The sequence below is a fragment of the Sarcophilus harrisii genome, chromosome 1 (genome assembly GCF_902635505.1).
Source record: "Sarcophilus harrisii chromosome 1, mSarHar1.11, whole genome shotgun sequence".
NCBI lineage: Eukaryota > Metazoa > Chordata > Mammalia > Dasyuromorphia > Dasyuridae > Sarcophilus > Sarcophilus harrisii.
In genome coordinates this window covers 686,091,122-686,347,949 of record NC_045426.1, presented here as the reverse complement: position 1 = coordinate 686,347,949, position 256,828 = coordinate 686,091,122, and the positions used below count along the sequence as shown (strand labels likewise).

Sequence of the window (256,828 nt, the reverse complement as noted above, 5' to 3'; positions counted from 1 at the left end):
TGATCCTGCAGGGAGGGCACCTGAAATGGCTGTGAAGGCCACCCTTGCAGACACTCCCGGAAGTTAGAGAAACTTTGCTTAGTTTCTACATTTAGAGCAGAGGTGCTGTTTTTGATCCTCTTGGTGTTGGGAGGTGCTGCCTTAATTCAGGGAGATGCAGTTCCCAGAAGTTTTGGCAACTTCGCCCCACACGAGAGGTGACCCCTGTAGCAGGAGGCCCCTTCCGGGGCCACCCCAATCCTATGATCACACAGCCTGCTCCTGTCAGATCCAAATCTGTTGACTAAGGGTACTAGAAAGAGGCCCTTGTCTTATCAAACTGACATCTCATTCAAGAGGAAAATGTATTTATCTTAAATAGAAAAAATATGAATTCATTACACAAAGTAAAAGTTTCGCTTAATGAAAGAAAGCTGATGAATCCCAGGCTCCTTTTCTGCACTTGGCTTTGTTTTGTTAATTACCAAATTTGAGGGTTCTTGGGAAGGACATTAGAGAGTCTGGAACTGTTGGGGGACAGAGAGAAACATAAAATAATGAGATCTGGGGGGTAGGAGTGTGGAGGGATGAGATGAAGTCAAGTGGTTGACCAAGAGCAGAGACTACAGAACCGAGAGACTTTGTCAATCATTTCTGAAACTAGACGGGATGCAATTATTCTGTGAGTGAAGGCCATGTCCTGTTTACCTCGATCAAGGTCTGCTCTGAGCAGGCACTCGAAACACCCAATGGGTTGTGATTCCAACCAGGAACCAAATCAAGAAACATTAAATGTGCACGATATGCCTAAAATTCAAAAAGTTCCAGTCCTCAAGGAGCTTACATTCTACTTGGCTGCTATTGTTAACAACATTTTTTTAAATAAAGCTTTTTATTTACAAAACATATGCATGGATAATTTTTCAGCATTGATAATTGCAAAACCACCTGTTCCACTTTTCCCCTCCTTCCCCCATCCTCTCCCCCAGATGGCAGGATGACCAATACATGTTAAATATGTTAAAGTATATATTAAATACAATATATGTATACATATTCATACAGTTGTCTTGCTGCACAAGAAAAATAAGGTCAAGGAAAAAAAACCTGAGAAAAAACAAAATGCAAGCAAACAACAGCAGAGAGAATGAGAATGTTATGTTGTGCTCCACACTCAGTTCCCACAACCTCTCTCTGGGTGCAGATGGCTCTCTTCATCACAAGATCATTGGAACTGGCATCAATCATCTCACTGTTGATGAGATCCACATCCATCAGAATTGATCATTATATAGTATTGTTGTTGCAGTATATAATGCTCTCCTGGTCCTGCTCATTTCACTCAGCATCAGTTCATGTCAGTCTCTCCAGGTCTCTCTGTATTCATCCTGCTGGTCGTTTCTTACAGAACAATAATATTCCATAACATTCATATACCACAATTTATTCAGCCATTCTCCAACTGGGCATCCACTCAGTCTCCAGTTTCTGGCCATTACAACAAGAGCTGCCACAAACATTTTTGCACATGTGGGTCCCTTTCCCTCCTTTATTATCTCTTTGGGGCATAAGCCCAGTAGAAACACTGCTGGGTCAAAGGATATGCACAGTTTGATAACTTTTTAGGTATAATTCCAAATTGCTCTCCAGAATGACTGGATCTGTTCACAGCTCCACCAACAATGCATTAGTGTCCCAGTTTTCCCACATCCCCTCCAACATCCGTGTTGACAACAATTCTAACATGGCAACCCATCAAAGGAAGGTGGGGAAGGAGAGGAAGGAGAGGATACCTGGAGGAGGGCATGGTGGATATTGTCTGAGTAACAGAGCCCAGGTAGGAGAGAAGGCGGGCTAACCTGAGCATCGCCTAAAATGGAGGTTGGGGAAGAACTGGCCAATCAGAAGGTGACTGCAGGGGTGGAGTGTCTCCATTGAAGACCAGTAGAATGAACTTCCAGAGCAAGGAGGCCACGGGATCAAGTAAATTCCCAGTGTTGAATGAATGCAAATGTATATAAATAGGGAATAACTAACAAAGGTGAATTAAGAGGAATCAAGAAAGACTTCCGATAGGAGGTGGAAACCAGGAAGGTCTTTAGTGGAAGAAGGATGAACAGTTGCCAGAGGTTTACCCAGTGTGGGGGAGACATTTATCTCAGTTTCTTGCGAAGTAATGAAGAGACCAAGGAAGCTCGTCCCATCATCCCTTGCCCTCCGTTTATGGCCAGCCAGCCCCCATTTTCAAATCACACATTTCCCTGTTGATACGCCTTGTCTTCTCACATTCTTTGAAATCTCTCATTTGTTGTTCGTGGCGGCCCTCTTTGTAGTGGCCAGAAACTGGAAACTGAAGGGACGCCCATCAGCATCAGCTGGGGAATGGCTGAGTAAGTTCTGGTAAATGAATGGTATGGAATGTTATTGTTCTGTAAGAAACGATCAGGAGGAGGATTTCAGAGAAGCCTGGAGAGGCTGACAGGAACTGATGCTGAGTGAGATAAGCAGGACCAGGAGATTGTGTACAGGGCAACAGAAGGATTATATGATGATCAATTCTGATGGACGTGGCTCTCTTCAACAATGGGATGATTCAGGTCAGTTCCAATTATCTTGTGATGAAGAGAGCCAGCTACACCCAGAGAGAGGACTGTGGGAACTGAGTGTGGACCACAATATTAACATTCTCCCTCTTGTTGTTTGCTTGCATTTTGTTTTCTTATTCATTTTCTTTTTTGATTTGATTTTTCTTGTGCAGCAAGAAAACTGTATAAATATGTTTACATATATTGGATTTAACAAATATTTTGCCATGTATAACATATATTGAATTACTTGCCATCTAGGGGAGGGAGTAGGGAGAAGGAGAGGAAAATTTGGAGCACAAGGATATGCAAGGATCAGTATTGAAAAATTCTAAATGCATGTTTTGAAAATAAAAAGCTTTAATAATAATAAAAAAATTAAGAAGATATCTCATTTGTATGGTAATTGCCACAATGAGAGGAGAAAGTCTGGGAGATTTCTGGCATATTGGGTAGACCCATAGCTAATTTAAGAGATCACAGGTTGGACACCTGTGGAGGGGGATGGTCTGCAGATTTAGACAGTCAGGATCCTGAAGTGACAGCACAGGGTCGTCTGGGAGCAGCCTGGTCACACCCACCACAAACCCCCTCCGTGTATGTTTTCGGTCACAGAGTCATAACTGATATTCAATGAAAGTTTGTTAAATGAATGGTTAATTCTCCCAGGTTTGAGCCTCGGCCCTCTTCTCTACATTCTAAGTAAGCTTATTAACTCCTATGGGTTTAACAGTTCTTTGTACTAATGATTCACATACACACATCTTTGTATACATACATACATATATACATAGATATAAACATAGATATCAATGAACGTTAAGTAGGAAAAGGACTTCTATTGTTCATGGTGGATTTTTAAAATGGAAGTCCTTTATAAAGTCCACATTTAGTTTTAAAATTAACTCAGATTTACATGGAGCAGGCTGTACATGTAAAAGAAATGATTTTATTTTTTACAAAGTAGCAGATATTTTAAATTATTATTCCTCCCTCCCACTTCCACAAACCAATCCTAAATCCCTGGATATAGATTATTTGGTTTCTGTTCACCTTTGGGGCAAGCTGAGTGCATCAAAAGAAAAAAAGTCTGCATTGCGAAACCATATGGGCCATTTAACGGAATTAAGCACACAAGTACTCACACTTTTGCTCCATTTCCGATCTCCTGGAAGCCTCTGTTGAGCTTCTTGTAAATGATAAAGGAAAGCAGAAGCCCCTGCCTGCCCTCTGAGAGCTTCTAAAGCAAGGGATTTCAGCTACATGGGCTTGAGTTTGTTGCTCTCTCTGAGGAAACAAATGTGATGATCTTATTTGGCAATGAATGGATGAACTCTCCTGATTTGATGGAGAGGAAGGCTGTGATAGGGGCACAGGGGACTCTGAGGGCCCCAGAGATTCCAAAGAAAGAAGAGGGCATGAGAAGAGTAGGATATAAGGAGAAAAGGGCATGAGAAGAATCATGGGAAATCAAGAAAGGCTGGGTCTTAATAAGGAAAAAGGTAGCATCTTGTGTTGTATCACATAGGGCCCCACAGAAGTGAGAGCAGCTATTTCTTGCTGTCCTGATTCCCAGCCACATTTGGCTTTTAGTCTCAATTCTAACATTAACTGGTCACAATGTGACACTGGACAGAATAATTTTGCCTTTGATCTCTCTGAATTTGTTTCCTCATTTATAAAATAGTAAACTTGAACTGGGGCATCTAGGGCATTGTCCATCCCCAAACGGATCTGTTTTTATTAGGGCTTTGAAGAAAATTTGAAAAATTTAAGGGAAAAAAATTTTCAGAAATGGAAGAATTTGGAAATTAGAAAAAAAAAAAGAATCCAAAGGGGGATGAAGTCATAACCTTATTTTAGAGAGGGAATTGGGTACAAAGTGTCTACAATCATTGGGAATAGCAGGAATAAGGCTGGCCTTTCCTTTTAGATGTTCTTTCAATCCCATCTTTTCCCATCCCTCTTCCTTTAGTCCCGGAACCAGCTAGTCAATATTTCCATCGAGTTGTAGACCTATTCCCACAATATATCCATTCAGAACAGACTGAACATGTATCAAAAGTCATAATTTATTAGATATATTCAGAGGATTCTATACAGATTTTCATCATCATCCAATAAGTAAAACATATATAAAATACATAAATAAAGTACAAGTAAAATAAATATCAATAAATTAAAAGGGATGCTCTCGGCATGTTGTGAGACATGTTGAGGACAAAACATAGGGAACTATGATTCCACTGATAAAAGGAATTCCTCACATAATAGGTACATATAGAAAAACACAAGTTGATTAATAATAATAACAACAGGTGGAATTTGTATAAGACTTTAAGGTTTACACAGAACTTTCTCTCCATTATTTTCATTTGTTCTTCTTAATACCCTGGGGAGTTAGACGTTATTATCACCCTCATTTTATAAAGGAGGAAATGGCCCAAGAAAGACAAATTAATGTATTTCAGCTCACAGTCACGTAGCTGGTAAAAATCGGAGAAGGGACTGGAATCTAGATCTTTCGGGTTCCAAGTTCAACATTGTTTCTCTGAATATAAATTCATTATCTTGGTGGCTTTATATAAATAAGGATTAATTAATAACAATATAATAAAAGCATGACATTAAAATCCCTAATCTTTAAACCTTGTTTTCTGCCCCTTTGGAGGAGACTGTGAAATAATTTATTATAACTTAGTGAGGTCACCATTAAAAAAAAATTTTAAAGCATTTTTAAAAAATGCTTTTATATTCCCAGAATGGAAAATAATTTCACTGATAGAATGCTCCCAACACCAGATCTCAGAGGGCTGCCTTGAACACTGAAAGGGTCGGGGCCAAGGGCCAGCGTGTCAAAGGCAGGATTTGAAAGCAGGTCTTCCTGGCAGCCATTACACCGTGTATGCCTTTTTAGTGTAAAAATTTTAAAGTCCTCTAGAAACGTGAATTATTTTCACCATTTTTCATGGTTTGTCTACAAATGTCGGCCATTTTTATGGCCTTGAATGGGACTGACTGGATGAAGTCTTCTCAGTTTATGAGAGGAGGCCTAAGTCACATGATCCCTGTACCCAGAGCGGGAGGATGAGGTCTTGGACCTCCGGTTTCAGGAAGTCACACGATCCCCACTCCCAGTCTTGAACCCTGGGCTGCAGGGAGTCACGTGGTCTCTGAAGTCAGGTCCATGGGAAGCAGACAATATTGGTGACCATTGGTCAAGGAGGGTTACTTCCTTTCAGTCTATCCAATGAGAGGGCTTGGGTCTTTTGTTATTTAAACCTGAGAAGAAGCTGGTCAGGTTCAGGGCAGGAGGTGGGATGGCTCCCAGGTATGTCTGAGCCTCTCCCTGCAGGGATTAAATAAATGCTTTCTCTATGTACCTGAAGAAGTCTCTGATCAGTTCATTTGAGGAACCTGTCTAACACATAGGTTCACAGTAAAATGATGGCGGTTCTCATAGAGATGTGTCACAAAATGGAAGAACTTTTTAAAGGCATTCAAAGCAAAAAGTTTCTTCTTAAACGCATCCGAAGGAGGAATATCCAAAGGAGAAGAAGTTGTGTCTGTGGCAGACAAGCTTACTTGGAGACTCTCTAGCTGAGCGATGAGATGAATTACGTCGTTTTTGATATCGCTAGAGAAGTCCATTTCTAATTCTTTTATCTGTTGCAACTTTTTCAGAAATATATTGCTGTAATTACAGATTGCTGAACGATTTAGCTCAGGTCCATAGAGTTCTAAAGATTCAGTTTCATTTTGCAAGGAATTTTCCAGATTTTTCTAGGAAGTAAGATGAAAAGGATCAAGGTCAATCAATAAGCATTTTAAAGTGCCTACTATATGCTAAGTACTGAGAATACAAGCATTTTTAAATGCCTACTATATTCTAAGTATTGAGAATACAAGCATTTTAAGTGCCTACTATGTGCTAAGTACTGAGAATACAAGCATTTTAAGTGCCTACTATATTCTAAGTACTGAGAATACAAGCATTTTAAGTGCCTACTATGTGCTAAGTACTGAGAATACAAGCATTTTTAAATGCCTACTATATGCTAAGTACTGAGAATACAAGCATTTTAAGTGCCTACTATATTCTAAGTACTGAGAATACAAGCATTTTAAGTGCCTACTATGTGCTAAGTACTGAGAAATACAAGCATTTTAAGTGCCTACTATATGCTAAGTACTGAGAATACAAAGAAAGAAAAGCTCCTGTCTTCTAGGAGCTTATAGAATAACTTCATTCTTCATCATAATCATCAGAGGTGTTTATTCAGCTCCTAGACAGTGATTCCAGGGGTCTAGAGAACTTGGATAAGGAAATTCTCTTGACCAAATGCTGAATACAAACCAGGTAATTCCCACAGCCCCTACGGTGTGCCAGGCACTCTGCTAAATTCTTTTGAAATTATCATCTCATTTGAGCCTCACAGTAACTTTGTGTGGCAGGGAAACTAAGTGGTACAGGGATGGAGCACTGGGCGTGGAAACCTGACTTCAAATCCAGTCCCAGATAGTGACCGCACGGCACTGAGCGAGTCATTTTCGCTCAGCTTCTTTGGCTGGAAAATGGGACCCTCCTGGTCGGAGTTATCATGAGGATCAAATGAGATGATATAATGTTTGTAAAAACAGCTGATCAGAGAGACTGGCACATAGTTGTGCTGTATGAATCATAAGCTGCCTCCGGTTACGGGAGTATGTTATAGTGACTATTTGGTTAAGGGAATTTTCTTTATCCAAGAGTGGTTCTCAAAGTGTGATCCAGAGAATTCTGGGAGATGCTGAAACCCTTTCAGAGGATCTACAAATTATCAATTGGGGAGCAGCTAGGTGGTGCAGTGGATAGAGCCCCAGCCCTGAAGACAGGAGGACCTGAGTTCAAATGTGACTTCAGAAACTTAACAGTTGTTTGCTGTGTGATCCCGGGCAAGTCACTTAATCTCAATTGCCTTGTTCCCACCCCTCAAATAAAAAAAAAGCTAAACCAAAATTAGTTTTAATTTCTCATATGGCAAATATCTATAAATATAACCCACATAAACAAAAACTCTTTAGGCAGATCCTCAATTATTTTTAAAGTATAAGGATACTGAGAACTGCTCTATACCAGTGAAATCACTATGTTAAATAGAAATATAGGGCAGTCCCTATCTACAAATTTTGCATTGACTTCTCTGCAGACATGTCTTCCCTGGCCCCCATGTTCCCCTCTGGCACACAGTCCCCCAGTAGAATGTAAGCTTCTTGAGGACAAGGACTAGCTTGTTTTACCTTTGTATCCTCAGCAATTAGCCCAGTTTCTGGCAAATAGACAACACTCAGGGGTGGGCAGGTGACACAATGGATAGAGAACTGGGTGTGGAGTCTAGAAAACTCATCTTATGAGTTCAAATCTAGCCTCAGATACTTCCTATCTGTGTGACTCTGGACATGTAACTTCACCTTGTGTGCCTCAGTTTCCTCATTTGTAAAATGAACTGGAAAAGGAAATGGCAAGTCACCCCAATATCTTTGCCGAGAAAACCCTAAATAGAGTAACAAAGTCACACAACATCAACAACAATAAAAATTGCTAAGTTTGAATGTTTTCAGCTCCTCAATACGGATCATAATTTAGAGCTGGATGACAATCTTAGATTATCTACTCCAGCTCCTTGATTTTAGAAAGACACAGAGAAAAGTGACTTGGCCAACAGAGGTTGGAAATTTGAACTCAGCCGCCCCCACTCCAAATCCACAGTTCTACATAACCTGAAGATTAGCCTCCTCGGATACTTGCAACAAAGTCTTAAAAAAAAAGATTCAAAAGACACTTACATAGTTTTCATAAACCCTTTTAGCAATGTTTTCTAATTCGCAAATTTTTTTCTTCAAAGATAATCTTCCAAGTACCGGGGTTTCCTGCGAAGGAGCCCACCATAACGCAAAACAAAGAATCAACAGGGGAAAAGCTCCTAAGAAAAAGAGAGAATTGACATATCCCGATCAACAAATTATTCCAGAATCTAATCTCCAGATCTCTCCCCACCCATTTCATCCTGGGTCCTTCAATTAATCTGTCAGTCAGTCAATGAGCATTAATGCTTCTATTCTGTGCAGTGAGTGTGATACAAGAAGAAAATTCATTTTTCTGTCGTGAGAGATGTCTTCCTAAACCTCAATTTCCTCATCTGTAAAGTGGAGATAATATTAGCCCCTACTTCACAGAATTGTTGCAAGCATTAAATGAGATTAATTTAGGAACAGGTACTTTGACATGCTGAATAAATGCTATCTGCTATTTGTATATACATATATATATGTAATTCTATATTATACTATTATATTATAGGTCTTTCAAGATAAAAGGTCACACAGCTGGTAAGAGGATTCAGCCTTCTGCTCTCTGATGTTAATTATCTATGTGACCTTGGGCAAATGATTTAATTTCCTCACTTGTAAAATAGGGTTGGATGAAATAGCCTCTGAAGCCCACTTCAGTTATAGATCTGTGATCTCAAATGTCCAAGCCAAAATTTGAATCCAAGTCTCATCTTTTTTTTAAATTATTTTTCTTTCTTTCTTTCTCTCTCTTTCTTTTTAAAATTAAAACCTTTTATTTTTTGAAACATATGCATGGATAATTCTTCAACATTAGCCCTTGCAAAACCCTGTGTTCCAATTTTCTCCCTTCTCCCACACCCACCCCGAGATGGCAAGTAGTCCAATATATGTTAAACATGGTAGAAATACATGTTAAATCCAATATATGTATACATATTTATATAATTATCATGCCGCACAAGAAAAAAAGAGAAGCAAAATAAAATGCAAAAGAACAACAACAGAAAGAGTGAAAATACTATGTTGTGCTCCACACTCACTTCCCACAGATCTCTCTTTGGGTGTATATGGCTCTCTTCATCACTAAATAATTGGAACTGGTTTGAATCATCTCATTGTTGAAGAGAGCCATGTCCAGGTCTCTTCTGATTCTGAGTCCTACTTTCTATTTTGTTATGCTTTTCTAAAACAAGTTCAATTATTTCTAATTCACAAATAGGGAAACTGAGGCTTGAGACTCTCTTGGAATCACATAGCTGGTAACTGTTGGAAACAGAATTATACCAAGTATCTCCTGAGTGTACAAATCAGGCCGCTGACCACAATCTCCCTCCCCCCCCCCACTTTTCTGATGGCAGTTCTACCCTTCAGGAGCTCATTAGAAAGACAAAACAAAGGGTGAGAAATCAAGAATTTTGACCCCAGAGTCAGTAAATGCTCAAAGAAGTGTAATACAATGGAAAGAGCATTGGATCTGAAAGTCAAAGGACTTGGGTTCAAATCCTGAATCCTAGCTCTGCCTTGGACAAATCATTTAAACCATTCTTCACCTTGTTTCCTCATCTGAAAAAAAAAAGAAATGAAGAGAGAGAGAAGAAAGAAAGAATTGCATTGGTTGACAGCCTCTAAATCTGTTATCTAGACCCTCGGGATCCCATTTTTGACAGTAACATTAACTAGACTACCTCTCTATGGTCTCTTCCAACTCTTTGCCATACTCTGTTTTGTGATCTGATGCTCAAGGATTCAAAACTCCTAGAATCTCATAGAAATAGATTGGTAAAATCCATACCTCGATGCCGATCCATAGTCTTGAGAATTTGTTGTGACTTCTTCAGAGTAGCTTCTTGAGACGGATGTGTTAGCCATGGTCCTGAGATGGTATATAAAGGAATCTATTGGATGCCGAGGGTGGGAAAAATGTGGGGTGGTAATCAATTAATTGCGTCATCACTAATGGCAAAGATATTGCTCAGCTTTTCTTCAGAACAGTGGTCAAAACCTCACTCTCTAGTGGCAGCAGCATCTAAACAGGAGGTGGAAAGAAATTTTGAGGTTTACCATTGAGGCTGGCAGGTGACTCAATGTGATCAAGCACTAGGTCTTCTTGGAAAAGATTTGATTAGGCAAATTTAAATAAAAAAAATCAAAACCCAGAATGGATATCTACAAATTCTGTGGAAAAGGTGACTTGTTAGAGCTAGGGAAAGCAGGGGAAGAGAAGAGGAGAAAGGGTCTGACAGGTAGGGAATTCCTTTAGGGGTAAATTGGGTAGACAAACAGTTTAAGTTTCTACTTATTCATAATTTAATCTGGGAGATGGCGGGAAGTGATCTTAGAAGTCCAATATAGTCCATGTGCTCCTGTTTAGCATGGGAAAATGTGCCAAAGATCTGCAAATATGTGCTAAAGAGAGTGTCTTCCTTCTTCTGTGAATGACTGTCCCTGACTGCCTGGACCTCTGCGATATCAGAAAGGTCACTAGGCAGAATTGCCAAAGAGTTAGGCCATTCTTGTTTCCTATTCCCAGAGGAAAAATGCAAAAACTAAAAATTTCCCTCCAACTTCCCATTACTCATTGAGGGAAATTTTATTTTAAACTTTAGGTGATAGGATTCTATGTTTAGAACTAGAAGAGACTGTACAGGCCAGATAATCCAGCCTACATTTTACAGATGAGGAAACTAAGTCACAGAGTTTTTTTTTTTTACAGTCATACAAGTATCTGCCACTAGTTTAGACTCGAGTAAATCACTTTTTCTATTTGAGCATACACTAATTTATAAAATCAGGACAGAGGAGGAGAGAAGACTGTGAACTAGATTGTATCTTCAGTGCCCTCCATATTTCAGTGCCTTGAGACAAAGCTCTATCTTAATTATGTATTTATTTCTCTTCCCCTCCCCCAATAGAATTTAGTGAGGAATAATCACAGGAACTACAGAGTAAGTGGTTTGATTTGTGACAGTCAGTTTTTAAATATTTGGCAGTTTTCTAATATAATATATACTCAAGTTAAATGAAATCTCCCCAGAAGTTATTTTTATTTTTTCCCTTTCTGTTTTCAGGAAGAAGTAAATGATAATAAGAAGCCCTAATCACAGAGTAACTTCTAAACTATGCTGAAGGGTTGATGACATCTACTCCAATCTTTTCCATCTTTTGTCTAAGTGATACAGAAAGTGTGTCTGAGACCTGGGGAGTTCCTCAGTAGTCAAAGGGAAATTAAATTCTAGTCATCAAACTAAAACTTTTGAAGATAGGAAAGTAAATTCACAGGCCTTAGAAAGATTTCCAACAAACTTTGAAACCAAAAAATTTTCTCTGGACAATTCTTACTTAACTAGAAAATTCGATAAACAAAAACCATCCTCCCCCATAGCTCTATCCTCAAAAACCCTAAGTAACGGAAGCTTTTTTTATAGAATTTATTTTAAGTTGTCATTTGCTCTCTCAGCATGGTGTAATGGAAATAACTGCACTTGGAAGTAGGTGATGAATTCAAATCCAACCTAAACAAGTCCTTTTGCCTCTGGTTTCTTCACCTGAAAAATTGAGATGATAATAATTAATAATATTATCTTACTTCACTGGTTTGTTATGATAGAAGTGCTTTCAAAACTTAAGTGCTATATAAATGCTTTTTCCTCCCTTGGGGAAGGGAATGAAAGGATGAACTTAATTTAATTTAATTGGTGCAAAAGTGTCTCAGGGAAGAAATCCCCCAATCAATGCTACTCAGTAACTACTCCAACACTGATAATCAAGAACTTCCTCCTCTCTCTTTTTCCTTATCTCATACTACTCAGATGTCTTTTTTCTATCTCTTCTGTCATTCCTGTTTCACATGAAGAGATGGCTCTTCTCCTTTGCAAGGGAGACTCCTTTACATCCATATTCCATTCTATCTTTTCCAGCACTTTGCAGCTTCTATCATCTCCACTTTTTCACCAATCTTCAATCTCTCAAATATCTCCTAGCTGCTTCTTCACTAAAATCACACTTATGTGTCTCCTTCCTGCTTAGAAAAAAAAAACTCTCATTTGATTTGAACATCTTTGTTAGTTTATTCTCCAGTGTGTGTCTCTTCCCTTTTGTGGTTCAATTTTTTGAGATGGCCATCTACATTGAGTGCCTCTACTGCCTTTCCTCTGTTGTTGCTCTTGTTGTTCAATGTTTCATGATCCATTTGGGATCATGGAAAAGATATCGGAGTGGCTTGCCATTTCCTTCTCCAGCTCATTTTACAGATGAGGAAAGTGATTAAAACAGTTAAGTGACTTACCCAAGGTCACATAGCTAGTAAGTGTCTGAGACCAGATTGAACTCTGTTCTTCCTGACTCTAGGCTGATTCTTCCACACTCTAATTGACCCTCCTTTCTTAAGTGTTCAATTCTCATCAGTCTTCCTTGTGTTCTCATCATTTAACTGAAAATGCTTTCTTCAAATTACCATTGATTTGTTAATTATCAAATGGCCTTTTCTTAATCTTTATCTTTCTTGATCTTTTTATAACTTTTGACATTGCTGACCACCCTCTTCTCCTGGACACTCTTGTGGTTTTTGTGACACTGCCTTCTCCTGGTTCTCTTCTTACCCAAACTCTCCTCCTTATCCTCTGCTGGATCTCCATTAAGGTAATACCTACTAACTGTGGATGTTTCTCAAGGTTTTATCTTGACCTTTCTTCTCTTTTCCCTCTATACTATTTCACTTGGTGATTTCATTAGCTCTCATGAATTCAATTATCAAATCTTTTCCCCCCAAATTTTAAAAACATTTTAATTTAAAGTTTTGAGTTCTAAATTCTTTCTTTCCCTCCATTCCCTCCCCCCGCTCCCTGAGAGGGTAAACAATCAGCTATAGAAATACATTTGTAATTATGTAAAACATTTCCATATTAGTTATTTTATATCAGATGACTCAAATAAAAGAAAAAAAAACAAAGAAAGGAAGTGAAAAATAACATACCTCAGTATGTATTCAATCAATAGCAGTTCTTTTTCTGGAAGTGAATAATATGCTTCATAATTAGTCCTTTAGGATTGTCTTAGACCATTGTATTGCTGAGAATAGCCAAGTAATTTCCCAGTTCTTCATCACTGTACAATATTGCTATTACTGTGTATAACATTCTCCTGCTTCTGCTTACTTCACTATGCATCTGTCTATATAAGTCTTTTCAGGTTTTCCTGAAACAATCCTGCTTGTCATTTCTTATACCAAAATAATATTTCATTAGAATTATATACCACAACTTGTTTAGCTACCCCACTGTTAATGAGCATCCCTTGGACTCTAAATTCTTCACCAGCACAAGCACTGCTATCAATATTTTTGTAAATGTAGTTCCTTTTTTGGATGTCTTTGAGATATAGACTCAACAGTGATATTCCTGGGTCAAAGAGATAGCTCTTTGGGCAAATTGCTCTTCAGAATGGTTGCATTGGTTCACAACTCTACCAACAATGCATTAGTATCCCCATTTTTTCACATACACTGACCCCCTGTGAAGTTGTACCTCACAGGTTTTTTTTTCATTTGCATTTCTCGAATCAATAGTGATTTGGAGGATTTTTTTCATATGACCATGATAGCCTTGATTTCTTTGTCTGAAAACTGCCTATTCATATCCTTTGACCATTTGTCAATTGGGAAATAATTTGCATTTTTATGAATTTGACTCAATTCTAAATGTATTTGAGAAATGAGACCTTTATCAGAGATATTTGTTGCAAAATTCCCCTCTCCAGTTTTCTGCTTTCTGTATAATTTTGGTTGTATTGGTTTTGTTTGTGCAAAAATGTTTTTATATAATCAGAATTACCTGTTTTACATTTTGTAATGCTTTCTATACTTCTTTGGTCTTAAATTCTTCTCTTATCCATAAATTTGACAGATAACCTATTTCATGCTGTCTTAATTTGCTTATAGTTATCATCCTTTATGTATAAATCATGTACCATCTTGATATTATTTTATTATATGGTTGAGATGTTTGTCAAGTTTTCCCAGCAGTTTTGGTCAAATAATGAGGTTTTGTTCCAAAAGTTTGGATCTTTGGGTTTATCATATACTAGACTATTATGATCATTTACTAAAATGTAATTTGCATCTAATCTATTCCACTGATCCACCATTATGTTTCTTAGCCAATACCGTATTGTTCTGATAATCATTGCTTTATAATACAATTTGTGATCTGAGATGGCTAGACCACCTTCTTTCACACTTTTTTCATTAATTCCCTTAATATCCTTGAAATTTTGTTCTTCCAGATGAATTTTATTGTTGATAGTTATTGATATGGTGCTGAATAAATAGATTATTTATTTAATAGATTATAAAGATAGAATTGTCATTTTTGTTATAGTGACTTGACCTACTTATGAGCAATTAATATTTTCCCAATTGTTTGACTTTTTAAATCATCTTTATGGAGATGATTCTCAGATTAATTCATCTAGCCCTAACTTTCAGAACGAAATCACCAACTACTTATTGGACTAGATGTCCCATAGATATGTCTAAAACTAAACTCAATAATCTTTCCCTCCAAATCCCTGCTCTTTCCAAACATCTGTATTATTATCAAGGGTTCTAATTTCAAATTTCTGCATTATTATAAAGGGTTTTAATCATTTTTGTTTGAAACCTTGTCATCATCCTTGACTTCCACTCCACCTACTCCACATAACCAAAATGCCAAGTCTTTTTATTATTCCCTTCACAACATCTTTTAAATATATCACTCTTTCTTTTCACTCAAATAGCAGCCACCCTGGTGAAATCCTTTCGCATATATATTATTGCAATAAGTTTCTGCTTGATCTCCCTGCCCCAAATCTTTCCCTGCTCCTATCCATCTCGATTCAGATATCAAAATTATCTTCCTGACCATGTCATTCCTTATTTTTTTATATTTTATTTTTCCAAATCCATTCAAAGATAATTTTCAACATTTACTTTTTAAAAACCTTGGCTTCCAAAATTTTTCCACTCTCTTTTACTTTCCCTCCTCCCCAAGACAGCAAGCAATTCTATATAGGTTAAACATACAATTCTTCTAAACATATTTCCATACTCATCATGCTGCACAAGAAAAATCAGATCAAAAGGGGAAAAAAACAAGCAAACAACAACAACAACAACAAAAAGGTAAAAATACTATACTTTGATCCACATTCAGTCACCATAGTTCTCTCTCTGGATTTGGATAGCTCTTTACATCACAAGTCTACTGGAATTGTCTTGGATCTCCTCATTGTTGAAAAGAGCCATGTCCATCAGAATTGATTATCACACAATGTTGCTATTACTGTATACAATGATACATTGGTTCTGCTCACTTCACTCAGCATCAGTTCATGTGTTTCTCTAGGCTTTTCTGAAATCATCCTGCTTGCTCATCATTTCTTATAGAAAAATAACATTCCATAGCATTCGTATACCATCACTTCTTCAGCCATTCTCCAATTAATGGATATCCATTCAGTTTCCAGTTTCTTGCCACTACAAGGAGGTCTGCCACAAACATTTTTGCACATATGAGTCCCTTTCCCTCCTTTAAGATCTCTTTGGGATATAAGCCCAGTAAAAACACTGCTGGATCAAAAGGTTTGATAGCCCTTTGGGCATAGTTCCAAATTGCTCTCCAGAATGATTGGCTCACTTCCCAATTCCAGCAACAATTCATTAGTGTTTCAGTTTTCCCACATCCCCTCCAACATTTGTCATCTTAGTCAATCTGAGAGGTGTAAAGTGTAATCTCAGAGTTATCTTAATTTGCATTTCTCTCATTTTTTTTCACGTGACTAGAACTGGTTTTAATTTCTTTATCTGAAAATTGTCTGTTCATATTCTTTGCATGTCATCTTTTATTCAGTAAACTTTGATGGTTCTCTACTACCTCCTCAAGAATCAAATATAGAATCTAGCTTTTAAAACCCTTTATCACTGCCCCTTTCCTGCCTTTCCCATAATCTTTTCCCTTCCATGTGTTCTAGGACAGGACTTCTTAAACTGTTTCCACTCACGACCGCTTTTCACCCAAGAAATTTTTAAATGACCCTGAACAGATAGGTATATAAAATTGGTATACAAACTAAACATTTATTGATAATAAACCACAAAGAAACTTATTTTTAAAAATTCTTTGATATTTTGCCATTTGTTAAAGATGAAGCAAATTTTCATACTGATGAGATGGATATGCTTGTTTATTTTTATGTAAAGAATTAAATCTTGTAATATTTTATATCTTTTGCTGCTGTCAAATTTTCTCTGATCCCCACATTCAGTTAAGTGACCCCATATGGAGTTAGACTTCACAGATTAAGAAGCTTTGTTCTAGGGCCTGAATGCTCCTCATAAAGGACATTCTTCTCACCACATCTAGAACATTCTCTCTCACTTTCCTCTTTCAAGATTCAGCTCAAATTCTATTTTTAAAAATTTTAATTTTAAACAACTTTAAAAAAGCAACTTAGAAAAACTTTAAAAAGTTAGATTTAAACTAAAAATAGTGCTTTACAGGATGATTTCAGAGAGTCTTGGAGAGACTTATATGAATTGATGCTAAGTGAAATGTACAGAACCAGATCAGGAGATCATTGTACACGGCAACAAGAAGATTATACGGGGACCAATTCTGATGGAATTTTCAATAATGAGATGATTCAGGCCAATTCCAATGGTCTTGTGATGAAGAGAGTCATTTGTACCCACAAAGAGGAGTGTGGGAACTGAGTGGACCACAACGTAGCATTTTCACTTCTTTTGTTGTTGTTTGTTTGCATTTTGTATTCTTTCTCTTTTTTTTCTTTTTTGAACTGATATTTCTTGTTGCAGCACGGTGCTGCAGCATCCATACAGATGAGATTCTTGACCCCATCATTGGAAGGCGGGCCATCTGGGCCAAGGCTTGCACCACACCGGGCTTTTCCTGCAGCAGAGCCTCCTCCCCAGACGTAGTTTGGGCCTGGGCCAGGACACTGCCAAAGGCAGCACAATCATCGCAATTGGAGCTGCTGGAGTGGAAATTGAGCCGGGCAGGTTTTGGCGGAGTGTGCAGAGTGGGGGAAGGGTATCCTCGTGGAAACCTGTGTCTCCTCTCAGATCATAAATGTCGCACTCCCAAGATGAAGATGGGGTAGAAGGTCCTGAGAACAAGGCTCTCGGTAGCCTGGACCTCTTCCTGGGGAGCCATTGGCAGCAAAGGCTCCCTGGCACTCAAACGAGTCGTGTGAAGGACCCGAAGGGAAAAGGATTCTTGATGTCTCGAGGTCCCAGCATGCAATGGTTGGTGTGGATCCTCCCGGGAAGAGCGGGATCCGGGAGATGCTCGTCCTCCACAGCTGCAGGAGAGTGCCCACAGCGATGGCACGCCGCATCTCCCGGGGTACTCGTGGAACGCCACCGGCCAGCTGGCAGATGGCATCCTGGCTCTCACTGCGGGTGCTGCGGCCAGGCTGAGGCCCTCTCCGGGGGGCCTCTCTTGGTTTGGGGAGCTTGGTAGGGGAAGCGCTTGCTTCACACCCTGGACCAGGCGGCAGTGCCGGTGCATGCTGGCCGAGCTTGACTGCAAGGGGTAGGGGCCCCATGCACCTGGCCAGACCGGGCTGCAGCTGCTGGAGGCCGGGGGGAGCGCAAGCCCCAATGAGAGGCACTATGCCCCCCTCCAGGACCACCCTTGCCCTCAGCCTCCCAACCCAGGGCCGCCCCGTGCAGTGGTGCCCACCGCATGGCCTCTCCAGTTCTACTTTTTCCTTCTCACTTCCCCTTTTCTCTCCACACCCCAGCTTGTGCCTTCTCTCTGAGATTACCCCCTCACTTCTGCCATATAGATCTTGCTCACAGACAAGCTGTTTTTCAGGGGGGACAGATACATTGTCTTCTCTTGCTCCTTGAAGTGGAGACCATGTTTTTGCTATCTTTGTACCCTCACGGTTTAGCGTAAAAAACAAAACAAACAAACAACAACAACAATAACAAAGCCCACTTAGCACGGTGCCTGACAATAATAGATGCTATATAAATACTTATAACCTCCCTTGCCTCATCTGTACAGTAAAGAAAATCATATAATGACTTTATTGGGATTTTTTGATGATTTAGATTACTGGTTTGAGTCTTGTATTTTGGGTGCATTAGAGGGAAAAAGAACAAGACTTAAGGATGCGATTTATTGGGGTTGGAAAAAATGGGAAATTGCACTTCCTATAGTATGTGAGTTTTCTGCTAATGAGAGGATGAAGTATTTCCTGTCTCTTTACATATTACTCCCCTCACATTCTTTTCTGTCCAGTGGCCTGGCCTACTAGTGACTTCACAAACAAGACCCTCCATTCCTCAGCTTTGGGCATTCACTCCGGCTGTCCCCCTGGCTGCCTCCTGGTTTCCTTCAAGTCCCAGTTTAAATCCCACCTATAATCACTCTTAATGTTGGTTATTTACCATTTATCCTGTATAGATCTTGTTTGTATATTTGCTTTTAGCACAACTGAGGACACAAAGAAAGGCAAAAGAAGGTTCTTGCCCTCAAAGAGTTTACCATCTAACAGAAACGGCAAGTAAACAAATCTATACAAATAAGAATAAATAGTAAATAAATGGGGCAGCTGGGTGGGGCAGTGGTTAGAGCACCAGCCCTGAAGTCAGGAGGACCCAAGTTCAAATCTGGGCTCAGACACTTATCACTTCCTGGCTGTGTGACCACTGGACCTCAATTGCTTCAGCAAAAAATAAATAAATAAATAAAGTGGTAAGTGACCAGTAATAGTTATTGACAGAGTGGCCCAGAGCAGACACTTAATCAGTGATGATTGGAGACGATGATGACATGACTGAAGCATTCCACATTTTACAGGTAAGGAAACTGAGGGTCGTGCAGGGACTGGGCCGGGCTGGCCCAGCTAACAAGTGCGTTGGGAACGGTTCTGATCCTAGACAGAACATGGGAGAGGTCCGTGCTTCCTGGTTCCACCTCGAAAGTCCAGGACCTTGGCCAGAGGATGTTGCCCAATCCTGTGGACAGCCCAAGGCGTGGTCTCCTCCAGCGCTTCTGTGCAAGCGGGCCAGAAGGGAGGTGGGGATGAGCGACGCGTTTACTGTTGCCTGGCAACGCACTCCCGCCAGTATCTCTGCCCCGTCCCTCTTAGGGCCTCGCGCCCCATCCCCGTTGGGCTTCTCGCCCCCCCCCCCCCCCGCTTCCGCACCTGGGGCTCCTACTTCCCGCTCCCTTAAGCCTCTCTCCCTTTCCCTCACGGGACCTCGTCCCCTTCCCCATTAGGACCTCGCTCTCTCTTCCCCTTTTTAAGGACTAGCGCCCTCCTTTCCCCAGGCCCCGCCCCCTCCCCGCGCGACCTTCCAGGTCCCCGTCCCCGCGGGGCCTTGTGGCCCTTGTGCCCCCTCCCCATCATGGAGACAGAGCAGGGGCCCGTGACCGTGAGCAAGACTTTCCATGAGCACCTGCGGCAGCTGGGTCTGCACGAGTTCCCGTGCGGGGTGGGCAGCTGGGTGAGCCGGGGAGAGGAGCTGGGCTTGAGCGAGGGGGACCTTGGGCCCCGCCCTGGCAGAAGTGAGATCCCCCCTGGGGGGGGGGGGCGTGCTGTGGGCCAGTGATACCCGCCCACTCCCAGCTTAGTCCCTCTCCCACATGCCCCTCGGGTCGGGCTCAGCCCCCTAGGACAGGGCTCTAGTCTCCTTGGACCAGGAGTGGCTAGAAGCTATAATCCCGATAACGGGTCTCTGAAGCTGTAAACCCCCACCCAGGGAAAGGCTGTCAGCTTCCGCCATGAACGGGCAGCCCTAAGTGGGAAAGGACCCCAAGCTCCCGACAAAGTGTGGGACCCCCCCCCCCACTGTGGGACAGCTCCCGGGGACAGGTCAAAGCTTGTAACGCGATGGGAGGACTGGCCCCGGTACAGAATTTGTGGCCAGACTAAACGACTCCCCTCCTATGACATTGGAGAGCTCCGGGGGCCAAGAAAAGGCTTCCCTCAGCGTTTGCAAGGCTCCCGCTGATTGCTCCAGGGCTTGGGAAGGAAGCCTTGGTATTGAGAGACCTTGTTACTCCTAGGGACGTCTCCCAGCTCTGCCGCAAAGGATTATGTTTATAAAAGGACTCTGTGATTTAATAGGGAGTTTGCGACTCTGGTAGAGGGGCTACTGTCCCCCACCTTCTGCAGCCTTCCTCACCCTGTACAGAGCTTGCACCCGAGAAAAGTGTAGCACTTGTAACCATGATACAGAGTAACCAGCCTTGGCAAAGAGCTGCTAGAGCCAATGAAAGGTTCTCTGCCCTGTTCAGAGCTCATAATCCCCTGAGAAGAGCTTGTAAAACAGAGTTTGTAACTCTAGGAGAGGACTCTCAGTTTCCAGTACACAGTTTGGTCTGTACTCCAAAATTGTTTTATAAAACAAAGGGGAAAAGTGGAGGGTAAGAGGCCAGGGGCCAGGATAGAGCTTCCTACCCTGGGGAAAAGGGTCTTGGGAAAGGGTTCTTAGCTCTAGTAACCTCAGTATAAAATGTGTAGATCCAAGAAGGGGGCTCCAGGTGAATCTGGATAAAGGATTAAGTTTGTAACTCCCAAGAGTGGGCTCTTAGCTTCAGTGCAAAGCTTGCTAGCTATTTATTTATCATTTATAAATATCTGTTAATTTAATCATTAATACAAGCTTTGTGCTTGGTCAAACACTGTGCTGTTTCTACTCTCAAAGTTTCTACTCTCGGGAGCTGGGGATTCTAAGAGATAGAAATTGAGGTTTTTTGTTTTATTTTTAAAAGCTATAATATTACTATAGAAATTTCTAACTCCTTTATATATCATTTCATAATCATGTCAATATTGTAGTATGTATTACATATACCAGTATGATATAATTGTAATAGTGTGTTCATAGTCATAATGATATCATTTCCTTTATAGTTGGGGGTGTACTTTGAATGGGATTGTACCATAAACTTCATAACGCACAAACTTTATAAAAACAAAATTCTAGTAAGTTAAAATGAGTAGCTGATTTGGATGTAAAAGATGATACCATAAGCAAATGAGGGGAGCATGGGATGGTCTACTTGTTAGATTTGTAGATAAGGGAAGAATTTATGATCAAACAAAAATAGAAAGTATTACAAAAGTAAAATGGATAATTTTGATTACAACAGATTTTAAAAGTTTTTGTCAATGCAGCCAAGATTAGAAGGAAAACAGGAAACTGGAGGCGGGGTGGAAATCTTATAGTAAGTTTCTCTGATAAAAATGGCCTCATTCTCAACTATACGATAATTCAAATTTATATGAGTGCAAGTAATTCCTCAATTGATAAATGATCAAAATATATGAACAGGCAGTTTTCAGATAAAGAAATTAAAGCTATCCATAATCATTGGGAAAAAAAGGTCCATTCTTCTTTTTCTTCTCCTCCTCCTCCTCCTCTTTCTCTTTCTTCTTCTTCTTCTCCTTCTCCTTCTCTTCCTCCTCCTTCTCCTTCTCCTTCTTCTTCTCCTCCTTCTCCTCCTCCTCCTCCTCCTTCTCTTCCTTCTTCTCCTCCTTCTTCCTTATTTTTTTTGGTGAGATTACTGGAGTTCAATGTCCAGGGTCACAAAGCTAGTAAGTGACAAATATCTGAGACTGAATTTGAACTCAGGTTCTTCTGACTCCAGGGCCAATGCTCTATCCACAGCGTCATCTAGCAGCCCCTGAAGTTCACTATTTGATTCAAGATCTATTTATTTTCTACTCTGTAGCATTATATTTAGTTTGCTTGATAAGTTATTCTCATTTGTAAGCCTATTTCATTTACCTTCTAGAATGTTATTCCAGATTCTCTCTTCCTTTATAATGTAGCAGCTAAATCATGTGTAATCCTAATTGTAATTTCTTTGTGCTTGAATTTTTGCTGTTTGCAGTGATTTTTCTTTGACCTGAAGCTCTGGATTTTGGTTATAGTGTTCCTGGGAGTTTGTGGTTTGTTTTAGGAAGTGATCTATGGATTGTTTCCATTTCTACTTTACCCTGTAGTTTTAAGAAATCTGTTCAGTTTTCTTTTAGGATTTCTTGAAATATGATGTCTAGGTTCTTTTTCTGATCATGGCATTTATGTAGTCTAATGATTATTACATTTTTTTTCCTCAATCTGTTTTCCAAGTCTAATAAGGATTTTTGTTTTGTTTTGTCTTGTTGATGCTATAAGATACTTTATTTCTATTAATCTTTTGATTTTGTTTTAACATTTCTTGTCTCATGGAGTCATTGGCTCCTTTTTGGCACTTTGAATTTTTCAGGGAGTTTGTTGTTTGGCCAACTTTTTTTTTTTTTTGCTTATAATGCTTTTTAAAAAATTTTACTCATATGGATTCTACTAGACTATGAGTTTTTTTGAGAGAAGGACTGCCTTTTATCATTTTATCTCTCATCACTGGCACGTAATAGGCATTTAATAAAAGTTTTTTGAATTGAATTCTCAATAGAGCAGATAATAGAAGAATAAAGGAGAAGGGGAAAGATATACAAATGTAAGAAACAAAATATCTTACCAAGAACTCCACTGACTCACTGATGAATGCAGGAAAGATTTATTTTACATTCTTGCAAGAATGGGTGTCTAGACACACTTTTGAGACTGCAAAAGCAGCATTTTATTTCCTATCTTGAAGCACAAGTCCCTCCCCTGATTCCCCATTAATTGAATGCTATAGAAGTTACATGACATGAATCTCCATTACATAGCCAGTCCCTTTGGGCAACCTTTTGATTGAGAAAAAAAAACTTTTTATTCTCTTCCCAATTCTTTCTTCCATAGCTTTTATTTCCCCCCATTTTTTCCTTCTAGCACTCTATTTTCACTTATAGAAACATTAAAATTCCATTTTTAACCTTTTGCTTCCACAATTCCAGTAATGCTACTAAAATTAGTGCCAGAGGTCTGTTTTTCTTTAAAGATTTGCTTGTAGCCATTTAGGAGTCATTCTTTTCTTCTGGATTTATGTCTTGAGCATCTCTGCCACCAGATAAGCTTTTTAAGGTGGTATTCTTTTTTGGTTTTCTCGTTCTTCTATCCTACTTCTTGACTTTGGAGTTTATGTTAGGTCCATGGCCTGTACTCCTGGAGAGGTCTGGGTTGGTTCCATTGCTGCTGTCTCAGAGTACTGAGTATTGTGGGCATCTTCAGGCAGGGGACCTGCAAATTTTCAATGCTCCCAAAGTAATTGGGTAAAGTCTGATTGCTTTTCTCCCAAGTTTCTAAGTTGAGTTTGGGTCTGAGAAACGGTGGGACCAAGTTGTAGCATCACTGGCTAACTGGGATCCTCTCCAGGTTCTCTTTGGTCAGAGATTCCCACTCTGATTATTCCTCTTCAAGCTTCAGATTAGGCTAGAAACTGGAACTGAGACAACACTGTTCCTGGGGTCTGAGCCACACTGCTGCTTTTTGTTTCCCTTAATATACTGCCTGGGGACCACTTCTGAACAGCACCCCTTGATATACAAACCCCACCTTCTTCAGCGCCCCCTGAAGGGACCCAGAACTGGGTAGTAAATGAAGTTGCCAGATGGCTTTGAGTCTCTGATGGGGGTTTAGGACCTCTTTAGTAAACAGCCTCTTGGGGGTGCCGAAATGCTCTGCATAGCTGCTTATGGCCGGACCCTGTCCTCTCTCCGTTATTATGCTGGCCTGGGTTGGAAAAATGACTTACTGTGAGTTTTTCCCTTCTGAATTTCCCCATCAGGATTCAGTCTTTCTAGATCTGTTTGAAAGGGTTTTGGGAGAGTGACATAAAAGGTACTCTACCAACTTGGCTCTATCGCAGAGAATTTCTTTGAAAGTCTGTTGAAATAATTTTGAAATGCTCCCAGTCCCAATAGGTGAGAATTGGGAGAATCCAGATACCATAGCATTGTATAGTTCTTTTACAGGCTCAGGAAAAGAGGCCCAACCTTTTCTGCATTGGTTTATTGAAATTCAAGCACCAAAGAAATTACAATTAGGATTACACATGATTTAGCTGCTACATTATAAAGGAAGAGAGAATCTGGAATAACATTCTAGAAGGTAAATGAAATAGGCTTACAAATAAGAATAACTTATCAAGCAAACTAAATATAATGCTACAGAGTAGAAAATAAATAGATCTTGAATCAAATTGTGAGTTTTATAGGACCGATGCATGCTTGGAACTGACAGTTAATTCTCTTTCCATCTATGGAATCATTTAGGGCTCATTCATATGTTCCCTAACTTCAATATGTCAAAAATCTGTGTTTTTGTTGGGGCTCTGTGTGATTTCCCAATTCAGATAGCAATCTTCTTTTTAGTGGATGGCATTTAGTAGCTGGCAAATGTGGCCTCCCCAAAAATCTGTTATCCCCCATCCATCCATCTGATGATGAACCTCTTTAGATTTAGCTAGATTGATTCTCAGTAAACACCCCCACTGGTTCTGAAAAGTCACACAGTCATAGCCAAAGCTTTTTTTCAGCTTGGTAGAATTAGGCTGTGCTTTGAGATTCTGAAATTGCGGCAATGCAGTGATGAAGCTTGCAGATAGTAATTTAACGTTGATTTTGTAGTTACTTCATGCCTGTATTTCTCCGCCAAATTGCAAAATCCTCAAAGAGAGGGAATTGTGACTTTTAATTCCCGGGCATTTTCCCAAGTAATCAACAAACTGTTTGACTCCCGTGTGGTGCTCAATCTCAACCAACTATTGATTTTCTTGCTCTCATTTTCCTTAAATCATAGTTTACTGTTTTCTTTTGGTTTTATATCAACTTCATTTTTTCATATATCCGTCCTTTCTTCTTTACTCATGAAGCTCTCTTTTGTACTGAAGAATACAAAAGGGAAAAAAAAAGATAGTTCCACAAAATCAACTACTTATAAGGCAGCTCAGGTGATGCTCCATATCTCTGCAAGGGAGGAAGTGCTTTTTCTTAACTCTTCTGCAAGACCGAGCTGAGTCATTATAATGACATATGATGTTCAGTTTTGTGCCTGTTGGTATTTTTTTCCATTTACATCAATGTGAGCATTGGTTTATTGGTTTTAATTACTTTTCTCTTTGTCATGTCATGTATGTTTCCTCATGCTTTTTTGAATTCTCCATATGTGTCATTTCTGATGGCATGATAATATTATGTTAATTATACTACAATTTATTTTGCTCTACCCCAATTGATGGGCATCTATTGGAGTTCCAATAGTTTGCTAACATAAAAGATACTGCAATGAATATTTTCTATCCTTTATTCTTTTTTTTCACCTTTTTTGTTTTATTGATACCTTTTTAATTATCAGAATTGTTTTTTGGGGGAGGCAGTCAGGATTGAGTGAGTTGGCCAGGATCACACAACTAAAGTGTAAGTTGTCAAGTGTCTGAAGTCAGATTCAGGTTTTCCTGCCCCCAGACTCACTTTTTGATAGAACCTCCCCTTAGCTCCCCTCTTGTAACAAAGAAAAACGATGAAGTGAAACTCCAGGATGAGACGACCCTCTCGACGTTCTGTGGTCTCATGGTGCAAGTAACATTCTGTATACATCTACATTAAATACGTCTTTTAATTTTCTATTTAAATTTAATGTCTTTTGCATCACCTTCTCTTCCAGGTATTATCCCTTCCCTTTCTCTTACTCAGAGAGCTATCCCTTACAGCAAAACTATTGAGCAAAACTAAGCAAAACCATGGTAAATTATGACAGTGTATACAGTGTTCCACATCCATAGCCCACCACCTCTGCTTTGAAGAAAGGGGATGCATTTTCTGATTCCTTTTTCAGGAACAAACTTGGTCATCATTAGACACCATTCAATTTCTTTTGTTGCTGCTGTTCTTTCATCTTTATGTTTTTTTCCTAGTTTGATTTCCTTCATTTAAGAAAAAATTAGTTTCTATCTTTCCATACTTTCCTGTATTCATCATACTCATTGCATTTTCTAGCTCAATGGCATGCCATTATATTCTTATATCACTTGTTTAGCCATTTCTCATGATGAGCATCTACTTGCATTTAGTTCTTTGCTGCCACAAAGTACCGTTAAAAATGCTTTTCTCATTTTTTAAAATTATCCGATCTTGTTTCATTTTGTAAACCACCTATGAAATGCGCAGATAAAAATTCTGCACTGATCATAGAAGGTCTTCCTCGCCAGATAATCTTCAGAGACAAGTACCGGGAGGCTGCTGTTGCTAACAGTTGTTTTTAAGAAGAAAACCAAATTTTGTAACTGCTATCATGTTAAAATCTACCTCATCCGTATTTCTTGGTGAAGGCGAAGAATTGTTATAACAATTGTTAAAATGTTTAGTTTGGTTTCTTAAATTCCAGTTGAGTAATATATGTATGTGTGGATATGTATTTATAATGCATAGTACTATATAGTACTATATACATAGAACTTATAGTTTTGTTCACCTGCTTCAAAGAAGGGTGTCCATATATTCAATTTTACAAACATTTATCAAGAATCTATGCTTAGGTATCAACAGAAGTAATCAACAAACATTAAACCCTGACTGTGTGTCAAGCATTGACAGAAATACAAAGATAAATGAGGATCCTAGAACTACATTTATCATTTCTAGTTGACTGTTTGAAATGATTAGCAGCTATTGCTATGGGACAGATGGTACAGTGGATAATTGCATGCAAATTTAGATCCAGCCTGAGACATTTACTAGCTGTGTGACCCTAGACAAGTCAATTAATCTTGCTTGCCTCAGTTTTCTCATCTGTAAAATGAGCTGGAGAAGGAAGTAGTTTCCCATCTTACCCAGTCCCAAAAAAACCAACAAACAAAAGCCCCCAAACAAACAAGAAGTTGTTTGGCCAGCAGTTTCCTGTTGCTTCTAGCACAGGTTTCTCAACTGGGGATTTCAAGCTCATCTCCAATTGACTCCCAAACACTTCCCAGACTTTTCCCCTTCCTCTCGCATTCATCAGGAACACTATGTACTCGCTCCTGCATCTGGGATTCCCCTCTGTCTTTTCCCCTCAGCTTCATAAAATCCCTAACTTCTTTAAAAAAAAAAAAAGCTTTATTCAGAAGTCACCTCCACTAGCAAGCCTTTCTGGGCATCCTCTCCTTTGTGCTCTCTCCTTTCTGATATTACTTGGTATTTACTTTTCTAGGCTCTATACCTAAATTGAAGTCTTCTGGTTTTTTATTTAAACTCATTAAGGAATATGACTTTCTTACTTCCTAGACTTTAGGCTCTTTGAGGGCAGGAACCATATTACTCTACCTAGCAAAAGGCCTTTCCCACATTAGACTCCCAGGAAATACTCATCGTATGAATGGATATTGTCGATTATCAGTTTAAACTTACATGAACTCTCCTTTTTCGACCACAGAACAGAACTCGTTTTTCCTCTCAAAACTTGAAATCCTGGAAAGGTTCAATTCCTAAAATGCCAGATGATGTTCCCCCTGAAGAGGAGACTGTAAGTGCCCTGTTGAGACTGGTACAAAGTAGAAAGTCCCCCTGGACTCATCCCAAGGATGCGACCATGGAAGATCAATACCTGAGAGAGCTTGCCATCCACAACCCCCTCATCATTGAAGATGACTTCTTGTTCTCCTATTTCACATCTCTCCGAGTGGTGGACAAAGGGGTAGGTTCTGGAGACAGGAGATAGAGGTTAATAGTACAAATGGGGAGTCCTCCTTCCAGAAATTAGTGGTAATTTGAAGGACAAAGAAAGGGGAAATAAAAGGGAAATCTAGGGAGCTTAGAACACCAAGTTCTATTCTGCCTTTATAGTGAACTTGGAAATTTGGATTGAGGGGAAATAATGTTGATGACAAATTGAATAAGAAGGATTTTCCTAACATAATAGGCTGGACTAGGAGTTTTGGTCACTTCTCTCCAGGCCTCAGTTCCCCCCTCTGTAAAATGATTCAGTAACCTTTGAAGTCACTTGAGGGTTGGAACATATGCTCACCTGGTCCCGCTTACCCAGAAGAATGGGCTGCTTGCTTTGTTTGGCCATCATGAGTCTGTTCCCTAGATCCTTGGAGTAAATTCAGTTGTACATCCACCCACTGGATTCCTTCCCCACTCATCCTATTAATAATCCTGGTTTATGTGGCTCAACATCGTGGGAACAGGGACATTTTTCACACTTACTAATGAAAAATCCCTTCTGGTTGTGTAGAAATAGGGTCGAGCTTGTAGATTTTAGTGGCCAAGAATTAAATTAATGGCTCATCTTTATTTTGTTTCTGAATCAAGGTGATTTTTTTTTTAAAGGCATCTAGCTAGATAGATGCTATGTTTATTTCTTTTCTCTATTTTTTTTAATCTCTCCCATGGTTTTTCCCATTTGCTCTGATTTTTCTCTCCCAACATAACAATGTGTATTAAAAATAAATAAACTTAAAAAAAATATCAAATCCAATGAGTTACAAAGCAGCCGAATGCCGAGGTAACACTGTGTGTTGTTCAGGTTCTATTTGTGTCATTTTCACCACTTTATAAGTTTTCAAAATGGTTTATTTTTTTGGTAAAATTGATGATATAATTTTTTTTAAAGGCATGTAGGAAAAACTAAACTAGGACTAGTCCTGGGGAGAAATAGCATCGCCACCACCCATCTACTCACCCAGGAGGCTCTCCTCCCTCCCCCCAATCCACCCACCCCCTGAAATTTGTTAGTTTGGGCATAAGTGTGCATATGACATATATGGGCCCTGTTAGTAAATTAGACTAAAGTCTTCACTTTACATAATTATATTTCACATAGGATTGGAGAGAGAAAAATAAGGCAAAGTGCCTGCAAGGTACTTGTCAGCCTAATGAGAGGCAATAAATCTGTAAAGATAAAAGAACATGTACAGAGAAGATGCACAAAACAGATGGCAGCTGATGGACTTGTAAGAAACTAAAGCTCTGAGGAGGTCTTGCTGGGGGAAAGTTGTAGAATTATGGAAGAGAATCCTAATAGGGCAGCTACGTGGTACAATGGATAGAGCCCTGGCCCTGAAATCAGGAGGGACCTGAGTTCAAATCTGTCTGTCTCAGACACTTAACACTTCCTGGCTGTGTGACCCTGGGCAAGTCACTTAAGCTCAGTTACCTCAGCAAAAAAAAAAAAAAAAAAAAAAAAAAGGAAGAGAATCCTGATTACTGAGTCCAGAGATTCCTAATAGATTTCAGGGGCTCTATGAACTTGGTGTATGTATATATATTTATATTTATGCACACACAGAAATATAGATGCACATATAGTTATGTCTATGTGTATACATTTTTCTATTAACTTATGAAATGTAGGATTTCCTTCAATTATTTAAAAATATGATTGTATAGGATTCATCAGGTTGCCAAAAAGGGGTCTACAACACCAAAAAAGTGAAGAACCTCTAATCTAATCAACTTTTTCCTTTTACAAATGAGGCCCAAATATATAGAATATATATTTGTATATATAGATATATCTTTAGAATATATATGTGTATATATATATATATATAAAATCTTGCCCAAGATCATACATGAGTTACTGTGCGTGTGAGTCAGGGCTTGAAGCCCATTATTTCAGAGAACCTTTCATTGTGCAATATGGTTTCTTCATGACTACATATTAGTGGACTCTTTGAGCTGGGATGCCCTCCGTTGGGATAGGTCATGATTCTTCTGTCCCTTCTTGTTCTTGTATTTGTTTTCCCATAGTTCCCAGAGCAAGACTGGAATCTATATTGTATCATGGTCTCCTACAACAGTATCTAGGGAAACCCACGGCATAGTTCTCAGAATCATGTTTTTAAATGCATATAATAAAACATATAAGATTACAAAGGAAACAAATTACATTGAAATACAGTCGTCAAAATACTGGAAAAAAAAAAAAGACATTCACAGCCCCCATGTTGGGAAACCCTGTCCAGAGGATATATTATTGTGTTGAGGGCTTCATCTGTGTTGTTTGGCATTTTGAGGGGGTTGGTATAACATTAGGGGGGAATCCCTTGCTCTCACTACAGCATCCTTCCCACCATTTTTTCAGATCATGCATTTCCTGAATTATGTCTCGTGTACCTCTTCTTAACCGTTGGTTATCCCTGCAAATACGCTACAGCCGACTTTGGCCCTCCACATGTCCCTTGTCAATCTGGCGCTACTGATTTCTTTGGAGTTTTTTGTTAGAGTTTGTGGTATTCCAAAATTCATAGTCATATACACTCAAAACTGGGAGAATATGTTTGGAAGGACAGCTTTTTTATGCCAGGAAGCAGTTTGGGATCATTCAAAGTTCAGTGAGATTTCTTAACTCCACTTAGATAAGCAAGAATGTTATTTCGCCTAAAATTAAAAAAAAAAAATGATGGCACTGACTTGTGCTTGGGGAACACAGGCTGCCCTCCCATATCTTCTAGGTCACCCTGATTGATGAGGACCTGCTGAAGTTCCTGAAGCTTGAAGAGCTGATCCTGAGTGCCAACCGAATCAAGGAGGTAGATCCCATGAATCTGCCCCCAACTCTTAAGGTAATGAGTGGCTGGGATTCCACCAGTCTTTCAGAGCTGTGGAAAGCTGAACCCCAAACATGCAGAAGAGTATGGCCAGTGCCATTGGGCTGAATGCAATGGGGCATCTCTGGGTCTTTTCAAATGTGGGTGAGCCTATAAGTGAGCTTTTAAAAAGCCATTCCCAGATTCAAGTTTGGAGGCTAAATCCTCAGAATATTTGATTTAGTGCCAAGAGGGAGTGAAGAATGCAGTTCTGCAACACGCTGGGTAAGAGCTGAGCCAGAGTCTGGTGGAGAGACTTTGAGGAAGGAAGCAGAGCTCTCTCAAACTCCTGCCACTTTGGAGATCTTTCTAAATTCCCCCCATCCCCTTACCCCTTTGATTCTACCTGAGATCAGCCTTATTGCAAATCCAAAAATATGTGTTCCTATAGCCACAGTTCTCCCCCCACCCCTCAGTTTTTTTTGTTTTTCCTTAAAAATGAAAGCAAATCTCCCAAATCTTGCTATAGGGAGCTTTTCTCCCCAAATTCCTATTGGTCTTCCCCACAATGCCCTCCTCCTCATCCAAACAATAAAATATATTACAGAGGAGTTAGGGCACTTTCATTTCTTCAATAAATATTAAGTTGATATTATTTAACTATACGAGGATCAATTCTGATAGACGTGGCTCTCTTCGACAATGAGAGGATCCAAATCAGTTCCAGTTGATCAATAACGAACAGAACCAGCTACACCCAGAGAAGGAAAACTGGAAATGAGTGTGGACCACAACATAGCATTCCCACTCTTTCTGTTGTTGTTTGTTTGCATTTTTGTTTTTCTTCCCAGTTATTTTTACCTTCTTTCTAAATCTGATTTTTCTTGTGCAGCAAGACAACTGTATAAATATGTATACATATATTGTGTTTAACATATATTTTAACATATTTAACGTGTATGGGACTATCTGTCATCTAGGGAGGGAAGGAGGGGAAGAGTTGGAACAGAAGTTTTTGCAAAGGTCAATGTTGAAAAATTACCCGTGCATATATCTTGTAAATAAAAAGCTATAATAATAAAGAAGAGTAGAGAGGCAAAAAAAAAAAAGTGGGGACAACTAGATGGTTGCAATGGATATAGCAGTGGCCCTGAAATCAGGAGGACCTGAGTTCCAATTTGACCTCAGACACTAAATGCACCCCAGCTGGGCAAGTCACTAAATCCAATTGCCTCACCAAAAAAGGAAAAGGAAAAAAAGAAATTTTAAAAAGTATACTGTAGATCACCAAGCTAAACAGAGTATATGGAAAATATTTTTGTAATAAAGCTTAAAATCTGACTCAAAGCTGAAAAAAAAAGTTGATATTATTTACAGAGAGAACTAGGCTAGGTTCTGGGGATGGGGATTGAGGGGGAGCTATAAATTCTAGATAAGACATCATTCCTTCCTTCAAGGAGACTATAATACAAAAAAAAGGAGGATTAGGCTCTGTAATTAACATACACAATATACCCCATGACCAAGGGCCCTAACAAGGAAGGGACTCTGGACTCTCACAGACTTGGATTTATCCTGGGGAGGGGCCCAGAGCTGACCTTCCAGGAAGAGGGACTCAGTTTTGCTCTTCCTCTGTCTCTGCCCTCAATTCCAGAGAGAGATCTAAAATAAAACCTCGGGATAGTACATATAGAAGGTCTCCCCAGAATGTGTACATCCAAGGTCCCTTTTAGAAAAGGGCCCTCAGGTGTTCACTTCAGCAGCACATATACTAAAATTGGAACGAAAGAGAATATTAGCATGGTCCCTGAGCAAGAATGACACTCAAATTCGTGAAATATCCATATTTTTAAGGACAAATGTTTATAAATATAAAAAAGGGTCCTCAGTATGAGCGATGTCAACTGTAAATGTCCTCCCCTACAAAAGGCTCCCAGGTATTCATGAACCCATACAGAAACCAGAACACCTCTCCATAGACACCGAGGCTCCCCTTCTCTGAGAAAGTGCTAAAGCCTCAGACCATGAGAAGGAAGGAAAGTAGTTCTGTTTGCTTTTCCCTTCTGCTCACTGCCTCTGTGTTGCTCTTCTCCTCAGGTTCTGGAGCTCTATGGAAACCAGATGACCAGTATCCAGTGTCTGTGCTCACACCCCCCTCCAGCCCTCCAGCACTTGGGCGTGGGCCACAACAATCTTCTTGGCTACCTGGAAAGCCACTATATCACAGCCACTTACTGGTAACTGAGACCTCTTGGGAGGGAGTGGGGATGGCCTGGGGTGGAAAGGGGAGAGAGTAGGAGCCAGAGCTGGATGTTTCTTTCTTGGTGGATAAAAGGATTTGATTTGGGTCTTTTTGTTACTACCACTTCTTGGCTACCAGCTTCTCATCCAATCCCCTAAATGAGGGAAATCCAGAAAGCAATTACCGATTTAACATGAATTCTTTTTTAACCAATTAATCGCATCAGGCACTTTGCTATTTTTTCCCCTGGAAAGATACTATGACATATTACACATGTTTATTTGAGATATTCCTTATTTATTGAACATGCTTGTATTATATGGGGTCAGCTCTTATTTATGATCTGTGGTGGGTCAGCCATGGAAAATCAGAAGTACCAGGGCATGGTGCCTTGCCACACGCTCTCCAAATAGTGTGATAATGACATCTCATTTTAGGTAGAATTTCCAGGGCCTAATACCATGTAGTTTTTCCTCTTTCACATTCTAAGAAATTGTGTTTCAAGATCATCTCAAAAGGTACCTGGGCAAGTTGGTTTTTGTTTGTTTTATGAGTAGGTTGACCTTGAAAGGCCAGTCTCCATATTCAATAGAGGCCTGTTCAACTGAAGTTTAGAAGAGAAGAGCTTTGATTAGTCAAAATGACAAGTGAGCCTGAATCCCAGTCTTTGACCATCACTTCTCCTCTGACCTTTTTCTGTTGACTCAGGCTCCCTTTTATATATAACCATCGGAGATTCCCCAAACCTCCTTTCTTAGTCCTGGGCAAAACTGCTAAGAAAAAAAAGCCTCTATTACGCAGTCTGATTAATAAAGAGAGTCAGCCAGATAATTCATATAAAGCTTGTTTCAAAGTTGAATAAATGGAACATATATCTAGCGTGTGGATTTGCCCTCTTTCCTGTGACCTGTGTAACTGATTGTTCCTGCCCCTCATAGACCTAGTTCTGAGAGTGTCCTATTGGAGGACGTGTAGTAAAAGGGTAGGAAAGATTAGAGTGAGGATTTTTATTCTGTGGGAAATTGTTAGTATTTCGAGTTAGTGAGAGATAAAGCACCGATAAGCTGTTCTGAGTAGAGAGTTTTTTGGGGAGGGAGGAAGGGATTTTTTTCCCCTTTGGTGTTTGGAGCTCAAATCTGTTTCATTTTTAATTTGCGTCAGGGGGAAAATCCAGCCTGTGGCCATCCTTTGCTCTCCTTGCCATGTCCCCAAGCTCAGCCCTTGAGAAACTAATACTCGGCTTTCCGATCTCACAGCATCATCTCTGGCCAGAGAGGACTTTGGCTCTTCTTAGCTTGGACAAGGTGGTTTCTGCTGCTCTTGGCAACCGGCTCACCTGCTCACTGCCCCGGGAAGTGTCCGAGGCCCGGGTCAGACCCAGGTGTGGCCGACTCCGGACCCACCTTTTGTTTTCTGGCTGGATCCTCCTCAGTCTCCACTTATCTTCTCTAATCCTCAAAGCCCCACGTGGGGTCTCTTTCGGCTCATCGAGTGAGAGCTTGCCATGTTCCAGGGCTGGAGATGGGGGGGGGGGTCCGGACATCGGCCCCTCCAGGCCAGGATCAACACCCTGCTCGGATTCCGAGGGTCTCTGTGGCCATCGGGGTCACTGCCCCCTCTGAGCACTCCTGGGGAGTGGATCACACAGATGATGGCTCTGGCTTAGAGCCTTTCTTGGGGCTTGTGCTCTGCAGGTTAGGCAGGATGTCATTTATGTCCAGCACTGGCTGCAGGGCCTGACCCACAGAAGTGCTGGATCCTCCCTTGTGTTGGGGTTAGGGGCCACGGACCCGGGACATTAGCTAGCGATGTAACGAACTAGGGATGATGGGAGCCAGGGCAGGATGAAAGGACTTGGAAATGGAAAGCGCACAAATGTAGAATCCGATCCCATGAGCCTTTATTAAGAATCTCTTGTTTGCGGCACCCGGGAGCACAGAGGCAGTGAAAGCAGGGCCGACCGCTGAGGAGTTTGTGTAAAATTAAAAATGTTTAATCATTAAATAATAAAGCAGGTGCAGCTTTCCTATTTCCCATATGTACGCATGGACACCGTGTGCACTCTTGGAACTGGTCGTTCCTGCGGGAAGGCGCTGACCAGGAGCTGAGGGATGTGGCCAGCATGCCCCGGGAGAGCTCTGGGTGCCCCCCAGGCAGCCGGTCTCAGGGACGGTCTCCCTTTCAGGCCCAACCTGGTCTCCCTGGACCTGGGCTACAATGACCTGACGGAGCTGCGCTTCATGATCGCCGGCCTGTGTACCCTGTCGCAGCTGAGACTGCTGGTGCTGCAGGGAAACCCCCTGGCCCTGGTGCCCCATTACCGGGGCTACACCGTGGACTGCCTGCCCCAGCTCAACGTGCTGGACGACATCACCGTGTCCCCTGAAGAGAGGCACCTGTTCCAGGGCCTCAGCTGCAAACTGGGTGAGGCGCTTTTCCCCTAACCCGCCCCCGTGACTTAGAGCTGAGGCAGGCGCTGGTTCCACAGCCAAGTCATGGCTGAGACCTCAGGGCAGATTCAGCTTCTGCTGTGTGACTGTAGGCAAGCCACTGAACCTGCTTGCCTCAGTTTCCCTGTCTGTAAATAAGAGGATGAGACTAGAACCTACCTTGTGGGCGCTTCTGAAGATCAAACAAATACTTGTGAACACCCGGTATTCATAAATGCTGCAAGTCCCCGACAGGAGCAGAGCCTGCTAAATTGCATCTAATGGGAGCAAGGCCTCCCGCTTCCACAGCCACAGGAGACCCACAGGGGTCTAAGCTGGGAGCTTTCGGAGCCAGCCCCAGGCTAGGGAAATGTCCCTTTCAACTAAAGCCTCCTTTAGCCCTCGGTAGGTTTGTCGTTGACTAAAGACTCCCCCCTAGCGGCCAGTGCCACAAACTACACGCGCCTCCCCAAGGCTGGGGTTCCCCGAGGGGCACCTGCCCGGCACCCCAGGACACCCCTTCCCCTGGCCTCTGTGGCCTGACAGCCTCCTTCCCGTTGCAGCGCTTGCAGAGGAGAAGGCCTACTTAACTGTGACTCTGAAGAAAGTCTCGGGGGTTTTGGACTCCTCGGTCTTGGACGAAGAACCAGAGCTCGAAGGCCCTTACATCGCTTATAGCTACTATGTGACGTATAATTTCGTGGAGGACGAAAAAGATGCTGGGAAGGAGTTTGCTAGTAATATGGATGAGGTAGGTGGCGGGGAGGGGAAGGGAGGAGGCTGACCGGGAGCAGAGCCCCCCAGTATCTGGGCCGGGAAATCCCCGTGGGCCGTGTGCTCCAGGGGGACATGAAGAATCCCACAGGACTGAGCAATAATGGCTCAGCCCCCAACCCCCAACAAATCTACCCTCCGGACGGGCAGCCTCTTCCCCGCACTGAGAGGCCGAAGCTCCGGCTTGGGATTGGGTGGTTTCCCTGATGGAAACCGGAGAAGCTTAACAGGGGTGACTGGGGGCCCTACTGACGCTCCTGTGGCAGACAGCAGGATGGGCCGTAGACCTGCTGGACCCCGATTTATCTCCTGTCTCTCCTAGGAATCAGCCCATGGCCTCTGATGACGTGGGTCCAGTTTGCAAGAGCTTTTAGAATTGATCTGGTTTTGCCTATGCTGCAATAATGAGAATTAATTGATGTAAAACCCCACTCACCTTCAGCTCTTGTTTATTGAATCCAAGATTTTTGTTATGGTGGTTCAGTGGGTTCAGTTGTGTCTCGCTCTTTGTGACCCCATTTATAGATTTTCTTGGCAGAGATACGGAGATGGTTTGCCATTTCCTTTTCCAACCCATTTTACAGATGAGGAAACTGAGGCAGACAGGTTAAATGATCTGTGTGTGAGGTCAGACTTGAATTCAGGAAGATGAGTCTTCCGGACTTTAGATCCTGGCATGGATGCCTCATCTCAGTTGCACTGGGCAAAACCTTGGTCCTATTTGTATGTCTCCCTGGCAGGTTATGAAATCCACAGAAAGTCCATTACTGTCAACTGTGCTTTCCAGTGAAGAAAATAATGAGCCTGAAGCGGATCCTCGGCTCAACCCAGCCCCAGGGTAAGAATGGAAACTACCGGGGTCACTCCTGGAGTCTGAATGAGCCCAACATGATAGAGGAAAAAAATGCTTCTTTATTTTTACTCATCTCTTACTATAATTAGCATTTTCTTCAAGTGTTTTTTTTAAAAGCATTATTCAGGGCAACTGGGTGGCTTGGTGGATAGAGCACCAGCCCTGAAGTCAGGAAGACCTGAGTTCAAATCTGGCCTCAGACACTTAACCCTTCCTGGCTGTGTGACCCTGGGCAAGTCAGTTATCTTTAATTGCCTCAGCAAACAAAAAAACAAATGAATAGATAGATTAATTAATTAATTAATAAGTAAGCATTATTCTGAGAAAGAATTTATAGGCTTTCCAAGAAAGAAAGGTTAAGAATCTCTGCCCTAGATATTGGTTTGCAAGACTGAGCTGAGCCAAGTGGCTCAATATTCTAGAGTAGGATTAAATTTCTGATTCCTTCTTACCCAAACTATTCAGCTTCCTCTTCCCATCACCCCCAAATTTCTCTTTGCCAGAATAATCAGGGAAGGAGATAAGGGTGAGTGGTTAGAGCTAAATTATGTTTGCAATTTTGCCGAGTTTTTGACCAGAAAGTCCTTTTGTTGTTGAACATTTTTATCAAGTTATATAAATCTGATTCTAGGCAGAGTAAATCCAATCTTTTATTTTTTTTAATTTTTGCTAGCTCAACAAAAAAACGTTCAAATTCATAAGCAATAATAAAGTGATTGTATGTGAACCCATAAACTATTAATTCTATTCAACTTCCTGGAGTACTGATGACCAGTGTTCTGGATGCTGTTTAGGAACAAAATTCAATTGCTGTCAACCCACCCATCATCCTTTGTGGTTATACACCCTCTACAAGACTGGCAATCACTGGGAGCAATGCTGGACTCTCTCTGGTCCTCAGAAAGCTGGCTGGCTCTATCCCCCTTCCTCTGCATTCATACTCAGTTTAAGAGTAGATTTATCCATTAGTTAGTTCTTGGAGCACATACACCACACACACATACACACATACATATATAGAGAGACAGAGACAAAGAGACAGAGAGACAAAGACAGAGACAAAGAAACAGAAACAGAGACAAAGAGAAAGACAGAGACAAAAAGAAAAAGAGAGAGATCTTTCTTCCTGAATTTCAATTGAAGTTATTCACAAAAAAAGCAATACCGTGGTCAAGTGCTGGCTTGCCCCTCGTTCCTCATCTTCAGTTGCCTTCATAGCTCCTCATCAGTTAGTGAAAAATAGGTTTTATGTGGTGCAGCTACATATACAAGTAGCTCCTAGTACAAAAGATCTCCTTATACTCTGGGGACTTCTTCCTTCTCTGGCTCATTGACTCTACCCACATGGAACCTGGGAACTTGAATACCGGCATTCTCTCCAGGGAAGCCCTTAACAATGGAAGCTCCTTTGATAAGAACCCAGGCTAACAAACCTCAGTCAAATCTTTAATTTTTTTAAAACTCAGAGAAAAAGAAGGGATTCCTCAGCATGCAGCTCCCTGCATTGAGCATTAGTTTTTTACCCAAGGGAGACTCTAACAAGGGCTGTGGAGAGTCAGGGTATGGTTTTTCCCATCAGTCCTTTTCTCTGGGGTCCCCTTTGTCTGGGCCACATGGCTTCTTGTCCAGTGGCTCTTGGCAGGTCTCCTGGGACTGGTCACTGCTCCCCGTTTTCTGCTTCTGGCAATTCAGCTCTTAGCACTGACTTTTATTCCTTTCAGTCTCACTACTTGTCACTCTCCTTTTTGATAGATTTCTGAGGCTTCAGAATCAGGGTCTTCAGTCCTATGGGAGCTTTATTTCATATGTGCAAATGCTGCCTCCCCTGCTTTTTAAGGTTGGGGTCTTTCAGGATGCTGGGAAATGTTTCCTTTTTGTCTTGTTCAAAAAAGTTGAAGTATTTTACACCGTTCAGATTGAGGTGATTCCTGTCCATCACAGTTGATCATCATATAATCTTATTTTTGCTGTGTATAATGCTCTCTTATTTCTTGTTCTTGTTCTCTTATTTCTCTAGCATCAGTTCTTGTAAGTCTCTCCAGGCCTTTCGGAAATCCTCTTGCTGGTCATTTCTTACAGAACAATAATATTCCATAACATTCATAGACCACAACTTATTCAGCCATTCTCCAACTGAAGGGCATCCACTCAGTTTCCATTTCCTTGCCAATGAGACAATTGTAAAGTGCTTTGCAAAGAACATAGGAGGTGCTTACCTGCTTGTTTCTTTTCCTCCTTCCTTCCTTTGCTCATTCCCTCCTCTCCTTCCTTTGTTCCTTCCTTCCTCTTTTTCTTGACTTGCTTCTCCCCTCTGGTACACTACAGAGAGGGTCACACCTTTGATCTCGCTATCACCCACAGATGTACGCCTTACGTGGTCCTAAACTCTGAGACTAGTTGGTCAGATCATGATCTGTTGTCATTCCACCTCTCCATCCACCTTGCAATCTGTTCTTTGGTCTCTCCAGAGCTTCCAGTGTCCTCACCTTGGCTTCCTTCCCAGCCGCAGCTGCCCTTTCCTTCCTCCATCATGCTTCTCTCCTGCAAGCCCAGGGCTGGATTTTTGTACCCTCTCATGTGTGATTTCACCAAGTGGAAGAAAAATTACAAAACTTATTGACTGGGTCCTCTACAAATGTATGTGACAGAGTTTCAACGAGGATGAATTGAACTGAATTCAACTGGGTTGAAGGCCTCCAAGCCTTCCCCCTTTGATCTTTTCCTAATTGGCTCGCCATCCACTCACTCTCACCACTTTCCAAACATCTTCATCCCCTTCTCCCCATTCTCTTAATCCTGATTTCTATTTTATACACATAAAAATAGAGACCATTAGCCAGGAAGTCACTTTTTCTCCCCCTTCCTGCATCACTCAGATGCTGCCTTCTTCTTTCTCCTCCATCACCTTGGTTCCAGGAGAAATAGCCTTCCTTCTTTTTTCCCCCCTTTTGGAGGCAGTCAGGGTTAAGTGACTTGCCCAGTGTCACACAACTAGTTAATGTTTGAAGGTGGATTTGAACTCAGGTCCTCCTGACTCCAGGTCTAGCACGGTCCCACCAGCTGCCCCAGCCCTCCCTTTTAGGGGTGCAGAGGAACTCCTCTACTTGTGCCTTGGATTCCACTCCACCTCATCTCTCCCAGCAGATCACCCCCTTTATATTATCCACACCCACTAACCTGACCACTGATGGCTTCCCTAGTGCCTCCAATACCCCAATGTCTCCCCCAACTTGATCTGACCATCCCCATCAGCCCGCTGTATTCAGGGCCTTTCCTTCCTTCCCCCTCACCCCCTTCCTAACTTTCTGCCCTTCATCATCCAGCTAAAGCTGCTCTCTCCAAAAATACCGGCCAGCACTTATCACCAAACCCAGTCATTTCTCAGAACTCATTCTTGCTCAGCTTTGCGATGGTGGACATCAGTGGTCACGCTCTCTGCCCAGATTCACTCCTGCCTGGGTTTTTGTAACAGAATCTCCCTTCTTACTTAAATGTGCCTTCAGTGAAAGTCACTTGTGGAAGCCTCGCTAGAGTTTCCTTCTTCTGCGCCCTCCACACCACTTTGTTGAATTTTAAAATGACAGATTAACAATTAAATATTAGGACTGAATTTTAGAATGGTGGCCTTTGTTCCCACCTTAATGAGAAACCTCCTTCTTTCCCTCCTCCTCCTCCTCCTTCTTCTCTTCCTTTTCCTCCTTTTCCTCTTCCTTCTCTTCCTCCTCCTCCTTCTTCTCCTCTCTCTCTCTCTCTCACTCTCTCTCTGTGTCTTTCTGTATTTCTGTCTCTTCCTTATTTTTCTTTTCTCTTTTCTATTTTTTCTTTCTTCTTCCCTTCCTATCTTCTTTCTTTCCTTCCTTCTTTCTTATTTTCTTTCTCTTTATTCTTCCCTCCCTTCCTCCCTCCCTTCCTCCTTCCTTCCTCCCTTCCTTCCTTCTTCCCTTCCTTCCTTCCTTCCTTCTTTTCTTCTTTCCTTCCTTCCTTCCTCCCTTCCTTCCTTCTTTCCTTCCTCCCTCTCTTCCTCCTTCCTCCCTTCCTTCTTCCCTTCCTTCTTTTTCTTCCTCCTTCTCTCCTCCCTCTCTGTCTCTGTCTCTTTCTTACTTTCAATTCTGAAGCAATGATCTGTCCTGAAATCCTGTTACACAACAATTTTAACAAAGATCTAAGTACTTTCTATGAGGAAACTGGGTAGAAATTTAAGAAGGAAAAACTAGAAACTTCTACAGCATAGTTTTGAATGCTAATCAGACACAGAATGGGACTATCTTAATCTAATTAAAGTTATTTCCTATCTCTACTCTTGAGTAGATTGAATTGTTTAGGGAAAAAAAATTGGTTTTTCAAGGGACTAAAGTTGGGCCAATAGTATAGTATATTGATTCATCAAACAAACAAGAATGGCCTATAACAGAGAGAGATTTTTCAAAGGCCAGACGAGTTTCTGTCCTGTTGGGTTTTCTCTCTTAGAATAAGTTAGTTAACAAGTTTGTCTCTAGCAGGTTGCATCCAATGCAAAATACAGAATTTTCCTTCCATGCTTCACATACATGTTATACATTTTACTATTCTGTCAAATGACAGTAGCCAAGCCCAATCCAGAGAGAGGAGGAAATAAATGCATCACTCACCTTCTGTACTGGAGAACTGGGTTGAGTTGGATGGGATGTGATTAAATAGATGTTCTTTCTTGCTGAACTTTTCCCCCTTCTCATTTAAATATATATATATATATATATATATATATATATATATATATATATATTTTTAATAAGGGATAGTTCTATGGAAAGGGAAAGGAAGAAAGAAATGTTTGGGGAAAAAAGGTGATGTTAACATCAAAGATGTCAATACCTTTCTTTTTTCTTTTTCTTTTTTTGAGAAAGCTTGTCATCTCCCCACCCCTTTTTCACTAATGCCTAGTTTATGGTTATTTGACAACTTCCTTTGCCCCCTCTCCTAAAGGTCAGTCCTCTTTAGCACAATTCAAAAACCTTGGAGCAATGTTATCGAATATAATTACAAGATGAAACATACTTTGAAGGACCTGATACCCCTGAAGGCCTTCCTGTTGCTGGGAACCAACATTACCATAGTGGAGGAAAAGGTAACGGTGACCTTGTAGGGAGTGAATGGTGTTAGGTGTGTGTGGGGGGAACCCAGCAGTCCCACTCCTCAATCTGAGCCACTTCTGAGCATTGCTTGATCTGGGGTGTACTTTGGAAGATACTCCCATCTTCTTAAAAAGCTGTTTTCCTTGTGATACTCCTAGAGGTTGAGGAGCCCCTTATTCACCAGGAAAGGATGCAGTTAAGGGATTCCTTCCTGCTTACTGCAACACAGTGATTTACTAAGGGGCTTTCTGAAAGTGGCTTTTGTCTTTTGAACACAGTGCCCTGGTACATAGTAGGCACTTAATAAATGATAACTGACTGGCTGATTGACTGGCTGAATCTTTGGTCTCCCCAGGGAAATCTCTGCAAGCTTATATCCATGTTCCAGACCATTCAGCCTAGTGAATGAGGGAGGAGGGGGGACAGGGAATATTTATTGGAGATATTTCTGATTTCCCTAGAAAGTTTCTTGGCAAATTCTTCCTACTCCAGTGGAAAGTCCCCCACCTAGCAAGAAAGGAAAAGGCGAGAAAGGCAAGAAGGGGAAGGGAAAAGAGAACGAGAAAGAGAAAGAGAAAGAAAAAGAAAAAGAAAAAGAGAAAGAGAAAGAGAAAGACAAGGACAAGAAAAAGGGACAAAAGGGAAACAAAGAAAAGGAAAAAGAAACAGTAAAAGAAAAAAAGGTAGGTCATGATCATGGACCATGTACTCCTAAGCTTTTGATGATGGAGTAGGATCAAGGTATGTCTATTTCTCTCTTACATATAATAAATGTTAGCTCTTTAATCTCCAGTTTTTTTTTAAATTAGCAATTCTCTTATAAGTATTTTAAACTTAAATATTTTTTATCAAAGACCTTTTAAAAATATTTTCACGTAAACCATATAATATAAAAGATTTTAATTTTATTGAAATTCTAGGGAATCTTTTCCTAATATTAGATTATCTTTGCAAGATAATGATGTGTTCTCATATAATCTTCTCCAGACTCTGTTTAGACTCTGCTCAAATCTAATTTTTCTATTCTTTCCCCATATAAGTTAAGAAAAAAGGACTCGCCTAAGGAATTTCGTCACGATCCTCCCATTCTCCGAGTCTTGGGAAGTCAACTGCTCAACCTGGAGCCCTTGCTCTCTGGGGAGACCCTGGTGACCTCTCTATGCAATTTTGGGACAGTCCGTACTGCTGAAACTGACAAGCTGACCTGGATAAAGGTATGGCTACTGACTCTGGCTCCTGTTTTCTCACCAATTCAGCTCCCTTGCTCCCACATCTTCCTTAGTTACATTCTCCCTTAAAAAGGATGGCCAAACCCAGTGAGAAATAAAAACTGGCTCTCCCCCTCACCATGAAAATATAAGGCTGTTCTTTCCTAGGCTACTCTTCCTCTGCTCTGACTTGGCTTTCATATTTTAACTTGCATAGAAGAGAGAATCTGTGAGGAGAGAACTGGATGAGAAAAGTGAATGTTCCCTCCTCCAGCTCCCACCACTCACACTAGGATCCAAAGCCCTTTATTAAACTTAGATGCTGAGTCTAAGCAAATGACTGATCCTGGAGACTCAGAGGAAGAAGAAAGATTGGTGTTGGGAACTAGGAGAAATCCAAGGCCTGGACCATTCCCAGACTTAGCAAAATGGCCCCATTCAGAGCTCCCTAGGATCAAAACCATGGAATGGCAGAGCTCGAAAGAACCTTAGAGAGTGTGAGAGATGGAACAGACCGGAGAACATGGGATGTCAGACCTTGAAAGAGCTAACCCAAGGGGCAGATAGCTGGCACAGTGGCTAGAGCACTGGAGCTAGGAGACCAGAGTTCAAAACCACCCTTACACATTCATTAGCTGTGTGACTGGGCAAGTCACTTAACCCCATTGCTTCAAAAAAAATTCTAATTCAACTCCTCATTTTGTGGAAAAGAAAATCAGCTAAGATTAAGTCATCAAATCTTTACTAAATATAAGCTGTGCTGAGGCCCAGAGAGGAAAGTGAAATGTTGAATGCTATATTATCTAGTAAATGGGAGCACTGAGACTGGACCCTAGTATCTCTGCCCTAACCATTCCAAAAAAGATTCCTTTTTGCTGTTTACACAGAGCCAAAAGACCAAGACCAAGAAGAAATCTGCAAGACGAAGGGCAAAAGAGCAAGGTAAATGGACTGGGATAAGAGTAAAGAAACAGGTATCTGTGGAGCACTTGCTGTACGCTGGGTCCTGCTGGGAAAGAAATCTCAGAAATGGCACCCACCTGCAAGAAACTTAGAGGATCGAGAGTAGCAGAGGAACCCACAGGAAACAATGGAGACTTTAAATTTACATCAAATCCTCTGTTGGAGCTGTAAAGTCATCCATGTGGATATCCCCTTTAAAAATTAAGATTGTGACCCATCCCTGCCTGCCTGATTCCCACATCATCCCCAAAGTTGGTGCCTTCTTCACTTGCTCTCCACATTAAAAGAATGCCAGGGGTCCACAGGAGTGCCTGACCAACTAAGACCACACTCTTAGCATGTGACTGACAGTCCATCTTTTTTTTTTTTTTAACATAGTTATCTCTGATGACATCTCTGCCTTGTTCCTCCTTCATAGTTCTTTGTAATCTTTTGGCTGCTAGAGCCAATTCCATTGTCCTTTGGGTGATCCTCAGTGTAAGTTCTTTGAAAATTCTAATATTTATTGCTTACACTCATACAATACCTCCAGAAAAATGTAGACATTAAAAAGATGGGCATTTGTTTCCAGGGGAAGGTTGGGTCTTTCTTGTTCTCCTCCTGCTCAATTTTGGACCTGACTCATTGTTTCTTTAGTGTTTTTTTGCAATGAGCTCTCTCCTGTGGTCAGAGGAACTATCTGGCAGTTCTTTCGACAAATTGGACTAATGAAGAAGACAATGTAAAAAATGGGTATTTTTCATCCCCTTCATTTTTATTGAGTGGATAATTAGGTCAAACACTTCAATGAACTTGTGGTTCTAATGACAAAGCTCTGTAGCATCCTGAAGCTTGACATAAGGCAGCACCATGTGATCTACAACCCAGATTCTTAAACCATGGCTTATGATTCCATCTGGGATCTTGTAACTGAATGTGGAGATTGCAAAATTATGGTTTATTATCAATAAATGTTTAATTTGTTTACTTGTTTTGTGTTCCTATATACCTGGGGTCATATAAAAATTTCTCAGATGACAAGGGGTCATGAGTAGAAAAAGTTTTAAGAAGCTCTGATCTAGAACCAAAAAACTGTCTTTGATGTAAATTCTGTTCTAGTTCTCCTCCGGTGACAATATGTTTCAGGCAAACATATGGCTTCCTATTTTATATTTCCTTTGATTGTGATAATTAGAGAGTTGCAATTACCCTGAGGTGGTAAAGGCGCAGGAGTAGTGATCATGGTCTCCGACAAAGCAAAAGCAAAAATAGACATGTCCTATATATAATTTTACTGTATGTTTTTTCCTGTTACTCATTTAACATTTCCTTTAAAGGGCAGCTAGGTGGTGTATTGGATATGTATTGGATAGAGCACCAGTCTAGAAATCAAGAGGACCTGAGTTCAAATCTAGTTTCAGACATCTAATACTTCCTAGCTAAGTCTGGGCAAGTCACTTAACCCCAATTGCCTCAGCAAAAAAAAAAAAAAAAAAAATCCTTTAAGAATTTGGATGCTATCCCATTAGGTACATATACATATAATTATTCATTGTCTATGGAAATATCATTTTCTTCCTTATTTTTTAAAATTAGTTCTATTTTTGCTTTTTCTTTGAGATTGTGATCACTATTTCTGTTTTGTTTTGTTTTGTTTTGACTTCAACTGAAGCATATTAGACTATGCTCTAACCCTTTATTTTAACTCTGTGTTTGTCTTTCTTTTTCAAGTATGTCTCTTGTCAACAATGTATTATTGGATTCTGGTTTCTCATCCATTCTGCCATCTGCTTCTCTTTTATGGGTGAACTCATTCCATTCACATTCACAGTTATGATTACTAACTATTTCCCCTCATCCTATTTTTCCCTTTTTATGCATGTGCTATTGCTGTTTTCCCTTTGAACTTCCTCCTCTAAACTCAAATTCTCCTTCTAATTCTTTACTCTAGAACTTATTTCATTTGAAATATCCTTTTAAGTCTTTTTCAAGAATTCTAGTCTTTGTAACCAAGATATACCTTTTTCTGGAGGTCTACCAGTAGTCTCTGTGGAATTACTCTTGTTTTCTGGGTTTACAAAATTTCCTTATCACCGCTATCTTCTGTTTATTTATTTCTATTTCCAACCTTGTTTTCTAAATTGAGAGTTTGTGTCAGGGCCAGGTTCCAACTGCTTCTGCCCTCTTGGATGGAACCGGTTGCCCCTTCTCCCTTTCTTTCAATCATAAGTTCAGAATTCTGCTTTGTCCCCAAACCCATTTTTGGTGTCTTCTTGAAATATTTTCTCAACAGCCTTAAAATGGTGCACTCTCCAGCACAGATCTCCTCTGTGGGTACTTGGTCTAATTTGGCTGTTCCGGCCTGGTTTTCTTTCATTTTCACTTTCTCTATAACAATATCCAGAACTGTTGTATTGGGGAAGGGAAAGGAGTAAGTATTTATGTAGCTCCAAGCACTGTGTGCTAAGCAATTTCCAAATATTTCATTTGCTCCTCACTTCAACCTCGGTAGGCAAATGCCATTTTACAAAAAAAAAAATTATATGGAGGCAATAGAGAGAAAGTGACTTGCTCAGGGTCACCTAGCAAGTCTCTCATCTGTCTGAGGCAGGATTTGAACTCAAGTTTTCTTGACTTCAGGCCTGGAGATACTTAGAAGACTTAAGCAGTAGAGGGCTGTGGTCTCCAGTATCCTTGATGAAAAGAGTTGGTTATTAAAAAACTTTGCAGAACTTTTGCTCAGACCAAACCCAGAGGATTTCTAGGCCTGTCAGGTCTTAACCCTGCATTGGGTTAGCTGTCAAAAGAACCCTTTGGGACACTGAAGCATTAGAGCAGGACCTCTGTAGATCAATTTGTGTTTGTGTTGGCAGTTTCTGAACCTGTGATGGGTTGGGAGGGAGGCTCCCCATCAGTCCCTGTCTCTGCAACATACAGTCTCAGACAGTTGTCTGGGTAGCAGCTAACATGGGTCAAGAGCTGGACCTCAAACCCAGAGCTTTCCAATTCTAAGACCAGTCCTCGATCCACTTTATAGAGGATATCTGTTCTAAATTGAGAGAAAACTAAATGGACCCCTGTTCAAATCTCATCTCTAACGCTTACTACTTTTATAACCTCGGGCAACTTGATTGATCTCCCCTGTCCTCCATTTCCTTACCTATAAAATGAGAGTATTGGACTAGAACAGAAGTGTCATACTCCTGGCCCCAAAGTCCTGAGTGCAGCCCAGAACCAGATTAAAATATTAAATTATATTAAAATATAATTGGGAAATGGCAAATAAAATAAGTGGAAAATACAATAAGACACAGATGGCGGTAATCTGTGGTTTTCTAAATTAATATGTGGCCTAAGGAAATCTGTTTCTATTTGCATTTGATTCCACTGGACTAAATTCCACTGGTTCCTTCCAGCTCTAGAACTAGCATCTTCTTTTCTTTCTTCTCCTCCACCTTAGAGTTCTGACGGTACCTGCTCCATAGATCCAACACTGAGAACCACTGGTTTGCCAAGTCTGAGTTCAGGGCACTGAAATGGAAGATGGCAATCAGTGTAGATAAACCAGAGGGTATATCAAGAGAGAGAAAATGTAAGACTGGAAAGTAGAGAGAAGCCATCTTATGAAGGGTTAAAAGGGAGGTTATAAACTAGTATGTTATGAAGATAGAAATGACAAAATTTGATAGGAAATCGGATGGGATAGGTCAGTGGAGAGTGAGGAATTGAGGATGAATTTTTATAATTGGGAAGGCAGTAGTACCCTCATTGGGAATATAAAGGTTTGCATTACATAGATTTCCCAATCCCTGTATTTTTGTCTGCCTGCATTTTGGATTTCCTTCACAGGCTAATTGTGTACTATTTCAAAGTCCGATTCTTTTTGTACAGCAAAATAACTGTTTGGACAGGTATACTTGTATTTAATTTATACTTGAACATATTTAACATGTATGGGTCAACCTGCCATCTGGGGGAGGGGATGGGGGGAAGGAGGGGAGAAATTGGAACAAAAGGTTTGGCAATTGTCAATGCTGAAAAATTACCCATGCATATAACTTGTAAATAAAAAACTATAATTAAAAATAAATTTTTTTAAAAAAGAATATAAAGGTTTGGAGGGGGGATGAATTTTGGGGGAAACATAATGAATTCTGCTTTGGAGGGGTTGAGGTTGAGATTCCAATGGAATATCTAGTTTGAAATGTGATAGAAAGTTGGTAATGCGGTATTAGAGTTCAAAAGAGAGACTAAGGCTAGATCACCTAAATAAGATGTTAATTAAGTTTTTTCCAGAGTCCAAGACATGACAAAGAACAATTAAAGATAATGGGCGTGTTCTCCTAGAGAAGAGAAGCTTTAAAGGAGATAAGATATTTGTTTCTGAGGATCTGAAGGGATGCCATATGAAGAATGATTGGACTAGTGCTTTGCCCTAGATGTAAAATTTGATACAATGCATAAAAGTTTCAGAGATAGTTTTTTAATAACTTAAAATCAGGAAAAACTTCTGAGAGTTATTCAAAGTGAAATGGCCAGCCCAGGAGTATTTCTTCTCACCGAAGGTCTCCAAGATGATCAGTTGTTGGAAACTTTATCTTTTGGATTTTAGGATATTATTCTCTCCTGGTTCTTCTCCTTCCTATACAATTCTTCCTACTCAATCTCCTGGATCTTCATCCAAGTCAAGCCTGCCCATTGGGGCTATCCCACTGGACCCCACATCCTGGGCCCTCTTCTCTTCTCCTTCTAAACTACCTTGCTTGGTGATCTCATCAACTTCTATGAATTAAACTGATTTCTCCATGCAAATGATTTACAGATGATGTATCCCCCTCCAACCTCTCTCTTGACCTCTGGTCTTGTATCTCCAACTGCCGACTGAACATCTCGAGTTGGTTATCCCATAGATGACTTAAACTCAACCTATACACAGTGGAACTCCTTCTTGTCCTCCCTAAACTCTTCTTCCCTCCTTCCTCACTTCCCTATCACTATTGGCCCTATCTTTGTCCTCCCAGTCACCTAGACTTACAGCCCCTATGTCATCCTCAGCTCCTCACTCTTTCTCACCCCCATATCCAATATGTTGCCAAGTTCCCCCAATTCCGTCTTCACAATATCCATCTTTTTTGCCCCCATAGAAGTGCTCATCACCTGTTACCAGCTTTACTGGTGTAGCCCACTGGCTGGGCTTCCCTGCCACAAATCTCTCCCTACTATGTCCATGTCCCCCATCCAAATATTAAATTAATCTTCCTAAAATACCAGTCTGATAAAGTCACCTCCTCTCCCTATCCAGAGGCCCTTCCTGCCTCTCCAGTTCTGCTCGTACCTTAGTCCCAACCATGTCCTCTGTAATCCAGGGCTGCCAGTTTCTGTTCTTCCTCCCACATGCCACACCATCTCCAAACTGAATTCCTTACCGCTGTCTGAATCCTTTTTAACCTGGTTTGTCCTCAAGCTCTACAACCCCTGCGGTTAATAGTTTTCACTCATTTATTCCCCACTGGGAAAACACCAAGATGATGACCATTTCCCTAGATACGTTTGGAGTTAGTGGGAGGGAATGACCCCCTGGCTTACAGTTAATGTACTTATCTTATGTTCTCAGAGAAAAAGAAGGAGGTGACGATATTTGAAGCACCCGATTACCAGCCAGATCCCCTGACATTGGATTTTGAGATCCAGCTGTGTCACTACAAGTCCCTAGCAGAAGCAGTGAAATCGCCCTGCCCGTGATCTTCTACCCCATACTTTATCCCTCTCGGACTTCGATGGCAAAAAAAAAAAAAAAAGGTTTGGTGATAAAGGGTAGCTTTGGTTGTAGCAACTGGTTCCAATGCATCATTTTTTTTATTGCACAATCATATACCGCAACTTGTTCAGCCGTCCCTCAGTTGAAGTATCTTCTCAATTTCCAATTCTTTGCAATCACAAAAAGAGCTGCTATAAATATTTTTAGATATAAAGGTCCTTTTCCTTTAATCTTGCTGTAACCTAGTAGTGTTATTGCTGGGTCAAAGGGTATGCACAGTTTTATAGTTCTTTGGGCAGAGTTCCAAATTGTGCAGAATGGCTGAACTAGTTCATAATTCCACTACTAGGGCATTAGGCTCCCAGTTTTTCCACATCCCTTCCAGCATTTGTCACTTTCCTTGTCTGTCATGTTAGCCAATCTGACAGGTGTGAGGTAGTATCTCAGAGTTGTTTTGATTTGCATTTCTCTAATCAGTAGTTGTTTAGAGCATTTTTTCATGTGATCATTGATAGTTTGCTTTCTTCTAAAACCTGCCTATTGATCATTTATTAATTGGGGAATGGCTCATATTTTTATAAATTTGGCTTATATTTCCCTAACATTTGAGAATTGAGGTCTTTATCCGAGGAACTTGCTTTAGAATTCCCCTCTTACTCTTTTCCTTCTAATTTTTTCCACATTAATTTGGCTTATGCAAAACCTTTTGAAAATTTCATAAACTCAGAATGATTGATTTCACTTCCTATCTCATTAGAGCATAAACTCTCTCGACTCAACATTTTTTTTTTTTTTTTGCTGAAGCAATTGGGGTTAAGTTAAGGGGTCACACAGCTAGGAAGTAGTAAGTGTCTGAGGCTAGATTTGAACTCAGGTCCTCCAGACTTCAGGGCTGGTGCTCTACCCACTGTACCACCTAACTGCCCCTTCTTCTCAACTTTCAAAATGATCTTTCTAAAGCTTAGATCTGACCATGTCACTCCCCACCCCATTCATTAAATGAATCTAATATCTTGTTGATTATACAGTCTATAAATCTCATTGATGGATTCTTTTCCCCCAGTTGCATGTGATTTTATTACTTTGGCAAATAAGTTTATACAGTCGAAGAAAAGGCTATTCATACTTCCAAGTGGGTGGGAGAATCTTTTTTGTCCTGTAACCCTAGACTAGCCCATCAATTTGGTTCTCATTGGAAATCAAACAGGATTTAGAATCCTATTATTTCTGTTGAACTGGACATGCTTTTGAGTAATGACAGTTTTCTTGATCAAATAATAAAGCTTTTCAAAATAATCAGAAGATTATGAGTGGGTAATCAGATAGTTCAGAGTTCTCAATTTCTCCTTGCCAATTATACAGTACATTCATTCTCCACCAAAAGAAGTGTCTCATAATGCTCCCCATGAGGGAGTCAGGTCCCTCGTACTCAGCCTCCAGATCTGCTTCTTCCTAAGAACTTCAGCCATGGGAGGGCGGCTGGACAGAATGGCCTGAGCATTCATGGGACCCAAGATGACAATGGTTTGTCAATAGAAGGGAGGAGTCGAAATGCCTTACTGCTGAACTTGCACACAGACCCAGTCACCAGGTTGGATGGGACAGCAGGATCCTTTGGATTCTTTGGCAAAAGAAGTTCATCTGTTTATGAAATTTGACACATTTCTGACAAAATGTTCTATCTGTGGGATGGGTGCCAGCGAGAAGTTGAGAATGAAATCAAGAGTTTCAGGCTTGGGTCACTGGAAGAATGGTACTTCCCTTGACAGTTCATTGAGAAGAAGAGAAAATTTGGGGGAAAGAGAATGAGTTTTGCTTTGGATATGCTGAGTTGAAGATGCTTACAAGACATCGAGTTCCAAATTGCAGTGGACTTGTGATGGAAAGAGCCATCTCCATCGAGAGAGAGGACTGTGGGAATTGAGTGGATCACAACACAGCATTTTCACTCTTTCTATTGTTGTTTGCTGGCATTTTGTTTTCTTTCTCATTGTTTTCCTTTTTGACCTGATTTTTCTTGTGCAGCACAATAATTGTAGAAATATGTATAGAAGAATTGCACAGATTTGACAGATATTGGATTACTTGCCATTTAGGGGAAGGGTGATGGAAAGTAGGGAAAATTTGGAACACAAGTTTTGCAAGGATTGATGTTGAAAAATTATACATGCATATATTTTGAAAATAAAAAAGATTTAATTTAAAAAAAAAGATTTCCAATGAGCATTGGTGATGCAGGCCTGGAGTTCAGAAGAGAAAATAAATCTAGAGATCTAGGAATCATCTGCATAAGCATAATTTAACCAGTGGGAACTAATAAGATCACCAGGCAATACAGTTTTGATCGTATACTGTGTCTTCCTTCCTTTTTTTATGTTTGCATTGGTAACTTCTTTCCTCCAATTCTCTCCCCTAACAAATAAAAATCCCCTCCATTTCAACAAGTCAACAATCATACAAAACAAACATGGCTCATGCCTGAAAACGTGAGTCTCACTCTATACCTCTCTAGTCCGTCACTTCCCGATCAAGGGTGGGAAGCTTCATTCTTCAAGCTCTGGATCAGTCATTGCATTGATCAGACAGAATTCTTAAGAAAAATTGCATCCATTTTCAGGCCATGTGAGCAACCGAAAAAAGACCAGATATTTTCTTCAATCTCTCAAACTCTCAGACCTCCTCAAAACAGAAATTATGGACCAAAGATAAAGCAACTTCAGCTGTTGGAACACCAAGAGTCTGAAACAAGGTAAAAAGAAAAACCAAGAACCCCCAACCCTTAAACTAACACTCATTGGCACTGAGCTCACACAGAACCCTTCCCTCAACCTCTCATTCTACGGGCAGGAAGGTCACACTAGCAGAACCAAGGACGCAACAAAAGCTTCTATGAAAACTCACCCCTACATCCCCCCATCTTTTTGGTGCCATGGAGCCCCCATGGCATGAAAGTTTTCTTGGGTTAAGTCACAACTCTTTGGTAGCAAAAGCCTGCCGGGGTTGTAACTTGGAAGCACTAATGCTGCAAAGCTCTGAAGTGCTGATAGCTCTGAACTGCCAGTTCTGAGTCAAGAAATTAAGGAACAGAAGTAAGATAAATCACCAAGAAAGGACACTATGCATGTGGGAAGCTGAAGTAGTCAGAACTGGCTACCCAAAAGTCAGCTGGGGAAAACCCTAGAAGCTGGTGAACTGTGAATTGCTTGGTGTGGGAGGAGGCCACAGAAACATTTTGAGATATAGCCCCCCAAAAAAACTACAATCAGAGGAGAGGAGGGAGTCTATAAATGAGTAAATGAAACTGGAAGTACCAAAGATTCCAAGAAGTAATCTCAAAGATTTTGAACAAGAAAAACAGCAATAATAGAAAAAATGTTCTCTAGATCTAGTAAATGTGAATAAAACTACATAATGAAAGAAAAAATCCAGCATTTGATAAGAGGACCTTATAGAAGTTGAGAGCATGTAAAAAAGGAATGAGCAAAATGGAAAAACTTGAATAGTTAATGGCAAGTCTCACCAAAGAAATGAGAGAAGACTAGATTGAATGTGCAAATACACAAAAGTAAAAGATAATCTAGAAGAGAAGCAATAAATATTTAAAATATTCATTATGTAAATAAAACATAGATCATGAAGACAGGATATCAAGACAAAAAATATGTGTTATTTTTTTGCTGAGGCAATTGGGATTTAGTGACTTGCCCAGGGTCACATAGCTAGGAAGTGTTAAGTGTCTGAGGCAAGATTTGAACTCAAGTCCTCTTGACTTCAGAGTGGTGCTCTATCCACCCTGCCACCTAGCTGCCCCCCAAAATATTTTTTACTGCAAACAACTTTTTTAAAGTATTTTTTTCAAATTATATGTAAAAACAATTTTATCATTCAGTTTTTTTTTTAAATTTGAGTTCCAAATTCCTTATTTCTTCTGTAGAGAAGCTAAACAATTTGATATAGATTATACATATGAAGTTATTCAAACATTTCTATATTAACCATGTTGCAAAAAAAGACACAAAAAAGTAAAAATTTTTTAAAAAGTATACTTTAATCTGCATTCAGACACCATCAGTTCTTTCTCTGAAGGTAGATAGCATTTTTTATTTTAAGTCCTTCAGAATTGTCTTGGATTTTTGTGTTGAGAATAGCCAAGTCATTCACAGTTGATCATCATGTGATTTAGCTAATACTGTGTCTATTCTTATGATTCTGTTCACCTCACTTTGAAGTCTCTCCAGTCTTTTCTGAAATTATTTTGCTTATCATATCTTAGAGCACAATAGTATTCCATTATAATCATATATCACAATTTGTTTTACCATCAGAAAAAAATTAACAATATAATGAAATTAAATAACAGAAGAGAATTTCTGCCTAGAACTTCTGAAGATGGGAAATAAAATTCCAATTGAAAGAATCCATAGATTGCTTTAGGAAAAAAAAAAAGTTGCATACTCCAAGATACATGTTGTTATATCAAGCAATTCAGAAATAAGTCTACCAAGTCATCAGGACAAATGCTTTCAAATACAAAGGAAAGGATATTTGAATAATGCATAAAAAAAGAGGAGAGAATGGAGACTAGGATGCAGTCCACAGTGACCTAATCTACAAATTTAACAAAAGAAAGATATTAAATAATAAAGAATTCAAAACATTTTTAGAAAGAAATCAGTAGTGAAGAGATTCTTTGCTTTTCCAACACCCCAAACAAGGAAATTCAAGAAGACTGAATAAATTCAGACAGCAACAGAATGACAACAAAGATGAGTGACTCTTTTCTAAATGTATACCTGAAGACAGGATGAAGGCAGAACTTTGGGAGAGGCTTCTATGATTAGGAACAGAATCTGGCGATACGCTGCCTACAGGTGACTGTTGCTTTTGTGGAACAACATTACTAGATGGGCAGTTACATGAAAGGGGCAAGATGGACAGATGGGGATAAAGAGAAGTGAGTGATATGTCAGGGTCAAATCAAAAACTAGCAATGAGGGGAAGGTGACCACTAAAGAACCTACAGGGGAGTGAGTGAAGAAGGAGAGGGTAGAGATTGTATTAAGAATGCAGAGAAAAAAAGAGACCGCATGATTAGAGGGACCATGAATCAGAGAATAGGGATCTAAAGCCAACAGAAAAGATGAATGATAAAAAGTGAAAAAAATCCTTTTTTGAAAGGGGTACAAAAAAAAAGAAAAAAAACCCTGGTTCCTTTCCCTCTTTTATGATTTCTTTGGGATATAAGTCCAGTAGAAATCATAAAGGAGGGAAAGGGATCCACATGTGCAAAAATGTTTGTGGCAGCCCTTTTTGTAGTGGCAAAGAAATGGGAAACTGAGTGGATGCCCATCGATTGGAGGGAGAAAGGCTGAATAAGTTATGGTATATGGATGTTATGGAATATTATTGTTCTGTAAGAAACGACCAGCAGGATGATTTCAGAGAGGCCTGGAGAGACCTACATGAACTGATGCTGAGTGAAGTGAGCAGGACGAGGAGATCATTATATACTTCAATAACAATACTATTGTATTCTGATCAATTCTGATGCATGTGGCTCTGTTCAGCAATGAGATGATTGAAGCCAGTTCCAATGATTTTGTGATGAAGAGAGCCATCTATACTCAGAGGACTGTGGGAACTGAGTGTGGCTCATGACACAGCATTTTCACTCTTTTTGTTGTTGTTTGCTTGCATTTTGTTTTCTTTCTCATTTTTTTCCCTTTTTGATCTGATTTTTCTTGTGCAGCAAGATAATTTTATAAATATATTTTTATATATTGGATTTGACATATATATTAACATATTTAACATATATCGGGTTGTCATCTGGGGAGGAGGTCAGGAGAAGAGGGAAATTTTGGAACACAAGGTTTTTCAAGGGTCAGTGTTGAAAAACTATCTATGTATATGTTTTGAAAATTAAAAAGCTTTAATAAAAAAGAAAAGAAAAAAGCACAGTCCTTGAGGAAAAAAAAAAAGGAAAAAACTGGGACAGGGCAAGCTAAAGAAGAGAGGAATTTACTAACTGGGAGTAAAAAAGAAGATAGAAATATATAGTCAGTGCAAAAAAGGGCAAAACTCTAAAGGGAAAGGGTAACAAAAAAGAAGAGGGGATCAAGTGTGAAAGGAAGTGAGTCAGTGGGGGATAGGGCCATCTTTAAAAAGATTAAATTGTAGCAATTTAAAAGATTTGAGAAACATAATTTCTGGGTAATTTTGGTTATTTTATTAATAATGCCATTATTTCTTAGACCAAAGACCATCATGGGAGCCAACTCAAGGTTTATATATTCATGTGGAAGAGGAGTATTCAGAAAGATCAATTCTGATTGATTAACAATCTCTACATCCAGATCACCCCCAGACTTGGTCAATTAAGACAAAAAGGTCCATTTCTGCACCCAAGCTTAGACTAGAGATTCCTTATAAGATTGGGTGGGGTAGGATAGAGGAGAAGTTTAGCTCAACCTTCAGAGACTAAAGTTCTAAAATGAGGATAAAGAAAAGGGAGAACCCTGAATCTCCTCAAATCGTTATTTATTAATAATCACTTCTCTCAAACTGAAGGAACATAATATTATACTTATAACAGAAGAATGGAAGGAATAACTTGGGGGGGGGAAGCAATTTTATAGCTAGATGGAAGAAAACATAAACCCATTTCATAACTTTTAAGTGTGAATGGATTAACACAACTCAATAAAATGGGGAGAAAAATCAGTTGGATTTTTTAAAAAAAACCCTATCTGCTATTGCTTATGAGAAACTCATTTTTTAAAAAATACACAAAATAAAATGGAGGGAATGGGGAAACATTTACTATATAGCAAGTGAATCCATAAAAACAAAAGTTGCCATCATTATATCAAATAAAGCAAAAACATTCAAAAAATCAAAAGGGTCAAATAAGGAATGTACAATAAAGGAGCAATATATAATGAGCCCATATTAGTAATTTATATGCTTCCAATGCCTTACTGTTAAAATTCATAAAAGAAGCATATGAGTTTTAATAAGACAAAGACAATAATACTATAATGACAGGAGATTTCAATATCTCTTTGTTTTAGATAATTAGCAGAAAGAAACAAAATTAAAAATATAGAACTGAAGAAATTTCTGGAGAAACTAGAATTAAATGATTTGTAATGTCTTTTAAATAGAAGAGCAAAAGAATATACATGTTTCTATGCACCATATTTGGAACTTTACAAAAGTTGACCATATACAAGGAGATTTTTTGCAAGGAGATATTGCAAACTAATGTTTAAAAAATAAAAGACTACATCTTTTACATACCGTGACACAGTAATAATAGAAATTCATTCAGAGACCACAAATAAAAGATATAGACCAAAATGGAGACTTCATAAAAATTTCAGCAAAGAACAAATCATAGAAACAATATGAATAAATGAAACAATATACCAAAATTTCTCAAATGTAGCTAAAGTAGTCATAAGGAGGACGATGGGAAATCACATCCTTCTAATTTTAAATTAATAAAATAGAAAAAAGCAAGATTAATAAACTGGTGCATTTTTTAAAATTAGGGAATCAACACCACCTGAAAATAAGCACAAAAGATATTAAAAGTTAGTGGGAAAATAGATAAATTAGGAACAAAAAAAAAATAAAAACAGTAAAACAAAACGCTGTTTTTGAAAGACTAATAAAACTGAAAAATCCTTAGCTAATCTGATTTCTAAAAGAGAGCAAAAAGCAAATCAAAATAATAATCAAGGTAAAACTGCAGCAAAATCAGAAGAAATAAAATGAACAATCAGAACATATTCTGCACAGTTATAGTCTAACAAAAAAATGAAAGCATAAAAGAAACAGAAAAATATAAAATTTTTAAAAATATGAAATAACCAAACTATCAGCAAACCAAAAAGAAGTCTTAAATAATCCAATATCAGAATCCAGTATCAGAAAAGGAGTACCCATACTTTACAAATTATTTTCAAAAATTAAGAACCCTGCCAGAATCCTTTTAAGGAACAAATATGGTGGTAATACCTACACTAGGGAAAGATAAAACATGTAAAGAAAGTATAAACTAATACAACTAATTCTTTATTGACTGTATGATAATTATATTTATTATGAAATAGCATAATTGAATATTGACTTAAAACATTTGAACAAACCCCATCAGATTACAGCAATTTATCCAACAAATGATTCATTGTGATCAAATTGAATTTATATGAAGGATGCAAGAATGGTTGAACATTAAGAAAACAATATAATTAATCATATTAAGACTCAAAAAATTCCAAAGCACATGACCATTTTAATAAATGCAGGAAAAGCCTTTGACAAAGTACAACTTTTTATGCTAAAAATCCTACAAAAGTAGGCACAGTGGGACCCTTTAATATTATAAAAAGCATCTAAGTAAAAACAAAAGCATTATATGTAATGGGAGTATACTAGAACCTTTTCCAATAAATATAGAAATGAAGAAAAGATACCCACTCTGCCCATTATTATTTGATATAGCACTAGAAATGTTAGCAATAGCAATAAGATAAGAAAAAGGAAAGAAATAAAGAGAAATAAGAAAGAGAAACATCCCTGTTTGTGGTTCATATGACTTATTTGGGAAAAAAAAAAAAACCTCAGAAAATCCTCAAAAATATTGAGACAATAGTTTTAAAAAGTGACTGGTTATAAAATAAATCTGCAAAAATAGCATTTCCATATAATAAACAAAGCACAAGAAGCAATAATAGAAAGGGAAATCCCATTTTGAATAATTATAAAACATACAAAATATCTGGGGATCAACCCACTAAAGCACACAAAAATTTTCATAGATTAAATTACAAAGCACTACTTAAGGAATTAAAGAGCAATCTAAATAGCTGGAGGGATATTTAGTGCATATGGCTAAGTCATGCCAATATAATAAAAATGATACTACTAAAATGAGTTTACAATTTTAATGTTATACCAATCAAGAGGATACTTTCAAATTTGATAAAATTATAACAAGATTCATTTGGAAAAACAGAAGATCTAGAATAACAAGAGAAACAATGAAAAGAAGTATGGATGATGGAAAAATAAGACTTCCAGACCTCAAATTATAAAGCAGCAATCATCAAAACCATCTAATATTAGTTAAAAAATAGATCAATGAAATAGACCAGAGGAGAGATTCAGAAACAATAGAACTACAACCCAATATTTGATAAAGTACCAAAAAAAAAAACAAGTTACCTGCGGAGAAACTCCCTATTTGATAAAAACTTCTGTGAAAGCTGGAAAGCAGTCTGGCAAAATTTAGGCTTAGATCAATACCTTATACCCCACACCACAATATATTCTAAAGGAAAATGTGACCTAAATATTAATATATTTAAAAATTAGAAGAGAAACATCATATATCCCTCATACCTATGAGGAAAATATGTATCCTTAACCAAATAAAAGATAGAAGCAATTTTTAAAAAACTAAAATTGATATCTGATTATTTGAAACTGAAATGCTTCTGCACATGTAACATTAGAAGAGAAATTTTTAAAAGTTTTTTAATCAAATTTCTCTGACAAGGGGTTAGCATCCAAGATATATGAACAACTAATATATAAAATTAAGTCATTCCCCAATAGACAAATGTTCAATGCTTATGAAATATTTTTCAAAAAAAGCCCCACAAAGTATTAACAACCACATGAAAAAATGTTCAAATCCCTACAATGAGAGATGCAAATCAAATCAACTTTGTTTTACTTCATATCCTGCAAATTGGCAAAAGTAGCAACAGTTGATGTAGATGTTTGTGAGAAGATGAACACGCTAATATATTGCTGGCAGTTGTAAAATGGCACAACCATTCTGGAAAGCAATTTGGAATTATGCTCATTAAAGTGACTAATGAGTCTATAGTCTTTGAACCAGAGACACTGTGCTGTGCTTATATCTCAGGAAAGTCCTCAATGAGAAAAAAAAAAAGTCCCCATATAGTACAAAATACTTATGCCAGCATTTTTGGTGATGTAAAAGATTGGAAACATCATGGATTGGAAACATAGGGATAAATAAATTGTGGTGCATGAATGTAATTGATTCCATGCAGAGTAAAATAGGCAGAGCCAAGAAAACTACATAGCAACTACAACAATATAATTGAACAGAACAATGCATAACCCCAAGTCAAAAGTAATTGTAACAAAATTTAAAAGATCAAGTGGAATCTAATGAAAAAAAAATATGAAAAGATATTCCCAATCTATCCTTTAGTGGAAGTGGGAGGTCCACATATTTTTGCACTTTCTCAATACATCGACCAGTTGATTTTTCTAAAAAACAAACATAAAAAAACCAAACCAGTATTTGTCCTTTGGGATGACTCCTGAAGAGGAGAAGAGGAAGATATTATGGTAATGTAAGAAACAGAAAATATCAATAATTTTTTTAAAAACTTAAAAGCAATATTATGGTCACTGTATAAAATGTGTTCCTTGTCATGTTCATTTGACTCTGCATTTTCAGATTTCTTTGAATACATCCCTTTCTTAAGGTACAATAATATTCCATTATATTTATACACTATTAACTCCTTTATTTCCCACTTGATAGTTTCTCTATAATTTCTAGTTCTCAGCTACAACAAAAAGTGCTGTTATTAATATGTTTGCACATATCCCTCTTTTATCTCTTTTGGGTCTATGCCTAATAGTGGTGACATTGAGTCAAAAGGAGCAATTTCATGATTTGGGGGGGATGCAGTTCCAAGTTACCATCTAGCATAGTGGAACGTCACATTTCTATCTGTAGTATCTGAACACAGTCCCTCCAACAATGTCTTTTTCCTATTTGTCATCTTTGCCAATCTGATGGATATAAGACAAAACCATAGAATTGTTTTCATTTGTATTTCCCTTATAATTATTTGGAGCCTTTTAAAATAGAATTATTGAATGTTTCATTTTATGGTTTGTCTATTGGGGAATGGCTCTTGTTTTTATCTATTTAGTTCATTTCCCTATATCTCTTCTATACTATCAGAACAGCCTTCAACTGGTCTTCCTGGCTCAAGTCTCTCCCCATTCCAATCCATCTTTCATATAGTAATTTTGTTAAAATGTTAAAGGAATATGTCACCTACCACTACACAATAAATTCCAGTGGCTTCCTTTTACTTTTGGAATCAAATATAAATGCCTTTAGCTTTTAAAGTTGTTCACAACCTGGTCTCATCCAATCTTTATAGTCTTCCTTCTTAAGATCCTGGAAGATCACAACACTCAGTACTTAGAGAAAGCAATAATGGGACCTCAGAAAATAAAATTCAGGGCTAAAGAAGGTCCTGATATTTCCCTCTAGAGGAGCACAGAGACTGTTCTTAATAAAAAGTTCCAATTCATAAAGTAAGGCTGGAAAAAATGAGTTAATTCTTTTTTTAAATTTCCACAACAAAAAACTGTTGTGGTACCAGGAATAAGACACAAATCAGAACAAAAGAATACCACCAAAATATCTAGTTTCAACCACAATTTCTGGAAGAAATAATGAAAGACTTAAAATGATAATACAAATTAAATGAGCATTGTGGGAAACAACTAGAAAAGAAATGAGAGCTTTGCAAGACATTCTTGAAACTGGCAACTAAGTAAAAGAAGCGTAAAACCTTACCCAATTTATAATAGACTCCTTGAAGAATGTATTAAAAAGCAGAATCTAATAATCTGTTTACAAGAAATAAAAAGCATTAAAAAGAAAAGCTAGAAGCAAAATCATTATGTTTCAACAGAAATAGATGAAAGGAAATTTAGAGAACACCTATTTTAAAGATAATGCTTAACATTTCTCTGATTTCCATTCAGACCTATACCCTTCAGGCATATGAAATAGGTTTAGAAAAAGTATGTAGGCTATAAAGTGACAGAACTGTTAATTGTTGATTTGAGTAAGGCTTTTAAGAATATAAAGAGCTGCTTTTCTGTTAACTGAGGGGATAGCCATCAACTGGGGAATGGCTGAACAAATTGTGGTGTATGATTGTAATGGAATAGTATTGTGCTGTAAGAAATGATGAGTTAAGGCATTGATCCATACTTAACGCCGTACACCAAGATAAGGTCAAAATGGGTTCATGACCTAGGCATAAAGAATGAAATTATTAATAAATTAGAGGAACATAGGATAGTTTACCTCTCAGACCTGTGGAAGGGGAAGGTTTTTATGACCAAAGCAGAACTAGAGATCATTACTGATCACAAAATAGAAAATTTCGATTATACCAAACTGAAAAGTTTTTGTACAAACAAAACTAATGCAGACAAGATTAGAAGGGAAGCAATAAACTGGGAAAATATTTTTACAGTCAAAGGTTCTGATAAAGGCCTCATTTCCAAAATATATAGAGAATTAACTCTAATTTATAAAAAATCAAGCCATTCTCCAATTGAAAAATGGTCAAAGGATATGAACAGACAATTCTCAGATGAAGAAATTGAAACTATTTCTAGTCATATGAAAAGATGCTCCAAGTCATTATTAATCAGAGAAATGCAAATTAAGACAACTCTAAGATACCACTACACACCTGTCAGATTGGTTAAGATGACAGGAAAAATAATGATGATTGTTGGAGGGATGTGGGAAAACTGGGACATTGATTCATTGTTGGTGGAGTTGTGAACGAATCCAACCATTTTGGAGAGTAGTTTGGAACTATGCTCAAAAGTTATCAAACTGTGCATACCCTTTGATCCAGCAGTGTTACTACTGGGATTATATCCCAAAGAGATTATAAAGAAGGAAAGGGACCTGTATGTGCACGAATGTTTGTGGCAGCCCTTTTGTAGTGGCTAGAAACTGGAAACTGAATGGATGTCCATCAGTTGGAGAATGGCTGAATAAATTGTGGTATATGAAAATTATGGAATATTACTGTTCTGTAAGAAATGACCAACAGGATGATTTCAGAAAGGCCTGGAGAGACTTACACGAACTGATGCTGAGTGAAATGAGCAGGACCAGGAGATCATTATATACTTCAACAACAATACTAGATGATGACCAGTCCTGATGGATCAGGCCATCCTCAGCAACGAGATCAACCAAATCATTTCTAATGGAGCAGTAATGAACTGAACTAGCTATACCCAGAAAAAGAACTCTGGGAGATGACTAAAAACCATTACATTGAATTCCCAGTCCCTATATTTATGCACACCTGCATCTTTGATTTCCTTCACAAGCTAATTGTACAATAATTCAGAGTCTGATTCTTTTTGTACAGCAAAATAATGTTGTGGTCATGTATACTTATTGTGTATCTAAGTTATATTTTAATATATTTAACATCTACTGGTCATCCTGCCATTTAGGGGAGGGGGTGGGGGGGGTAAGAGGTGAAAAATTGGAACAAGAGGTTTGGCAATTGTTAATGCTGTAAAGTTACCCATGTATATATATCCTGTAAATTAAAGGCTATTAAATAAAAAAAAAAAAAAAAAAAGAAATGATGAGTTAGATACTCTTTAAAAAATCTATAAAGACTTAACATGATCAATTGGGGAATGGCTGAATAACTTGTGGTACATGAAGGTAATGGATTATTGTCATATAAAAAAAAATGAACAAGCTGATTTTAAAGAGGCCTAGAAAGATTTACATGAACTTATGCTGAACGAAACAAACAGAACCGTGAATACATTGTACAGTAACAGCAAGATTGTTTAGTGATTCAAGGAAGTCCCAATAAACTTTAGATAGAAGTTCTGCAACCAGAAAGAACTATGGAGAATGAATGTAAATTAACATATGCTTTGTTCACTTCTTTTTTCTGTTTTTTTTTTTCCCCTTTCTCATGGTTTTCCCTTTTTGTTCTGATTTTTCTCTCCCAATATGATTCACAAAGAAAAATGTATTTTAAAAGTTAATATAACATGTGTAACCAGAAAAAATAAAGCAATAAATTAAAAAAATTTTTTTTTGCCTGAATTGATGCAAAATGAAATAAGTAAAACCAAAAGAGCACTGGACACAGTAACAGCAATAGATGAGCACCCGTGACTTTGCTATACTCAGCAATATAATTCAAGACAATGTTGAAGGACTTATGATGAAAAATGCTATCCATCTCCAGAGAAAGAGTCTGAATGCAGATCAAAGTTCACGTTTTTTACTTTATTTTTCTTGGGTTTTTATTTTGGTGTATGTTTTCTCTTGCAACATGACTAATTGGAAATAGTTTTGCATGATTATATATGTATAACCCATATGAAATCACTTGCCTTCTCAATAGAGGGGCAGGGAGAAAGGAAAGGATTTAGAATTCAACTTTAAATAGAAAATGTTAAAAATTGTTTTTACATATAATTTGGGGGGGGAGCAAAATGCTAAAAAAAAAAAAAACAGAGCTGAATGCTTTGAGAGATAGACATATGGGGAAGAGAAAAGAAAAAGATGCAAGAGGAGCTATCCTCCTACCCTTCCTGTTTAATCACATTCAGTTCATTGTGCTATCTCCCTCCCCAGATTGCTGGAAAAATCCAAAAATATAACTATTCTTTGCCCATTAAGATTTTCATCTACCAGAATCCCCTTCAGCTAAGAATGAATTCAGAGAATGAACACAAAATCTCCTTTTTGTATCCCAAAAGGAATTCTTATCCAGGGGTGCCGACTCCAATCACTAGTGGCCAGAAGAACTGGAGAGACCAAGAAAGGTCTACAGCTAGGTTGGTATAGACTTAGTACAGCATCAATAACTAAAATTTCCCTACCTTTTGACATCTGGGCTTCAAGCAACCCACAAAGTACTGTGAATGAATGAATGAATGAAGCATTTGCTAAGCACCTTGTGCAAAGCACTGGACGAAATGCTGGAGATACAGAAAGAAGACAGTCCCTTTTTCTGAACTGTCTCATTCTAATGGAGAAAACACATAGGGAAGGTTCCAGCCCCAAGCTTGATAAAAAGGAGCCATGTGCCTAGGGGGCAGCAGCAAAGCCCATGGTAGTATATCCAATGCCATTCCCACTGAAACTATTTTCTAATGCTGAAGCATCTGAGAGCCCTGAGGATTTGGGGAACCAGCGCTTTCTTTTCTCAGTTTTCAACAGCTGTGGCTTGAGGACCAGCTGCATCAGTTGCCAGGCTGCATCTCCACAGGGGCGGCTGCTTCCCAGGAGAGTGTCTGAAGGCACCGGGCTGGAAAGATTCCAATACATATTTTATTTAGTTCTATTTAATACGTAATATTTGATATATTTATATTATTTAATATTAAGAAATCTTTTAAATCTACATATTTAATGTGTTATGTGAAATATTTCCCAGTTACATGTAAAAATGGTTAACATTTTGAGTTCCAAATTCTGCCCTCCTCCTACCCCTTCCCTCATCCTTCGAGAAGGCAAGCAGTACGAGAGACCATCACACGTGGGGAATAACGCAACTCACGCTTCCCAGTTAGCCGAAGTTTGTGTGTGTGTTTGCTCGTTTTTGAGGCGACGGGAGCTCAGTGACTTAGCAAGGGTCACCCGGTTACCGAGGGCCTGAGTCAAGGATCGGTACAAGCACCGCCTCTTTTTTTCTTATATTTTTATTTTGCCCAGTTACACAGAAGCATCTATTATACGTGTACATTCATTTCTGGACATTTCCTTATGGATCATGTTGCGAGAAAGAAGAGAAACCACGAGAGGAAAGAACCGCTATTATTCTGGAGGAAGCCGCCGGTTCCTAGCGCAGAGTTAGGGTTAAGAGGCCACCGCACAAACCCTCGAGGCGAGGACAGCGCCGGCACGCGGCCGGCCGCCCCTTGAGAATGAATGCGGGCAGGGCCGGGGCGGGGACAGGTGCTCCCGGAGGAAGAGCCACCCTCCGCTTCTGCGGCTCTCGGACTACGAACCGGACGCCGGGACCGGCGGCGGCAGGACGGCCCGTGAGGTAACGGGCCGCGTTCCCCAGCCCTGACCCTTGGGATGCAAGCAGCACTCGCGATGGGCTGCGGCTCGGAGCGACGCGGCCACATCTGCGCTACCGCAGGGCCGTCGGCTCCCTCCTTACCTGGGACAGCTCCGCGCTCTGCCCCAAACGGCTCCAGAATCGCGCTGGCCGAGCCAGCTGCCCGGACTAGGCTGTAGGAGACCCCCGGGGTGGGCCTTCCGAAGAGTGGCAGGGGAGGGGGCCAATGGGAGATGAGCACCATCCGCGCCCCGCCCCCCCCATCAGTCCCGGGGCCGCTCACCTGAGCTCCGGCTCCCGACTTAGCTGCGCTTCCGAAGCTCCAGCGAGTGTCCGGCGCGGGCGTCCCGGGCCCCTGCTCAGGTGCGTGACCCTGCCGGCCTCCGCTTCGAGCACTGGCGCGGAGGGCTGGGGGCGGCTCGCTTGGAAGCCCGGGCTCGGAGGGGGGCGTAGTGCCCCGCGCGTTGCCTTGGCGACCTTGGCCCGTCTCCGAGGGAGCTCATTGGCCGCCTCGGGCGGGGCTTCTCCCCCCCCACCCCCCTCTCCCGGGCCCGGGAGTCCCGCAGGGGGCGCGCTCCCCGCCCCTCTCCTGCCTGAGGCCAGTGCGTGAGTTTCGGGCCAGGTAGGATGCGGGGCGCGGTCTGGGAGGGAGGGCCCCCTCGAGAGTGTGGGCGGCCCCCCGCGAGGGCTCCTCTGGGGAGCCGGGGGATGGGCGTGAGGGGCTTGAGTGCCCCCTGCAGCCGCGCCCGGGAAGGGAAGGCTCCGGGGCAGCATTTCAGCGGGGCTGCCCGGGCCCCACGCCGGGCCCCATCCTTTGGCGGGGGAGGAGGCCCGAGCGGGAGTTTGATCTCTGCCCGCCCGAGCTTTTGTTCTCTTTGGGCCGCCTGCTGAATGGGCAGGGGCCGGGGCCCCTTCTCTTCCGGGGGCCTTGGCTCTTGGCCAGCGGGGACTCCCGGAGCCTCAGCCCTTGGCCCCCGGAGCTCAAGAGGCAGGACGAAGGGCTTCCCACTTGCGAGCTTGGGGGCTCCCGGAGACACTTCTCGGAGCAGGTGCTTCGCGGTGAAGGGGGAGGGGGAGGGAACGTTCTAATGAGAATCTCCGGGGCCTGCCGGGCTTTCTCGTTGTGGCGCTGGGGGGGGGCGGGATGCTGGAGCCCTGTAGCGCCGGACCCCCAGCCCTGCGGCTACAGTGGGGGCTCACGCTGTCTCCCCCTCGCCGTGCGGATCAGGAACGGGACTAGGAAAGACACTCCCCATCCCAGAACTTCCCGCTGCGCGGAGAGCGCCGCATCTGGAGGCGGGCACCTTCTCTCCAAGGTGCTCCAGCTCGCCGGGTCTCTTCCCTTCTCTGTAAGACGAGAGCCTGGAAGAGATCCCTTGCCCGGGGAGAAACCTCAGAGGGTTATCCACTCCCATTTTACAGATGGGGAAAGCGAAGTCCCCAAGGTGAGATTTGCCCAGTCCCACGGTAGTAAGCGTCTCGGGCGGCCCGCGGCTCCCTGCCAGCCTTTGCTGCCGGAATCCCGCCCGACTTCGGAGTGGTCACCGGGCAGCCCGGGGCCTCAGGCCACCTGTGGTGCTCGGTAACACGCGGGCTTCCTCCCTCGGCCCCATCCCGCCTGGGCTTTAAGCAGAATTCTCGGCTTTTGCTTTGCTCTAGATCAGCTCAGCCATTAAAGCTGCAGCCCGCAGGACTCTAATTTTTCCTCTCTGAAGCCCCACGCCCGTGCGGAGAAGGTATTTGATGTTTGTTAAACTGAACTCGGGCATCCGCCTCTCCTGGCTTTTGCTATTCCCTCTACTGGGACTGCTCCCCTCTTCCCCTTTCCCTTCCCCCAGTCTCTGCCCATCAAAAAGCCCACTGTCTTTCAAGGGTCAGTAAGAAGGCGGCCTTTGTGAAGGCTTTCCCAGCCTGTGGATCTCTTTCTCCTGTTCCTCCCCCCTCCCCTCCTCTGTGACTTGTTTCTGTCACTTGGGTATGGGGGCCTGGGACCGAATTCATTTCCTTGTCTCCACTGCGCCTTGCATAGGACCCTCGTTTTCCCAGCGTTGGTGGAAGGGATTGACCTGATGGATTTTGCCTTTTCCGAATCTGATAAGTTGACTTAACCCGAAGAATCCTCAAACATTTATGAAGTAACTTATAGGCCTGGCACTGTGCTAAGGGCTGGGGATGCAAAGCAGACAAAGGACATTCCCTATTGTACAAGAGCTCATGGTCTAAATGGACAAACACACAAACCACCACATACCCACGAGATACAGGATAAAATGGAGCTACCCATTTGGCCCTACACATTAAGATGGATCAGGAAAATGTTTCTTGGGAAGGAAGTCAGAGGCCCAGATGGGAAGGGAGAGAATTCTAGGCTTGGGGGGACAGCCAGTGAAAATACTTGGAGTCAGGAGATGGAGTGCTAATGGGGAGAATTGCATTCCAATTAAAATCGGGCCCAATATAATCTTTCTTCTTGAGAAGCTCAGAGCTCTCTAGCTAGTACCCCTGGGTGCCCAGCTGTGCTAGGATTTCTTGGTCTTTCTTGTAGAACAGCTACGTGTAACAGAAGGATATTGTGATTTGGACTTGAGCCGAGCCAAAGTTAATAGAACTGGGGTGTTTTGTCTGTCCATCCATCTGCTGCCATCACCCCTCAGCTCTAACCCGGCCTGCAGCAGGGGTTAGGTCAGGAAAATGCCTTCCCTTAAATAGACAGCGGGGCTCAGTTCTGGTAAAAGCCCGAGGCTGAGAGCAGACTGTAATCCAAGTCTCCTAAACCACAAAGGGCAGGTTAAACATGAATTCATATACCAAAAGCAAGATCTCAAAGATTTCTTTTTAGGTCTAAAAAGGAACAAGTTTTAAGGTAGGAAATGAAACACTTCCTTAAAGTCTCAGTGGGGAATAAGCTTTAAAGAATTTCATTATCCATCAGAGACTGTAAGCAGATCCACAAGGGGTTATTAAAGGAAGTTGATTCAATAAACCTTTCTTGAATGCCTTCTTTTGCCAAAGAGGATCTCTTGGTTACAGTTGCAACACTCTAAAGTCTGCCCCGTAGTTTTCAGAGCTTGCAGCTCCAGGCTAGGCTGCAATGCAAAGGATAGTCTGACAAGACCCAAAAGGGAATTTCATTTTTTTTTTCCCCTGCATGTTCTTAATCTCTCATGGCACTGAGTGAGTTCTGGGGTATATAAGCCATTGAGTAGCCCAGTTGCCGCCTTTGCTCATAACACTTTTTTCTCTGCAGGGTTGAGGGCCATCAGGGCCTCGAGATGTCCCGTAGATTTGGTTGGCTTGCTCTGTACTGTCTGTCAGTGACACTCTTCACATGTCTCCTCTTTTTGAAGAAGGAGACGAAACCAGCTCTCCCTGGGGGCCCAGGGCAGGTGGAGGGCCCTGTGGCCAGGCATTCTTTCTGGGCACCCCCAGCGCCCCACCGAAGCCCGTGTCTGCCCAATTCGGTGATCAATACATCCACAGTCCTGCCTGTCCGTCACCGCCTCTTCTTGACCTATAAGCACTGCCGGAACTTCTCGATCCTACTGCAGCCCACAGGCTGCCCTACCGACACCTTCCTCCTGCTGGCAATTAAATCCTTGCCTGCTCACGTGGACCGCCGTGCAGCCATCCGCAGCACCTGGGGCCGGGTTAAGGCCCAGGGTGGGCGGCAGCAGCTCAAACTGGTCTTCCTCCTGGGAGTAGAGGGAACTTCCCCACCCCCCCAGTTGTTACTTTATGAGAGCCAGGAATTTGATGACATTTTACAGTGGAACTTTACTGAGCACTTTTTCAACTTGACTCTGAAGGAGCTTCATCTCCAAAGATGGCTGGCTACCAGTTGTCCACAGGCTCGGTTTGTCCTCAAGGGGGATGACGACGTCTTTGTCCACGTGCCCAACATCCTGGAGTTCCTGGAAGGGCAAGACCCCAACCGGGATCTCTTTGTGGGGGATGTGATCAGTGAAGCCCTGCCTAACCGAAACAATAGGGTCAAGTACTTTATCCCCACCTCCATGTACCGTGCCCGTCACTACCCACCCTACGCTGGAGGTGGGGGATACGTCATGTCCCAGGCAACAGTTCGAGGGCTGCAGGCTGTGGTAGAGGAGGTGGACTTATTTCCCATCGATGATGTTTTTGTGGGGATGTGCTTGAAGAAACTGGGAGTGAAGCCAACCCACCACGCAGGATTCAAGACCTTTGGGATTCGGCGTCCCCTGGACCCCCTGGACCCATGTCTGTACAAGGGGCTGCTGCTGGTGCACCGTCTCAGCCCCCTGGAGATGTGGACTACATGGGCTTTGGTGAAGGACGAGGGCCTGAGGTGTGCTGCCCTTCCTGCTCCGGTCCAACAGAGTGGCTAAGGGGTCTACTGGGAGGTCGACTGGTAGTTTTCAAAAGCTAGTAGAGGACTTTGCTATTGGTTACTTTCTATAAAGGCTAAAATAGTGGAGAGCTTTTAAACTAATGTAGATTGATGAGAATTTATATCCTAAGGTGTAATCCCCCAGATTCCCTTTAACTTTTAACTCTGTCTCTCTGACACAACACACACGCACACCCACCCACCCCATGTCTCTACCAAAGCAAAAGTTTTTCAAGAAACAAGTGGATTCCAAGTGATGAATGGCTATTCTACAATCCTAAAACACTTTTTTTTTTTTTTTTTTTTTTTAAAGAGAAAGGGTGTGTGTGTAAAAAAAACAAACAAACTAGTAAAAGGGAACAAAGCAACACAAGGCAAGGAGAGTTTCATTTAAGGGACTCCTGTTTCATAACAAGTACAAACACATTTCACGAACTGTGCAGCCAAGCCTTCTGGCAGAGCCAGGCCAGGCCAGGCATTTTTATCTTAGCCACATTTAGGTCAAAGAGGGCATGAACTTTTAAAAAACAAATACTATAAACACGACCACACCCTCCAAAAATTCACATCCCACAAGAGAGAACCAAAGCTTAAATAACTTACATTTGAAAATCTGACTATGGTTGAAAATGGAGGCTAACTTACTACTTACTTAAACTACTGGTAAGAGGGCTGGGTCTCCTGCTTCCAGAGGGCTGTTGAAGACCGCTTTCATGACTGAGTGGAGGTACATGGCCTTGAATACGACTCGTTTCACCCCCCAAGGAGGGGTGAGGTATATGGGATCTTTGGCTGTCACAGAACTGCCTAACTCAGGAAAGATGTTACAACTCTGAGCTAGCCCCACCCCAGCTTCCATTCCTCTCTAATTGTGTTTTCAAAGGCAATCAAGGTAACCATATTCACAGTGTTAGTGCCTCTGGGGAGAAGCCTCCTCAGTCCTCCCGCAAGTAGGCCTCCTCCTCATGGTCTGTCATCAGAGATCCCCCAGTGCTGGGGCGCTGGGGCATGGTCCCCTTTTCCAGCTCCTCGGGGCGCCGGAGGCGTAGCTCCTCAGTCTGGGCCTCGGCCAACTTGGTCTCGGCCGTCTGGGAGAGCTGACGCACTTCCTGAACTTGAGTCTTCACCAGCTGAACATGATTTCGAGCCATGATTGAGGCTTGATCAGCACCTGGAAATAGAAAGAGCAACTTAAATTAGTAGCAACAACAGCAAAGATGGAAATGCCAGGTCAGCCTAGGGGCAGGTAAGACTTCCAGCTGAAAACAGAACATCAAACCCTGGGAACTCAAACAGGGCCAAAGAGTTTTGTTTAGGAACCCGAACCACCTTCCGTGCACTCAGGTTCAGCTCCCTTCTTTGTCTACTTTCGGGCCATATCACCAGCCCTTCCCAGCCAAGTGTCTAGGGGATCCAGTGCCTCCTTAACAGGGGCTGCTTGGTTACACACATCAGCACGGTAAACTGGCCTTCTCTTTCTATAGCTATTCTCTGTTTAACAATCAGGGCATTTCCCTGTAAAAGAAAACATCAGCATCTTCCTCCAGCCCCTCTGTAAGCACAGGAGAAAACCCCTCTTCCTGAGTCACATGAACTTCTGCCACTTGTTAATAATGTTGCCTTTGGGGCTCTCTCGGACATCAGTCTGCAGACTAAGGTTCAGACTCACTTAATTCCTTGCATCCTTAAAACTGTCTTCAATCTGAACCTTGTCATTCCCACAGAAGAGTAACATAACCTAGAAAGAGCCATTACCAGATCATGTGATCCAAAACAAACCCCTTCCCTCTCTAAGCCTCCATTTCCTATTCCATAAGAGGAAAAAGGCCAGTGTTCTTGGTCATCTAAGAACCTTTCAAAGTTTAAAATGTTATGTGTGACTGCTCATGTCTGATCACCTGGGTAGCAGCCCACCTCTGACTGGAGCTCCTCCCCAACTCACCCAAAAAGAAGATTCATTAGAAATAAACTCCTAGCTCCTCCATCTCATCCTGCTCCAAAGCAGGGGTCACTTAGCATACAAAAGGCTTCAAGAAGAGCTCCAAGCATCCACTTAGGATGGCACTCAGGGCCTTGGATCCCAATTCTGCTGTTAATTTACTGTGTGACCCTCTTTCCTTTTCCTTCTTGGGGTTTCCCATGAATCTGACATTCTACAAATGGTCTCAGGCGATGCTCTCTCCCTGACAGAGTGTTGGAATGGGCCGGAGGAGAGGCAGCAGCCAGGCTTTCTGTTATACCAGCAGCTTCATGTTAAGAGGGGAGAACTCCCATACTCTAAGCTTCACCAACAACCTGCCTGTCCTTGGTTGAGGAGGGATGGGGCATTTCAGCTTATTCCCGTGAGTGAGCGGCCTTTGCCTGCCGCTGAGCATACCTGACTGGTAGGCTGCTTCTGCTGCCATCTCAGACAGACTCAAGGCAGTCATCCAAGTCGTCTCTAACTTTAAATACTCTTCTTGTTTTGAAGACATCTGTATATTAGAGAAAGCATTTTATCAGGAAGAGCAGAAAAGTCAAAGCCACTAGAAGTGACTTCCTCACAATGGCACTGTTCGTAGAAAGACAGTCATGAGGTAACTTAATTTCACAGTTTGTTTCCTGGATAAAATGGAAGTGGTAATAACTACAAATGAATTTTTGTTTTTTACCTCAACCCTGGCTCCTATGATCACCTGCCACACTGCATCTTCCTCTTGAGAATTCATTTTCCCAAGTAAACTTGAATATTTTCGGTACAGAGACACTAATGTGTAAACCGCCTGCAAGAAAGGAGATAAGCTGGTTAAAAAGGAAGGCTCTCAGCAAGATGGCCAAACCAGAACTGGGCAAATTTCTGAAGAATTCACTAAGTGCCTAATGAGGGGAAAGCTCTGCATGAGTTACCTGGGACACAAAGCCAAAAAGAAGAAGCTGCCCTTGAAGTGAGGGCCAAGTGGAAAGTTTTCTTTTAAAACAAAGAAACAAGCCACCAATGGACAGCTTTTAAATGCCACTAAATCAAGGCCTAAGGCAGCATCTATAGTTTTCCTGGGTTTAATGCTGAGCAACCAGATTCCATCTTTCTCTTATAAAATTTCATCCTCTTGGTATGTGCAAGAACTAGCTTTTGACTGATACCAGGTCTTCTGGAGTCAATTTTAGGGTTTTCCAAGAGCCAGTTAATGGCTAATCTAGGCCTTGAGCTTTTCTTCCTGGTCCTCATCCTACTTCCAAACTCTAGACTCCATCAAGATGCTGTTTCACTAAGGGAGGGAAAATGCAGAACTGTCAACATTAATCCTTGTTTGCTAGTAATTTAGGACAATAAAATCGAAACTGATGGCCAAAATAAGACAATCTTTACATTTTGCTAATCCATGCTAAATCTTTACCTTTAGATTTAGATAATTCACAGCTGGTTGTAAATAGCCCTGCTGAGAATGAACTTACCCTCGTATACTCTGTGATGGCTTCAATCAATGCATACGTGGTTTGTGAGAGGAAGGTGGAGGTGCTGTCAGTCACCATGGAAACTGCTCTTCTCATTAGTGCTTCATTACTAAGAGAGTGTGTCTCCGTCTTCTGAAAAACAAGGTGTCTGCATTTAAGGGAAAATTCATACTCAAACTCTTACTCATAAGAGAGTAAAGACAGTAGAGACCAAGTCCATTTAAAGACTGTCCCTCAAAGTTACTAGTGGCAGCCTTCCACACAAAAATACATGAGAAACAAATTTTCCTTTCCCTTCCCTTGGGGTGGATCCTGCTGAATCAGAAATATATATTTTTTTTTTTTTTTGGATAAATAAAAGGCAAATAGTTACAAATGATAATAACATTCAAAGTTTATCTGTGTGTTATGTGTATATATATATATATATATATATATATATATATACACATATACTTCATGCACAACAATACTAAGTTTTGAAGATCTCACAGAAGCTTCAAACTAAACCGTTTGAGAGGAAACATTCATTTTGACCTTGATCTACCACATTAAAAAAAAAAAAATCCTCTCTACTAGGTATCAATGGTGATTTCTTGAGGCCAAGAATTTGAGTTGAGTTTCAGTGGATTAAGCCAGCCTGGTGTTCATACTAGGTATGGAACCAATATGGTGAGTCCCTGAGATCCTGTGGGTTGGAGGGGCAAATTAGCCCAGGCTGGAAACAAGAGCCTTGCCAGCAGTTTTAGTTAACAAACAGGCAACAACTGAACCAGGACATAGCTAACTGGCTCTGCCACCTTTTAGGCTGAAGAGCTGCTGTTCTGTACCTGTTTTGTGTTTCACTTGGCTTTGCCTCATATGTTTTTCCTTTGCTATTTTTAGTGTAACTGCTTGGGCTGAGAAAAATAGCTGTAATATGTATCTTGGCCTTTTGGAGGTCAAGTCTCTTGGACAGTCCTCGATTTCTCAGTAATCTCATAAACTGAGAAATAAAAGTTCAGTAAACTATGGGACATGAGTACCATTCTATTGAGCAAGAATTGGTGGTACTTCCAACATCTGTACTTTGGGAAGGATGGATAAAAGACATCAAAATATGTTTGTTAAATTCTGATCTCATGAGATATTGAAGCCATGGGTATTGTGCCCATGTGTCTGGAGAAGAAGAGCTGTCTTTGCAATAAATTTTAACTGAAACATTTTGGGATCCCTGAACATTTTTTTTTTTTAAACACAGTAACAAGATAAATTATTCATATTTTCATCAATCTCTAATGGCTTCAACCATAATCTTTAAGCTAATTTCTGATCTTTCAGGCAGTAATCCATTATCTTATAGTTACAACAGTGTTAAGTAGTTATAAGTGGAGATATATACATATATAAATAGTTATAGAGATAAAAGGTGGGTAAAAAGGTCCTATTAACTTTCAATTTTGTTGAAGAAATGACATACATACAAAATGTTATGAACTGATAAAATATCATGCCAGTGTAAACAAAGACCCAAATGGTTAAGCAGTCAAGAAAGGTAAATCAATATTGATTATAGTTACTGGGGGAAGGTATTACAGAGGGCCTGACCACCAGCTGGGCCTGGAATGATTAGTAGAGATCTGGAGTAGACAGAAAAGAGAACCAGAATCAACTTGGTGTGTACAGGCATCAGAAGGAGACAAGCTAAGATAAAATATAGGGTTCATGTTGGAAGGTACTGATAGGTATGGAACTAGACTAAACTAGACCAAAATTCCAGTAAGAATTTGGACTGGATTATACAGGCAAGAAGGCAACACTAAGGTTCTCAAGTAGACCAACCGGTCAGTCCACAAACATTTACGAAAGGCCTATATACCAAGGATTGTGCTACTAGGAATCAAGAGCTAAAATGAAAGAATCTTTGTCTTCAGAGAGCTTACATTCTATCAGCATGATGTAAGTAGGGATAGGAGTGTAAAGAAAGAAGGGGAGTTTGGCAAGGAGACTAGTCAGGAAACTTTCTCTAGTGAGTAACAATAGCAGGACATCTGAAAGACTGGCAACTAAAGGTAACTATAAGATAATGGATTACTGCCTGAGAGATCAGAAACTAGCATAAAGATTATAGTTAAAGCTATTAGAGATTATAATAAAAATATAAATAATTTATTTTACTATTGCTATTAAAAAAAATGTTCAGGGATCCCAAAATGTTTCAGTTAAAACTTATTGCAAAGACAACCCTTCTTCTCCAGACACATGGCCACAATACCCATGGCTTCAATATCTCATGAAATCAGAAATTAAACAATTTTGAGCATCTTTGTTCAAGTATCCAAAGACAACACTAAGTATATCACTATACTTTACCTGTGCTATAGGCACTGCACACAGAGACACTCCAAAACCCACTGCCACTGTTTTGTGCCAGGGTCCTACCAAATCTGTTAAACGGCATCTTCTCAACCTCGTTACAACTGGAACACTCTGCCTGTATGAAATGTTAAACAATGAAAGAGAAGCCAAATTTGAAGAAAACTTCAAATTTTCAATCTTCAAAGGATTTCTTCTAATTTTTCTTTCTTTTTTGGGGGGGCGGGAGGGGAAGGAAATGCTAGGCATTCTTCTTTGCTACTAGGCCTAAAGAGCACTAGCCAGTCCAGTGCCTTTACAGCCAATCAAAAAAGCAGCCAAACTGACATTTTACCAAAATAGACTAACAGGTAATGTAAGCCAGCAATCCCTTGGGGGGATAATTAGCCATAAGCAGCCTCACCAAAAACAGAGGCACTCCAGGACACTTCAGGTTAGGAAAACACCAGCAAAGTGTAAAGTTTTCCTCTCTGAAAAAAAAAAGCCAGTCTACAGGGATTGAGGGCAGGTGCCAAAGAGCAATGATCTACACAGGTTTCCAAGGCTCACTTAACACCTGACAAGTCCTTTGAACCCTTTCAGTCCTCAGTCAAACTCTTGGGCCTGGACTTCAGAATGGCCTTTTGAGAACTTTGTGTTCTCACTTAACCTCTAAGCCTTAGCTTCTTCATCATGAAAAAGAACACTACAAAACTTGCACTACCAACACAAGGTTATGGGAGTGTTTTGTAAATCCCGGGGAGCTAAAGAAATTTTGAGTTATGGAAACTGTCCCGGGCCAGCAACGCTTTATTGTGGCGGGATCTCCAAGTAACTCCAGATCGGACTGAGGGTCACAAGGCTATCTCCTGGACCTACGAAAATGTGCTAAGAGGAATCAGTAAAACCCACCGTGACTCGGTAACTGTAACGGTGCCATGGAATGCTCGCCCACTGTTAGGGCACGAGGCGCTCTCCCCGCTTTTTCCCAGCAGCGGAGGAAGATGGGGGCTCTACTCTCCCTTCCATTTTACAGACCCGGGAATGGGCAGGGGCGGATGAGGATCTCGGTCTTGCTGGTTCCGCCCCCAAGGCCGTCCCCCAGACCCCGCCAGACCCCATTTCGGTAAGCAGAGCTGCCCCTAAGGGCCACGGAGCCGGGCAGTCTGAGCCCGACAGGCACCCTTCCTTCAATCAGCATTTATTAAGCTCCTGCTGGGTGGCCGGGCATTGAGCTCAGGGACCATCCCTGCTCTCGAGGAGCTTACACTCTAAGGAAGGTGAAAACAGGCCACACAGGGTCAGGAGGTTAGAGATCAAAGATCTGAGCGTACACCCTCCCAGACGCGATGGGCAGGACTGTGCGGACTGCAAGGCCCAGGGCAGAAAGGGGATGAGGAAGGAGCCGGACCTCGCTTCGTCGGGCTCAGGGGGCCGGTGACGGTTTGTCCCCGCCCTCTCGCGCTCACCGCGCGGCTTCAGTAAGTACCTGAAGAAGGAGCCGACGCTGCGGAGAACCCAGCTCCTCAGAGCCGCCATTCCACAGCGGACGCCGGGAAACGGATGCCGGAAGTGACGCGCCGCCAGGTCCCAGCACCTGATAGGACAAGATCACTCGGCTCCGCCTTTAAGGTGACGCAAAGGGGCGTGGAGCAGAGGAAGGATCCCTACGCACTGCTGCAACTGTCCCGTCCTCCCAGAAGGGGGAGGAGGAAGAGCGCGAGCGACTGTGGTTCCCTCCCTGATGGGAAGTGTGTAAGGAAGAAGCACACTTAGTTATTATGGGCCCCGATTCTAATGAAGGTGGGACGGGGAAGAGGCACCTTCTCCATTGCGAGCCCCGTCCCAAGAGACGTTCTCGCTGCCGGGGGTGCCCAATCTGCGGAGGGAAAAGCACGCGCGGCTATGGCCCCGCCCCTAGGAGCGGGGAGAAGGGGAGGAGGAGCTCTGGCGGCTTCGGGCCCGCCTCCAGTAGAGGGGGAGGAGAAGCCCTAGAGATCTAGACCCGCCTCTAGGAGCGGAGAGAGGGGGAAAAGGAGCTCTGGAGATTTCGGATCTCCAGGAGGGGGAGAGGAGACGCTCAGGAAATCTAGACCCGCCTCTAGAAGCCGCCGGGAGAGGGGAAGGAGGAACTCTGGCAGCTGAGGGCCCCGCCTCCAGGAGAGGGGAAAGGAAACGCTGGAGATCTAGGCCTGCCCAGGGGGCGTGGAAGAGGAGGAGCTATAGTGGCTGCGGCCTCCGCCCCCCGGCGCTTTGGAGCGCAGGGTCCAGGGTAGGAAAAGGAAAGGAAAGGAAAGGAGGGGAGGAGAGGAAAGGGAGAGGGAAGCAGGCGCGGGGAGAACACCCAGGAGGAGGATGACCGCTTAGAGGCTGAAGGAGGCCTGGAGCGCGGCGGGTCGAAGGTGTCTCCCTCTCACGTGGCTCTCCGCGCTCGCTGCCGCTGTGAAGTCGGAAAGTTTGGGCCGGATAGGCGCGCAGTCTTCGGGGCGGAGGGACTAGTAGGCGCGGCCCGCCGGCCTCCTTGGGGCAGCGGTCCGGCCCGGGCCATGACGCCCGGAGCTGTCACTTCAGCACCAGGAAGTAAGTGGTCCAGCCGGCCAGCAGCAGCGCCCCAATGAGCACCGTGTAACTGAGCAGCACGAAGGCGAGCAGCTCCCGCAGCGTCCGCAGCACGTGCACTGCCCACGAAGTGCGCATCGCGGCCCCACTCTGTTGGCGCCCGCCCGGCCGGACCGTCCTGCCCTGCTGGGAGGGGAGAGAAAAAGAGCCGACAGAGCTGGAGCTTCTCCGGCCGCGGGTCCCCGGGGCCCGCTGTCGGCTATTTCCAGCACCAACTCCAGGAGATTTAGCTCCTGATTCTGCATATTTAATGCGGTAATGGACGTTAATGGACTGACCCGTCAGCCCGGCCAGGAAGGGGCCCGCGGGGAAGGGGCTGCGGCTTGCTCGATTTACCCTGGACCGCCGCCCGCCGGGGAACAACGACCCCCCTGCCCAGCCCGGCCCGGCAGCTTTGGCTCGCTCGCTCAGCTGCCCGGACACTCGCCTCCCTCGCCCCCACCCACCTGCTCGTCGGAGCCCGGAGGCCGTAGCCGGCCTCTAGGGGCTGGAACTTAACTTCGCAAGACTTTTGGACTTGTCAGGCAAGAGCTTCAGCCAAGGTCTATCTCGGATGGAGAGAGGAGCACAGCCCGCGGGTGAGTGAGTGCGCACTGAGCCCCGGGAGCTCTAGGATGAGCGAGCTAGGAGGGGCCAAGGGCCGGAGGGTCCGCCCCCAATTCCTCCGCCTGCCAGTGTCCGGGCCGCTTCTGACTGCGTGGGTGAGTCCAGCGGGACGCCCCGAGGCGCGTCCCGCCCTTTCTGGCCTCGGTCTAGTCAAACTCAAACCCAAACCCAACCGGGTGTGGTCTAGGCGGCTCCTTCTATAAATAACGGGCGACCTCAGACTCGGAGCTGGGGAGGGCTCACCACCGCTGGCCAAGGTCAGATTGCACGAGGCTTCTGGGTCCCCGGACCAAGGCTGGTGGTGTCCCAGTGAAAGGGGTTTAGCTTTTGTTTGAGAAGCGGGGAGACGTGAGAGGGACACAGGAGGCTGAAAAGAGGGGCGATCCACAGTTACAGGTGGGAGGAACTAATGACTTTTGTGGGAACTGAGGCCCATAGGTCAGAGCTACTAAACGGCAGGATGTGACTCCAAATTCTGGGCTCTTTTAGAGCCGGCCTGAGTTTCCGTGATTGGGAAGAGGGAGTAAAGTAAGTGCAGCGGTCACACAAACCAGACATCTCCATTTCTATCTGCTCCATCTCCACCCCAAGCCGGGAGAGGGACAAGTGGAGGACCTAAGCCATTCCCTCAGCATGAGTAAAGCAAAGAATTCAAGAGCATGGGCACTTAGGAATGATTTTGTTTGGAAGGAGCATATTTTACAAGCGGAGAATCTTTCTTGACCTTTAAGCAAATAAGCTGGATGGAGAAGCATTGTCTATCAATCCTTTTCTCAACATCATCATCCAGGGCATAAATGGTTCCTTAATTTAATCAGGATCTCTTATTATCAAATTATTGCCTCAGCAGCAGCCAGGCCAAAAACAGGAGCAGAGCATTATCAAGCTTTTCAGGAAGCCTGTTAGCAGTAATTGCTCCTCTAGAGAGTTGGTCATCCAAAAAGGATTTCTCTGTCTGTCCTACCGAGAAAAAAAAAAAAAAAGAAGCCTGTCTAAGCTTCTAGTAAAGGCATTGACTTCTCACACAGCAAAGTTAATGCATTGAAAGGATGTTATTAAAACAGCCCTTGAATCTGACTATTTTAATGCATTTCTTGATGAATTCTTTCATCCTCTTCCAAGTTCCCTCCCAAAGTCTTCCTCTTCCTCTGTTCTGTTTCATATAAATGGAGTATCTCAAGTATAAGAACACTCAGTGACCCGAAGTTCACATGACATTGTGCTGGAAATACTTAATTCCAAATTGCCTTTTCATGCTACTAGATACTTCGGGTTTCTCTTTTTCTCTCTGAATCTGCAAGCTACTCCAGCCAATAACGTGCAAATTGGCAACTAAGTTGTCATTTATCATCTTCCAGTGGCTGGGATCACTGAATGTAGGTAGTTTACTCAGGACCAGATAGCAAGAGTGTGTCAGAAGGACTTAAACCCAACCGAATCTCCCCAAGCTGCCAGCTAAAAACACAACTGTTCTTCACTTGCACTATTTCCAGTAACCTCTCATCATGCTCAAATTACATTTATTGAGTGTAGCTGTCAGGTACTGTGTACAAGAAATATACTCTAGAGGGTAAAGGAATACAGCCAGGATAGGGGTCTGTACTGTAGACACTCTTCTACAATGACTGTTCTTGTCTGATGCTCACTGACATGATTAGAAAGATGAAAGAAAAGAAACTTGTTCCCTAGGTGCAACTGTTTGGAATATAAGAGTATATATTTTCTGCAGGTAAAAGGTTAAGCCATGATGTCCAGAGTGAGAACAACAGATGTTTTATACAAGCTTTTTCTGCTTCAATTCAAACAAGGCTGTGATGAGATCTAACTAGAAGACCTGGAGCCTCAAGTCTCTAGAGCCTTACTAGGAAGATTTTCCCAAAGGAACTAAACATGCTGCTTTTTTGGTTCCATTGTCAGTATAAAAAACAAATATTATTCTCTTGTTCCCATTAAAACTACAATTAATATTTGAATGGGATTCTCTGATTTCACCTAAAGTTGTACACAAAAATAAAACTGTGCCTATGTAGCCATCTTCTTTAAAGAACAATCAATTTAATACGCATGTCTCCCCAGCTACACAGAAGTCCAGACATGATGTAAATAATATATCCTTTCCAAGTATAAATGCACTCACTATTCACAGACCTCTTTTCAGTGAGAACACACCCTCTAGAGACAAAAGCTGCCCACGTATTGAATATACTGACATAAATGAGCTTTATATGGAATTATCAGTTGCCTTTTATTTATATACAAATGAAGTAGTTAATGTTTCTGAGTCTTTCACTGAATAACTTCTCAAAACCTGACTTTGCTTAGAGAATGGAGAAGGTGAACATTAGCACACAAAGAAAAAAGCAACTTGCCTGTAAACAGGAGAAGGCACAGTTAAGAGATAGGACTGAACTCTTAATTTGAACTCCTACATGTCAAAAATATTGGGAGAGGCCTGGGATCTTGAAATTTGGATTTTATAACATAGCTATAGCTGAGCAAATTTCCTCAGGATAATGAAGGATAAAAACTTTTTCTAAAATTTAGGATTGTTGTTTATTTCAAATCCTACAAGGATGAAGCAAGTAGACTAAATTAATTCCATTACTGTTATTTCAATCTAAATCTACAGTATTTCTCATCCTCACTATACTGAAGACTGACATTTGGTACCTAGGTATTTTGGCCTTCCAGTTTTTCCTTTCCTCATCTAATCAAGGCTTATAACACGTAAAAGTCCCACTAAAATGCGACTGATTTAGGTTCTGCTATTAACCACTCAGTAATGGAGGCAATACCAGGAGAGAGATATTAGCCTTTGCCACCAGAATCCTGAGTGAGCAGCAAGATTGGAAGACACCACCACCCTTGCTCCCTTCCCAGAAACAGCCGTCCCTCTGGTGCCCAGCTAGGAACTGAAGGGCAGCAATACCACTGTCAGCCCTTTCTTGGTGCTATTTGGGATTCAGGCTCCCAGTTCTCCCATATACTGGAAGGAAGACAGATAGGAAGCGGTTTGAAAGCATTCTGCTACCCACAAGTGCTGCTTTTGTTCCTGCTCTGTGTGACCATACTAGTCTAATTTCTGAGCTACTATGACCTAAAAGTCTTTAGCAAGAGTCACTGCAGCAACTGCAGATTCTGACACCACCCAGGAAGGCCATATCAGGAGCATCCTACAAAGTAAAGGGATGAAAGGAAAAATCCTCCTGGGTTCAGCAGCCTTTGGGCCAGCCCAGGCCTGCCCCCACTTACCCTAGCCATCCTGGGTGGATGCCCCTGGTCAGAGGTGAGAGATGGAGAGCAGCAGGGGGATGAGAGGATAGATTCTCCATTTTTATTTCATTCTCACTGGCTCAGAGCTTGATGTGCAATTCTCCTTGAACCAGCCCAATCCAAACAGCCCTGAGCCCCTGACATAATTCCTTGGGGCCTCTACTGAGGATCCCAAACTAAGACCATGGTGGTCTTTTGTTTCTTGTACAAAATGATTGTCTTTTGTTATTCTTGTGCCTTCTGAGCTAGAAAAGGAATCCAGAATCCGACAAAGAAAAGCAGAGCTCAAAGCAGACAATAACTTCACAGACGCTTCGTACTTCTGCCATTTTCTTCCACTTTCCTTTAACAGCTGTTTCCAAGAGGCAACTTCCTGAGGTCCTGCCTCTGGCCACTTGCTGCAGCTGATCGAGGATGGCTCAGTAATCCCAATTTAGAAAGGTTTCTCCATCAGGGATTCTATCCAACTGGTTCCATTCATTAGTTTAGTAGTAGCAATGACATATTCTGTACCTCCATCTTCCATCTGAGATAAAAATCTCAGGGCAGCTATTTCAGCATAGGTCACACCTCCCAGGAAAAAGACCAAAGTAACTCTGTTTTCTCCTTGTTGACCTAAAGATGGAGACATTAAAAATTATTCTCTTTATCATTAGCATTTCTTATTTCCTCACCCCCTACAATTTTACCCTTCACATAATAGCTTTGTAAACCTTAAATGTGAAAAAGTATTAATATTCCAAAAAGGCAGATACGATCTAGAACATATTTCATTTGAAACAGAAGACTTTAGATTTTATTTAATATGTTTTTTAAAATATCAAATACCAGAAATTCAGAACCTAGGAGTAGCAGATTACTTAAAACTCCTGAGGTAAAAAGAAATTAATAGCAATCAAGTACTTAAACTATGCATTAGTAGTCTGTAGAAAGGCTTTCGACACCACTTCCTAAGCCCTGAAAAGATGCATTATACAAACAACCACACATCACTCTGACATGTGTATATAAAGCAGAGAAACCTCTAACTCACGCTTCTTTTGCAACCCTGCTGGCAACTGCTGTCGTTCCTCAAAATGGGGGCCTGGAAGCATCTTCAGAACTTCCTCAATACTTCTCCATCCAGGCCGAGCAAGCAGCTGAGCTAGACGGACACTGAGAGGCGCATAGCCACTGTAGACATAGGATATGTCATTGGGATTCTGTTAAACAGTAACATAAAAGAGATACTCAGTACCTTCCCAATTCATTCCTGTTTATGAAGGATCCAAAGTACATAATCCAAAGATATTTTTGTCTTTGAAACAGCAAAATAAAAACGAGTGACTGACATGGGAAAGGAAGAGGGATCGGCAGGCAGTGAGAAAGAATAAGCTTTTATTAAGTACGCTTTGGATAGCTAAGTGCTGTGCCAGATTGAGTCAGGAAGAATCCTCTTCATGAGTTCAAATCCAGTCTCAAGACATTTATAATCTTTATAACCTTACACAAGTCACTAATCCTGTTTGCTTCAGTTTTCCTTCTCTATAAAATGGGCCAGAGAAGGACATGGCAAACCACTTCACAGCTTTGCCAGGAAAATTCCAAAGGGGTCACGAAAAGTTGGACCCAACAGAAACAAATGAACAAAGGAATACACTTTACAATTATTATCTTCTTTGATCCTCACAACAACCTTAGGAAGTAGGTTCTATGATTATCATTTTACAGATAAGGAAACTGAGGCAAATAAGTAAAGCAACTTGTCCAGGCAGGGTTACACAGCTAGGTAGTGTCCAAGGTCACTGAAACTGTGGCTACTGACAAAGCTAGGACCCCATCATCTCCTAGCTTAGCAACTCAGGGTCGACTTGGATAATAATGGGAATGAAGCCATCTCTGATGTATTCCTGGATACCTGAGAGCTGGCTTTCTAAGCCCTTTTAAAGGACCTTTAAGTACTGAAGGTGAATCTAGCTATTAAATGTGGTCCTGAGGCACAAGCCAGATACAAATAACAACATCACGATTTAGCATAGATCAATAAACCAGACAAGACCAAAGGGAAGGGGCTCATTTACCTGCTCGTTAACATCATCCATCCAGAGCCGCAAGGTTTTCCTGATCGTGGGGTAATTGTTTCTACCACCCATTTGAGGTCTGAGCAATCCGGCTTGCTCTAGATTGTTTAAGGTCAGCATGTGTTCATAGCCATATGTCTGCAACAAAAGGGTGTTTATACTGATGCCAGATGAGGAGAGAGGCTGATACCTATTTTGTCAGATGTGTCTGGAGTCCCAGGCTGAGACTAGCAACAGTTCTGTGCACCCTTACAAGACAGCTGAGCAAGACAACATTCAAAGAAAGCTCATTTGTTGTAAGGCTGGGCTCACATTATTTCTAAAAGACATCTTTAAATTTACCTTTTAAACTCTAAGGGGGTTTGAGGGTGTCTATTTAAATCAAGTAACAAATAGTGACACATCAACACAAAAAGAATACTGTTTTAAGAGGAGAAAAGCAAAGGCAAGTGAATATGTGTGTGTGCGTGTAAACACACATACACATACACAATACAAGATACAATTAAGTGGTAATCCTCTGTACCCTTTAGGTTCTCACGAAGTCTTCCTTGATGATAGTAAAACAACAAAACAGCAGCAGCCTGATAAAAATATTTGTGATGATTCTAAAATGTTTTCTCTGGGTTGGTACCAGTTTAAAAATAGACTGACCTGGAGAATTTCTCTTTTGTAATAATCTAACACTTTCTGCTTGAGCCCACTATTGCACACAGACTGAAGGCAAACCAGTCTTAGTATCTTGATCAATGGATGTTTTTGAGCAATGCAATCTTCAATATAATTGTTGACCTGGAAATATAAAGATACACGGTATTTGTTACTACTTTGGGCACAAAAAAATGTAATGCTGCTTTATTTCCTCATTATCATGTATTGCTTTAAATCCTAGATTTAATCCTGCCATATGTCCTTCAAAAAATGAGGGACAAAATTGCAATGTACTACTTCATTTATCAGTTATAACATATTTTACAAGCAATAAAAGCCTCTTGTACCTGACCAAATAGTGAATTCCATTAAAATGCTATGGGCCATTTGAAATGTCTATCAAAAAAAAAAAGATTCCCTAAAAGCTGTCCAGTGCTCAGGAGAATCTGGCTTGATTTACTTCAAGCACGGTGCAGGCTCATCTTGTTTTAAGCTTTATGGAAATGTGCTTGTAATATAGTTAAAAAAATAAAAACAAACTGCATTTTAAAAAAATCAATGAAATGTAATGCTTACAGGAATCTTATGGAATATTAACCCAATTCATCTTTCATTCTCATCAGAAAATGCTTTGAGGCTGGTTATGTAACTTTCTATCCCTCATGGTACACTACATATAGCAGGTGCTCAGTTAATAGTTGTTGATTGATAAATCTGAGTTTTCATATATTGAGATGATTTAAACATGTACAAACTTGTACAAGATAGATATATCTATTTATGGTAATGTACTGGGGTATGTCGAGACATTCGTCTCAATAAAGACCTCGAAACAGCTTATTTATGGGCCTATAAATATGTTTTTTGATGGTTAGTTGCAACTAAGAATCTCATTCCCATTCCCCACCTCCAAAGACAATTTTATAATATACATACCTTATCTGTGTCTATTCCAGACATAAATTCTTGCTCCACTGTTAACTTATCAAAGAAATCTTCAGAAGCTAAAAAAAAAAGCAATTTTATAATTTGAAATGAAAACGATATCTTTGTCTTCTGTCCATATAGGACAAAAATAAACTTTTGGTTCATGATTTTAATTAAGAAAATGACACAAAATGAGCAAAAGTTAGTCCAGTGTTATATTCAAAACAGACTTTATGATATTATTCATCTGAAAGGAAGCTTCCAAGAAAGGTGAGAAAATAATCCCAACACTTGTCAAACATATCAAAATAGAGCAGGGTACAGGGGAGGATTCAGGCAGAGAATTCTGGCCTATATTCCTAACTCACTGCATAAAGGAACTCTTTCTAGAAAACCAAAAGGAAATGGGTCACAAAAGGCAGCAGGCTCCAGAATGAAATAAATTCTCTGGCACACCCACTTTCCAATTTATGATTCACTTTGGTTTTAATGAATTCCTCCTAAACTAACATGAACACAATCAATGGGTGCAGTTTTACAATAATGTCAAATGGATAATACAGTGCAGCTGGAGGGGGATTGTCTTGAATCTTTCAAGTCTGTTTTGCATAAAAGTTGTAATTACATAATCAACAGACTGATGAGTGCAAAATGTTACACACCCAACCAAGCTTTTATTCCACTACCTTAAGAAGCTAAGAAATTTTATAGATGAATATGTGCTCCAGATTTTTTCACATTCTTTTAATAGCCAACTGATGTTTTGGACACTTCATCAGTGCAAAAGGAAAATTTCAAAATCCCCCAAATGACCAAACTCTTTGACTTGCTATAGCCCTTAAAGATAACATGAAAAGGAAAATAAGATCCAGCTACACAAAAAGCACTCAAGAGTTGCTTGATCTGTAACACCAAAACATTGGGAATAATTTGGTGTCCAGTGCCCAGAGAACAGCTTTGTCCACTATGATCTTGTAATGAATGGACTGGAGGGCAATGGTACTACAGGAAGTGACAAATGTGAAGGACATAGGAGATGAGGAACCCAAGATCCACAGACCCAGAGCCGCAAAGACATGAACAAGACGATGGTGACGTGTGAAAAAAAGACAAGGTTCAAGGGAAGGGAGCTTTCTATGTAAAGAGGGGCTCCAAAGGAAGGCCAGGGCACATGGGGGAAGGGGGGAGAGAGGCTGAATTAGTTTGATTTTAATTTGTTAAAATGTGGAGCATCACTTATTTATTTGATCAAGCTGTACAATGACTCAATCTCTGGCTGTTCTGATTGTCAGTTTGCTGGTAAGTGTTGTGCTTAGGCAGCACTTGAGAGCTGAACAAGCCAAGCTCCAAAAGGAGGCACTCCAGGGACGCACTTCTGCTTCAGACCACCCCAAATGGGGAGGCTTTCAGCACCAATTCTGTCCAAGCAAGGCAGACCCACTGGGCACGGCACTGCCCAACACAAAGCAGAGCCCATTCCAATGAAAAGGATGCCAAATACTCACTGGTAATGTCTTTGATCAACTCTGCGATGGAGGTGTGGTTTGCCAGCGACCCTCTTGCTGCTTGCATGTGAGGCAGCTGTGAAACAAACTGCTTAATCTCACCAACCGTCTTTGCATTGTGCCTTTCCTGAAAATAATCAAAAAACAAAGGGAAGGGCCGATTAAACGAGGGCAGGAGCTCACTCAGCTTTTTTCTCTCACCAGCCTTTATGTTCCATGAAATCCTCTAGGGCCTATCTCATGTAAAAATGAGAGAGGAGCCAAGTGTGCCACAGAATAACCAACCAGCCCAAGTCCATCTCAAAACTTAACAGAGAAAGTATAAAAAGCAAGCCAAGCACTCCACAGATGAGAAAAGCCTGTTTTCTTTTTTTGTCATCTTCCTTTCTATGGGAGGGAGCATGGCATGGAGGAAGAAAACACCGGGCCTGGAGTCAGGAGAGCCCTGAAACCTGGCAATACTGGGCAACGTGGCTAACCTCTCTGAGCCACAGATCCTCACCTGTCAACTACAGAAAGTGATATTGGCCCTGCCTGCCGCACAGAAATGTTTCAGGGAAAGCATTTAAATGCAAGTTCTCTTTGTGTAGTTCCTGAGTTTTAGAGCTGGAAGGAACCTTCGAAGACATTACTTCTCACTCTCTCATCGGAGTGATGCGTCCAGGGCCAATCAGCTCAAGGCCTCTGAGGCAGGGTACAAGGTCAGATCCTGATTGAGGCCCAAGCTCTCACTACACACCAGACCACTATGCAATGATGCAATCTGTATCCTTGGGGAAAAACAATAAGGCAATTAGGGGAGAAAAAAGGGAGGTCAAGACTACTGAGGAGGAACAGGGATCAAAAAGTGAGTTTCTTCTGTTTTAAAATCCACACAAGTTACTAATAGCACACTTAACTTTTTGTTAAACAAAACCTAGTTTCAATAAAATTGCATTTTAGCAGGAAGCTTAGCAATTTAAAACTCCCAAACTCTGCTGAAATGTTGTGCTTAATGTGGAAATTAATCCCCAATTCTCAAGAAACATAAAATATAAAAAACATATTCAAGAATAGACAAGGATGTCTTATTTCTAAAGTAAAATTATTCATAGCTCATCATTTTATTGAATTGCCAGATTAAAAAAAATAAATTTAACCAAGCCCAAGATAGATGAATGGGCAAGCAGAGGCAAGAAGGTGATAATGAAACACACAAATTAAAAACCCAGGGCCACCAGGGGTCTCTGTCTCATTATCACTTATCCCATCTCTTCTTCATTCTCACCCCTTTCCCTCAGGAAATTCTCTAAACTTAAGAAGAAGACCTTTTTTCTCACTAATTGGATAAATAGGATCAATAATAGAATAAGATGACCAAGTTATCTAAATCTGATCTAGGGTAAAGTTACCTCTCTCTTCAATCAGGAAGGGAAGAATGGACAGAGAGACAGAAAGAACAAAAAAATGCTACAAGTACCGTCAAAAGAGGTAAATTTAAAGTTTGGCTACCAAAAAGTTTCTCCTCCCATGAGCACTCAGAGGAACAAAGGAAGCCCCTTTAGGTTCCTGCAGGAAGTGCTTGCTCCATCCATGTCACGGGTCTCATGGGTGAGTGGACAGACACCGCAGGGACCTCACCTCAAATGCCGCCGAGATGATCTTGGCTTTCTTGCTCAGGACTGAGCCCACAGCATTGAAGTTTTTGTCCCTGATCTCAGCATAGAGCTCTTCTGCAGAATTGAGCTGAAGCTTCTTGGCTTCCGTGGGCAGGTCCTTCCCACTTTCTCCCTGTTTCTTGGGAGCAAACTTCTCTGGAGGTAGTTTCACATAACCTAGGTGGACAAGGGAAAGGTTCCTGTGCAGAGCCACTTGAAAAGTCCACATCAAACCAGCAGACACAGCAGAACTTCTCGCCCCTCCTCCCCCAAGGTCACAGGAAGTGCTTACACAGAATGTATTACCCTTCCCTAATAGGCTTGTCCTAGTAGGGCCTGGCCTTTCCTTGGGGTTTCCGCAGCCTTCTGGCCTCCCTAATGCTATGCACAGACCCAAAGGGTTCTCTGGCTCTCCCCAAGCTCTCTGGCAATGCTCTCCCAGCACCCTCCCCATGTGCTGTGGTTCTCTTGCTGGTGAACTCACCCACCTATTTCCCTGGGTTCAGTGTCACCTCCATGAAGGTAAACAGTCTCCACATCAAATCAATCCTCCTGGACTGCAGCCCCAGACTGCAGACCACCTGGTAGGCCTCCCCACTGAATGTCACCTCCAACGGGATCGTTTGAACCTCCCCCGCCCCCACGATGGCACCGAGCGCCTCCTGGTTCCTGGGCAGCTCACGGGCATCTCTGTCTCTTCACCAAGCCGACAAACAAGTTGTCAAGATCTGCTGGGAACTCCTTCTCCTCCACTGCTATGGGCCCCTGCACTCTCTGCTCTCCTCCCATCCCCTCCTCACCTGCCTCTCCTCTCCAGGGACCTTGCAAAGGCACCAAGCTCTAGGAGCAGCTGTTCAGGAAGATTTGCTCCATTTATAAGCACAAGCTGGTGCAGGGGGAGCACTGGGCCCGGAGTCAGCCTGAGATACACACTAACTGTGTGCCCCTGAACAAGACATTTCAATTGTCTGCCTCTCTTTTCTCATCTGTAAGATGGAAATCATCTCATCGCCTGCCTCCTAGGGTGGACGTGAGGACCAAATGAGAACTGTCAAGTATCGACTAAGCTCAGTGCCTGGCACATAGTAAGTGCTCTACAAATGCCAGCTTTTATCACCACCAAAAGCAGTTTTGCAATTCTGCATTCATGTTCTCTACACTCTTGTGAGACAGATCTCCTTTTAAGTGTCTGTCACACTGCCTCTCTGCTCCCAAGTGCCCAAGGCCGCAAATCAAAACAATTCTGCCCAACCTCTGGAACAGTCACTATATTATTCCCATTCAACCAATCAGATTTATTCCTCCTAAACACAGCTCTATCCCAGCTGGATGGGTCACCCACTGTGAATCCATCCCAAATTACTTAAGCAGACCTTCTTGCCCTCAGCTCAGTTCCTACCACATTACCATGCTGATGACATGTCACCAGGTATGGAGTATCTTGGACTGTTTCTTGTCTACTTCAGTCTCTCTCCTCAAAGATAATTTAGCTCCTCCTAGGTTACTACAAAGCCTCTTACATCACTTTCTCTTACATCATTCACACCCTTGCATTTCCTCAGGCACGTCCCAAGTCAAAGGTAAAGGGAGTTTTTTCAAGATGCTTCCTCATTTTAATTTTTTCCTATGGAAATGGCCCTTTTTGGAATGATTACATTTTCAAATGCCATACTTTTGAAGGTGTTGCTGAATCTGCATCTTGGGGTAGCAATTGTTTCTTAGACTTCCCGAAGAGATTTGGCTCGACTTACTATTTTGAATGCCATAAATTTCATCAATGAGTCCTTCATATGTAAGTTGAGTGGCTAGCGGGGTTAACAAGTCAACATTACGGTCAAGCAGCAAGAGAGTATCAAAAACGGGAAATATCGAATTTTGGCTTCCAGTGAACTCTCTTTTCATTCGGATCATCATATTGGCCACTTGCTGAAAAAAAAAAAATTAAATATAATGGGTCTCTGTGGGAGCTAACATTTAGATTTGGGCAACAAACTGAGACAGTGAAAAGATAAAGAGTCAGAAAATATGGAAATGGCATGACTGAGCAGAGCAGATTTTCATTATGGTATCCCCTCCCTGAAAGGAATATTACTGAATCAAAAGTGGATCTTACTAAAGAGGTTATGAGGGGTGGGAGATTGACTAGATGACCCATAAGATCTCCCTTTTAACTTGAAGAGATTGTGAGACTTTGGCCTAAACAAATTATAGAAAAGAGCTTTTTGGGGGGTGGGGAAGGGAAGGCTGGGGAAAATTACTCAAGGCACTATCAAAAGAAGAAAGAAAATTGAACAGCATTTTCTCATACGTGAAAAGCCAAAAATCTCTAATCAAATATTTATAGGGAAGTCATTAGAACTCCCAAAGAGCAGCTTAATGGACTCTGCTGCTACAGCCCCCAGTTCCACCAAACAGTCCTACTAGAAGCAAAGGAAGTATAGAATAGTCCATTACCCGAGCACATTCCCCTTTGCCAAAGATCTGGGGGATGGTTCCGTACAAGGCTTGCAGAGTCATCAGTCCTTTGGCTGCGTGGTACAGACTTGTCTGGTCATTCTCCAAATAACATTCCTAGAACAGAGGGAAAACTTGATCTTTATTACCTTCAATTTCTTAGGTGCCAGCAGATGTTCATGATTGCTCAGTAGAAGGAACACAGTTGTAGTTTCTGGGTACATTCTGCAATCACCAATGATTAAAGTTACCACTCAACACTTTAAGAAATCCTTTCTATCACAAACAGCAACCTTTTTTGTAGTGAAAACAATCAAGGTTTATTTTATGTTTTTATATGTGAATTCAAGTATCTCATTCTTTAAAGAAAGGCATTCTAGGTTCCAACTTATTAAACTATCCCATTGCAACTATCACAATCCCATACAGGGTCTTGTAACTAAATGTGGTAAAATGATGATTTATTATCAGTAAATGTTTGATTTATATACTTATTTTATAAAATTTAAGCCTGGGTTTACTTAAAAATTTCTCAGGTGAAAAGGAGTTGCAAAAGAAGCCCTGGTCTAGGTCCTGAGACAAAGCAGTAAACTCTAAGTAATCTCTCAGCTATGGAAGTGATTTTTCTAAAGATGTGGGTTATTTAGCAATAAAGTTCTCACTGATGTCTTATCTTTTTGTTGTTACCATATCAGTCTCCTGATAATAAACGAAATTGAGTACAATCTTTTTAAACAATGATTTTTTTCATTATTTCAAAGAGGACTGTCACTCTATGTACTCACTTATGTTCCTTTTCTATATTGGACAAAAAATAAAGTACTCCCCAGTCTGCTAATCAGAACTCTAACTTCTCCATGCTATTTTATCCCTTCGGTGACTGAACAGCAAAGCCTGGGCAAAATGGAATGGAAAGTGTAAGGAATCAAGGAGACAGACAATTGACAACTCTCCTCCAGGCTCCTTCCAATGACGGGAATTTGAAAGAGGAAAAAATCAAATAGACCAGCAGCTCTAGGGAGCACAGGAGATTTGTTAATTTGACCATTTTTTGAAATGTAGCAGACCAAAGTTCAGAAGCAATAAACACACAGGGCTCCAGGGAGCCACAAGGAACCAAGATGAAAATTCAAGGGAAAAAAATCTGAAAGCATTTCCCAGTATTTCAAAGTGATTATCATATCCTGTCCTATTAATCCTCTCTTTTCCAAAGATTTAAAAATCAGAAACAGATCTTTAATACTAGACTTTTTCCCCCCTTAAATATGTCAACTCCATATGCTTTACTTAGCCATCAGATTTGAAATTAAAGCTGGCCTTAAACTTTTCAATTACCACTTAATCAAAATCCATTATTTCTAAAACTCATCAAACACATAATTTACAAGTCAACCCACAAAGGGATAGGGCTTCAAATTCTAAATGGAAACAGGCGAGTTTCCCTACTATGGTCAAGTAAAAGAAAATAGCAAGGTCTCAACAAATTCTGTCATGCTATGACAAGTTGGGGTTTTTCACCCACAACTACTGAATCATCTCTAGGACGCTAAATATAAGAAATGGGGAAATAAAGGTTCACCATTATTGAATGAAATTTAGTGACACAGTTCAGAATCTAACAAAGATTTCAAGTCCTTTATCTGTTAAACATCCTCAGGTGTCTATCAGTCACACGTTCCTTGTGAGATAAATCATGATTATCGACCCATTTCAGAGATGAGCACACAGTGAAAAAGAAAAGCTGGTTTTTCTCTTGATTTGTGGATAAAAGAAGAACAGAACTCAGGACACCTTTCTAGACTACAGTTTTTGTCTTAAACCCCCAGGCCAAGATCTTGTAAGTCCCTTTAAGTGGCTAACTTTTCTTCCTGAGGATCAGTTCACATGATGTCATTATGTATTTCAGGCTCTGAAGTGCCACATCAACATAATGGCAGAATTCAAAACTGCACATCTGAAACATGTGCATGTGAAACAGTCACAAAGCAGCCTTTGTATGGGAAGGGAAAGCTCCTCATCCCCTAAAAGGAAGAATGACAAATTCTTGTTTCTGCAGGGAGAACTGCCTGTATTGCTTTTAGTCTCTCTCTCTGGTCCTATTTGATGTTCAAAATCCCAAGTGAACCATGGGCTGGAGGTCAGGGTGCAGACCTCTGGATACAAGGTGAAGTACAATCGGTGATGTTGCCTGGACCCTAAGGTGACTGAACTCGCCCAAATGCAGCCCCCAAAAGTGCCAAGGGGTTCAGGGCGCCCAAGATCCTGGGAGGAGATCTGACGCATCATCAGGGAACACTAACTTCCACTTTGGTACTATTTCAACATTCAGGCCAGTACCCTCACTTTCCTTCCCCCACTATACCAACACCACCATGGTACAAACTGGTTTGACTTTTATCTCAATTTATTGGTGGTAAAGATAAACCCACTAAAGCTTCCTTGCCATAACATAAGCAAAGCTTTCAACTCGTTACAAGTCTGAGCTGGCTGGGTTCGAATTCCAAATGCAGATATTAAATAAGCAATTCCCTGTTTGCACATTGCCACCTGATTCAGTCAGGACCGAAAGTCACATCACCAATTTCTCCAAGGTGACAACACAATTTTTTAGTAACAAAGATTTCACGGACTTTATCTGCTACGCTTCTTTAATTCCCAATGAACATCAGATCACTTTGGGGAGCAGCTGCTGGGCTTTGGGCACTATACAGACTGTAGTCTTCTCTGAGTATTCCTGAACTCTCCCTTTTCCAGCAGCTATTCCAATGAGCACAGCTATCTGAACCTTCTTTATTCTATCATAACTTCTAAATTTTTCTTAGATCCTGAGAGAAACTAATAACAAATCTTTTCAAACATGAGAAAAAATACTAAACAAAACTAATAATAACACCTGATTATCTTTCAAGACATGAGATCAAAGCTGATACATAAAGTCAGAATGTTACTTTTCCTTAATAAAGATAATAAAGACACTTACTTTAAAAGCACTCTCAGATTCCATGGATAACAAGTCGCCATCAAATGGAATGAGGTCTAGACTGTATTCTTCTCTATGAATAAAAGACCCCAGAACACCCTGATCCTTCAAACGCTGTTCACACAACAAACTCCGACGTGGGACAAACAAAATGTGGAAATCTCTTGCAGGGGAGCGTCTATCTTCACTAGAAAAAACCAAAGTGCTTGTTATATTTACATCTCGAAGACAAATGGCTAAAGGCACTGGCATTGGTTTTCCTCATAGAAAAGGAACACAGGCATATATACAAATGTAGTATTGGAAGAGGGTACAGATGAATTGCACGTCCTTTCCCCCTCCCCAGAACTTGATATAACACACAGAGCACCTGACCTGGAGTTAAGAAGACTTGAGTTCAAGTTTAGCCTCAAACAGTTTCTCAATTGTAAAAGGGGGGGGGGGGGGGGGGGGGGGGGGGGGGGGGGGGGGGGGGGTAGAAGAGAACAAAAGCCTCTACCTCTCATGGTTATGAGAATAAAATGAAATAATGTTTGTAAAGTTATTAGCATGGTGCCCAGTACACAGGAGGTGCTTAATAAATGCTTATTCCCTTCCCTTTTGGGCTTATCATCCATTTTGAAATCTTCTTTAAAATCCTTTAGGTTACATTTTGTAACAATAAAGTACTGCGTTTAACCTTGTAGGAAGTCCAGTTTAAGGAAAATAAATGATATGCAAAAGCTTACAACAACTTATTAGCAAGATAATACACTGTGACCAAGTGGGATTTATACTAGGAACGCAGGGCTACTTCAATATCAGGAAAACTACTGCTATAATCAACTATATCAATAATGAAACCAACAGAAATCATGATAATTCCAATAGATAAAGAAAAAATTTGATAAAATACAGCACCCATTCCTAATAAAATAGTAGAGAGCATAGGGATAAAGGGATTTTTCCTTAAAATAACAAGCAGCATCGATCCAAAACTTTCAGCAAGCATTATTTGTAATGGAGACTAGTTGGACACATTCCCAATAAGATCAGGCTAAAACAAGGATGCCCACGGTCACCCTTATTATTCAATGTTGTACTAAAAATGTTGGATTTAGCAATAAGAAAAAAAAATTATAGGAATTAGAATAGGCAATGAGGAGATAATATATCATTCTTTGCAAATGATATGATGATATACTTAGAATCCTAGAAAATCATCCCAAAACTTACCTGAAACAAACTTTAGCAAAGTTGCAGGATAGAAAATACATACAAATCATCAGCATTTCTACATATTATTAACAAAGCCCAGCGGCAAGAGGCAGAAAGAGAAGTTCCATTTAAAATAACTATGGAAAATAAATGATGCTCTGATTAGATCAAAACAGCAACACAGAGAGAACCTCAGATTAAAATATTCAGCAAGTTTCTGAAGGATTCTTTACTTCGCTATGCTGCTTCTCCTTTTTCTCACTAATGACTCCCAATATATGTTAGCATCTAAGAGTCTTTCAGTGCACTTCAATTCAGTTAACCAGTGCTGATCAAAAGCCTATTATGTACGTGTTCTGGTAGGCTTTGTATCGGGAACAATAGACAATAGGAAAACTAGTACCTGACCTAAACAATAAGGACATCATCTTCATCACTATAATAATAATTATTATGCCTCATGAACCCCGAGGGTTATAGGGAAGCTTGTGTAAAGGGAATGATCTAATTTTAGTTCTGGAAAAGTTTTGCTTATTTTTTCTGACATGTAAGGAGCAACTCATCTACTTTCAAGGAAAGACTGGGTCTGGGAAACAAACAGCACATCAGATCTAGGCAAGGATGTTCTTCCTCTAAAGAATCTTGAAGAAGTTTAAGCACTCTGGGCCTCAGGTCCCTTCTAACTCAGTGGCTGAGGGTGCTGGCTCACCAATGTCCCTTTCAATTCTAAATCTTGAACTCTGATTTAGTATATCCTTGGTAAAAGGCTCCTTTCAGGCACCTTAGATCCAGCTTTCTTCCTCTTTTAGCCCCTGCCCAACTCCTAGTCATTTCAGGAGAGCCAGCATCACACCTTTAAAAGGGGCCACACAGAAGGACCAATTCAGTACTTCCTACTTAATGCTTTATTGAAAAGGCAGTGTGGAACAGTGGCCCTAAAGCCTTGGTTTGGGATAAAGCAGGAGGATCTAGATATGAATCCTGCTTCTGATGTTGTAGTGTCTGAGGAGCTTGGACTGAACAATCTTCAAGGTCCTTTCCCACTGTAGCTTGTAGTATCACTTCCTTCCCCAAAGGCTTTCCTTCAAGAATCTTCTAATCAGTGCAATGATACTAGATGATCAGCTCCCCTGTTCCTCACCTCCTCTACCTATATCCTCTTTCTAGGCTTAATATTCTTGCTCTAGCTTAGCCACTCTCCTTCCCTATCCATAACAGCCATCTCACATTCTGAATGTACTCCATATACCTATGCTGTTTTTCAAAGATTTGAATGTAAGAATTATAGCCATCATTTTATTTTAAAATAAATTTAAGATTTTCCCCTTTAGATACCTGAGTACGTTTTCAGCAATTATATCCATCAATTCTAGCCTGGGTCTGACAAAAAAAATGATGTTCTTGACATCAGCTGGAGGCAGCCGACTTCCTTTAAGTGTGAACATTTTTTCCACCTCATGTTCCTAAGAAAACAACAAAAGATGTAGCTGAAAACATGGGTTTGAAATTGAATATTCGATTCAACAAACACTTAAAAGCACTTGCTTTAAATGAGTTTAGCAGCATAAAAGTGCAACTATAAAATATTGAGTAGTTAGGCAGCACAGTGAATAGAGTGCTGGACATGGAGTCAGGAAGACTCATCTTCTTGAGTTCAAGTAAGTTCTCAAGACACTAGCTATGTGACCCTTGGCAAATCACTCAACCCCATTTATCTTAGTTTTCCCATCTATAAAATCAGCTAGAGAAAGAAATAGCAAAATCATTCCAGTGTCTTTGCCAAGAGAACCGCAAATGGGGTCACAAAGACTCAGGCACGACTGCACAATAATAACAAATCACAACATAAAGGACTATGAGTATGTTACAATTTATACAGTATTGGACTGGTGGTCGCCTTGGTAGGCAGCGATATTAGCAACATTAGCTACAGCATCTCCACCAAAAGTCATGGGCATAGGTGGGTACTAGTAACAAACACATAACTTCAGAGTCTAAAAGGAATAGAAAACATGTGCTCTGTGGAAGTTTATTAGGAAATTTAAAATAAGACATTAGCCTCTCCTCCATCAAATCCTATACTTGATTTACCTTCAATAAGGAATATTGTGCAATCAGTCCAAATGGTCCTGTTAGGTATTCATCCCAAACTATTGCCTGTAAAGAGAAGGAAAACTCTATTACTACAGTTACCATCTGCAGTTTCTCTCAATTCAATTCAATTCAACAAGCATTCAGGAGGCACTTTACATGGACCAAACACACACTCAGATGCTGATGATACAAAGACAAAAACCAAAAATCTCTATCCTCAAGGAGTTTACGTTCTATTTTGTATTTTCATAACACACACAAAGAAATACAAACACCTGCTTGAAATGTCATAGATTTAACCTCTCAAGCCAAATTTCTATTGATTGCAACAGCAGAACACTCCTGTGCCTCCAAGAACAATGATCTAGCAAAGCATGTCATAGAAAAGTTGTGTATCATCACTGCTGCCCTGCCTCTGGCCCAAGTGAATTGGATTCAATATTTATTACGCACCAACACCATGCTGGAGTGTAGAAAGAGCTAGGAAGGCCTGGGTTTAAGAGCTGCCTCTGACACTCGCTGTGTGAGCCTGAAAGTTATTTCTCCACACAACTCTACTATTGTTACAAGTTGCAAAGAGGCTTGCATTAGGAGAAGGAGTTTTCTCATGGGGAGTTCCCTAGCCTGGGGCTTCTTAAACTTTTTCTACTCAGGACTTCTTTTCACCAGAGAAATTTTTATCTGACCCCATCCACTCCACAACATACAAATTATTATTATCAGTGCTTGATATGATTATCTAATAGATAATCATATAATAATAATTTTATGACTCCCATATTGTTATGAGACTCACAGTTTCAAAAGAAAGATCAGTGAAATCCAGGCCCTATCTCTATCCCTTAATCTGTGTTAGTAGACACTGCTGGATAGTAAGAATACCAAGACAGGAAAACAGTTCCTACCCTCAAGTAATTTATGGTCTAGGTATGGTAGTCAGTGCACAGATCAGTACAAAATACTCATATAATTGGGGGAGGGGCTAGAAAGAGGAGGCTGGATAACAAAGGGGAGGGACCAGGAAGAGTTTGAGTAGGAAACAGCTGAGTCTTGAGTGAATGCAAGTGTGGAGTTCAAGAGGCATCTCGAAAGAAAGAGCACAGATCCAAGTGTGTACAAGGGCAACCAATACCAACTTAAAACTCTTCCGTGACTGGACAGCAAGGCTGCTCTCTGGTTGCTTTGAAAACTGGCTTGAGCCTCTAGGGGGCTTTCTGCAAATTCAATTTAAAAACATGGTGAAGACCCAATGTGATGGGGGACACCCACCCAGGGCTCAATTAATACAAGCTCTTTGTGTTGGCAGAGTTGGCAAGTAGCACTCCATTTGCCTGCTTATCCATCCATCCATCCATTTATCCATCCACTCACCCACCTATCCATCCATCCTTCCAGTCATCCATCCATCCACTCATTCACCCATCTATCTATCTATCTTCTACCCCTCAGCGGGGCCACATGACACCAAGAAATAGGTCTCCATCTTGAGTGTTTGTGATTTGTAGAAGGAAGCAGTTTCATGATGTGGTGCATTCAGCATGTGCCCCAAAGTCCCTACAGCCCGAGTTCCCAACCAGATGTGGCCACATCCGTCCGTCCACCCATCTATCCTTCCATCCATCCATTCATGCGAGCATCCATCCACTCACCCACCCATCCATCTAGTCATCCACCCATCCAGTCACCCATCGCTCCTCCCTCCCCGCCCCCCCCCGGGCCCGGCCCCCGGGCGCTCTCCCTGAATTTACCCGCACCGCTGGCTCCCGCCAGCATCCAGCCCCGGGCACCAGCTGGCTCCGGGACCCTCCCCGGCCACCTGCTGGTGCCCCGGCACCTCGCCAGGGGTCGGGCAGAGGCCGACGGATGCAGACCGGCTTCGGGGGAAGGAAATCCCCTCCCCGGGAGATCTCCCTCCAAAGACATCACGGCCCGTGCTCGGGTCCGAGTTCGATACATTGCTACGGCTCGTGCCACGAACAGGGGGCGCTCTCGTTCCCGCTCCGTGCCTCAGTTTCCCCTCCCCGCGGGGCCGGGCCTCACCTTGCTGCCCGCGCACTTGTCCAGGAATTCGCGCAGCTCCCTCCGCACCGCCTCGCGCAACACGTTCAGGTTCACCCGCCCGTAAGAGAGGTGCGCCGCCATGTCGCAGTGGTCCCAGCCGGGGCCGGGGGGCGCCGCCGCTCCCTCCTTTTTTCTCCCTTTCCCCTCCCCGCGCCCTGGCACCCCCACTACCGGCAACCGACAGAGCAGTCAGGTGACCGCGCATCTGCCACGTGATCCATGACAGGCAGAGGAGGAAGCTGCCCGGACGCCTCTGCGCATGCGCGCCGGGAGCGCGCCGTCCGCTCCCGGCAGCACTTTCGTGGTTTGTTCCCGGCTGCCTCCCTCGTAGGGAATTCAGTGCCAGTTAGGAAGTCACGTCCCCTCCTGAGCCCTGCTTTCAGTCTGGGTTTCTTGGGGATTTGGGGGCTCCAGGGGAGCGAAGGAAGTGCGAGGGCACATTTGCTCCCGGATCCTATAATTATTACTCAATATAACCAGCCCGGGAGCTCCCGGGCCTCAGTTTCCCTCTCCAGTAACTGGAGACGATTATAGGGCCCGCCCCACAGCGATCGTCTCGGGAGCAAGACCGACAACTCGAACCTCGGCTGGCCTCGAGCCCGAGGGTCAGTGAAAGTGGCCCGGCCACGGGGGATGCAGGGGTGGAGGTGACACGTGGGGCCTTGGGGACAGAGAAGGGCGGGAGGGGCAGCCCCGGCACGGCGCCCACGAGGAGGGGCTCTGCTGCAACCCCGTGAGGCCCCGCTGTGCGCATCCCCATTTCCGGGAGGAGGACACTGGGGCAGAAGGTGACGTGCCTTGCCCAGCTTCAGCCTGACTCCAGCCACAGCCACCAGGAGGCGTGGTCAGCGTAGAAGAGGTGACAGTACTTAGAGCCATAAAGCATCCGCAGCTGGCTATCAGGAATTCCCCAAGAGAGTGGGAATGCCCTGGCCCCGCCACTGTCACCGTGGGTTTCCTGTTCTCTGTGCAGCAAGGGGCGGGGCGGGGATGGTAGAAATGTCCACATCCAACCGCCCACGAGATTAAATTTCTTTTACAAAGAGATATTGAGTCTGTCTAAAATGGGGAAGGGGGGAATTACTGACTATGGGGGGAGTAAGTTCGGAACTGAGTAGATTTAACATTAAGTTCCTGTCTGGATGGGAGGGACGTGATCGGAGGGGAGGGCCTGGAAACGAAGGAGATGCTCCTCTCGAGTTGCTCTGGTCTAGGCAGAGCCTAAGTTGGCTCTTCCCCATCTGCTTGGGAACTCCGGCTGTAGGGACTTCGGAGCACACGCTGAATGCACCGGATCATGAAACTGCTTCCTTCTTCTACAAAAAACACAAGCATCCACGGTGGAGACCTGTTTCTTGGTGTCCTGTGGCCCCACCGAGGGGCAGAAGTCCCTGAGGCTGTTACCTCTCTTTTCCTTTGCAGAATGTCTTCCTGATCTCCTTGAGGGAAGGAGTCACCAGAGAAAGAAAGCCCATGGATTTTATTTATTGAAGCTGGAGCTGTTCTGTTGTCACGATGCCCCGCTGCATTTTTCAATTTTGTGATGAGCATTTCTTTATAGAGATAAAACTCTGGAAATCAGGAGAGGAGAGTTGGAGATTGTCCAGGAGATTTGGTAGAATAGGGAAAATTACATGTGTGACTTTAGGCATGTTACTGCGATTCTCTCTGGTCCTCTGTTTTCTCACTTGTAAAATGAGTGGGATTAGATGAATTCTGAGCCCTTTAAATTACTAAATGTTAAGATTTTATCATTTTCCTTTTAAAAGAAAAACTGTACAAAATCTATTTTGAAACCTATGTGAACAAGTGTTCAATGGGTACTAGAATCCACTTACTGAAAAAGTTATTCTCTAAGATAAGGCACCATAGATTTAGAACTGAAGGGAACTAAAAACTGAGGCTTTTCCTCACATTTTACAGATAAGGAAACCGAGGATTTGAGGTTAGAGAAGTTGCCCAGATCCTCTGCCACTGGATCCAGCATTAATTAGTTCTTCTGGCCTAGGCACTAGATATAGTTATCCATATGCTGTAGATGATCTCCTGTCAAAAACTCAAATGGCAAGCTGAACCTTAAAACAAAAATAGATGACCAAAGAGTTCCTCCAAACGAAAAGGATTTCTAACCAGTATTTTTATCATTTTTTTCAAATATAGAAATATTACTATTAATTCTGTGAGAACCACTATGCTTTAGATTTAAGGAAAAAGGATCTAGAATAAAAAATTTTAATATACCCCAAAGTTAAAAAACAAACTGATTAAGTTTTCATTAAGTGGTAATACTAAATATTGGAAGGCAGGAGAAAAAAGGCTGAAAGTAGTGGTTACTTGTATAACAAGCTGCTATCCTAGCAGAGACTATTCCTGGAAATCCCAGAGAGTGAGAAGGGACTTCAGCGGTCATATCGCATTATTCTAGCACCCAAAAGTGGTTGTTCAGCCTGTGCTGAAGATTTCCAAAGGAACAGAATTTACCATCTCCTAAGGCTGCCCCATCACACTTTTATACAGTACTAATTACTAGGATTTTTTCCCCCCTAAAATCAAGCTTAAATTGACCTCTGCAACTTCCCATTGCTCCTACTTCTATTTTCTGGACTCAGTAGAAATATCTTTTACATGACAGTCTTTTAGAGACTTGATAACTCTCATGTTCCCCCTCTGTATTTCTCTAGGCTAAAGAAACCAGTTCCCCCTACCTCTCCTCATGTGACATGACACAGCCTTTCACCATTCCACTTACCCTCCTTTCAGACCCTCTGGCGTTCATCAGTGTCCTGAAGCTGTGATGTCTAGAACTACACCCGTAACTCCAAGATGAGGTCTGACAAAGGCAGAATTCAATGGCACTCTTACTTCACCAATTCCGGAAACGATGTTCTCCATACAGTCCAAGATCATAATATCTTTGGTGACCACACCACAATACTGACTTGTAGAGAGCTTGCACTCCACAAAACCTCCAAGTTGGGGGTTTTTTCCAGCATAACTGCTGTCCAGTCATGCAGCCTTCTCACCCCTTTTCCATCTTGCACCTGTGAATTTGACTTTTTGTATCCAAATTCAAGTCTTTACATTTATACCTGTTGAGTTTCATCTTATTACATCCAGCCCAATGTTCTAGCCTATCAAGATTTTTTTTTTTTTTTTTTTTGGATCTTGTTACGCACTGTTCGCTATCTTTCAGCTATCTTTCTTAGGTGTCATCTGCACATTTGGTGAATTTTGTCTTTATCTAACTCAGGGGTCCTCAAACCACGGCCCGGGCCAGATGCAGCAGCTGAGGACGTTTATCCCCCTCACCCAGGGCTATGAAGTTTCTTTATTTAAAGGCCCACAAAACAAAGTTTTTGCTTTTATTATAGTTCGGCCTCCAACAAGCTGAGGGACAGTGAACTGGCCCCCTATTGAAAAAGTTTGAGGACTCCTGATCCAAATCATTGATACATATAAATAACAGAGGAATACGCACAGATTTCTTGAGTTTTTACCATTATTTTTAAGTCTGGTCATCCAACCAGTTCCAAATTTATCTGATTATATTAGTCCCATCTCTATCTTTTGTGTCTTCTCAAGAATTAATATGAGAAAGTTTGTCAAAAGGTTTGCTAAAATCTGCATCAACTACATGACTCCCTTCAGTTTGTGGTTGTTGCTGTTTGTATTTCATTTTCAGAGAGGACCTATCCTGAGGATTATGCCTTGACTTGCTCATGAATCAGATTTAAGTAAGGTCCTCAGCCTCATTCTCCCCTCCAGTCATCAGAGTTCAATGGCAGGACAACGAGCAAAGAAAACGGTTGTTACATAGAGCCAGCATTGCCTTTCTCAAGAGCAAATCCTATCAAACTAATCTTTGGACGGGGTTTTAAAATCAGAACTGAACACAGTTTCCCTAGATTTTAGCCAAACACTTGATGAAGTATCACACACCATTCTTACTATTTGTGTGGAAAAGATGGAGAGATGTGCACTGGAAGGTAATCGGATGATTCAGCAGTGGATGAATGAGATTTCCAGAGTCGGGTTCCAGGGATCTGTCTGCTTGGTGCTGTGCTATTTTAACATTTTGATGAGTGATTTGAGTATTTGAGATAGTATGCTCATCAAACTTGCTGATGTCAAATTTGTCAGGGATAGGTGGATGAGTCAGGAGCTAAAAAGAACTTGACAGTCTAACATGCTGGATTAGATCAAAAAAGACAAAAAATTGGGAAGCATAAATAGAAAGTTTTCCCTCAGGTTCAACAAAATGAACTCACATGTGCAAAATGGAGGAAGCGTGGCTAATCGTAGATTGTAATGTGAACAGTGAGCTTGCCTAGGGGCCCCACAAAGCTATGATCCTGGGCCGCCTCGACAGGGTTCTCTTTCAGGCAGGAATAAGGAAATTGTAATTGTTTGGGGGCCTGAACCTCAAAAGGTTTTTTTGGTGGTTGGGTTTTTTTGGTCATCAGAACATGGATAAACTGGAAAGCACCCAGAGGACCACCAGCAGAAACAAGTGCCTGCTCTATGCTAGACACGGACTACAAAGAATGGAACTGTATTACTTTTAAGGGACTCATATTCTAATAGAGGATAGTCATAGATAATTATATAGATAATGGGATACAAAGTTAAAAGCAAGGTCCTTTGGGAGGGTGCTTGACCTGTTTCTTAAAGGGAGAGAAGGTTCTATGAGGAGGTGGTAAGGAGGGGGAATGCATTCCAGGTATGGAGAAAGGCCAGAGAGGTTTTCAGCTAAAAGGAATCTGCAAAAGTTCCCTCCTTGGAGGCATGATAGCTGTTTTGAAGTATTTGAAGGGTGTGTTGGATCCTATCTAATAGATGGGAGAATCAAAAATACTCAATCTACATGAATATTGACATATTCCTAGTACCCAGAGCCCTTTAGACATGTAGTATCAATCTCTAGAAAGGATCTCTGCTGCCTACCGAGTATTACCTTAGAAAAAATAATTGTTAGCTATCTTGTATTTTTATTTTTAACATTTCCTAATTACATTTTAATCTATTTGGGGCTGTACCAGAGGGTTTGCTGGTCATGAGTTGGACATCTCTGCTTTTTGCCTCAGGAGTTTAATTAAAAGTTACGAATAAAGTTTATGATTTTTGTTAAAGCTCACAAGGAAGAGTTTCATCTTAGCCTGAATTCATGTCCACATAGTTGCTCTATGCTGTATAGTTTTTTTAAAAATATTTTTTTATTTATGTTTTTAGTTTTTCACAGAATCCTTTCTCCTCTGCCTTGAGAGATTTGTCATTTATAGCATATCATATGGGGTGAGGGAGAGAAGAAACCAAGAAATCAATGCAACCTATCATTAGGGTGGTGAAAAAGTCCCAAAACATGTTAGCGTGAAACACCTGTGAACCTCTTGCCTCAAAAAACGAAAGGCCTTTTGAGTCTTGCTTGAGTTTTATAATTTTCTAACAGTTACTTGGTATTTTGCTGTGTGATGGTTCTTTCAGTTTACATTGGAATTACTGTGTTTGGTGTTTTCTTGGCTATAATGCTACATCAGTTTACATGGAATTCTCCATGCTTCTCTGTGTTCATCATACACATCAGTTCTTCCTGTACAGTGATATTCTATTATGTCCATGATCTACAGTCTGGCCACTCCCCCAAATGACCTTCAACTCACGGTTTCCAAATCTCTGTGATTATAAAACAGATGTGCTGTGATAAATATTTTGGTGTGTATGGTATCCTATGTAACTTTAACTGTTCCTCAGCTGTTTTGTTTTCACCCCAAAGTTTCATCAACTATCAATCACCTAACAAGTCCAAATAGCCCATGGGATTATAGATGAGATTTTTTTTTACATCCCTCCTTATAATACCTTACAAAGACAGAGGTTAAAGAAGAGACCAAGGCAGTGATCCTATCTCCTCCCTCAACCAGATAAGACTGTTCAAAGATCTGGAAGTGGAGGTAAGACATTGTAGAACTGCCAAAAAACAAAGGAGCACTCCTACCACATTTCAGGAAGCAGCCGGATGCCATAGGGAACCGAGTTCAATCCTGCCTCACACACGACTCTCCATGCTGCTGAGCACCTCTCAACTTCCCAAGGTGGTTTTGAGATAATATTTGTAAAGCGTTTTGCAAATCTTAAAGTGCTCTTTAAGTGTTGATGATGAGGTCAGAGATGAAATTTTTCCTGTGCATAACAGAAAATCGAGGACATAGTCTCTTGCAAGCTTCCATATCGACAACTCAATCTGGGCAGACTGAGAGGGCTGCAGCTCTCCCTATTCACCACATCTTGGGGAGTGAAGCCTCAGTCAGCTGTTACAGAGTAACCGCTCTATCCTATTTGCACGTGCAAGTTTAAAGTGAGGTTTTGCTTCTTGTCCCACCATTAGGTGGGCTACCGCTTTGTCATACGATCATTCATCTGGAGAGCCCTTTGCCACCAAATGAAGGGCATGAAATGAGCTGTGCTAGAAATGACAAAACAAAGATGTCCCCCAAGGTGACATCCAAGATGAATAAAGGGATGGTGAGCAACCGTGTCATCCCTTGCTAGAGTCAAGTTTCCTAGCCCAGATGAACTATTCACGTGGTCCTTGGTGGATGTGATTGTTGGGCCACTGGAAATGGAAGAGGCACAGGAAGGTTGAAGGTGGGCAATTAGTGTCCCAGTTTTCAAAAAGGAAAGCCAGCAAGTTAGATTGTTGGGAAGATCCTACAATAGCTCATGAGAGATAGGTTCTAGGACATCTTTATAGATGTTCACCATCCTTAAAGAATAAATCATACCAATTCCAATAAACTTGGAATGGAAAATGCCATCCACATCCAGAAAGAGAACTATAAAGACCAAGTGAATGTGGATCAAAACATAGCATATTCACTACCTTGTGGTAGTGGTGGCGTTTTTTCTCCTCCTCCTTATGGTTTTTTCCCTTTTGATCTGATTTTTCTTGTACGACATGACAAAAAATCCAAATATGTTTAAAAGAATTGCACATATTTAACCTCTATTAGAGAACTTGCTGTCTTGGGAAAGGGGGAAGTAAAGGAGAAATTATTTGGAAAGCAAATTTTTACAAAAATGAATGTTGAAAACTTTACACGTATCTGGAAAAATAAAATACTGTTGAAGCAGAAAAAAAAAGAATGTCATCAAATTCATCTTTCTTGACAGAATTACCAGTAGATGGGGAGCTCAATGCTATAGATGCCCGTGTTTATGAAAAGTGTTTGATAAAGTATCTCACTGTCTTCTGGAGAAAAGGGAGATATGAACTAGAAGGTTAATACAGAAAGCTAGATTGCCAGATTCCAAGAATAACTAGTAATTAATACTTCACTAGTAGCTTTGCAGGGGGTCTCCAATGGAGTACCCCAGGGATTTATGCTGTTTAATATTTTATCAGTGACTCAGATAAATTCATACACAGTATGTTCATCAGATTTGCAGATGAAATTAATCTAAGAGGAATAACCAACAGTGAGTAACAAGGCAGGCTAGAGCACTGGGTGGGATCTAATAAGATACAATTCAATAAACATAAATGTTAAGGATTTGAACTTGAATACAAAAAATCTAATGCACAGGCCCAAGATGGAGGAGGGGTGGGAAGGAAGCAGGTTGGACAGCAGCCTTGCTGAAAAAGACTTGGAGGATTTGTGGAATGCCAGCTCTCCACAAATCAGGAGTATGGTGTAGTCACCAAAATTGCAAGAGGCTTGATTTCAGGGGCACCCAGACCACGTCTGGAGCTGTGTGTGTGTGTGTGTGTATGTGTGTGTGCGGTGCTGGACACTACAGGTTCAGGACAATGATGAACCAGAGAGGGTCCAAAGGAAGGTAAGTGGAATGGTGAAGGGCTGTGTCTGTCATGTCACATGACGATGGCTTCAAGGAACTGGTTTCTTTAAGCTAGAGAAGATGCAGAGGGGGAATGTGATCATGATCTTCGAGTGGCTAAAAGGATGTTGTGTGAAGACAATACTAGATTTCTTTTAATGGCCCTGAGGACAGAAACAGGAGCAGTGATTCAAGTTGCAAAAAATTCAGTTTATTCTTCGTAATAAAAACTTCCAACAAACAACGAGTGCTGTCCAAAAGAGCACTGGGGCTCTACTTGTTAGGTGCTAGAGGGAGGGGTCTTTGGGGGCACAGGTTAGAGAAGAGAGATGTTGAAAGTTCCTTCCCATGCTCTGATTCTGGGATTCTCTGATGTCATGTGATGGAACGTTGTGCTTGCTTAGAGATCACAAGTCAAGGCAGGTTCTGCACAGTGGGAAGGTTTCAAGTTTGAGCTCTGTGACAGAATATAGACACACCAGGCAGCTTGGTGGTGCAATGGATAGAGCACCAGCCCTGAAGTCGGGAGGACCTCAGTTCAAATCCAGCCTCAGATGCAACACTTCCTGGCTGTGTGACTCTGGACAAGTCACTTAACCCTAATTGTCTTATCAAAAAAAAAAAAAAAAAGGTCTGGTATGACAGGAACCACAACCACTCCCAGAATAACTCAGATTGATCACCACCACCAAAAGAATAATCCTTTATTAAAGTAGATACAGAACACTTAAGTTGGCCAAAGTTTAATACTGCTTTACATGTTTAGCTTCTTAGAACAATTCCTATTATCATACACCTGTAACTCAGACTTTCAGGTGATTACAGAAGTATTTTTTTTCTTTAAAAATATATTCATGTGCCAAATATGCAGTTTATAATCTTAGGGGAAGGGAAATACATCAAAGGCATATATACAATTTGTAGAAGAAAAGGAAATTCATATTGTACACACTGAATGGAAGACACGGTATATTTACTTCTTTACATATTCTGAGACATTCAAGAGAAGATAAATAATTTGAACCGTTTGAGAAACTGTTCTCTTGGATGAGGTTTTGTATTTTATTTTTGCTACAAGAAAATCCAAAATTATTCATGTTGAATTTCCCAACTTACATTCATCTAAAAATACAGTAAACCAGAAAAAGCAGAAGGGGAAGGAGCAGGGGAAAAGACTGAAAATTGGTTAACCTAAGGGTTTTATTTCTTATTGAGATTTTGCTTCATTTAAGTAATCGGCTGCTAGGGAAAATGGAGACAGGAGAGAGAGGGAGGAGTGAATTTCTAGGGAAAAAAAAAAAAGAATCCTCCAATGTATAGGTTTTTCAAAGAGCCAAATAAAAACCTTCACAGTTGCAAAGCCATGTGGTGCTTTTTCTGGATTAGGCAGGTATGTTGTAATGAATATAAGAGATGTAAATTTTTTTTTCCTTTAATAAAGTTAAAAACCTGAAAACAAAACTTCCTGCATGTTTTTTTCCCAAAAAAATAGAGATTTTAAAAAATATATACACAATATATAGAAACTGAGATTATGCAAAAATGAAAAAAACCAAAAATCCCAGAAAGAATAGTAAATATGCAGCCTCCAGGTCCTAAGTCGTTCCCCACAGCAATTCTGAGGGGTCCTCACTTCCTTTACCTGCTTCATGATTTTATAATTACACAACATATCAAGCCTGAAATAAAGGCACTACTGACATCCAGGTAGCGCAGCACAAAGAGCTTATAAATTCTTTGATCAAGAATAAAACATTTTAAATGAGTAGATGAAAATGTAAGATGGAACACTTTTTTCAACTCATTCCAGTGTCAAAGCTATTTTTAAAAAAATCTAAATGTACAAATGCAGCCTTGAAACTTTTTAGTGCAAATATGAAAATTAACATCATAATTTTAAATTTTATTTAAATAAGATAACGTAAGGATAGTTCTCTGCTCCATGAGGTTTCCCTATGGATAAGTAACATAATGGCATCTGGTGCAAATGTCTTATTAAATATCAAATACATAAAGACAAATAAGAGGTGACAACTCACCTATTTATTATTTCAACTTTAGCTTGAAGAAAGAATAAAAAGGGTTGTTCATGGAAGATCAAAATATTTTTTTTTAAAAGATTTGTTGAAGGGGTCAAAAAATAATATGAGTCTTCCTGAAGTCTGCCCACACAAATGCTGGTGTTCCATTGTCCAAGTGTGTGCGCATCTGGAAAAGATGACGTTCCTGACGGGGCCATCAGAAGGTCTCGTCGTCGTTACAGTTGGTGGCCCAGTGCCCAAACATCTCACAGATCTCACAGTAGGGGCGCTCCTCACTCCGGCTGCCGTGGTGTGTGGAATGAGGAGGATCCTCTGACACCTGGGTCTGGGTGGGACAGTCCTCAGTGTCATGGAGGTCAAAGCAGTCACAAATGTCACAGAAAAGGCGAGGTTTCTTCTTGAACTGTTTCTCCTGGTCATCACTGCCATTCCAACAAGAATAAGAAACCCGGCTTTAGCAGTATGCATGCAAGAGGCAAACGCCTTTCCCCCTTTAAAGTACAGAATAATAGTAATAACAGCAGCCAACACATATTAGGCACGTACCGTGTGCCAGGAGCTGAGCTGAGGGCTTTGCAAAAATTACCTTATTTGACCCTTACAACCACCCTGGGAGATATGTGCTATGATTACTTTACAGATTAAGGAAACTGAGTCAGACAGCAATTGATTTGTTCAGGTCACTCAGCTAATATCTGAGATCAAATTTGAACTCAGATCTTTCTGGCTCCCAAGCCCAATGTTTCGTGTATTATGGTACCACCTAACTGTGAGAAGAACTGTTTTTTTAAAAATACACTTACAAAATCCTATCATGAGGGATCGTTCAATTATTGATATTTTAAAGTGTCTGCTACCCATAAGATTATTTTTTACCTCTAAAACTTAAAGACTTGTGATTTAACAGATTCTAGCTTTGAAAAAAAAAACAAAACTGTCCCCATGGTCATTCTGAAGAATCACTAGAACCAGTCTTTATAATAAGTCTATATTAGTATTATATACCTGTCATAGTTATTCAGATCATTCCCATTGAGAGCGGCTTCTGACATCATTTCTACCTTCATCTTTAAGTCTTGATTTTTCCTCTGAAGATCCACTATTACTGAATTCAGGAAATCAATCTGGTCCATTGGAAAACAAAAAGGAGAAAAACAGTAATATGTACAAAATAGCTGGACTTGTCAAATGCAGGAGCACCAGGGAGACATGGTGACATACTACCACAGAGCAGCTACTGTAACTGGAGGGGTCAACACTCATCTTCCCCAAACAAATGTTGTCAAATGGATTACCAGTGAATTGCCCAGCCAAGATCTTAACTTGGAATAATTTAAGGATTTTAAAATTGAGTTTAAAATTCTGCTTGATATATGTGGCACAAAGTTGCGTGAGGCTTGACCTTTTTAGAATATCTCAACATTTGTCCTCACAGATATTGGTTTCCATGACAGATCCTCTTCCCATTAGTGTTCAGTGCCCCTGTTAAGTGGCATTTTCAATTATAAAGGTATCTATGTTGCAGGCGTGATAGATTAAAGGAGTGTCAGACAAATGGTAGGACAGGTCAAACTGCAGGGAAAACCTCCCTTTGGGGTTAGAAAACTGAACACTAAGAAGAGGGAATTAAGATAAAATGCACCATAGTTGACAAGGACTATGAAACTAATGAAGGAAGAGTCTCGAAGTAAGGAAAGAACATCCACTGATTCCTTCTGAATTGAGAATTAACCAAGATAAAACAGATCACCAGCACCTTTGTCCTACTGTAGCAAATGCTTAATGTCACAAAATTCTTCCATGCCATTTGGATAATAAGCCTAGTTGCTAAAATTTAAAGAGCATGGAATACAGACCAACTGTGATTGTTTAGGAAGGAACTCATCATCCGGTCTAAAAATAAACACACTCTTATCCTCCTCGACTTTATCAGCACTTTTTTTTGGTTGACCCATTATGGAAAAAGCAATAGACCAATATATTCTATCATTGCAGAGTATTCCTCCCAAGGTGAGGAGCAAACAGGCCCCCTTAGAACAGTTTCCAAAATCCATTTTCATTTCCTAAACTAATCTCTGATATTTTTAGGTTGACATTTGGCCAAGAAGCTCATGTCAGATTTATCATAAGGGGGGAAGGAAAGTAAGTGGTGAATAAAATCATTAAATGGATTTAAGTATAAGGACAGAAACTACAAATAACCACAGAATAAAAGCTTAGGAAACAAACAAACCATTTGCTGAGTGGAAGAAAGCGTGGCCAGCAGCAGGCGAAATAGGCAGAAGCAAAGAAGGAGAAAAAGAGAAAACAATGTTACTGGGGCATTACTGCTACCAGAGGCAAGCTAAGCAAACAAAGATAGTTAAGAGGCAGAATTACTGGAGTCCTACTTAAAACATTTATTCCCCCCCTCCACTATCCCCATTCTAGTGATTAGTAAAAAATTAGTATGTTTCCTCATAGGTAATACAGATAGATATGTAGCATTTTAGTTTAAAAAGAGTTAACATACAGCATATCAGAGATAATTAGCCATAGCAGGTCCCAACTTCATTATAATACCCAAAGCTGCTAATTTTCAAATTAAAAGATATATGTTTACAGATATAAAATTATATTTTAAAATAGTTAACAGCCTGTATTAATGCTCCATTGAGTTTTTTGAAAATTAATTAAATTTTGTTAATCTTTCTTTTAAAAAAAAAAAATTAGTGGTGTTCCCTGTTCCCCTGTTTCTCTTCCCCACCCACAAAAAACCCAAACCAAACCAAACAAACAAAAAAAAATCTCATGCTCTAGTCAGGGCATTATTTTAAAGCAAAAAATTTTTACCTGGCTCTCTTGAGCTCTTTCTTCTTCTTCAGAATTACCTTAAATGAAAAAGAGAAAGAAAAAAAAATTCAAAAATAATTGCAACTTTTTGTGGTCTAAAATGTTGTATATTCAGATGACCTTTTTATAGTCAATTATGATTAAACCATGAAAATGAGCATTATTAGATATATCAAAGCTTGCTATTATATACAGCATAACATATATATGTAAATACACACACACACACACACATCCCTAATAAGGGAGAAAGAGAGGTTGCTCAGGGAAGTTCCCTGATGAATTGGATGAGGATATTTTCCTTATAGGACAGGTTATTAACCTTTCTTGTGTTGTGGCACACAATCTTAGGCAGTCTGGCAAAGCTTATTTTTAGAATAATGTTTTTAAATATATAAAACAAAGAATGTTATACAAATATAAAAATCCCAACTTTGCAGAATGCATTAAGTGCATAAAACAAAATAATGAGAATTACAAAAAGAAATCAACTAAATTGAGACAGTAATTTAAAATATTTTTGGATTTCCTGCTTAAAGAGTACTGACTCGTTAAGACTCGTTAGAGTCTTAAAAGATTCTGTGCCAGATTGCTGCCCCCTCCTTTGTCACCTTCTCTGGACCCTTCATGATTTAACCAGTTTTGATGATGTTCACTGCCCAACCTTCTTCTCTGTCTAGCCTATGATCACAGCCATCATCCATCCTAGATGGGAATCTCTATGGTCATTGCAGTGAAGAAGAGAGAGGAGAAACGGCGTGTTAAGAGGTCACAGGGCAGTTACCCGGGCTTCTCTTCTTCAGTATACAAACCTTTATCTAAGCGCAGCCACTTAGAAGAAACCTTCCTAGGCAGGGCCAGGGGATGACAGACCCATAACTGGGTCAGATCTCACAGGCCCCAGCACCTTCACTTTAGAAAGGGAGAAACTGAGGCTCAGGGAGGGAAAGGGATGAGCCAACCATCACTAAGGGCCAGAACTGAACCCAGATCCAACACTGCAGAACTTTGCCGGGCCTCCAGTCTGAGCTCAATCTGAAGCATAGCCATCTCCTCACTAAGAGAGGTTGTGAAGCCCCGGCCAGTCTGGAGGGACCTCCATAGAACCCCCACCGAATCCCTTGGCTCATCAGGCCCTGATTTGGACTTTGTATCACGCTGGTCCTCTCCCTTCTGGCCGCCCTTCTGACCCGGTGAGGGCACCTTACAAAGGGGCCTGCACATGAGGGTTCCAACCCAGTTGGGGGCCCCGCTCTGGTTTTTACCTCCGAAGCCGCTCAGCTGCCTCTGGTTTTCTTTCAGTTTCAGCTCCAGGTTCTTCACCTTCAGCTCTAGCTTCACCTTATCAGACTCTAGTGATTGGACAACTGAATGTAAAGACTTGGCAGAAGCATTTTCTCCCCGGAGCACTGTGACCTGGAATAAATGTCACTGATAAATACTTGGGCTTTGACTGGTGATAAATGAGGGGGGCATGAAGACCCATCTCTAGATTGTACTGCACCTCATTTCTGAGTTTTTCCAATTCTGCGTCCTTTTCTGTGAGCAAGGCACTAGTAATACTGATGGATTTCTGTAAGGAAGCTCTCTCTTCATCAGTGTCTGCTTTGTACACGGATTCTCTAAAAGACCAAAGAGAGTTAAAAAGTTCCAGAAATCAACCAAGAGATTTCAACATACACAGACAAGCGTGTACATATCTGTGTTAAAAATACAAATGCAAAACAAACTTTGGCAAATTTAAGTTAATTTCTAAGGCTACTGAGATAATTTGGAAGAGGAGATTTGTAAGATTATCGAAACTACCACACTGCAAAAGCAGTTGGGGATTTTACATAATGTAAAAAGAAAAAACAACAAAAAAAGTTTACCTACGCATATACATGCCAGAATCTGCATATCATCGCATCCATTTGAATTTAAGGAAAAAATGTTAATTGGTTTGGAAGATGTAGGCTCAGAAACTGTGTCAAATAAAACAATTTACCAAAATCTAATTTTGAATTGAATTTTGTTACTTCCTGGCATAATTTTCACTCAAGCAACAAAAACCACATGCAAAGCTTAATTATACAGTTGTCATGCAAAGCGCTGATTATGCTGGAAGTATCTTCTGGTCCTCACTAATTTAAGTTTGCTTATTAAGAAATTTGCACCCACATGTTTAAAAAGGTAAATTACACCAAAGTAATAATAGCACATTAGGTACAAGTGCCTATGCACCAAAAAAAATTTGGATTTTTGCTCAGGAACTGCAAAATCTCAGAGGGATAGTAAACATTTTTGTACACAAAGGCCAGAGGATGTTACAACTTGGGGAACTGATGATGGAGCAGAGACTGATGAGTCACAGAGCACTTGAACTGCAATTTTAGCTCTGTGATTTGACTCAATATCTTTGACCCTAGTAAAAGTATATTTTGGGAATTTTCTTATCCATGTGAAATATTAGAGAGAGCTATTTTGAACCCTCTAATGGCAGGAAAGCCTTCAGCTCATAGCCAAGGGAAGCAGTAAGAAAAAAAAAAAGGCAGAGCAAAGAGACAGAAAAAGACTGGGGAAATTACAAAATTGAGGGGGAAATGGAGAAAATGTGAAAGTAAAAAAAGTAAGAGGTTAGTATAAAGGGAAAAAAATGAATTGTCCATGGGAAAGAAAGGGACAAGCTGTTATTATAAAAAATAGAACCCTGGGGTAAAAGAAAGGGAAGGAAAAAAATCTACCCAGGTATTTATTATAAATTTTTTTAAACTCTCCTATAACCCGGAATCTAAATGGTTTATTTTCCATCAAAAGATGATCATTTTAAGCACTATCAGCCAAATCACATTGAGTTACATCACAAATAGCTGATGAACAGGACAGGACTCAATATTAAGATACATCCTTCTTGTGACAAACTAGAGAATGGAAAAGCTAGGAGGCCCAGGTGAAAAAAACTGTAGTCTTTATTTATGTCAATTTAGTGAGACCCATGATATCCAGCACATGAATTACAATAATATGACTAAGGGTAAATCGAAAACCCAAGCAAAGATGAAAATATAAGTGCTGTCTTTATCTCATTGTTCAGCTTACACTTATACTCCAGAATGGTAGGTAGTAAGAAAAGAATCTGGGTTTTATAAACATTTCCTGACTTGGATATACCATGATTTCTTACATCTGCATTGAAGTAGGGAAGACTACTGCATTGGAGTAGGGAAGATTGAAGTATTGTCAAATGAATAATGGAATGAGAAAATTTGGACTTATTTTCATTCTATGTAAAATGAATGATTTGAAGTAAAGGTGTTCAAACAAATGGCTATTACTCAAAAGATTCAGAAAGAAGGAAATCATACGTATCCAAATTGTTATTTTCTTACAAGTTACTTTTCTAGGAAATTCATGTAATTGCTTACAGTGTCAAAATTGCCTTGAGAAATTAATGTTTTATTTCTATCTCACCTACCTAATGAAAAATATAATTTTTAATGGTTTCTCCAAAGAGAGCATGCCCCCCCCCCCAAAAAAAATAACAACTGAATACTCCTGTAATTAAGGTTTAAAGTCAGCCAGATCTTATGAGATGTCCATCTTGGAAGTGGGGGAAAGGAGAAGGAATGAATGAATGTTGAAGAATGCTCCCCTGACAGGAGTCCCTCTCTATTTCTGTTATAAAACTCCCAGCTGGCAAGACTTACAAACTCTAGAGAAGATGCCTTTTGGATAGGCAATTTCAGAACAACACTTTGTTGTGTAGGTTATTCACAAAACAATTAATTCTGCCATTATTGCTATGTGTTTGAAAGACCAAAGCTCAGAGACCATGAAATCCAAACCTGGGCAGATTAGGTACTTATCCAGGGCAAAAAGATGGTCAAATGATACCAGCCCTGTAGTTCAAAGTCTAACAAAAACAAAAACAAAAAACAAACAAACAAACAAACAAAAAAACAAACAGAAGCCCCCTTTGCCAAAAAAAAAAAAAAAAAAAAAAGTCTCAGAATGGGCAAACTTGAAAAACCTAACTGGGTGATAGCTCACTCTTGAGCAAAACCCTACTGGTGGCTCCTCCACCAAGAAGATTGCTCTTAGGATCCTGAGGATCCTGACCCTAAGTCACCCATCCAATGGAAGAACTACTAACATTAACAGCGTAGCTAGCTAGCACTCGATTAAGTCCACAGCTATCAGTATGATAATTACTTGGATTAAAATGGCTCCCCTGTTATTTTTCAATCCAATCCAAGCTGAGCAAGGACTGAATGGATAGTGATTTATTATTTTAAAGGGGAACATATTGCCCAGATTCTTTTCTTACTACCGCAATAGAAATAAATTCCAGTAATGAAGCAAATACCTTAAAGTGTTACTGGGCAAGCTTTAAAAATGCAAGATAACAAGAACCACATGTTAGAAACATGAAGAAAAATGCAAAATACAGTAAGGAGAACTAAATTCGCACTGAAATTCTTTATCATATAAATAAAAAATATATATGTGTGTATATATATATATGTATATATATGAATATATAAATACTGCAAAGAGTATTTTACAAAACAAAAGCAAGACACTGAGGGACAAAGGCAGCCAAAAATATATACAACAATTTTTTACTAAAAAAATATAAAAATTATTTATTATAACGTGGATAGACTTTCTTTAGTCTTACCATTAAAGACACACAGATATAGCAAAGGAAGCAAGAGTAGGAAAGGGAAAAGAGAGGAGTGAAATGAGCATTGATAAGTTGCGCAAGCCCAAAGACAGTCAGACAGTTAGCAATCCACAATGAGTCTAATGAGCTGGAGAAACATATAATCCCCCTTTTTAGTTTGTAAATAATAGCATCAAATAGTTTTCCCATGGAAATATCTGCTCCCGGGAGAATCACTAGAGAGGGCAAAAGCACTTCTTTGCCAGGTTTTTGGCCTTAAAATTTCTTCCTCAGCATTATGAAGCCCAGAGAAGCTAGGGAAGTGAACTAACTCTCAAACCTCTGAGGCTCTCAGAGGTTCTTCTATGACCAAATTCCTGCTATCAAACTTGGGGAGGGGGGAGGCTGGGCTGAAACTACATTTTTGTATGGAATTTCAATTACTGTACTGGTAATGGTGAGGCTTATTGTCTGTTAATTTTTTTTTCTCATCAGATACCTTTGGAAACTGCCTGGAAAACACTTATCCTGTTTTTTTTTTTAAAAACAATTTCACCTAACAAAATGGGCAAATTTTTGATATGCTCTCATTTTACACCGATTGTTGTTCACTGTGACTGGGATTAAAAAAGATCACCAACAAAGATGATCACTCCTATTAAAGTTAACATATTTCCCAACCAGAAAGACAACTTGAAGCATTTTAAAAGGGACAATTTGATGGGCACACCTCAGCAGTTTTGTAAAATATAACTATGACTAAAATGTATGATTTCCAAATAATTTTCTTTACTTTAAAACAACTGGTTTTGATAATGAATAATGGCTTTCAAGATTTTCAAAATGTCTTTTCATATAATTTATTTGAGGTTGAAAGTAGCATTGAAATTGAATTTCAACATGATGACCATTGGTGCAAAGGATTTTTTTTCAGGTTATTCTGAATTAAAACTGTTTGCATTTTTATTCCAACCAATTTTAAAATTCAATTGTTTGTAGATGCTTTGTTTCTTGAATATTAACTAAAGAAGATGCTGAAGTCAGAGCTGAAAAAGACTTCAGACAGAGACTATATATAACTAGGGAAATTGAGACCCAGGTTAAGTAATCTTCCCCAAATCCCCCACCCATTTGGAGGTTTTGAATGTGAGTTCTCAAGAATCTTTCCACTGAAGACAAAGATATTTTCTCAAGTTATTTGCAAAAGGATGACTTAAGATCTCTCTTCAGCCTTTTTTGTTTTTTTGGTTTTTTTCAATACAAGTTTAATATCAAACTTATTTTGGAATATCTCACCAAGTGAATTCATTTAGCAGTTACATATTGCACTTACTGCAAGCTGATAGTTAGGGGCACAATTAATTAGTCAAAATAAATTTGCATTGAGACTTTCCAAAACAAAAAAATTCTAGGAAGATTAAAAAATATATAACTAACATCTGGAATTGGATTTATAGAGCATTTCCAAATTAGAAGTTGCTCATTCAGGTGGAGTAGGAGGGTAGTAGTGGTGATGTAATTTGTTATTCTATTTTCCTAAAAACACCAACAGCTCAAACTGGCAGTGTAGATGGGGGAAAGTGAGGAAAAGATAATTTCATTTTGTCAAGCAAGTAAGAACTGATAAATAATAAGACTAACTCTTAAAAGTCACATTTAAATAAGTCATTTGGAAAAAAAAAATGCTAAATCAATCTGTTTTTTAAAAAACCCAAAGACAGTTAGAAATTATGTGAGCACCTTTATAAATTCACTTGCAAAACAAGCACTATTTATCTTTTCATATACTGCTGAGAGTTTAAAAGAGCTTTTTACAGAGATAAAAGTTTGGTTCTGGTTGATTTAAATGCATGGCCTGCTATAAGACAGCTCACCTAGATAGTTGACCTACTAGTTCATTATGTCAACCTAGTTTCACACTACTTGAAGGGCCCAAGTCTCAACCTGCCTAATTTAGGACCCAAATTTCTATTTTCTGTTTACACTTCTTCCAAATGACCTAATATAATTTGCAATGCAGTTTACAGAGCTGAAACACTCCACAGCAATGCCTAGGCAGGTTGTCATGCTCACAAGTGATAGCCTTGTTAGTAGGGGGAAAAATGGTGATGTCGGTGGAAAAATAGTTTTGCTCTGGCAATAAAAGGCCAAAACTAAAAGAAAAAACACACACACATACACACAAAACCACGGAAGATTATTCCATGGTTAAGCTGTTCTCCCCCAGGGTGCATCTTTAAAAAATAGACACAAATCTAATTTTATTGGCTAGACAATAGTTTTTATTCAGCATTCTAACTGCAAATTATAGCCAAGCTTATGTTTCCCTGGGCACATGTAGAGCTCAAATTCATCTGACAAGCAATACTAAGCACAGAATTTTCTGGATGGAAACAAGCTGCCCATTCAGTAAGAGCAGATAGTGATTCCATTAGGATGCACAAACACTACAAATCTAAAAAGGTTCTATTACCGGGGGCAGAGTTCAATGCCACTCAAAATAATGACTAAAACAATCCCAGGTTGCCATTGTTAAAATCTTATTAAGAAAGCTAACAATATTAAAGCTATTTTAAAGAAAATTAATTGGAACCTTAAAAATGATTTATTTTCAGTCAATTACTATTACTATGACTGAAAATGCCCACTTTTAAAAAACTTTCAATATATCAGGTTTTGCACAAGATTTTGGTGTTTCACAGAAAATTAAATAATATTTTTAGGCATATTTAACAGCGTCTATAGGATATAGAAGAGATTTTGCAAAGTATGATTATCTTGATAAGTACAACTGAATATCTCAACATTTTAACAGTTTTCTCTCTCAAATCTGAATGCTAACCCAAGTGAAAATATTTGCAGCTAATTTTCTTTTCACTATATTAGTTTTAGGAATGCCAAACTACTATCATGCAATTGTGTTAATAAGAAATTTTGCTTTGTTGTTATTTTTAAAACTAAGTCCCAACATTTTGACAATAATGATTATACTGAAAAATCCCTTTTAAAAAATTCTTACCTCTTTTTCATCTCTAACAGCTGGTTATTGAGTACAGATCTTTCGCCTTCCTGCTAAAAAGAAAGAAAAACCACAAAAGGATTAATTTTCACGATAAGCAGTTCAAAGATCAATTAATTATCCAAAATGGTATATTCATAGATTGCACTTTTATATCTGAAAACAAAAGTCACATAATAACCAGTTTTCTCTGAGAAATTGAGGAAACTAAAATATAAATATGGTTGTTCCCTAAAATGGAATCAACTGATATTGCTTATGAAAGAAGTAGCCAGGGCCTTTATGATTCAGTCTTTATGAACCCTTCTCAAAGGGCTCATTTGGGATATGTGAGGTCCAGTTTCAGGTCTATCACTTGCTACCTGCATGACATTAGTTATTTACCTTCCTGGGCCTCAGATGCCATAACTCCCAAAATGAAGGAACTAAATAGATTATAAACTCCACAAGGAAAGGACGAAATATTACTTAACTTAGTATATATACCTGCATAAGCATCTCCAAAAACTATATATTAAATAAATTCTGTTCAGTTAAACTAAACTGATTTCCTATCTTGAAGAAAGGTTCATCTGTGGCTCTACCATCAATAATTTTACACATGCCAATCTGAACTTGCAAGCATTAAATAGGAAACAGAAGAATTTTTAAAAAGGCTTTTTAAGATGACTTCTCCTAAAGATCCAAAAATAATACAAAAACAAATAACATGAGAAACTCTGAAATTTCTCCAAATGAGTAAAAAATTTCAATATAAAGAACAAGAATTCAAATATTTTTAAATTTTTAAGCTATTCACTGCTATTAATGGGTTTAAAAAGTATTTTCTACAATGTAATTAAAATACTAAGCATAAATACTAAGCAAATTTCAGGTCCATATATACTTTATTATAACCTCACCACATTGGAGAGGCATACAGATGTGTATATATTTATCAGTATAGAGATGTTTGTGTTATAAAAGCATATAAAGCATACCTTCTGATTCTTATTTTCTGAGCTTTTTCTGGGGGCTCAACCTCACGTACTCCTCTATACTGCCAAGCCACAGCAAGATCTGTTCTCCTTCCCTCCCACTCAGTCCACCAAATGCTCTTCTTTCCCTGTCCCCTGGAACCAAATCCAAGGACTCGGCTCTCCTAGAAGTACTCCCAGCCAACAAGATCCTGCTACCACACTCAGTGTGCTCACTCCTACAGTTACAGCTTTGGGTCCATGTCTTGTTAACACAGCTGGGCCTGGAATCCTTCCTCACTCAGCTATTCCAGCCCCAAAGTGTTGGAGAAGACAGAGTTCCTATGGCCAAAGCTGTCCCCCTAATCTGATTTGCCCCAAGAATTTGTCATTGATTGAATCACTGGGGGCTACCTGGAGACATTTGTAATTCATGTAATCAGACCCTCTTCCCAGGAAGCAGGATCTTTCCTGATGTCCTTTCAAATTGTCTGAGGAAGACAACTGCATTACCCTGACTTTATTTACTTCTGTGGCTATATATAATTTGTATATAATTATATGTAATTTGGAGAGCCTGGAATTTTCTGACCTACTCCACCATCTTCCTAGAATCCTCCCCCATCTATTTTATTTTCCAATAATTTATTTAGTATTGGAATGAAATATTCTTTAAACATTTGGTATGAAGTGACTCGTAAATTCTTCTGGTTCTGGAGGATTTGTATTGGGGCTTCATTTATATATTTTTTCAATTTTTTTCCTCATTAGAGAATTATCTAAACATTCTATTAATTATTTGGTTAATCTGTGCATTTTTATTTTTGTAAATATTCATCCATTTTATTTAGATTGTCTATTTCTTTGGGATATAGTTGGGCAAAATAATTTTTCCTAATTGCTCTTATTTTCTCTTCATTGTGTTTGGATTCACCTTTTTGATTTTGATACTGATAATTCGATTTTCTTCCTTTCTTTTTCAAAAAAAAAAAAAAAAAAAACACACCAGCCAATGGCTTATCTATTTTATTTTTCAAATAGCTCTTCATTTTATCAGTTTAATTTTTTACTTTCAATCTCTTTTATTTTTCTATTTTTGTGTTAAATTGGGAATTTTAAATTAGCTGGTTTTCTATGCTTTTTAGCTACACACCCAATTTGTTGATTCTTTCTGTAACTTGTTTAACTTTTCCTTTAAGAATATAGTTGCTCGAGATCAACCAAATCATTTCCAATGGAGCAGTAATGAACTGAACCAGCTATGCCCAGAGAAAGAACTCTGGGAGATGACTAAAAACCATTACATTGAATTCCCAATCCCTATATCTATGCCCACCTGCATTTTTGATTTCCTTCACAAGCTAATTGTACAATATTTCAAAGTCTGATTCTTTTTGTACAGCAAAATAACGTTTTGGTCATGTATACTTATTGTGTATCTAATTTATATTTTAATGTATTTAACATCTACTGGTCATCCTGCCATCTGGGGGGGGGGGGGGGGGGGAAAGGGGGGGAAAATTGGAACAAGAGGTTTGGCAATAGTTAATGCTGTAAAGTTACCTATGCATATAACCTGCAAATAAAAGGCTATTTAAAAAAAAAAAAAAAAAAAAAAAAGAATATAGTTGCTTCTGGAATTACGCCCAAAAAATTATCAAACTGTGCATACCTTTTGATCCAGCAGTGCTACCACTGGGCTTATACCCCAAAGAGATACTAAAGAAGGGAAAGGGACCTATATGTGCCAAAATGTTTGTGGCAGCCCTGTTTGTAGTGGCCAGAAGCTGGAAAATGAGTGGAAGCCCATCAATTGGCGAATGGTTGGGTAAATTGTGGTATAAGAATGTTATGGAATATTATTGTTCTGTAAGAAATGACCAGCAGGATGAATACAGAGAGAATTGGCGAGACTTACATGAACTGATGCTGAGCGAAATGAGCAGAACCAGGAAATCATTATATACTTCAACAGCGATACTGTATGAGGATGTATTCTGATGGAAGTGGATTTCTTCAACAAAGACAAGATCTAACTGAGTTTCAATTGATCAAGAATGGACAGAAGCAGCTACACCCAAAGAAAGAACACTAGGAAATGAATGTAAACTGCTTGCATTTTTGTTCTTCTTCCCAGGTTATTTATACCCATCCAATTCTCCTTGAGCAACAAGAAAACTGTTCGGTTCTGCACACATATATTATATACAAGATCCACTGCAATCTATTTAACATGTATAGGACTGCTTGCCATCTTTGGGGAGAGGGCGGAGGGAGGGAGGGGAAAAATTGGAACAGAAGTGAGTGCAAGGGATAATGTTGTAAAAAACTACCCTGGCATAGGTTCTGTCAATAAAAAGTTATTAAAAAAATAAAATAAAATAAAAATACAAACTTAATGTAAAAAAAAAAAAAAAGAAAAGAAAATGTATTCTGATGGAAGTGGATTTCTTTGACAAAGAGACCTAACTCAGTTTCAATTGATCAAGGATGGACAGAAGCAGCTACACCCAAAGAAAGAACATGGGAAATGAATGTAAATTGTTTGCATTTTTGTTTTTCCTACCGGGTTATTTTTACCTTCTGAATCCAATTCTTCCTGTGTAACAAGAGAACTGTTCGGTTCTGCACACATATATTGTATCTAGGATATACTATGACATATTTCACATGTATAGGACTGCTTGCCATCTGGGGGAGGGGATAAAGAGAGGGAGGGGGGAAATCGGAACAGAAGTGAGTGCAAGGAATAATGTTGTAAAAAATTACCCTGGCATGAGTTCTGTCAATAAAAAGTTATAATTCTTTAAAAAAAAAATTTAGTTAGAATTTAGTTAGCTGGGGCAGCTAGGTGGTACAGTAGATAGAGCACCAGCCCTGAAGTCAGGAGGACCTGAGTTCAAATCTGAGCCTCAGACACTTAATACTTAACACACTAGCTGTGTGACCATAGGCAAGTCATTTAACCCTAATTGCTCAAGGGAAAAAAAAAAAGAATTTAGATGCTGTCTTTTGATCCAGCAATGTTTCTACTGGGTCTATATGCCAAAGAGATTATCAAAAAGGGAAAAGGACCCAATGTTTGTAGCCCTTTTTATAGTGGTAAGGAACTGGAAACTGCTGGGGAATGGCTGAATAAGTTAGGGTACATGAATGTTTATGGAATATTATTGTTCTGTAAGAAACGATCAGCAGGATGATTTCAGAGAAGCTTGGAGAGACTTACATGAATAAGTGAGGCAAGTAGAATCAAGAGAACATTGTACACAGCAACAATATTATACGATGATCAATTCTGATAAACATGATTCTTTTCAACAATGTGGTGATTCAGGCCAATTCCAATGGTCTTGTGATGGCAAGAGCCATCTACACCTAGAGACAGGACTGTGGGAACTGAATGTGGATCACAATACAGGATTTTCACTTTTTTGTTATTGCTGTTTCTTGCATTTTCTTTCTCATTTTTTCCCCTTTTTGATCTGCTTTTTCTTGTGCAGCATAATTGTGGAAATATGCACATGTTATGTATAACATATATTGGATTACTTGCTGTCTAAAAAAGGAGATTGGGGGAAGGGAAAAAAAATTTGAACATAAGGTTTTGCAAAGGTGCAAATGTTTTGAAAACAAAAAAGCTTTAAAAAATAATAATTAGTCCTTAAAATAACCCAACAAAGTAGTTGGTATCTGTAATGGGCTGAGGTTTGAGCTGATGCACTGAGCTTCTTGGAACAAAGGGGTATTGACCAACATAGTTAGAAGGCTATCTGCCTTTGAATTGCCATCAAATATGGGACCTGGAAGTCCACTATGAGAATGGACATGTAATATATAGATCTTACCTGGATGCTTTCTCACTTGCTCTTGAAGTTTCTTAAAGAGCTGATATATATTAGAGGCTGCAAATTTTATTTGGGCTGTGGCAATTCTTTGTACCACACCTACTGAATAGGCCGAATCAGATATTATATTTATGTCTCCTGGATAATAAGTAAGAGCTAGAATGATCGCGTACAATTCATTCTGCTGAGTGGACTGAAAAGGAGTTCTGACTACTCTCTTTATAGTTAGATCATGAGAGTACACAGCACAAATATTATGTTTGGATGCATCCGTGAAGATTGTTGGTCCTTGAAGAGGAACTTTAGAAACTTTTTTCTTCAAGAGTCCATCGCCAATTATGTAATAGTCTAGTTATCTTTAATGGAGACCCATGTAAAAAATTTGGAGCTATGGCTAATAAAATTTGCCACTCTGGGATGGTCTCACAACACACATTAATTTGTGTATTGGTATAAAAGGTGTATATCTTATCAGGTCTTGTCCCAGATAATTGTACTGCTCGCTTAGTGGCCTTTAATAAAATTCTAGCCACAAGCACTGGGTAGGGTGTAAGGCTTTGATCTGGTTGTGCTGGGAGGTTCACCCACTCTATCACACTGTGTCCTTGATGAAGGACTGCTGTGGGTGCCTCTTGTATGGCAAAACTGATATCTCAAGGGTTTTTGAGTGACTCTTTTCAACCACATTGGATAAAGCCAGTTCAACTTCTCTCAAAGCCTCTTGAGCTTCTTTTGTAAGCTGGCGTGGTGAATTTAAAGCACTGTCTCCCCTTAAAATGTCATATAACGGTTGTAACTGATAGGTAGTCAAACCTAACACTGGTCGCATCCATTGGATATCTCCTATCAATTTCTGAAAATCATTCAATGTGTTTAGCTTTTCTGTTCTTAAGGAGAGTTTTTGAACTGTAAGCACCTTAGGGTATACTTCATATCCTAAATATTGAAAAGGAGCATGTCTTTGAATTTTTTCTGGTGCTATGTATAATTTGTAATTCCTTAGTGTTTCTATGGTCTTTTGTAGACATGCTTCTAACATTTGTTCCTCAGGTGCACATCCCAAAATGTCATCCATGTAATGTAATAGCATAACTTTTGGGAATGCTTTTCTTACTGGAGCAAGAGCAGCAGCAACATACATTTGACACATAGTAGGGCTGTTTTTCATTCCCTGTGGCAAAACTGTCCATTCATATCTTTTATAAGGCTCAGCTAAGTTAACGCTGGGCACTGAAAAGGCAAATCTTTTCATATCCTCCTTATCCAGAGGGATAGAATAGAAACAATCCTTAATATCTATGACCCAAAGAGGCCATTCTCTAGGCAACTGAGTAGGAGATGGAAGTCCAGGCTGAAGAGTTCCCATAGTTTCCATCTGTTCATTCACTTTTCTTAAATCCGTTAACATCCTCCATTTTCCAGATTTCTTTTTCACAACAAACACTGGGGAATTCCAAGGACTTAGAGAAGGTTTTAAGTGTCCTTGGTCAAGCTGCTCCTGTACTATATCTAATAAGGCCTGAATTTTATCTTTACTTAAGGGCCACTGCTCTATCCACACTGGTGTATCAGTTTTCCATTGGATAGGAACAGGTGAAAGTGTTGGCAGGCCTTCAACAGCAGCCCTGCTTAAAAAACCGAAGTACTCATTTTTAACCCTAATTGCTGTAAAACGTCTCTTCCCCACAGATTGATGGGGATTTTTTCAACTATAAAAGGAGTAAAAACTCCTGTTTTGCCTTCAAAAGTCCATCTCATAGGGGCAGCACTAACTTCAGCTGCTATTGATCCTCCTACACCAGACATGTAGGTGTCTGCTTTAATCTTTGGCCAGTGACTGGGCCAGCTGGCACCTCTAATGACTGTCCGATCTGCACCAGTGTCTACCAATCCTTCCAATGGAAGGCCATTTATATAGATTGTGAGCATAGGTCGGTCAGTTGTTACAGCTGCTGTCCAGTAAATTGCTGGATTTTGTGATCTGGAATCAGAATCTGGGTGACTATCACCAGGCTGCTTATTAGGATTCTGTATGAGTAAACCTGATGCTACTATTTCTCCTGGGTGATAAGTCACACATTGTCTGCCTGTATTGGTGACTGGGATATTATCTACACATTCCCCAGTTTCCCACATCAGTATGTGGATGGACACTGTTTTGTACGTACTCTCAGGAGGTAAAATGGTCAAGCCTACTGTGCCTGGAGGCAAGGGATCCATAGGCTGGAGAGGAACAGATTAGACTTTCAGGACTTCAAAAACTCAGGGGGATCATTGGATTCCCTGACATGTGAAACAATGGACAATAGATTGGTTTTGGACTATCTCTTGGCTGCTGAAGAAGGTGTATGTGTGACTGTTGTTTACATACCCACCTTCTAGGACTTCTGGTGATCTTTTCCAACACCATGTTGATTTATATTGTTTGCTATTCTGCTACTTGTGTGTACAATTCATGTTTGTTACACCACATCGAGCCTGCACTGACTGAGGGGAGGGTCATCCCTAATAGCCTCTGCGTTATTGCTATGTGCTTGTGTAATACCTCCCATGCTGATGGGTTTGTGCATAATAAGACCCTTCAGCCCAGAAACCCGCTAGCAACCTCCATTTCCCTTTGGTGCTTTTCATCTCCCTTCCTGAGATGTCAGGGAGGGCGTGATCATCTCCTTTTTAGTGCTTTCACCGCCTTTCCTGAGAAGTCAGGGAGGCTGTGATCACCTCCTTTTCGGTGCTTTCACCTCCTTCCCTGAGAAGTTAGGGAGGCTGTGATCACCTCCCCTTGGAGGCTCTGACCTCCCTGAGGAGTCAGGGATGGCATGACCACCGGTGTTCTAAAATAAAAGAAAGCGGGAAATGTAATGGGCTGAGGTTTGAGCTGATGCACTGAGGTCCCAAGTACATGAGGCTAGATAGTAATTGGGCTATACTCTATTAATATACATGATTGGATTAAGAATGGTCCCTGCCCACTCTCCTTGCAAGTCCTGATGTGTTGTATAGGAAATGACGATTTTGGTGGGTGGAGGCAGAGAGGGAAGAAGACAAGCTGGGAGAGATTGGGCTGAGTTCGAGACTCCGAGCTGCTGGTTGTGTGGCTGCTGGTAGAGCTAGCTTCTTGACTCAGCTGCACACATTGCTATCGCCGATTCTCTTCCACCTCCGATCCTTCTTCACTGAGAATAAAGACTGACGATTTTCCCCTAACCTGAATTCCTGTCTCGTGCTGATCTTAAAATATACGATCATAACAGGTATCATTGTGATTTAAAAAAAAAAAAGAATTTAGATGCTATGTCATTTGGTGCTTATGTATTCTGTATTGCCCATTCAATGCCTATGGTATCTTAGCAAAATGTAGTTTCTATGTGGTTTTTTTTTTTTTTTGGAGAGTAGAGGGTGTCAATTTTTGCTTTTACTTTGTGTGAGATCATGATTGCTATCCTCACTTTTTAAATTTCAGCTGAAGCATGATATATTCTGTTTAAGCTCCTTAATATCTCTGTGTATCTTTCTTTTTCAAGAGCACATCTTATAAAATAATATGTTGTTGGATTCTGATTTCTGCAACTTTGCTAAAGTTGTTCATGGCTTCTAGTAATTTTTTAGTTGATTCTTTAAATATACCTTCTTATCATCTGCAAAGTGTGATAGTTTTGTATCCTCATTACCTATTTTAGTTCCTTCAATTTCTTTTTCTTTTCTTATTGCTAAAGCAAACATTTCTCATATTGAATAGTGGTGATAATGGGCAACTTTGTTTAACTCCTCGTCTTACTGGGAATGCTTCTAGCTTATATTCCCAATACACATAATGCTTGCTGATGTTTTTACTGTTTATATTAAAATATTTATCATTTTAAATAAAACTCCATTTATTCCTATATTCTCTAGTGTTTTTATTAGGAACAGGTATTGTATTTTGTCAAATGCTTTTTTTGCATCTACTAAGATAATCATATGATTTCTATTAGATTGATTATTGATATGGTGAATTACACCAACAGTTTTCCTAATATTGAACTAGCCCATCATTTCTGATATAAAACTTGGTCATAGTGTATTATCCTAATGATAAGTTGCTGTAATCTCTTTGCTAATATTTTAAGAGTTTTGCATCAATATTCATTAGGGAAATTGGTCTATAATCTTCCTTCTCCAGTTTAGCCCTTTCTGAATTCTGGTTTCTAATACATTCTGCTAATCTCTTCCATGTCATGGGCGAGTTCATTCTATTCATATTTACATTTAGGACTGTATTCTCCTCTATCCTATTTTCTTATACTTATCTTTCTCTTTTGCCTTGTCTCCCAAGTCTGTTCCCTTCTACTTTTCTGGTGGAGGAGATGATTTTTCTGTATCCAACTATGTATATATGTGTATTCTTTCCTCCTTGAATGAATTCAGACGTGAATGAGGTTCAAATGTTACCTGTTCACGTCTACTGTCCCCTTACATATAGAAACCCTTCTTTGTATATCTCATTTATATGAAATAATTTCCACCATTCTTCCTCTTATTTGCCCTTCTCCCAGCACATTTCTCTTCTCCCCCCTTCCATTCTTCTTTTCAGATTATCTAAATATAACAGAATCATACCCTAGTCATGTCTAATTAAGATTGCTTGAAAGATCCCTGGTGATGGTAAAATTCTTAGGAGTTACATATATCACTTCTCCATATAAAAATCTAAACAATTTAAGCTTCATTAAGTCATTAAGTCCCTTATGATTTCTCATTCATGTTTACTTTTTTATGTTTCTATTGAGTCCTGTGTTTGAATGCCCAATTTTACATTCCACTTTGGTCTTTTTCATGAAGAATATGTAAAAGTATTTTATTTCCTTAAAGATTCATTACTTCCTCTAAAGGCTTACATAAGTCTAAAACAAGTGAACAAGGACTTCTCTTATACATTATAAGTATATATAATGTATATTATATACAAAGTAACACCCTCTCTATGGGTGTGAATTAATAGGAAGTCAGTACTAAAGGAAGACTTAATAAAGTAGGGAATATCTATCTACCTCATTCTACATTAAAGATGGCTAAATAAACCATATTCACTCCACCTCAATCCTTGACCCAAATCCCCAATCCTGAGTCCCCAACTAAAAAAGGACAAAATACATTTTATATCATTTCAATCACATCTTTAAGCAAGTATTTTGAAGTAAAAAATAGCTGTTCCATTCTGATAGCACACAGCACATACCCTGTGTCTAAGTATTTCTAGTCTCACCTCCCACACAAAAACAGACTACATAATTTCTTTCACCCCAATCTTTAGACGGAAGAAGTAGAAGGTAAAGAGAAAAGAAGAAAGATACAGTGACTGTACTTTACAGCAAAGAACTTGCTAAAACTAAGAAAAGAATTCAGTTTAGTTACCAAAGAGTTTTACTTCATAACAGCTGAAATAAAAACTTCTTGGTTATAATGTATTATAAATAAATCACACAGCGTCTCCTTTATTTGATAGCAGTAATAGGGATGATATTACCCACAGAAGACAGCACTGTGGCTAAAAAAGCCAAATGCATGATTAAGAATTCTTTCAAAAGCTGGTACAATATAATATGCTCTAAAATTTGTGGGTAAAGATGTTGATGGAGAAAGTATTGTGGCACAGTAGAATATTCCTCATTCTCATTTCTAACAATCTACTGGAGAGTAAGGAGAAAAGAACCCCTAAATTTTATTATGATTATTAGTGTTACACATTAGAGACAATGCCCTTAGAATCAGCAGCCACTTCCATGACAGAAAACACTACTATCCAAAATAAACTTTCTTCTGATTCTCTAAAAAATTAAAGGAAATGGGTGGATTATGAAGTTTCTTTGGAGGGCTATAAATAGATATAAAAAGACCTAAAGCAGCTCAAAAACTATCCTACATCTAAATCCCAAATTTAATTTTTGAACAAGCTTGAGAAAGGTAAGAAGGGATGAAATAAAGAAGCAAACAGGTTACTAAAACATGCCACTTTCTAAGCAATTGATGCTACTACTCCACCATAATTCAGTATTTCTATGATCTGTGATTTTGCAATTACGAGCACTTCCTCAACAGACCCAGGGCGCAGCCTTCTTCTGTCTTAGCAGTCTTAAAGAATTGTTATGGCTGAAAATCTTGTCATCTAGTGGACAGCTTGATGATAAGCCTCTCTAAATTAAATAGGTTTGGTCTTCAAAAAATAGATGTATCCTGAATAATGAAATTAGTAATCGTAGTCTTTCTAGGCCAGTAGAATTTGTGAAAATTTTTACTTGGCTGACCACCTGAAAGAATCAGAGTTACCTCCATAGTAGGGCTGTAACTAAATACATGTTGGTTGATCTGATTTGATTTTTAGGGAAAATCATACCATTCCATAAGATAAAAATAAATTCTTCTCACTTCACATGCATGTCTAAGAAGGTGGCTAATTATAAACAGTATATTATTTATGGCTCCACTGAAATGACAATTCTAGATTCAAAAGGAGATGTGATTTAGACTGATGATCCCAAAAAACTGATGACCAAACATAAGCCAGGAGCTATCTAATGTATACTTCATTCTACAAACAAACTTTAGCTCATTTAATACAAATTGAAAATTAGAATGACTGCCTAAAACTAACAAGATAGTTCATATTTTGAAGCTTACAATGAGTCAGAAAAACCCCAAACTTCAAAATTCTACCAAATTGTGAATAACCCTATTAGTTAATTCACACTATGACTTTTTGTTGTAACCTTGGTAAAGACTAGGGGTGGGGAACATTTTTATGCAAGGATCAAGCAAAATTATCAACTTAAAGAACTCAAGCAGCAGAAGGTTGTTGCTGCCTGTGGTTGCCTTGGCAGAACCAGACCAAACAGTCCCTGGCCTTATACAGCCTCCCACCCCCCAATAGAGAGGATAATCTCATTGGTCTTTAGCTACACTTTAGCTGCATGGAATCCACAATAAAGTTATTTTGCTTTTCACACTCCATCCTTCTTGAAGTTGGACTGAAACTAACCTTAATTAAGGCTGTTATTTTGAAAACAAAAATGATTTCTGAGATGCCAAAATACACTATTAACAAAACCGAGATACTCTATTCTACAGCAGACACTCAGGTGCTCATATAAAATCTCACTCAGTATAACAAGTGCAACAAGCTTGGTTTTCTGACACTCCAAAAAATAGCAATGATCATGATAATGATCCTTAGAAGAATAAAAAATTATATTACGTTCAGTAAATCTCTGTAGCAGAGCAAGGAAAAACTCCTTCTAGAAAGATTTTCATCAAAATGGTTAAGTGTCCATGTCTTCAGTTACTTCAAAAAGTCACTTATAGAGAATATCTCATTCCCTTTTAAGTACCATATAAAAAGAAGTACTACTGTATTAAACATATTCTTGCATTAAGAGATATTTCTTGGTCTTAGGAAAGCAGTGATCGAGAGGAAAAAAATTCCGTTCTCACATTAAAAATGACAAATCTTATTTAAGAAAGTAGGAACAAGGAATTATTTTTTAGAATATTCCTTCAGTTGGAAGAATTCTTCTGTGGCCAAAAGAACAGGTAACAGACTTAGCCATTCTATCTTGTGCACCTTCTTTTTTATAATAATTATAAATAAATCAAATTACTCTTTCCATGACTTAATATCTTTTGTTCCTAGTTTCTCACCTTCCTTCCCAGGGAATGCTTAATGCAACCAAGAATAGGTAGAAAATTTAAGAAAAAATGTTAACTTCCATATTCTTCTCCATAGTGAAATAAGTCTCAATATTCTGCATTTCTCATTCCCTTTTGTATTATCTTTTAAAGAGGTGATATGGGGAAAGGAAATAATTTGTTCTGAAACTAAGGTCAAGAGCACAATGTAATTCCTTTATCTCAAAGGAGTTAATTATTATTTCCTTACTGCCATTGCTTAGTGGCAACTAAAACTGGAAAGTCAGATACCTGACTGGAAATTTGCTCAAATAGTAAAAAATTAAAATGCAATGTTTTACATTTATGTAGGGTCACTTAATATACGTTGAGTACCTAGCATTCCAAAGAAAAAGATACAAAATTAGAGTGGGAAACCTTGGTTGCTCCTAACAACATAAAAACATAAAGTAGAATAAAACATCAGCTTACGTAATAATTTATACAGTTTTTGTAGTGAAATTAGTTGTTGCTGTTTTTTAAATATCGGTGAATTTTATTTGCACAACAGTTCTGTAATATAGGCAAGATGGAGGAAAGTTCTCTTCATTTTACCCAGTAATCTGACCAGAGGAGTACATATATCACTAACGGGATTAGTGAAGACAAGAACAAGGCTTTTTCTGTCCTTTATCCTCACCTTTGCTGCTCGGTATCCTGGAATGAAGAGACTTAACTTTACATATTTTCTATGGTCCCCAGTGAAAATCTTTTCTCCAATTAAACACCATCTGCCTAACAAAAGTGATGTACAATACTTGGCTAGAGACAGTGACCAATATATGTCATACTGATGCAGAAGGTACTGAAAAAAAGAAAACGAGGGACCTGGATAGAAAGCAATCATATCTTAGATCTTTTTGTGCAATCAGAAGAAAGACACAAGGTTATCTTGTACTCAGTGCCTTCTAAACACTCCTCACTCAGTTTGTCTTCAGTGCTACCTTCTAAAGTACCCTTCAAGTCATTTCTTTAAATCCTTGCTAAATTGTCTAAAGCTCTCAAGCAATATGTCTGACTACTAGCATTTTACTAAATTATCTAGCAATGACAAAATTAAAACTAGAGGCCATTTACATGCTGAGATCTTATTTCTTCAAGAGTTCTGTCTTTTATGTTCTGGGAGAAAAGGTTTTTAAAGAAATGTGGATGGCTGCAAATACATTCATATTGCTTCTCTTAAAGACCTGACAGATCTGATTCTAGACTGTACTTGTAAAATGCTACCTTTGCCTTGAAAAAAAAACTGATTTGCCCCCAAAGTTTCCATTTTCCCAAGAAGATCATCAAGTACCCGAGCAATGCCAAAAGAACATAATCTAAACCCTATTCAAATTCAAACAAGCTCTGACAATATGAATGAAAGAAGAATCTTAATTTCATTCACAAGAATACTCTAGGACAGTAATGCCAATAGTTGGTGGAGTGGGGGTGAGAAAATTTATTCTAATAAGACTTGTGGGTGAAAAAAATATATCTGAGTCCTGATAGGATATGGCATAGTGCTATGAATCTAAGAAATAGGGAAAGCTGCATTAAAGTTTTTGACTTATAAAATCTAAAAAGAAACATAACAAAACCTGATTTTACACAACTAACACATAGGGTAGTGGATATCGAATGTAGTCTCCAAAATGACTAAACAAGTTGCCCAGGGCTTTTGTCACTTTAAACGATGATGCTGTAATTTCAAATTTGTACTATAAAGAAGATGAATGTAAAACATATTGGAAATAATAATGCCAATACTGATGACAACACTGTCAAATTCAATTTGAAAAATGATTCTTAAGTTATTATTATGCAGTTAAATTTGACCATTTAACATTGTGACTGAAGTATAGAATCATCTAGAATAAAGCCCAGGTAATTGCTATTTACAAATTACTATGTACAGTTGAAACATAAAAAACACTTGATAAAAAATTGTACTAATCAGTCCTATTAGCTATGTCAGAAACCTTTTGGATTAAGCCATATAGGCAAATGAGCCAGAGTTTGTTTGCCTGTAGCTCATTCCATCAATTATATATAATATCAGAACACTTACAGTATCATTTGGAAATATGGCTAATAAAAGGAATTATTTCATTAAAAATATCTATTAATCCCCAAACTACATACTATTTAGATTAATTTTTCTAATATATTTATATATAAATACAAGTTGAATCCGAAAAAACTTTTCCCCTCCAGGCTTATAAAGAAAGAGCTTCTTTCAAGAAAGTCTCATTTCCAAGTTATTTATAAGACCCCAGGGGTTTATTTACCAGACTTTAAAGAATTCTGAGCTACCCCTAATATAGAGCCCAAACAAAACTGCCTAAAAACAAGGTGAGACATTTTATAGCTAAAGTGTAACAGTGCAACCCCCCACAGCTCCAGCTGATTGAGCACCTCCTGCCCCTCAAGAAATGGTCCAGGATGCCCGAGGAACACTACCAGGCCAAGGTCTGGGCATCCCTTACCTTCTGATGACTCGTGACCTCCTCTCTGCTTCTTCCCAGCTCCTCAGCAAGTTTCAGGTTCTCCTCCTGCAACGCTGAAAGCTGTTGGGACTTCCAAGCCGCTGTCTGCTTCAAGGCTTCTCTGCAAGGACAGGGAGTGCAAGGTTACCATAGAAACAAGACAGGCAAGAAAAATGGTGGGAGAGAAGCAGCTTCCCAGCCTGAGGCAGAAAAAGATTTTTCTCTGGGTCACGTGCCTAATGGGAATTTATAACTAGAAAGCACCTATCTCCACAAGCAGACTAGACTAGACAACTTTAACCTGGCAAAGGACAGATGTCACCTTTAAGGTCATCATCCTTTAGCTGGCTGAGTGCATACCACACTCCCACACTACCCTCACTCATGAATTAGCCTCAGGGAAAAAAGGAGAATGGTCATCAGAGCTACTGTCTATAGGAATAGGTTTGTTCTTTAAATGTACAAATACATTTCATATTGATAGAGCAATTTAATATGTCATTTCCTGGGCACTAGCAAGACTGTCCAGCCTTATAACCTGTTTCTCCTAGCAAGAAGAAAAATATGATGGTCCAATTTGCGAGTATCTGATGAAGCTGAGGGATGACGTGTATCAGAATATATTTTTAGGACAACCAGAGGCAAAATGCCCTGGAGAGAGAGAGAAAGCAGTTTTCTAATTACATAAGGCCTTTCTTTTTCTCTCTCAAATGAGAATGATATCCTTTTTCAGCACTGATTTTTCATTAAAAGCAGCAAATAAAAAGGAAAATACTATGTGGAACATGTATAACCAACATCTATTACATTCAATGTAAAAACCAATTGTTTTAATTACTAGCTAAGGTATTTAGTTACAGTACATTTGTCATACAATCACTAGAATTACTTTAATACTGCAGAAGATTTTGATGTAGCTATGAGTTGGAGGTAAATATATACTTGTTAATTTCCATTTAGTAAGTTATAATACATGGATAAATTCTGAATCTTGGTGTGCTTCCATACAATGATTATCAACATGTCTAATTTTAATCTCGGTGATATACTGATTTCTCCTACTCTCTGATTTTCTCTATTTTTCATTAATTTTTATTTCACTAACCACAGGGGAAGAGAGTTTTCACCATTTACCTTTGCAAAATCTTGTGTTCCAATTTTTTTCCCTCCCTCCTTTCTACCCCCTTTTCCTACACAGCAAGCAATCCGATATAGGTTAAACATGTGTAATCCTTCTATACATATTTCCATATTTGTCATGGTGCACAAGAAAAACCAGATTAAAAGGTGAATGAAAAAAATGAGAAAAAACCAACAAACAAATAAGGTGAAAAGACTATGTTTTGATTCACATTCAGTCTCCATAGTTCTCTCGGGATGGGAATGGCTTTTTCCATCTCAGATCTATTGGCACTTTACTGAATAACTTCACCATTGAAAAGAGCCAAATCCATTACAATTGATCATTTCATAATCTTGTTGCTCTGTACAATGTTCTCTTGGTTCTGCTCGCTTCACTTAGCATCAGTTCTCTGAAATCATTCTGATGATCGTTTCTTATAGAACATTAATACTCCATTACCTTCCTATACCATAGCCATTCTCCAATTGATGGGCATCCAATCAGTTTCCAATTTCTTGCCACTACAAAATGGGCTCCACAAACAATTTTGCACATGTGGATCCTTTTACCTCCTTTATGATCTCTTGGGAATACAGATCCAGGAGACACATACTGCTGACACAAAGAGAATGCATTTTTGATAGTCCTTTAGGCACAGTTCCAAACTGCTCTACCAAAGCATTATTGTTTCAGTTTTCCCACATCCCCTCCAATATTCATCATTATCTTTTCCTCTCACCTTAGCCAATCTGAAAGGTGTGAAGTGGTATCTCAGAGTTGTCTTAATTTTCATTTCTCTGATTGATAGTGATCTATATATTAGGGCAACCTCACAAAGGTTTAAGAAAACATAATGCAGTATGGTTTAGTGAGACAAACATGAGATGTGTTGGCACTTCCTGGCCTGGGGTACAAATCCCAACTCTGTATAACAGACATCACTGCTTCTCTCTAGGAATCAATGTAGTTTTCTCACAGAGTGGAGAGGAGGCAGAGAGAGGTGGTATCCACAGCTCTGAATTAGCAACACAACAAAGAAATTGGAAGTGATGAACTATCCTGGGAGGGACGTCTTGTTAGATGAAGCTCGGCTCAGGCGGAGCTAGAACTTGAAGAAATCCAGGAAAGCATTCCAGCTATGAGGAGCAGCAAAATAACGTGCCCACTGCCGCAAGGCCGAGGATTGTGAGGAAGGAACCAAAAGGAGGCCATCGTCACTGGAAGGAAGGATGCCTGTGACAAGGGCAAGCACAGCTCAGGTATGAGGGCTCTGATCCTGAAGGCGACATGGAGCCGCTGAACCTGGCTTGGGCAGACCCCTCAGCAGCCTCTGCAACAGCTAGAGTAGGAAAGGGCACATTCAAGATGCTGCTGAGGGAGCACTGAGAGGCCTTGACAACTTTGGATACTGGGGGGCCTGGGAAAGGTGTGAATTGTTCCAGATGACTTTCAGGTTGTGATATTAAGGGATTTCAGAGGAGGTTGGCGCTCTCAATAGAGGGGTTTGGAAGGTGGGGGCCGTGTGAGGATAAAAATCATGAGGCCTGTGTTGGACATGTCGAGTCTGAGATGTGCCTGCAGATGTGGTCACAGACAGCTAGCTCACTGGCAGTTGGAGATGCAAGAGAACCAGAGGGCAGGGCTGAAGGACGGATCTGAGAACCGTCAGCAGAGGGAAGGGAATGAAATCCACGAGAGGCGATGAGATCAAGACAAACAGAACAGAGGAGGAGGAGAACAAAAGGATCGAGTTCTGGGGACCCCCATGGAGTGAGCGTGACCCAGAGGTAAAGTCTGCATAGCAAAAAAAAAGGAGCACATGGGATGAAGGGAGCACCAGTGTCAGAAGGGGTAAAGGAGTCCAGAAGGATCAGGAAGGAGAGGAAACCACAGAGAGGTCTGCAGCCCCTCTGGCACCAGGATTCTCGCTCTCTACCTCCAGACCCAAGCCAAAAGAGAAGGGCAGAGAAGGTGTCACAGGCAATGCAGGCAAACTGCTCATGAATCCACCAGTAATAAAGTGCCTAGGAATTCATTTGGTAGGAAAGCTGTTTCATCTCTGAGAGAGCTTAAGAAGCCGCCTCCTTATAGGCTAAGTTAAATCATTTTCTGAGAAACTAGGTTTATCAGAAATCCATTGAACTTTGGATTTAAAAACACTTCCAGCATCTGGTGTATGAAACTGTTCAGGATTTCAAAACAGGTCTGCCCTCATGGAGTGCACAATCTTACTGTCTTGTTGGTGGACACCAGCCCATGTGCTATCTATGCTAAATATATCACAATCATGTCAAAAGATATCCAGCTAGCATACTGCACATGCAAAAATACACTCAAATTTCACTAGGAAGGAAAACATTCTTCACTCTCAAAACAGAACGAAAAATCTTTTCTTCCTTATGTTCTGAACATGAGATTCCCCCCACCCCAAACACCAAAATCTACTTAACTATATGATTACAAACAGAAAAATAGGGAACCAAATTAGGTAATGACACCCCCCCCCAAATTTCATTTATGTGTGAATTTTGGCTATAAATATAAGGATATAACTATTAATGCAGTCAAAAAAAATATTTCCATGAACAATTTCCCACAATTTAATGTAAATATAAATTAAACCTGTTAAGTACATGTTTGTGCTGCTCCTGTACGTTTGTTATTAAAATTGAGAGAGAAATAGAGACAGAGAATGTCAAGAGTTGGCAATTAAGAGATTATTGGTAACTGTAGAAGAATATTTTCAGTTGAATAATGAAGTCAGAAGCCAAACTATCAAGTTAAGAAGAGAATGAGAGGAAAGAAAGAAGAATCTAAAAGGAAGATAGAAAGTTAGACACAAAAGATAGACAGATATGGGATAATATGAGAAGAGGAGACACATAGGCATTTGTAGACATTAGGAAAGCAGTCAATTAGATTGGGTGAGATTGAAAATAAATGAGAAGATAGAGGGAACAATCTGTTGGAGGACTCAGAATAGAATGGGATTATCAGTGCACATTACCCCCTAAAGTGCTACCAGACAATGACTTTTTCAGTTGAAACCTCAGGTAGGGAGGGATTCCAACCTGACAAAGGAGCAATGACTCCAGCATTGATGGAAGATGGTCCATTAAGAATACTATGGAAATGCTCAGCCCAACACTTTAGGATCACGTCCTTATTACTAATCATTGTTGCTCTATCAACACAGAGTAGATGGGATGCACCAGAGGTCTTTGACTCATAAATAGCCTTCAGTGCATCATAAAAGTGTTTGACTTGTTACTATCAGCTTAAAATTGAATTTCATCTTTTTACTGAGCATTCAAGAATCCTCCATCTTTCTTTTTTTTAGAGGGTAATTTTTTTTACAACATTATCCCTTGCACTCACTTCTGTTCCGACTTTTCCTCTCCCCTCCCTCCCTCCCTCCACCCCCTCTCCTAGATGCAAGCAGTCCTATACATGTTAAATATGTCGCAGTATATCCTAGACACAATATATGTGTGCAGAACTAAACAGTTCTCTTGTTGAACAGGAAGAATTGGATTCTGAAGGTAAAATTAACCCAGGAAGAAAAACAAAAAGGCAAACAGTTTACATTCATTTCCGAGTGTTTTTTCTTTAGGTGTAGCTACTTCTGTCCATCATTGATCAAATGAAACTGATTCTTTGTCAAAGAAATCCACTTGCATCAGAATACAATTCCTTCATTTTTCTAAGATTACTTTCAACAGAATTGAAAGCTGTATTCTTAGAGATGGATAAGCAAACTATCCTTCTGGTATACCCTGAGGAGTTCTCGTTTTTCATTTAGCAGCTTCTGAATTTCCCTTTCATTTTCATCAAATCAGTCTGAATGTTTGTGAATATTCTGACCAAGATGAGCAAATGCAGTGATATATACCAAATCTCTGAAAGCTGCATGTGAGGACCAAGTTACCACCCTGGATACTTTAGAATCAGCTGGAGTCAAGATCAGCAAAAGTCCTTGATCTTTATTCTCTGTGGAGGTGAAAGGAATGTCGATAAAAAGTGAGAGCAATCAAGACACGAATCTGCCAGGAGTGACTCTGGTTTTCTCATGCCACCCACCAAATTCTCCACCCAATCTCCTATACAACAGATCAAGGCTGCAGCGTAGTAGGCAGGTTTTTAGCCCATTATAGCTGCCCACTTTTTTTCTGTTCCATTGTAACCAACTGTGTGCTGATTTAATTTGCCCTCCCCCCCAAGTTAGCAACAAACTGTTCCCTTTCCTCTTGCCTGGAATGCTCTCTTTCCTCAATTCCACCTTGTAATTTCCCTGGCTTTCTTTAATACTCTCTAATCTACTGACTAATTAGAAGTGCTCTAATCTAGTGATTAATTCTTCTGGTAGTCTTTTTGCCCTGGGGCAAGTCTTCATCCAAGTCTTTACTAGTACATGACCAAGGCTGCTGCCATTTCCAATGCCATTCCTAATGCCATTCTTCCCAAGGACTCCCTGCTATGTGGTAGTCTGAGCCTACTCCAAGTCACCAAAACTACAAGTTTGTCCTCTTTTGGCACATTGATGATATGGGTCTCCAGGTCTTCATAAAATTTTAATCAACCTGGTTCATCATGGTAGGAGCATCAGCAATGAGCATGATGGGAAGATAGATAATGAGGTGAAAGAAACAGTTCTTGGCAAATGGTTTAAATTTTTCAGTAACATAGGAAAAGTTGTCAGCTGAGAATATAAAAGGAGAGGGAGCCATGGGAGGTTTGGGGAAGGATGGAAATGTTTGGAAGAGACACTCACAACTATGTTATGAATATTTTCTTCAAGAAGTAAAGCAAGCAGCTAACAACAATCACTAAAACTAACTTTAACTAACTTTATCTCGACCATAACTAAGTGATGAGTTAATTGTGAATCAGCTGTTTGCTTCAAGTCTAGTTAATGTAGAAGTCAATTGTTCTAAAACAAAATGATGAATAAGTTAATGTAAAGGTCAAAATCATACCAAAATAGAAAATAATGATGACAATTATGGTAGTTCCAAATCAGATCACTGGAATAAGGTACATGCTTTTATCCAGTTCCCATTTTCTTTCCCAAAGTCAAGGCCATAAGCTTTAATTGACATCACTTCTCAGAAAAACTAATTCTTGGACATCTTGAAATTGATTTCTTATAAATATCTGACTCAACAAGTGCAAACTGACCTCATTATCTTTCTTAGGCAGCTAAGTGATACAATAATGGGCCTCAAGTCAGGAAGACCCAAGTTCAAATCCTACCATAGTACCTCCTATTAATTCCCTCATTATATAAAAAAGCCACTTGGACTTCACACCCTGCAAGTGCTTCCTGCACTTGCAGCCCTCTGCGTACAGATGGGTCAGTGACCAAAGCCTCATTCCTCTCCCTCACACCAAGCATGTGGCTTCCTGCTCTGAGCAGGTACACTGGCCGCCTCCACCCCCACCCCTTCCACCCACCATTCTCTCCATTTTCACCTGCTACACTCCTTAGCATCCAAGTTTTAAATCAAGGCCACATTCTGTAAGAAGATCCTCCCAATCTCACTTATTGCCAGCACTTTCTCTCCGTTACCACATCTCGTTTGCCTGTTGACCCACTAGACTGGGAGCTCCTTGAAAGCAGAATCTGTCTACTGCCTTTCCTTGTATCCCCACTCAGTTCTTCAGACCGTAAATCCAATGTAATTCTGATTATACCCTCTTGCCTTTTATGGTAAGAGCAAAACTATTTAGATGACATCTACAATTCCTTCTAGCTTGTTCTGACATTTTATGATCCTTTATTCCTGGACAGAATAAGCCGAAATCTTAAAAAATCTAGGGCCAAATTCCAATAGTTTTACAATAAAGTCATCTGCACCTAGAGAAAGAACTGTAGGGACTAAGTTGGATCACAACTTAGTATTTTCACCTTTATTGTTGTTCCTTGCTTGTGTTTTTCTTTCTCATTTTTTCCTCTTTTGATCTGATTTTCCATATGCAGCATAATTGTGGAAATATGTATAGAAGATCTGCATGTGTTTAACATAAATTGGATTACTTGTCGTCTAGGGGAGGGAATAGGGTAAAGGGAGAAAAAAAATTTTGAACATAAGGTTTTTCAAGGGTGCATGTTGAAAACTATGCAGATGTTTTGAAAATTTTTTAAAATGTATTAAAAAAAAAAAAAAAAAAAAAAAAAAGGAAAAAAACCAGGGGCACAAAAAACTTCTTTTTCAAGAGATCTCCAGAAGTTTGGGTTTAAACTATGAACTTTTCACAAGTCAGATGTTACCCTGAAGTCATAAAAAGTTTAGAAAGGATTAATCATAACAAAATAATTATGTGGCATATGGTCTAATTCTTCTTTATTTGAGCTACTGTTCTTTAAAAAATGTCCAACCAGAACTAAAGCCATCCAGAAGAATCACTCTCATTAATAAAACTAAAATTGTTACAATAAAATATTTATAATCAAATTATTTTTCTTCTGGAAAGACAAAGTTATGATAGTAAACTTTTTAATTTAATAGAATCATTCAAGGCATTAAAAAAATCATTCAAGGCATTAAAAACAATCATGTCTTTCATTATCCAATAGATTTAAGAGATGTTAAAAAAAATAGCATGAGAAATCAGAAGATGCAGAGGAATGAATAAAGACTGTTAGGTTAAAAAGTTATTCCACTGAATATTCTTGATCTCCATCAACTTTTGAGTAGAAGAGTCATCAATGACTCAAAATTAGATGACATTCTCTGATTCCATTTAGTACAGAGGCAGAGATAGTTAAATGGTATGACTCAGTGGGAAGGAGACTGGGCAATTTTGTCTTACTGTTCATTTGCTTCCTTTCCAATTTCCAGAACTAACAAGTTAATTTGGCATTTCACCACCAACAAAAAAAGGTTAAAACATCCCATTTTACCGATCCAATTATTTGTGTTGCTAAAAGAATTCCTAAGTACTATTGTTTTCTGTGAAACCAATGGGACCCACACCACTATAAATACAACTGAAGTAGTACAGGATTTTCCCATATAAAAATCTAACTTTAGCAAGTAGTAGGATCACTATTTCTTGATTTTGCTGTAAATGAGTCTCAATATGACAGAAGTAACTGATAAATAAAACAGGTTTATAATTCTTCCTTTGTCTTTTGAAGACAATGTAAATTGAACAGAGGATTTCTCAAATTTGATCTGCAGATGTAAATAGTACCACTAAACTTGAGAGAGAGAGTAAACCCATACACCAAATGGCAAAAGTTAATAACTCAATTTATAGAGATTAAACTTTTAAATAGAACCCAGGTACCAAAATGATTCTAGAAAAATCACAAGAACTAACAGTAACTAAACTCATCATTCACAAGAAGGGGAGGTTTGCATTAATTTTACCCTAGTTTTGAAACAAAATCAGGTGTAAAGATTAAGACTGTTCATTTGGAAGTGCTAATTTTGTCATCTTTTGAGTGTCATCTTCCTGTTCTATTAGCTCATGCTTCAAATTCTTAGTGTCACTATTGTAAATGGAGTCTATCAAATTGAAAAGGACTCTTTTTTTCATCTCATTGCCAGCAAAATTCAAATTTCTAATCATACTATTCCCAGCATTTTGAACAATGTGAGTTAGGAGGAACCAACAGCAATGGAAATAAGAAAAACATGTCTGCTCTGAAATTTGAATAGCAGAAAACTAATTTGAAATACTTATTAGTGTGAATACCTCTCATGATCCATCCCATATACCAGCCATTCTATTAAATTCAAATCACCCAGGGCAGCTGGTAGATAGAACACCAGCCCTAAAATCAGGAGGACCTGGGTTCAAATCTGGCCTCAGACCCTTAATACTTCCTAGCTGTATGATCCTGGATAAGTCACTTAACCCCAATTGCCTCAGGGGAGGGGAATCAAATCACCATTAATATCAGCCTAATTGACAGACCAACAAGGAGGTGTTTTTTTTCCCCCCCTTCTGTTCTTGGTTTGTTTTTTAATTAACTATTTTTCCCCCAATGGGCAAAAATCCACTTCTTAGACTTCTATCTCTTCCCCATTAAAAAAGAAAACCAAAATCCCTTGTAATAAATATATAATCAAGCAAAATAAAATACCCACATTGGCCATATCCCAAAAAATATATGATTCAATTTGAACTGTCAACTCTTAAGACTCTTTAAAATGATGTAAGGAAAATTGTTCTGTATTGTGATTTAAAAAAAAAAAAAAACATCTCATGTGTGCATATTCCACTCTTAAGGATTAAAAACTGTACTTCATAATTCCAAAGTGTTTTACAATACTTAATTAGTCACATTTGTCCAACTGAAACAACTTAGTCAGTACAATTGTTCATTCTTATCTTTTTCATAAGCTGTGATGGTATTTCTTTCTAAAAATAAAAAAAATTAAGTTACCCTTGTTCTTTCTACATATAATCATAAATGTATGGGTTGAAATATAGAAATGAAATTTCTTCCCAAAACTTCCACACATATGCTGATTAAAGAATGGCTATATAGTAATTCATACCACAAATCATAAACACTTACATTTCTTTCCTGAACTCCTCCATTTTTTGGTTCTCTACTGTCAAACGTTCCTTTGATTTGTTCAATTCTTCAACATTTTTTGAGTTGTTTTCTTTAAGTGCATCCAACTTCAAGAGAAAAAAAAAAAAACATAGCTGAAGTAAAATGTTTATAGAGCCCTAGAGCTATTCATTCAAATGGATATGAGAGAGGTTTGTAAAGTTAGCTTTGTGGGAATGTATTAAAGGGCTATAGTGTCAAGACTCCTCAGTTTGGAGTCACAGAATGTGGATCTCAAACCTTGCTCCAAACATACCAGGAGACCATGAGACAGGTCCTTCCCCTCTCTAGTTCTCACTTCCCACCACTATAAAATGATGAGAATGAACTTGAAAATTATTAAAATTCATCCAAATAGAAATCTATAAAAAGCTACTATAAATACAGAATGCAAATCTCTACATTATTAAATAATATTAAAACAAAAAATAAACTTGAGATCCCCTTTAATCTTCAAGCTTTCTCTAATGTTTAAAGTTATGCATACTATTTTGTATGGAAATCTAGAGAGATAAATCCACTCAAATTATATCTAAAGTATCTGCTATGTGGTAAGGTTAATAGTTATATCAAAAAAATTAAGACAGTCCTTGTATAGAGCCAGAATGCTGGAGCAAAAGCAGCAAAGTAGCTGAACTTTCCCAACATTCCTTTTAAAATAACATGTTAGATTGAGTTCCTGAGCGGCAGAGCCAGCAAAAGGTCAGATAAGACATTTTTTTCAGCCCAAGAAAATTTAGTAGGTCAGAAGGAAAGTTCTGTAACAATGGAGTGGAGTGTGGCCAGAATACATTGGCAATAAAGGTAGGTTGTATAGACCATGGTGGTGGCAGCAACAAAGAGCTCTCAGTCTAGAGATGGCAAGAAGTTGGACAACTGAGCAGAAAGCAACGTCAGGGGAAATCGGGCTGGCAATGGGCCTGATGCACTGCCCATATGCAGTTTGGTTTGAAGTTTTAGAGGAAGGAGGAAGGAGCACTAACTAGCAACTATAGGTGTAGGAAGGCAGAGGTACTTCCCACGTACTGACTACATAGTGTAGACAGTGAATACATCTCTCCTCAAATCACACCAGTGAAAACACTGAAAACTTACTGACCCCCCCGAATAAGCCCTGAAAACAACAAAATGAAAAAGTCTGATGCTTGAGATACCTTCCTACCCACCCCAGGAACAAAGCCCGGTATTAACATAAAATTAAAAATCAAGAAATAGCTAAGGAAAATGGGCAAACCACACACACACACCACAAATCACAATCTAGCAATAAATACTATGATGAAGGGAAAGCTCAAGGAAAAAATGAAAAAAACAAAGTGAACACAAGCCCAATAAGAATTCCCGGAAGAGTTAAAGAAAGGGTATGAGTAGAAGAAAGAAGAGGAAAAAGTGGGGAAAGAAATCAGAGGGATGGAAGAAAATCATGAAAAGAGAATAAAGAGCTTAGTAAAAGGGAAAGAAAGAAAAGAAAGAAAATAATACCAGGGCAGGTAGGTGGCGTAGTGGATAGAGCACCAGTAGTGAAGTCAGGACCTGAGTTCAAATCCAGTCTCAGACACTTAAAGTTTTCTAGCTGTGTGACTCTGGGCAAGTCACTTAACCCCAACTGCCACAGCAAAAATAAATAAATAAATAACAACAATGCCTTAAAAAACAGAATTGGAGAGATGGTAAGAGACAGAAAAAATTCACTTAAGAAAATAATTCCTTAAAAAGTCTACTTGGACAAGTGAAAGCTAATTATTGCATGAATTATCAAGAAACAATAAAATAAAGTCAAAAGGATGAAAAAAATTGGGGAAAAAGTGAAATATCTCATTGGAAATAAAACTAAAAGAGAAAAATACATCAAGAAGAGATAATTTAAGTATTATCAAACTACCAGAAAGTTACAATTTAAAAAAAAAAAAGACCCAGACATTCCACTTAAGAGAGATCCACAAAACATAAATTTCCAGGATTATTATAACCACATTTCAGGTCTCCTAGGTCAAAGAGAAAATTTAAGAAACCAGATATCATTCAGATACCACAGATGCACCACAGGTGTTAAGATCACACAAAATTTAGCAGCTCTTATATTTAAAAAAAAAAAAAAAAAGAATAGGTAGCAATCATGAATTTAAAAGAGATTATCTTGAAGTAATATCATTACTACACATACATTCACCAAATGGCAGATCATTCAAATATTTAAAGAAAAAGTTAAATGAGTTACAGAAAAAAAAAAAAAACTATTAAACTATATTAGTGGTAACAGAACTAGAGACAAAGAGAACAGAAAGAAAAGTTTTGGCAAAAAACAAATGATCATTCCTTTGAAAGTACTAAAAGGCATAGGAATCAAAAGAGCTTATCTTAAAATAAGTAATATTTATTTAAAACCAAGAGCAACCAATGTCTGTAATAGAGATAAACTAGAACCCTCCCCCATAAGATAAGGGACAAAGCAAGGATGTCCATTATTACCACTATTATGCAACATATGGAAATAAGCTATGGCAACAAGAAAAAGAAATGGAAGGAATTGAAATAAAAAAAAAAGAATAAAACTATCAATCTTTATAGATGACATGATGGTTAGAGAATCCTGGAGAATAAATTAAAAAATAGTTGAAACAACTTTAGCAAAGTTAAAGAATATAAAATAAACTCACATAAATTGTAAGCATTTCTACTTATTCCCCACAAAATTCAGCAGGAAGAGAGAGAGAAATTTCATTTAAAATAATTGCAGACAATATAAAATATTTTGGATAAAATATTAGCAATTTCCTGCTAAGCAAATCCAGGAACTACACACACACACATATACACATGTACTCGATGACAAAACACACAAATAAGACATATCTAAACAACTGGACAAATATGAATTTTTCAGATATGCCGAACCAATATAAAGACAATTCCTCCTAACCTGACTCAATTACATGTTAATCAAACTACCAAAAAATTATCTTATAGATCTAGAATAGTAACCATAATTCATTTGGAACAACAAAAGATCAAGACTATCAAGGAAATCAATGAGGAGAAAAAAAAAAATAAAGGAAGGCAGTCTAGCAATACCAGATTTCTATTATTTTCTACTATTTTAAAAAGGGTAATCCCAAAATAATCTGGTAATGAATTAAGAAATGTATGATGGATAAGTGAACTAGATTAAGTACACAATTAAAAAAAAAGCAAATGATCATAGTAATATAGTATTTGATAAACTTGAAGATTCAAACTTCTGGGGTAAAAACATATTTCATAAAAATTTCTAAGAAAATTGGAAATTTTTGTAGAAACTAGGTACAGATTTATTATCTCACATCATACATCAAAAGGTAGTCAAAATGGATATATGTATCATAAAGCAAATTAGGGGAGCATAGAAAAATTTACTTTTCAGATCTATTATTAAGGAAAGAACTTATCAATAAACAAGAGAAAATGGGCAGTAAAATGGATAATTGTGATTACATTAAAAAGTTTTTACACTAAAAAAAAAAAAAAAAAAAAAAAAAAAAAAACACCAAGGCAGTCAAGATTAGAAGTGAAGTAGAAACCTGGAGGGTGAGGAAAAGGAGTAATTTACAAGTTTCTTTGATAACTCAATTTTCAAATATATAGGGAACTGAGTCAAATTTATAAAAGGGCCATTCCTCAATTGATAAATTGTCGAAAGATATAATAGACAATTTTTAGAAAAATAAATCAAAAGTATGTAAGTCATATGAAAAAAATGTTCTAAATCACTACTGATCAGAAATACAAAATAAAATTTAAATAATTCTGAGGCATTACCTCATTCCTACTATACTGGCTAACAAAAGAGAAAAGGGCAATGGCAAATGCCGGATGGAATATAGAAATTAATATATTGTTGGCCAAGTTGTAAATTGATACAACCATTCTAAAAAGCAATTCAGAAAAATATCTAAGGGCTATAAAAGTGTGCATACCCTTTTACACAGCAATACCTCTCTTACTAAGTCTTTATCCTAAAGAGATCAAATAAAATAAGACTTACATCTACAAAAACATTTACAGCAACTTTATTTTAGGATGAGGCAAAAATCTGGAAATTGACAGGATGTTTATCAATTAGGTAATAGTTGAACAAGTTATGGTACATGATTATGATGGAACATAATGTGCTATAAAAAATGATATTCAGGATGGTTTCATAAAAAAATAGACAAGACTTGTATCAACTGATTCAAAGTAAAGTGAGAAACAAGAGATCATTGTGTACAGTAATAGCAATATTGTAACAATGATGAACTGTGAAAGACTTATCAATTCTGATCAATATAATGATCTAAGAAAATTCTGAAGAACTCATGTTGAAAAATGAAATCCACCTTCAGAGAGAAGTGAACTCACAGTGCAAAGTGAAGTGTAATTTTTCACTTTTCCTTAGTTTTTTTTTTGCAATATAGCTAATACAGAAATAGGTTTTACATGATTTCATATGTATAACTAATATACTGCTTGCCTTCTCAATGGATGGGAGAGGGACAAAGGAGAGAATTCAGAACTCAAAATTTAAAACAAAAGAATGCTAAAAATAAATGAGTGAAAAAAAAGAAAAATTTCAATGAAATATTTTTAAAATACAAGACGAGAACAGAAGGAAGTTCAAAATTGGACACGGAAGAGCAGAGCTCAGTTGATATTATGTTTAATTTAATATGTACTTTAGTAAAAATTGAGGGTATCATATATAATCCTCTTTTCCTGCTCTCTGTTTATAAAAATGTTCACAGCAATTGATGTTTGTTACATTCATGATAATAAAAAAATGATATAGTTTTATTACTCAGGGATCTAATAGTTCTATAAGATATACATAAATATAAGTATAATAAAAATACAATGTGAAAGTATAATAAGAGAGGCACAAAATGATAACAAAGTTCAAAAGAATGATGATTAATCATAGGAGAGGGAGAAAAAGGAGGAAACTGGGAAAAGGTACATGGAGAATTTGAACTTGGACTAGAAACCAACAAGTCAATAAGCATTTATTAAATGCTTACTATGTTCCACGCATTATGCTAAGTTCTGAGTATACAAAGAGAGACCAAAACAGTCCCTGCCCTAAAGGAGTCTAATGGGGGAGACAATTTACAAATGACTATGTACAAACAAGATAAGTATAGGATAAATTGGAAATAATTTCAAAGGTGAGGAACTATGCATTTCTAAAATATATAGAGAATTTGTAAGAATATAAAGCATCCTCCAATTGAGAAATGGTCAAAGAATACAAGCAACTTTCAGAAAAAGAAATTAAAGCCATTTCTAGTCAGATGAAAAAAAATGCCCTAAATCATTACTGATTAGAGAAATGCAAATTACGACAATTCTGAGGTACCACTCCATACCTCTCAAATTGGCTAAGACAACAGGAAAGATAACGATAAATGTCGAAGGGAATGTAAGGGACTGGGATACTGATACATTGTTGGGAGATTTGTGAAATGATCCAACCATTCTGGAGTGAAATTTGGAACTATGCTCAAAGGGCTATCAAAATGTGTATACCCTTTGATCCAGAAGTACTGGGTCTCTATCCCAAAGAAATCATAAAGGAGGAGAAAGGACCCACATGTGCAAAAAATGATTGTGACAGCTCTTTTTGTAGTGGCTAGAAACTGGAAACTGAATGGATGCCCATCAATTGGAGGTTGGCTGAATAAGTTATGGTATATAAATGTTATGGAATATTATTTTTCTATAAAAAATGATCAGCAGGATGATTTCAGAGAGGCCTGGAGAGAATTACAGGAATTGATGTTAAATGGAATAGAACCAAGAGAACATGGTACACAGCAACAAGATATGTGATAGACATGGCTCTTTTCAATAATGAGATGATTCAGTCCAATTTCAATGGTCTTATGATGAAGAGAGCCATTTGCACCCACACAGAGGACTGGGAGAACTAAATGTGGACGACAACATAGCATTTTTGCTTTTTGTTGTTTGCTTGTTTTTTTTACTTTTTCATCTTTTTCCTTGATCTGATTTTTCTTGTGCAGCATAATTATGGAAATATATTTAGAAGAATTGCATGTTTAGTCTATATTGGGGAAGGAAGAAAAATTTGGAATACAAGGGTGAGTGTTGAAAATTATCTTTGCATGCATTTTGAAAATAAAAAAGCTATTTTCAAAGGGGGGGGGGCACCAACATCAAGGAAAATAATAGAAGGTGGGATTCTAGCTGAGACTTGAAGGAAACCTGGAATTAAGGGGTGGAGGGAGAACATTCCAGACACAGAGGTAGTGAAAATGAATTTAGTTAGAAGTACTGAATCAGCTACCAAGAATGGCTCACTCTCCATAGCATAACTCATTTATTTCCTCTCCAACCACATAGTTACTATCTCTGATCAGCTCCTCATCACCTCTCATTTCCTAACTCCACTCCTGGGTTCCAATCTCTTCTCTCTCCATTTTATAACCCACTCAGTTGGCAAATTAAAAATATAAGCTAGCTCATGGCCTGCTCTTGCTCAAGAACGATAATGATGCACATTGTCTTTAAAATAAACTTCAAATTTTTTAGTGCAGCAAATTTAGAACCCTAGACAATCTGGCTCCAGCTTACCTTTTCCTTCTCAGTGCACTTTACATTCTAGGCAAATGGGTCCATCTGCCATTTCCTTCCTACACACACTTGTACCAGCTTTTCTCCCTTCTTAGAATCTATTCCCCTCCCCCCCCTTACCTTTGTCTCTCAAATGCCTAGATTAGATCTTATGCCACTTTCCCTTTAAATCTTTGCTGTTCTCATACTGTCATGCATACACAGCTCTGTCTACATGTTCTCCTTCAGAGGAGGGCGTATATATCTGTGTGGCTAGCGTACCTAATCAGCACAGTGTCTGGCAATGACAAAGGACAACTGGAGAGTACTAGGACAGAGGCCATGAGATTGCCACTGTCTTGCCACTCGTTTCAATGATTCTGGAAGAGAGAGTGAGGGGAAGACTTGATGCAGTTCTGCAAGTCACATCATCAGCCCCGTGATATCATTGCTCCAGACTGAAAACTGAGGATCAACACCAGTTAGACAGAGAACATTATTTCAGGAAGAAACAAAGGAACAAAGCTGGACTGCACAAGGCATATTAAGGAAATACAAGAAGCCTAGGACACTTGAAAACACAGAGTGAGAAAGAAGGCTGAGAAGGAAGGTCAGAGCCAAATGGGGGGAAATGGAAAGATCAAGTCAAGGCACTGGATCTTTTTCCTATTGGCAGTAAAATATAATGGAAGCTTAAGAAATAGAAGAATGGTGTGCAACTGGGCTGGAAGAAAATACAAGATGTAGAATGTACTAGATACAAAAGACTAGGAAATGAGTTAGAAGATAATACAACAGACCAAAAGGCCTAAACTGAAATGACTGCCATGGCAATGGAGAGGAAGGGATGTATCTTGGAAAAATTGAGGTGGCAGAAGCAAAAGGCCTTGAAGAAGGGACCCTGAAACTCTAAAAATCCTCTAAGGAGACAAATCTTCAACTATGCCTCAGTGAGGGATCCAGGCCGAGGGACAAACAGTTTCATTCTTGTTATCTAGGTGGGGTCGGTTCAGTCCTAAAACTCATTGAATTCAATTCAAATTCAACTCAAGGTGAAACCCAGCTTAAAATTCCACCCTTCAACTGGTAATTAAAGCTCCTCTTATAAAAGAGCCAATCTAAAATCCTCTCTTTGCAGAGGCTCCAAACATACCATGCTATGCCAAGGAGTCTGCCCACTGGAATAATATTCTTTTCCAGTGTTATCCTCTCTTTATCCTCACCTATTTCCCTAATGAGACTTTAGGCCTCTCTGTCAGGATTTCTAACTTTACTTCCCAATCCCTATAATAAACTTCTTTTATCAATCTAGGTTTTTGGGTCTGTAAATACCTTTACAGAGAATCTCTGCGCTGCCAGAAAGGAGTTCCCCAAAACTCCCTACCCTTGCACTGAATCCCAAGGTGGTACAGGGGAGCTAAATCTCTCCATTTAGTTCCCTGAACCCTGAACCTGCCACTCGACCTTATCATTTAACTCCCTGACAATCAGAAACCCTAATCTCATTTTGGTTCCCTAAATCTAGACTATCAGTCTTAGGAGTGTATCTGAGGGGAAAGGAAAAAAAATCATAAATGATTAGGAAGAATAGGAAGGTAATGAAATGATTTTTGGAAATTTTTAGAAAATCCAGGTTAAGGCTAGAAAAGAAATAAGAAGTATCATGCTCACTTTAACATTAAAGATTTCTAAGCCTTTCTAGATTTTCAAAAAAGATGGAGATTTTTCCTTCTAGTTTTTTTTTCTTTAGATCACATCCCTCAACCTTTTTTTCCCCCAACAAGTCTTTTTAGCTCAAGAGTAACACATCATTTTCTTTTAGTGATTCTTTGTAACTTTTATAGTTCTGATATCTAAAAACTAATGTTGACTTATATTTATATTAAAATCTGTATTTTTTTTTTAAAAAAAGCTTAATTTGTCTCCTCTTGCTTACATTATTTCACAAAGCTCTTTTCTCCATTTCTAGTGTCTCAACTCTAATCTCTGTGGTTTAACAAAATTACTCCCACTAACTCAAAAATCTTAAATGGTTCCTTCTGCAATAAGATAAAAGACAGGCCCTTTGCCTAGCTTTTGGCTTCTTCCTTTTTTGCAAACTAGATTTTCCAGCCTTATTTCACATTACCACTACCCCCCTCCTACATGAGGACCATGTTCCAGTCAAACCACCTCAACGTTTTAGTACCCATTTTTGTTCACTCAGTCAAATGCTTCCTCATGTTTGAATGGATTTTTCTTTATTTCCATCTTTCAGAATGAAATGGCCAGGAGTGTGCTGGACAACAAGAAAGAAGAACCATCCAGTGGATTTCCAATACATTTAAACTTAATCTGCATTGTTGTTATTTTCTCCATCACTCTTTAAAGTCCAGGCAATCAACAAATCATAAATTAAGCCTTAATTTGGAGTATTTCCCTCCTTTCAAAACTGAAAACTTAACAACCAGATGAGAACCTCGCTTTAACAGTCCCTGTATCAAGGTTCATCTCGAGCACTACTCCTCCTACTAGAAGTGTTTCTTAGATACTCCCCAGAAAAGAGTTCCCTTGTCTTACTCTAGCTTTCCTAGACTTCATTGAAATCTGTTCTTTGCCTTAATCACCTTCTCATGTATATATTTATTATAGTTCCTTAGAAAACTTCTAAAAAGGCAGGAACTATGTCCTTTTTAGATCTTTGTGTGCCCAGCACTAGGCAAAGTAGCTCCATGTAGTGCCTTAACAAATGTTCAATGAGGAAATCACACAGGATGTTTCAAGGTCTATAGCTCCTTTCCCATACAACCTTTTTACATACTAATAGTGAAAAAATTTTCTGTGCTAGGAAAAAAATTCACTAATGCCCTAAGAAAATTACTATGTGTTTTTGGTAGAGGAGAAATAGGGTACAGTATTGTTTTGAAGAATTTTTAAAATATGCTACACAAAAAAGAAGGACTAGATAAAATAACATGAAAATCTATAATTACAATATTAAGCTAATAAAAGAACTGATACCAAACCCAGTGCTAAGAAATGAAATAACAGCAAAAAGAGCAATGAAGGAAAAAGAAAAAGGAATTTGTGCAACATAACCCCAACTCCATTACCCAATCAATGGCTCTCTTCCAACAGTTTAAAAATCATTCTTTAGAATACTACGCTTTTAGGTTTTTTCTAAACTTTTACTATGAAGTGCTGTGATTATGTATTTTTTCAGCATTTCCATGTTAACAAGACATGAAGTTGTGTATGCGAATATGGAGTCCATTTAAAAGTACATCAATGTTACAGTCAAATGTAATTCAAATGAATGACCAAATATCCAATAAAATCAGTAGCAATGTTTTTTCCAAATAAAAAGTAACTTAAAATTACTTCATTTTTCAGTTTTTCATTTGTTTGCCTGGTATCCTCCAAGGAAGCAAGAGTTTCTGTCTTCTCTTTGGTCATCTGTTCCATTAGCTGCATGGCATCTTCTGCTGTTTGAGCAACCTAAACATAAGAAAGCATGATAAATTTTAAGGTACCCTGATAGATAATGTTTTCAATTAAAGCTCTCTAACAACAATGAATAGTCTGATTTAGTCCAGGGAAATGTGTTACACTGTTCAAATAAATAATTTCTATGTAATTGAATTTTCTCACTCAAAGTAATCAGGTATGACATCTGATTCAAATGGTGATATACCTGTTATTATTAAGTCAAGGTCTTTGGGGATCAATGAGGGTTTGGAGAAAAAGCTTTAAAAAACAGTTTTATCTTTAAACAGAAATAAAAGTTAATTCTGAGGAATTTAAATGTAAATCAAGCATGTTTTATCATGTAGAATACACATATAAGTGTATTAGGCAAGCTAATAGTAGTGAATAGAGGTACGGCTATGAGCAGAAGAAAATGTGAAGGTCAATAGATTATTGCAAGACAACCCAATTGTTGCTGCAAGAACAATAAGTAATGTGGAAAAATGTAACTTTAGCTAGAGTTTAGTTTTACTGTTTCCTTTGATCTAATAACACTTAAATGAATGGTAACAGTATCATGATTTGCCCATTACAATCTGGGAAACCTCTGATGAAGTTTTCAGATTTTAAATGCATAAATGACAAATGAAATTGAAAGCCAAGCAAAAGATGCTATCAGTTTGTACCTATCTTATTGTTGGACTTAAACTGAAAAAGATAAAATATAGCAACATTTTTTCAATGCAAAAAGTAATTATTATTTTCATTCACTGTTTTGCAATTTAGCTTTTTGTGACATTCAATAAGTTACTTGCTATTGAGATTAGATATCCAGTAAAGAATCATCTTTAAAATGCTCTTAAAATGTTTTATGTTTACTCAAAAACTAGTTAAAGGTATTCAAAGACAACTAAGGAACAGTCTTGATGGGGGATAGAATTTCTGTTTTATTGTTTTATAAATAGGTCAAATGAGCTTAAGAATGCTTTAATAATTTCATACTTCAGTGAAGAAACCAACAAGGAGTAATTCTGTTCTGGGCATATGGTTACTAACAGGGCAGAACTGGTTGCTGGAGTAGAAATGATGGGAATTATTATATGAAAATTTTAGACTAACATATAATTATCCCTTCCACACTGCCAAAGTTAGAGGCATGGTGCACCAATAATGTGAAAAATCTGAATAAAAATTTTTGGCCCTCTCTTTATACCAGAGAAGTTTTAAGTTTTTTTCTTTTTCTTCTATGGGGTGTTTAAAGTACTTTATTGTAAAATTTGACTTAAGTATCTGATCACAGGCTTGTGTGTGTGGGTCTATTGTCTATGGCTTTCGTAAAATTCTCCCAAAATCCCCATTTAGTTTCTTACGCTCACATGTGATAAATCAGAACCACAATGGGGAAAGTCATGATGTGGAAGGAATAACTATATTTTAAAAGGCTCAAAACAATAGCAGGTAGAAACCAAGTACTAAAAATCCACAAGGGAAATAGTGTAGAAGAGAAATGATGTTATTAAAGTAAAAGAAATTCTGAAGACAGAAAGAAAAACAATTCCAGTGAGGAAGAAAAAAGAAAGCTATAAAGAGACCATTGTGACAATACAAGGAATTTGCTATTTGACAGAGTAAAAAAAAAATATTGGCTCCAGAGTCAGTCTGAAATCCTACCTCTAATACTAAACTGTGTGACTTTGGTCAAGTTATTCTGTTCCTAAGCCCAGAGAAAGAGGGTTGGACAAGATGGCCTGTGAAGTCCTTTCCAGCAGATCTAGGATTGTATGATAGGATGTTTAAAAAAAAACACACACAAAAATATATACAAAAGAGGCAGAGGATGGATATACCTAGTATAGGGCTGAGTCATGAGACGCATTTGGAAAAAAAAAGTACAACAAAAAACCAATGTTTTTTTAATTAAAAAAAAAAAACTATAGTTGGGAAATAGGAATATGCAACAAAAAGGTAGGACTGCTTTTTGGGATAGATGGCCAGATAAATAATAATTAACCATGCCACCCAATTCTCATTTTGCTTTTGTTTTCTATGCCAAGAAAAATTACCTCTGGATTAGGAAAGCTAGCACAAAAGATGATTAATAGGGAGGAGATTAATCAAGAAAAGCAGGGCAATTATAAGAAAGCTCTAGCTGTCTTAATGAGTTCAACCTACCTGCCCAGATAAACTACATTTTAGGTACTCAAAGAAATTGTTGCAATGATTACTGATGACAAAGAGTATTGTCAGTATCTTTGAGAGACTACTGAGAATAAGAAATGGGTAAATGCCCCAGTCTTAAAGAAAGGGAAAATAAAAGAGACTAAAAACTTAACCAGTGAATTTGACTTCAATTCCTGCTAAAATTGTTGAATATATGAAAAATAAAATTGGTAAACTTTTAAATCAAGGGGGAAAGCTGTAGAAAATATTTTCACAGTTTACCTAGATTTTAAGAAAGTATTTGATAAAATCTTTCAGATATTCTTGTAGAAAAAACAGATTTGGAATTCAATGAATGATCAAATCCCCTAATTAATAGTTTTTTTGTCAGATTTCCAGTGAAGTGCTCCAGTTTTTTTATTCATGGCTTGAATCAAATTTGTAAATAATACAAAGCTGAGGAGAGCAAATACACTGGATAATGAAGCCAGTTATCAAAAAGATCTTGATAAGAGGACAGCACTGAGATGAATTGAATTAAATAAAATCCAGTACATTTGTGTTCAAAAATTGACAAGATGACAGGTGTTTTTTTGTTTTTAAAGTCTAGGCATTTTAATGCCTATGAGCCCAAGTTACTCAAAAGAATGTTAGGATACCTAAAAAACTTAATGAGATCTTAGACTGCAGGTATAAGACATATTTTTCGTGAATGAGATTAAGAATGCTGCTGTTCACCCTGATCAGACTACATCTGGGCTATTAAGGTCAATTCTGGCTGTACCATTTTAGGAGGGACATTGATAAGACAGAGATCAAAGAAGGGCAACCAGGACTGTGAAGGGCCCTATAAGAACCAATTGAAAATAAGTGATGTTTGGCCTATGGAAAATAATTGAAAGACTTCACATGAAAGAGTAAATTACATTTGTTTTGTTTGACCCCACAAGACAGAACTAGGAGTAGAGCATGAAGAAAGAAATTCAGGGTTCATGTAAGGAAAAACTTTCTGGCCCTCAAAGCTGGAAGAAGCTCCCTGTGGAGGAGAGTCTTCTTCATAGAGGTCGCCAAGTGCAAATTGAATGACCACTTGTCAGCTATACTGCAGAGGGAATTATTTCTAGATACAAACTAGATGCCTCTGTAAGCCTCTTCCAATTCAAATGCAATGATTTTGTGAAGTGCTCAATATGGAAATAAAGTATATCCTTAAATCACTGAAGTTACCTGCTTCATATTTGACTTCATCTAATATAGATGTTAGTAATTATTAGTAATTATATAGATGGTCAATACCTCAATCTTTGGAATTACCGTGTATGACTGAAGGGTCTCTAGCTCTCTAATTCTCAGAGTAAGCTTGCTCTTGTCTTTCCGCAAGATCCGATTCTCACTCTGTGATTCTAGGAGGTTTGCTGAAATATTACTGTTGGTTTTGGCTAACTGACTAATCTCCTTCTGGAGAGTAAAGTAGTTCTCTGCCATCTTCTCCTTCTCTTTCAACTCCTTCAGAAGCTCTTCCTTCTTCAGCATGACTTCTCTATGGTCAGCAAGGAGATTGTTATTCTCTTGTATTAGTTTAGCTTTCTCGGCAGTGGTCACCTCATGGCTTAGCCGGAGATCTTCCAATATCTTGGTGAGGCAGCTGTGCAGATCTTGCAACTCTGACTTGGATTTGGTCAAAGAAGCAAAATCATTTTTCAAACTGTCTATTTTGGCAGCAAGCTGAGCAGTCTCTGCACTCAAAACTTCCTTTTCCTTAACAATTTTCACAACTTGTTGCTCTGATTTTCCTTTCTCCTGGGCCAGGATTAGATTCTCAGATTGAAGTTCTTTATTGCAAAGTGTTGATTTTTCTAATTCCTGCTGCAGGAACACAATTTGACTTTGTAGTTTATTATTTTCTGACAGAGAACTCTCCTTGTCCTGCTCTCTAGCTTCTCTTTCAAGGATCAAGGCCTGCTGCACTTCATTGACCTCTTCATTTAATTTCTGACATTCTTCTTGCAAGCTATACCCATCCTGAAGCAAGATATCCTTTTCAGAATAGCAAGTCTTAAGTTCAGCTTCCAAATTTTCTTTGATTTCCAACAGATCAGCATATTCCTTTTCTAAATTCTTTTTGGCTCCCTCAACTTCTTCTAGCATCAAAGAAAAATCATGTTTGTTGGTCAATAGTTCTTGGCTTTCTTTTTCTTTATCCTGAAGCTCCTTCTTCAGAGCCTCAATAGTACTAAGAAGTTTCATCTTCTCTTGAACAATGATTCTTCTGTTGGCAGTTTCTTGATCAAATTTCCTTTTAAGGTCACTCATGGCTTTGAGTGAAGTGTCTCTTTCTTGAAGCAAGCTTGTTTTTTGTGTTTCTAACACAGATGTTTCTTTTAGGAGACCATCCAGCTGCTTTTTAAACTTTAAGGACTTCTGACAAGCCACTTCTTTCTCTGCAGCCAGATAACCAATCTTCTCATTCAGAGCTATCTCTTTGTGAGCAGCATCTTCTGAGCATTTGACAAGTTTTTCAGAGAGCATTTTATTTTCATTTGAGAGTTCTTCATTTTCGAGCAAAAGCCTATTCTGAGATGAAGTCAAAGTTTCTTTTTCTTGTAGAAGTTGGATACATTCAGAATCTGTAATCTCCCTACTGGTTTTAATTTCTTCAAGAAATTTCATTAGACTTGCTTTTGAAGACTGAAGCTCCACAGCCACTTTCTCTGCATCTTTAAGCAACTTATTTGAGTCATCCAGCTGAGTCTGCAGCCTGTTAATTTCCATGCTAAGCGCCTGTTTGTCATGGAGAACTGCTTCCAAGCCAACATTCAGTTTTTCTTGTTTCCTGAGTAGTTCATCTTTCTCACTCTGTAGATCCTTGTTATTTTGAAGAAGATCATCCTTCTCTTTCTTTAAGGCTGCACACAGAGTGTTAAGGCCTGACTGCTTTTCCAAGTACGACTTCTTCTCATTTGTGAGCTCTTCAACTTCTTGTACCAAGTTTTTTTGATCTCTTGCCAGTTCTTCAAAGGAGTTCTGAAGCTTTAGGACAATATCATCCTTATTTTTAGCTAAGGTAATATTTTCAATAGTAAGTTTCTTCAGCTGATTCTCTAATTCAACCTTTTCCTTATGATTCTTCTTGGATTCAGTAATTAAGGAATCATTATGTCTCTGAAGGTCTTCTACAAGGGTCTGCATGCTTTTTTTGGAAGCTTGCAAGCTATCATTTTCTACATTTATCTTCAAGAATTCTTCCTGAGCAGTATTAATTTCTTCCAGTAACTTTTCTCTCTCAATATCTAAAGCTTCTTTGTTGAGATGCTCTTCCTGATACAACTTTTCTACATCATGCTTTTCTTCTAGGATTTTTTCCTTCTCCAAATTAAGAGTTTCATTTATTAACCACAGCTTCCGCTGGTCTTCCTGCAGTAAAGAAATCTTGGCCTCCACCTCAACAAGTTTTGATAAGAGTGAACCTTTGTCTAATTTTAAAGCATTCCCCTCCTCTGCAAGAAGCTGCTTCTCTGATTTCAGACCCCTCAGCTCTTCTGACATTAGTTCAATCTCTTTTTTGGTTGATGCTAACAAATAAGTTAGAGACTAAAACAAAAAGGTAGGGAAAAGGGGGAAAAAAATCAAGTCAAGCAGACAAATGCAAGCGGATTAAGGCTGAACAAAAGTTATTGTAATTCAAATTTAGTAGGCATAACTATCAATGAGTTCCTTAGCTAGGAGGATTATGGGAAGAAATGATTAAGTAGGAAGTCTAACAATATCAATTTACATTTAAGACTTGTAACTTTTCAAAGTACTTTCATAGTTATCTCACTTTATATTGTCTTACCATCTCATTTTATCTTCCTTCCACAATATCTAAATCCAATGCCTCTTCCTGGCATGGAAGTGACACTGAATTCTCAAGGATTAATGTCAGCATTGTGCAAGCTCTGGCTACCAAGCCATATTAAATTCAATTAAAGTCCCAGCAATAGATTATATCTACTGCCTAAGGACCAGCCTAAGTACAGAGAGGCTCATCCTGGTGGTTGGTCATGACAATCTATGAAATGCATACGAATATAAAATAGCCTGGAGTTCCATGCAATCCCTTTCTGATTTGATGCTGATGTGTTAGAGTAATGGAAGAGAAATCAAAAGGTGTTGAGAATTACTATACTAGCTAAAATGTTAAAAATTTGCAAGAAAGGAGAAATGGAATGGGGGAGGACCATTTAGGCAGCAACTCCCTTAAGACCAGTAGCAATAACGTTTTTATCCTCTCCCTCCTTCCCACCCTGTCCCACCAACAAAATTTTGAAATTACCTTAGAATTTCATTATTAGCATTTAGAAACATAGAGCCTAACTATTTTTACAAGCATCTTCTTTGAAGAAATTCCAATAACAAATAAGTTTTTGAAGGTGAGGTTCAACCAAAATAAATGAATATCAACATAAGATCCATCCTATCCAACCACAGAAATGTCAAACAGAAAGCAACAGGAAAAGGGAACTACGAAATTAGCTAAGGTCCCAATATACAAGTAAAATATAATCATTAGCAAAATAACAAAGGGTTTTAAATCTAAGGATATGCTACTTGACACTAATGGAGGAAATCACAGCTACTATCCCAATTGAGTTCACTATGCATTTGTTATGCAATCTCAATTAAATTTTTCTTCTCACACAGTAAACCCTTTATATTTTTCCTGACTCTCTAGCCCACTCCACACAAGATCTGTCCAAATGTCTTCTTGACTCAGCTATACCATCCTCCCTTAAGTGGAAGACTTTGCCTCTTACTTTATTGATAAAAGAGTCCATTTGTTATAAGTCTCCTTCTTTCCCCACCCCACAGTTCAATGCTTGTCAACATCATTCATTTTCCTCAGATTTGCTTTAATCTTTGGCAATGAGGTGGTGCCCCTGCATTTGTGTCCTTATTCTAGGAGCTTACCTCTTTGATAATTGACTCTCTCACTACCTACTTCACGTTCTCCATGTCTACTGGGACTTTTCAGAATACTTACAAACATGACCAGGCTCTCCTATCCTTAAAAAAAAAAAATCTTTCAATTGATCCTATCATCCCTACAAGAAAATTCCTCCAAAAAATTCAAGTACATTCACTTGTTTCTCCTCTCCCATTCACACACGAACTCCTTGCAATTTGGCTTCTGCGCTTACCACCCCACTGAAACTTCTTTCTCCTAGCTTCTGAGAACTTTTTCTCAGTCCTTCTCCTTCTTGACATCACTGCAGCATTTGACTTTGTTGAACATCACTCCTGTTTGGCCACACTTTTTCCTGGATTGCCATAGTTCTGCTCTTTCCTGGTTGTCCTTTTTATGTCTACCCATGAGCCACCTCGGTATCCTTTGCCAGACCATCATCCATCTTCAATCCACTAAGTGTCAGTATTTCCTGAGGATCTGTCCTACATCTTCTTTTCTTCTCTCACTACATTCATTGATTCCATCAGCTGCCATGAATTCAATTATTATATCTATGTAGAAGACTGTCAGAATGTAAATTTTTTAATGTAGAAAATTTTCTGATGAGAGGATAGCTTGGCAAAAATTATCCGGCTTTGGGAAGCTTTTTCAGAATTTTTTCTTTTTTATTAGCTATGCTTTTAGTTTAACCTTTCTTTTATATTTAAAAAATACTATTCATATTTTGAAATTTGGGTTTTACTCAATGGAAATTTGTAAGTACAATCTCATTAAATAAGAATTTGATACAAATGTAATGGAAACTTTTACAGGATCTAGTTTGGATCTTTTTCATATGGCACTTAAAATAACATGAAATATCAAATAGACTGTCTTATGAGGAAAAAAATTCAATTTCATAAAATTTTCTGTGACAAATTTCTGGGTATATCTAATATGGACTATAAAATTGGGCAAGTGTGTGTGTATGTGTATACAGCATTCTGGGAGTTACTTTGCCCAATTGCATGCTAATAAACCTAACCATCTAAGTCAAATGGATGAATATTTACAAAAATATAGACTGCCCAGATTAACAGAAGAGGAAATAAAATATTTAAGTAGCCCTATTAAAAAAAAATAAACTAAAGAAACCATCAATGAACTCCCTAAGAAAAACCCTCCAGGGCCAAATGGATTTGCCAGTGAATTCTATCAAGCATTTAAAGAACTACTAATTCCAGTATTATATATTTAGAGAAAATAGGAGAAGAAGAATTCCTACCAAATTTTATGACAAAGATATGGTGTTCATACCTAAATCAGAAAGAGCCAAAGCAGACAATAGAAGTATATAGTTCAGGCACCAAAAGTCCTAAAAGATAGAGGTTGTTGTTATTTCTCACTTTACAAAAAAAGGAAACAGAGGTTTAAAGAGATTTAAGTGATTTGCTAGATCTGAAGTGGAAGGTGAACCCCAAATTACAATGTCATGCTGCCCTAATATATTAATCTAGTGTTTTAATGTTTAAAAAATGTTTTACCTATTTAAGAAGAAATATAGTATGGCACAACAGAACAAGCATAAAATCAGAAGTCAGAAAAATAGTTTCTAACCAGTGGGTTGCTAATTACTCAGGACATATTCACTACAAGAAGTCTATCTCAAGAAATATCTCACTATAAGAAAGAAAGGGGCAATGTGATTTGGCAGAGGAGGGCTGAAATTGGAGTCACAACCTGGTTTTAACTTCTGACATTAGTCATGTGACTGACTATAGGCAAATCTCTTAAGCTTTGTGAGCTTCAGTTTCCACCACAGTAAAATGGGGATAAATACTATCTGGAGTGCCTACCTTACAAGGTAGTTGTGAAAATCAAATGAGATAAAATACATAAAAGTGCTTAGGAAACTTTAAATAGTTATGTCAGTGTCAGCTATAATTTTTAAATAAGTATGCCTTCTATAGATCAAATAAATGCCTATGCATGTAAATACTATTTTTGAAATTATGTACATACTATTGTGATTACAAAAATATAAAATCACTTAAAGCGCTACTGAATTCAGAGTAGCTTTTTCCTATCATGTATTTTCTCAACTAAAACTAAAAGCATAATTAACATGCTGTAGTTCACAAAATTGGGAGAGTCGCTGAATGATAAAGCAAAGATCAAAATTAACAGGATAAACTAAGATGCTGCATGCACTCAGAATAGGGACAAAAAGACTTATTTAAAACTAGATATTAACTCAATGTCAACTTCAAAAGAATACAAGGTCCATGAGGTCAAGGATTGGTGTTTTTGTCATATTGCCAGTGCCTAGCACATAATACGCACTTAAAAAACATTTACTGAATTAAAAATGAGAAATGTATAAAAGTAAAAATGTTTATCTAATTACGTAATTTTTAGAAAAGTTTTTTAAAATATAAAATAATACTCACAACAAAGATGTCAGAACAACCAAACTGCCTCAACCAGCAAATTATGAAGCTCCTTAATAAGTGCATGTCAACCAAGTGTAACACCAGTTTTAAATATAAACTCATTTGCAAAGCACTATACAAGATGACAGATATTACAAGTAAATCTCACATAACAGCAAAATGCTGACAAGGACAGGGTGAGTCTACAAAAAGCATGGAAGGAAATGGATCTAAACCTAATCATTTCAAGAATACAAGAAGGCAAATAAAATTAAAATGGAAAATATCTATCAGAATATTGACAGCAGTCTATTTTTGTCATCAGTAATTGTGGAACTACTTTTTAGATCAACACCTTAATGCCAGATATGCTATATAAAATGTAGAAATTGCTTTCAAGTAATGATTATCAAAAAAGAAGAAATCCATCCTGGAAGTAACAATTTTCAAGACACCCAGAGATAACTTTTCAAGCTTCTTTATGAGAAGAGTCTATGCATGTGTGACTGGATTCTTCAGTGAAATGGAAGAAATAAAAGGCAGATCCTTAAAAACAGTTCCCTAAGGTAGACCACATCTTCATATTCATATAAATCACTGAGAAACACAGAAAAGACTTTCCATGTTTGTTGATAACTATCTCACCCACCCAAATGTGATTTGTTAGAAATAAAACCTCCCTTCCAGAAGAGTGTCTTCCTTGTTTAGGGGCAGCACTTTATACTGAAGAGAAAAGTGGATTAGGTATCTAAAGCATCTAAGGAACTGGGCCTCAAGACAAGTCATTTCATCTCTGTAAGCCTCACTTTGTTCATCTGTAAGGAACTTTCCAACTATACATCTTACAATTATATGTTGAAATCTTACAGGACTCCTAGACAGAAACAACTTCACAAAGACAATTTTATTCCTGACCTAGGAATAAACCTGGAAGAAAAAATGTTCATTACTGCCATGAAGAGTGTCCTGGGCACAGTCCAAATAGAAGAGTCGTTCTCTATGGGTGTTGAAGGTCTCCAGATGGTCCAGTTTAAAGATGGTAATTTGCTGTCTTCATTGAAACCTAGGACACATCAGTGCCTCCTCAATGAGTTCCATGGCCACCCAAAACTGACCTAGTAATTTATGCAAGAAGAACCAAGTGAAGGAAGAGTGAGAATGTGTGTTTTTGTGGGTCTGCACATGTGGTGTCTGTATGAATATGTATGTGTGTGTGTTTATGTGTGAGAAAGTATGATAATGTGTGTCTGTATGAATAAGTATGTGCGTGAGTATGTGTGTGCATGCGCATTTATATCTTGGAAAACACCACAAATGGATGATAAAACTGACCCAAAACTGAATAGAAGAGTCTAAATCATCTTCAATAAACCATGTAGTACTTTCACCAATTGTTGGCTCCCCCAATATTCATCTTTTTATCACTAATATTCTCCCAGTGATGCTATATATATCACAGTAAATTATGTACCAATCTAATCTCTGAAGAATTAAAATTATAGGCGAACAAATGGGAAATGGAAGCTGCATGTTATAAGCAGCCTACAGCATATTTCCAGTCCTGTATTCCAAGAAGTATACTTGTTTACCCAGCTTCTAGCACAGTACAGGTACTTGATAAATTTCAGTTGATTGACGCATCATCAAGGGCATCATCCACGATATGCATGACTTGAAAAGAACGTAGACTGGACATATAGCAAGAGATAACCACAAACTTCCCAGTGTTGCACTGATATCCAGGAAATATTAGAAGAGCTAGAAAAAAATCCACCAGCATACTGACTAAATTCTCTCTGAATATTTATGGAAGAAAATGAATAAAAATCTCACAGGATGAGAAGACAAACAGCTTGCTATCTGTGTCAGTGAAGTATCTTGGCTTCATAACAACAGTATAAGAAATAACCCCTGATAGATAAAAGGAAAACAAATGGTTTTGTACCAAAAAGTAAGATAAAGTCATTTCTGACATTCTTACATACAAAAAATATCTGAAAGAATTATTTTTTAAGAGCAAAGAAAAAATTATCTTGAATGTTTACAAACAAATAGCCATTACCTTAAAAGGCAAGGGGAAGTAGGCTATTTTTTTTTCTTTCTATCTCATCTAAAATCTCACCCTCTGCAAGAAGCCTTTCCCCACCCTAAATCTTAGGGTCTTCTAAGACAATCCCCAATAACATGGTCTTGAGGGCAGAGACTATTTATGCATTTCTTTGTAATCCCTGGACTTATTACAATGACTGGCACATTATAAGCATTTAATGAATATAAGTATTCATTAAAAGCTTATTACTAACTTTCTGATCTGACTATAAGAAAGCAAATTTATTAAAAAGGTTTTCTACTGTCCAAAAGAATTACTACATCTGTGAAGAGCAATCTAGGCCTAGTGTAAACTAGACTTTTCAGATCTATGATTTCAGTAATGAGGGCACCTCTTTCACTAATGCAGATCATGGACCTTTCATGCTTTAGAAAACAATTCATGTGTTGATGGGCCATAAAATTCAATCTATGATAGCCAACCTCATGGGAATGAGCCTCTCTGAACTTAGATTGGTCCTTGGCTGACAAGTCTGGTAAGAACCATACTCAAAAGCTTTCAAGCTCAGTAAGGTCTGTCACAGTGAGCAGGCACAATCTTCAAGAAACCAGGGTCACAAACCAGGGTCACCTCTACACAGTGATAGAAAAGACCTACAAAATTGTAGAGGATTTTGGCAGAATACCCGATTGTTAAAATCAGGTTTTACTCTTAATTCTCCAGGATTAACCTTTCAATAATTAAAATGACAAGATCTTCATCTCTGATTTCACTGAATAACAAACAGTCACTCTACAGGGATTATGAACTGATGGATGCTATAAAAGTATATTTTTAAAAATTAGGAAGAAAAATATTTTAAATATTTAAATATTTTAGCTTGTCGATTTAGTCTATTCAACTGTAGTGTTATACCTTAAATTATGCAAATACATTTTAAAAACTAAAAATGAGTAAAAATTGTTGATACAAATTAGCTATCATTATACCTTGAGGACATACTGAGTAGCCTATGTTTATACAAAATAAACTGAAGTTATTCAACAGTATGCAAAAATAGTTTTGGAAAAAGGTCAAGAAATGGCGTAAGGACTAAAAAGTCCAAATTTAGGGGGGATTTTTTTAAATTAAAGTGTTAACAAGGTTATGAGCACCTGAAATGAGGTACTGTCTTCCCTTTATGCTTTTAAGAAAAAAATTCCCTGATCAAAAATTATGCTGAATTACCAAAGCTACATCTATCAGTATGTACCATGGCCACAAAAAAATGAAATTACTAGCATCTACCAAAACTGGCAAATTATTAGATGTGAAATCCAAATCAGTAACTCATTAAACAATGTTGTTGTTCTTATTCAAGTCTCTAATGGTATTTGTGACAGGAAAAATGATAAAATTGAGAGCAAGTATAGAATAATGAGCAGCTATCCAGGTTTTAGCAACAAGAACATCTGAATTCCAGCTCTACTTCTGAGAAAGACTGGATGATGGGACCCTATCCAAGCCTCTCAATATCGTAGGGCCTCTGGAAACTATGAGACTTTCAACTGCAGAAAAGATACAGAACTGAATTAGTAGATGGAACTTTTTCACCAGGAAATTCTCTTACCAAATAAAATCTAAGTCTGGACCATCCCTCCAAAGGCAATAAATATTTTTTTGTTTTGTTCCTAAAACCAAGAGTTTTTTTTTCTTAATATACATTTCTGTTAACAGAATGTAATGTACTCATTAGTACAGGAAGCTTTAGTGAAGCTATTAAGTTGGAACTCTTTAGGAGAATGAGTATCTAAAATGCTACATTTTAATCTATTCAGCTTTAGGATATTAACTAAGTCACAAATTTTAATATTGTATTAAAGGATGGGCCATTTCTATATAATGTTACATAGGATTTGCTTCAAGTTCTACATGCAATTCCCTAAAGGAAGTATCTAACATATACCAGTGTTTTGTTGGCATTGAATATATTTGTTGAATTGAATCTATCATAGTTTCCTTCCACTAAATAAGTAATTCTTTAATACCATGAAAAATAGATAGAGGCAAATAGTAATCATTCTTTAAGCAATAAAAAACTGAGACGAGGGCTAAACCCCAGTCCATAATAGTGTCAAAATACACAATAAATACCAGATAATTTCAACACACCCAATATATACATCTCTGAAAAGATGCCTATGAAGACAAATTCAACATTTGAGTAATTTGGAAAATATTTCCTAAGTTCACAACCGTCTTCCCAAAATATTTATGCTCCCTTTATGTAGACATATGAAAAGCTGGGACCAAGAAGCCGTTCTTTTCATGGCTCTATTGTACTCCTTTCTTATGAATATCTGCAGCCAATCTCATATTCCAGGTTTTGTTTCCCTTAATATATTATATTCTCTTGGCATTTGCCTTTTATTCTTCTTGGACATTAATTACCTGCCGATTAATTACTGACTCTCCTAACACTGATGCAAGTTGATAACAAAGAGCCAGTGATAGCAGGTACAAGTCTAAGGAAGGAATACTCTTCTCTACAATGAAAATTGGACTTTTTAAAAAACAAAGACACACTTAAACCAAGAAGCAAGACACAGGCAAAATCTGGATTTTTGTGTGGTAGTCTAAGAAGATAAAGGTTACAAATTACCCAAAGAAGTATAAAACTCACTACTAGATGATGCAGACCATACACTGGCTCAATTTCTACGTCAAATCACAGTAGACTGAAAATGTTATGTATCCAAATTTAACCTAACAGGTAATAAATCTACTTTTACAAATAACACAATAGCCAAATGTCATACGGTACAGCCTCTTAGAAATTTTCAAATATGCTGCCACATTAACCCTTTACTACGTACTTTGGCTTTGTCAGCTTGCTTTTTCAGTTCTTCCATCTCCTTCAATAAATCAGTGTTCTTCCTTTGGGCCTCTTTCAGGGTTCCCTCAGTATCCAACAAAGCTTTCTTCAGACTATGCAGAACTGCTTCATGTTTTGTGATTGTCTCAGAATTGGCTTTTTCATGTCTAGCTTGGAGGTCTTTGCACTGGCTATGGCTTACCTCAATTTGCTTTTCCTGCAAGAATCCAGAATGTTAGAATTCAGGCCACCCAACCATATAAGAGATGAAAGTTCTCTCTGCCCCATAACCAACGAATGCTCCTACTTGTTTTCCTCTTACCAGATCTAACACTTTCTTCTGTAATTCCTTCTTTTCTTCCTCATGCTTTGCAATTATATTCTTCTGATCTTGCTCAGCTTTCAAAGTTGCTTCCCCAATACTTTTCTGCAGAAGAGCTGCTTCATCATTTGCCTTTGAAAGCTGGAGCTGTAATTCTTCCACAAATCTAGAAGGAAAAAATTGTCAGACTTTATAAGGAAAACCATTCAAAACTTTGAAATAATAAATGTGAAAAAGCTATAATGTATAAATATTTCTCATAAAACTAAACTTATATCTGCAAATCAACATGATTTGATTAGTGAGAGTGACATTCATGTAGAAGCAGCTGCACCATGGGCCTCTTCCAGCAGATGCGGAAGTTCTCCCTTATGTTCCCTCCCCTATTCAAATGTGAGCTCCTGGAGAGCAGGGGCTATCTGATTTTTCTCTTGGAATCCTTAACACCTAATGTAGCACTTTGCATATAGCAAATATTTAACCAATGCCTTATTCATACCCATATCCATTCACAAGAAAAAAACAAAACAAAATACAGTTCCAAAAACTTCTCTGCATAAATGTCTTTTACCTTTTGTTAATAAACTCCAAAAGATTCTATATATAGCAATGCAAAGGTCTTGCTTTTCCACAAACAGTAATATCCCCATTTTACAACTTAAAAAGAAAAAAAATTTTATCTTTCAAACAGTAATATACTCATCACAGATTTAAAAAAATTTTTTTTACCTTGCCTCTAATGTAAAGACCACATTTTAAAGACAATGAAAGGTGCCCACCATTTTTGAAGATACGTGCCTACTTAACATTGTTATTTTAAGACCCAATATGAAGCAATTACAACAACACACACAAATAACATGACACTCAACATACTTATCTTTCAGCCTAAGTTCTTCATTCATTTTTGTCAACTGGGAAGAATTATCTCCAGACATCTTCATGATTTCTACAATTTCACTTTCTAGTTTTTCCTTTGTTTCCATTAACTGCTGCTCTCTTTCATCCTTCTCTTTAAATTTCTCTTCCATATCTGATTATAATATTAAATAATGACAATTATTATAACAAAAATTTCCCTACTATACAAAATGAACAACTTTCAAAATATATAGAAATTTAGCAGAAAAATCAAAATCATGTAGAATAAGAAAATGTACATTTCATTGTTGTTTTATTGTTTGCTGGTAGGGTTTTCTGAAAGATGCTCTTCACTAAGCCTATAAAGATGAGTTTATAACCATCCCTTCTGGCTTCCTTGAAGGGCTAGAGCAAATCCAACCTTCTGCAAGATGCAAAAGCCAGTTCTCACTGTGTACCCTCTATCCTGTGACTTGCCTTTGAGAATAGATCCCATTCACACTGAGCATATTTTGTGTGTAGTTCGCCTGTTTTCTTTCCTATTACAATGTGAGTTCCCTGAGGACAAGGAAGGAGTTTTTTTGTTACTTTGTATCCCCAGTGCTTAACAAAGTACTGGACACACAGTAGGAACTGCTTAATTAATGCTTGTGGATTGATTGACCTAATATTTTACAATTACAAAAACGAGTCATTTTATCCACCTATTCAACAGTCTACAAAACCAAAATATAACAGCAGAACAGTGACTTGTCCCTGGGTTGCTTCTACACGAATTCCATCAAAAACAACTAAGAAGACACTAGTTGATAACACTGATTCCATTTCTCATAGCACTCCAGTAGCGTACAAAACCTCTCACAACCACTCAGTCAGAAAGATAGATTCATAGCCCAAAGCAACCTTTGAAAACACTTAACTATAACAATAACTCTAAATAACTATTTAATAGAAGAGATGCAAATGGTAACATTGTTGCTCTTAACTCAAACTCAAATGAATAATCCTTTCCACTTTCTCATCATGACTGGTATTTGGAAAAAAGGAGGGCATGAGGAAGGCTTGGAGGCAAAGTGGGGACTGGCCCAAAGGCTAGGACTCGAACCCATGTCCTCTGACATACAAGAATCCGAGTGTGCATTTTTATTTTGAGTTGTCTTTTAGTAATGTCTAACTCCTCATGACCCCATTTGGGGTTTTCTTGACAAAGAACTACGGTGGTTTGCTACTTCCTTCTCCAATTCATTTCACAGAAGAAACGGAGGCAAATGGGGTGAAGTGACCTGCCCAGAGTCCCAGAGTGATGTCTGAAGTCAGATTGGAACTAGGAAGGCACATCCAGGGCCTGCTGCCCACCACACACAACCCCAGGGTACGCCATAGACACACATTGCCATTCTTGTGGGTTCTACGTGTGATAGTGCTGAGGTGGGAGTTCTGCAGTTCTCAGACCCCAAGCCGCAGCCAGCCACTCACACGGTTCAGCCTCTGTGCCCTACTACAAGAGAGCCATCTCTGAGGCCCAATCATGGGCCATCCCAATGATGATCCTGAGCCTTTTTACTCCCGGTCCAGGGACCTCCTGCCCTCGAGATGCCACTGCCTGGGAGCCCCTCGTGGGCTCATCCCCTCAGCAGTGCCGCCTTGCTTTCTGCATTGCTGAGGCAGATGGCACCATCAGAGGAGGCCCAAGACTCCAGCTCTCCCTCCACATCCCTTCCAGGAGGCTCCCGGGCAGGCATTAGTCTGCATTCTAATGGCAAAGCCCAAGAAGTCAGGGAGTATTTTTTGGGTCAGTGTGCTGAAACTCTTAGCCAAAAACAAGCCAAGAGGCCCAAACCTGGACCAGAACTTTATATAACTCAGACCAGGAGGGCATTTAACTGATCTTGAAAGCTTACACACCCTCAGGCAAAGGTCTGATTGCAAGACAAGGACAGGACAGAAGCTCAGGTCATGCATCCTTCCTTCCCCTCTTCCACCACAAACGTGCAGAGACCAGCTTTGACATAAAGTCCAAAGTCAAGAAATAGGCTGGAAGAATCAGCAAACCAAAAAAACTCTCAACCATGGTGATATGAAACATGGAAGAGAATGACTCGAAAACATCTACAAAGAAAATTCACAAAGAAAAATGCTACCTAGATGTAAGCCCAACAAGAATGCCTCATATTACGACAAGAATTAAAGGAAGTAAAAAATATTTTAAAAAGCAAATGAGAATTTTTCTTCTGCAACAAGAGAATCTGCACACATATATTGTGTATCTAGCATATACTTTAACATATTTAATATGTATAAAACTACCTCCATCTAGGGGAAGGGGTAAAGGAAGGGAAGGGAAAAGTTGGAACATAAGTGAATGTAAGGGACAGTGTTATAAAAATTACCCATGTATATGTTCTGTCAATAAAAAACTATAATTAAAAAAAAAAAAATGAGAGCAGTAAAGAAAAAAAATTGGGGAAAGAAGCAAGAATTAGAGAAGGTTAAAAGAGAATAGTTTGGAAAAAAATCTTAAGAAAAGCAAGGATCCCTTGATGAAGTATACCTAACCTTTAAAAGAAATTTAGCCCACCTTATTGCTTGAGGAGACATTAAAATTTGACCTGCTTTAATGGCTTTTAATGGTGTCTTAATTTCAAGTTCTGCTAGGGAACTTAGCTCTGATCTTTCCTCTTTGTTAATTGCTAAAAGCCTACATAGCAACATAATAAAACATAATAAAATCTTTGCCTCTTGATACAGTGAAGAAAAAAAAGAAACAATAAAACAATAATTATCCTTTTAGTCTTTTCCCATTAGCTTTCTTTCTATCACACTCTCTACAAATCTACTAAATTTGGCGTTTTTCATCAAACATGTTATATTATCTTCTTCCTATCCCTCACAAGAGAACTTTATACTTTACTGACAAAATAGAAGTCATTTATCATGGGCTTTTTCCTTTTTTTTTTTTTTTTTTATTTAATAGCCTTTTATTTACAGGATATATACATGGGTAACTTTACAGCATTAACAATTGCCAAACCTCTTGTTCCAATTTTTCACCTCTTACCCCCCCACCCCCCCCCTAAATGGCAGGATGACCAGTAGATGTTAAATATATTAAAATATAACTTAGATACACAATAAGTATACATGACCAAAACATTATTTTGCTGTACAAAAAGAATCAGACTCTGAATCATTGTACAATTAGCTTGTGAAGGAAATCAAAGATGCAGGTATGCATAAATATAGGGATTGGGAATTCAATGTAATGGTTTTTAGTCATCTCCCAGGGTTCTTTTTCTGGGTATAGCTAGTTCAGTTCATTACTGCTCCATTAGAAATGATTTGGTTGATCTCGTTGCTGAGGATGGCCTGATCCATCAGAACTGGTCATCATCTAGTATTGTTGTTGAAGTATATAATGATCTCCTGGTCCTGCTCATTTCACTCAGCATCAGTTCGTGTAAGTCTCTCCAGGCCTTTCTGAAATCATCCTGTTGGTCATTTCTTACAGAACAGTAATATTCCATAATTTTCATATACCACAATTTATTCAGCCATTCTCCAACTTATGGACATCATGGGCTTTTTCCTGTCCCCACCCCATGTGTACATCTTATGACCTCTAGTAGAATGTGAGCTCTTTTGAGAGTGGGAACTGTTTGACTTTTCTATTTGTATCCCCAGAAGCTATCACAATGCCTTGCACATATAATAACACGTTTATTATTAAATTCTTCATTCACTGATCCTCTTTGCCTCTTTTCCTCTCTAAAGAAATTATAACATTAGTCCCCATAGATCCAATTCCCTCCCTTTTCTTTCCATAAAAACTGGCTCCTTTCTTTCAATCATAAAAACACACTCAATCTCCCTTGAATATCATCCCCTCAAAATGTTGTTCTCTATCTTTCTTCTTTTCACAGTCAAACTCCTAGAAAGAATTATCCATATTCCTAGCCTGCCTTTTTTCACACCCTACTCACTTATCAACACCTTATAATCTGGCCTTTTACTCTACCAGTAGTCTGAAGTGCTCTTTCAAGAAATCAATTTACCTGATGGTCTTTTCCAAATATTAATTCTATTCAAGTTCTCCAAAGTGTTTGGCACTGATGACTACCAGTCAGGGATAATTTGTTGGATTCTATGATAGTGCTTATCTCAGGGTTTTCCTCCTATGTGCCTGAATATTCCTTCTGCCTCCATTACTGGGTTATCAGCCTCAGGCCAACTAAGAATATCAATCCTCTAATAGCTCTTTTCTGAGCTTTCTTATTATTATTCTTATATTTCTTTCTTATTATATTCCCTTATTATTATTATATTATATTCCTTTATTAGCTCCCAAACATTCGAATAAATCATACAACACACCAACCCTAATTCCCGTCTTGAACTTCAGTCCCACATAACCAACAGTTCAATGTATATCTCCACCTGAATGTCTGAGGGATCTCACACCAAGCATATCCAAAATGGGTTTTATGTTTCCTCACAAAGCTGGCTCTTCTCCAAATTTTCCCCTTTCTATGGAGGGTATTATCCAGGTCCATAACCTCTGCATCACCTTTGACTCTTCTAATTCCTTGCCACATCTCTTTGGCTCTATATTTTGGTCTCCTTTGCTAGATCTTGATCCAAATCACATGTATTAATCATGGGTATCCAATGGCCTCTCCTCACCTCTTCTATACTATTTCCTTTAGTGATCTCATAAGCCCCATCATTTCAATGATTCAAAGATCATCTCTATTCAGAAGATTCTCAGACCTATGTATCCATCTCTAACTTCTCTCTATCCTCCAGATTTGCATCTTCAAGGGACTATCAGAAATCTCAAACTGGATGTCCAGTAGACATATTTCACATGTGCAAAATTGAACTCATTAACTTTCCCATCTTATTAATTCACTTTGTAACTTCCCTGTTACTGTCAAGACAGTACCATTGTTCAAATTATCCAAGCTCACAACCTAGATGTCATGCTTCTTCTCTCTTCCCTCCCCACTCATTGCCAAGTCCAAACAATTTTACCTTTGCAATGTCTCTCAAAAATGCCCCTTCCCTCCCTTACATTGCCTGCTGCTCTAGTGGAGGCCCCCATCACCTCACACTTTAAGTACTCTTCACATCTTCCCAACTTCAGTTCATCTTCTACTCGGCTGTTAGGAACTTAGGTTCCTAAATTGTCCTTCAAAATCTGGCCCCTCCAATCTTATTCTTCCACACACGCTGAGATCCAGTAACAGTGGTCTCCTTCCTGTACCTCCATTTCCAGATTCCAGGCATTCCCTCATGTGACACTGTGTCCCCTACCTCAGTGCCTTTGCACTGGAACGCTTGTCTCCTGGCATCCATGGCTTCCTTCAAAGCACAACTCCAACACATCTCCCACCTAAGCCATTTGCTGAGGTCCATCCCCACTCCCTTATCCAACTGTCAGCACTCTCTCTCTTAAAATTACTTTCAATTTGTATGTCTGTGTGCATAATCTATACCAACAGAATGTAAGGTATTTAAGAATGTTTTCTATCTGACTTATAACTTGGTAGATTATTTTGAGAAACTCCAGGCAAGAATGGAACCAATGTGTTCATATTTCTCTGAACTTTGCAGGATAAGTGCTCAGATGATAATCTAGGCTATCACTAGAACATGACAAGAAATCTGACAGTGTCTGCACTCCTTTGATAGCTAATGTCAACTACATGACACAATGAGCCAAGAGACTATAAAAATATCTAACCAGAGAGAGAATTCCTCCAGATCATTAAAAAATCTCTACTTCCATGTAGCTAGGAGTTAAAAGGAAGGAAGGAAACAAGCATTTATTAAGCACTTACTGTGTGCCAGGCACTGTGCTAAGCACTTTTACAAATATCTCATTTGATCCTTCAAGAATTTGAAAAGATAAAGTCCTACTCTGATAACCATTTTAGAGTTGGAGAAACTTAGACAAACAAAGGTTACATGGCTTGCCCAGATTCAAAATTGTCCAAGACAGAATATAATTTTGGTCTTCCTAACTCAAGGCCCAGTGCTCTGTGTACTGTGGCATCATTAGCTGCCATGGGAAAGATTAAGTAGCAAGTTAAGTTTAAAATCTTCACTGCAACGAAATCCAGTGTTCAATGCTCTATTCTGTTTAGTCTAGAACAGTAAATAATGTTTTCTTACCTGACATATTATATTTCAATTTCTTCAGATCAGAAGACAGAGCACTAAACTGTTCTTCTTTTTGGTGTAGTTTATTTAGCGTTTCTATTTGGGAAAGATATTCACTTCAGATTTATGGCTCACCTGTCTTATAAATGCTTATGATCCTTAAAATGACAGGGAATCCTCAAAAAGAAACCACGCACGAACAGATGCAGAAACAGACTTAATCAGCACACCAGCTGTAAACACCACGTCAGCATCCAGCATCAAATATAAGGCGTTCTGTCTGGCCTTTACTCCCCACACTGTATACAGGCATCCAGCATCTTTGCCAACAAATTCCAAACTCCATATATTTTCACCAGCTGCCTCGAGTCAGAGGCATAAATTGGAATACTCTTCTTCCTCACTCCCAGCTCCAATCTTCCTTGGCTTCCTTCATCCCACTGCAAGAAGCCTTTCCTGGTCCTCCATAATCTTAGTACTTTACCTCTGAGATTATTCCCCTTTCCTTCTGGCGATGACTTATTTGTACATAGTTGTTTACAAGTCATCTCCCCAGTTAGACTGTAAAATTCTCGACGGCAGAACCGTTTCTTTTTTACTTTTTGTTGTAGCCCCAGTGCTTAGCATAATCTGGCACACAGCAGGTATTTAAATAAACACTAGCTGACTGATGAAATATGAAATGCAAAGCCCACTCTACCATGCTTTCCAATCCCTCCTCCCTGTCATAAGGCAAAAGTTCCTTTCTCTCTATCAAAATTTTTTTTCTTAGAAAATGACCTGGAACTTCTTTAAGCTAAAAAATCTCTGGTAATGCTTAATTAAGATCTGATTTCCCACCTCTACGTTATCTGCATTTCAATAAAAGATTATATAATATTATACTGGAAGAGATCTTAAAGATCATTTAATTAGAAACTCTAATCTTAAGGATATGGCAAATGAAGCACAAAAAGAGAAAGATCTTATTGCTAGTTAAATAATTAAATCAGAACTCTGTACTTTAAAATATGCTACCTGACAGCAAAGGAATAAATGCTTTCCATACTTCAGGAAACAGTAAAACAGAGTAGATATGTTTTTGTGGGATGGATGTTTATGATTATATATTTAGGTCTTCCCACTTCCTGGTTTCAATAAGACTTAAACATCAGTTTTAGTTTGTAATATTTATATTTACTTTGAGATTATTTTGCTCATCTACTAGGAAAACATACCTTGCATTTTTTGTTGAATAGCCACTGATTCCTCTGAAGCATCTGCAAACTTTTTTTTCTTAACAAAAAAAAGAGAAAAAGAAAAAGTTTATTTTTTAGAAAATAGAATTAATGTAAGCAAACTTGATTTGTTCCCTTCAATATAATCTAATTAAAGCTATATTTTAATTAAGAATTTTGCAATATTAATTTCCTGAAAATATGAAGACATTATTACTACCATTAAGAATGACTAGCCTTTTAAAGACTATTGGCAACACAGCACTTAGCACAGTACCTAGCACAAAGGTAGCTATTTAATGTCTGCTGAATTGGGCTTTTCTTTTCTTCTTCTTCTTCTTTTTTTTTTTGGCTGAGGCATGACTTGCCCAAGGTCACACTGCTAGGAAGTTTGAGGCCAGATTTGAACTCAGGTCCTCCTGACTTCAGGGCTGGTACCCTATCCACTGCACCACTTAGCTACCCCAGTTTTTTTTTTCCCAAATGTATGATCAGCCCACTTTTTCAGCTCATGTATAAACAAATAAAAGTAAATGTCCTAATACATATAAAAGTATTATAAAAAAGATTAACTGGGTATGATTTTTTTTTTTCTGGCTATGGTCTTATAATCCTTCTTATATAGGAGGTCTTATCAAATCAGATAAATCCTGTGGACTAAGAACCTGTGTTAAAGCTAATGCTTTGTGATTTTTAGATATGGTATTTCCTGAAGTCATGCTATCATTGGCAGCCATCATTCTAAGATAAAGATTTTTATTAGTCTTATAATTAATCTCAAGGTCTGAATGAAAGGAATGACCAACAGTCAACCCAATCTGATGTTTTACTGAAATCTGTTTGTAGATCCCATCAGTCGGGGTAATAAAAAGAAGATGATGCAAATAAAAAGTCCATTAAAGCCAATGATTTAAAGTAATGAACAGAACCAACTATACCCAGAGAAAGAACTCTGTTATTGTATGCTAGCATTTTTGTTTTTCTTCCCAGGTTATTTTTACCTTCTTTCTAAATCCTATTTTTCTTGTGTAGCAAGACAACTGTATAAATATGTATAGATATATTGTATTTAACATATACTTTAACATATTTGACATGTATGGGACTACCTGCCATCTAGGGGAGGAGGTAGAGGGAGGGAAGGAAAAGTTGGAAGTTTTTGCAAAGGTCAATGTTGAAAAATTGCCCATGCATGTTTTGTCAATAAAAAGCTAATAAAAAAACAATGAATTAATTGTTTGACCTAGTTCTAGGGATCTTTACTCAATATATAGAACAGTACATTTTATCTTCAGTACATTTATATAGGAAGTTCCAAACAGTGTATTTCAAAAATTTGTTTCTTAAGTCCATTATTCTAAACATTCCTTCAACAATGTCATAAATAATAGCTCTTAGACTAATTCTCCTCACCCCCAAATTTAACTAGACAGACCTAATGAAAGATAGAAAATAACACTATTATAATATCGATAATTAAATTTTAAAAACCAGTACAAGCACATATACATTATACTCATACATATTTAAGATATCTTTAAATTCTAAGTTGGAAGATGATAAGATGACAAAAGGATCTGTGGGGATTCTAACAGGGACCACTGGGCAATTCTCCAAAGGCTTTAGAGACTTACTATGGACAGTGGTGCTTCATTACGGCTAGCATTACTTCAAAACTTGCAGTTTTCCTCAATGCAAGTGCGTATTTTTTTTATTATCACTCTTGATCAGGATCAGTTTTTGCCTCACAAGTGGAATAGAGAAAGTAAGAAAGAGGGAAATAAATTTCCTAAGATAACTAACAAAGGAGAAAGGCAATTAAATAAGATGTGTGTATATATAAGAATAGCTGCCAAAGAGGGGAAACACTGCCCAAGTTCCCTTGGTGGTTTGGAATTTTTCTGTTTCCTGAAAAAATGTTGAGTTCAGCTCTACTGTAGAATGAGGGAATGGAAGAAATGACCAATGATTCTAAAAAGACAAGTTGGGGCCTGAGTATAAGAAGCTTTTAAAATCAAATAGAGAAATTTTTCACTTGACTTAAAGAACAATATGGAACAGATTTTAGGATAATAACACAGTTAATATTCACAGCTAAAGAAACCTCCCCCCCGCCCCCAATAACGATTTGAACAATGACTGGAGTAGGAAGATAACAGGCACAAAGAAGAAATAAAAGGTATACAACAGTTAGGAAAGATGATGAAGACTAATGTGGTAGTTACATGAACAGAGAGAAATACAAACAGCAAGATTTGGTAAACTGACTAGATAAAATAAAATAAAAATAGAAACAAGGAATCTCTGTGGGTGAGGAAAAATGATGAATCAAGGTTGCAAAACCTGGGGGAAATGATGTTGCTTCCAAATGGAATGGGAAAGTCTGGAAGAAGGATGGAGTGAGTGATGTTTTAGACACCCTGAGTTGGAAATGGTACATACAGTGTAAACAGTCCAATAGGAGATGCTGTAAAATTGGAACTTGGGAAGAGACAGGGACTTGATATGTACATCAGGGAATCACTGTAGAGAGATAATGAATTTATAAGAAGCTAATGAGCAGAACAAAGCTAATGAAAGTACAAAAGAGAAGAGAGTCTAGAACAGAGCCTTGAAGAACACCCATAATGAGGGGATCTGATGACTAAGCAAAGTAATCAGACAGACAGGAGAAACACAAAGGGTAAATAGTCTGGTGAAAAAACAAAACAGAAGAGTGTCTAGAAGAGGGCATTCAACATTGCACTAAATATAGCAGAGAATTCAATAAGATGAAGGACTGAGACAAAACCATCAGATTTGGCAATCACACAGTATTTGGCCCTTTTAACAAACTTTTAAGATACCGCATATCAAATAACATTTGGCCAGCCTTGGAGAATGAAAGATCTAAATTCAAGTCCTTCCTCTTCAACATACTACGAACATACAAGGGCAGAACTTCTGGGATGAGAGAACTCACTCTCTGGATCTTCTACGAAATGCCCCATGACCAGGAAATCTTGGCAGCTTACCAGAGCAGCCTCTTTGACCATGAGGGCAGGGGATAAGCAATGGGTCATTTACATAAAAGGGACATTCCTACATTGAGGGTTTCTAAAGGAGTGCCTTTAATGGAAACTAAATCTTTTTGTGAAATAAGAAGAAAATGATTTTTTTTTTTTAATAAAAGAAAGAAGAATAGACAAAGAAAGGCATGATACCTACCTTTTGGAGGCTGGTTTATATTTAACCTATTTCAACTAATCTTCATACACTCATCTAACATCAGGGCTTGACAGGGATAAGCAATCAAAAACAAATCATTTATAACTAATTTTGAGTAAAAGTCAACAGAGCAAGTCCTGAAAAAGACTCATCCAATAATATACTTACCAAAATCTGAAGTTCTTTTTCCAAATCATCTTTCACTTGACTCACTTCACTCAAATTTTTCTGAAGATTAATGAGCTTTAACTCTTTCCCCTGTAGTTCTTTTGTTATGTGACTAGCCTAACATGGATCGTTACATGGAATAAAAGCAAACAAACAACAAAAAAAGGAAATAAAAATGAAGGGGGGGAATTAAAAACTAAAAAAAATTATGAGAAAGTAAACATGGTAGATAGAACAAAACTGAAGAAAATAAAGGCATGTGTTAAAATACTTTTAGTGATAAGCCAATAACAAAATTGTAATTCTACACAATGGTTAAAATTTTCTAATAATTATTGCTTAATTAAGTATCATCAGATACTTAAGAGTGTTATAGTTTTTGCTTTTAACTTTTGAATGTATGCATGTCAGAGGTTATGATAATTTTGACAACAGCATTTTCTATCTTGAAGCAATATCTATTCATAGTTTTTAGTTTTCTAATGTTAAAAGGCCATTAGGCCAGAACCAGAAATTTCTATTTAAAAATCTAAACTTTGAAATGAGCCATGAATTGTATGTAATTCCCATATTTTCATTTTGTTTTGATTGAGTATCTTTGTATCATAAGAGGAGATTTAAAAAAATATTCTCACCTAACTTCTAGTTATTGTTGACTAAAGCAACCTGTGAAAAAACCTTATTAACTATCAGGCTCTTGTCCAAATTCTGCCATTTGGTATATCTATGGGATGTGGATCTATGGGATGGGATTGAAGGAAGGAAGGAAAGGAGGGAGGGAGGGAGGGAGAAAGGAAGAGAAAAGTTTTGGCAGAAATAACCCATAGTTACTGAACTCAAGCCTATTATAATCAAAAATGTAGAATTAAATGAATAATGGTAGAAAATTCACATAATTATCACTCAAAGATCAAGGTTTTTTGAGCTGAATGAGGCAACATGGCACAGTGGACTGAGTGATGAGTATGGGGTTTCTTCTGCTTGATGGTTACTAAACCATAAAACTTAGTACAGTTTATTGTGGGCTTAGACAAATCATTTAACCCATGTGTGCCTACTATAACTCCCTAGAATATATCACAAAAAATTTTCTACCTGCAAATGTATATTCCATCATATGAAATTACAGTTCCTCTGTATTTAAGCTGCATGTATTATTTATGTTTTATTATTAATTTTACAGCAAACAGAAAGGGCTCAAAAGTCAATCTCAATAGCCTTTAATTTTTCTCAGAGTGATTAAAGCACAGTAGAATGTATGGAATCAGTACTAGACTTTGAATCAGAAATTTGGCTTTACATCTCAGTTTTGACATTTTCAAAAGTTTAAAATCAAAGTCAAATCTCAATTTTTCTGAGCCTTTTCGATACATCTAAATTGAGCCTAATATTAATTGCATTCCTATTTTATAAGAAAAGGAAAGAAAAGGAAAAATGTTTTGTAAATATGAGGGTTAGAACAACTCACAATTTATGTGTACCATTTCCCAGAAGCTAAGTATAACTTAAAAATCTGGCTCTGTTTCTGATTTTAAAAAATTAAACTAAATTAAATTTTTAAAAGTCCATTCTGGACTTGCAAGAGAACCATACCTCTCGGCAATTCCAAGAGAACCATCTAATTAGCAACAATGGAAAAGCCTGACTTCTAGCAATATATTTTTATGTCAGAAAGAAAAATTATGAACCCAATGGAACACTTTTAAATAATTACTGAATTTGATCAACATTCAATCTGATTCAACATTGTTTACTTATTACATCTCAGGAAGTTTTGTTGCTTTAATAACTGATGACAGCATCATCATACAAGTTAGAAGACATAGATTAAACTGAAACAAGAGCTCAATAATTTTGTTTCAACAAGCCCTGTCAGCAAAAAGGACAGAGGACCCCAAATCACAACACCTAAAGTTAAAGATAAGCTTCCATATTCTTTAGAGAATTTTCTCAGATCTCTTCATATGAAACAAAGATATTTCATTCCAGTGGGAAAGCTTTAAGCAACAAATGAGTTACTTAGGGAATGGATATGAATGTCTTGGATTCAAAAGTAATAAACAATGCAAAATGAGAACAAACAGAAAAGAAAAATCGGAAGGATGTTGATACAAACCTTGCCACTTGTGGCAATTTTTTCCATCTCTAAATTTTTAATTTGTTTCTCAGCTGCCTCAAGCTTCTGGCTAAGTTTTTGTACTTCCAATTTACCTTCGGAATTGGCTTTCCAAAGTGCATCAAGGTCCAAGAGTTTTTCTTCGGTGGCCTTGAGCTGTGATGTAATATTATCAATAACATCGGTTTGCTCATTGTATTTGGCTTGCAGTACCTTTAGCTCTTTTACCTTTATCTCCGCTTCCTGCAATTTGTTTAAGGCGTCTTCCATCTCTACGAGATGTTGGTCTTCCGCTTTTTCCATTTGGAGTTTGAGGCCTTCTAAACCTTGCTCCTTTTCTTTAATGATTTTCATCAGTTTGTTCTTTAGGATTTCCATTTCTTTAGCATGAGCAGACCGTTCAGAATCTTGTTTGCATTTCAAATTCTCTATTTCATCCTGATAGTCTAGTTTCAATTTTTCAATCTGTGTCTTTAGTTCAGCAAATTCTGCTGTCTCAGTCCCAACACTCTTGCTAAATGAAACTTTGAGCTCTTCCATTGCCTGTTGATGGGAAGCAATGGCAGATTCCAGTTTTGACTTCCATAGAGCTATCACTTCAGAATTCTCCTTGTTAGCATGATCAAGCTTGCTTTTCAAAGACTCATTCTCCTTTGAGAGTTTTTCAGATGCTGCATGAAGTGCCTTTACCTCCTTTTGATGACACTCTTCTGTTGCTCCAAAATGTTCCTTTAGAGAAATTATTTCATGCTGGTGATCAATATGCATGGCTTCTAATTTTTCCTGCAAAGTGCTAATCTCTTGCAAAAGGGAGAGTGAAGTATCCACATCACCAGCTGGTTTATTGGACTCCAAACTTCTTCGAAGCTCAGCTACTTCCTGTATTCGTAATGTTAAGTCTCTTTCTAGTTCCATAATACGAGACTTTTCTGAAACTGTAGCCACCTATTAATAACAGTAGTTCAAAGAAAAACACATTATTTAAATAATAAAAAACAAGGGTTTTGTTTAATCCTGAAGTTATATAAAAAACAAGCTATCAAGAACTCTCCCAGTAATCTACTGAAGTAGTAAAAATATATATAAAATTTGATATATATATATATCCAGCTCCTTTTTTCTTGGTTTCTCAAGAACAACTTTATAAAGAAAATCCACTAAAAATTACCACTTCTATTTTGAGATACTAAAGGAGTCTCAATTTACCTTTCCTAAATTCACATACATTAATTAACTAATCCCTCAATTTCTACCAAAAATAAAGGGGATTAGATCTGCAGGTTAAAAAGAAGAATTGTCTTTTGTGAGTAAAGCTTGCTATACTTTATTCAAAAAAGAGTGATAGTATCTGATCTAAGTGAAAGGAGATAGTAAGACAGAGAGTCTAAATTACTTATTAATTTCCTATTTTTGTAGTTAGGCAGTTAATATTCCCAACAGTTTTTTGGTTAAGATAAGAATCATTACTTACCTATCGTTCTAATTAAATGTCTTCTAATGAGAAAAGAGGTCTCTCTTTTAGATTTTTTAAGTTCATTACTGACTTGACCAATTAATTTTATGAAATTTTATTTTGTTTCCTAGCATCTTTAAAAAGCTACTTTCAATTACTTATTAATCAGAATAAAAAATATAGTGACATGAGGCAATCTAGCCAAACTGGCTTTCTCTCTTCTTCACACATAAAGTTCTTTCCCCAGGATTCTGCACTACCGCCTAGATTCTACACTTCCTCTTCTACATCTACATCTTCTACAGGAATGCTTTCTTGATCTTCCAATTGCTAATGACTTTCCTCCAAAACTATCTCAACTGAAAACTTTGTATATATTCATCTTGATTCACTTTATATTAATGCTGTATATATGTATTTATGTATCTCTTGTCTACTCCTCCTGCCAGGCACCATGGTAGGTATTGACTAATTGGAAATTTTGACTATTGTCAGGGCAATAGAAGATAATAAAAATGTACCAACAATCTCCAAATATTCCCTGACATAACTCTCTCTTTTTCTTCCTAATGTTCTTTACTAGAACAGCCAACAAACAGTAAAATTTATGTGGATTTGGCTGCCTCCTCTCTTTCTGGTAGAGTTTAAAATAACCACAAAGTACACAGCAAGAAGAAAAGGAAAAAATGAATCTGAAATATTCTATAGAAAGGATAAGCTTATAAATAATTTCAGAGTCATACTGTCACTGATACATTAGAGAATTTAAGGAATAAAATTTGAACCAAAGAATTTTCATAAATAAAACTAAGAGACATGCAACACAAAATCAGGAACAAAATATTAATGAGATCAACAGAGCAATGTCTACAGTATTTTGAAAAATATATACTTAATGGGGAGATTAATTTAAATCAGCCACAATGAAACTATTAAAATGGATATAATACTCCAAGTAGGTATGGGGGAGGGGGAAACATTTTTTTTGGTGTATCTTTAATGGAAATTTAAAGTCTTAAAAAAATTTCCCCTATATTCTATATTATCACACAAAAGCATTCATTTAATCCTATGTGATACTAAGCTAATAGGATGGTTTTTATACTATGAGGAAAGTTTTTACAAATTCAGAGTGGGGATTAAGAGAAGACATTTATTAGAGGAATAAATATATCATGCTATAAATAGTGTTCACCAAGGACAGTGACAAAAATTGCTAGCAAAGCAAACTTCTTGGGGAGTCACACAGAAATGAGAATATACTCACCTGATAGCCATTTACTTTTATGGCAACTCAATTCCATTTGCCTCTCCCAATTCCCAGGTTAATTCTTTAACTAACAAGTAACTAAGAACCAGTTTTTAACTGCATGCTTTGTGTTTCAGTGAACCCTCTTTATTTTCCCTCTTAAATCAAATACACAGGAAATTTTCCAATCTGGGACTGGGTAAGAAAGTTTAAAAAAAAAAAAAAAACACACACACAGAACAAAACCTTTTATGAAGAAATAAAAGGGACTGGATCAATTTTAAATAGATTATAAAAATCAACGATTTCTCATCAAGAAAAATTTCTAAAAAATACTAAGGATTAAAAAGGAAAAATTATAATATAAAGTTTAATTTGCAAAATTATTTGAAATTTCAAGCTTCAGGATACTTGGCCATTCAGCCATCTGGAAATCAGACACTTGACTAAAATATGTAATTAGGACATTTGTTTTAAGCACAAAGATGCTCTAATGAAGCCAAAAGATTCGCTTTGAAACTCCTAGTAGTTTCCAAGGTCCAAATAGAACCATGAACAGATGGCCTCGAAAAACCTCGAAAAAAAACTGATGTGGTCCCAGCACATGGTACTGCCTACTTATTCAACCTCCTAACCAGGGAGATTAAACCTAATGGAGGATAAGAAAGGAGAGACTAGGATGCAAAGACAGATCAGGTAACCAGAAAACAAGGAAGAAGGAAGGGTAGGGGTAGGGCAGGGGACAGGGAAGCCAAGACTCAGCCAATGCTCTACCCCCTTCCCATCAAAAAACAGGGAAGAAGGCAGGGAAAAAGCCAAAGCCTAAAACAGCAAAATAAAAAGGGACCATGAGAGTCCAATCTCCAAAAATGAGAGTGAGAGGATAATTGATTGGTTGGGTCACATCACAGACCTATATTTTGGAGCACAACCAATAGTGATATTCTTTTTGATGCATATCGAGGCTATGTTATTGGTTAACTCAATTTGAGTGAAAAAGAGCAGTTTAAAATTGTAAAGACTAATGTGAAAACCTATGGAACTATGGGCAATTCTAAACTATGAGCATCTGAACAATACCAGGACCAAGCTCAAGTTAAACCACTGGGACATGAGTCATACGAGACAAAGCACGAGGCCGGCCCCTAAAATGTCCACAATTCAACCATGGGGTCTCGTTCCATTAAATAGTGAAAACCATTACCCTAGTGTCTTCTAACTCCCTCTGGAGTTTGTCAGCTTTGGTCTTTTCAAAGAGCAGGCTTTGTTCAAGCTCCTTAATGCGGGCATGCTCCAGTTTGGTCTGCGTCTGTTAGTAAAAAGGAAGAGGAAGAGAACACAAAAGTGCCACCATCACATGCCAGCACAAGAAGAGAGAGCGGCATGCAGGCGGAGCCACCACTAGTTTGTTTGGGGTGGGAGGGGTTTTGCAAAAAAAATAATAAAAAAATGAGCAGAAAAGATAGAGCAGGGAGAAGGAATGAGATGAAAAGGTGGGGGATGAGAAAGGAGGCTATGGCTGAGGGATGGTGGGTGAGGAGGGTGTATGGATTGAGGCAGAGAATCAGAAAGAAGAAAGAAAGCATATGAGGCGAAATGAGAGGGTCAGATACATGCAGCCAAACACAAGTTATATCGATAAGTAAGTGAAATTTATCAGCACAAATTAGATTAGTTAATATTTCCCTATGCTATGGTCACCCCTATTCTCCAATGTCAAATCTGATTTATAGACTCCATGAAGGGACTTGATAATAGTTAAGTATTGTGAAAACTATTCCATGATTCCTGAGCTCTCACCAAGGTCTTGGGGCAGATCTTCAAATCTGAAAAAGTACCTAACATGACTGAGGACAAAGTTATCACTCCTTAATGGTATTCAGAAACAAATGAACATGAAGGGCATCTGCTGAGGTAAGTAGGAAGATGTGACTCCTTAGCAACTGGTTTTTCTACCTAAGTACATAAAAGTCAGGAATCACAAATTCCAAAATCCTATTTCTTTCAAAGAGAAAACGTGTTCCAAAAGCTCCACACCCTCAGAGAAAAAGAGATCAATTGAAAAGTCAATGATTAAGGATTATATCCTATATTCTCTGCCTAAACAGGCACAAGACATAACAAGTAGATTTTAAGAAAAATGATATTGCTAGAATTGGGGAAAGTTCTTTATACTTCTCTCCAAAGAGGAAGAATAAGCTATCTAATTTGAGGTCAAGAAATAGAATGGAAAGTCAGTTATATAGTATCTATAAACTCATAATACTTTCCATTATCATGTATTTGGTTGCTTAAAAGACTAGGTATGACTCATAGAAACAGAGAATTTTAGAGTTTGAAAAGAATTCAGCAGACATCAAGGCCAGCCATACCCAAAAAGGAATTGCCATTATAACAAATACCAAGTTATTCAGCTTCTATTTGAAGATCTTCAATAAAAGGGAAGACTAGAGATTTGGGCAGATTTGAAAAAGACAGAATCTTAACAAATTTACTATATTTCTTACTAATCCAAGAATATTCATTGTCCAAACTATTTTCTTTCTATAAAAATAAAATATAATAATCAATCAATGGAACAAGTGACTGAATACAGACACAAGAGCTACTCTTCTCAAAGCTGCCAACTACTTACATTGCAAGAGCTAATCTGACAATCGAATCTGAGCATCTGGATTCAATGATTATAGCAATGATAGTGATACGGTTGTTGTGAAGTTTAACTAAAAGATAAAAATGTAAAAAATATCCAAAGAGTTCATCTTATTTTGCTGGGAAAGGCATTTTTACTTCTAAATCTTCAAGTTAAATGAAAGAAAATTTTTAAATCATGAAGAAGAAAAGTTTCCTTGTACTTTCAACATGACTAGATCTGATTCAAATTATAAGAACTACATAGTCTCTATTCCCTTATATGATATTTAGTTACCTACTACTCAAATTGCTTTTCCACAAAAAAGGATCTAATACAGACAGCTGTGATCAAATATTTGAAATTGACTTCAGTGGTGAAACTGAGACTAGAAGCACTACATAATTTCTTCTCAATTACTTGACACTGATGTAAGTGATCCACAATTCACAATCACAGAACCTTAAAGGTCTTCCAGTTCTACCTCAAACCTAGCACTAGAATGACTTGTACAATATATCACTGATAGGTGATCATTCTGTGTCTCCTCAAATACTGTCAATAAGGGAAACTTACAATTCCACAAAGCACCCTACTATTTTGTTCTTCAGTTCTATTTGATGTCAAGATTTTTGCAGAATTGAGTCAAATAATAACTACCAAATAAAAATCAGACTTATCATAGTCTACTCTTCCCCCTATACAAATTCTGACAATTTATGTATACAGGATAGATATTTATCTTGTAGATGACCCTGAGACAAAGAACACCAGGGAAGCACAGTCTCAATAATTTTAAAATGTACCAAACATCTGATCTGTCTGAAGAAACACTCTCAACTATTATGTTTATTTGGCAGAGGATGCCAAGAGAAAAGTTTTGGGACAGGAAATCAAAAAGAAAAGCAAGGGCTAAGAAAAGAGCACACAAGAGCATCAAGAGGAAAATCTCATGCAGCCTAGCACCATATAATGCAAAAGCCTGCTTCAAAAGGAAGAAAGAGACCCAGATCACTGAAGGAGCTTCACAAAAAGGAATCTTTCAGAAGGAAGTTCAAGTTTAGTATTGAATTTTCTATACTTCCATGGGTGGATTAGATAGAGAGAAGTGGACCTTTGGTTAACCTTACTATTATTCTCTTCCCAGAACTAGTCAAAGCAAAAGTGTTTTGATTCCATTACTTTGATGTTACAGTTGAAAAAATACATATGTGAATAATGAAGCAATGCTTTTTTTTAAATTCAGTTCAGTGAAGTTTATATTTTGGTATTTTAGGTAACACACACACACACACACACACACACACACACACAAGTTTTACAACTCAAAATAAAATCACTTCATCACATGCAAATCAAAAGCCAAAATTGTAGACAACAATGAAAATGCTGAATGTACGTTTTCCCTGGAGAACGCTTTTCTCTCAGCAGTTCATGATATTAGAAACAAATAATGTGGTCTCAAATGCCAATTTAGATTTTGACCATCAACTGTCCTAGTAATCACTGACCAGTAGTGGGAGCTCATGGAAAGGATAATACAAGCAATAGGAATTTTGTAAATTCTTACTACTATATACATAGGAGAAAAGATTAAGATGACTTGAAAAACTGATTTAAACATGCCTTTCTACTCCTACTGCTTTCTTATCAGAAATATTTCAAGCTTCAGGAAGCCATTATCATTTTCTTAGTGGTATTGTAAAAGATGCCACATAAAAAACGAAATAGCTGAAGGCCAGACCTAAGGTTTCTGTTAAGAAAGGAAATATTCTTTTCATTTGCCTATTTAAGAGTTCTAGAGAATTTAAGCACTAAATATATTTTCTTCTAAAAGTAAAAATAACTGCTCTGGAAAGATACATGCACAGAAATCTTATAGCCAATGTTCTAAAGACAGACTGCAGTTAGTATTTGAGTATATAAATAAGCATTTTAATTGTATCCACTCTGTGTTAACAGAAAAAATCTCCACACAGTTAAGTGCCCTCTTACATTCTCAGGATCTTCAGATATCTGGCTCTTTCGCTATCAGTAAAAAAATAAAAAGAATAAAAAATTTTCAACTAACTTCAACATTTGACAATGGTTCAACAAAACTGATCAATCAAAACTATTGAATATATTATTGGTATAGCTCAGATACAGGCAGTTAGGCAGAACACTGTTTTCTGAAACATGATAGATTTTTATGAACTTGATGATGGCATGAACTTTCTAATGAGGTTGGGAGCATTTTTAAATGGATAAGAATAACACAAAGTACAACTGAAGAAATGTGGGTGGATGTGAAATGAACAAAGAAGATAATTGTTATAGATAATACCTAAATAGGGATAGAGATTCAAGTTCTGTTTCTCCAAAATCAACACAATCAAAGGGGCTCCCTTATTATTAATTCATTAGGCTTATTTTCAACTGAGGAGAGCCTCTATTTCTTTAGTAGTTATAATGAAGAGACTATTTGGCATAATCTTGCATTTTCAATGTAGCTCAAATTTACTTTCTATGCATTGAAAACAACAAAACAATATTATAGATTAAAATGCTAAAATGAATTTAAAAGGTGCCCAGCATTTTTTGATCTAAGCTCTCTTGACTGGAAACCTAGCAGTGGTTATAGAAATATCAACTCGCTCAATTCAAAGCATCCCATGAAAAAATCTTGGCATGAATAATGCTCTGAAGAACTAAATAAAGCTAGGAGTCATTGGTTCTTTGGGAATGCAAAATATGCAACGTCACTACATTGGCAAGTTAAAGAAAAAAAGACAAATGCCTGAATGCTTCTTCCAAAATGTTTAGAATAATTCTTACATAACTTAAATTTATAGCTGGCACAGCCTCAACTAATTTTATACAAATTTACTGAGGAAAGGAATTACAAGTGAGGCAAAGGTTATGCCAATTCTAAATTGTCCTTTTCTTTAAACTACACATGCACAATGTGTGTGCACGTGTACACACACATGCATACATACACACATGCACGCACACACACGCACATACATAAATGGTCCTAACCAGAGCACACAATTCCACATTTATGACTTGATAAAAACTTGATATTTTAATTTTGGAATAGGAGAAAAAAACAGAAGCTTCTCCTTTAGAGCGCTTGTCAAGGCCCTTGCAGCCATATCCTAAACAAAGACCACCATCTCCAGGCCCCCTGGCTCCACTCAGCAGGCTGGCACCTTTTAGGCCAGGTAATAGATCTGTGAAGTCTCTGCACAGTCATTCAAGGGTCAGGCCGTCAGTTTCAAGGGACACCTCTTAGGTGTGTCATGCCTACAAACTCCTCTTACCCCTGGTCACACTGGGCCCGGTATAATTTTTTCACCTAGGGTTCTTTCTCTACCTTTATTTCCCTTAGGAGCTTTGGGGAGTTGGAGGGGTTTTACCTCAAGATCGCCTTTGGTAATAGATTCCTCCTCCACTCTGAACTGAAGGTCTTCAACCTTCCTGTAGGGTGAAAAATCAAGGAAGTTTAGAAATAAAGAATTATGTTTGTAGTCACAAAAACAAAAACTGACCACATCACCAACACATTTGATGATCTTAGGGAAGTAAAATGGAAATTATTTGCCTTAAGAAAGATAAAAACTATATGACCACATTTCTTACTATACCAGCCTTATTTTGATATCCAGGATACAGAAAGATAGTAACATATTCTATTGGGATGACAAGAAGACAGAGGGGAAAAAAAAAAGTAAACCTAATTTCTGTAGTATTCACACTGAAAAGATCTAGACAAAGTAACAGCAGATAACAAAGGGCAGATCTGTATTACCACAGAGATGGATTTAAGATCTCACAAAAATAATTTCCTTGACTATTAGGATTAATTGTCTAGGTAGAGATTATTTAATCAGAACTATCAATGATAAAGGAGCATAGTTCAAGAGAAGTAGTGAGACACTGAGGATTAGCAGGGTAGCCCTAGTTCCAGAAGTTATTTGGAGATCACGGTCCTAGTTCCAGTTCAGTGAGAGGGAGCTGTAAACAATGGTGATAAACACTATGGGGGACAATAGTGGGTTAATGGATTAACAGTCTTCAGAATACAGGAGACTCTAGAAATGTACAAGATTCACATTTCATAGGAAAATGGGAAGAAAAAAAAGAAAGTAATCACATATATATACATATGCAAATATAACAAATATATACAGTGTTTCAATCCCTTATCAATTGTAGCAAAAGCAGGAAACTGTTTAAGAAAACAAGACTTTAACAAACAAAATCCTAAAACTTTCCCTAGCTTAAGCCACAGGTCTGAATTACTCTGGAACTCACTACTATTTGTCTGCTGGGGAACATTTGTGTTGGCTGGCAACCTGTAGGAGGACAGCACACAGGGATAGATGAAAGTTTACTACTATTTTGGCATTCAGGAGAAACAATCTGCCCGCTTATTTTTCAGATTGGTGCTAGAAACATCCAAAGTAACTTCTTATTTGCTTTAGGCCCACAAGACCTTGGGGCCCTTCATCATCCTGCAGTTGTCCATCACCAGATCATTTCCAACTTATTCATATGGTTCTCAGAACTGTCAGCTCTTTCCTACTGCTGCTCCCCAGCATCTCATACTGCTTAGTTCTCTTGACAATCACATCACAGATGACTCACACAGAGCTTCCCACAGACCTCGGTCTTTTCTTAGATTGACTATTCTCTCACTACGTTCACAACCTGTACTTGTGAAGGTAAGAGGGATAACTAGAACCGAAGTTTGCCAAGATATTCGCAGAATCTCTGTAGGGAGGGAACAACGGCTGTAGGGAGGACACAGTGAATGACTGCTTTGGATTCAGAAGATAAGGCCAAATCCAGCCTCAGACACTAAGAGCCTAGGCAGTCACTTCCGTTCTCTCAGTCACAGTTTCCTCATCTTTAGAATGGGGATAGTGATGATGATCAAATAACTAATCTAAGTAAAGGAGCCTGGCAAACCTCCAAGTGCTATACAGCTATTGGTTAGGTTGATTCTATCATCTGAAATATCCATCACCTCCCCAAGCCTAGTATGGAATATTAAAAAAAGTGTGCTTTTTCAGACTTAATAGATATTACTCTCTTTTATAAACCCTAGGATGAGTAGTCTTCCACTTCTAGAATGTAATCCCTTCTCATAGGTACCTCAAAGAACTTCTAGTTTTAAATTCAGCTCAAGTATTTTCTCCCACCAAAGCTTTTCTTGATGAACCCAGAAGCTAAAACCTTCCCATAAATTTACCTTGTGTTTATTTTATATATGCTTATACATGCTTAGTGCCTGGGACATAGTAGGTGCTTAATAAATATTTATTAGTTATTGATGTTATATCCTTTAATAGAATAAAGCTCTGTGGAAAGTTTTAATTTTGTCTTTGATTACCTAATGTCTAGCACAGAGCCTAAGATGCAATTGATATTTAATTAATACTTATTGATTAAGTGACTGATGCTTTTGTGTCCTAATGAAATTATAAGCTCCTCAAAAACAGAAACTACATATGATACTTCTTTTGTATCCCTCACAACCTATTACAATCCTAAACAAATGTATCCAATAAGCACTTCTCATTATAAGAAGATAACTGACCTGACAATTCCATTTTTCCTTTTTCCTTTTTTTAAAATTTGTTTTGCTAAGGCCATTGGGGTTAAGTGACTTGCCCAGGGCCACACAACCAGAAAGTGTTAAGCATCTGAGATCAGATTTAAACTCAGGTCCTCCTGACTTCAGGGCTGGTGGTCTATCCACTGTGCCACCTAACTGCCCCTCGCCATTATTAATAAGAGAAGGGGAAAGACTTCAGAATATACATAACAATGTTCAAATAGTTTTCACATGAATTCTTCAAGAAACCTATGCCTAGGCCCTCGTACAAGAAACATCCCTTTATGATACCCAAGACTGGGTATCACAGCACTCTCCTATGTCACCTTCCCACTAAAATGATAAACCCCTCAACTGCAGGGGCCATATGCTATATGCTTTTTATGTCACTAACAAAACTAGGCAGAGTATAAATAGCAAAGGTACTTAATACTTTAACACTTGACATTTAGACCATGGTTCAGAATTAAAATTCTGTATGAATACATCATACAACAACCCTAAGATGACATGCCTAATCAAGGAGGGTTAGAACAATGTGAACTATTCCAAACCTCCAAAAGCCAAATATAAGGTAAATACACATCTCATGTTTTCAATAGCAAAGCTGTTACTGAAAAGTATGCTCATTCCTCTGGCAACAATGGTGGTAATCAAAAGGCAGTAACAGGAAAAATATTTCAGATAATTTACAGCTTAAAAAAAAAAAAAGCCACAGTTATACATGGCAGTTTGGGATCACCTTTTTTCTTCCTCTAGTTGGTTTAGAAGCTCCACCTTCTCCCTATCAGCAGCTTCCACCATAGCTCGTAGCTGGTCCATCTTTGCTTCCATTTCCAGGACATGCTAACAAAGGCAAGAGTGTGGGTAAACAGGCAGTTTCTGGCATAGATACACAAGACCATAAAATTATAACTGAATTGCTAGACTTTTAATCTAAAATCTTATGTTAAAGTGCTTTATGATTGTAAATAAATTATTCCTCCTGGAAGCTGTGTCTACATTATCATTTCCATTTGAAAGACATAACCTTACCTCAAAAGGTAAGGGGATTATTAAGCAATTCTCTCTCAAGCCAAAATACTTAAAAGGATATCTATGAAATGAAACGTGTTTTTACTGGGAAGTTTTGTGTTGGGTTTTTTGTTTTGTTTTTTAAATGACATTCCTGTGCTATTACATATGAGGTTAGGCTAAAGCAAATGACATCAGGATATGAAAAGATTGGCAAATTATTGTGGCCCAAGAGACAAAAACTTTTCCACCAAAAGCAAGAGCTTACAAACACAAGCAACAGCAGAACTTACAGTAAATCTCCACAACTCTCAAAACTAATTCAACTGGCTCTGGGCATGAAGTCTACCTTCTATCTCTGGACTCAACCTGGGGCTTATCGCCTGTGCCAAGAGGCCTCGGCGCCCAGACTTCACCTGCTCGTGTCCATCCCGAGCCAGAGCCAGTTCCTGCTCTATCTCCCCCACGTGGCTTGTGGCTTTTGCCACCTCCGCCCTCTCTAGGTCCCTCTCGGCCAGCAGCTGCTCGATGTGCTGCTGCTTCTCCTTCAGAGCCTCTTGGAGGGCGGTGGTGCCGGAGATCTTCCTGGCATATCTTGAAGAAGTTTCAGTCAACTGCAAAGTAAAGTTAACAAAGTGAAGGCCACGCCATGATGGAGGCTCTGTCATTGAAGGAGCAGACAGAGAGCGGTACATGCACAATGGGCGTCCCCTCAGCCAAGCGGAAGCGCCTCCTCCCTCGGGGGCAGGCCCAATAGCTAACTGGAGCAAGCGCAGGGTGTCTATCTGCAGATCAAGCACTGAGAACCAAGGGCCAGTGGATCTGGCCACAGGACTGCTCCAGTCCAGGAGGTGTGGGAGGACCAGGCCACCCAGCTTGGCTACGAGTGACCAGGACCTCCTCTATAGGTACAGATGGGTGGGAGACCAGGAGACAGTGGTAGTACTCATTGAACTAGTCTCACTTAATTCCACTTCTGCCTGAGTTTGAGCTAGATGTACACATATCCTCATGTTAGGAGAATTTGATTGTGCCGTCTACATTCTTCCTCGATCCATAATCTTGAGTGTGAATACATTCTTTATCCAACTTCTTTGAGGGTTGCAAATGCCATTAAGTTAACAAACAGCTCCCCCATGTAGTTAGAGACCCCTCTTCAGGTGATAACCAGGCTTAAATCACAGGTTTTTGTCAGTAGTTTGTCTGTTAAAAAAAAAATTCAGAGAAGCCATGTACCCAGAAACACAGATTTGGTGGGGCCTAGGTGCCAAGCATCTTCAAAGCACGCTATATAGAAAAAGACTGGGAGAAGTGCATCCACCTTCCAAAAGGTAAAAAAGAAAAAAAGAACAGAAATTCTTGCATCCACTTTTTTTTTTTTAAAGTCTTAGGTTTCTTGTCCCTTTCTTTTGAGGAAAAACAAAATCAGCTAGCAGAAGACTAGATGTGAACTCCAGTAGAAAAGTAACCTCCCAAGCTAGTTTGTAGGGGCCAGGAGATTTCTTAACAGCCATCTTTTGTCTTGGGATGTATTCATCTTTAGATTCCTACCTTGTGCAATATTTACCATCAAAATTTCATTTAGCATCTGAATTTTCTTCTTTTAATAAAGCTATGTGAGTCCTCATATGAAGGGCACTCATGATGAGCACATGTGTCTTGCTTAGTTCAAGGATTAGGCATTTGATGCCAAGGAGAAAGAAAGAATTCAATTAGATTACATTACTTTATTTTATGAATAAGGTTACAATAAAGTTCTAAGTACTAAATATTTCTATTGTGCTATGAATAACTTTCCATACTTGCTTCTAAAATACATTCATTTCAGGATAACAAAATAATAGTCACCAATTTTTTACTGTTTGCAGACTTAATTTTCAGATGACTTTAAAAAAATAAAATTTTAAATTCTTTAAACTAGGATACACACAAAAATCAACATCTTTAAAATGAAAAAAATCTCAACTCACACTCAGAAATCTCCTTATCAGAAAGACTGACCCATTGCTCTGAGAAAGTAAATAACAGATAAAGATTGAGGTAGGTACAAAATTTTAAAGTAATTTTGCTCCTTTGACATACATGTCCAAAGGACTCATGATGGAGTTTGCTCTCCATCTTGAGATAGAGAACTGATGGACTCAAAGAGTAGAGATGGAAGCATAAGAATATTTGATTCTCTTTTGTTTAAAAAAAAAAATCTAAGATGGAAATTTGTTTTGTGTAACTATGCATATTAGAACTAGATTCTGTTTTTCTTGACTTCTCAATGGATGGAGAAAAGAAGGATGAGAAAATTTAGAATTTTTTTAAAAAGGGATTAAAAAAGCTTAAGTGCTTAATATTAAAATGATAAGTAAAATGTGCCCTGGGAAACATGGCAAAATAAAAAACTTCTAGAGTGGATATTCTCATGAACATTCTCTATAATCCACCTAGATTTATCTAAGCAGACTACTAGAGTTAGTTATTAGAGTTAGCTATCCCTAGCAGCTATCCCTAGCATTGACGAAACTAAGGAGATTCCTTTCCTGACATTTCAGAGTTCTGGTTACCATTCTCCACAAAAGTGCAACAGTCTTCTTCTAGATATATAGATTTTCTTTCCAAATGCTATTAAAATAGCCTAACTTTTCTCTAAATTTTTTGACATAAGAAGAAAGTAGTAATATTGATATGATTGGGGAAGGATGGGATCTGATAATAGGCACAACATATGAGGTACAACGCCTAAACAAACTATGTAGCCCTTCCACTCCAAGGTCAAAGTATAAGTCATCCATCTGCAGCAAAAAAATAAAGGGAAATTGGACAACCTAAAATGATTTTTCAATTACTATCTTAAATCTAACTTCTAAACTACCATTACAATGGAAACTAACTAAACATAGTTTGACTCACAGCATACTTCTAAACCTACTTTCTTATCATCTCAAAAATAAGCCAGTAGGCAGCATCACCTTTCTGGTTCCAAACAAAAGTATAAAGACCAAAAGAAAAGTCAATTCAAATGTAACATTTATGAAGAGGGTTGATATTGTCTAACTGTGGTGCTTTTAGTTTTTAAATATTCTTAAAAAATTAAAGAGACCAAGATTTTTCTTTAATACCCCAAAGAATTCAAAAATTAATTGTTTCCTCTTAAACAAGGAATATTCTCCATAAAAAGTTTTTAGCATAATAGAATATTAGAATCCTCAAAATTTATATTCAAAATACCTTTTCTTATGGGTTCAAGAAAAAAAGAAAGAGGTTTCTATTTAAGAAGAAAAATTCTCTCAAATTTCCTTAGTTTGTCCAAATTATCTCAAAGAAACCATTCCCCAGTGTCAGGCCACTTAACTCTATAGGCATAGAAGAACTAACTAAAATTTTGAGTTTAAGGGAATCAAGAGTTTTGGCAATGACTGTGAGAAACCTCTTTCTTATTTCAAAAAGTTAGCACTCTTGCTGTAGTTACACTATAAAAACATATATGTGATCTACTAGTAACAGGTTTTATGGCAAGCAACAACTACTACATGCCTTTTTTTTTTTTTAAGCACAAGGAGAAAGGAATCTATAATAGTTGTTTAAGCAAAGCAAAAGACAAAACAGTATTTGCCGTGCCTGGGAGGTGTAAAGCATGCAATAAGAAAACTGGAGCTTACTAATCCTGTACGACTGGGCTTGCTGCTTACGGAGGAGGCTACCGAACTCAGGGAGCTGAGAGAGGAGGCCGAAGGGCTACGTTTCAGACTGCCAGGGGTCCCCATCACCTTCCTCACAGCGGCAGCCTTGGCTTTGGCTGGTGTCGTAGAAGGGAAGCCAATCTTTGTCACTTTATGAACAGGAGCAAACAAACCATATTTGGGTTGACACTGAAAATATCTACAAAAAACAAGAAGAGTTCAATTTACTAGGGATAATTAGAACATCCCCTCTGCTTCCTCCCACACACACTCACAAACTAATACTGACTGCTATGAACAAAACAATAGGCATACGGATATCAAGATGACACTGCACATATTACCATTCAAACATGTGATTATAAAAATATGTATTCAATAAGTCTTAGTGAAGTGTTAAGCTATAAAGTTTTAGGACACATTTTATATATATGATTATATGTGTATTTATTTATTATAAATATGTAAGATTGTATGTGTATGTATGTATACAACTACCACCACCACCAGCAGAAGCAACAGCATTAGCTAACAGCATTAGAGATGGCAGCCAACCTTGGAGTCAAGGCCTTGGTACAAGTCCCATATGTGATAATATAGCTGTCTGTGTGGGTAATAGCCTCTAAATTCCCTGGGCAACCAAGACTGTCAGTTACAGGTGAATCATTCATCAACACATATAGAGTGTTTGTTTCCATATTAGAAATTCCCTATACTGATGAAATCATAGGGATGCACCAAAAATTTTTTAGATAAAAATAAATGACATATATGTACATGGCTATAATTTTATATTCATATATATTTTTATTGGGCTTATAATTTCACTGGAAATTATAGATTAGGAAATACTTTTTACTGCTACAGATTAGCAATATATTAATAACTGACATACTTAAAGAGTTAGTTGGGTTAACTGATAATTTGTCTCAGGTCATAAAACTTAAATGTAACAGAGACATCAGAGGAGAAACTCAAATTCAATATTCCAAGGATGACTGCCTATACCATGATGCCATCACCTTTGTCTGTCTGTTTCTGTCTCTCTGGATATTTGTGTGTGTGTGTGTGTGTGTGTGTGTGTGTGTGTGTAAATATATTCATTTATTAAGCATATAAGGAATATATGTGAAATATGAATTTAAGAATATTTTTTAAAATTAATATATGCCTTTACAATACAACCAGAGTAACAAGCAAATTGTAATCCAAGGGACCAGACATTTCATTTGTAAAAGCAAGATTATAGAAATATAACTTTCCTACATAATAGAAGAATCTATTAGAATACAACAGAACAAAATACAGTAAAGGTGTTCATAAAAAAAAAATCAAACAAGTATATAGTTTAACAGACCTATGAAAATAAAATGCAGATGAATAATTAGTTATCTCATTACTCAGGCAAATAATATTGCTGTTTAATGAAATCAAGGGACTATTATGTATTTCTCATAATACTGAAAGTGAGCATTTCAATAAATTTATAATCTCAAAACTTCTTTATCCTTAACAGAATACTGAAATATATTTAGCCAACAGGACCTACACCATTCACATCAGTATACGTGTGTTTTAAGTAAAGTCAACTTGATAAATATAAATTATTTTATATGCATTATATATAATTAAAAATAAATATTTTATCATATCAATAAGAAAAATCAAGGATAAAAATTATAGCTTTTTAGCCCTCAGAGAAACAATCTTTTGGCCAATGTTACTTCTAGTTTTTATTGTGGGATGGAGATAGGGATTGTTTTAAATAGACCAAAAAATGATTACCCAGAAGGGAAAAAACTTGTCCATAATCCAGTCTCTGAATAGTCCAGCAGACCTATGTTTCAGGCATTAGATATAACTGGTCCTGGATTGTTCTAGAGTATGGATTCAGCACTCACAGGATAATACTTTGATATATAAATTCGCGCTTATATTAATTTTTTTTGATAACTCTTCTTTATACTATACCCTGGTCTCCTGTGTAAAAAGTAGATTTCAAAGCATAGAACAAAGGTACAAACGCTTCCAAAATACTTCTTTCTGGGCCGAAAATAAAGGATTTTTTCCAAGGATATCCAATATTATCTGAGATTAGTGAAGGGATCACCCAAGAGAAACCTTAAATTCTCTGGGGAACAGCGAAATCAATGTTATTGGTGAGACAGTGTCAGAGTAGAGACCTGCCAATTTAAGTTTTATTATACATAAGCATAATCTTTACTCAAATACCCTAAAATACAGAAAACTAGACAAACCTTGTACCAGCAACTGCTCCATCATTCTTTCCAAGAGGTTCATCCAATTCCACACCACACCATTCTCCTTTGGCAAAGTCTGTCTCTCCAAGAAATCTTACTACTCCAGCTTTTGTGCCACCAACCTGAAAGTAGAGACAAAGAATGACAAAATGCAAACCGAAAAAGAGTTCAATTCACTAAAAGAAGATCCTGCTTAGTTATTTCTATTAGTTATTCTACCTTTAGGTTTTTCTTCCTCAATCCTGCTTGCTGATCTACTCTTCAAGAAAAATTATGACACTACTGTACAATTAAAATGATAAGAAACATTTTAAGGATTTAAATGAAATAATTCAAAGGAAAAAAACATTAGAGATAACAGTATGGTACTGTGGAAAGAGTCCTGAAGAGATATGGTGGCAGAATAGACAAAAACCACCCTTGATTGCTTGCTGTCTGGGAGAGGGTGAGTTAAGGAGGGAGAAAAAAATTTGAAACTCAAAATCTTACAAAAATGAATGTTGAAAACTTTACATGTAATTGAAAAGATAAGAAACTATTGAAAAATTTTAAAAAGTTAAGTCTTTAAGGTGCAGAGGTGACAAAGGAATAATCAAGAGTAGAAATGTAAATCCCACAAAGATATCCAAAGGCTCTGGGCTAGTTGGGATCCTTACACAAATAAAGAAAATTAATTTATTTTGGTAAGCCCTAACTTTTTTTTTGGCTTCTTATTTGAGAAATGTTTGAGGCCTTACATAAATTTTTAACATCTCATGTGTCAGTTTTCAACTAGGTCTATAACCGCCTAAGTAGGAAAAAATGACACTGAACCCCAAATAATAAAAATTAATAAAAGAAAATCAAATTATCTTACCATGCACATATGTATGTATTGTGTGTGTGTGGTATATATGTGTGTGTGTGTGTGTGTGTGTGTATGAGAGACTAGCTGTCTTTCCTTCAACAAGAAATAGATTTTCTTATTCAGAAAGGATGCTCAAACACTGCATATGGTTTCTTTCCACCACCATCACCAAAAAACAAACAAACAAAAAATCTGTTCTGGCTGAATGGTCCATGAAGTATATGCTTTTACAATAGGAAAAATAAGGTGACAGTAGTCTCCCTTATTGTCCTGACAGTTCATACATACTAAGCCAGCTAAAAGTTGCTTTTTAAACCCCAATTTTACATTAATCTTTTCTTTTCACTGATCATAAGAGTATAAGTACTTTGCTTATACACAAAACCTACATATGGCAAAAAGATTGAAGAATCAGTGATAAAAAGATGGCATGTTATATATGATGGTATCTCAGAGACCAAGCAAATAAATCACTGTTATTTCCAAATATGTCTAATGACTATATCTAATGCCAGAAAACATCTACTTATTTTGGTAACTGACTGATATACTTAGCTGTAAAAAAATAAAGAGGAAAGATCAAACCTAACATGAAGGGATGAAAGGAAAGGACATATGAAACAATGTATCTCTCAAGTCAAAAGCTTAACTGAAAACTTCCTCTCTGCCCTAAAAATTATTTCAAAAATTACTTTGGTCTGAGATTTCCTTATAATCTCTGACAGAAGATAAATAACTCAGAGTATTGAATTAAATATTGACACTAAAATTTAATATTTTATTAAATAAATGACACTGGTCATTTTAACATTTCCATATAAATTAGACTGTACTCTTCTCCTCTCCACAGTCTATATAATATTAAGGAACTAGTGATAAAACTTTTGGTCATATTGGGGGAGGATGCTGCAATCTCCACATTGAAGAATACTTTGTGGGTAAATCTAAGAGTCAAGCCAAATGAATTTTCCAAATACCTTACAATCTGTAGTAGAAAAATCTTCACATCCAATTGTAGATTCCAGTTCAGAATCTTGCTAAAAACCCTAAAATTCCACAATAGTACTTCTCTCTTCCCAGGCAGGGGCTATACTATCTATCATTTAAAAATCCATCAAAATACACTACACACTTTTCAGAAAATAAGTCACCTAGAGAAGAAGGTACTTTCCTTTCTATAAAGCTTGGATTTTTTGTTTCATACACAAGAGCTAATATTTCTCGTAAAATATCATTGAATTATTATATAAGCCATTAAAAACTTAATGAGATTTCCTGTTTCTGTTTTGAAGTTTCTCTAATTAATTACATTAGAGAACTGATATTTCCTAATATATATACCCTAAGCAACTCAAAAAAAAAAAATTAGAAACTATATATTTACCAAAGTTCTTTCATTTCAATGTACTACTTTCCAAAAGGCTATCTGAGGTTCACTAGTAGTACATACACATGCAACAATAATCCAAAAAGAATATATCACAGCCTGATATTCTTGATTTCCATTTGAAAAATTTAGCCTTAAGTGAAACTCTTGCTTTAGAACCAAGACAAAAGGAATGAATAAATATGACATATATTAAAGAAAAAGTAATTTCATGTTCTGATAGCAGATACTATTACATATAGTGTTAATTTATATTAATTACAGTCCTACAATAGAAGGGGAACAAACCCCAGAACACAGTAAAGCTAAGGCATGAATCCAAATTTTCCAATAGGAGTTGGACACAGAATACGTAATTAATTTCGACTAAAGTTTTCAATAAAATGAAAACTGTGCAAGTGACTTTAACCAGAGGTCAACATTTCAGAGGAAAATCTGACTCTACTACGTGAATGAGCCTGTGTATGTACGTTCTTTACGTCAAGAAATGCTTTTAAATTCCCCCGTGTAAAAATAGGATAAACAAATATCACAATTCAGCCCAGGCTGATGCAAAAAGTTACTTGGGCTAAACCAAACAGAGTAACTTAGAAACATTTAATTCTGATCCCTTCCTCTGCCAATCACGCATTGACCAAAGTTGTTGCTTCATCTGTGAAATTTAGGATTGGAGGGGAGTAAATCCATGCTTTCTTTACATTCATAATTATTGTTCCTATTGTTTCTAATAGGCTTCTAACTTAGTTAAAAAATTAAAACAGAAAGTAAAATACCAAATTCGCACTTGCCAAACTTAAACACAGAAACAAATTAGGCTCATGTACTTTCCACCTCTTAAATCTTCTTCATAATATTATAAAATTCCTGAATATTCTATGCTAGAACCAAGAGAACACTGCAACAAGATTATATGATTTTCAACTGTGATGGACTTGGCTCTTTCTCAACATTTTGGTGATTCAAGGCAATTTCATTAGACTTGAGATGGAAAATATAACATGCATCAAGAAAGAGGATATAGATCCAAGCATAATATTTCAGTTTTGTTTGTTTGCTTTTTCTTTCTTTCTCCTGGTTTTTTCCTTTTTAGTCTGATTTTTCTTGCATTACATGACACATGGAAATATGTTTAAGGAATAGCACATATTTAACTTATATCGGATTAATGAGGGAGGGGGAAGGGAAGGAGAAAAATTTGAAAAGTTACAAAAATTTATGTAGAAAACTACTTTGATATATATTTGGAAAAATAGAACACTTTAAAAAAATTCTATGCTGTAATTTCAGCATATATATATATATATATATATATATATATATATATATATACATATATATATACTTTAGTAAAGAGAAGTATACTTTAAAAGGTCAGCCATGAGATGAGGCAGAGAATTCGGAAAAAGGAGAAGGGGAGAAAAAAGTAGGGACCTAATTACTCTAGCTAAGAAGCCTTTAACAATGAGATCATTAAGCAATTCACAGACTTAATTTTATTATGGATCTCAGATTCAAGAAGATTTGGTAATGATATCCAACTTTCTTTTTGCTTCAAGTCAATAATACAGATTATACTACTAATTAGATATTCTACAGATTAGCATAAATTTCCTAAATTATTGACTAACCAATCTTTTACACAGGAAGAAGCAGCAAGTAGTAGTAGAAAAAATGATGAACTTAAGTGGACACACACAGGTTCAAGCCTCATCTCTGACACAAATTTTGGACCATGAACAAATCATATAGTACTTCTCTGGGAGTCTTTCCTGTGCAGGCTTGTTTTGAAGATCATGTCAGATAATGCAGAAAAAAATGCTTGCAAAACTTTAAAGCATGAGATAAATGCTACCTTTTATGCTACTGTTTAGCTTCCACAGAGCATCAAATGGTAGACAAAGTACCCAGAAAGTTTTATTCACTATTTCAAAGCTAAATGGATCTTGAAAGAGCACAAGGAGTTATCTGGAAGAAATCTTAACAATAAATTAGTTTATACTGACCCAGAAAAAATAAAATTCAATGAGAAGAACAAAAGGTAAAGAATTTCAAAGGAATTAATGAAGAGAAAAGCAAATGAAGGTGGCCTAGCTGTACCAGACCTAAAATTAAATTATAAAGCAGTGGTTACCAAAACCATTTGATACTGGCTAAGAAATAAAAAAATCGATGAGTAAAATAGGTTAGTTTCACAGAACAAAAGAGCCAATGACTATAACAATCTAGTAATTGACAAACCTAAAGGCCCCAGATTTTGGAATAAGAATTTACTACTTGACATAAATTGCTGGGAAAATTGGAAACTAGTATAGCAGAAAGTAGGCACTGACTCACACTTAACACCGTATACCAAGATCAGGTCAAAATAGGTTCATAATCTAGACATAAAGAATGATATTATAAACAAATTAGAAGAACATAGGATAGTTTAGCTCTCAGATTTGTTGGAGGAAGAAGGAATTTGTGACCAAAGAAGATTTAAAGATCATTACTGATCACAAAATAATTTTGATCATATTAAGCTAAAGATTTTTGTACAAACAAAACAAATGCAGATGAGATTAGAAGGGAAGCAATAAACTAGGAAAATATTTTTACATCCAAAGGATCTGATAAAGGCCTCATTTCTAAAATATATAGAGAACCGACTCAAATTTATAATAGTTCAAGCCATTCTCCAATTGATAAATGGTCAAAGGATCTGAATTTTCTGACAATTTTCAGATGAAGAAATGGAAACTATTTGTAGTCACATGAAAAAGTGCTCCAAATCACTATTGATCAGAGAAATGCAAATTAAGACAACTGAAATACCACTACACACACCTGTCAGATTGGCTAAGATGAAAGGAAAAGAAAAAGATCAATGTTGGAGGGGATGTGGGAAAACTGGGACATTGATACATTATTGGTGGAACTGTGAACAAATCCAACCATTCTGGAGAGCAGTTTTGACCTATGTCCAAAGAGCTATAAAACTGTGTTTCCGTTGGGACTATATCCCAAAGAGATCTTAAAGGAGGGAAAAGGACTCACATGTGCAAAAATGTTTGTGGCAGCCCTTTTCGTAGTGGCAAGAAACTGGAAACTGAGTGAATGCCAATCAATTAGAGAATGACTAAATAAATTATGGTATATAAATGCTATGGAATATTATTCTGTAAGAAACGACCAGCAGGATGATTTTAGAAAAAGCCCGGAAAGACTTAGATGAACAGATACTGAGTGAAATGAGCAGAACCAGAAAATCACTATTCATGGCAACAACAAGACTATACAACAGGGGTCCTCAAACTATGGCCCACGGGCCAGATGCGGCAGCTGAGGACGTTTATTCCCCCTCACCCAGGGCTATGAAGTTTCTTTATTTAAAGGCCCACAAAACAAAGTTTTTGTTTTTTTACTATAGCCCAGCCCTCCAACAGTCTGAGGGACAGTGAACTGGCCCCCTATTTAAAAAGTTTGAGGATCCCTGCTATACAATTATCAACTATGATGGATGTGGCTCTCTTCAACACTAAGATGATTCAAACCAGTTCTACTTGTTCAGTGATGAAGAATGCCATCTATACCCAGAAAGAAAACCATGGAAACGGAGGGTGAAATACAAGATAGCATTTTCACTTTCTCTGTTCTTATTTGCTTGCATTTTCTTTTATTTCTCAGTTTTTTTTCCATATTAATCTGATTTTTCTTGTGCAGCAAGACAACTATATAAATATGAATATGTATATAAATAAAAATACATGTTAAATCCAATACATATTTATACATAATATATATTTGTACATGTATACATATATAGAAAAGTTATACATATATATACACACATGTAAGTATTTTATATATATTATTATATCATATGTACATATATACATATAAAATATATATTATATTATATATACACATTATGTTATATATATACATATATATATGTATATATAAAATACATGTAATGTATTTTAACATATTTAACATGTATTAGACTACCTGCCAACTGGGGGAGGGGATGAGGGAAGGAGGGGAAAATTTGGAACAAAAGGTTTTGCAAGCATTTATGTTGTAAAAATTACCCATGCATATGTTTTGAAAATAAAAAGCTTTAATTAAAAAAAAAAACAAAAAAGATAGTGAAAAGAGGACTTTGGAGGGAGTCAAAGCATCTGGTCTGAAGCCTCAACTCTTTTAACTGGCTGAGTGACCTAAGACAAATAATTTGATCTCTTTGGTACTCATAATTCTTATCTACGCAGTGAGAGATTTGATTAGATGATGTGAATTTAAGAGCCCTTCCTAAATTTTTTTAGGCAGCTAGGTGACACAGTAGATAGAGTGCTGGACTTGATTCAAGTCAGGAAGGCTCATTTTCCTGAGTTCATATCTGGCTTATTAGCTCTATGACCCTAGTCAAATCATTTAACGTCATTTGCCTCAGTTTCCCCATCTGTAAAATGAACTGGAGAAGGAAATGGTAAATCACTCCTATATCTTTACCAAGAAAATCACAATTAGAGTCACAAAAAAATTGGCCATGACTGAACAAAAATCCTTTCAGCTTTGATTTTCTCCCCATTCGTTATAGATCCATAACTTCCCAAATCATCTTAGAGGTGTTATGAGTTGAACCCAGAGTATGGTTTCTGATACATTGCTATTTCTACTACTACTGTCACTACTCCTGCTGCTATTGTTATTATTATTCCCAAATTAGTTCAGGGGAGCTATGAGTTGAACTTAGGACATGGGATTCATTAAATTGATCTTGAGATACAAAAATAACCAACTAAATTAATTAATATATTAGTTTAATGCCATGATTTTAGAGCTGAGGCACCTGAGGTCAGAAAAGGTAAAGAAATTTGTGCAAAACACCACCAGCCAGCTAAAGAGAAAGTCTAGATTAGAATATTGGCCTCATACTTTCCTTGATTCAATTTCTACACTTTTTTAGAGAAAAGGAAATACACTAAGAAAATCTCCTTTAAGAAATATAAATTCTGAAGAGAATTTTACTAAGCACTAAACTAGGTGATATTATGTGTAGATGTCACTGTTTTACATTAGAAGTGAGAAAAATTAATAAAAGGTTAATCATGTTATGAACAGACAATTCTTAGATGAAGAAATTGAAACTATTTCTAGCCATATGAAAAGATGCTCCAAGTAATTATTAATCAGAGAAATGCAAATTAAGACAACTTTGAGATACCACTACACACCTGTCAGATTGGCTAAATGACAGGGAAAGATAGGTGCCATGTTGGAGGGGAAACAGGGACACTGATACATTGTTGGTGGAACTGTGAATACATCCAGCCATTCTAGAGAGCAGTTTGGAACTATGCTCAAAAAGTTATCAAACTGTGCAAACCCTTTGATCCAGGAGTGTTACTATTGGGCTTATATCCCAAAGAGATTTCAAAGAAGGGAAAGGGACCTGTATGTGCAAGAATGTTTGTGGCAGCCCTTTTTGTAGTGGCTAGAAACTGGAGACTGAGTAGATGCCCATCAATCGGAGAATGACTGAATAAATTGTGGTATATGAATATTATGGAATATTATTGTTCTGCAAGAAATGACCAGCAGGATGATTTCAGAAAGGCCTGGAGAAACTTACAGGAACTGTTGCTGAATGAAATGAACAGGACCAGAAGATCATTATATACTTCAACAGCAATACTATATGATGATCAATTCTGATGGATGTGGCTATCTTCAGCACTGAGATGAACCAAATCAGTTCCAATAGAACAGTAATGAACTGAACCAGCTACGCCCAGTGAAAGAACTCTGGGAGATGACTATGAACCACTACTTAGAATTCCCAATTCCTCTATTTTTGTCCGTCTGCATTTTTTATTTCTTTCACAGGCTAATTGTACACTATTTCAAAGTCCGATTCTTCTTGTGCAGCAAAATAACTGTTTGGACATGTATACTTATATTGTATTTAATTTATACTTTAACATATTTAACATGTATTGGTCAACCTGCCATCTGGGGAAGGAGGTAGGAGGAAGGAGGGGAAAAATTGGAACAAAAGGTTTGGCAATTGTCAATGCTGAAAAATTACCCATGCATATAACTTGTAAATAAAAAGCTATATTTAAAAAAAAAAAAAAAAAAAAAAAGAGCTCTTTTCTTGACCACTAATAAACTTCCCTCTAGTTTTATAATTAGCTTTTAAAATACTTATCTAGTCAGCAGCAGTAGAAAATTACAGAAGATGAGAAATCTTAAAGTAAAAAAGAGATGCCCCTTAAGTTTCAGTGAACTTAAATTTTGAAGATAATTTTACAGAAGTCTTCCAGGACATAGTTTGGATGCAAAAAGAAAAAAATCTTAGATGTTTTGGGTCATATCTAGAAACTGTAACTAGGATTATTGCTTTCACTTCTGAAATAGCAATATAAAAGTACCAATTGATGAAAGCAATAACTAAACAATTATATTGTAATTTGTAAATTATCTATTTTAAAACAATTTCAAGGAAATGAGATAATGGATTGTGGGACTTGCTTTAAACCAACACAAATAGCACACATTTTCTTTTATTATAGGTATCTTTCATGTAATTGAAAAAATTAAACATGAAATAATTCCATAGGTCAAAGTTTTATTTTTTCTTTATTCTGAGCAGATTCATTAGGGCTAATAATTCAAGACAATGGTTTTTGTCATTCTAACTCAAATTATTTCATGAATTTCCTAATACTGGTCTAGTATGAGATAAAGTGTAAGGCCTATTAATGGCAATAAATCTAAGAAACTAAAGGCAGGGAATTTTCATTCTCCCAGTATCCCACAAAGAGACTTAAATTTTATCTTCCTTACAGTCCTTTTATTACCATCAAATTATGGAAGAATTAAGAAATGGTTTCAATTTCTTCATCTGAAAATTGTCTGTTCATATCCTTTGAAGATTTATCAATTAGAGAATTCATGTCCTCTCTTTGTTTTTAACAGGTGCTTGGTAAATTATATGTGATCCTGACTATGGTTACTTCGGAACTTGAATTAATTTCTAGATGCTTACAGTATTTTTTCTTTGACCGGGAAGATTTTGAAGAGTATTCATTTTCGAGTTTCTTTCAAGAGATGATCAATGAAATCTACTTCTACTTTACCCTTTGGTTCTATGATATCTATCTGATTAGTTTTCTCTTAGGATTTCCTATGATGTGATCAGGCTCTTTTTGGGGGGTTGCAGATGAGGCTTGCAAATAATAAAGTCATTTCAAATTTTTTCTATTTCATCTGTTTTGAAGACTGTTTGGTTGGTTGTAGTCCTTTGTTCTCACAGATGAGCAAAATAACATCACAATGTTATAGAGTTGAGTTACAGTGTATCCGGCTGTGACTGATCAGAACAATATGAGCTTGGAATGCACTGCCACAGGTCATACACAAAAATAGTTAGGAGTGGACTCTAACTGCACATCTTGCATTTCTCCTGAACTAATTCAATTCTGCTTTGCCCACAAAGCATAGTACTTTCTTTGATAAGGGTATGCAATGCTGCATAGTCCTGTCTTTTCTTGTTGTTAATTATTGACCCGAAATTAGTAAAAGTAGCAGAGAATCAATCCATACTCAGCTTCAGAGGCTTCACAGAATGCACAATCATCTACAAACAAAAAATCATGCATTAACAGTCACTCCTTAGTTTGGCTTGTAGCCTTTTCAAATTGAATAATTTATCATAAGTACGGTAGCTAACTGATTCCATGTTTGTCCTCCTTGAAAGTATTTGACAACATGCCTGAAAAATGCCACGCTAAAAGCACACAGCCTTGTTTCACTGCTGGTGAGCAGGAAAGCTCAAAAGCAGTGTCCATCGTCCATCGTCCAGAACAAGCAAGGCAGCATGGCAAGCAGGCCATCATGAAACTGACAAACTATACTGACAAATTTCTCTGGGAAACCAAATGTTGTCATTTTCCGTAAGGTCTCATGACTGACAGTATCAAAGGTCCTGTCAGATTTGCAAACACTGTATGCAGACCTCTGCTCTGCTCCTGGCATTTCTCCTGGAGTTGCTGGGCAGCAGATACCACACTGATTGGTGTTTTAGTGCCTTCTGAGACCACTCTGGCTTTCAGGTAGATGACAGTTTTCCAAGTGTAGGGTCAGCCTACAGTAGGGAGAACTCTAGCAAGAATCTCACCAGCAATGACCGAAAGGGACACCCTCCTGTGATTATCACAAAACAATCTATTGCCTTTATTTTTATAAAAATGACCAATGAAGGCTCCTTGAACTCTTGGGGCAGAACCTCCTCTTGTCATATATTCTGGAAAATTTCAGTCAGCTTTTGCACAAACAATACATGTCCCACCTTATAAATCTCAGCTGGAACAGAATCAGCACCAAGAGCTTTGCTAACATGAAAGTAGTCTAACGGCATTTAAAAGACCTTTTCTTCAGCTGGAACTTCAGCTAGGGAGTAATTGATTTCAACTTTAGGCAAACAGTCAATAGCTTCAGCATTGATTGATGACAGTTTATTGAGAACACTGTGTTAAGAATATGATCCTAGAAAAAAGGACCTGTCACTAATCAGTGTTGCACCATCAACACCCAACGGCTGAAATAAACCACAGATCTTTGGTTCATACATAACCCTTTTTTTTTGGAGGGGGGGGGGGGAGACTGAGGCAATTGGGGTTGAGTGACTTGCCCAGGGTTATACAACCAGGAAGTGTTAAGATTTGAGGTTAGAGTTAAACTCGGGCCCTTCTAACTTCAAGGCTGGTGCTCTATCCACTACACCAACTAGTTGCCCCCTCCCCCTATACATACTGCTACTATGAATGTAAAAACTGAATTTCATTCAACCTTCTTACTGAGCCAAGAATCCTGCATCAATCTTTTTTTTTTACCTTCTTCCCCCAGATTTACTGATACAATTATACTAGTACCCGATAGACTGACTGTTTACTCATATTTCAAATGCCAAGCCCACAGCTCCTAACAAAAAGTTGTATCATCAAGAATTCAGGCTGGGAAACAATTTTTATGGACAATTATCTGATGAAGGCCTCATTTCTAAAATATATAGAGAACTGATTCAAATTTACAAGAATATAAGTCATTCCTCAATTGATAAATGGTTGTTAAAGTATATGAACAGAAAATTTTAAGATGAAGAAATTAAGGCCATTTCTAATCATATGAAAAAATGTTCTAAATGAAGGTAGCCTAGCTGTACCAGATCTAAAACTATATTATAAAGCAGCAGTCATCAAAATCATTTGGTACAGACTAAGAAATAGAGCAATTGATCAGTGGAATAGGTTAGGTTCACAGGACAAAATAGTCAATGATTCTAACAATCTAGTATTTGACAAACCCAAATACTCTAGCACTTGGGATAAGAATTCATTATTTGACAAAAACTTCTGGGAAACTAGTAAGGCATAAACTAGGCATTGACCCACACCTAACACTGTATATCAAGATAAGGTCAAAATGGGTTCATGATCTAGACATAAAAAATGATATTATAAACAAATTGGAAGAACATAGGATAGTTTACCTCTCAGATCTGTGGAGGCAGGAATTTATAACCAAAAGAAGAATTAGATCATTATTGATCACAAAAATAGATAAAATAATGTTGATCATATTAAGCTAAAAGGTTTTTATACAAACAAAACTAATGCAGACAAAATTAGAAGGCAAGCAATAAACTAGGAAAACATTTTTACATTCAAAGGTTCTAATAAACGCCTCATTTCTAAAATACATAAAGAACTCAAATTTACAAAAATTCAAGCCATTTTCCAAATGATAAATGGTCAAAGGATATGAGCAATTTTCAGATGAAGATATTGAAATTATTTCTAGTCAAATGAAAAGGTGCTCCAAATCACTATTGATCAGAGAAATGCAAATTAAGACAACTCTGAGATACCACTACACAACCTCTCAGATTGGCTAAAATGACAGGAAAAGATAATGACCAGTGTTGGAGGGGATGTGGGAAAACTGGGACATTGATACAGTGTTGGTGGAACTGTGAACAGATCCAACCATTTTGGAGGGCAATTTGGAACTATGTTCAAAAAGTTATCAAACACTGCATACGCTTTGATCCAACAGTGTTACTACTGGGCTCAAGATCTTTTTGGGATATAAGGGAAAGGGATCCACATGTGCAAAGATGTTTATAGTAGCTCTTTTTGTAGTGGCTACAAACTGGAAACCAAGTGGATGCCCGTCAATTAGAGAATGAATAAATTATGGTATAGGAATGCTATCAAATACTATTGTTCTATAAGAAAAGACCAGCAGGATGATTTTAGAAAAAGCCTGGAAAGACTTAAGTGAACAGATGCTGAGTAAAGTGAGCAGAACCAGGAGATCATTATACACAGCAATGAGAAGACTATACAATGATCAATTCTGATGGACGTGGCTCTTTTTCAACAATGAAATGATTCAAACCTATTCCAATTGTCAGTGATGGATCCATATATACCCAGAGAGAAGACTGTGGGAACTGAGTGTGGACCGCAACATAGCATTTTTACTCTTTTTGTGGATGTTTTTGCTTGCATTTTGTTTTCTTTCTCAGGCTTTTTTTTCCTTCTTAATCCAATTTTTCTTGTGCATCAAGATAACTGTATAAATATGTATGCATATATTGGATTTGAGTGGGGGGAAGAAAGGGAAAATTTGGAACAGAAAGTTTTGCAAGGGTCAATGCTGAAAAATTACTTATGCATATATTTTTTAAATAAAAAATAAATAAATGTTTGTTGATTGATATCTGTCCATTCAGTTTGAGAAACTCTTATTAGCAATTTAAATCCTTATTCTCAAGTTGTTACCAACACAAAGAATATACTTTACTATTAATAGATTGAAACATTTATCCCACAAACTGACTCACATTTGTCTACTGACTCATTTTATAAACCAGAAATATCCTCTCAAATTATTTCCATCTTGTATCACTGACAGTCCAAAGTGAAAGAGAAGAAGCAAATGGAGCATCCTGTAAGCACCAACACTTGTCACAATCCAAGGCAGTTTTGTGAAACTAAAACACTTAATATGATAAAAGGTGAAAAAGTAGATAAGAGTGTGAAGTCTGGAATCAGAAGCCACATTTTTCTGAATTCAAATCTGATCTCGGACCCTTAATAGCAATATAATCCTGGGTAAATCACTTCATCCTGATTGCCTCCCATTTCCTTATTTATAAAATGAGAAGGAAATGGCAAACGCTTCTAGCACCTTTGCCAAGAAAACCCCAAACAGTAAGATGACAGGAAAAAATAATGATGATTGTTGGAGGGGATGTGGGAAAACTGGGACATTGATTCATTGTTGGTGGAGTTGTGAACGAACCAACCATTTTGGAGAGTAGTTTGGAACTATGCTCAAAAAGTTATCAAACTGTGCATACCCTTTGATCCAGCAGTGTTACTACTGGGATTATATCCCAAAGAGATTATAAAGAAGGGAAAGGGACCTGTATGTGCACGAATGTTTGTGGCAGCCCTTTTGTAGTGGCTAGAAACTGGAAAACTGAAATGGATGTCCATCAGTTGGAGAATGGCTGAATAAATTGTGGTATATGAAAATTATGGAATATTACTGTTCTGTAAGAAATGACCAACAGGATGATTTCAGAAAGGCCTGGAGAGACTTACACGAACTGATGCTGAGTGAAATGAGCAGGACCAGGAGATCATTATATACTTCAACAACAATACTAGATGATGACCAGTTCTGATGGATCAGGCCATCCTCAGCAACGAGATCAACCAAATCATTTCTAATGGAGCAGTAATGAACTGAACTAGCTATGCCCAGAAAAAGAACTCTGGGAGATGACTAAAAACCATTACATTGAATTCCCATTCCCTATATTTATGCACACCTGCATTTTTGATTTCCTTCACAAGCTAATTGTACAATAATTCAGAGTCTGATTCTTTTTGTACAGCAAAATAATGTTTTGATCATGTATACTTATTGTGTATCTAAGTTATATTTTAATATATTTAACATCTACTGGTCATCCTGCCATTTAGGAGGGGGGGGGGTAAGAGGTGAAAAATTGGAACAAGAGGTTTGGCAATTGTTAATGCTGTAAAGTTACCCATGTATATATCCTGTAAATAAAAGGCTATTAAATTAAAAAAAAAGAAAAAAAAAAAAAACCCCAAACAGGCTCACAGTCACTCACAAAAAAAACAAAACAACAACAAAAGAGGAAAAGGAGTAACACCGAGCCAGTATGGACAAGGAAAAAGGAAGACCAAACTGAATGGAATCCGTTACCTCCAAACCAAGAGCTACAAGCAACAGGATTTGAAGTCAGGGGAGGTGTATGTGGGAAGATGGGCAAAGGAAGAGAAAGTACAGCTCTACACTTTCAGGAAAAGCATCTGATATAAGAATTGTTGATCTTCTTGACACTTTTATAATGGTCCCAGAGCCTTTGACACTGCAGTATTTTGAATCATAAACATAAAATTTCCTTTTTTTTCATTTTATTTAAAAAACAGAATAGAAAAAAGAAAAATAGAAAATGAATACAAAACAAAACAAAAAAAAAAAAAAACATTGTCATGTCATCCATCATGTGCCCAGCAGAACATCAAGGAGGATTCACAATGCATAACAAATTATCAGTTGAAGTAAATATATATATATATTAGAAATTATGTTCATGAGTGTACATTCTTTCTTTACTTTCATGTAAATTGTTATTTTGTTCTCTGCTTTTTTACTTCTTTTTTTCCCTTCTTTCATCTTCCCTATCACTCTCAAGCAGGCTGTAGTTAAGAAAGGATATGTTTATATGTAGATATATACATACACATTATGTCTTTTCTAACCCTGCTGACTCTTTGCTTTAATTCTACTCCATGACTTGCCTTGCTATTATTTAACCTCCCCCCCACCCATGGATTCCTCTCTTCTTCTCTCACTCTTTGCTTCCCTGTTTGCCCAGCCTCCTCCCTTTTTTTTAATAAATTTTGAAGGGTGTTATACCCTTCATGGTATATGTGTAGTGTTGCCTATTGAACCCATTCCCTATGTGAGTAGACCTCCCCTCTCCCCCTCTAATGCCTTTGTATCTATCCTTCCTCTGCAACCCATTCATAACATGATTACCATTTTTAACCTAACTCTGCCCCAATCTGCCTTTTGAACTACCTTATTGTTAATGTCAATCTTAAACATATAGTATACGTTTCCCATGTTAAAAAAAAAAACAAACGTTTTGTCCATGCCCAGTTCCTTGGAACTGATCTTTGATATTGGCTCTTTTTTGTTAAATTTTCTCTCAAGTTTGGATTTGATTGATAAAGCCCTGAAAATGCTCAAGTGCCCATTATTTTCTCATTCAATATTATTATTTTGCTAGATAAGATATTTTTGGTCACAGGCCTAGTACTTCTGATTGTCAGTAGATACGATTCCAAGAGCTATGGTCCTTTATTACGGCTGCTAATAAGACTTATAAAATTGTAGTTCTAGCGTATTTAATTTTTTTCCCTTGTTTCTTTCAAAATGTTCTCTTTGATTTGGATGTTTCAAAATTTGGCAATAATGTTTCTAAGTGGTTTTTTTTGGTTTGTTTTGGGGGTTTTGTTTTGTTGTTTTTTAAACAAAGGATCTCATTGAGATAGTGATCATTGGATTTTTTTTTTCCTATTTCTACTTTACCCTCACATTCTATCACTCCAGGACAATTTTCTTGGATTATTTCTTGAATTATTATGCCAAGGCTCTTTTTTATTTTGGTCACAACTTTCAGACAATCCAATTATTCTTATATTTTCTCTTCTGGATCTGTTCTCCAGATCAGTTGCTTTTTTAAAATAAGATGTTTCACATTCTGTTCAACTTTTTCATTATTATCTGTTTTGCATCTACTGGTCATCCTGCCATCTAGGAAAAATTGTAACAAGAGGTTTGGCAATTGTTAATGCTATAAAGTTACCCATGTATATATCCTGTAAATAAAAGGCTATTAAATAAAAAAAAAAAAAATATTATCTGTTTTGTTATTTCTTGGTCTCATAGCTTCACTGACTGCCCCTTGCCCAATTCTAATTTTCAAACAGCTATTTTCATCTTTGAGACTATCTCCTTTTCTAGTTAATTAACATATATATAACTTATGTTGTGATATGGGAGCCACCTGCCAGTGCCTGCTGGAGGTCTAACTCAGACATGTAGAATGGATCTGTTAATATGAGAGGATGATGATGATGATACAAAGAGACTGAGAGACAGTTGCTGTTAGACCTCTCTCCTCTTCCCTTTGCTTCCAACTTATTTCATTCCCAATCCACAAGCAACATCTGCATAAGTAAAGGCTGCTTTGCAACTCCTTCAGGTTTATGATTCATAGATGTGGAGGCTCTCAGAGAACTGACCTGCCCCTTCACTTAGGCATAGTCCTTAACATTTCTCTGTTTTTTGTTTTATAGGAGTATGATTATTTTTTCCCCACAGCATGTAAAGTAAGTTTATGCATTAGCTGTTGTCCGCCATGCTAGGGAGTACAAACAACACTATAGCAGGTGATGAAGCTTGTGAGATGTCATTGAGGCAAACTTTAAAACGGAGAAGAGGACTATAGTCAGAACAGCATTTAAGTCTCATCAGTCTCCTGGCTCAGCCCTTTAATTACCCCGACTAAAAAAGTCTTACCAGTTCTCTTCTCCCTTTCCTTCCCCGCAAGTTACTGAAGGAACTCTGGAAAGATCCTACTCACGAACAGCTCTCGGGTGCTGTTGCTGCTTTGTTTCTTGTGTCCCATGTTGGGTGCCCTATGTTGTGATGCGGGAGCCACCTGCCAGTAGCTGCTGGAGGTCTAACTCAGACCTGTAGAATGAATCTCTTCATGTGAGGATCATACAAGAAGACTGAGAGGCAGCTGCATTCTCTGACCTCTCTCCTCTTCCTTCTGCCTCCAAGTTATTTCATTCCCAATCCACAAGAAACATCCACAAAGGCTAATCTGTAACTCCTTCAAGTGTTATGATTCACAGTGTTATGACTCTCGGAGAATTGACTTGCCCCTTCACTTAGGCATGGTCCTTAACGAACGTATATAACATTATCTTGGTTTTTTTGCATGATATTTTGTTTTGTTTTGTTTTTAATTTTTTCTCAATGTCTCTCACGTGATTTTTAAAAACAATTTTGAGTTCTTTTATAAATTCTCTCAGGGCAAGGAGCCATTTCACATTATTCTTTGGGGTAGAAGTCTTTTTTGCTTCAGTGTCCTCCTCTGAAGATGAACCCCGTCTTACCAGTTCCCAAGTTTCTATGATGAGGTTCTTTTTTCTTTGCCAGTTTTTTTTTTTTTTAAGAAGTATTAGTGTAAGGACCTCTAATCATGGGGTTGGGGTGGTGCCTCTAGCTTCCCTTCAGCTCTCCCTTATGACCTGGATCCAAACCAAAAGCTCCCCCCCTCCTACAAGTGCCTGCAGCCAGCAGCATCCCTGTGTCCTTTCCCATGTTTCAGCAGCACAGCAGGGCCTGGCATTCCTAACCAGCAGTCTTCCCAGACTCAGACTTGGACTCTACACGTAGTACTGAGGGGAAAGTTTCTGTGGCTCCTATTGAGGCTCGAGCCAAACCAGCTAGTCCTAGGGCTCCCCACTGGGTGTTTCTGTGGAGCTAGTCCGGAGTTGTGTGCCCTTAACATGGGTTGATCTCCCGCTTCCAGTCTGTCTTCACATCATCTTCGGTTGTATCAAGAAGACCCTTTTCTTCCCCTCCCCCCCAGTCTCGATTTGTCACCAGCCTATGTTTTGCCCTAAGATGAAAATTTGTTCTATTTGTGGGGGAAATATGGAGAACTTGAACTTTACCAAACTACTCTGTCATCTCAGAATCCTCATCCATAAAATTTCTTAATTTGAATATTCCTGATGCTTGACCTTCCAATTAATAGATATCTTTTTGGCAAGGCATTTCTATTTTTCTTAGAAATGCTGATTAAAAACACTAAAAGCAACACTAAGTAGGCCTATGTTGTTAAATTATTTCTTTGATTATTATATTAGTAGTAGCAATAACATTTATATAGAGCTTTAAAGTTTGCATAGCACTTTACATATGTAACATCACTTATAGTCTCACAAGAATCTTATGAAATAGGTACTACAACTATAGTTAACTGGTACCTCCACTTCAAAGATAAAGAAACTGAGGTTCTATGAAATTAAGTGACTTGTTCAGGTTCACAGCTAGTAAGTATAAGAAAAAGGAATTAACTCAGCTCCTTCCTACCTATAACTGGATATTAATTGTGTTCTTTTTGGAAAATTTGCTAGAGATGGGAAGAGAATTAATTTAAGAATGAAGGTTTCTATTCCAGTTTTTCTAACTACAAAATATACTTTAATTATTACTATTCCCTTCTGGAATAAGGCATTCATGGTCAAACTATAAGCAGCCTATTATTAAAAAGGCTTGCACAAAAAAATACAAAATTTTAATACCTACTTGTAAAAAAAGTTATTTGACTGCCTTAAAAATCTACAAAAATTTAACCAACAATTAAAGTTATATAAGACATAACAGTAACTCCTGATATTCTAATTACTTTCAAATGAGCCATATACAGAAAGAGGGAGACCATTAACTTAAAAATAGCAAAGATCAAAATTTAGGAAAATAAAAATTAGGATTTATAGCCTGCAATAAATAAATAAATAAATAAATGAATGAATGAATGAATGAATGAATGAATAAATAAATAAAAGAGACAGCAATAATCCCCAATACCATTCTTATAGTAATGCAAATTTCCCTAGTGATGGGTCCAACAACACTAGAACATAAAATTACCAAGTACTTATTTAGGGTTTACTGTGTGTCAGGCACTGGACTCATTTTATTCTTTCTATGGGTCTACTATCATTTCAAAAAAGTAAAAAACTATAGTTGTTCACAGGAACACAATTGTATAACTGCTACAAAGCCAATCAAGATATAAAAAGATACTCTTACTTGGAGAAAACAGCTTACCATGCCTCAATTTAGGACCAAAAACTCAATAAGAGTGTCTAAATTGAATGCTTTTTTAAAAAAGAAAACAGTCTTAAATCTAGAAGCATCCTCATTAAAAGTAAGAAGAGAAACCTACTGACCTTGAGGCGAAGATACTAACTTCTCAGCCCTGGTATCATCTAACCCTTAGAAAGTCACAGCCATTAAAGACCTCCTAGAGGTATGGAAGTCAGGGCTCCCAAGAAGCCGCACAACATGGCAGAAAAAGGACTGGACTCAAAATCTAGAAACTAGGGTCTAGTCTAAGTTCTAGCACTCTCTTTGGAACTCAATTCTTCAGATTTCAGTTTTCTCTTCTACAAATTGAAGAACCCATACTGAATGGCCTCTAAAAGAATGTACTCAAAACAATATCAAAATATTCATAGAAACATATACATAACACACATAAATTTATATAAACATAAAAATATTCATAGGCAGTTGTGGTAGGTAGGTAGAAACAAACTGAAAGTAATGAAATATCACTGTACCATGATCAAGGACAGATAGAGAACAACATAGGAAAATGTCTATGAATTAGTGCAGAATGAAGAAAAAAAATCAGAAGAATATAGAAAACTACATTAATATTAACAAAAAGAATATTTAAAAGTAGCTTAGTTCAAATTAAATGCAATGACAGATGTTGATTTCATAAATAGGCCCCTCTCCTTACTCTTCTTTCAAAGATCTGGGAGGTGGTAGGGTCGGGGACAACCGTCACCTAGTCTGTCAAACATGGTTGCTATGTTGTCTAATCTATGCACATATCTACATTCCGCTAGTAGAATGGATGCTTCATGAAGATATCCTCAGAGGCTACATAGTAGCCTTCTCCATAGTAGTATCTTACATAGAAAGGTCATTAATAACTAGATGAATTGAACTTATTACAAGACAGGGCATTAAGTGGAATGAGATGGAATATTTTTACAATATTAAAAAACAAGATTTCAATTAAATTTTTAAAAAGAAAAAATACAGATTCTTTTCAGCTTGAAAATTTTTTAATTCCAAATACACTATTTCCTTATCAAATTACTGGAAGCCCTTACATGTCTACAAAGCATCCAAAAATAAATAGCTATTAAACAGAGAAATTAAGATGTTTGACAAGTTGAATGTTTTTATACAGAACTCCAAGTAACAATAACAAAAACAATAATAAACTGTCTTACCATATGAAGCTATAAATCCATCAAAATGGCACTTCAATTATGACAGAAATCAAAAGATCACATGGAATGATTTTAGAGAGTAAGTAATCTTCATACCATATGTTCCCTGTTGCTAAGCAAAACTGGTACTACTATGCATTTTTTTTTATGCTATTCAGCTTAAAACTGGTAGGTAAGTTGAAAGTAATGACCACTAAGAGCAAAACAATTCTAACTGAAATGAGTATTATGAGTATTATTCTAAACTTTTAAGGAGCATCTTTAATATTGTTCCCAAGTCCTATCTTGAATATGATAATGAGATTGAAAAAAAAAAAAAAAAGCTATAGTAAGATTCAAGCAACTTCTTCCAAGATTTACTAAATACATTACATTAATATTTTGTAAATATTTAATGCTTTTCTCCTGGCTAAATCACTGGGGAAATATTCAAAATGGTTTGTTAAAAATTTGTGCATCTATTTATATTATCCAGGCTACAAATGAGTTTTAATTTGTGTTCTTATAAACTTGTTCTAACTGAACAACCACAAAATATAGCAATAATCTTAAGTTTGAGGAAAAAAACACCATCATTCCTCTAAAAGAGCTTTAATGTCACAAAGCAGCACTCACTGCGTATCAAGGGGACTCCATCAGCACAATATTTCAAACTTACCAAGACTCGATCATTAATTTTCAGCTCTCTTTCGCCTTTCTTTACAGATCCAGCTTCTGAAAGGTTGGAGATCGATTCACTGGCAGTTTTAGTGAGGTTGCTGATCTGAGGAGTAGTGGAAGACTCCTTAGCTACAGGTTGGGAGACCTTATGGGGCGCAGTGGAGGGGGAAGGTGCAGCTGAAGAGGAGGCCGCCATGCTGGTCATGGAAGTGGAGAGGGGGGATGTGGCTCGGGAAGCAGGAGGAGCCTGTGTGCCATTGGCTTCATCTTCGCTCGTCACTTTCCTCGTCAGCTTGGAAGGTCTTGTAAAGATGCCTTTTAAAGGTTCACACTGGAAATACCGCACTCCTGCCACTGACCCATCATTCTTGCCAATTGGTTCATCCAATACAATTCCAGCCCACTGGCCTGGTGCAAACTGTGTTTCCCCAAGAAATTGGATGAATCCAGGCTTGTTGCCATTCACCCAAACACGTTCCCCAACTCGAAAGTCATCAACAAACTCTTCATGAGTCTCAGGGGATGGTGTGCTTGATGTTTTTTCAATAGATAATGCCTTTTCTACTGGAGCTGGAACTACAATAGAAAAAAAAGAAGAGAATCAGCAGAGATCAAACCTAACACTTAAGCATATATAACCAAGAACCAAAATACACACCACATACACTAATAAAAAACAAAACAGGCTTTATTCTGTTTCTAGTATGCTTGTTTTAATTTTTATTTTGAAAGTTGGGAGAAAATTTTTTAAAAAAAAATTAAAAGTCTTCATTTTAATTTCTACTTAATTAAATCTTTTTTCAGAAATAACAGTAAGGATTACTATTTACTTGAAGTTATATTAGAAAGATACCAAAAACTTCAGGGGAAAAGATTAAATGTTAAATAATAATTATCTAATTTACAACTCCATCTTAGAACATTGCTCTAACTTTATTCTTTCACTTGAGCTAGGTCATGAAAAATAATCTTTTGCAATGTGTTTCTGGCTCCACTTTTCTTCTCAATTTTATCAAGAATTTATCAGGACCAGAGGCTCTCTAGTGCCCAATTTGTTAAGCTGTAGGTCACAATCCCACAGGGGATCTCAGTACTGAATGTGAGAATCACAAAATGATGATTTATTATCAGTAAATGTTTAATTTGTCACATAAAATTTTCTTGAGCAAAAAGGGGTTTGCAAGAGAAAAAGTTTAAAGAAGCTCTACTCAATGGAACCAAAGACCCCCATTCAGATATAAAACGATTTGAAAATCATACCAAGAAAAAACAGCTATGGAATAAAAAGTAACAGTTATCCTCTTCTTCCACAGAGCTCCTTAAAAAGGTTTTGAAATGACAAGTGCACTTTCCAATGTGGTCACAAAATGCTGGAGTTGGAAGAGACCTCTGATGTCTAGTCTAAGGCCTACCAGAGGCTATCTTCTACAGTATCTCCAACAAACATTTAATTTTATATCAAATATTGCCAGATAGTAACGTGTTTAAAAAACTCCTGCCAGTCTAAGGAAAAGCCAGAAACAACAAAGCACAAAGCATTTTTTTAAAAAAGCAAAACTGATTTTGGGTTTTTTTTAAAGACTGCTAATACCTTCAAGTCAGTTACTCATTAAACATTTACTATCAGCTAGGGCTTATGCTAGGTGCTAGGGATACAAAAACAAAACCAACAAAAAGAAAGTTCCCACTCTCAAGGAACTTTTTTATTTTATGAAAGGCTACAATCTCTACACTAATTATAGTGAAAGTGAAGTTAAATAGGCACTAAGAGCACTAGCAAATTGGAAGGGTGAGGGAAGTGGAGACTAGGGAAAGCTCCAGGAAGGAGGTAGCACTCCAGCTGAACCTTGAAGGGAGCCAAGAATTCTGAAAAGTAGGAATGAGGAATGATTACACACTGGGCAAGAGGAAGAGTTTGTGTAAAAGCACAAAAATGGAAAACAGAATATCGCATTGCAGTTTGGTTATAACATTATCCGTAAAAGAAAGGCAGATTATTGAGAGCCTTAAATATTAAGCTTTATATTTTATCCTACATTCAAGAAGAAGCCACTGAACATATACAGACCTCAGATTTAGGAAGATTATTTTGGATATGGAAGATGGATTGGAGAAAAAAAGACTGGATACAGAAAGATCATTTAGGGAGCTCTGACAATAGTCTAAGGGCTCAATCTAGGATAAGCATCAATGTAGAGAAAGAAATAGAGATGTTTTGGAGGCAAAATAGGGCAACTAACTAAATAATGGTATGTTGAGGAAAAGGGAGAAATCAAGGATTACTTTCAAATTATAGACACGACTGGCAGGAAAGATGTGGGTAACAAAAGAAATGAAAAGCGTTATTGGAAAGGCAGGTTTAAGACGAAAAAAAGGATAACTCTGGGACATCCAAGAGAAGCTATCCAAAGACAAAAGAGAAATTACAATAGTTAAAACATATATATTTAGGGGGCAGTGGATAGAGCACCAGCCCAGAAGTCAGGAAGACCCGAGTTCAAATCTGGCCTCAGACACTTAATACTTCCTGGCTGTGTATTGGGCAAGTCACTTGACCCCAATTTCCTCAGTTTAAAAAAAAAAAAAAAAAAAAAGACATACATATTTAAGAATCATCTATATAGGGATGACACCTATGGAAGAGCTGAGTGACGTAGTGCTTAGAGTGAGGAAGACCCGAGTTCCACTTCAGCCTCTGATACTAACTTTGTGACTCTAGCCAAGAAATTTAAATAATGTCTGTCTGACTCAGTTTCATCATCGACCTACCACAGTTGTATGAGGATAAAATGAGATGATCTATTTAAAATGCTTAGTATAGTAATCTGTCACATGGTAGGCACTATATAAGTAATAGAAAATATTACACTGTATTAAATTCAACTAACAAAAAACTTTTAAAGAGGAATAAAGTTTGAAATTATGAAGGAAACAACCAGCTCTGAAAGTCAATGAATTAAAATGTATCTTGAATAAACTAGAGAATATAAATCAGGTATTTAAAAAACAATACTACTATCTTGAGGTTATATCATAATATGATTATATTTAAGAAAATGTAAACATACCAGGAGTAGGTGTCTTCAAGGCAGTAGATCCAGGCTTACTGATCTTAGTAGGGGCCTTAAGCCCACTTGGTTTTAACATACTCATCTTCCTTGTTACACCAAGATGTTTTCCCCTTTGCTTCTGGTCACTATCTTTTCCCAACCATTGATATAAATATAGGTGCTCCTATGCTGAAGTCAGTCTTTGAGTGAAACCTGCAGAGAGAGAACATACAAACATATTTTTAGCAACTACCATAAGTCAGGGAAAATGAACATTAATTATTATATTCTCAACTTATTTACAAAGCTACCTATTTCCCCAAATAAGGCAAAAGGAGACCATCTTATAATTTAACCCAAGGGCAGGAAGTTGCTTCAGAATTCCAAGGTTGTGCCATCTAAAAAGGAGTTTTGTTTGTTTTTTTTTAATCAAGACATTGTTTGGATTTAAGAAAAACTTTCTGTACAGGGTCACAGACAGTAGGGGAACTCTGGGTGAAGTTGAAGACCCTTCAGCCCAGAGGGCATCTGCTAACAATGTCTGGTTCGATTCCCATCTCCCCTAAGGGCTCTCAGCCTTCCTGGGATGTCAGGGGGTGGTGACAACCTGTGTTGTGATTGAAGCAGACTGATACCAGGTGGCAAACTACATACAATACCAAATTGTTTATGTGGTCCCACATGCCCAGTGTTTTTGTTACTTAAGGGTAAGAGGGTATAAAAAGGGGAATAAATGGCCTCCAATTTCCCACCATCCTCAGGCGTAGCACCTTATTACTTTTCCACTAGGATAGTATATTTTAATCACCCCAGTTTGGGGGCTGTAGAAAGCAATGTTGCGTTTTGTCACCCCAACTTGGAGGTGTTAGAAAGAAGGACATAACAACTTATGGCCTCTGTAATTTCAACCTGGGCATGATAGGAAAACTCAAAATAATAATGATATCCATAACATATACAACTTTGAGAGCTACACAGACAGGGCAGACCAGAACACAAATCCAGAAGAGGATATGAAAGGGTCTCCAGTTCAAAAGGCTCTCTTGGAAGAATTCAAACAGGAGCTTAAAAGAGAGAAGAAGAAATGGGGAAAAGAAAGGAGAGCATTACAGCAGTTATGAAAGTTTATGGGGGGAGCCAATACACTGGAAAAGGAAGCACAGAAACTGACTTAAGAAAATAACTCCTTAAAAAATAAATTTAGTGACATAGGAGGAGGAAGGAATCCACTAAACAAAGCAACTTCATTAAAAGTACAATTGCCCAAATGCAACAGGATAAAAAAAGCTAAACAAAGAAAATTCACCAAAAATTAGAATTGGACAAATGGAAGTGAATGCCTCAAATAGAAAACAATCAGTCAAATAAAAAAAAAAAAATTTTAATGGAAAAATAGAAAAAAATGTAAAATATTCCGTTGGAAAAATAACTGACATGGAAAACAGATCCAGGAGAAAGAATCTAAGAATTATCAGACTATTTGAAAGCCATGATGAAAAAAAAGCCTAGACAACATCTTTAAGGAAATCAACAAGGAAAAGTGTCCTAATATCCTAGAACCAGAGGGTAAAATAGTCATTGAAAGAATCCACCAATCACTTCTAGAGACTCCCAAAATGAAAACTCAAGAAATATTGTAGATAAATTCCAGAATTATCTATCAGATCAAGGAGAAAATACTGCAAGCAGCCTGAAAGAAATAAATCAAATATCGAGGAAGCACAATCAGGATTACTCAAGACCTAGCAGCTTCCACATTAAAAGATTAGAAGGGCCTGGAATATGATATTCCAGAAGACAAAGGAACTTGGCGACAACAATCAACTACCAGGTAAAATTTTATCTTTCCAAAGGAAAGATGGACATTCAACGAAATGCATGATTTTCAAATATTTCTGATAAGACCGGAGTTGAACAAAAAATATATTATCCAAATACAAGATGCCAAAAAAAAAAAAAAAATTAAAATGTAAATGGAAGGAAAAGTTTTTTTTTTTTTTTTAAGATTAAAATGTTTACATCCCTATATAGAAAGAGAATGTGTATAACTTTTGATAATTGTATCTTTGTCAGGGCAATTAAAAGATAGAAAGAGAATGTGTATAACTTTTGATAATTGTATCTTTTCATTATATACTTCAACAACAATATTATATGATGACCAGTTTTGATGGACCTGGCCATCCTCAGCAACGAGATCAACCAAATCATTTCCAATGGAGCAGTAATGAACTGAACCAGCTACGCCCAGAGAAAGAACTCTGGGAGATGACTAAAAACCATTACATTGAATTCCCAATCCCTATATTTATGCCCACCTGCATTTTTGGTTTCCTTCGCAAGCTAATTGTACAATATTTCAAAGTCTGATTCTTTTTGTACAGCAAAATAACGTTTTGATCATGTATACTTATTGTGTATCTAAGTTATATTTTAATATATTTAACATCTACTGGTCATCCTGCCATCTAGGGGAGGGGGTGGGGGGGGTAAGAGGTGAAAAATTGGAACAAGAGGTTTGGCAATTGTTAATGCTGTAAAGTTACCCATGCATATAACCTGTAAATAAAAGGCAATTAAATAAAAAAAATTTAAAAAAGATAATTGTATCTTTGTCAGGGCAATTAAAAGGGTGTAGTTATAAGCTGACTTTAACCTAATGATATAAAAAAAAAAATTAGGGGTGGGAAAGGGATTGTACTGAAAGAAAAAAAAAAAGATAGGGGAGAGAAAATGGGGTAAATTACATCACTTATTATAGTTGAGGGAAAGAAGGGACTGGGACGAGCTTTGCTTGAACAGTAATCTCATCAGATCTGGCTCAAAGATGGAATAACATACATATTTAGTTTGGTATAGGAATTTGTCTCATCCTATAGAATAATAGAAAGGGAAAGAGGGAGATTAATAGAAGGAAGGGCAGAAGTAGAAAGGGAAAGGAATAAGAATGGGGGGCTAAAAAAGGAGGACAGATTCAGGGAAGGAAGATGTTCATAAGCAATATATTGGTGAAAAGGGAAAGGGTGAAAGAAGAAAGAAGAGTATAACTTGGGAAAAATAGAATGGAAAGAAAGTTAGTAATCTTGACTGTGAATTGAATGGGATGAACTCGCATAAAACAGAAAAGTGGATTTAAAGCTAGAATCCTACAATATATTGTTCACAAGAAATACATTTGAAGCAGACACACACACACACACAAGAGTTAAAAAAAAAAAAAAAAAAAAAAACAAGAAAAGAAAAAAGCAAGAGGTACCAATCCTGATTTTAGACCCAGAAAAAGAAAAAATGCATCTAATTAAAAGAGATAAGGAAGGAAACTACATTTTCCTAAAGGGTAACATAGGGAATAAAGTAATATCAATACTAAATGTATATGCACCAAGTGAAATAACACCCAAATTTTTAGAGGAAAAATTACATAAGATGCAGGAAGAAATAGACAGTAAAACTATACTAGTGGAGGATCTCAACTTCCCTCCATCAGAACTACATAAATCTAATGAAAAAATAAACAAAAAAGAAGTTAAGACAAATAGAATTTTAGAAAAGTTACGTATGATAGACCTTTGGAGAAGAAAATTGGAGATAGAAAGGAACATACCTTTTTCTCAGTGGTATATGGCGCTTACACAAAAACTGTCATATAAACCTCACAATAGTAAATGCAGCCTGTTTAGATCATGATGCGATAAAAATTACATATAATAATGATTTCTTCATGGAAATATAGATCAAAAGTTAATTGGAAACTAAATCTAATCCTAAAGAATGAGTGGGTCATCAATAATTTCATGCAAGAGAATGACAATGAGACATAACCAAAACAGTTCTTATATCAACAGATGCTTACATGAATAAAATAGACAATCAATGAATTGAGCATATAACTAAAAAAGTTAGAGAAAGAACAAATTAAAAACTCCTAAATAATAAATTAGAAATTCTGAAAATCAGAGAAAAAATTGAATATAAGAAAACTATTAAACTAAAAAAACAAAACTAAGAGTTGGTTTCATGGGAAAAAAATAGATAAAGCTTTGATCAATTTGATTAGGAAAAGAAAAGGAAAAAAAACAAATTATCAGTATCAAAAATGAAAAGGGTAAACTTACCAACAATGAAGAGGAAATTAAATAATTAGGAGCTATTTTGACCAACTGTATGAAAATAAATCTAGTAGACCAATGGAATTGGTCTTGTGATGAAGAAAGCCATCTGCACCCAGAGAGAGGAAAGGGGGAACTGAATGTGGACCACAACATAGTATTTTCACTCTTTTTGTTGGTTGCTTGTATTTTGTTTTCTTAATCTTTTTCTTTCCTTTTTGATCAGATTTTTCTTGTGCAACATGATATTTGTGGAAATATGTATAGAAGAATTATACTTTAACATTATAGAATTATATAGAATTATACTTTAACATATACTGGGTCACTTGCTGACTAGGGGAAGTGATGGGGGAAGGGAGGGAAAGAAAGGTTTGGAATCGAGGGTTTTGGGGGGTGGATGTGTGTTTTGAAAATAAAAAAGCTTTGGGACAGGTGCAATGGGTAGAGAGCACCGGAAGTCAGGAGGACCAGAGTTCAAATCTCACCTCAGACACTTAGCACTTCCTAGCTGTGTGATCCTGAGCCCGTCACAACCCCAATTGCCTCAGTAAAAAGGGAGAAAAAAAAGTAAAGAAAATAAAAAGCTTTAAAACAACAAAAATAATAAGAATAAAAAGAAAGAAATTAAGCAGAGTGGAACTGGAAAAAGTTACAACTGACATGATGCTTATTGTACCCTTTCTTGACTTACTTCCTGTCCTGGCTTCTATCTGTACCTAGTTGTTGACCAATCAAAAAAAAAAAAAACAAAAAACAGGAATATAGGTATCTAAGGCTAGAATTCTATAGTCAGAATTTTGAGTTATTACTCAGCTCAAATGTACTAATCAACTAAGCCCAAGGTTTCTCCATACATATTTTAGAGGTCAGTCTTTATGTTTCATGCATACATAAATTCCATTGTGAAGGTCTCTGCCTATTGACTTACTAAGCTTTTAGATAATAGAAGTGATGGAGGGGAGCCCTGAAACTCTTTCTCTTTCAGACTTTGGGAATGAGCCAAGAGGTAAAGCACTTGAAGTTCCTTGAAGGAGATTCTCTTTGAACCCTGCCTCTGTGAGACCCGCCCAAGGGAACCAAGATAAAGTGGTTTATCTCAGTGAGAGTAGTTAAAATAATCTCATTTAACTAGGGAGATCTAACTTTCTATTGACCCCTATTATTGGCTCAAAACCACTCCCAGTAAGTGGTCTCATCTAGGCCTGGGGGCAGTGACAGCAGTCTCAGATTTCCTTATTAAAAAATGCCAACTGGGGGCTCAGTCCTTGCAGAGGACCTAATATACTATGCCAAGGAAACTCTCTCTCACGCGCACAGCAGCAAACGTCTGCCCACTGAAATATTTTCTTTCAGCATTACCCTATCTTTATTCTCATCTAAGACTTTATACTTCTTGATGAGGGGAGCCCTGAAACTCTCTTTCTCTCTCTCTGACTCTGGGAATGAGCCATGAGGTAGCGCACTGGAGAAACTCCTTAAAGGAGAAAGTCTCCTTGAATCCTACACCTCTGTAGGGGACCCAGCCCGAGGGAAACATCCTAACATGCTATGCTAAGCCATGCCAAGGAAACCTCTGCCCACAGAAATAATATTCTCTTTCAGCACTACCCTCTGTTAACTCTCTCACCTAAGACTTTATATCTCTCTCTTGGGATCTTGCCACTAAGAATTCAGCTTTTTTATCCATGCATAGTAAAGGCTGTCTTTATGCCAATAATAAAACTTCTTTTTACCAATTCAGCTTTTCGACTTCGTAAATTCCTTTATGAAGGAACTCTGCAGTGCCAGAAGGGGGGTTCCAACAACATCCTACCTTGCGCCAATCCTAAGGGGGTCTGGGGAAGCCAAACCTTTTCATTTGGTTCCCTGAACCCTGAACCTGCCACTAACTTCATCACTTAACTGCCTGACCACCAGGAAACCTAATCTCATCAGAAGAACCAATCCTATGAAATAAGACAACTTCCGTGTTACCAAAGCATATTCCTCTAGCTTCTGATCAGATTGCACAGATTTAATGTTTCTAAAAGGTGAACACTTGACAGAGATTTAAACAAAGAGAATAAAATATCAATGATTTTTGGTTCTCAAATTTATTTTCTACTTAGCATTATTATTGACAAACAACAAATCAAAATTACTTAAATTAAGAAGCTATAGATTAAGAAATACCTTTGCATAACATTTTAAGGTAGCAATGTCACATGAAAACAAATCAATTTTAAGAAGTATAGGAGAAAAAAAATTTTTTTTAATTCTTGGGGAAAAAAAGTTGGACTCTTTTTCTTAGAATAGTCTTCTATTTAAAAGTTAACCACCATCAGGCTTTGCATCCAGTAACCTTATTCTTCAGAATCAAATCCACCTGCAGAACAAAAATTTGTCACTACTCAAAGTATTGACTAGAATGTGCCACAGTCTCCGAATAAATTTACAAAAAAGGTATTCAAGAAACATTTGAGATCATGGCAGCAATATTGGAATGAATATATAATTTCCCAAGGTAACATTTATCAAGATTCATTCTTTCTTCTCCTCCTTCAGCTTTTAATAAGACTGTCACAAAATATTATTTGTAATAAGAGATATATTACTGGGTGGGGGAAGGGGAGGAACAAAGAGAAATTCTGATATTAAAAAAAGATCAATAATTTATTTTTTAAAAAAGGAAAAAAAATCTAACACATTACTTTTTCATTCCATTTTCCATACAGCACCAACATCCCATTCTAAGCCTTCTATGCCAAAGTGCATTTTTTAAACTAGGAACAACTGTAAGATGTTGAGGGAACATATGACTTTTTCTATATACTTGCATGCTAAGTGCTGGGATATAAACAGAAAATTAAGAGTCTGCTCCCAAGAAGTCTCCCAATTGTAGAGAGAACACAATAAGAAAGTTTCAGCTACAAGTCAAATGTAAGGGTTTCATGGTCCTTAGGTCACAAGGGCAAAGATAGGAATGCCTCTATTAACAGGTGTCCTACTGTCTTTATATCTGGAAAATGACTATCATCTCTCAGCAACCAAATAGAATCACTCAATAAAATATTTAACTTCTCAAAAGTAAAAGAGGAATTTTCCTTACTAAAAGTAGCACTCTGATCCAGGACTGAGTTTCTTTAGGAGAGGACAAGTTAGGATGGACAATGATTTTACACTAAGACCAACCTCAACCTACAGCATGGCTGAATAATCCCTTTTCTTTTTGTTACAAAAGATTTGCAATTCCTCTTGATAACAGGAAGTTTGCTAAACATCAAACATGGTGATAAATGTCCTTGTAAAAAAAAATCAAGCTTGAAAAAAACAGGCAAGACATCTGAATTAGATTTAATGTTTTGGGGCTGAGCTTCAACTGGGATTTGATCAGTTACTGAAGAAGAGAAGAAAAATGACATTTTCTACACAATGCTTACTCCCTTAATTACTTTATAGACAGGAGAGGGGTTTTTTTTTTGCATTTCCTAGATTATTTTCTTAGCTATAGCCATAGTCAGAGAAAGGGAAAAGGGCATTCTATCTTGAGCCAAGCAAACAATTTTAAATAAATGGTAATTTATAAATTAGGTATTTTGGATTTAAGCTCCAGGAGCTAGAAAATTTGTTCCACTGATATAACCAGTTCTAATCTTTGGTTGTCATAATAATGAGAACCTTATTGCTGATATGCTGCTGTTACATTTATGATCTTACTGACATGTTATATCTATGATCTTACTGACATGGGTCAGTCCCTCTGACAATGTAGATCACAATCCACCCACACCTGTCCACAAACTCTTGCAAATCTTACAAAGGGGACTCATCCAAAGCACTAGATGCCCTCTAATTTTCTTAACATGTGCAATCCACATTTCAGAGAAAATAAATATTAGAATTCTTTACACATTGATAGTGAATTGAAGGGACACAGGAGCAGAATTAATGATTAGGGCTGCTATACACTCAAAAGCCTAAATGACACTAACATTTCTGGTGATTTACTATTAAAGTCTAAATGAATTTTTGCATTCTTCAAGAAGTCATTTAAAAATAAGCACTTCCTTAGTAAACTATGTTCCTTCTAAGGAGAATAAGGCGGGTCTAACCTCAAACAATTATTGTACTATCTATGGAGGCTGCAGAAAGATCAGCTGAGTCTGGTGATGGGAGAAGACCAGGTACCTCATGTTGTCCACAGAACTGAGGCAGGCCTTGCCTCAGGGGTACATCTTGCCAGAAGCCTGGGCAACCCTGGTAGCTTCCTCGGCTGGCTGTGAGATCATGACCGTGAAGTCACAGAACAGAATTCCTAAGTGGATCTGTTTCCAAGCTACACGCTCTGTACGCCAGGAGAGAAAGTTGTACCCCCAGACCTGAAACTGTGCCCGAGCTCCTAAGATCTGACTCCTCTGAAGGTACTATCGATCTAGAGCAATTATTCAACTTAGAACTCTCTCTGTTGTCCTCTCTTTAGTCTCTCCCCAAAACTTAGAAAACATGATGAAATTCAAAAACTAAGACTATAAAAGGAAAAGAGAAAAGATGTCATCTGTTTTCAGGGACTTAATTTCTGAATCTCAAAACCCTAACGTTGCAGATATTCCTTCACTCTTCTATTTACAATTTGGGTTTATGATTATTGAGCAAATAGCATATTATGAAAAAGTCACAAATAGCAACGTAAGATTTCATCACAGCTCTAAGGAATTATCTCTTTCCTAAAAAATGAGGGTTTTTTTCCTAATAGATTGTCAGGTTTACAAGTCAGCAAAGGATGAAAACGATTCTACTATTTGTTCTAAGTATTCTTAAAGTCGCAATAAATGTAAAAGACTACTCTAATCAAGACAATGATCCAACACAATTCCAAAGGACCCAAGCTGAAAAAGGCTGTCTCTCTACAGAAAGAGAACTGAAGAACTCTGAATGCAGACTGCAGCATGAATTTTTTAAAACTTTCCTTTGTGTGTGTGTGTTTTGGTTCATATAGAAATGTTTGACATGACCTCACACTTATAATCAAACTCAAAAGTGTTTGTCTTCTCAAGGAAAAGAGAGGAATGAAAAAGGGAGAAAATCTGGAACTCAAAATTCTTTAAAAAAAATAAATTGTTAGAAATGTTTTGTGTAACTGGGAAATAGTTAATGAAATTTTTTTTTTTTAAATCAAAGTGAAGCCTACATTTAAGATGGTGGTACTTAACTCCCAGTACATAGCAGAACAGTCAAGCCAGTAACTTGTAGGCAAAAGAATCAGTTTCACTTAGATCTCTGTAATCATTTAGCCTAAACTGCTAAGGAAATGAATTTAAAAGATAAATACTTTATGAAGCAGAATAGCTTCACACTAAGAAAGTAATTTTTTTATTTTTCAAAATACATGCAAAGATAATTTTCAACGTTCATCCTTACAAAACCTTGTGCTCCAAATTTTTCTCCTCCCTCCCCACAGCAAGTAATACTCTATATAAAGGTTAAATATATGCAATTCTTCTAAACATATTTCCACATTTATCATGCTGCACAAGAAAAATCTGATCAAAAAGGGAAAAAACGAGAAAGAAAAAAAATCAAGCAAACAACAAAAAAGCTAAAAATACTATGTTGTGATCCACATTCAGTCCTCTCTTTGAGTGCAGATAGCTTTCTTCATCACAAGTCTATTGGAACTGCCCCACTATCTCACTGTTGAAGAGAGCCAAACTGATCATTGTATAATATTGTTGATACTATGTACAATGATCTCCTGGTTCTGCTCATTTCACTTAGCATCAGTTCCTGTAAGTCTCTCCAGGCCTTTCTGAAATCATCCCGCTGGTCATTTCTTACATAACAATAATATTGATATACCATAACATTCATTATTCAGCCATTCTCCAATTGATGGACATCCACTCAATTTCCAGTTTCTTGCCACTACAAAAAGAGCTACCAAAACATGCACATGTGCCTCCCTTTTCTTCCTTTATGATCTCTTTGGGATACAGACCCAGTAATGGCACTGCTGGATCAAAGGGTAGGTACAGTTTATATATCTTTGGGCATAGTTCCAAATTGCTTTCCAGAATGGATGGATCAGTTCACAATTCCACCACCAATCAGTTAATGTCCCAGTTTTCTCACATCCCCTCCAACATTTGTCACTTTCTTTCCCTGTCATCTTAACCAATCTGAGAGGTGTGTAGTGTACCTCAGAGTTGCCCAAGGGGCATTTTTTTTTATCAAGGGAAAAAGCAAATGGACATATGGTTAAATATGGTTTTTAAAAACTAATTTTTAAAACACCTTGAAAAACATTTTGGCTAAATCCAAAGCTCCTCAACAAAATTATAGTAAGAATTAGGAGTTGTTACAATGAAAAGGAAAAGAAACACTAGTTTTATTTTTCATAACTGATTGACTTTTTGGGATTTCAGTCCTCTTGAGGAAACTTGTCATTGGTTAAAAATCAAAATCTCTTAACAGCTATTTAGAATTTCAAGCACAAGCCCAACAAATCAAAACTCAGAGAGGTCCACAAGCGATTTATATGAAGAAGCAGCCTTTATGGGTCTCACTTCTGCAGAGTTGACTTTGCTCTCAGTACAGATAAGATCCAAACTTGATAAGATCAGATTCTCTAACTAGCTCAGTGTCTTCTGGCATGAACACACTCGGCATTATATTGCCATCGTGTTCACTTGTCACCTTAGACAAATCACTGAACCACATTCATTTGTACCTTAGTTCCACCACAATATTCTCAGTCTGCAAAATGGGGATGCTACTTTATTTTCTACACATAAAAAGGAAACAATGAGAGCTATATCCTTTAAAGTCTGACTATCTGCACTGAATTCAATCTGCCTGGAAATAGTTTTTGTTGCGATTTTGCCACCAACAAAAGGCAGTCATCTGTTTAAAAGAGTCCTAAACTAGGAAGGAATGACAAATCTGGACTCTTACTTTTAATTCTTCTTTTTCTTAATATAACTAGCTGAGTAACCTTGAAAAAAAACCATTATCCTTTTAGGACTGTTTATTCATCTGTGCAATTAAGATGCAAAACTAGATTATTTTATTTCTAAAATTTCTTGAAGTTCTGAAATTCTATGATTCTTTGAATATTATTCAATTTTCAGAGTAGGCTATAGGGTCTCCCTAGAATATAGAGGATTCTCAGTCTGAGGTCTAAGAATATTTTTAAAATAGATATATTTTATTTATATTTCAATATTTCAATATCAATGTTTCTTTTGAAATCTTACTTTATTTTATGCATTTAAGAGCATTATTCTGAAGAGTCTATAGCTTTCACCAGACTACCAAAGGTGTCTGACAAAACAAGATTAAGAAGTCCTGCCCAGAATGACAAAAGAAATCTAATATAATGGAGATGCCTGAAAAAGTATATTTACACAGTGAAATAATGATTCTATTATTATAATATCCTATTTCTTGGCACACATTCATTCATATTTAATCCTCTCTTTCCTGAAGTCACAAGTTACAGAACTATCTGCTATGTGATTTTTTTTCCCCTCAAATACAAAAGGCTTCTGTTTGCTCCAGACTCTAAAACTCCTCTTACCTACAAGCCACCAGAAACCTATATACAACATGATCCAAATTCTAACTGACTAGTATTTTTAAAGGTGGGTTTAAGAATATCTATATTATTGGGATAATTCCTTTCAAATTTCACACCCATATTTTCAAATGAAGCTGTATAAGTTAAAAAAATTTCCCCTCAAAATCTAGAAGACAAGACATCAAAGTTCATCCTCCAGCATATATGGTGACCTTGAGCAAGTTATTTAACTTCACAGTGCCTCCCATACAAAAGGGTTATACAAAGATGGCCTGGGAAATAGAAGAGGAATCCATACTTCCCTCCAAGAGTTCACCTCATGATCTGATAACAGAAAACTGTATTACTTAGCAAAAACTAGTATATTTCTAAATATTGTCCTACAAATTATTAGAGTACAAAGGAATTTTAAAGGTCAACTAATCCAAAACTCATGTAAAAGTGAGGAAGCTGAGGTCCAGAGAAGGGAAAGAATTTCACCCAGGTCCCAGAGCTCGCTGGTGGCAGTCAGGACTACAGCTAAGGTCACCACATATCAAAGATGCTCCAAGATGCTACAGGCGCTTTCTCTCCCACAACGCTATTTTATTAAAGTCTGAATTTTTATATATGAAGCTAGAATATGGCACTGAAATAGGGTGCAACAAGTATCAAGGAAAGTTAAAAATGGCTTTTCTTCCAAACCTTTACTCAGAATAAAACTAGGCATATTGTTGCATGTTCTTAATCAGAGAGCTAAAATCTTTACCTGTACTAAGCAGGTATAGATAATCAAACCAATAGGCATTTAACAAGAAATACAAAGTCACTTCACAAAAGAAGTTTATGGAACGGTTGCAGTTTTCCTTTCTTTAGGGTTGAAAAAAAGTCTTTTTTTTTTACTCTACAAAGAGGCTTTAATTATGCCTTTTACTCATATAGAGGATGGAAAAATAAGTCTGGTTTCAACTTTTAGTGTTTGTAAAGCCCTGAGGAATGCATCTGGTCTTTTTTTTTTTTTTTAATAACTACTTATAAATTTGCTTACCAAATCCATAAAAATATTGTTTTCAACTTAGTTCCACATATTTCTACTCAATTGAAATAACTGGGTCAAATCCAATTATCTGAGAAAAAAAAAATCCATTCTGAGCAGTGGAAGGAAATGACTGAAAAGATGGTAAAGAAATTGGATGAATTATAATATGAGGAGGGCATCTGGTACTAATCAAATAATATAATATACGTAAAGCACATTGAATACTTACTGAATGAAGTGTTAACATCAATCAATAAGTGCCATATCATGGTCATTGAACACTTAACTCTTCAAAAACTCTAATATCAATCTATTATTCACTGCACAATTTCTTCACAATAACAAGAAAATCTAAAGCCATCTTTTCTGCTCAAAATGTTTTCTAGAATGACACCAGAGATTTTGTTTAAGCTGCTTTTCACAAAAGAGTAATGTAAATTACTCTTAAGAATATACAAATTTGACTTAAGTATAAAACCAAATCCTTCATTACAGAACTGCACACAGTAACAAGATTATGTGATGATCAACTCTGATGGACATAGGTCTTTTCAATAATGAGGTGATTCAGGGCAATCCCAATAGACTTGTGTTGGAGAGAGCCATCTGCACCCAGAAAGTGGATTGTGGGGGCTGAATGTGGATCACAACGCAGTATTTTGACCTGTTTTGTTGGGGGGTTTTTCCCCTTTTGATCTGATTTTTCTTGTGCAGCTTGATAAATGTGGAAATATGTTTAGAAGAACTGACATGTTTAACTTATATTGCTGTCTATGAGAAGGGAAAAGGAAGAAGGGTGGAGAAAAATATGGAACACAAGGTTTGGCAAGGGTGAATGTTAAAAACTATTTTGGCATATATTTAATTTAGAGGAGCTAGGTGGCACAGTGCTTATAAAGCACCAGCCCTGAAGTCAGGAGGACCTGAGTTCAACTCAGACCTCAGACACTGAACACTTCCTGGTTGTGGGACCCTAGGCAAGTCACTTAACCCCAATTGCCTCAGCAAAAAGAAAAAACAAGCAAAAAAACTTGGCATTTACACACACACACACACACACACACAAACATATGAAAAGTTGTTAAAAGACAACTTAAAATGCACAAATACTGTAATTCTAATTTCATTTCAAACCTGCCCATTTATATTATAAGGATCTATACTTCAGAAGATGTTAAACTAAAAGGAAAGGAACCATGAATATAGTATAGTACTTATTTTTTCCCTAACAATGAATGAAGATTTTATCCTATTTTCCTGACAGGCAAAAATCCCTAAGAGAATTTCTTCATAATTTTCACAGAAAAGGTTAAGATTCTAAAATTCATAATAATGCACTTACTCTATTCCAAAATTTTTAATTATCTGACTAGAAAAATATCTTAAGACAAAGCCAGGAATTATATGAACACAATTACAAAACACTTTTCAACACAAATAAAGTTAGATCTAAACAATTAGAAGAGTATCAAGTGCGTATGAGTAGGCCGAGCTAATATAATAAAAATGGCAATTCTATCTAAATTAATCTATTTATTCAGTGTCATACTAAACTGTCAAGAAATTACTTTACACACCTAGAAAAAACTGATTAAGAAAATTGGAAAATAGTATGGCAGAAACTAGGCACTGATCAATACCTAACATTCTATACCAAGATAAGGTCAAAATGAGTTCATGATGTAGACATAAAAGGTGATACTATACACAAATCTGGAGAACAAGATCAATGGAGGAGAGAATTTATGGCCAAAGAACTAGATAATATTATAAAATGCAAAATGGATAATTTTGATTATAACAAAATATAGCCAAGATTAGAAGGGAAGCAGAAAACTGTGGGAAAATAAAAAAGTTTCATTTCTAAAATACAGAGAATTGATTTAAATATAATGAATACAAGCCATTCTTCAATTGACAAATGGTCAAAAGATATGAACAATTTTCAAACAAAATTCAAACCATTTCTAGTCATATGAAAAAAATGCTCTAAATCACTACTAGTTAGAGAAATGCAAATTAAAACAACTCTTAGAAACCACTACACACCTCTCAGATTGGCTAAGATGACAAGAAAAGATAATGATAAAACATTGGCGGAGATGTGGGTGAAATGGGACACTAAAACATTGTTGGTGGAGTTGTGAACTGATCCAACCATACTGGAGAGCAATTTGTCACTATGTCGAAAGGGCTATCAACTGTGCACCTTAGATCCAGCAGTGCAAAGAGATCACAAAAAAGGGAAAAGGACCCACATGTACTAACATGTTTTGCAGTGGCAAGGAAGTGGAAACTGAATGGATGCCCAACAATTGGAGAATGGCTGAATAAGTTATGATATATGAATGTAATGGAATATTATTATTCTGTAAGAAACGATCAGTAGAGTCATCCTGCCATTTAGGGGAGGGGGTGGGGGGGGGGGGAAGAGGTTTTGGCAATTGTTAATGCTGTAAAGTTACCCATGTATATATCCTGTAAATAAAAGGCTATTAAATTAAAAAATAAAAATAAAAGTGAAACCAAAAAAAAAAAAAAAAAGAAACGATCAGTAGAATGATTTCATAAAGGCCTGGAGAGACTTATATAAACTGATGGTTGAATGAAATGAGCAGAACCAAAAGAACATTGTACACAGCAATGACATTATATCATGATAAATTCTGATGAATGTGGACCTCTTCAACAGATTCAGACCAGTTCCAATGGTCTTGTGATAAAGAGAGCTATCTGCATCCAGAGACAGGACTGTGGGGACTAAGTATGGATCACAACATAGTGTTTTCATCTTTTTTTGTTGTTTACTTTTTTTCTTTCTCATTTTTCCCTCCTTTCTAATCTGATTTTTCTTGTACGGCATGATAAATATGGAAATATGACTGCACACATTTAACATATATTAGATTACTTGTCTAAGGAAGGAGAAAAATGTGGAACACAAGGTTTTGCAAGGATGAACGTAGAAAACTATCTTTGCATGTATTTTGAATAAAAAGGTATTTTAAAAAGAAAAAATGTCTTAAGAAAAGGAAAAAGTAAGTAAATGACAATCTACCTAAACTATTCCCAAATTTAAATATAAGAACTAAGGAAAACTGGAATATACACACACAAATCCCATAACCTAACAACCAGATACCTTCTTCCTTTAAACTTGTCTTCAATTACATTTTTTTAAGCACCAGATTTTCAACCAGTCAAGTAACTCATCTTAACTGCTAAAAGGGATTGTGTAGAGAGAAATTAACATGGATGTAACTAACATTAATGTGATTTAAATCATACAGAATTTTTTTTAAAAGGAACCTTCATGAAGATTTTTCTTTTACATAAGCTGTAACTCTCAGGACTGCTGACAAAGGCATTCTATTACCTAAAAAGGAAAAGTCTGAACAGGTTCTTATAAAAACCTACAAACGTTTTTACATACAAATCCAAAGGGGGGGGGGGGGGGAGAGACAGAAAAAGGAAAGGAAAAATTTAATGGAAAAATGTTCCCAAGTATCCTTAAAAGCTCTTAATTTTTCTGAAAAAAAAAAAAATTATCCATCAAATCAGTGGCATGTTTGCATGACAATAAAAATAAACCTGAGAAAAGAGGGAATTAAATCAACAAAGTAACATTTATTTTATTCATTATTCCTAAACTTTGAACAGTTTGCATGTTCTGGATCCTTTGAACAAAAATCTTCAAAGAAAAGTGAGGCCATGAAAATGGTAAGAGTAAGAAAAGAAAAATTGCTTGACAGAACAGAAGAGTTCTTCACTTTCTATTCCAGGTTATACCTAGAGATAAACTAACTAAACAAACTAACTAAGGATAATGCAGGATTAATTTAATCCTAGCCTAAAAGGAATTTATTTTCATGCTTATATGTTGTACTTTAGCAACTTTGAACAATATTTATCAGGATTCTTGAGACTTAATAAATAATGCAGTATTCCCCAGAACAATACATGCTTCCTTCCCTGAAAGTGTTCAGGAATATGACTTGTAGTGGTTCCAAACAAGGTAGGGATTCCTAAATGAATGCCTTTAGACTCAGATTCAGTGCAAAAATTTAATAAAAATGAGACCACCCATTGTCCCAGTGCCTTCAGCATTAGTGGGCTGGGTCCTTCTGGAAGTGCCATCTGGAGATGATTAAAAAAACAAGGTCTTCACTAACTATAGCCAAGATTCCTTGATACTTCATGCCAGGACAAGGATATTAACCCAGATGGCCTAACCAATTCAAGATTGGATAATTACAAACTTTCCAATCTAAAAATGCTTCCCTCTAATTCAAAGACTTAAATTTGAAGTAGTCTTCTGAGACTCCCATTATAGTTTAGCCATGTCCATTTCTTCATGATTCCATGAACCGGTGTCCATGGGGTTTTCTTGGCAAAGATACTGGAGTAGTTTGCCATTTTCTTCTCCAGTGGATTAAGGCAAACAGAAATAAGTGACTCGCACAGGGTCACACAGCTTGTGTCGGAGGTCAGAGTCCATTTTGGGTCTTCTAACTCCAGATTCCAGTACCCTATCCACTGAGTCACTTAACTGCCTTCCTGAGATTCCCACGTGGGATTACATACTCTCACCAGAATTTTGTGCTTCTGATTCATAGCTTTTAAAACTCACAATATGAACCAAATCAGTTCCAATAGAGGAGTAATGAACTGAACCAGCTACACCCTGCAAAAGAACTCTGGAAGATGACTATGAACCACTACATAGAATTCCCAATCCCTCTATTTTTGTCCGCCTGCATTTTTGATTTCCTTCACAGGTTAATTGTACATTATTTCAAAGTCCGATTCTTTTTGTACAGCAAAATAACTGTATGAACATGTATACATATATTGTATTTAACTTATACTTTAACATATTTTACATGTATTGATCAACCTGCCATCTGGGGGAAGGGGTGGGGAGAAAGAGGGAAAAAAATGGGAACAAAAGGTTTTGCAATTATCAATGCTAAAAAATTACCCATGAATATATCTTGTAAATAAAAAGCTATTAACTAAAAAAAAGCTCACAATAATGAAAACCCAACTTTTATTTTAAGTTTAAATATATACTAAAACTGCCTAAGTATATAAAAAGGTAGTTAGAAATCTCACATTAATATGGCATTTTAAGATTTACAAAAATCTTACAAGAAAGGTAAAGTAACTATTATCATTATGCCAAAAAAAAAAAGCCAACATCCTACCTTTCCTTAGATCCCACATCGGAATGTGAAATGTCAGAGCCCCGACTGAAGCCTAGGTCTCATGATTCCCCATCCAGTGCTCTTCCCACTCACTGTAAATGCTAATTTCTATTACTGACTAGGGATATAGTTTCAGACCAAATGCTAATTTGTGGGGATGTGCTTTGAGGTACAGAGGAAAATGTTCTCTGTCAACAAGTGAGAATAGAATTTCAATAAAGTGTATTTAAGCAATTTCATTTACCAGAACTGCTGGGGTAGAAGCAAAGATCTTGATGCATACAAATTGAAACCTGATTAACAAGTCTCAACTACCTTTGAAGTTAATCCATTTTCTGATAATTTTCTCCAAATAAAATCTGAAACTCTTGTGATTTGACTTTACCCACTGACAGCATTAATCTAACTACAAATCTTTCACAATTTCTGAGAAAAGCAATAAAAGTCTGGCATCCACTAAAAATCTCTAGGCCTATCCCATCCTCCCCAAAAAGTCTTTAGTGACTAAGGGGGTCCAAGATCATCCTTATCCCTAAAAAAAAGGAAAGACTGCCAGTAGACTCCCCTTAAAATATGGTAATTAGCTTGGATGAGTTCCATTGATAACATACAGCCTGAAAGATAAAAGGGAATTATATGCTTTCCCCCTCCTTTTTTTGGGGGGGGGGGGGAGTGCGGCGGAACTGACAATTTCATAAAATTATCAGAGCTGAAATGAACCACTTTAATCAATGAGTCTAAACTCTCTTATTTTAAACTAGACCCTAGAAAGGTAAAGTGATTTGTCTATAATCAAGCAGTGTGATCTAGGCAGCGCAAGGTTTCCTGAACCACCTAAAGTCTTGTGGTCTACATTTGCATTAAGTCACACACAACAAAACAGTTTGGAAAAGGGCATTATCAGAAAAGAAGAAAGCGAAGAATTGGCTTAATCCAATCAATAGGTTTATTTATATGGAGTTTAACTCAATTTCCTGAGTTTAAATCTGGCCTTGGACCCCTGTGTGTAATCCTGGGCAAGTCATTTAACGCTATTTGCCTCAGTTTAATCATTTGTAAAATAAGCTGGAGAAGGAAATGACAAACTTCTACAGTATCTTTGCCAACAAAACTCCAAATGGGGTCAAGAAGAATTGGACTGGACAGAACAACAAAGCCATCTGTGACACTGAAATTTTTCAGATTCAAAGATTTAGAGCAGGTAGTCTTTGATCAAGTAAACATCTCTCCTTTATTTTACACATGAAGACACAGAAAGCCCGAGAGTTTAAATGATTTGCACAAGTTCATACAAGATATAAACAGCATAATCAGGGTTCAAATCTCAAATGTACAATTATAACATACTGCCTCAGCTTTTGTAGTCATTCTATAGTAAAGGTGTTAAAGCAGAGCAGGTAGACCTCTGTCTAGGCCCTGAAATTAAATGACATCTAATTCTTGAAATCCTAAAATTCTATGACCTATTTCCCTAGTCAATGATTTTTTTTTCCTGCAATTCTCAAAGACCCACTTATTAAATGAGTGAAGGAAGTACTTATACTGACAAAAATCATCCTTTAAGTAATGAATAATAGCAAATCCTTTCAAAGGAGATTGAGAAGTAGTGGGTACTATTTTTTACTGGCTGAGACAGGAATGAATCTATCCTTCCCCAAAGGAAAGCCAAGAAAAGATGGTGGCAGGCTAAACCTAAGAGGAAGCACCAGTGAATTTACTGATGGAGAGAATGGGAGAAAAATGAGCTAAAGGAGGAACAATACTAGACACCACAGTTCCCATGATATTTAAAAATAAAGAACTCACAAAATTACTATTCAAAGAAGGGAGAGTTGAAGAATTAACCTGGTTGCAATGCAAAAATATTCATTTTTACACTGCTTATTTTATAATAACTAGGCCCATTTTCAATCAACCAATTAAAATTTACTAAATGCCTAATATGAGCCAGCCACTGCACTGCTGAACAGGTGACAGAAGACAAGATTGTCTCCACCTCTCCCAATAGATTACATTCTACTTTGAGAAGACAGATGCACAAAATAATAAAAATAAAGAGATAAAAATAAAAACATCAAAGAACAACAATACCAGAACACAAAAACACCAAATGAATAAAAGAAATTTTAGTTGCCCACCCTATCCACTCCCTATAAGAAGAAAAAGAAAAAAGGAGGGATGTAGGAGTTGGAGTTTTTTTTTTTTTTTTAATAGTAACTGAAGTGATACAAGGCGATAGAAGACAAGATTTTCTCCTTCTCCCCAATCAATGAAATAGTCTACTTGGAGAAAATAGATGCACATGAAAGGATACCAGAATACAAAAACACCAAATGAGTAAAAAAGACATTTTAGTTGTCCACCTTTTACAGCCCAATTCACTCCCTAAGATAGGAAAAAAAGGGGGCGAGGGGGGGGTTGTTGAGAGGTTAAATTTTTAATCACCCCAGGGCTAGGGAAGTTCTAGCCAATTGCTACAGACGAAAAGGTAATTGGCAGCATTCATCACGGCACACAGCCCATTAAAAGGTGCAGAAAATCTGCTCCGGGTACTGCAGGATATTTACAACATATTTCCTGCTCCGAGTTCCACCGTCCTTTCCTCGCCCGTGAACCAGCATGAACCACTTAGAAAGAAAGCTGACCCTGCTCAGGAGCTTGCACAATTCGGTCCTTAGCCCTCACTTCCTCCCCTCTGGGCCCGAGCTGAGCTCCTCCTTGCAAAGCCCAAGGCGTGCAAAGGTCCCGAAGGTACTCAAACCTCCGCGGAAGATGCTGGCAGGGGCGGGGGTCCCCCCCAAGAGACAGCTTTGCACAATTTCCTCCTCCGCCCCCCCCCCCAGCAGAAGCCGAGCTGTGATTCTTGGAGAGCCCAGCGGTTGCTGGCATCTGCTGCCTCATTCCTCCACTCCGGAGAGGTGGCCCAAGGAGGCGGCGGGATCGCCGCCAGGAAGAAGGGGTGGGGGGGAGCAGGTTTGCGAGCCGAGACAACCAGAGACCACCTAACAGGTCACTCCCGAACCAAAGGCGGATTCGGGGGAGGGGGAGGGCGGGGATTCGGGGGAGGGGGAGGGGGAGGGCGGGGATGCGGAGACACGTTTTAAAATAACCCCAGCGCCAATGTCATCGGGTTCGGATACCCCGCAGAGGCGGACGGCTCCGATTACTGGACCAGGCAGCTATTTTGGAGCGGCACAAAAATGAAAACGGACCCATGGCCCCGGGGTCAGCGACCTCAGGCCTCCCGCCTCCTCCACCGGGCTGGCAGCCCGCGGCGGGGACAACAAAAGCCGAGGGGTTCGGGGAGGGCAGCGCTCAAGGCCACAGCCGCCGCCGGAGCCGCCCGCCGGGAGCCAAGGAGCTGAGTAATCCTCAGGTGACCGTCGCCCGGCCCGCCCCGAGGGGCCCGGTCTAAGCCGGGCCGGGGCTCCTGGGGGGGGGGGGAGAGGCGGGGCCGGCTCCGCACTGGGTGACCTCGCGGGCCGGGCCGGGCAGGGCCTGCCCCCGCCCCCCGCCTTCCCGCAGCCGCCCCGCAGCCGTCCTCCCCGCGGCCGGCCCGCCTCCATCTTGAGGCGGCAGCGGAGGGAGGGGGAGGAGGAGCCGGCAGCGACGAGGGAGCGCGCAAGGCCGGAGCCTCGCTGCGGCGGCCTCGCCCGAAGAAGCCGCGGCCCGGGAGGCCCGAGGAGGGAAGGGGACCACGACGAGGAAGAGGAGGGGGAAGGAAGGAGGCCGCGCCGCCGCCGGGCTCACCGGGATGGGACCGCGCCGGGTCCAGATGGGTCCGCGGCGCCGCCACCTGTCGGGCCGAGCTCGCCTGCCGCCGCCGCCGCCGCCTCTCGCTCCCCAGACTCAAGCGCCGCCTCAGCCGACAACCCGCTCGCTCAGTCAGTCAGTCACTGCAGCAGCAGCAGCAGCCTCGGCGCAGCCGCCTCCTCCGCGCGCCTCCAGCGAAGTCTCCGCTCCGACCGGGAGGGGGGACCGAGGAGGGCAACGTGACGTGAGGCCACGCCCCTCTTAAAGGGGCCGCGCCGGGGCTCGCCCGCTGCGCTCGGGGCTGGGCGCGTCTGTCTGTCTTTGTGTGGGGGTCGGCGATTCCGTGTGCCGTCGGGCGGCGCGTCCGTGCGGCCGCCGGTCTGTGTCTGGACTCGGGGGTGTGGCCGTGGCGAGCATCTCCGCGTCCGCGCATCCTGCGTCTGTGTCCTGTTTCTGGGGTGTCTGTGCATCTGCGCGCAGCCGTGTGTTTCTGGGACTGCGCGTGGGTGTCAGTGGGTCGGGCCCCCTATGGCGATGGGACTGTTTACGGGAACGCCTGAGGACTTGTTCTGTCTGTCTGTCTGTCTGTCTGTGGCCAGCTGGCTCTGCCTGTGGGTCTGGCTGTGGCTCTCTGCGTGACTCTGGGGCTGCGTCTGTATGTGTATCGCCTTCCTCCCCCCCCTCCAGCCGACCAGGCAAGCTTCCCTTTAGCTGCCTTGCCCGGGCCTTCTGTTCCCTCCCCTCGCCCTTCCCTCCCGCTTTCTCCTCCAGCTCCTTTTTCAGTCTTCATCCACCTGCTTCCTCAGTCTCCTTCTTGTAGTCAGTCTGGTGTCTATTTCAGTCTATTTCTTGTTTCTATCTCTATCTTGTCTTTCTCTCCGCTTCTGTATCTTTTGTTTTCTTATTTCTGTTTCCTTCTTCCTGTCTCTCCAAATCTATTCCTCTTTCTCCCTCTTTTGTTTCTCTAGATTCTCTTAACTCTCTTCTTTTCTCCCTAGTGCTCTTCTCCTGCCTGTCTATGCCTGTGTCTCTCTTTCCTGTCTTCCTAACTGCCCATTTCTGTCTCCCCACTTCTCTCCCTCTTTTTTCCTCAGCTTCCTTTTCTATCTCCCCAACATCCTTCTTTCTCTGTCTCCTCAAATTCCTTTCTCTTGATCCTCTTCAGGCCCTTTCCACGTTCTCTCTTATGTTCCTTCTTGAGTCTCTCTCTCTCTCTCTCTCTCTCTCTCTGTCTTTACTCTCTGTGTCTGCTCCCTTCTCTTTTTTTTTTTAATATTTATTTTTAATACATATTGCTTTATGAATCATGTTGGGAGAGAAAAATCAGAGCAAAAGGAAAATACCTCCCTTCTCTCTTGACCATAGTTTTCCCAAGCTCCCTTCTTTCTCAACCTTCCTCCACCTCTCTTCTTTCTAGCCCCTTTTTCTCTTTTTCTACACTCCCTTCATATCACTCCCCAACTCTTTCTTTCACCCTCTCCCTTTCTTCCCTTCTCTTCTTCACCTGGATCCTTTTTTTCGCACAAATATACCACGGTTTTTATAGCAGATACCACTTCAGTATATCCCTTTGCAGAGCTAAGATAGTATCCTCTGGTGGTATGATAACAGCCTTTAATGGAGGCAGAATGGGAAGGGGACCAAATCAAACTCAGAGACAACCCAGGCCTGGATCCCACAACTGAGATTTATATTATTACATCTCATACTCTTTTCCAGGGCTCTCCAACCACAGTAGGAATTAAACAAGAGCAATCAACCAGCTCAGCATTCTTAAAAGGAGTTTTCAGACTGAGGTTGAATCATTCTTACCCTTCCGGGACGGTCGGAAAGGCAGAGGATGAGAACTCCCTTGCCACAAGCCCAGAGACTTAGCCTGTTGCTTTCAGAAAAGCCTCTTTTATCAGTGTCAGCCACTTGGACCGAAGCCCTGCTTAATATCCTTCCTTCTCTCTCTCCCTGAGGGGCCTCCTTTGAAAGCCTTTGAAAGTGACAAGAGGGGAGGGAGGGAAATGCTCAGCCACAGAAGGTGGCCGGCATTGCACTCCCACAGACCATGGCAACACCTCCAGCTCCCCAGCTTCCAGGAGGAGTGTGCAGCTGTTCACAAGCACCCAGGATCTGCAGCCCTGAAGAGCGGGATAAGGGCCCCTGTCCTGTGCCCCAGAGCAAGGGTATAATCTGGAGGATGACCTCATTGCTCACCCTCCTCAAAGCACAGGCGCTGCTCTAACCAGCCAGAGTCCACGTCACCTAAGAGTGCCTAGGTGGCTGGCTGCGGCAATGCTTTGGGAACAGGACCTGGCAACTTCGTTTGCAGCCCTTTCTCATCTTTGGGAGATCATGTGTTTCCAAGATAATTCCACTCCTTAATAATTCATCTTCCATAGCGATGCTAATTCACAGGAGCAAATGTGATACCCCAAGTGAAAAAAAGTGTTTAGAAATCAGGCTTGTTCTGAATGCCTTGTGTCATCTCCTCAGACAATCCTCCCCTTTCCCCCACCCTAGCTCAGACACACACATCCTTCCTCTCTAACTTGTAAGCTGGCAATGACACAAACGTTAGCGCCATTCCACTATAATCACTGAATCTTAGAACTACAAGAAAAGCCAGGGACCATGCAGTTCAATCCATACTTGAGCAAGAATCTCCTTCAGGAAAAAGTTTAGTAACAATCCAGCTTCCATTAAAGGGCCTGTTGTGCTTTTTAAAGGTCTTTTAACAGTCTCATTGTCAGCAGTAACTAGGAACCTGCAAACCCCCACGGTAGCTCATTCCCTTTTAGAAAGGAGTCTTTATTGGGAAGTTTGTTCCTTACACCTGCTAGAAATCTGCTACTCTGAAGTTTCTGCCCTCTTGAGCCAAGTAGACAAAGAATAGCCCTTCCAATATTCAAAAGCAGCCCCACATCCTCCCCAAATTTTCTCCTAGCCAGAGTAAACATCCTCAGTTTCTCCAGTAAGGCTCACGGTCTTGAGGTACTTGAGCTCCCCAGTTGCCCCATTCTGGAGACTCATCACCTTGTTGTTGTCCTTCCTAAAATGGAACCACACCCTACTGCAAAGGTGCTATGAGCAAGTTCGAGTTCAGTGTAATAACTAGTATTCTCATTCTAGACAGCGCCACTCTTATTGAAGCCAAAAATTGGCTTTGGAGGATGCTAAGTCGTATTTAAGTACTCTATATTTAAGTCTCTATATTTTTCCATTTTTTTTAGCCCTTCTGTTTTCTTCTTCACCTCTGATTTAACTTAGATTGCAAGCTCCTTCATTACATTGTAAGCTCTTTGAAGGCAGAGGCTTCTTTTTGTATTCCCCAACATATAGTAGTGACATATAGTAGGTACTTAATGGTTAATTGATTTCCAAATTATATTTTCAAAATAAATTTTTTACTGATATTTTCTATTTCTTACATCACCAGAGTATCTCATATATCCCTTCCTCTCCTTTCTGAGAGCCATTCCACATGACAAATAGTTTTATTTGGGGGGGGAGGGATCAGCAGAACTGGCCAATACATTGAAAAGGGTACAAAAACATGTACAATGTGTAACAATTTGTAAACATCCCAATTCCATGAAGGGAGTTTCAGGTGTTTTTTCATATCTCTTCATTCTGAATCCTTTTAAATATTTTTAATGTTGTTACAATTACTTTTGAGTTTTTGAAGTGTCATTGTTCTTTCCAATTACATTGTTGTAGTTCAGTGTATATTGTTTTCTTGTCCCTGCTTATTTCACTATGCATCAGTTCATATAGTTCTTGCTATGATTCTCTGTATTCACCACACATTTCATATAGCACAATAATATTCTATTACATTTGTAAACCACAATTTTGTTTTCACATTCTCCAGTAGATTAGTGTTTACTTTGTTTTTGATTCTTAGCTATCACAAAAAATAAAATAAAATAAAATGCTGCTCAAATAGTTTGAAGTATATAGGGACATTTCCCCCCTTACTAGTGGTTTCCTTGGGATATAAATCTGGTAATGGAATCAATCTCTGGTTTAAAGGATATAGACATTTTAGTTACTTTATTTGCATAATTCCAAATTGCTTTCCAACTCCAATAAATATGTTTTGCATGATTACACACTTATAACCTCTATCAAATTGCTTACCATCTGGGGGGAGAAAGCAAGATAATTTGGAACCAAAACAAATTTTTTTTCAAATGTTACAAATTGTTTTTAAATATAATTGGGAAAAACAATAAAATATTATTTGTAAAAAACACTGTTTCCCAAACACATTTTAATACATTTAATAAGAGCAAGTTCTGGCTGCAGAGGCAATATGATCCTTCGAGCTTAGAGCACTGAAGTCTTAACCTTCCCAAGGTCTCACAGATGTTGTGTATCAAAGGTAGGACTCTAACCCACCTCTCCCCAACTTCAAAACTGGCTCACTAAGTCAAACTTCCTCTGATTTTAGAGAAAAGAGGAAGATGAGGATGTAAGACATATGCTTAAATAATCATTTAAAAAAATAATACCGTTTATCAACTTTTTAACTGTGACCAAAAATCTTAATCTAGTTACTAGGTTTAAAAATAATCCTTCAAAAATAACTATTTAAAATATGTCAAACTTCAGCTTCGGACAGGTTGGCAGTTTCCTGGAGGACAATGAGGTGTTCCTGCTTGCTCAAGGAGAGATGTGATTCCTGATCATTTGCATGGCAAAGAAAAGACTATTCTGGTGAGATCGTTTTCTCCTTGGTTGGGCTGAGATTTTATCTTGCTCTCAGGCTGATGAGCCCATTTGCCCCAGTGTATACCATTGTCTATCCTAGTCTGTATAATTTCCCTGCTTTCTGTTTTACAGCTTGCTTAAATAAATATATTTGCTCACTATTCATGATTGTCTTTTTTTTTAATGAGAATTTTGCTGGAAGGGAACTGAGCTGGCTGACAATAAGCTATTATGCTCCCCTTGGATGTGAGAAAGTGAAATAGTTTTTATCCTGAATCCCTAAAAAGAATCCCTAAAAAGAATACTCCAGACAACAAATATCTCATATATAGTGAACAGACACAATTCTAATCAAATAACACTCTTGATGATAGGAGCATGGAGAAGGAAGTGTCTGGCCCTGCTTTACCAACAGCAGGAAATCAGTTTTCCTTGGACATGTGGAAAGGAGCAATCCAGACCATAGATCTTGTATCTCGAAATGTATTATAGCAGCTTGGGTCATCCAGATACCCTGTGGTTAGTGCTTAACACTATTACTGCAAAGAGAAAATAACACAAGAGAGTATATAAGAGCAAGAAATCTACAAGATTCCTAAAGCAGAAATTTTCAATAGCACATCCAAGTTTTAAAAGAGCAATGAGAAAAATATTGAATGTCTCTCATTCCCGAAACTTGGTGGTAAGAATTTTGAGTTTTGGGGCAGCTAAGTGAGGCAGTTGATAGAGCACCAGCCCTGAAGTCAGGAGGACCTGAATTCAAATCAAAGCCTTAGACACTTAATACTTCCTAGCTATGTGACCCTGGGCATGCCACTTAACCCCAATTGCCTCAGCAAAAAAAATAATAATAATAATAATATAGAAACCAGCATGGTAGAAACTTGGTACAAACCAATATTTTATAATATTTACTAAGATAAGGTCAAAATGGATACATGGCCTAGATATAAAAATATTATAAGAAAAATTTTAAAAACATGGAAGATATTACTTATATTTATGGATAGATGAATAATAAAAATAAACAAGAGACAGAAAAGCAAAGTTAGGTATAACATTAATAATTTCATTACATTAAAAGAAATACAGAAAATTCAGGGTGAAACTTTATAGGCAGTTTATCAGATAAAAGTCTCATGCAAAAATATATAAAGAATTTTGTCAAATATATAAGAATATAAGTCACTCCCCAATTGACAAAAGGTCAAAAGATATGAATAGATAGTTTTCCAGTGAAAACATCTAAGCAATTTATAGTCATATGAAAAAAATGGTCTAAATCATTGTTAATTAAAGAAATGCAAATTAAAACAATCTTGGGTTATCATTTTATACTTACCAAATTGGCTAAAACGATTGAAAGAGAAAATTACAAATGTTGGAGGGAATATGGAAAAATTGGCACACAATTCATTATTGGAATGGGGTTATTCAAAGCAATTCCAATAGATTTGTGATGGAAAGAACCATCTGCATCCAAAGAGAGAACTATGGAGACTGAATGTGGACTAAAGCATACTATTTTCACCTTTTTGTTGTGGTTCTTGCACAGAATGACAAATATGGAAATATATGTTTAGAAGAATTGCACGTGTTTAACTTATATTGCATTGTTTGCTGTCTAGGGGAGGAAGGAGAATATGAGGGAGAGAGAAAAATTTGGAACACAAGGTTTTGCAAAGGGGAATGTTTAAAACTATCTTCGCATGTATTTGAAAAAATAAAAAGCTATTACAATGCATTGCTGGTGGAATTATCAATTGGTCCAACCATGTTGAAGAAATTATGCCCAAAGAGTTATTACACAATCTTTACCCTTTGATCCAAAGATACCCCTCCTAGCTCCATTTCTAAAGATAATTAGGGGAAAAGGAAAAGAATTTATATGTTCTACAATGTTTATAGCCACAATCTTTGTGGTGAAGAAAACTGAAAATTACAGGGAAGCCCATCAATTGATAAGATTTTGAGATAAGAATTCCTTATCTGGTAAAAAGTTCTTGAAAAATGAGAGCCTGGGGCACCTAGATGGCCCAGTGGATAGGATAGAGCACCAGCCCTGAAGTCAGAAGGACCTGAGTTCAAATTTAAACATAAATGGAGATACTCTACTCTATGCAAATTGGGAGAATAAGAAAAAGTCTACTCAGATCTATGGAGAAAGGAGAAATTTATAGTCACAAAAGAACTAGAGAGCATTATGAAATGCAAAATGGATAATTTTGATTACATTAAATTACAAAGGTTTTGCACAAAATCAATGGAGTCAAGATTAGAAGGGAGGGCAGGTAGATGGCATAGTGGATAAAGCACTGGTCCTGAATTCAGGAGGACCTGAGTTCAAATCCAGTCTCAGATACTGCATACTAGCTATGTGATCCTGAGCAAGTCACTTAACCCCAATTGCTTTACACCAAAAAAAAGACATCTAAAAAAAAAAAAAAAAGATTAAAAGGGAAGCACAAAGCTGGGGGAGGGGGATTTACAACCAATATTTCTGATAAAGTCCTTATTTCTAAAATATGTAAAGCACTGACTCAAATTTATAAGAAACAAGCCATTTCTCAGTTGATAAATGATTAAAGATATGAACAATTTTAAGACAAAGAAATTAAAGCCATTTCTAGTCATATAAAAAAATGTTCTAAATCACTATTGATTAGAGAAAGGCAAATTAAAACAATTCTGAGGTACCACTTCACAACTTTCAGATTGGCTAAGATGATAGGAAAAGATAATGATAAATGTTGGAAGGGTGCAGGACAACTGGAACATTATTGCATTGTTGGTAGAGTTGTGAATTATCCAACCATTCTGGAAAGCAATTTGAAACGATGCCCAAAGGGCCACAAAACTGCATACTCTTTGATCCAACAGTGTCACCATTTGGTTCTGTATCCCAGAGAGATCTTAAAGGAGGGAAAGGGACCCATATGTGCAAAAATGTTTGTGGCAGCCCTTTGTGTAGTGTCAAGGATCTGGAAACTGAATGGATGCCCATCAGTTGGAGAACGACTGAATAAGTTATGGTCTATGAATGTTAGGGAATATTATTGTTCTATAAAAAAAAATGATCTCAGGATGATTTCAGAGAGGTTTGGAGAGACATGAACTGATGCTGAGTGAAGTGAGCAGAACTAAGAGGATCTTATACACAGTAACAAGATTATATGATGATCAATTGTGATGGACTTGGCTTTTTTAACACTGAGGTGATTCAAGGCAATTCCAATAGCCTTGGGATGGAGAAAATCAGTCATCTGCTTCCAGAGAAAGAATTGTAAAGAGATTGAATGTGAATCAAAAGATAATCTTTTTACCTTTGTTGTTATTTTTGTTTCATTTTATTCTTTCTCTTGTTTTTTTCCCCTTTGGATCTGATTTTTCTTGCAGAGCATGATGAATATGAAAATATGTTTAGAAGAATTGTACATGTTTAATCCATATCAGATTCCATGCTGTCTTGGGGAGGGGGGAGGCAAAGGAGGGAGAGAGAAATTTGGAATACAAAGGCTTACAGAAATGAATGTTGAAAACTATCTTTGCATGTATTTGGAAAAATAAAATACTATTGGAAAAAAAAAGGCTCTTCCTCACCATAGTGAGGTCACTGTTGGCCAAAATAGCCTCAACTAGTCTTCTATATGTGAGATTGGAACCAGGCAGTGAATATTGCTAATGCACTGGATAATTCATAAATCCCCTGGTGCTGTAAAGCCTGGTCTCTCATTGGGCAGTCTCCCTTTGCTGGGGAAAGATGATTTCCATTGTGGACCATCCTAAGCTTGCCCCACCCCCATGCTCCCCATCTTTCCAGTTAACTTTACAACCCACCCTTTTATCATATATACTTCAAATCAGCAACACCCACCTCCTTGCTGTTCCTAGAACAAGATATTTCATCTCTTGGCTTCTGGCATTTCCTTGCTTGTGCCCTATCCCTGGAATCTCTCTATTCCTATCTCTGCTTCCCAGCTTCCTTTAAGTCCCAACTAAAATCCCACCTTCCATAGGAAACTTTTTCTAATCCTTCATTTTTGTAGTTTTTTTTTTTCATTTTAATAGTATTTTATTTTCCAAATACATGTAAAGATAGTTTCTAACATTCAATTTTGTAAGACTTTGTGTTCCAAATTTTTCTCCTTTCCTCCTACAAGACAGCATGTAATCTGACATAGGTTAAATATGTACAATTCTTTTAAACATATTTCCATATTCATCATGCTATGCAAGAAAAATCAGAAGGATTTTCAAAAGGAAAAAAACAAAATAACAACAAAGGTGATAAAACTATCTTGTGATCCACATTCAGTCTCTTAACTATAGAGCCAATGCTTTGTTTTTTGTTCATTATTTCCCATTTATTCTGTATGTGTTTTCTTTGTACTCAGTCCTTTGTATGTGGTTTCCCCCATTAGACTCTGAAATCCTAGCTTTGGGATTTGTGACCTGACCAATGAATGAATGAACTGAATGAATGAATGAAGCATTTAGTAAACACTTATGATGTACAATGGGATAAATCTTGGGAATACAAATAGAAAAAAGATCTCTGATCTCAAGGAGTTCACAGTC

General features: G+C 38.3%; 5 protein-coding genes, 1 long non-coding RNA gene and 1 other non-coding gene across 34 annotated transcripts; 4 read left to right on the top strand and 3 right to left on the bottom strand.

The window, feature by feature from the left end:
* Positions 1–19,587: 19,587 nt before the first annotated feature.
* Positions 19,588–50,242, top strand: LRRC43 (leucine rich repeat containing 43). The gene is made up of 12 exons (XM_012542436.2): positions 19,588–19,914; positions 27,751–28,011; positions 30,776–30,886; positions 32,948–33,087; positions 35,278–35,516; positions 36,085–36,272; positions 37,036–37,133; positions 42,111–42,252; positions 42,721–42,866; positions 43,302–43,473; positions 44,355–44,409; positions 50,024–50,242. Exons 1-12 carry the CDS (start codon positions 19,816–19,818, stop codon positions 50,149–50,151), a joined length of 1,779 nt encoding a protein of 592 aa, XP_012397890.1. The 5' UTR covers positions 19,588–19,815; the 3' UTR covers positions 50,152–50,242.
* Positions 32,598–32,702, top strand: LOC111719267. Its single transcript, XR_002769470.1, has one exon. It is a non-coding gene; the product is annotated as a U6 spliceosomal RNA (small nuclear RNA).
* Positions 50,243–66,198: 15,956 nt separating the features above from the next.
* On the top strand, positions 66,199–71,020 carry B3GNT4 (UDP-GlcNAc:betaGal beta-1,3-N-acetylglucosaminyltransferase 4). Its single transcript, XM_031948524.1, has 2 exons — positions 66,199–67,844; positions 69,356–71,020. The coding sequence occupies exon 2, from the start codon at positions 69,381–69,383 to the stop codon at positions 70,470–70,472; it is 1,092 nt and encodes a 363-aa protein (XP_031804384.1). The 5' UTR covers positions 66,199–67,844; positions 69,356–69,380; the 3' UTR covers positions 70,473–71,020.
* A 364-nt stretch (positions 71,021–71,384) lies between these two features.
* Positions 71,385–79,372, bottom strand: DIABLO (diablo IAP-binding mitochondrial protein). Its single transcript, XM_031948525.1, has 7 exons — positions 79,306–79,372; positions 77,730–78,982; positions 76,259–76,379; positions 73,907–74,038; positions 73,126–73,236; positions 72,852–72,948; positions 71,385–71,645 (listed from the first exon to the last, which is right to left on the bottom strand). Exons 2-7 carry the CDS (start codon positions 77,777–77,779, stop codon positions 71,410–71,412), a joined length of 747 nt encoding a protein of 248 aa, XP_031804385.1. The 5' UTR covers positions 77,780–78,982; positions 79,306–79,372; the 3' UTR covers positions 71,385–71,409.
* Positions 77,198–82,650, top strand: LOC116420824. 2 transcript variants are annotated; one of them, XR_004231276.1, is made up of 2 exons: positions 77,198–77,366; positions 81,195–82,650. It is a non-coding gene; the product is annotated as an uncharacterized LOC116420824 (long non-coding RNA). The 2 variants fall into 2 exon arrangements; XR_004231277.1 differs by lacking the exon at positions 77,198–77,366 and adding an exon at positions 79,354–79,437.
* Positions 81,686–100,475, bottom strand: VPS33A (VPS33A core subunit of CORVET and HOPS complexes). Its single transcript, XM_003761049.4, has 13 exons — positions 100,284–100,475; positions 98,241–98,306; positions 97,485–97,612; positions 94,953–95,139; positions 91,973–92,089; positions 91,270–91,444; positions 89,502–89,695; positions 87,882–88,008; positions 86,386–86,453; positions 85,453–85,590; positions 84,799–84,936; positions 83,772–83,940; positions 81,686–83,353 (listed from the first exon to the last, which is right to left on the bottom strand). The coding sequence occupies exons 1-13, from the start codon at positions 100,383–100,385 to the stop codon at positions 83,172–83,174; spliced, it is 1,791 nt and encodes a 596-aa protein (XP_003761097.1). The 5' UTR covers positions 100,386–100,475; the 3' UTR covers positions 81,686–83,171.
* An 8,337-nt stretch (positions 100,476–108,812) lies between these two features.
* Positions 108,813–247,745, bottom strand: CLIP1 (CAP-Gly domain containing linker protein 1). 27 transcript variants are annotated; one of them, XM_031948495.1, is made up of 29 exons: positions 247,544–247,745; positions 225,920–226,114; positions 222,850–223,427; positions 201,737–201,861; positions 199,458–199,677; positions 196,224–196,421; positions 195,536–195,639; positions 192,590–192,650; positions 191,181–191,213; positions 187,758–187,862; positions 183,852–184,796; positions 181,736–181,852; positions 178,361–178,418; positions 177,156–177,239; positions 170,997–171,153; positions 170,121–170,286; positions 169,800–170,015; positions 158,850–161,126; positions 155,289–155,405; positions 145,302–145,408; positions 135,646–135,766; positions 120,676–120,728; positions 117,357–117,377; positions 114,516–114,633; positions 114,277–114,427; positions 113,012–113,049; positions 112,413–112,418; positions 111,185–111,303; positions 108,813–110,601 (listed from the first exon to the last, which is right to left on the bottom strand). In XM_031948495.1, exons 2-29 carry the CDS (start codon positions 226,002–226,004, stop codon positions 110,376–110,378), a joined length of 6,606 nt encoding a protein of 2,201 aa, XP_031804355.1. In that variant the 5' UTR covers positions 226,005–226,114; positions 247,544–247,745; the 3' UTR covers positions 108,813–110,375. The 27 variants fall into 27 exon arrangements, with proteins under 27 accessions (XP_031804355.1, XP_031804357.1, XP_031804366.1 ...); XM_031948497.1 differs by having other exon boundaries at positions 120,676–120,725; XM_031948506.1 differs by having other exon boundaries at positions 184,080–184,796.
* Between the last annotated feature and the right edge of the window lie 9,083 nt (positions 247,746–256,828).

Coding starts and splice junctions, on each gene's coding strand:
- B3GNT4 (XM_031948524.1), top strand. CDS start 69,381: ATGTCCCGTAGATTTGGTTGGCTTGCTCTGTACTGTCTGTCAGTGACA.
- CLIP1 (XM_031948495.1), bottom strand. CDS start 226,004: ATGAGTATGTTAAAACCAAGTGGGCTTAAGGCCCCTACTAAGATCAGT. Junction 177,240..178,360: donor TATTCAACAAAAAATGCAAG/GTATGTTTTCCT, acceptor TTTCCCAAATAG/AAACGCTAAATAAACTACAC. Junction 155,406..158,849: donor AGACCCTTCAGTCATACACG/GTAATTCCAAAG, acceptor TCTTATGTTTAG/GTTGCTCAAACAGCAGAAGA.
- VPS33A (XM_003761049.4), bottom strand. CDS start 100,385: ATGGCGGCGCACCTCTCTTACGGGCGGGTGAACCTGAACGTGTTGCGC. Junction 92,090..94,952: donor AATCTGAGAGTGCTTTTAAA/GTAAGTGTCTTT, acceptor CCTCTGTTCTAG/GAATGTTATTTGGAGAATGA. Junction 83,354..83,771: donor AGCAGGGTTGCAAAAGAAGC/GTGAGTTAGAGG, acceptor CTCCATCTTTAG/GTCAACAAGGAGAAAACAGA.
- LRRC43 (XM_012542436.2), top strand. CDS start 19,816: ATGGAGACAGAGCAGGGGCCCGTGACCGTGAGCAAGACTTTCCATGAG. Junction 37,134..42,110: donor CGGCTCAACCCAGCCCCAGG/GTAAGAATGGAA, acceptor CCTCTCCTAAAG/GTCAGTCCTCTTTAGCACAA. Junction 42,253..42,720: donor TTACCATAGTGGAGGAAAAG/GTAACGGTGACC, acceptor TGATTTCCCTAG/AAAGTTTCTTGGCAAATTCT.
- DIABLO (XM_031948525.1), bottom strand. CDS start 77,779: ATGGCGGCTCTGAGGAGCTGGGTTCTCCGCAGCGTCGGCTCCTTCTTC. Junction 74,039..76,258: donor GTGCAGTGCCTATAGCACAG/GTAAAGTATAGT, acceptor CTTGTTTTTCAG/AAGACGGAGACACACTCTCT. Junction 71,646..72,851: donor AGAAGCAGCCTACCAGTCAG/GTATGCTCAGCG, acceptor TTCTATTTCCAG/GTGCTGATCAAGCCTCAATC.